Source organism: Bufo gargarizans, chromosome 2, assembly GCF_014858855.1.
Source record: "Bufo gargarizans isolate SCDJY-AF-19 chromosome 2, ASM1485885v1, whole genome shotgun sequence".
In the NCBI taxonomy this organism is placed as follows: domain Eukaryota; kingdom Metazoa; phylum Chordata; class Amphibia; order Anura; family Bufonidae; genus Bufo; species Bufo gargarizans.
The window spans coordinates 53,123,141-53,411,498 of record NC_058081.1 but is presented as its reverse complement, the minus strand read 5'-3'; the positions used below and the strand labels follow the sequence as shown (position 1 = coordinate 53,411,498).

Below are 288,358 nucleotides of genomic sequence, written 5' to 3'. Positions count from 1 at the left end.
GCTGACAGGCTCCTTATCTCTTCTCTCTGACCTTATAAACGCTCATTTTAGCTCATTTCTTATCTTACTGTTATGACCTCTAGTTTAGAGATAAGGGTTATTAGATGACGAAAATCACTGTGATGCACCACAATGATATGCAACTGCCAACACTGGCTAATCCCTCAGGCAGATGTTAAGAACTAAGACTTTAGCCAATGTATTCCTATCAGGAACACATCGGAGCTCTTTTGCACCACCGTCAAGGTATCTCAGTTTGGCATGGGTACCTACCACTAGACTACCTATGGTGTGTGAACATGGTCTAAGAGGTGCTAAGATACAATCTACAGCCAAGCTCCTACATACCTCCACAGTGAGATCACTCATGTAGTGGGAGAGCTGATAAGGCTGTAAGCCCCACCTATAACAGGCCATGTGACACAGGCCACCAGGTGCAACATAATGCTACCAGCAGTACGCAATGGCACATTCTAAACATAACAAGAAAAATAACTGAAATAAAGTGGCCTAAATGGGAGGAAATGCTCAAAAAACCAAAAAACTTTTCTTGATATGTTTAGAATGTGCCATTGCGTACTGCTGGTTCACAGACCATGTTCACACAGCGTAGGCAGTCTAGTGGTAGGACCCATGCCACACTGAGATACCTTGACGGGGTGCGCAGGGCTACGTTTTTTTCCTGACTTGAATACATTGGCTAAAGTCTCAGTTCTTAACATCAGCCTGAGGGATTAGCCAGTGTTGTCAGTTGCATATCATTGTGGTGCACCTTTTGTCGTGAATTATGTATTTTTATATTTGTATCCACACATTATCCCATCTTGTAGTGCATGTGGTCCGCTGCCGACATCCTCCATTGTGTGCATTTTTGCTGGGGATTGCCGTTAGCAACGGATCACATGCGGAGAAATGTCTCCCCCGGTTATAAACACACCACAGTGTTTGGGGTTTTTGAACATTTCCTCCCATTTAGGCCACTTTATTTCAGTTTTTTTTTTATTAGATGACGACAAAAAGTCACACAGTTAGAAAAAAAGTTAACCCTTTGTGACAGAACGACTCAATATTTTTTAATAAAGGTCAGTTGAAAATGTGATTTTTTTTTTTTGCCAAAAATGAGTAAAATGCAATCATAAACAAAAATTACCTCAGAAGGTGTACATAGTTTTTAATCTGTGGGAAAGTAAGTGTTCCATTTCCCTTCAGCGCCACCACAGGGGAAATTAAGTATTACAGTGCCTTGCAAAAGTATTCACCCCCCTTGACTTTTTCCGTATTTTGGTACATTACAGTCTTAAGTTCAATGTTTTGTTAATCTGAATTTTATGTGATGGATCAGAACACAATAGTCTAAGTTGGTGAAGTGAAATGAGAAAAATATATAAATAAAACTATTGTTTAGAAATAGAAAACAGAAAATTGCCATGTGCGTATGTATTCACCCCCTTTGTGAGGAAGCCCATAAAAAGCTCTGGTGCAACCAGTTACCTTCAGAAGTCACATAATTAGTGAAATGATGTCCACCTGTGTGCAATCTAAGGGAGCATTCACACGAACGTGTTTTTCTTCTGCATCCGTTCCGCAATTTTGGCGGACAATGCACGGACCCATTCATTTCTATGGGTCCGCGAAAATTTCGGAATGCCTTTTATTCTCATCCGTGTGCTGTCCGTTCCGTGTGTCCGTTCCTTTTATTTTAGAACATGTCCTATACTTGGCCGCAAATCGCGGTCCGGGGCCCCATAGAAAGTCATTGGGTCCGTGAAAAACTGATAGCACACGGAAATGCATCCGTATGTCATCCGTTTTTTGCGGACCCCTGGACTGAAAACATTCTAGGAAACCCCATTTCATGCCAACTTCCGTGCTCATGGAGCGTCCCCATCACCATGGGAACGCCTCCATACTAGAATGTACTGTCGGATTTGAGAATTACGTTGAAATCGCAATGCGATTAATATAACTTAAAGTTGAAATCGCAATGCGATTACTTCAAGTTATATTAATCGCATTGCGATTTTAACTTAGCACTGCTATATTCCATATTCGTGTTAATTCTAGCAAGCTGACCCATTAGAAACACAGCTCTAAGTTGAAATCGCAATGCGATTAATATAACGTTAAAGTAATCGCATTGCGATTTCAACTTAGACCTGGTTTACTATGGTTGGCTTGGTAGAATTAGCGATGATGAGGAATGGACATTTAATTTTAACCCTTCCGTTTTTTTTTCGGACCGTTAAAAAACGGATGACACACGTAAGCACCACGTCCCTATTATACGGACTTACGGAACTGAAACGGAAACATAACTAAAGACATACGGAACACACGGATCTGTGATTTACGGACCGCAAAACCAACACGGTCGTGTGAATGCTCCCTAAGGGTCACATGATCTGTCATTACATATACACACCTCTTTTGAAAGGCCCCAGAGGCTGCAACACCTAAGCAAGAGGCATCACTAACCAAACACTGCCATGAAGACCAAGGAACTCTCCAAACAAGTAAGGGACAATGTTGTTGAGAAGTACAAGTCAGGGTTAGGGTATACAAAAATATCCAAATCATTGATGATCCCTAGGAGCACCATCAAATCTATCATAACCAAATGGAAAGAACATGGCACAACATCAAACCTGCCAAGAGACGGCCGCCCACAAAAACGTCAAGGAGGGCATTAATCGGAGAGGCAGCACAGAGACCTAAGGTAACCCTGGAGCAGCTGCAGAGTTCCACAGCAGAGACTGGAATATCTGTACATAGGACGACAATAAGCCGGACGCTCCATAGAGTTGGACTTTATGGCAGAGTGGCCAGAAGAAAGCCATTACTTTCAGCTAAAACCAAAAAGGCACGTTGTGAGTTTGCGAAAAGGCGTGTGGGAGACTCCCAAAATGTATGGAGGAAGGTGCTCTGGTCTGATGAGACTAAAATGGAACTTTTCGGCCATCAAAGAAAACGCTATGTCTGGCGCAAACCCAACACATCACAACACCAAAATAACACCATCCCCACAGTGAAACATGGTGGTGGCAGCATCATGCTGTGGGGACTGGGAAACTGGTCAGAGTTGAGGGAAAGATGGACGGTGCTAAATACAGGGATATTCTTGAGCAAAACCTGTACCACTCTGTGCGTGATCTGAGGCTAGGACGGAGGTTCACCTTCCAGCAGGACAATGACCCCAAACACACGGCTAAAGCAACACCTGAGTGGTTGAAGGGGAAACATGTAAATGTGTTGGAATGGCCGAGTCAAAACCCAGATCTCAATCCAATAGAAAATCTGTGGTCAGACTTAAAGATTGCTGTTCACAAGCGCAAACATCCAACTTGAAGGAGCAAGGAGAAATGGGCAAAAGTCCCAGTGGTAAGATGTGGCAAGCTCAAAGAGACTTATCCAAAGCGACTTGGAGCTGTGATTGCCACAAAAGGTGGCTCTACAAAGTATTGACTTTAGGGGGGTGAATACATTTACTTTTTCTCTGGTATTTTGTCCTATTTGTTGTTTGCTTCACAATTAAAAAAAAAAAACATCTTCAAAGTTGTCGGCATGTTCTGTAAATTAAATGATGCAAATCCTTAAACAATCCATGTTAATTCCAGGTTGTGAGGCACCAAAACACAAAAAAAGTCAAGGGGGGTGAATAGTTTTGCAAGGCACTGTACACAATGTCCATTCACATTAATGGGTAGTCAATGTGATACAGGACAAGACGGGTCCTCCAGAGTGAAAGATGATTATTGTAACTTCTCTGACCAAAAGATGAGGATCCAGAACAGAAGGCTCGCTCTATTAATTCCCTATCATAGTATATGAAAATGGGTTTCCTAAACTGGACAACCCCTTTAGGTATCTGCTTGGGTCCTGTAGATATAGCTGGCATGATGGTGGAGTTGGCTTAAACCATCCTAAATAATAACTATAATGGGCACCTTCCGTTCATAGATCATATGGTCTCATGGGCACAATATAAAGATTTTATAATATCAGTAGGGTATGATTATAACTGGGCGGATAGACTATAGTTCTGTCTAGTATTGCGTGACGTTTGGGTGGTAGTTAATGTGTAACCCTATACCTATCCTAAATTTCTTGCAGCCTATAGCATACGAAGGACAAAATAAGAATCCAGAGATGTGCCGGGTTCTACTCACTCATGAGGTCATGTGCAGGTAAGGTTCACCCTACCTTGGACATTTTTCCATGTTGAAGCTTTGTATAGGGCTCCACAAAGATTATCTGGTAAAGATAATGTTGGCATCTATGCCTCGGGTGTGTTCCATCCTGACTGCTCTACTGGTGATGACCCTTGGCTCTGTTCCCAACTTTGCTACCAATTCATCTGCAACCTGAGCATGTTCCTTCAGCAAAGACAGTACCTCCTTGTGGCACCTCCTTAGTCCCCCCACCCCCCACCGTAGTCTTGATAGTGACAAATGGAATAAAGTATCCTTATAAAACCTGTGGGTTGGCCCAGTATACTGCCAACCAGTTCATTTGGAATTGGTAATATCAGTGATGGATTAGGAATGACAATGACACAAAGAAGTCACTGGATTCTAATCAATTGGTGGTTTCCATTTTCATCAATTATTAACGTGGCCTAAATAGTCATCTCCACAGAGTTAGGTGGCACTCCATATATACATTAATAACGTATATGGACACAGCTTAGACCTCCTGTACAGATTTTCTGCTGCCTGTAGGCAGTGAGCGAGCTCTACTCATACTCATTAAAGATTCTGTAATGCAAAAGTGGAAGAAAAAACGGAACAGATGAAAGGGTCTCCTACTTAGGTTGGCCATATGTTCTTCTTCTCCCAGGACGCTACCTGTTTATCTCACTCTAACACTTTAACTTTGAATTCTAATTTTCCTATAATTTAGACTTCTGAGTGAACTAGATTACCACAATCAGGCAGATTGGGAGTCTGTAACCCTTTCATTTCCGCTACAAATTATCCACCAGCCGTGTCCGGGAAAGCTTGTCGGATTTACAGAAGCAAACTCTGGATGGATAAATAGGAATATAGAGAGATAAAAATTAGATAATGGATTGATAGATGGACAGATAGATATAAGAAAGAAAGATAGATAGATAGATAGATAGATAGATAGATAGTGGATCAACAGATAATGAGCTATACAGATGATAGATAATTGATAGGTAAACAGATAAATGGATGGATAAATAGATAATAAGCTAAATCGATAGATAGATAGGAGAAGGAAAACTAGGTAACAGATAAACAGATAGATAATAGATAGATAGATAGATAGATAGATAGATAGATAATAGATAGATAGATAGATAATAGATAGATAGATAGATAGATAATAGATAGATAATAGATAGATAATAGATAGATAGATAGATAATAGATAGAAAGATAGATAGATAGATATGAGATAGATAGATAGATAGATAATAGATAGATAATAGACAGATAGATAGATAGATAGATAGATAGATAGATAGATAGATAGATAATAGATAGATAATAGATAGATAATAGATAGAAAGATAGATAGATAGATATGAGATAGATAGATAGATAGATAATAGATAGATAATAGATAGATAGATAATAGACAGATAGATAGATAGATAGATAGATAGATAGATAGATATGAGATAGATAGATAGATAGATATGAGATAGATAGATAGATAATAGATAGATAGATAGATAATAGATAGATAGATAATAGACAGATAGATAGATAGATAGATAGATAGATAATAGATAGATAATAGATAGATAGATAGATAGATAATAGATAGAAAGATAGATAGATAGATATGAGATAGAATGTGAAAACGAAGGGGAGCAGTGACAGTATTAAAACTTAACTTTTACTAAATGCATTCCCCCAATTGGGGAATAAGAAACCCCTTACAAACACAAATAACAAGAAGACAGACAAGACCCCTATAGAGGGGGTTTATACGACGGTATCGTGCAACATAGGTGGTGCTGCACACCAAAATAGGTCTCGTCCCCTCCCAAAAAGCCTGTGGAGGTTATCACACAGACCTGTGGTGGAGAGACCGAGTAATCCCTATTGTCTGCCTCCAATGATGGAAACAGACACAATAAAATGGAAAATTCTTACCAATTTATTTTGGGTCTCGCTTAGCGACCACATATAAGTGGGTTAAGGCAGGAGGAGGTCACTTGTGGCAGGTAGGTCCTTCATCCGGTATTCAAGGTAAACGGAGAAGGGCGTCAGGGATATCCAATTGGTCCGGTATCAGAGTGGTATCAGGAAAGAGACTCACCCTAGTACCTCCCTGCTTGGCCTGACCTAGCCCTAGTGACCTAACACGGGGTCCGTGCCCCGCAAGGGGTGGCCCCGTCCGGAACCTTACCCTGGTAAACAAGCCCTAGGTGACCCTAACAACGGGTGACTAGGGGAAAGGTTGTTTGACTCAAGGCAGGTAAAAACGTAAGTATAAATGAGTTGTAAATATCATACATATGTAAGGATACTGGAGACTGGGACGCACATATATAACTGCACGTATCCAATGATATGTCAACGTGTCATGGGGACACGTTGACATATCATTGGATACGTGCAGTTATATATGTGCGTCCCAGTCTCCAGTATCCTTACATATGTATGATATTTACAACTCATTTATACTTACGTTTTTACCTGCCTTGAGTCAAACAACCTTTCCCCTAGTCACCCGTCGTTAGGGTCACCTAGGGCTTGTTTACCAGGGTAAGGTTCCGGACGGGGCCACCCCTTGCGGGGCACGGACCCCGTGTTAGGTCACTAGGGCTAGGTCAGGCCAAGCAGGGAGGTACTAGGGTGAGTCTCTTTCCTGATACCACTCTGATACCGGACCAATTGGATATCCCTGACGCCCTTCTCCGTTTACCTTGAATACCGGATGAAGGACCTACCTGCCACAAGTGACCTCCTCCTGCCTTAACCCACTTATATGTGGTCGCTAAGCGAGACCCAAAATAAATTGGTAAGAATTTTCCATTTTATTGTGTCTGTTTCCATCATTGGAGGCAGACAATAGGGATTACTCGGTCTCTCCACCACAGGTCTGTGTGATAACCTCCACAGGCTTTTTGGGAGGGGACGAGACCTATTTTGGTGTGCAGCACCACCTATGTTGCACGATACCGTCGTATAAACCCCCTCTATAGGGGTCTTGTCTGTCTTCTTGTTATTTGTGTTTGTAAGGGGTTTCTTATTCCCCAATTGGGGGAATGCATTTAGTAAAAGTTAAGTTTTAATACTGTCACTGCTCCCCTTCGTTTTCACATTCTATTACCTCTCTGAGCAGTACCCAGGAGATCTGCCCCCGCAGTTAAATATCCTGGTAGGACATTCTATTCTTTAGATATGAGATAGATAGATAGATAGATAGATAGATAATAGACAGATAGATAATAGATAGAAAATAGATAGATAGATAGATAATAGATAGATAATAGATAGATAGATAGATAGATAGATAGATAGATAGATAGATAATAGATATGATCCCTTTGGGGTGTTGATCCATACATGTCTATTGGATATATTCCAGAGATTTGAAATTATCATACATTTATATATATATCTCTTTGAGTGGAAGTTTCTTCTCTCCATCTTCAGGTCACTTTACTCTCCGCTTGTAGATAGATGTCATTTACCGGTTCCCTCTTAGGACAGACACCGCTACATTAATAAGCTCTCTATTTATACACTTTGCCGCCATCTTTTCTAGTCCTGACTCCTTACTGATTCAGTCCAGGAACAAAAGGCTAATTAGTTACTGCACCCAATTAGTGACTTGTGTCTCTTCAGATCGGAGAATTGTCACCATTTTATCAGGAACTCTAAAAATGCAAAAATTACAACAAAGTTCTGACCCTGGAGACCGAAGGCAGAGAATGGCGTCATTAACCCAGTATATGCTGTCCTATAATAGCTAAATGGGGCACAGAGGTGGCCCTTTGTCACATAAGGCGACACTAGTAATCAGGGGTGTCATAAGTCACCAGGGGCCCACAACAAGAAATGTAGTGGGGTGACACACAACCATGGCCGCATTCAGCTGTAATATAGCAGAACACAAAAAGCAAAATATTACTTTGCTCTTCCTTATGCACAGGAATAATACACACAGTGATGTCACAGTACAGAGATAAACACAATGATGTCACAGTACAGGGATAATAAACACAGTGATGTCACAGTACAGGGAAAATAAACACAGTGATGTCACAGTACAGGGATAATACACACAGTGATGTCACAGTACAGGGATAATAAACACAGTGATGTCACAGTACAGGGATAATACACACAGTGATGTCACAGTACAGGGATAATAAACACAGTGATGTCACAGTACAGAGATAATAAACACAGTGATGTCACAGTACAGAGATAAAACACAGTGATGTCACAGTACAGGGATAATAAACACAGTGATGTCACAGTACAGGGATAATAAACACAGTGATGTCACAGTACAGGGATAATAAACACAGTGATGTCACAGTACAGGGATAATAAACACAGTGATGTCACAGTACAGAGATAATAAACACAGTGATGTCACAGTACAGGGATAATAAACACAGTGATGTCACAGTACAGAGATAATAAACACAGTGATGTCACAGTACAGGGATAATAAACACAGTGATGTCACAGTACAGAGATAATAAACACAGTGATGTCACAGTACAGAGATAATAAACACAGTGATGTCACAGTACAGGGATAATAAACACAGTGATGTCACAGTACAGGGATAATAAACACAGTGATGTCACAGTACAGGGATAATAAACACAGTGATGTCACAGTACAGGGATAATAAACACAGTGATGTCACAGTACAGGGATAATAAACACAGTGATGTCACAGTACAGGGATAATAAACACAGTGATGTCACAGTACAGAGATAATAAACACAGTGATGTCACAGTACAGAGATAATAAACACAGTGATGTCACAGTACAGGGATCATAAACACAGTGATGTCACAGTACAGAGATAATACACACAGTGATGTCACAGTACAGGGATAATAAACACAGTGATGTCACAGTACAGAGATAATAAACACAGTGATGTCACAGTACAGAGATAAACACAATGATGTCACAGTACAGGGATAATAAACACAGTGATGTCACAGTACAGAGATAATAAACACAGTGATGTCACAGTACAGGGATAATAAACACAGTGATGTCACAGTACAGAGATAATAAACACAGTGATGTCACAGTACAGAGATAAAACACAGTGATGTCACAGTACAGGGATAATAAACACAGTGATGTCACAGTACAGGGATAATAAACACAGTGATGTCACAGTACAGGGATAATAAACACAGTGATGTCACAGTACAGAGATAATAAACACAGTGATGTCACAGTACAGGGATAATAAACACAGTGATGTCACAGTACAGAGATAATAAGCACAGTGATGTCACAGTACAGAGATAAAACACAGTGATGTCACAGTACAGGGATAATAAACACAGTGATGTCACAGTACAGGGATAATAAACACAGTGATGTCACAGTACAGGGATAATAAACACAGTGATGTCACAGTACAGAGATAATAAACACAGTGATGTCACAGTACAGGGATAATAAACACAGTGATGTCACAGTACAGAGATAATAAGCACAGTGATGTCACAGTACAGGGATAATAAACACAGTGATGTCACAGTACAGGGATAATAAACACAGTGATGTCACAGTACAGAGATAATAAACACAGTGATGTCACAGTACAGAGATAATAAACACAGTGATGTCATATCACAGAGATGACATGAAAAGTGCAGCTTATAGAAGGGATGATGTACACATCAGGGGCAACCATGGGGCTTCATAGTGAAACTTGGGATGTTGCCACATTTGATCTTTCCATCATCCATGCTCATCACTAACTGACCATAAGTCTTAGTGGAAAGGGCCCCCTTAGTTGTTGGACCCCATAGCAGCTGTTCCCCTGGTGTTTATGCCCATGCCAGTAATATAAATGGCACTTGTTAGATGGGGACCTGCTTCAGATTTTGTGAAGTTAACCCTCTCTGTGTCCAGCTTCTTTTGCACAGTAGGTCATACTTGGACCCAGTTTGGAAGCTGATTATTGCACCGGGTCACCCATCAGGCTTGGCGGAGCTTCTCTGCCCCATGTCTTTGGGCTGCACACCACAATGGCGCAGTAACAATGCATTAAGGGCATTGTGATGTGTGGCAGACTGATGGGGGCTATGTCAGACCTACAGCTGCTTCAGAAGAGAGACATTGACAGCCTGCAATCCTCCCAGCTGGGGCTCAGCCCTGGGCCTGGGCGGCTGCTGGTCACCATGTCCTGCTCAGACAGATGGTGGGAATTTACACACTTTTGTTATGCAATCAGCAGGAGCAGAATGTAACACAAAGGATGATGGGGATCCAAGTGCGTGTGCAGAGCAATGTGTGGTGCAGAGACGAGTGTGTCTGCTGGCTAGCACTGCTATGTCCTTACATTCTTCATAGGCAATGCACGGTGCCCATTGTGCGACTATATCAGAAATTTTTTCGGGGTTATAGTTGTTTTCACCACTGAGAAGACATATCTTCCTTCATCTTCTACTAGTTTATGATGGTCCTGGACGGAGGGCATATTACTTCTTATATCGGGTTCATGAACATCATATCTAATACAATCTATCTATCTCTGTGTGTCTACGCGTCCATCCATCTCTCTATAAATCTTTTTATCTAATTATCTATCTATCTGTGTATCTATGAATGTATGTATGGATATATCTATCTATATGTGTTTGACCCAATGACTATGCAGTTAGGGTATGATATGTAATACTCCAGTACTGAATATAACTTCAGCTTGTTCTTGTATCTGCGCCGTCCTCTACTGCAGGGTGGTATTGGAGGCCCTTCATCTACTGCAGGGTAGTACTAATAGCCCGTCATCTACTGCAGGGTGGTATTGGGTGTCCGTCATCTACTGCAGCGTAGTACTAGTAGCCCGTCATCTACTGCAGGGTGGTATTGGGGGCCCGTCATCTACTGCAGGGTAGTGCTAGTAGCCCGTCATCTACTGCAGCGTAGTACTAGTAGCCCGTCATCTACTGCAGGGTGGTATTGGAGGCCCGTCATCTACTACAGGGTAGTACTGGGGACCCGTTATCTACTACAGGGTTGTATTGGTGGCCCGTCATCTACTGCAGGGTGGTAATGGAGGCCCGTCATCTACTGCAGGGTAGTACTAGTAGCCCGTCATCTACTGCAGGGTGGTATTAGGGGCCCGTCATCTACTGCAGGGTAGTACTAGTAGCCCGTCATCTACTGCAGGGTGGTATTGGGGGCCTGTCATCTACTGCAGGGTAGTACTAGGGGCCCATTATCTACTACAGGGTGGTATTGGGGGTCCATCATCTACTGCAGGGTTGTATTGGGGGCCCGTCATCTACTGCAGGGTGGTAATGGGGGCCCGTCATCTACTGCAGGGTGGCATTGTGGGCCCGTCATCTACTGCAGGGTGACATTGGGGGCCCATCATCTACTGCAGGGTAGTACTAGTAGCCCGTCATCTACTGCAGGGTGGTATTGGGGGCCCGCCATCTACTGCAGGGTAGTACTAGTAGCCCGTCATCTAGTGCAGGGTGGTATTGGGGGCCCGCCATCTACTGCAGGGTATTACTGGGGGCCTGTCATCTACTGCAGGGTGGTATTGTGGGCCCGTTATCTACTGCAGGGTGGCATTGTGGGCCCGTCATCTACTGCAGGGTGACATTGGGGGCCCATCATCTACTGCAGGGTAGTACTAGTAGCCCGTCATCTACTGCAGGGTGGTATTGGGGGCCTGCCATCTACTGCAGGGTATTACTGGAGGCCTGTCATCTACTGCAGGGTGGTATTGTGGGCCCGTCATCTACTGCAGGGTGGTATTGTGGGCCCGTCATCTACTGCAGGGTGGTAATGGGGGCCCAACATCTACTGAAGGGTGGCATTGGGGGCCCGTCATCTACTGCAGGGTGGTAATGGGGGCCCAACATCTACTGAAGGGTGGCATTGGGGGACTGTCATCTACTGCAGGGTGGAATTGGGAGCCGTTATTTACTGCAGGGTGGTATTGGGGGCCCGCTCTTGATCTGCTGTAGGTTGTTCTTTATCTGACCCATCTTTCTTTCTGCGTTTCAGTCGCTGTTGTGAGAAGAAAAGCTGCGGTAACCGGAATGAGACCCCATCTGACCCCGTCATCATTGACAGGTAGGACATCTGGGCTGACATGGCGGTCTGATCATGTACCTGGTTATCAGAGCGGAGGATCTGTGGTGACATGTGGACATGCGGTATTATAATGCTGCCTGCTGGGCTTGCCCATGCAATCTGCTGCTCTGGGCCTGCATTGTTGATGGTGTAGCAGGCTGACTGTAAGGCCGCTGTGCTGCATTGTGGTTGTTGTAGGGTGTGTCCTCCAAGTAACAGAGTGTCTCCTCCGCCTTGATAAATATTCTGTGCTCTTCTGTTGTCCTGTGAGACCTTTTGCTGCCCACAGCTTTCTGTACATTCCTAGGACCATCTGCTTCTCTCATCTGCAAAACCCATTGCTTCAGCGGATATGCACACCAGCACGCGATAGGCACATTAAGCGCGCACACACTGGAATGTAACATGCCACAATCCTGGGGTATCTGGTGAATTTGGTAGTGTCCATAAAGGCTAGGTCTGCAACAACAACTTGTTATATTCTTTGAAATCATTAAAAAAAAAATGAAACAACATTGCAATAAGTTTAAATTAAAAATGTCAGCTCCCATGCAGACCTATGTGTCTCCATGGTAACAGACAACAAACAAACCCTGTGTAGTCTGATCCTGAAGTCTTTTTCCCTTCTATCTGTCCTCTATTTCTGGGTAACCTACCAAAATAAATGGAAAAAAACTGAAGAAAGTAAGAAATTGCAAAACTGCAGGATAAGACTACATAGAATTTGTTTGTTGTCTGTTACCACGGAGATGTATTGTTTATATAACAATATGGAAACATTGTTTCATTCTAGATTTATAGGGATAATCCAAAAACTGGAGCCTTGAAGATCAGCACTAAAATGTGATTTTGTCAACCATGGCTCACATTTCATAAACACTTGTTTTCTGTACAGGTGTGCCCGCCGCATCTTTTGTGGCCCCATTGAGATGAAAGGGTCCGCACTTTTGCGGAACAGATGCTGACCCATTCATACGGTTGTCTGAAGGGGCCTTATAGGGAGAGATTAGTAAAGCAAAATTCAGTATTTTTTTAGGAAACAGCGCCACTCTTGTCTGTAGGCTATGCCTGGTATTGCACTTGGGTTAAGCTGCAATACTAAATGCTACACATGAGCAAGATGTGTTCTGATTGGGTGCCCCCTCTTCTATTAGGGGGACGTAATCACCAGGCACAAATCCAGATACACGGCACAGAAGACACACATAGGAGCCGTGTTTATGCAGTACACGGATGGAGCCATGCTGATTACCATACATTAGTATGGCCCAGGCTCCATCATGCCTCTTCACATGGGATGTGTGTGTGCTCGGAGTATAGATAATATGCTCCCTTGTTACTCCATGTTCCTTGCCGGTAATTACAGCCTAAGAATCGGATGTGAATTTTGCTTTACTATAGGCTTCCAGTCTCATGCGTGTTATCGCTCGGAGCTATTACTATGTAGACCAAACCCCCTCCCTTGCTGTACACTGGGCTTCTAGATTCCCTAGACGGCTAGTGAGTCTGTGCTAGCAAGCTGCCTCGTCTCTGCTTGGGATTTGTGCTATTCTGCCAAGGGCGTCCCAATGTGGCTGGTGTGGATGCCAGCATTCACAGCCCTCGCTTATCACCTACACGCTCTTCCGATGGCGAATTAAAAAATGAAATAGAATTATAATACATAGAAATAAATCCAAACTCCAGAAATGATGAATATAGTCACTCCAGAACTATATGTGTCTGCCATGTTCATTGCCACCGGACGTTATTCTGTGTGATGGCTAACAGCCGTAGCCGTAAGAAGTGCAATCGTATTGTAATCACCTTATGTAGGACAGCAAGCAGAGATCTTGAAAACTATGAGGAATCAAGCCTCTAAACTGTATTAAGCAATAGAATTGCTAAAAGTTAGAGAGGAGCGAATTGATTCTAAAATTTGGAAATTCAACCCAAATTTTTCACAAAGTTCTGATTCTACCGAGCCCGAATTTTGTGTCATTCGATTTGGGAGAATAAAGGAGAGAGAAAGAGAAACAGAAAGACAGAAAGAGAGACAGAGAGATAGAAAGAGAGACAGAAAGAGAGACAGAGAGATAGAAATAGAGACAGAAAGAGAGACAGAGAGATAGATAGAAAGAGAGACATAAAGAGAGACAGAGAGATAGAAAGAGAGACAGAAAGAGAGAGAGAGAGAGAGACAAAGAGATAGAAAGAGATAAAGAGAGACAGAGAGGTAGAAAAAGAGACAGAGAGATAGAAAGAGAGACAGAGATAGAAAGAGAGACAGAGAGAGATAGAAAGAGAGACAGATAGGAAGAGAGACAGAGAGATAGAAAGAGAGACAGAAAGAGAGACAGAGAGATAGAAATAGAGACAGAAAGAGAGACAGAGAGATAGAAATAGAGACAGAAAGAGAGACAGAGAGATAGATAGAAAGAGAGACATAAAGAGAGACAGAGAGATAGAAAGAGAGACAGAAAGAGAGAGAGAGACAAAGAGATAGAAAGAGATAAAGAGAGACAGAGAGGTAGAAAAAGAGACAGAGAGATAGAAAGAGAGACAGAGATAGAGAGAGAGAGATAGAAAGAGAGACAGATAGGAAGAGAGACAGAGAGAGAGAAAGAGAGACCGAGAAAAAGAGAGACAGAGATAGAAAGAGAGTCAGTGAGGTAGAGAGACAGAGAGGTAGAAAGAGAGATAGAAAGAGACAAAGATAGAAAGAGAGACAGTGAGATAGAAAGTGAGACAGAGAGATAGAAAATAGATAGAAAGAGAGATAGAAAGAGACAGACATAGAAAGAGAGACAGAGAGATAGAAAGAGACAGACATAGAAAGAGAGACAGAGAAATAGAAAGAGAGACAGAGAGATAGAAAGAGACAGAGAAATAGAAAGAGAGACACAGAGATAGAGAGACTTTTTCAGCACATTTTGAATAAATCTGACTTGAATCAAATGTGACGGATAATTTGGGTGAGTTAGAAATCCACTCATTTCTACTGAGAGTTGAATATCCCTTTAAGGGCTCATGCACACAAACATGTGTGAAAGAAATCGGGCAGGCTGATATGGCAGAGGACCCGCTGCCCGAGTTCTCTGGTTACAACATAGTCAGATAGTGCCAAGTGCCCACCGGACCCAATGACTATAATGAGATGTGGGGGGATTGCTGACATCCCAGTATAGTCACTGGGTCTGGTGGGCACACAGCACTATCTGGCTATGCCGGATCCAGAGGATGCGTGAAACTAGCTTCATTCAGTCATTCCTATGGACTATGTCACAACAGTCCTCAACTAGCCCCAGCCGAATGTCATGTTCTATGAGTCCATTAGATTGTAAGCTCTCATGGCCCTTTAAATTTCTTGTCTGTGTCTATTGATGGATGTGGAAACCAGTTATAGTGGTATGTGGGAGGCCTGGTGGCAAGAAGAATAGAGTGGTGGCCTCTACATGATGAACTGGTCGATGTATTGCGGCATATGACATTTCTGCCAATAACAAGTCTATAGGCTCCCACTTAAAGGGCCTTTTACATGGACCGATGCATACTGCATGGGGGATGAATGATCGCTAATAGAATTGTTTATCCCCCATACAGTTTGCATATTGTCGGCTGCACTTCACTTGTCCGCTCGGTGATTAGTGGGGCGTTTAGACGGCCCAGTGATGGCCAAACCATAACATCTGTACAAATGCTTGTTCCTAATCCCCAGCCCATGTAAACGGGTATGGTATACTGGTCATAGAGTCCATACTATGTCCCAATTAGACCTGGAATGCAGTGTCTCCATATGTACTATGCTTTGTGCACTAGAAAAGGTTGGGGTGTTATGTAATTTTGATTCCTGATGGTCTGTGCTCCAGAGTCCAAGGAATGATATGCCCATACTTCAGTCTTTCCCTCCAGTCTTTAGGTCTCACTCTCGTACCCTCAGTTGGGTTCTGTATATTGCACTGGGCTCATCTGCATGAAGCCTTAGTCCTAGAGGTCCCTGGTGGACTGTTTTCTACATTGGTCATGATCTTCATTGCAGTTCTCTTGTTTTTGAGGACTATTGAGGTTCCTGGTGGTGGGGCTGTGACCGGGAGGGCCAGAAATCACGCATTTCGGCACCACATATTTCATTTTTCTCCAGTTGGGTGCGGTATCTGTCTTACTATGAGAAACACTGGAAAGGTTCCTCAAGAACCTTGCTCTGCAGAAAATGGAATGAAACTTTGGAACATGTCTGGTGTTTGCTGCCACATTGTATCGATATGTAACGCTGACATTTCACTCCATGAATCTGTTGTTACTTTGTTTCCATTCTCTGTGAAGTAAGACAATCAGGAGGAACATGTTCCTGAGCTATTTCCACCACTCCCACCACATCTGTAACTGATTGCAGAGGTGAAAGCCTTTAGTACAAGACACTAATAGCTCAGAGGGAGACACCAAGAAAGGGGCCATTATGTGTGTTTTTTTAACAGTCATCCTAATTTACTATCCTTTACTAATGCACTACACGTGCTGCACTGCCTCCAACACACATCTACCCTGAGCAAACAGTAATGCAATGAGTGGAATGTGATGTCCACCAATAAACTGGCACAATCTCAGGGTTATACCTAATATCCAGAGATCTCCTGACTGTAGATGATCAGGACAGGATCACACAGTGCTGGTTATACCTAATATCCAGAGATCTCCTGACTATAGATAATCAGGACAGGATCACACAGTGCTGGTTATATCAAATATTCAGAGATCTCCTGACTGTAGATGATCAGGACAAGATCACACAGAGCTGGTTATACCTAATATCCAGAGATCTCCTGACTGTAGATGATCAGGACAGGATCACACAGTGCTGGTTATATCTAATACCCAGTGATCTCCTGGCTGTAGATAATCAGGACAGGATCACACAGTGCTGGTTATATCAAATATTCAGAGATCTCCTGACTGTAGATGATCAGGACAAGATCACACAGAGCTGGTTATACCTAATATCCAGAGATCTCCTGACTGTAGATGATCAGGACAGGATCACACAGTGCTGGTTATATCTAATATCCAGTGATCTCCTGACTGTAGATGATCAGGACAGGATCACACAGCGCTGGTTATACCTAATATCCAGAGATCTCCTGACTGTAGATGATCAGGACAGGATCACACAGTGCTGGTTATATCTAATATCCAGTGATCTCCTGACTGTAGATGATCAGGACAGGATCACACAGCGCTGGTTATACCTAATATCCAGTGATCTCCTGCCTGTAGATGATCAGGACTGGATCCCTTGGTACCAGGATGGGTACATCTGTATATATAAGTAGAATAACGTGTGTACTTTGTGCTGGGCTTGTTTTATAGCGTCGGCTGCGCAGTAATAACTGCAGATATCAATCACTGGTGCAGTACTGGTACAGCTGTTAATTACCCACTCCAAGCCTATTACACTGGATTAGTCGTGTGAATTATTTCAGTGTTAACCTTTACACGGCCAATAACAAATTATCTGCCATTATCTGTGTTGAGAATAGGCTGTAAATCTTTCCTTTCCTTCTAAGCTGCTCCTTAGAGGAAGAGGCAAGCAATGTGTTCCCTGAGAAACTGGCAGATGCAACTTATTGCTAGAGGGATACGTGGCAAAGATTGCCTCCCCTCCCAAAAAAAAAACAAGGAGGTATCTACCAAGAAAGAGCACCATCTCACCAGCGCCACCTATTGGAAGTGGGGCCCTAGGAGTCAAGATCCGACTTTCCAACAAGCCTTTGGATTAGACAAGGGAATGTAGCCAGGCCAGATATCCATCTGTAGACAGACGTTTCGGGGAGTGTGGCCCTCATCAGTACGGAGTAGGATTCTGGCTGGCACCGTGCCATTCCTTGGAAGCAGCTCAGACAGGGTGCTGAATGAGTCTCCATGTTATGGAGTACTTCCAGTAAGTCTACATACAGGACTGGTCTCTTTAAATGGGTTATTCCATGAATAATGTAAAAAATTACAATCAGATATCATACAGTACATGAAAATCTCTTTCTAACAAAGCTAGAACCAGCCCTGTACCTCACATGGATCCAGAGATCTCCACATTCATTGCTCTGCTAGATGTATATCAATCTGACAGCTCAAGAGGAGTGTCCTGTCTGCTGCAGCTCAGGGGGTTGGCTCTTCCTGCTGCAGCTCAGGGGGTGGGCTCTTCCTGCTGCAGCTCTCTCCCTATCACAGCTCAGGGGCGTGTCTCAGCTTTCCCTATCACAGCTCAGGAGGCGTGTCTCAGCTCTCCCTATCACAGCTCAGGAGGCGTGTCTCAGCTCTCCCTATCACAGCTCAGGAGGCAGTTGAAGGATGGAACTGAGCATGTGCGGCCATCTCAGTGAGCAGGTCAAAGAAATAAGAGAAAGAACAAACAGCCGGTGGTGCTGTACAGATACATTTTATTGACTAACTCACTGGCTTTGCTAAATTTTCAATTACATGCAATTACAAAAGTATTCAGATCTAGGAGCTGGTTTGAAAATGGTAAAAAAAATAAAAATTATGCAGATTCAGTAACCTGCCAAAGCCGCTCCCATAGAAATGAAGGGTTATAGTGGCGTACAAGACACGGGGCCCCATTACGGTGCTTGGTTTTGTCACCCAGCGCCTAAGGCATAATAGGTGCCAGATTAAAGGTATTCTAGAATATTAAATGATCATTAGAACGTCTTTAGAAACAGTGACACTCTCGGGCTGTGACAGGTATTGCAGCTGATTTCCATTGAATGGGCCTGCAATACAACACTAAGACAGAAGGGGCACTGTTTCTGGGGGCAAACAAAGCAGACCCTTTTTTGTATCTCATATGTTGCTCACAGTCCTCCATGTGTATCCTAGGAAAAATATCAGTATATTGAGGAGCTGCTATACATGCAATTGTCTTTTATTTCGGGATAGCTTCCCATGTTATTAATATCACCACCATATAACATTGACGGTAAATCCCAGGAATTAAACTCTCCAGACAAGGTTAATATCTCTGCTGCTGCTTCTTTTAATACCTCTGTTTGCTTAGTAAGCCTCAGCATATGTTACGAGCTGCGGCACGGACGGCTTGGGAATAATTGAGGGTTCAGCGAGCGAGTCTGTAAGTTTATTGGGCAGGCAGGAGAATGCGGCTCGGTGTAATAATAGATCAGGTTCACATTTGATGAGAGCCCATTTACTAATGAGGCACAGAGGATCTCCGCTATTACACATCGCTGCACGGTCGCCCCTTGCGCTGTAATAAAACAGCGGAGCACACGCCTCATTAACCCACACCAGTAAACACACACAGTCATCCCATTAACCAGTAACACAGTGGTCTGCAATCTGCGGCTCTCCTGCTGTTCTAAAACTACTACTCCCAGCATGTCCTTGACCACCATAACATCCAGGGAACCCAGCGCTTTCACACTAGCTGACACATTTAAAGGAGTTCAGGAGACTACAAAAACATGGCTGATTTCCTGTAGAAACAGCGCCACTTGAATCTACGGCTATGTCTGGTTCAGTTCTGTTCAAGTGCGTTGCACCACCAGACTCGGCCACAAGAGTGGCGCTGTTTGTTGAAGACAGCAGCAAAGTTTTTGTAACCCCTTTAAATGTGTCTTCCAGAAACAGCACCACTCATGGCTATTTCGACTCTGTTAACTTGTATGGAACTAAGCTGTACTACTAAACACGCACAGGAGTGGTGCTGCTTCTGGGGGAAGCCTTGTCAACCTCGGTGACCAGTTTTTTTCATTGCTCTAATACATCTAAAATAAGAAATAAAGCAACTTTACAAATAGTCTTGATGAAAAAATGCTCCTACCATTTTGTGTCTACAGCTCCTGGGCAGATCTACATGTCTCCGTGGTTACAGACTACAAACTCTACGTAGTCTGATACTCCAAAGATCTCTTTCATCTGTCCATGTGTTCATAAGGTCAGCAAGAATTAGAAGACACATGTAATGGAGTATGATTGCAGGATCAGATTACTTCAGGTTGTTTGTATTCTCCTACTATTTTGTGTCTACAGCTCCTCTGCAGATCTACACGTCTCCATGGTTACAGACTACAAACTCTACGTAGTCTGATTCTCCAAAAATATCTTTAATCTGTCCATGTGTTCATTAGGTCAGCAAGAATTAGGAGACAGATGTTATGGAGAGTGATTGCAGGATCAGATTACTCCAGGTTTGTTTGTAGTCTCCTACCATTTTGTGTCTACAGCTCCTGGGCAGATCTACATGTCTCCGTGGTTACAGACTACAAACTCTACGTAGTCTGATACTACAAAGATCTCTTTCATCTGTCCATGTGTTCATAAGATCAGAAAGAATTAGAAGACACATGTAATGGAGTATGGTTGCAGGATCAGATTACTTCAGGTTGTTTGTATTCTCCTACTATTTTGTGTCTACAGCTCCTCTGAAGATCTCTGTGTCTCCATGGTTACAGACTACAAACTCTACGTAGTCTGACTGTCCAAAAATGTCTTTCATCTGTCCATGTGTTTATAAAATCAGAAAGTATTTGGAGACAGATGTTATGGAGTATGATCGCAGGATCAGAGTACTCCAGGTTTGTTTGTAGTCTCCTACCATTTTGTGTCTACAGCTCCTATGCAGATCTCTGTGTCTCCATGGTTACAGACTACAAACTCTACGTAGTCTGATTATCCAAAAATGTCTTTAATCTGTCTATTTGTTCGTTAGGTCAGCAAGAATTAGGTGACAGATGTACAGTAATGAGGCATAAATGCATGATCAGATTACTCCAGGTCTGTAGGCTCCTACCGTTTTTTTGTCTACAACTCCTATGCATATCTACTTGTCTCCATGATTATAGACTACAAACTCTACGTAGTCTGGTTCTCTAAAAATATCTTTCACATGTTCATAAGGTCAGCAAGAATTAGGAGACATATGTAATGGAGTATGATTGCAGGATCAGAGTACTCCAGGTTGGTTTGTAATCTATAGCCATAGAGAAACATAGGTCTGCTGAGGAGCTGTGTACACAAAATGTTACAACATACAGAATCAAGACTTTGTGTAAAGTTGTTGCATTAGACAAATGATTTCAAAAGTGTACATACCCAAGTGTGATTTATAAGTACCACATGTTATGGTCCTTGAGTTGGGTCGTGGTTTGAGTTGGCCTTGAAACCAATTTGCGTGAAGTTTCATGTGTCCTTCCTTGATTGTTTTCTACCATGTAATTGATAGAAAACATTATTTTCCAGTAGGTAGACAGTATATTTTATTACTTTATCCTGTAAGATGGACTTTGGGTCATTTGTGAGCCCCTGGGAAGGGCCTCTAAGACCTTAGTATATTTCTCTTTCGGGAGGTAGGAGGGTTGAAGGTGTCATCTAGCTATTGAGAAGGTGTCAGAGGTTGATGGAAGGGTGTGGAGCTATGAAGAATCTGAATGTGGTGGTCTTGATGCTGACCTTGTTGACCTGGTTCTTTGTTGCTTGGTCCCAGGAGTGGCAAAAGTGGCGGTTCAGAGAGGTGTTTAACTTGATGTTTATGGTCTGTGTTTCCAAGGATTGTGAGAATCAATGAAATTAATGAAATACCTGGAATATTGTTCAGATCGAGCCTCTGTAGATGACTTTTTTGATCTTGGAAAATTAATTAACGAGCAGTGAAAATGAAATCCAATCATAAGATACATACTCGTCTTTTCTCTGTGTTCTCAGCTACTTAGCATCACCCCAACCAGATAACCAAAGCCGCCTGAAAAATGGTCGAATTCATATTACTGAAAGAGTTTACAAAATGATTACACTTTTTTTCTTTTAGACAATTTGTTTTTGATTACTTTTAACTTATTATTTTTGAACTTTATTTTGCTAAACTTTTCATTAGTTGAAAATGTTCTTAAACAGTCTAATGTAAAAAAAAGTTATAAAAACAAATAAAAAGTAAAAAAATCTGTTAAAATTATTTTTCAATTTTTTATTGAAATTATTTTATTTTTTGATTTTTTATATTTTTTTACTTTCATCAAAAAAGAGATGCATAATTCAGTAAATAAATATTTTATTATTTTAATAAATTATTTGAGAAAATTGCAAAGTACTTTTTTTGGGTACTTTAGGATTACTTTATTTTTTTAGTCATATATTTCCAAGTTTTTCTGGTATATTTGCGCTTTTTTCTTTCATCTGTGTATAGAATCATCTCAGGGGCCGATTTTTCTTTGAATTCACTAAGACTGAGTATAACACACTAGATAAAATAAGATTTAAAAAAAAATTAAAGTAACAACCTAAAAAAAATGAGTATCTTCTGAGAAAAGCTAAATAACTGGAAAACCTTCATGACAAATACTGCTCCAGTCTTCCTCTACCTACCCCGACCCTCATTCCTGTAATAAAATAATATTAAGATAACAGATATGAAGATGGTATGATATATTTTTTGATCAGACAGATCACCTTGATCCCTCCCGATTTATAATGGCTCTCCAAAAATTTCTATGAGAATTATCAGATTCATGTTCCAGTTTTTTAACCCCTAAGTCATTACGTAATCACCTACAGCCCCCACATAAAGGAAACTTCCCCCCAAAACGTGTTCTTGCTCTAGTTCTGAGAATCAGGTGATCTGTTATGACTTCCCCCAAACGCTTGTTTTTGAGAAACATCATATCGTAGAAGTCCTTTCATCCAGCATCTGGCGGGATAAAACTTTTTATAAAAATGGTTTAAGGCTATGTTCACACGTTATAGTGTCCGGCCACCTGCCGGAGTTCACCGTATCCAGCATAGCCGGATACTGCCGTGCACTGCCGTAACCCATTGACGATAATGGGATCCGGCTAGTTTCCAGGATTAGTATCGGGATTCCATAAGCAAAAACTGGAGGTTGCACTAGTTTTTGTCCAGCTGAATCCCATCACTCAGGCCAGAAACCAACCGGATCCCCGCCTGGTCCTATTATAGTCAATAGGGTCTGGCGGTTCACGGCCTGTATCCGACTATTCCAGATATGATGGGCTCCGGCAGGCTGATCCTCTGCCGGATTCTACAACACACATGTGAAAGTAGCCTTACTATAACGATTCCCCTCCGCCGCCATTCTGATCTGATTATTAGGTCCCCACCGATCTCCACTTCTCAATCCAGGAAATGGCTCAGCCAATCAAAGGCTGCATTAGTGACCGCTACAGGCTGTGATTGGCTGAGCAGCCATTTCCTATGTGTCGAGGCAGGACCAGGAAGCAGAGACCAGTAGGGACCCGATAAGATGAGTAATACATATTTGTTTAACCCATTCAGCCCTGTATTTAAAAATGTCATCCCATCTGACAACCCCTTTAATGAGGTTTAGTAAGACGCATTTTGCCAAACATCGCAGCTTATTGGACAGCCACATAGAAGTGTACGTATGAAACATAGAAACATAGAATGTGTCGGCAGATAAGAACCGTTTGGCCCATCTAGTCTGTGTGCGCGAATCTCTGTTTAGTCTTGTGAGCATCCACATTAGTTTTTCATTGGGGAGATTCCATGTTATCATTCCCCACACCCCCCTTAAGTCAGGGCTTTCATATTACTTTTATATACCACCGGTCCAGTTTATTTTCTTCCACTGTTATTTTTGTAAGAATATCCAGGACCAGCATTGCGTGTTTTGTCTGTGTTCTCTGCAGTACGGCTATTGCATAGCAAGAAGATGGCGCGTGTGTAATGTAGAGATAGGAGTATATTAGAGCGGTGTGCGGGGCGATAAGTGCAGGGGGAACGTTGTTAGCTGTGGAAAGTAGTCTCCACACGTCCTGCGGGGATCTCTCCGTTTTGACCCGCTGACCTCAGCTCTGCTGAGTGTGGTAAATGGGGAATCCCAGTGGACCTCAAAATAAGCAAAGAACTTCCCAGAAAGCTGTGCGGAGTAACCCTCTCACTGCCAGACTGCCGTTCGTGTCCACGCACGTAGGAGTGCTGTAAATGGTGCAGATTTTGCAAAGGATGTGGCAGGGCTGAATTACATTTTCTTTAACTCTTTAAATCTATCATACCGTAATGGTTTTACCTGATATCGGACAAATGGTAAACTCAGCTCTGCTATTTCGGGACATATCACGTTGCATATAAAATTGAAGTACAGTCTTTTATATCACGCTCAGTCAAGATTTAAAGGGATCGGCTCATCTGTGACATTGGTGGCATAACGATATCTCCACAACGGGACCCCCAAAGTAAAAGAGAGACCACGGTGCGCATCCGGACTGTGTTCTCCGTTCACTATTATGGGAGTTCCTCTTGGCTATTTTCAGATGTTCCATAGTGACAAATGAAAAGCGCACTGCGCAAGCGCAGCCACCTCTCCGTTCACTGCTATGCCACTGGTGTGAATTGAGTGTGGTGTGCTCTCCTTCACTTTGGGGGGGTTCAAGATAGGAGCAGCTCCCAGAGATGGGACCCACACATATCCTAGCGCTATGCCATCAACGTCTGAGAAGGGAATACCCCTTTAAGGTGGCCATACACATTAGATGAATGTAGGCAAACCCCCTGATTTTGGCAAGACCAGCCCACCATCCAGTGTGTATGGGGCTGGGTGGTCGGCCATCATCACCAAAATCGAGGGATTTCAACATGCCCAATCCTTTGTTCTCGTAGGAGATAAGCTTCTCCCCAAGATGTCTGGCAGCAGCTCATTCCTCTCTCCCTACTGGGAACACATGCACACTCAGCCAAACCAAGTGTGCATGTGTATGGGGGAGGGGGTGACAGGAGGAAGTGCTGCTGGCTACCCATAGTTTGGCTGACAGCTGTCTATGACGTATGGCCACCTAACTACATGTCATCATGTGCAAGCTGTAGTTCTAGAGACATGCTCCATTATCATAGACAAACAACAAGTTCGGCTCTGCTATGCAGTTTAGTCTATGTCAACAACCATTACTTTAGGTCCAGTCTGAACACCTTACAATGCCGAGATCCAAAATTATAAAAGTGTCGTCCAGTGATCTCACCATTCAAGAAAACAGTTTTGGACATCAAGGTCCAGAACTTGTCAGATGATATCTACTGTGCCAAAAACCTTAGGAGCCTAGACTAAGTGAAGATGTACCTGGTTGGTTCCATAAGTACATCCTCAGTGTGTCACTTGGCACAACGCATAGTAAGAACACAATTTTACCCTAGGACCACAGCCGAACCTTCCATATTATCTGTGCAGCCCTCAATGACGAATTCAGCTCTGCTACATCTGGTCCTAAACTTTGATATCACAGTATTATTGGCTTCGGAACTAGTCATTAATTAGTAAAATGAAACATATATCTGCTATAAAGCAGGACCACCTCATATTACAACTTTCTTCTCCCCCATCCCCCTCCTCCCACTAATTATTACAGTGGGGGCTGCAGTTAATGGCTGATATCACTCCAGAGGTTTGGCCAGCCGCCTCGGATAGGACACTGGAAGTAAACATTATTAATTACAAACAATTGCCTAAATTAGAAATTTCTGTGCACCTGCTTCTTTCTTAATTAGCCGAGGGCTCGATGGAGTCTGTAAAAAAAAAAAAAAGTCTTTCTTAAACACTCAGGAGCCGCGGTAACATTTAAGCTCCACAATTAAGAATGGCAAATAAGATCTTTGGCTTCTTTCATGTTCAGCACATCCCTGTTTGTATCAATGTGTATTTATATTTCCCTCATGTAGCGGGACGCCGCTCGCCGCTAATTAGGGAAAGCGGGACTATTGATCTGCCACTCGCGGTGTCAAACGGTGCTCCGAATTATTTCCTTTTGAAATAAAGTCTATGACTGTGCTTTGTTAACGGGCGATTTGTATCGCACGCCTGCAATCCATTATGAAAAATGTGCATGAGGCATCAAATAAAAGGGTTTGTTCTCTCTTCGGGATCCCTTTGTTCCTTCTGATCACGGCGATCAGCTGCAATCAGTGAGAGGGAACACGGCAGCAAGTGATCAATTTCTCTACAGTGACACCACAGGGGAAATTAGGTATTACACAATTCCTAGTAGGCTGCCTGGAGGTACTGGGTTCTCCGGGGTGAGAGAGGATTTTTGTAGTCCTCTCCTCTCTAATATGGTCCTGTCAGGTAGTCGTAATTTTCTGATTGTTCCATTGGTCAAGGCTTACCACCATAGAAATTTTGGATTTGATGGTAGCCAAGGTCAGTCATAACATTCCTCCTTGTCCCACTCAGGAAATTTTTGGATGATTATTCCTAAATTTTGGAACAATGATTAGAAACTGGGAATGAATTGGGATACATGTGTTTTGGCTGGTGGCATCATGGGTCTCTGTGGTGCTATCAGTTTATTCATAGGACCTGCAGATATGTGACCATCTTGTGTTCACGGAGAGTTGGCGTTAGAATAGAAAGCCACTTTAAAGAGGTCTCCTAGAGGTTACATAGGTATCACGTTAAAAAAACTATAGGTGCAGCAAAGCTGAGTTTGCTATCAGGTGCAATGTTTTATTTGACATTTTGCATAGAACTGGAGCAAAAACGTTACTTTTTTCAGACGTTTATGCATGAGATCGAAATTCCTGCCATCTTGTCCTCTATGGTGTATAATGGCCACATGCACACTTGGCTTAGCAAGGGGTATAAGCCACTGGCAGGCACCTCTGAAGGCAGCCTATCTCCCCAAGAACAAAAGCATCAGGCATGTTGAAATTCAACTGCCCAGTCCTTCTTTCCACCCACATCTGCCACTGGGGTAGAGTCGAGGCAATCACATTAGGTGGTCTGCCATAATGTGTAGAGCCACCTTAAAGAGGTTCTACCATGAAAAATATTTTACAGTTTTCAAACCAGCACCTGGGTCTGAATACTTTTGTAACGGCACGGAATTTAGTATAGCTGCTGAGTGATTCAATAAAATCTATCCATATAGCGCCACCTGCTGTTTGTTCTAATGTAATCCTTTTTTTCTCTGTCCACCTCGCTGAGGTGGTCGCACGTGCTCAGTTCCATTCTTCAACTGGCACCAACTTCAGCAAAAAGGATACACCCCCAAGAAAGTACGTTCTCCCTGTCCCCTGATCTGGGAGCTTGAAATAAATCTAGCAGAGCAATGTATGGGGAGATCTCTGGATCCATGTGAGGTACAGGGCTGGTTCTAGCTTTGTTAGAAGGAGATTGTAATGTCCTGTATGATGTCTGATTTTCAGTTTCTACATTAATCATGGGATAACCCCCTTAAGTTGCCCTTTGTAGAAATAGTGTTAAGATGGACACAATGTGACCCAAATCAATAGTAATCCATGAATGGGTCATTTTTTTGCACTTTCATCAAAGATTAATATGTTGGGTATCTAAGGTTTCTGGCATATAAGAGAAGATAACAAGGGGTTAATTCCATCCTCCTATAGTTCTCAAGGTTTAGAAACATCCCGCTTAGTTCACACAATCGCATTGTTTTTGGCCTCATGAAGAACAGTAAATTTCCAGCAATCAGGGCTGGGAGAACATCTGTTTTGTGACACAGTGCCTGTGACATTCGGATGTAAGATCATCGCTTAGCAAAGACTTGAGAACAGCTTGGAAAGACTTCACCTCACATGTGCCGGCTGCAGGAGAACGCCTCTGACCTTCCGCTTCTCCAGAACCAGTTTCATTTCATTTCACTTTCCCTGCCAAACATTTAGGGGAGAAGCACATTTCATGGCAGGTCTCTGTGAGAGTCACTTTCTTGAAGAACATACAGTACTGTTCACAAAACACGAGTTGACTCCACACACATGTATCCAGGTTTTGTTGTACATGCATACAGCACCATCCATGGGGGAACTAGACCAGGCGTCTGTAAATTAGGCCACCTTTCAGGCCTTCACATCTTCCAACCATCAGAGAAAACTCACAAAGGACCAGTGTAGGTGCTCCTGTTGACTGGTTGCAAGGGTTTTCAATGGTAATGGTGGCCATTACGTGTATAGTTGTCAGGTGGTTCTGAGGTGGCCAAGATAGCTGCCAGAGGAGAAGGCAAGGTTCACCACATGTATAGTCTCCCTGATTCCCTCCAAAGAAGAGTGATATTGGAGGCATGGGGCTCCACATAGATAGCAAACATCTAAAGGACATTGCTGCATATGTCAAGATGACCTCAGATCTTACTGCTCTCATGTCAACCTCTCTGTCTATAAGAGGTTCTCTACATACTTGGTGCCCCACATTTTCCTACTATTACTCTTGTCTTGCGAGTATTCATTGTGTATTTGTGTATTCAGCTGTGTCTTGATTGTTCGTAAATTTTGGCAAAAAGTTGGGGGATTTTCACCTTGGTGGTGGGAAGTTCATCTAAAAAAGGCTTAATTACCTTTATAATCGATCAAAAACGGATAGATGCCGGCGTCCCATGCGTAGTCATACTAAATTACAACTATGTGGCCTATATATGATAAGTCTGTACAGTATATATGGTTCACCTGCTATTTTATACATTAGGCATCTCCAACCCATGGCTTGGAACATCATGCACCATGACTGGTGGGGGTTGCATCTGAGAGTAGGGATCTTTTTTTGGCCTTTGCAGCCTGGATGGCTCTGAGAAGAACCTCATTTGAATAAGTAAATGATGCTTTCCAAGTATTTTTGGGTTCCACCCTTTCCTGCACAAGGGGCCTTACTCTTTCTGCTGCTCCTGTTTCCACCGTCTCTCTTTCCCATCTACCTCCCTCGTCTACCAGGTCCCTCACTGTCCATGTTGGCCAACTTTCCACCAGGTTCCTAATTGTTCTTGGTGCTGCCCTACCAGATGATTCTCTGTCTATACTGTCCCCTAAAGCCCCCCCAGAAGCCTTACTATCCTTACATTTGAATCCCCCTCCCACCAGGAGCCAATCTGCCCTTGCTATCTCTTTATGTTGAATGTGGCTGATAAACATCTCTTCAGTTCCACAATGTAAACGCATTAAAGGGGTTATGTCATGATTGATGAAAAAGTGAAAATCAGACATCATATGGTAGATGACAATCTCTTTCTAAAAGGCTAGAACATGGATCCAGAGATCTCCCCATTGATTTATTTCAGGCTGGCAGCTCAGGGGTGTGTACTTTCTGCTGTAGCTCTCTCTCTATCACACCTGAGGGTGTGTGTGTGTCCTATGTCGGGGGCATATCCTTTTTGCTGTAGCTCTTTCCCTGTGTTTGTCACAGCTTCTAACTGAAGATATGGCTGGTGATACTTGATATAAACTGAGCGCGTGCGACCACCTTAGTGAAGTGGACGAGAAATAAGTAAGATGGCGATATGCAGATGTATGTTATTGAATAGCTCAGTGGCTATGCTAAATTATTAATTACATGCAATGACAAAAGTATTCAGAATCTAAAAAAAAATTAAGCACATTTTTTGTGGCACAACCCATTTTAAGGAGCATTGTTAACGTGTCAACAGGAGCCCCTAATTAGGAAGCAATTTACAGACATGGTGCAGACTCCAGGATACTGGCTTCTAGTCGAGAAGAGCGGCGAATGTTTGGAGTGTGGAGACTAATGGCAGGAAGGAGATGCTTGGCACTGGCTTAGCCTTCAAGTAGACTGGTGTCAGTGATAAGGATAGATCATATTACTGGGCAGCCAGAAGGGGGAATCAACATACGTGACCAGGGTGCTCCTTGACGGAGGAGAACAATTTGTCTGGTCAGAACTGCTATATCATAAGGATTGTGGGATCTGCTACATCCATAATACCCAGCCTGGTATATCAGCTCTGCTACATCGATTCAGCTCTACTGTGCTCATGCTTTACTGGTCCTATAAGTCTATGGCACAAATCATTACCGCTCTGCTTTAGATATGAACAGGGACCTCCGGGGACTCTACGAGAGGCCATAAGGATTATTTAGCTATGTAAGGATGCGCAAAGGGGCGAATCCGTACTAAAGTCGATTGGTCCTCACCGTTACCATTAAATCCGCCAAAGACTCATTTGGCGTCAGTGCAATAATCCATAACGATCAACTCAGTGTCCAGTGTCCCCGGGAAGATTACAGCTAATTGCTGATATCTGAAGGTTTGTGGGGGTCACACACATCTATTAATGTCAATTACATGCACTTTTTCATTGAATTGGACCTTTAGGGTCGGTCCACCCTGGGGCGGAAGTGCTGCAGATGTGTACAGGTAAAATTCACAGCCGGAGAGGGCGAGAGGGGAGATTCGACAAATCTCACCCGCCTGCTGGAGGCATCTTCTGTACTTCTTCCAAGGTGCTGCGAATTGTAAAATCTGCAGGGGGTCAATTTCTGTTGTTGATTTTCTCCAAGGATTGCAGTGATATTACAGCATGAGATAATGCACACAGTAATATCACAGCTTAGGGAAAAACACGTCATACTGTCATTGCACAGGGATAATGTATACTTCCCAATGTTTTAGTCGATTAATTCAGGGCAACTAGACCTTGTACCCCTATTCCGCCCCATGTCTGCCTGGGAAAACCCACTTATTGGTGATGGTCATGTTAGTCCTGCCTATTTTTGGCTGGGACAGCCTGAATTTGCTCGGGTATATTTGAGAATCAGGGATAGTCCCACGAAATTCTGTTGACAAGTATGATAATGAATTCAGTGATAAGGCGTGATGTCAGCACAGAAATAAGGCACATGGTGATGTCACAGTGCAGGGATAGGGCGAACAGTGATGTCACAGGAATAAGGCACACAGTGATGTCACAGCACAGGAATAAGGCACACAGTGATGTCACAGCACATGGATAAGGCACACAGCGATATCACAGCACAGGAATAAGACACACAGTGATGTCACAGCACATGATAAGGCACACAGTGATGCCACAGCACATGATAAGGCACACAGTGATGTCACAGCACATGATAAGGCACACAGTGATATCACAGCACATGGATAAGGCACACAGTGATATCACAGCACATGGATAAGGCACACAGTGATATCACAGCACATGGATAAGGCACACAGTGATATCACAGCACATGGATAAGGCACACAGTGATGTCACAGCACATGGATAAGGCACAAAATAATGTCACAGCACAGGAATAAATAGCATAATGATATAACAGCACATAGATAAGGCACACAGAGATGTTATAGGACAGGCATAAGATACACAGTGATGTCACAACACAGGAGGAAGGCACACAGTGATGTCACAGCTCAGGGATGTTGCTCAGGACGATGTCACAGCACATGAATAAGGCACACAGCAATGTCATAGAACAGGCATAAGGCACACAGTAATGTCACAGTAATGCAACTACACTGTAATTCATTGTCAGAATGGCCCCCTTAGTTATTGGGCCCCATAGCAGCTGCTAAGCCTGCTATCCTCATTGTTACAGCTATGAAATGACATCATCTTCCAGTAGGATATTATGACTTGTCCAGTGAATGACATCATCTTCCAGTCTGAGATCAATATCCTTGCAGTGATGGAGATATCTTACGGAATTATGATCTATTCAGTAAGTTTCGCAGGAGATTGTATCTCAGAAATGCATTGAGGAACATCATTAACAGCATGGAACGCGGTACCATCAGACCTCTGGACTAATCTATGAGTGATCCAAACGATGAGAAGAGTGTGATCCATGGTCTACTTAACCTGCTGAAAGGGCTCTGAGAATCTGGCAGAAGTGTTCGATATTCCCACAGCGTCTCCACTGGAAAAATGAAGTATTACACAGTTCTGATTGAACTCCTTGGGCTGTTTGTGTAATGGATGGATGTTCTGAGTCCTCCAGACCAAGAGACACTTTTTGTAGAGCAGCTAGAAGAATTTATCGTGTGTAAATGACAATCAGATCAAACTCCTGTTTGGGGTTTATTTTGGAATATTTATTCCTGTTATAGGCTAGAAAAATAATGCGTATGTGGCCGGCTCAGAGGATGATTCATAAAAAACCTAGGAGCTGCAATACCAGACACAACCCATAGACAAGCGTGGAGCTGTTTCGAATCTACTCAACTCTTGATGGTTCCTTTCACATCCTGGATGGGAAATGCACACGTTCCGTCGGGAATGCATTCTTACGAGGGGGTTGCAGCCTGCTAGAATTTACCCAACAGCACTAGCTAAGAATATATTTTACTGCTCCCCGAAGGCCAAGTCTCAAACGCTCCAGACCGAAGGAGAGGACGAGTCTGCCAAACAAATGGCATTCTCCGCGAAGATGACAAGCCATTCTGTTCTCCGCTCACGTACATAAAAACCTTTCTCGCGTGCGGGAGGCAAGGGGTTAAGAGCCAGTAACAATGCCGAATGTGTCAGAAGGCGCACAATTTCTACATCTCGCATTTTATCCTCGCCAAAGGAAAAGAAAAAAAAAATCCACTGGAATAATAAAAAAAAATGCATTTTGTTTTTAATGATTCCTGGTGCAATCCATTATTTAAAGCCCCCCTGTGCATTCTGGTATCAGAAACACACTTTGGTGAGGCATTGTGGGTAATTTCTAAACGAGTCTCTGCTGGATTGGTCTGTAGCTGGCTGCCTCTCACATGGGACGTTTGGGGGCCTCCTCCCTCCTCCCTCCCGCAGCCTGCACATTAATATATTAATTGGCATGTTTTACACTATTTTATTTAATGAGGTGCGCTGGCGTGTTGGAAAGCTGAGCGCCGATGACTGGACGGTGTAAATGAAACAAAATACCGTCCTGTGGAGAGGAAGTACAGGAGGGAGCGGTATATGGGATTGTGTGTGAGGTTTTTACTGTACAGACCTCTCCATGCCCTTACACGTCTACCTAGGGAGCCTCACACCACATGCCGTTAGAGCTCTGACTACCTCCAACACAACTCTCATGAAGATCGCAACGCTATCGCTACCCAGTAATTCCTACAAAGTATACGATTATACACTTACGGGGTCATGTATGCATCATAACTGGCTGTAGACTGGATGTAGCCTCAGGGATTATGCATCCTACATTCACTATTGTGAAGACAAATGTTCTTAACCTTCTAGAGAAGACCACCTTCTCCATTACTCCAAGGGGTGGTATAAGACAAGAGACAAAAACAGAATGGAAAATAAATAAAATCTGCCCCTCAGATAGTTTTGCCTTAGGCAAGTGCTGCTTTTTGATCCTTATGGTAATTTAGCCCATAGGAATGAACTTTTGCTGGTGCTGTCTTCTCAATGCCAGTAAGTAGCTCTACAGCTTGATTAGAGTCTTGGCTGCCTAGAACAAATAAACACAACATTAATGCTAGCAGGTAATTACTGTAATACAAAAGTTCAAACCACACTAAAACATACAATCATATATTTATGGGGTCATATATGTAGACATAACCTCAGGGATTTTACATCCTGTATTCCCTATTGTGAAGAAACATGTTCATAACCTTCTAGGTAAGACCTCCTCCACCATTACTCCAAAGAGTGGAATAAAACAAGACACTAATACAGAATGGAAAGTAATGAATAAAAGGTAGGAAATCTGCCTTAGGCATGTGCTGCTTCTTGGCCCTCATGGTAATTTTAGCTGGGAGGAATGAACTTTTGCTAGTGTTGTCTTCTCAATGCCAGTAAGCAGCTCTACAGCTTGATTAAAGTATTGGCGGCCTACAACACACGAACACAACACTATTGTGACCAAGTAATTTGTACAAACCACACCAAAATATATAATTATACATTCATGGGGTCATATAGACTGGAGCTAGACTCCGGGGTTGTGCATCCTGTATTCACTATTGTGCAAACGAATGTTCATATCCTTCCAAGACCCCGTCCTCCATTATTCTAAGGGGTCGTACAAAACATGGCAGTAAAACAGAAAGTAAATGAAATGAACATATGAATTCTGCCCTTTGAATTGATTTGCCTTAGGCATGTGCAGCTTGGCCTTATGGCTTTGAGGGATGATTTTCTTTTTTTTGCTAATGTTGTCTCCTCAATGCCAGTAAGGAGCTCTGAAGCTTGAGGAGTTTATGAATCTGGCTTTCAGTTTTAATAAGGAAGATCCCATTTGCCCTTACACTTTCTATGACCTTACAGAATTGGTGATTAAATGCATTAGAACTGGATCTAGATTGGATGTAGCCTCAGGGTTTGTGCGTCCTTCATTCACTATTGTGAAGATGACTGTTCATAACCTTCTAGGCTAAACCTCCTCCATTATTCTGAAGGAGTGGTACAAGACAAGACACTAATACAGAATGGAAAGTAAATGAACTTAACATATAAATTCTGGTTCTCGAATGGTTTTGCCTTAGGCATGTTCTACTTGGCCATTATGGTAATTCTAGCTTTGAGGGATGATTTTATTTTGCTAGTGTTGTCTTATCAATGCCAGTAGACAGCTCTACAGCTTGATAAGTTTATCACTCTGGCTTTATGTTTTTCATAATACCCCACTTGCAGTTCCACTTTCAATGCCCTTATACAGCTTGTGATTAAATGCATGAAAACTGGATCTAGATTGGACATAGCCTCAGGGATTGCACATTCTACATTCAGTATTGCGAAGACAAATGCTTATAACCTTCTAGGTCAGACCCTCCATCTCCATGGGACAACACAAGGCACGAAAACAAAATGGAAAGTAAATGAACCAAATTTATAAATTCTGCCCCTTGATTTGTTCTGCTTGGCTTTTATGGTAATTCTATCTTGAAAGAATGAATTTTCACTAGTGTCGTCTTCTCAATGCCAGTAAGCAGGCTCTACAGCTTGATGAGTTTATGAATCTAGCTTTATGGTTTAACAATAGTGGCCTATTTATGACCTTATAGAAAGTGTGACTAAATACATCAAAACTGGATCTACATTGGACATAGCCTCACAACTCATGAAGATCGCAACACTATCACTACCCAATAATTCCTACAAAGTACGGTATACAATTATACACTCACGGGATCATAACTGGCTCTAGACGGGATGTAGCCTCAGGGATTGGCAAGCTTCATTCACTATTGTGAAGTCAAATGTTCATAACCTTCCAGACAAGACCTCCTTCAAGGGGTGGTGAAAAACAAGACACTAAAACAGAATGGAAAGTAAATGAACTGAATGTATAAATTCTGTTCCTCAAACAGATTTGCCTTAGGCATGTTCTGCCTATTCTTTATGGTAATTCTAGCTTGGAGGAACAAATTTTTCCTGGTGTTGTCTTCTCAATGCCAGTAAGAAGCTCTATGGCTTGATGAGTTTATGGATCTGGCTTTATGGTTTTAATAATGAAGACTTGCATTTCATTGCTTACATAGCATTGGGCGGATAATGGTTTCTTTCTCAGTAGTTCATGTGTTCTGCATAAGATATGCAAACCAACTTTCCTTCCAAAAAGAAAAGAAAGTTGAGCCTCTGATGCCACCAGATGTAAGGCAGCCATCCTATACGTCAATGCTTAACTTTTGACATAAGCTTTGAAGCATACTAGCATAATAGCTAAGCCAGTACCTCATCTGCAAAGCGCTGTTTAGGTGTGAGTGCCCCTCAAAACTGAGTGAGAGGCCTTCATCAAGATTTGATGGTTACTATTTCTCTTTATGGAGATCTTCTATAAGGCATAAGGTGTCTTATAGGCCAGACAAGGCTCCTCTGGGTTTCTGGGAAAAAGATATGCAAAGCACCTCTCCGTAAGGAGAAATAGTAACCTCTGAATGCTGATGAAGGCCTCTCACCCAGTGGAGCCAGTTCTCTCTGTTCTGCAATTACCCTGAAACATCGCTTTGCAGATGAGATACTGGCTTAGCTATTGTGAAAATTATGCCTCAAGGCCTGTGTAAAAGATAAAGCATTTACTTATAGGATAGATGGCTTACACCGAGTGACATCAGAGTCTCAGCTTTTTTTTCTTTTTGTAAGGAAAGCTGATTTGTATTTCTTTTTCCCAGAAACCCAGAGAATCATTGCCTGGCGTATATGACTTTTTACACCTACTTGGTGTTCTCCATAAGGAGAAACTGTACCCCCCGAATCCCCTCGAATATACACCTACTTGTGACTAAAAAGGCAGGGCATGCAAAAAGTGGGCGACGTGCAGACAGTGTTTTGTCTTATCATGAACACATGCGTGCGTCTTGACAGGAAGGTCACTTCATATAGGCAATTTGGTTTATATAGCGCCAGCAGCGTAAATGTGCACGGCCCATTACAGACAAGGGAATAAGTGCGGATGACAAGGGTAAGAGTCAACGGTGAAAGCAAACCGAAGCAAATTCACCGCCAGAAAAAGCTAAATGGTGAAATTAGGAGACCTACATAAACTCTGAGGGACATTTAAGACAACGTCTCAAGGGTAAGAATATTACGCTACAATGAGTGTTCCTAGGACGTATCTAATTTAGAGAATCTTGTTCCGAGCTTGGTCACAGGTTGGACACATTTATTTTTGCCATCTCTGTCTTCTCAATGCCAGTAAGCAGCTCTACAGCTTGATGAGGATTTCAATCTGGTTTTATGTTTTTTTTAAGCCAAGTAGATGGAACAGATTTTTATTTATTGTAATTTCTGATGACCATTTTTTTTTATTGCTCTTTCTTGAGAAAACTAGCTTTTTATTAGTATGTAAATTAGGTCTTCGGTGCACCAAGGGGTGGGATCAAGCCCCTGAGAGCACTAGAGCTCCTCCACCCTGCACTTAGACCACTTTCACCTGGCCTTGTAATCTTGTGTCTTTGCTGTAGTATACCGTATCAGCGCATGCGCAGTGCTTCTGCCTCTACTTTCCCAGCAGTGCAGATGACTACTGCCAATGCATCTATGACATCATCCTCAACCTGGAAGAAGAGCTGCTCAGTGTCATTAGGGTGGAGGAAGACATCATCGATGCATGCGCAGTGATAAACTGCGCTGCTGTGGAAGTAGAGGCAGATGCACTGCACATGTGCCAGTACTTGTAGAGTATAGGGCTGGGGGAGATGCCTGCTCTTTGGATGGGAGGAGCGGTCTAAGGCTGGGTTCACATCACATTTACCCATCCATTTAAAGTATACAAAAAACGTATATGTTAAACGGATTCCTCAGGCGGATGCCATACAGTGATACCCGCTCACTATAGAGTTCCACATTGTAACATATATGTGTTTTTACTGGACTCTGCAGGATACAAAAGTGTGGTGTGCTGCGCTTTTGTATCCTTTTTTTTTTTTTTTTTTTTTACAACGAATGGGAAAAATGTGATGTGACCTCACCCTAAGTGCAGAGCAGAGGAGCACTAGTACCCTGAGGGGCTCAGACCTGAAGACCTCATTTATGGAGAAACATAAATAAGGTATCATTTTACTCAGCAGGATCAACCCTAAAATGCATTATGTCTGGTTTAATAAGGTTTATCCAGATGACCGATGCTCTTTAAGGGCCCTTAAGTAACACAATAATATGTTTGACCCTTCAGACCAGTTATGCTCAAGCTGTGGTCCTCCAGCTGTTGTAAAACTACAACTCCCACAATGCCCTGCTGTAGGCTGTTCGGGCATGCTGGGAGTTGTAGTTTTGCAACAGCTGGAGGGCCGCAGGTTGAGCATTCCTGCTTTAGACTATTATCTATATATCCATCCTTGTCTCTATGTATGTACCGTATCTATCTATCTATCTGATATCTATCTATATCTCTATGTATCCATCACACATCTATCTATCTCTTATCTATTATCTATCTCTTATATCTATCTATCTATCTATCTTTCTGTCTATCTCATATCTATCTATCTATCTATCTATCTATCTATCTATCTATCCATCATCTATCTATTATCTACCTATTATCTATTTCTCTGTCTATCTATCTATCTATCTATCTATCTATCTCATATCTATCTATCCATCATGTATCTATCTATCTATCTATCTATCTCATATCTATCTATCCATCATGTATCTATCTATCTATCTATCTATCTTATATCTATCTATCTATTATCTATCTATCTATCTATCTATCTATCTATCTTATATCTATCTATCTATTATCTATCTCATATCTATTATCTATCTATCTATCTATCTATCTATCTATCTCTTATATCTATCTTTCTGTCTATCTCATATCTATTATCTATCTATCTATCTATCTATCTATCTATCTATCTTTCTGTCTATCTCATATCTATCTATCTATCTATTATCTATCTATCTATCTATCTATCCATCATCTATCTATCATCTATGTATTATCTATTTCTCTATCTATCTATCTATCTATCTATCTATCTCATATCTATCTATCCATCATTTATCTATCTATCTATCTTATATCTATCTATCTATTATCTATCTCATATCTATTATCTATCTATCTATCTATCTATCTATCTCTTATATCTATCTTTCTGTCTATCTCATATCTATCTATTATCTATCTATCTATCCATCATTTATCTATCTATCTATCTATCTATCTATCTATCTATCTATCTATCTATTATCTATCTCATATCCATGTGTCTTATATCTAGCAATTTATCTATCTATCCATTATCTATTATCTATCTATCTATCTATCTATCTATATCTATCTATCTATCTATCTATCTATCTATCTATCTATCTATCTATCTATCCATTATCTATTATCTATCTATTATCTATCTATCTATTATCTATCTATCTATCTATCTATCTATCTATCTATCTATCCATTATCTATTATCTATCTATCTATTATCTATCTATCTATCTATCTATCTATCTATTCGTGCCACAATTACAAACTCAGTTTTGCTATTTGTGACAAACACACGAGTATGAGCTCCTGTCACCACTGCTAGACAAGACTTCTCAATATTGAGTTCATGTTCCGCCATCTTGCACCCCGGCCGTATCTCCTTCCATGTTTGACTTTGCGTCTTCCCTATGGAATAGATCCCCGGGATTACAGAAAACGGTTCTGTGCAAAACTGGGGAATTCTCTTAGTGAGAGAAATGAATATTTAAGACAAGCTGTGTGTTTCCATCTGCCTGCGCCCATCCAGAAGAAGCTTTGTCTGTCCATCACTTGTCAGAAAGCTCCCTGAGATGTCCCAAGTGACGCAGCACAGAGACCCTTACACATGTTGGGGGGAGTAGTAGGATCCAGTCTACAGGGACCATTTCCCCTCTGCTATAACTAGACATAGTCTAATGTAATTTCTGTGCTCAACTAGTGGAGGACACCAAGACTGAGCTCCTAGTAATGGTGGTAATGACATGGAAAACAGTCCAAATACTGGAGAAGTAAAGGTGTAGCAGAGCTGAATGTGTCTTTACAATGTCTGAGGTGACCAGGGACAACATTTCTAATACCGATGACCAAGAAGAGGTGGAAGTTTCTTGTAGAACCCTAATCCAAGCATCCCGCAGGTGGCAGCCAACATGGAGAGAAGGTCAAAGAGTGGCTGTCCATAGAAGACTAGTGGGAAGGAGTCCATGTCCCATACTCAAAATTACTGACACCAGTTCTCCGCCCTATGACAGAGGGACAAAGACCTGCACAAAGGGTATGACAGCCCCACGCGCAGATCTATGTTCATCCTTATTGTTCCATTTCTTCCCAACCTCAGCTCCTTTCCCTCCCCCCACAACAGTCAGTGGCGTCTCCTCCTCCCTAGACATCTGCTCAGCTTGTTCCTTCAGGTCCTAGGGGATGCCTGTGTAAACAGGGGGGTCTCCTGGGAGGTACAGGAGGAGGCTGAAGTGACCTCCCCCCGTAGGATGTTTACATTAGGTGACTACAGAAAATATTTCAACTAATATTATCACACTGGGTAGGAGATCATTAATAAAGATAACATCATCGCTTTCACCTCTCTGCTCCCCCTCTCAGCCCTCCATCACTCAATATTTCCATACAGCACCATATACGTGTGCCCATATGTACAATACATACAGCAGGCCGTCATTTTTATTATGGTTTGATTTTTTATTTATATTAGTTATTTGTATGGCTATATATTTATTGTATATTTACATTTCTGTATTTATATCACAATTATTTTATTTATGTATTTTATTTCAATTTTTTTTAAACTTTTTATTTTTAGAATCCAATTTTTTTTAAATCATAGCTATGAATTTTTTTCTTCTATTGTTTTTGTTCTTGTTTTCTTTATGTACTTATTTGGCATTTTTAATATTATTTAATTATTACTTATGCATTTATTTATTATTAATATATTTTTGTTTATCTATTTTACTATTATTTTTTATTTGTGATTTTATTTTTGTATTGCTTGTTTTTTATGTATTTATTTGGCATTTTTAATATTATTTATTTATTACTTATTCATTTGTTTATAATTATCATTATTATTGGACTTTGGTTTATCTATTTTACTATTATTTTTTTATTATGGCTGTGATTTTATTTTTGTATTGCTTGTTTATTTATTTGACATTTTTTATATATTTTTTTAATTTAATTTCTGTATTGTACTATTATTTTTTTATGATGACTCAATATTTTTTAAGTTTTTTTTTACTTTGACTGTTTACGTATTTATGGTTTACATGCCATTTCAATTGTATTTTATGTTGTGTGAAATCAACCATGCCAAGCATTACTCCATCCATTAAATTAAAATAATATAATAAGTAACACATACGGTAAACATGATCCAGGGGGTATGAGAAGGGCCCAGGCTGTGCTGATGGTGCTTTTACCAGTGCATGGAAAGAAGCTTTGCACAAAGACACTACAGAGACAGGAGACCTGGCCCAAGGGTCATGGAAAGGGAGTGGGTGACAAACAAACACCAGGTCCTCTTGTTCTTCCTAGACTATGGGGGGGGGGGGGGGGGGTATTGCTATTCTGGAGGACTATAGAGAGCTTTGCTATGGGGACCCTGTCCTCAGTTCACTGTGATAATAATGATGATGAACATGGATAACAATAAAATGATTAATGATGTAATACATATCATAGGTAGCTCTTTCATGCACTTATATAGCGCTGACATATTCCGCAGAGCTTTACATTAGCATCAGGCCGTCCCCAATGGGGCTCACAATGTAAGTTCTCTATCAGTATGTCTGTGGAGTGTGGGGGGAAACCGGAGAACCCGGAGGAAACCCACGGAAACACGGGGAGAACACGCAAATTCCATGCAGATGTTGTCCTTGGATGAATTCAAACCTAGGACCCCAAGTACCAGTGCTAACCACTGAGCCACCGTGCTGCAATGGATAGATATGAGATACATATTAGATAGAAAGATATTAGATAGATAGATAGATAGATAGATAGATATTAGATAGATAGATAGATATATAATAGATAGATAGATAGATAGATAGATAGATGATAGATAGATAGATAGATAGATAGATATTAGATAGATAGATGATAGACAGATAAAAGATAGATAATAGATAGATAGATAAATAATAGATAAATAGATAATAGATAGATATATAATAGATAGATAGATAATAGATAGATAGATAGATAGATGATAGATAGATAGATAGATAGATAGATAAATAGATAATAGATAGATAGATAAATAATAGATAAATAGATAATAGATAGATATATAATAGATAGATAGATAATAGATAGATAGATAGATAGATAATAGATAGATAATAGATAGATATGAGATAGATAGATAGATAATAGATAGATAGATAGATAGATAGATAGATGATAGATAGATAGATAGATAGATAGATAGATAGATAGATAGATAGATAATAGATAGATAATAGATAGATATGAGATAGATAGATAGATAATAGATAGATAGATAGATAGATAGATGATAGATAGATAATAGATGGATAGATAGATAGATAGATAGATAATAGATAGATAGATAGATAGATAGATAGATAGATAGATAGATGATAGATAGATAGATAATAGATAGATAGATAGATAGATAATAGATAGATATATAATAAATAGATATTAGATAGATATGAGACAGATCTGTTTTCTTCGCACTGGTCTGAATGAGCGCAGACAGGCCTTCTCTCTCGGCCCGTGGCCCCCGTGGTACACCCATGTAATGAGCGCTCTGCCCTCACCCCCCTTGTTATTACCTTTACCCTGAAAGAACAAAAAAAGAATCAGAATTAAAAATCAGTTCATTGATTTTTGCGGCTGCGAATCTGCGTCTGTAAATTGCTGGGAAGTTGTATGTTTGTGTTGCCTGGAGGGGCGGAGGGAGGGCGCTATGAATTAAAGATGGCAGCCTCCCCTTGAGACACACATGTCAGTGAGGCAGGCATGGAGTGAGATTCCCCCTGGCTGCTCGGTGTGGCTGGTAGCACGAGCGGAGAGAACACATTTCGTTTCCCCATCCATCACAGCTTATTAAGTGCTACTAGCCGGCGTCAGACTCTATCGAGCTTCTTTAAATTGGAAGCTACGACTTTGCGCAGTTAGGGCCGCAGACAAATTTGATTTGTTTTTCTCCTTGTTCGTAAAGCGGCGGCGGCGAGTGATTTATTCTTCCCCATCGCCGGTCTTTTGGCCATGGGGAGCGTTGGGTGGGAGAGTCAATACTTCATTGAAATACGAATGCGCTTCCAATTACTGTCCTGAAATCGTATGCTTACCCCGGAAATATCCAGATATAATCCAGACTGTAATATCCAGGGGTGCCACAAGGGGCGCCAACAAGCCGCTGCCTCCACCAGGGTATTTAGATACAGGGACGGGGCAGTAATGGAAACTATTTCTCACTGTCAGGTAGTGCTGGATACATTTTGGTAACGTCAGGTGGGACTTCATAGGTGTGCTTGCCCCTCATTAGTACAGAGCGGGGCACTAGTTAGCTCTGAATGGGGCTTTTAAAGGGGCCTACACGTTGTTTATTGTCCCGATGCATTTACAGCACAAAATAAAGTAACTTTGTAAATAGTCTTCATTACATATCTCCTATTGTTTTGTCTATGCAGGTCCTATGCAGACCTATGTGTCGCCATGGTAACAGACTACAGACAACCCTTGTGTAGTCTGATCCTGCACTCATACTCCTTTTCCACTTGTCTTTTACTTCTTGCGTACATTTGGTGGGTGAATCACTTCATCAAAACAATACAAACAATTGATTGCAAAAGTTTATACACTCCGCCTCGTTCACAATTATATGACTGCGTGTAAGTGATATAAACAGGTTTCTTCTTAACCCTTTCCCGTTGACTATATAGTCTGGGACGTCGGTGCAGAGATCGCAACTGTACACTAATCGTGCAGCTGTGGGTGCGGGGGGCCTGCTGTCATGACAACCCTGCTCCCGATAGAGAAGGCAGGGATGGTGTATTTTACCGTCCCTGTCTCCTCCACTGCTCTATACACAGGGCTGAATGAGATCAGGAAGCGGAAATGCCACTTTCTTCTCCGGTCCCAGTGGCCGGTGAGTCTGCACTAGCTGCTGGGTCTTATCAGACCCAGATCAGCTCTACAGTGAACTGTACAGCCTCGTACAACCTCCTGTAACATGTAATATGTCAGCCCCAGTTACAGGAGAAATCAGCAATAAAGACTTGTATGACACTGGGGCACAAAGTCTAAAAAATAAAATAAAAAAAATAAAAGACTGGTGACCGATACCTTCCATATATCAAATAAATGAAAATGGTCCAAGCTCAGTTTTGTACTGGTTAAAGGGTACTCATGAAGAAGACAAACTTCCTCAAATATTTGTCAGGTGACCCTTAAATCTATACTGCAAAATTACAACTCCCAACATGCATTGATATCTGTAGGCTGTCCGGGAGTGCTGGGAGTTGTAGTTTTGCAACAGCTGGAAGGCCGCAGGTTGGGCATCCCTGGACGAGAAAGTTCACGGGATTCCTGCATTTCTCATCGATGGGCTACAGCCCATCCACCATTTATGTGAAGGAGGCTCAGCTGCAATACCAGACACGGCCTGTGGACAAGAGTGGCGCTATTTCTAAACAGAAACGGCCCAGTTTTTCTAATATTCATCCCTTTTCACCATCCGCTCCAGTCTTCAGACAGCAGAGATGTTGTGACTCTGCGGTGGATTTGTTTTTTTTCTAATGGAACGGTTCCATGTTCCTAATCTTCTCCTCTTTCTTATGATTTTTATGACATGTCCACATGCGCTCTATGACACCCAGATAGCCATACAGCTGTGTACACACACGACCGGCTATACGATACTGAAGGATATAGAACAGCTGGACTGAGCTGATATCATTCCCTGGGTGAGGGAAGTGTGTCGGGGAGGGTGGGGGTCATTGGCAGTGCACCGCAAGGGGTGTCATTGCTGACAAGTGCAATGCCTTAAGTCTTATTCTTTAAGATATAGCTACATCTGGAGTGGGGGGCGGGGGGGAATAACCAGCATTAAGCATAACATATACAGCCTGATATGTAACTCATGGCTTACTGTATACTACTGCCATCCATCTGTTGTACATGTGCAGTGCTTAATCTTACCACTGGGTGGCACTGTTCCAATGTTATCTAATGGAGTTAATTAATCACTACCTGAGGATATTAAAAGCTCGGCGCTCCACACTTGTAGCCGTGTAATAAAATCAGCGGTAATACAAACCAGTCTGAGCCTCTTCTGTTATCTGAGTCAGGTGGAAAGGTGAATAAATGCTCTTCAGCAACACACATCTGGGTGAAATACCGACTTTTGTGGAATATGACATTTAACAGTGTTCAATGGTCACCTAATTCCCTAAATCTGTCGATATTGGCGTGAGACCTTATCAACGTGGACGCAACTGTATCCACAAAACACCCCTTAAGTGCCAGTCAGGGGAAGAGATTGAGGACCTGCTAACTTTAGGGCTCTCCGCATGGGTACATCTAGGAGCTATTCAGTGATTGTGCCTTCTAGTTCAGAGCTACTGAGCTGCAAGGCAGGGTCTGTGGGCACTTGCCAGTAGAAGTTGGGCAGAATACCTTCATGCAAGTTCTTAAATTAGTGTTATTTTCCTACCACACAAAACACACATATTCATTTTGGAATACAGTGCCAACTCACCGCCTTCAACTCATTAATCAAATTAAAGATCAAGATTCTCATTTTTTCCCCAGTGATTGGTGCTCTTTAACCACTGAGCCAAATCTCCTCCTATCTCTGAAATATTACAGGTTTATACATGCACTTGTGGCAAGCCCCACTACCATCAGCAGTGTACTCCATAAGGAAGGTTAGTAACCCCCCTCATTTTTTGTTGTTGTTGAGGGCTCTTAGCCACTGAGCCACAACTCCTTCCATCTCTACATTTCTAGAGATTTTTTACTCTGTATTTATACATGCACACATGCCAGCCTCTCACTAACCCCTCTGTCCTGTAGCAGTGCCAGTCGTCTCCCTGCAGTGTTTCTCATTTAGGAACCGCACAAGGTCAAGAGCCCCATCCTGAAAACTTGAGCACATTTCCATCTCTGAATACAGTGCTGATTCAGCCCCTCACGTCACTAATTTTTTATGTTGGTGCTTTTAACCACTGAGCCACACACCCTTCCCATCTGAACAATCTCTACATAGATTCTGTATTGACACATGCCCACATAACAGCCCACTCCATCCTCGGTACTGTAGCGGTGCTGCTCGTGTTCCTGCAGTATTTCTCGGATAGGAACCACCCAAATTTAAGAGCCCCATCCTGAAACTTTGCACATCGTCCCACCTGTGAATACAGTTCCAATTCAGCTCCTCACATCAGTAATTAAATAAAAAGTCAAAGTCCACATCTTTTTCTTTTACAGTCTCTGCTCTTAACCACTGAGCCACATCCTCTCCTACCTCTACAATACTAGATTCTGCACTTACACATGTCCACATAACAGCTACCCTCTGAGCTGTAGTGGCACCAGTCATGTTCCAGCAGTGCTTCTCCATTAGGAACCACCAAACTTTAAGAGCCCCCATCCCGAAACCTTCCACGGGGTCCCATCTGTGCATACATACAGTGCCGATACAGCTCCTCACATCAGTAATTAAATTCAAAGTTAAAGTCCCTCATCTTTTTTTTGTTTTATAGCTGGTGCTTTTAACCACTGAGCCACATCACCCTCTACCTGTAAAATACTACCTATTTATTTGTATGCCTGTGTTTATCCATGCACAGATGACAGCCCTCACTACCCTCAGTGCTGTAGCGGTGCCAGCCGTACCCCCGCAGTGTTTCTTGGCATTCCGCGCCGGCTATTTGGAAGGCCCTCTCCTCCATCACCGAGCGGATTCAGCACTAATGGAGCTTAATCGTTTCACTGGATCACTCAGCTGCTCCTGGCACCTGGGACGAAAATGACTCCAGTCAGCATCAACCGAGCCCGAGCTTTGATATACCCCCCGACTTTAATAGAATTACACGTCCTAATGCAACATACGGCTCACTAATCCTTTCCACCCACTTCCTACGAGCCCTGTAGGACAAGCTCCATCCGAGGCGTCTGCGCTCCGCGTCCTCTGTACATTTACACCCTGATGCACCCACCAGGCAGACATAAAGTGCCTCCCGTGCCAAGGACCCCCCCCCCCCCCCAGTACTTGTATGCCCCCCCTTCTTCTTCCTCCTCCTCATCGTGTTTATTTACTGCTTTCTCCGACACTTATTTAGCAGTTTATAGAAAGCCGCACCGAGTCTTCCCGAGCCTCAAACACATAAAAAAAAAAAGAAAGAAGTCTGCGCTTATTAATTATGCAGGATTAGTCTAATTATAATTCAGCAAATTAATTAGCGACAGAAGGTGTTCTGAAACATTGGAGTACATTTGCATGTTAAATGGAGAGGGTATGCCGTAATATATGTAAATGTATGCATGGTTTCATAGTTTAATTTAAAAATTTGCAGCTGCATATGGTATGGGAGCAGGTGAAAAGTCAGTTTTAGTTTAATGATCCTAACAAACATTGGATGATGATGAAAAAAAAAAAAAAAGCTTTTTCGAAAATCGTGGGATGATCTGAAGGAAAAAGCTGAGAAATGGATGACTCAAATCGGGGCCGGTTCTCAGATTTTCTAGCGATATGTCACATTGGGTCAGCTGGTTCTGGTTGTAAGAACGTCCAAACTTGTGCACGTTACCATCTGTGAATATACGGCCTCACTCATTCTTTTTATGTTGGTGCCTTTAACCACTGAGCCACATCCCCTCTCATCTCTACAATACAATACACATGCCCACACAACAGCTCCCTCTACCTTCTGTGCTGTAGAGGTGTCCCTGCTGTGTTTCTCAGTTAGGAACTACCTAAGTTTAAGAGCTCCATCATGAAAACTTGCGCACGGTTACATTGGTGCATACCGCGCCGATTTAGCTTCTCACATCAGTAATTAAATCAAAAGTCAAGATCCAAGATCTTTTTTTTATGGCGCTCTTAATAACTGAGCAACATCCCCTCCTGCCTTGGTTTATATATGCACATGGGACAAGCCCCACAACCCTCAACACCAAAACCCACTTCAGCTGTATCCCAGCAATGTTCTCAGTAAGGAAAGTTTTTAAAGTGAGGACACTTAAGCACTGAGCCACATCTCTTCCTATCTCTACAAAACTACATTTTAATTTTCATTCTGTATTTAGACAGCCCCCACTTCTAAATATATATATACATTTTTATTTTTTTTTTACAGTTGGTGCTCTTAACCACTGAGCCAGAAAATGTAACTAGGGCTCTTTGTTATAATTTTTTTTACTGGGTTTTCTTTCTTTTTTGTCAAATATTCTGTGCTGACTTGTTCCTAAATATGTCCTTACAATAGTCACAGCTTCGTTTTTCTGATACAGAGCTCCAAAGTTCCTGCATCAATGTAAAGTGAAAAATTCTGTCTGCCTGCAGCCGCCACTGGGAGGAGCTCTCTGCATACTGTGGAGAAGGATGTATAAACTGCTGAGCTCCCCCTAGTGTCCAGCTGCGTCTATGCAGGGGATTTGGAACTCTGTATCAGAAAAATGGAGCTCTGTCCGCAATAAAGATATATTAGGAAATGAATCAGCACAACATTTTTAATCTGTTTACGTAAGGAAGTGACATTCAATTTAAAGTACAACCGAAAAGTCACAATCTATTCAGTGCAACAAAAGCAAGGGTATGTCACGTAAACGTAAAATGCCCAGAAACTTTCATTAGGGAGTCCTAAAAATGTCCTCATCAGTAATTAGGAGATCCAGTATCCAGGAGGCAAAAAGGATATATTTCTTTTTTCCAAGGAACAGCGCCACTCCTGTCCAGGGGCTGTCTCTTGTATTGCAGTTCATAATTAGGGATAAGCTGCAATACCACACACAGCCCATGGACAGGAGTGGCGCTGTTCCATACCATACGACCCCTTCAATTGCCTATATTAGCCTATTCATCTCTTTTCCCCTTATTTACTTTGAATAATGGGGGCGGTCATGATGTATGGACAATTCAGAGTAAGGTTAACCCTTTAAGAATGCAGCCAATTTCGCCATCACTAGGAAAGAGTCAGTGGGGTAAATGCTGACATTCATTTTTGATATTCTTATGCTATGTAACGTACTTTAATACAGTATTAGTAGGATGATTGTTTTTGCTGTTTTTGGCTAGCTGTTGCTATAGGCACGTGCAAATCCCTATGGGCGTTTGCCACGTGAGACGCGTTAGGCGGCGGCTTCACAGCCACCAAATTTTTTTTATTTTTTTGGTCTTCAACTTATTGTGGAGTGACTATTTTAAATGTGCCATTTGACCGTTAAAAAAACCAAACATATAACAGTATATATCTATCTATCCTGTATATAGATGGTGCTGTAAGTGCTACTCGCTGCTGTGCAGTGTTGTAATATTCGCTGTGTCTTTGTGCCTTGCGATGAATACCAGTATGTGCCTCTGCCTTTAATTCTGGCCTGTACGTGTGCGCTGTGATGGGATTTTGGGACTGCAGTAAATGTGGTTGTCATAGTAACAAGAGGAACCGACCGACTCACCTGGGACCCAAACTTACTGCGGGAACATACAGCTATGACCCACACACAGTCTTCTGCGCTGCTCCCCCTCCTACCTCTCACATACATACGCTGTACCTATACATGCAGCTCATTATCATAAACCTGTGAAATGCATGATTTATGACCCTCACATTATCACACATGCACACTATATATACAGTGCATGTAGCTGTGCTGAGACTGTCAGTGCAGCAGAGCAGAGTTTGCTATATGATACTAATGATACTATAATGTGTTATCTGTTCTTTTGCGTATTAACGGTAATAACACGATACAGCCTGATATTAGCCAGTTACGTTGTGATGTCTTTTGTTTTGTACATGAACCCTCTGGATTATAAAGTGCTGCGCAATATGGTGGCACTGTATAAATAAACATTAATATATATATTTTTTTTTTCATAGTTACTTATGTTGATTAGAAACTCTGCTCTGCTACATCTGTACGAGCTAGTTTATGCTGGGTTGTTGGAATAGACCAAAGCCTACTTTCAGAATTTCTAATGTACGGTATACATGGACTGTACACAAAATATTTTTTTTAGAAAAATCAATAGGCAGTGGAGACCTAAAATCAGTGGGGGGGGATGTATAATTAGATTTTCAGCTGTAAAAAAAAAAAAAGTTGCAAATTTTGACACAAAAATGTGCAATTCTAAGTGACTTTTTTGGGCACTCTCACCCTTTTTTAAAAGTGGGTGGGAAAGCGGTTAGAGAGGCAACCAAGTTCAAGCCAGATTTGAGAAATGTAACTTTGCATAAAATCGGGGAAAAATCGGGAGTAACATCTATAGATATAATTAAAGATGCAAAGAATGTTATCAAGCAAAAATGCAACGTTTGTTGAAATTGGCGCAAATTATAGCAAAGCAGAATCAAGCAAAACAGACGTCAAAAATTCCCTCCTGATACGATAAATCTCCTCCTGTATGAACGTACCAAAGGTCCAGTTAACATGTTGACTAAAGTATCATATGCATCAACTGTATATTCTATGACAAAACATCTCCCCCCAAACAAAAACAAAAATTAACATTTTATAACTCATTTTTTTTAATTTTTACATTATTTTATTATATGTGGGAACCTCACCTCCCCTTCCCTGTGACCCCGCTATCATCAAACAGACAATATGGTACGTTCGACCTCTCTTCAAGATAATTCAAGATAATGAATTTTCTAAAAGGAAAACAGAAAAATGTCATTAAAATCTGAGAATCTCTTTTGTGAAAGAAGCTGTAAAAAAAAATCCGATCTGATCAATGTGTTGGCAAACATTATATCCAAAGCATTTCTAAATCATTAGGAAATCTCATATCAAAGTCATCCCGTCTTCAGATCGTTTGCCACGTCTTTAACATGGAAACTGCTGTGATGGATAAGTAGACTCTAAAGTGCTAAAAATTGCAGTAAAAAGTGTGTTAATTTGAGAAAAAAAGCTACTTGAATATTCAGGAATGTCAGCTGCTGTTTAACCAAATAGGCAACTTGACGGAGAAAAAAAAAGAGTGAAAGTCGCTCAACAAATGTATGTTTATATGACAACTCAGAAGAATCGTTAAGCGCTCCTTTAGCCGTACACTGGGTATGGGACATGTCACTATCAGCGGCTTTATGTGATATCTCATTTTTCTTTCAGCAGTTCCGTTTTTCTGATGTGTGTAGATAGAAGGGGAATGTATTATGTAACCGAAGGCATAGCAAAAAAAAATAAAAAACAGCATATTTGTCAGCCCGGAGGAGGTGATAAAAAAGAGATAATTAGGTGTATTATTTGCATAATGCTTTAAATAATACATGAAAAAAAAGGTTGAAGGAAGAATCATAACATAATATTTATTAAATAATATATTAATAATATTTACTACATTTGTTAAATTTAATTTCATGTATTAATGTATTTTTATATTCGTTTTTGTTTTCTGTGTGTATATTTTGGATTATTTTAATATTCTTTTCTATTTTCTGATCTATCTTTCATGATTCACTTAACATTTTTTTTGATATTTCACAAGGTAAATTAATAAAGACTATGCATGATAGAAATCTACCAAACGGTTGTTGTAGGGTTGGCCTTCTAGCTGGTGTTTACAGTATGGAAAAATTCTAGAAGTGTATCGTACTATAGTTTATTTTGTAATTGAGGGTAACATTTGCCCCCATTGCGGTCCCCTTTTTTTATTTTTACAAATTTATGAGGGTTGCAGTTTGAATCCTATATCAGTTATATCGTCTCATACCTTTTACAGACAGAGTTAAATCTCTCTTAAATAACATAGCACATTCTATGTACAGTTGAAAGACTCAGTATATTGTGTATAGTGTATTTAAATAAAAAAATACAGTATAATTAAAACGTTCAAAAAATAATGTGGACTATGAATCCCCACAAGTATAAAGTCTTCGCATTGCACAATTCACACAAATAGGCATAATGCTATCTCTTCAAGATCTAGGTCATCAGCCAGATCTCTGCGCTGTAGAATTAGCCATACTACACCCGAGAGGTCCTCAGTCAACGGAGTTGTATATTGTGTTGTAGTCTTTACTTATGTTTATGAAGACTTACAGTGATAGCCTTTTAGATTGTAAGACCTTATGACCAGGAACTACTACATTTGAGCCCCATTAGTGTGTATCATGCAAGATACTATAGTTATAGATATACAGTATTTCATCTTCATACAAATGCTCCATGAGAGATGGAGCCAAGTTTGTGTCAGTTAGGTTTATTGCTGAATATAACGTTCATTGTCAAACAGTATGTATATTAATATGACGTTATGCCAAACTCTGGGATGTTACATTCTAGGACTAATATGTTGTCTCGTCCCCATTAGGTTCTTCCTCAAGTTCTTTTTGAAATGCAACCAGAACTGCCTAAAGACAGCAGGAAACCCACGGGACATGAGACGGTTCCAGGTTTGTATTTTTTTTTATACGTTTTATTATTTTATTAACACATTCAGCAGAGTGAAGATATCAAGTAATGGTATGACTGTACAAAGTTGTAAAAAATATACACACTAAAGGGGCTGTCTTGATAAGAAGACTCAAAAAGAAGTTAAAAAATCCTACAGAGTTAATATATGGAGTTCTCCTGTTTAGGACCTCCTTTACTAGCCGGGGCAGAGAGAGGCTATAAAGAGTGCCTCTCACTCTGGATGACCCAACATGTTCATGCATTGCATAGTCAGCCCATCAATGTCAAAGAAAATTGTGTAATACTTTGTTCCCCCTGTGGAGGCACTGCAGGGAAATTAAACACTTGCTTCCTACAGTTTGCAACTGGTAGATAAGAGTTCCGATAGTGGGTCAAGCCATCATCAGATTATCATTGTATGACCTTGCTAAGAAAAAAATAACCACCCAAAGTGGATTATCGCTTGTATACATTAACTCAGTTTTAGATGTAAGGGATTTAATATAATGAATCAATGGATCTCAAGATTTGTCGTCCCATGGAAAACAATGGACCAAGTGACTTAAAGGGGTTATGTCATGAAAATTAAAATCACATATCCTATAGTACATGCCATTTTTTCTCTGACAAAGCTAGAACCAGCCCTGTACCTTACATAGAACCAGACAAACTAAGACAAAGACATGTAACTCAAATGCCCCAACATCAGAGAGAGCATATATCAATTGGGATTTGTATTCTAATCCCATATATACTTCTAAGTGTCTCCATAAACTCCTTCATGCTTGTGCTTATTGTGAATTACAACTTATTTCTGAGATTTGGTCTGAACCTAAAGTCTCAGTTCCTGTCACATCTCATGGACACTTTGACACCTCAAGCCCACTACAACATGGAAACAGTTAAGGTGGTGGAGAGACCTACTGACCTTGATCTGTTTAGATAAGATGTAAAGATTTCCCAAGGTCAGTGGGTCTCTTGTGTAGTGTTACTGAGCTTGACTTTGTCTGACCCCCAGCCCTAGAGGCTCTGAACCCGAGCCGGAGTCTACAGAGGGAAAATCTGAGAGGATGGAAATATTACTGGGATGTGCTCTACAAAACTTTACTTGACTGATGTGTTTTTACTTCTGGATGTAAATGTTCGGACAAATTTATTGTAGAATTATTAACACTTTAAGAAAGACTTTTGTGCAGATTTAATGTAAATAATAGATATTTTGGAAACTGTCAAGGAATGGGACCAAGTGAAGCCATGGCAAACAATAACCCTCCACAAACAGCAAAGTCATTATACATGAATCCAACCATACTAAATTAATTTCTCAGAAGATGCAAACCACTATTAAAAAATTACTTGGCTAACAAGGGTAATGCTAAGTTTCTGGCCTTGTCCATGTGGGCACATGGGAAACAGAATTGACTATGGATTTCTTAAAGATTTTTGTCCCACATTTGGAGGTTCCTCATATAGACTTTGTACAGAGGCCATGGAGCTTCATCTCCGCTCTTTTAAAGAATAAAGGAGATTGGACTACCAATGAAAGATGCTATTAAACTGGCTCACAATGGTGTACAAAAATGAAAAAATAAATAAATAAAGCATGCTTACTCCACCGTTCCCCTGTTGCTCCTATTCCGATGCTTACCAGATCCACTCTGCTCTCGGCTTCCATGTTCCTAGTGACACACAAGAAATGCCCACTCAGCCAATAATGGCTGAAGTGACCCACTTCAGCTAGTAATTGGTTGGGGGGCATTCCCTGTCTGTTGAGATGAGATCAATTCCTGGTAAGAGTCGGAATTGGAGCATCAAACGTGGAGGTGAGTATGCTTTTTTGGTATCCCATTGTGACCTGGTTTAGGTTAAGTCATTTTTATTCAAAGGACAACTCCTTTAACCTTTTTTTTCCTACAGGTTGTCCTCTCCACCACCGTGAACGTAGATGGACATGTCCTGGCCGTGTCAGATAATATGTTCGTCCATAACAACTCAAAGCATGGGAGGCGGGCAAAACGGCTAGACCCTACCGAAGGTACGGACCCTTGTCTGGAGTACGGTACGGACTTCTCATTCTTTCACTATCTGCAACCAGACATCTTCGCAACTTTATCTCACTTTAATGCTGACAGTACTTCTGTTTCATTCTTTTCTAAATGACTTGAACACTTAACACAACTACTTCAATGGGTGCTTTCATTGCTTTACTTCTCCAGGTGAACTACTCTACTGTAACCACCCTTTTTCTCTTTATTATATATATGAGGTACCAAACTATGACCTATTGGGTGCCACCTAACTTATTATCAAAAGTTTTAAAGAAGTCTCATCTTGACCACTTTTCCAACTCTAAAATTTAATCTGGTCCAAAAATGAAGGCAACCCTTTTCATATTCCCCCTTAGGGCATATAGTGGTCACAGAGGGAGGTCCTCCACTTGGGGTCCACCCTTTTGAGCCAAAGCAGGGAAGCTCTTACCATCTCAGGCCAGCCCTGTCCATGTATTAGTCTAAAGACCAATGGGGCCACCTCAAATATTAAAAGCAATATGAACATACACATTGCTTGGGTAAATCAGTCAGACTCCAAAATGTTCCTCTGGGAACTAGATGTAAAAGAAAAAAAAAGATATAAAATACTAGAAAACAAATTAAATAATTTCAGCACATTATATGTAGCCTGTGACCGCCCATCATGAGTGAGACCAGTGCCCGTTCGTGTATGTTTTTCTGAGGGTATTGTGCATCTTTATGACTAAAACGAATAAAAAATCCAATATAAACACATAATAATAATTAAAATAATATGAATGCTGATATTTTTGGTTTGTTCGGCAAGCATTTACTTGAATGGGTTCCAGCCCTGTATCATAGGGCTGTAGTAATACCCAGGTGGCACCTAAATAATAGGACAGTTAACTATCTCCTCATTGTCAGATATCTAGAACCCACCTTAATTGTGATCTAGTCTTCTATAAGATTGGCCTGTGGTCCTAATATCACCTCTGTATTGTTCGACTGGTTATTCCTACTCCGTACATCTTGTATTAACCATGTGAGGAATTAATGAACTGGAAGAGAATGATTGAATCAGTGAGGAATTTAGTGTGGTGTTAATTCCCCCCCCCCCCCCAGCGGGCGGTCAAATGGTGGAAATAAATCCCAGGGTGTAGGGGGGGGGGAAGGGGCTACAGTTTGAGTCCAGCTTTGGTTAAACTGATTGGACTTGATTGACTGGCTGCTCGTTTCTGGAACCTAGCCAGAGATCTGAGGCACCTTTGACCCTGTCAGTGGTGGAAGCCGAGTGATAGATTGAGGCTGGTTATGGCTCCTGATGGAAAATTGTGAGTTGTGAGGCCTACCCATATGGAAGGGGAAGAAGCCGTACAAACACAAAATATGTCATGCACAAAAAAATTTGCTTTTGCCTTGCTACTTGCTGATCCATTTTTTTGTCCTGATTTAGATAGGATCGTTGTAAACTTAGTAGTTGAGGCAAAATTACTTAGGGATCAACTGGAATCTATAATAAAATCTTAAAGATGATGAATATTTGTGCGACATATCAATTAATCCATAAATAAAGTCCTATATAATAAAACCTAAAAAAAAATACTAGAAGGACTCATGGACACAGAGTTCCTAGAGCGCAGTAATACAGGTACGCCAAATTAGTAGGAAGACTTTGGTGCATTGAAGGAGGTCCAGGTGACAGTAGCTGAAATATATGGCATCTAGGAGCTGGCGTAGATTCAGCTTTGACGGCCAATTTCCCTCAATTTGTCCAGATGCATAGGTTGTCGCCCACCCACTTTTTTTTTTTTTAAATGCGTTTTACGTTTTCATTATATTTCTTCAATATTCTCACCAGAGATTTGCTACCCTGTAATTCTGGGTGTGGATTTTGATAAAAATCTTTATATGTAGACATAATGGGGCAAATACGGTATTAATCTTGCACCATGATTTTGGCGCAGATGAATTTTGACAAATCTATTCTTCACTTGCCCCAAGTAGAACAGATGTTTACACCTTGGGGAGACTTTTCAAAAGTGCATGTGCCAACATGTGCCGAATTTATCGCGTAACACGTGCTACCGGGATAAACCTGCCAGTCTAAGTTTATGCCATTTAACTAATAGACAGTGTTAGCAAATCTGCCCAATTATTTTTTTGTCTTGAACGATTTCATTTGCTATATTTTTCGATACACTAAATAATATATATTTTTTTTAAATAATACATTTTATAGATTTTTATATAAACAGATAAAAAAATTTAATAAGGAAATATAATAAATAATTCTGGTAATAATAAAATTCCTAATATTATTATTACTACTACTACTACTACTACTACTAATAATAATAATAATAATAATCATACATTGAGTTGAATGAATATAAACATACTATAAAAAAGTAAATATATGAATAAAAAAATATAAAAACATAAGAATATAATTATACATATAAAATAATATAAATGCAAATATAAATTATTATATGCAATTATATAATATAAATATACATAATAATTATTATTATATTATCATATATTACTATTATTATTATTATTATATTCCAATATTTTTACCACCTCCAGGGAATTCTCCAAATAACCTAGAACTATGTTTTTTCTTGCAGTATCTTTTTTTGTGTGTGTGTGTTTTCTTTCCTTTTTTCACATTTTGGAGAATTTCAAAAATTCCATGAACTATCTCCAGTTCACTAATAATCCTATAGAGTGCACAGTATATACCCCTCTTATCTGTATATACATTTCTCCTGGTGCCCCTTGCTTCACTCCCTACCATCCATACATCGAAATCCTCTGGCCTGGATTTATTTCTGTAGATTTTTCAGCTCGCGCTAAGCACTTTTTGGCTTGAGTATGATGAGTATTTCCATAATTTCACCGTATATATAGCGCTCCTCATGTCTGGTTGTAATCCGCAACCTCGTAATGAAATGAGATTGTAGTCAGAACACACCCATATGAAGAATGTGGAAAGGAAACTCCGATCTCAAGTGTGAAATCTAGGGTTGCAATTCCCCAGAATTAATATGAAGCGGGCCCCAACGCAGGTGTCAGTTCTCCCCTGTCCTGACAGCTCGACTTTATGATACCGAGTACACCCCCTCGGCATATGGCGCTACATCCCCTTAGGTACAGTCATATATCTGCAGGATCTGTCCAGTTTGGGACATAAGGCCTCATGCACACAGATGTATGCTTGCTCCTTCCTACTCCCGTGGCCATAGATCCCTGTCATGTATGCCGGAGATCTGGAGACTTTTTCACTTCTTTTTTATGTATTTAAAAAAATTGTTTTTTTTTATATAAAAAAGTTTTTTTCCCATTATTTTAGGCCTCATGCACACAAACGTATATTGTTTCTGTGTCCTTTCCATTTTTTTTTTGCAGATAGGATGTGCACCCATTAATTTCAATGTGTCCGCAAAAAATGCGGATAGCACAACGTGTGCTGTCCACATCAGTATGTCTGTTCCGTAGCCCTGCAAAAAAGATAGAGCATATCCTATTCTTGTCTGTTTTGCAAATTGTTACAATGGATTTGCCCAAAAAAATGGATGCAACACGAACTTCATTCGTATTTTTTGTGTGTCCGCAATTAGCGGACCGCAAAACACATACCGTCGTGTGAATATAGCCTTAGGCCTCCTGCAGACGAAAGTGTGCGCCCCGTGGCCGTGCTGCGGCCCGCATTTTGCACGAACACCGACCGTGGGGCAGCCGCAGCGGATCACGGCCCGATTCACTTTAATGGGTCCGCGATCCGGCCGTTCCGTTATAAGATAGGACATGTTCTATCTTTTTGCGGAACGGAAATACGGGACGAAACCCTACGGAAGCACTCCGTAGTGCTTCCGTAGGGTTCCGTTCCGTGCTTCTATTCCGCACCATTCCGCATCTCCGGATTTGCGGACCTGTTGAAGTGAATGGGTCCGCATCCGTGATGCGGAATGCACACGGAACGGTGCCAGTGCAAATGCAGTCCACAATACGGCAACGGGACACCTACGGTCGTGTGCAGGAGGCCTTAATCACATTCCCCTTTCTGCACACTAGAAGAAAGTCCATTCCGACCTTCTGAATTTAAATAGAAATTATTATTGATATCATTGAATATATACCGTAAGTAAATTATTCTTGAATTGCAAAAAATAATAATCAATATATTTTAAAAACAATATCTAGTGTGTATGATATAGACATGCATCACAGACATAATACATGTCATATTCTGACAGTATATTATTGTCCAGATGCTTAAAGGGGTTTTCTAGTTTGTATGGGCATCCTTTAAAATAATTGTTTATGGAGGTTTCTGTAATGTATTTCTTTTACCTTTATTGCTGCTATTTCCTGTCCATTGTCCATGCAGCTCTTTCTTATTTCCTGTGATGTTATGTCCATGGGCGGAGCAGTGATGGGGGAGTGTCTATGTAACAAGCTGGGTGGGTGGAGCTATACACTAGCTGGGTGTTAGGGCCAGTAATAGTCGAGTAGCTATGTAACTAGCTGGGTGGGTGGAGCTATACACTAGCTGGGTGGGTGGAGCTATAAACTAGCTGGGTGTTAGGGCCAGTGATAGGGGAGTGTCTATGTATCTAGCTGGGTGGGAGGAGCTATAAACTAGCTGGGTGTTAGGGCCAGTGATAGGGGAGTAGCTATGTAACTAGCTGGGTGGGAGGAGCTATAAACTGTTGTTAGGGGCGGTGCTGGAGCTGTGCATCATGGGTTTGGTTGGACACAGGAACAGGAAGTGGCACATACAGGATGTATAGAAGTAAGAGGTATTGGTTTTCATGGTGAAAATGGGTCAGGAGAGTCCATAATAAAAAAAAAAAATCATGGGGAAGATGTACACGAGGTAAGCAGCTATGTCTTTAAAGGGGTTTTCTGGCTAGGGAAAAAAATTAAAAAGAGGCAGAATAGCTTTAAAAAGGGAGAAACGATCAAACTTAGCTTACCTATAGGCCACTGCTCTCATTCCGCTGCTTCAAGGTTTATCCAAGTCTGATGTTCTAGCAGGATCAATGATGTATTCTTTTTTTTTTTTACTTTTTAAAGCTATTCTACTGATGTTTTTAAAAAAATTTGCCAGCCGAACAACACCTTAAATCTTAAGCCCATGAAACTTTGGTACCTGCACTGAACATTACTGACATAAAACTGAGGGACGTGACCGATGAGTCCAGGTAAAGTGGTTCAAGCTCTGATTAATGGGCTATTTCGTTATGTGTTTACAGCCACACCATGCATCAAAGCCATTAGTCCTAGTGAGGGTTGGACTACCGGAGGTGCTATGGTCATCATCATTGGAGATAACTTCTTTGACGGTCTTCAAGTAGTGTTTGGGACTATGCTGGTTTGGAGTGAGGTAAGATATAATTTATCTTCATGCCAATGCACTATGTGGTTATTAGCTAAAGCCCATAAACTGGTAGTATAAAGATAGTATATGACAATTCTCCTGAGAACTAGGACATGCTTATATGGTTTGTAAGTTAAAAAATGGCACGTCAATTAACCTGGCATCAATCAATTTGCCATAGAGTGCGGAGGTTCCTTTCTGGGACAGTATCATATTAACTTTTGATGCAGTTGACCGGGAGTGACCACTCATTTAGTTTATCAAAATTACACCCTAAGAGTTGCCCCAAAATGTACGACTATACACTTTATCACTTTAGTCTACAATCTCATGGGCCACATCAGCCAGTTTATGTGATGACCTTTTTGACTTTCATTTCCACAGCTCATCACTCCACATGCCATCCGGGTCCAGACACCTCCACGGCACATCCCAGGTGTGGTAGAGGTGACATTATCGTACAAATCCAAACAATTCTGCAAAGGAGCCCCGGGGAGGTTTATTTACACAGGTAAATATATAGCCATGACCACAAGTAATTTCTCTTATACATAGTCACAAAGCCATCACTTCCTCATGAGGATTATTAGGAGATGCCGGTATTGCAATATGGACGCGCATAATGCAATGAGCCAAAAGACCAATTTGTCAAGTTACTCTACATCACAATGTGGAAAATTGTCCTATCACCTTTGATCGGATGTTCTCTACTCTTTTGGTCGGCAAAGTAATTCTAGGTAGGACTAAACTGGAATTGGGGGAGCAGTAAAGTGGGGCCCTGTTTCCCTCCCTCGATGGCTAGTAAGACTTTCCCCCTAAACAAGAAAGGAAAGAAGTAGGTCATGTCATCCCTCAGTCCTAGAGGAAATGGAATAGCGTGGTGGCATCAAACTACACATCATTTGACATGCATGTGCGTAATTACCATAGAGACTACTGCTGGAGAGAAGTTGCCGAGCAAGGTTGGCTAAATCCATAATTTTAAAGGGTGGTGAGAACCCCTATTCACAAGCCAAACAAAGGTCTGGGGAATTTATCTAAAGCTGGCCATAACTTTTGAATGTTTGGATGAATTCTCCAGGACCAGCCAACCATCAATGGTGGTGTCCTAGCTTTCACCCGGAAGACGTCAGGGACAGGGATTTCAACACGCCTGATCTTTCTTTTGTCAGTGGAGATAGACCACTGCCAGAGGTGTCTTTCAGCTCTTGGCTGAGCAGAGAATGTATGTGTATAGAGGGTGAGGATGGGAAGGAACAACAGTCGGCCGAACAAGCATTTGGCCAACAGTTACATAAAATGCATGGACATCTTTAGGATCATAGAAAAGAGATGGGGGCAACCAATCATCAAGTTATACTGTCTCAGATATTTAGCGGTGTGGTGGTGTTAACCAGTACCAGAAGGTAACCATTTTAGTCTTTGCTCACCTCTGTGTTCACTCCAGAGACCTTCTGAAGAACCATACCCAAAAAATAACTATTTGGAGCAAAATTTATAATGTGAGTTCCTGTTCTCTAATTAAACATTAGGTTAAGCACTTCTGTAATACAAATAAAGATGCCGATAAAAATGGAATTATAAAGATAACGCAACGTAATAACTAATAGTAGATGACACTTTGACGGTCTCATCTGGAGCTAATAGGCAATATTTCACACTTTACCTTGGTGAGAAATTATCACCGTTACCATTCACCATTATTGGGATCGTCTCGAAGGAGCTGCTATATTCTGTAAGAAAACATTTATGTTAAAGAAAAACACCTATTTTACATCAATTTGCAAGGTGTAATGTGTGTCAGTGACGGGGGCAAGGACATAATGTGCTGCAGAACTGTTTCCATCATCCGCCATTCCCAGGATATGGAGTGAATTCCATCCAGCTTAATTCAATTGGGGTTTGCAATTCAATGACAGATGAAATGGGTATTATTAAACTGCTTAAACGTGCCCACTGGGATTGGAGAAAATCTAAGTTTAGCCAACGTTACTTTTTTTTTTTTCTTTAGATTTTTCTATTATATTCCCTCTTGTCTGGCTCCTGTTATATTAAAATTCATGTTCCCTTTAATTACTTAATAAAAAGTAAATAGAAATGCTGCTTCTATGGGGAGGTGACCTTCTCTGTTCATTTCATCCGAGGATGTTTCTCACAGATAAACAAGAAACGGAGGTTCGTGTAGGTTCTGATACAGATTTATGGACAAGTTTTTTTTATAAGTAGCATCCCTGTTCTGCAGAGCTTACCATCCATTGTACAATAAGGTCATGGTGCTCAGAGGCCAGGTCCCAGGTCATTCAGCATTTAGGAACTTAGAAACTTAAAGGGGTTGTCCCACAAAAAATATTCTACATTTTTCAAACCAGCCCCTGGATATAAATATTTTTGTAATTGCATGTCACTAAACATTTAGTATAGCCAGTGAGCTATTCAATAAAATGTATCTGTATAGCGCCACCTGCTGTTTGCTCTTTTTCTAATTTCTCTGTCCTGCTCACTAAATTGGAAGCACATTCTCTTTTCCATCCTTCAACAGCCACCAGCTGCAGTAGAAAGGTCACACCCCTGAGTAAGTTCACATCCCCCTAAACTGCCAGCTTGAAATAAATCTAGCAGAGAGTTGGTGCAAAAAATGGGGAGATCTCTGGATGGCTGGTTCAAAATTTGTTAGAAAGAGATTGATATCGGATTTTTATTTTTTACCTTAATCACGGGATAACCTCAACCTCAAGTTGGGTTAGAGTATATATGGGCACACCAGTGTAATACACTATCTGCCCACTATTCCCCTACCGGTGGCTAGGGAATACATACAAGATATGGTGGTGGCTTTCTGCTGTTTTGCTCCACCATATTGGTTCTCCTTTGTGGAGAAAATTTAATATATGGTTTGACGATCCATTCAGTTTATATCATAACCGTTCAAGTTAGTGCCAAGATGTGGACCAAATCTTGACTTTGTTATGGCTCCCGATAATTTGTGTTTATACCCATGGATGCACAGATAGATCAATAATGTCTAGGGAGTAATGGAGATACTGGTCCTACAGTAAGCTTTTAGAAAGATGTTGGAGGAGGGCTTGCACTTCAAAAATACAAATTGGTGGGATGAATATAGTAACACCTCCAAAAAGCTTGTGCACAAAATTTAGATCTTGTGTTCTTGGATGAGAATGTGCTTGACCATGGTCGGCCAAGGCAAGACCTTTTTTTATTTAATAAAGATGTCCAAGAACAGACACAAGCTATTAATATTAAATCCTGTCAAAATATGTCCACGTCTATGGATTAGTTAATACTTAGATGTTTATTTGCTTTCTCAACAGCATTAAACGAGCCTACGATTGATTACGGATTCCAGAGGTTACAAAAGGTGGTCCCCAGACATCCTGGAGACCCAGAGAGGCTGGCCAAGGTAATAACAGTACAAGAATAGCCACAGCAGACATTTACTATGACAATCCTTAAGGACACATTTTGCCAATTCGTAAATTTTGGATAAGGCGTTTAAGCAAAACAATAAAAATGGAAATTGTGAACTACCAGGCAGAAGAACACAAAAACATCTGCTTTTTAGTGCAAAAACAAACATATACGTTCAGAAGGAAACTGATAGTGGTGGGGCCAGGACCAGGGACAGCTCCATTCACTGCCCCGAACAGTGTCTTGTCTTGTCATGTCACCAAGTCCTTGGAATAACTGGTTACCTTTATGCACCTGACACTATTTTCTACTATCTTCCTTAGGAAATGCTACTTAAAAGAGCAGCAGATTTGGTGGAGGCTTTGTATGGAAACCCACATAATAATCAGGTAACCATCATGAATAGCACATTGCCTTTTGCTCGTGTTTGGATCTTTGAGCTTCCATCTTGACAATGTCCTCCTTCCTATTCCTAACAGGATATCATTCTCAAAAGAGCGGCGGACATTGCTGAGGCTTTATATAGTGTCCCACGCAACCACAATCAAATTCCTGCCCTTTCCAGCTCTCCTGTGCACAGTGGCATGATGGGAATTAATTCTTACGGGGGACAGCTAGGAATCTCAATTTCAGAAACACAGGCCAATAATCAGGGTGAGTAACATCATATGACTCTTATTTATGGCGGCCATACACATTGGTCAGGGGTTGGTCGAATCCATCCATTTCTGCATGTCTGGCCAACCATCTTATGTGTATTAGATGTTTGGATAACATTTGTTCTGCAGATGATGGAGTTAAAAGTATCGGCAGGTTAAATTTTGACATGCCGATCCTTAGTCTTGAAGGGACATAAGCCATCTCCATTATTTGGCTCGAACCAAGTGTTCAAATGTATAAAGTGTTCAGGAGAAATAGCTGCTGGACAAACGAGCATTGGGCCGACAGCTATATAAGGTGTATGACCACCTTCACCCAGTCTCCCGTACTCCTCCTCATCACCAGATCTCCATTCCTCAGTAAATGGTCATCCTCTATGTGTCTGCTCCACAGGTTACATACGGAATACAAGCAGTATCTCCCCACGTGGCTACTCAACCAGTTCCACCCCACAACAATCTAACTACAGCACCCCCAACAACAGCATGAATGGATACAGCAATGTCCCAATGTCTAACCTGGGAGTCCCCGGGTCTCCAAGCTTCATCAATGGCTCACCTACTACGTCACCCTATGGCAGTGAGTACCTTTATTATGTCCATTGTATTGATGGAATCTGTACTTTAGATGAACTTAGTACATGACTGAAGAAAGGGTGGATGAAGAAGTTGGGTAATCAACATTTGGGCATTGTGCCCATGACCCCGATTTTAAGTCACATATTGACATTGGGAACCTTTACACACCATTTACCTCCTCATCTAGCCACTCTGTTGATACAGAGATCACTAATCTTTAATGGTGGGCCCAAAGACCTGCTGAGATTTCATTAGTTTCACTCATGTCCTCTTTACTTGTAGTCATGCCGTCCAGCCCACCCGTGGGGTCTTCTGGAAGCTCGTCTATCCTGCCTTTCTCCTCCTCCGTCTTCCCTTCCATGAAACAGAAGAGTGCCTTCGCCCCAGTTATCCGACCGCAGGGTTCTCCATCTCCAGCCTGTTCTAGTGGAAACGGTAATGGTTTCAGAGGTGAGGGCATCCCAACCCGTTTGACTCAAAACATATTTAAATGAAAAAACAAAACCAAGTAATACGTGGAGAATCATGACATGAAAAATTGAACTATATATATATATATATATATATATATATATATATATATATAAATATATATATATATATAGAAGTTGTATCTGCCTTCGAAACCCCTCAAATTTTCAGTATTGGGGAAGATTTACAAGAAAAACTGCTTTTGTTGCCCATAGCAACCAATCATCAGAGTGCAGCTTTCATTTTTGAAAAACAGAATACGAAATAAAAGCTGTGCCCTTATTGGTTGCTATGGGCAACAAAGATAGTTTTTCTGTCAGAGAGTTTCATAAATCTCCGACAGAGGTTGACCACTAGCGCCCTTGACTCACCAAGTCTTTACTAGTTAACCTGGAGTTTAGGGTAAATTTATAAGTGGCAGAAATTTCTGCGACTGAAATTCTGTTCTACACCTCTGAACTGTTTTTTCTTGGTGGGAAACACCTAGGTTTCTGAAAGCCCCATTCACATGAATGAAACAGTCCCAGAAATTTCACACGCAATAAATTTATGGCGTGACGGTATACCCTTAAAGAGGACCGTGCAGCAGGATCAACCCTATCAAACCAGGCCTACTGCCTGTTAGGGTTGATTTTGCTGATTAAAACGATACCTGGTTGTCGAAAATCCGTTGCACCGTTCCAGAGAAAACAGTTTCATTTCTGAACCTGATTAGAGCTGAGGGGCAGAGAGGGGGGCGTGGCAAGCACAGGAAGCTGAGGCGCACTGAGGAGTCTAGGGCCCGCCTCTTAATGCACTTAAGTCGCATATGGAATTTAACTATTCTTTTCTCTGGAACAGCGCAACGGATTTTCACCATTCAGGCATCGTTTTGATCAGCAGGATAAATCCTACCAGGCATTAATATCTGGTTTCATAGGATTGATCCTGCTGGCAGGTCCTTTTAAATAGCAGGACTGTCTACAAAAAAAAAAAAAAAATGACATCTTGAGTTTAAAGAGGAAGTCCACATATTCTATATTGTACGATCAAAAAAATATAAAGATATACCAGTCACATGACCACAGAGGGATCTTTGCTGTCTCTGGGACCTTACGTAAGGGATTCGCAGCCCCCACTAGTTCTACTAAAACTTTGTTGTCCCTCTTCCGCTGGGACTTGCAGGGCTGTCAAAAGCGTTCTCGGAGAGGCTGCTGGGAAATCTCTGCAGGAAGCTCAGCATGGTGCTGCCCTGTTCTGCTTGACTAGGGGAGAAAGAGACAGGGCTACTCATGAAATTTCATCTAGACGTATGCAGTGCACAATAAGCATACCGACACACACTGCAGGATTTGTGTATTATATTATTATTAGGCTGCTATATCATTGTCTGTTGATTTTGGCATGTTACGGTATACCAGTATGTATGTTTATATACATGGAGTCGTATGTGAGCGTTCTGGCAGTGAAGTGGTCATAGGTTGTGACGGTAACCTGAGCAGTAGAGGGGTTGGGGAATATCCACGGATCTGATTTCACTCTCAGGCCCGGTCTTTCAGCACTGGGCTCAGAAAGGTCTCTCTCGCACCCCAGGGAGCTCCCCTCATGCCTCCGCTGCCAGCAAAACTCTGCAGGGCAGAGGGAAGATGTGGAGCCAAGCCGGAAACCAGCCTGTGTTACACATCAGATAGAGCGCAGGCTGTGCGTACGTGTAGAAGCCTGTCAGTCATACAGCTCGCTCTGGACAATGAAACTCAGTCTAAGCGTTCACATAGAGAACACTGGATCATACATACCGATCGCAGCCGCACTGCATGGTCCATAGACTGAGCGGTGACGTATAGTGCTGGATACCATGAAAAGAATAGAAAGACGGAGAGAATAAAGAATATTCATTCATCAATGCAAAAAAATACTTAAAAAAAGGATTAAATGCGTATAATATGTAGTTATTTTTCCATTTTTATAGGTGATATATTTCACAATTAAAAAAATAAATTCTATTTACTTTCTTATCAAAATTTCTTAAAGGAAAAGTTTGACAAAAAATCCCTTTAAAAATGGAAGAACAGATAAACATACAAGACGGTGCCTAGTTCAAAATGGTGTCCAAATATCAGCGCCACACATTGGTCAAATAATACTTCCATATAGTTGCCTCAATGACAGTCCTATACAGTAATCTGCCGTACACAGCTTAAAGGGGTTATCCCATGAATTAATGTAAAAAATCTGAAATAATCTAGTACATGACAACCACCAGCCCTGCACCTCACATGGATCCAGAGATCCACCTCCCCATACATTGCCCCAATGGTTCTTCTAGATTTATTTCAAGCTGTCAGCTGAGAGAATGTGTCTTTTCTTAGAGGCGTGTCCTTACTGCTGCAGCTGGTGGCATTTAAAGGATGAAAGTGAACATGTGCTTCCATCTCCGTGAGCAGGACAGAGAAATTAGAAAAAGAGCAAACAGTAGGTGGCACCATACAGATAGCTTTTATTGAATAACTCAGTAGCTATAATACATTTTTAATTCCATGCAATTGCGAAAGTATTCAGATTCAGGTGCTGGTTTGAAATATTTTTCGTGGGGCAACCCCCTTTAAGTAGACGTGCCACACAATGCCACCATGCAGCGCTCAAATAGTACTAACCTACAGCTCCATATGTAAAGTGCTCTGGTACAAAGTGATCCCGCTATACAATTAATATTACATTTTGTGGTGGTCTCAACTCTTGCATGCCATGTTATCTGTAGTGCCCGGTTCCGCAGGGGCGGTTCCTACATCACGTGCGACCACATAGATCCTATATGAACAGTACAATACAGTACCCTATATGAACAGTATATGTACTGATTAAAAACAATCAAGTCCGCAGGACCGCAAACATATAAAAATGAGGGGCAGATTTATTGAGGCTGGAATTTCAAATGAAAGTAAAAAAAAAAATAGAATGAATTTCATTAAAATTGCCAAATTGATTAAAAGGGTCATGATAAATTGAGTGGAAAGGTGCTGACCACACCCCCCTGGTTAACCCCACCCACTTTTGAGTTTTTTTTTTGTGTGTGCCATTCTCCCTCTCCAGTGCCATGGTGTCATACCTAGTCTTATTTTTCACCGCTTTTTAGAAAAGTGGTGGAGAACCTCGAAGGTGTGTGCCTCAGAAAATCTCCTGGCGCGTGTGCTAAACGTGTCCACCATGCAGTCGGTGCTGGGACTGTATGTGTCGGCATATCACTGTGTAGGAAAGTATAGTCTGCAAAGGGGCACAGTAAAAAACAACAACCTTACAGTGCAGTATACATTGGGAGTCAATGGTCGTCTACTGCTGTAGACCTATACATTGGCATAAGTCGGAGGTAGCCAAAAAATAGAGCCTACAGAACCGTGAAGCCCTTGTCGCTCTTTCCTATACATTTGGTGGTATTGCAAAAAGTATCACACGGCCTTCGTAAATATGAAAATTGGCCTAAAAACCGGTATGAACACATCTATGAATCTGCCGCTTCACCAATATATAGGCCAGGGGCAGATTTCTTCATTATCCATTTATATTCATCCATGTTTTAGAAGATGTTGGACCTATATGAACTTTTTTTATGCACTTTCGGTAATATATTCAACTTTGACCCATCTTTTTGCTTTGTTGTGACAGCTATGACCGGCCTAGTCGTCCCACCTATGTGAGGAAACATTGGACTGTTTGTATATTTCTGAGAAGCAGAGGAACAGCATGAAGACATTGCGTGTTGTGGTCCACATCCAAGGTGGGATAAAAAAACAAAAAACGAGGAGGCCTCTTGGTCCCATCTATGGAGATCCACTATCCATCCTAGCCCGGAGAAGTGACCTGTAAGGATACAACGCATCTTATGTCTACATGGTGGAATAACTAAACTGAGTCCTGAACAGAGCTGGAAATTCAGACAACTACAAGGAATATTTTGGATACTCTTCGATTTTTTTTTCTTCTTTGTAGGAAAAAAAAGGACTATTTCTATTTTCAACTAACTTTTTCTGATACCAATTTTATGTTTGAGTCTCGAGAAGAAAAAAAAATACAAAGCATTTTACAAAAGGAACCGAACAGGGTATCGGCAGGGAGGACTGTGCAGCCATTATCTGCGTGGATAATCTGCTTTCCTATGCTGTATGTTTCTGCTTACATGCTTATGTTTTTTTTATATATGTTTTACATTATTTAATTGAATAAACTTGTAACTTATTGTATTTAGAGGTAGAAAAAAAAAATCCACATGATAATAAATATTGACATGGGTGATGGGAGCTGTGGTCTCACAGCGGACACGGGGCATCGTGGAGTTGCATGCATCTAAACCCAAGGTTGGACTCATATTTCTAGACTTCTTCCTTATCAACACCCTTTCTTAGATCTTACAACTGGGCCCACCTGCCCTAGTGTCCTTCTACTAAGTAGCAGTCACGTGGTCCCATGAAGGTAAATTGATGTGTTTATGGAGGTGGCTTATTTTATTCTTCTGCAAGACCAAAATTTGCAGGAATAATTGACTCAACTGAACTATATCACAAGTCCAGTGGAACCACAAGTCTAGTTGTTGAGTTGACTGGGTAACCTCTGGGACCACAATGCAGTCCCATAGTGTCCATTTTGGATATTTTAAAATGCGCCCCCTGTCATTCCTTCACTGATTTAGGTTACATCTATTCAATAGTTACCATACAATTATATCAAGGGCCACTTTCCATGGTAAAGTTTTTGGATGGAGAAGGTTGACGGTCTTCAGAATGTAAAGAAAACATTTATGGCATTAAAAAACTAGATGCAAATTCCATAGACAGACCTTCCACTAAAGCACTGAGATCCACAGTCTCAACACAACAAAATCTGCGCACGCCCAGAAGATAAAAAAAAAAGCACTTTGCAATTCCAAGTCCATCAAGCAATATGTAATGGCCACAAATGTTATGTACTATTGTGTTACCACATTGAGACGTCAGTAATAATTTAAGACATCCTTACTTACTTTCCTTGTTATGTTTATGTGTGCCAATGAGAATATTTCTTTTTGGACTTTTTGGACCTCCCATGCCTACTGATAGCTACTTATCTCACTGTAGAGAAGAGGAAGATACCTGTGATATAACATGGACCAATCTCTCAGAGTTCTGATTTCTCTAGGTTTTTACAGTGCTGCTTTCATGATATCTGCTTTGTTAGAAAGAAAAGACAAATAATAATAATAATGATACTGTTGTTTTTTTTTTTGTTTTATTCGAGATGTCCATCCAGATTAAATTTCATGTTAAGGAATTTTGTATAAATCTGTTTCTGCTTGTTCTTTTTATGATAAATATGGAAATTTTATTTGTCACAGATCCTATATATTCTACAGTCAGGAGATCACTGGATATTAGATATAACCAGTGCTGTGTGATCCTGTCCTGATCATCTACAGTTCAGAGATCACTTGATATTAGACATAATCAGCACTGTGTGGTCCTGTCCTGATCATCTACAGTCAGGAGGTCACTGGATATTATATATAACCAGTACTATGTGGTCCTGTACTGATCATCTACAGTCAGGAGATCACTAGATATTAGATATAACTAGCGCTGTGTGAACATGTCCTGATCATCTACAGTCAGGAGATCACTGAATATTAGGTATAACCAGCACTGTGTGATCCTGTCCTGATCATCTACAGTCAGGTGATCACTGGATATTAGGTATAACCAGCACTGTGTGATTCCTGTCCTGATCATGTACAGTCAGGAGATCACTGAATATTAGTTATAACCAGCACTGAGTGATCCGGTCCTGATCATCTATAGTAAGGAGATCACTGGAAATTAGATATAACCAGTACTATGTGGTCCTGTACTGATCATCTACAGTCAGGAGATCACTAGATATTAGATATAACTAGCACTGTGTGAACCTGTCCTGATCATCTACAGTCAGGAGATCACTGGATATTAGATATAACCAGCACTGTGTGATCCTGTCCTGATCATGTACAGTCAGGAGATCACTGGATTTTAGATATAACCAGTACTATGTGGTCCTATTCTGATCATCTACAGTCAGGAGATCACTAGATATTAGATATAACAGCACTGTTTGATCCTGTCCTGATCATCTACAGTCAGGAGATCACTGGATATTAGATATAACCAGCGCTGTGTGATCCTGTCCTCATCATCTACAGTCAGGAGATCTCTGGCTATTAGATATAACCAGCACTATGTGGTCCTGTTCTGATCATCTACAGTCAGGAGATCGCTGGATATTAGATATAACCACCACTAAGTGATCCGGTCCTGATCATCTATAGTCAGGAGAACACTGGATATTAGATATAACCAGCGCTGTGTGATCCTGCCCTGATCATATACAGTCAGGAGATCACTGGATATTAGCTATAACCAGTACACTATGTGGTCCTGTTCTGATCATCTACAGTCAGGAGATCACTTGATATTAGGTATAACCACCACTGAGTGATCCGGTCCTGATTTTCTAGAGTCAAAAGATCTCTGGATATTAGATATAACTAGCACTGTGTGATCCTGTCCTGATCATCTACAGGCAGGGGATCACTGGATATTAGGTATAACCAGCTCTGTGTGATCCTGTCCTGATCATCTACAGGTAGGGGATCACTGGATATTTGGTATAACCAGCACTGTGTGATCCTGTCCTCATCATCTACAGTAAAGAGATCTCTGGATATTAGATATCACCAGCACTGTGTGATCCTGTCCTGATCATCTACAGTCAGGAGATCTATGGATATTAGATATAACCAGCACTGTGTGATCCTGTCCTAATCATCTGCAGTCAGGAGATCTCTGGATTGTAGATATAACCAGCACTGTGTGGTCCTGTCCTGATCATGTACAGTCAGGAGATCTCTGGATATTAGATATAACCAGCACTGTGTGATCCTGTCCTGATCATCTACAGTCAGGAGATCTCTGGATTGTAGATATAACCAGCACTGTGTGGTCCTGTCCTGATCATGTATAGTCTGGAGATCTCTGGATATTAGATATAACTAGTGCTGTGTGATCCTGTCCTGATCATCTACAGTCAGGAGATAATTTGGCTTACTATAGAATAAAAATTGGATAAGTACCCTCTTTTATATTAGAGCTCATAGGCTTCACCAGTATGAGAGGATTAATTTTAAGTAGATTCCGTCATCCTAATGGCCCAAAAGGCAAAACAGACCTGTCCATAGAGCGGTGTCTCTGATGCCCTAACACCAAAGTCATGTGACAGTTCACACCTTAAATGAGCCAGTGAATTACAGGGTAGAAAGGTTATATTTCTAATTTCTCAAGGCAGACCATGAGATTAATATGCTTTCCTTACAAGGTTGTCGAAAAATATGAGAAACAAATAAAAACATTGAACACAAGTTTGGAGCGTGCAGAATTGTTTTGCTGGATTTGGAACCTATTGCTACCACCTTTCCAATCAAGGGCATAACTAGAAATGACTGGGCCACATAGCAAATTTTTGAACGCCCCACCCTAGCACCTTTCCTGCAACCCAAGCAGGTACCTGCCACATGTGGTGCGGGATCACCTCATGACCAGACCCGCAGTGGTGGTCATACTTACCTGATCTGCACTGCTGCTCCCAGGTCTCTCTGCATCAACATCCATTTTTATAGATGACTCCCAGCTTTATTTTTAAAGAAGTTACTATGGGCTATCAGAGGGCATTACAGGGAGTGAGATTAAGGAAAGAACTACAACAAATATGTGATGATCGAAGTTTAGAAAAATTCGATTTGGTCAATTTGCTTATCTTCGACAAGAAATGAGATTAGTTACGAATTCATTCATCACAAATCTCAATAAATCACGTATACTCGTATGTCACAGTGGCTGAGGGAATGTATGGCGCGGGCTGCTGCATTGAACCAGCTCCATACGTGGCGGGTCCCGGCGTTATCATACTGCAGACACTCGGCTGCAATAACGGGAAATGGCGATTAGGGTGAATAGGACAAGGGATCAAAAGATTCCCAGTTCCAGCCCCCTTATCCCAGGTTACTGTAAAAGTAACCTGTCAAAGTTTTTTTTATTTTTTGTTTTACAAGTAGTAAATAAATAAAAAATATTAAATTTTGGTATTGCCGTGTTTAATGCAGCAGCCTGCTCCATACATTCCCTTAGCCACCGTGAGTTATGGGTATACATGAGCCACAGAATAAGAACGTTATGACATTCTCAGCGGACAGTGAACACCGTGATGTCAAAACCCCAAAAAACCTTGGCGGAATAGTAGTTTCTTTTTTGTTTTTTTTCAATTTAACCCCATAAGAATACCACTTATCTGCACTGCTCAGCTATATCTTCCTACACTGTTTACATGATGATGAGATTTCTCAGGTTCTTCACCACCTCTCCTCTGCACTGCTGAGCTCTGCCTCTTCCTGCACTGGTCACATGATGATGACATCGCACAGGTCCTTCACCACTACTTACCTCTCTCCAGTGCTCAGCTATGTTGCCAAGAAAATTGTACTCCCCTCCTCCTCTATGCACAGTGCTAGACACAGAACAGATTCTGTCTATAAGTGCCAGGAAAGAACTACAACTAGTATCGGTTAAGGGAGGGAAGCCACTAACCTCTCCTCCATGCACAGGAGCTCCATGCTCCATTGATCCTTGACCACTTCTCCTCTGCACTGCTGAGCTCTCTTCCCACACTGGTCACATGATGATGACATCACACATATCCTTCACCACCTCTTCTCTGTACTGCTGAGCTCTCCCTTAGTGTATTGGTCACATGATGATGACATCACATAGGTCCTTCACCATTTTCCTCTGCACTGCTGAGCTCTTTCTTCCTGCACTGGTCACATGATGATGACATCACTCAAGTCTTTGAACACCACTTACCTCTCTCCAGTCCTGAAATATGCTGCCAATAAAATTGGGCCCCCTCCTTCCCCATGTGCTGCACTGAACACAGGATAGAATCTGTCTACTGTGCCAGTTCCACTGTAGGGTATATGTGCCGGGCCCCTGCTGCCTTGGTTGGTGGAACCTGAAAGTAAATAATCTGTCCTCCTCCCAGTCCTGCCATCCAGGCCCCCTGCTGTTGCAGGCCCCGTAGCAGACACTACATCTGCTTCAATGGCAATTATGCCCCTGTCCCCCACATCTGCAGTGCCATGATTTTTCCTCTTCCATTCAAGTTAATAGGACAGAGCTACAATGCAGGAAACAACCTATGGACATGAATTGCACTGTTTCTAGAAAAAAAAATATATGGGTTTTTGTAATCACATACCACCATTTTAAGTTTCTTAACATTAAAGGGGTTGTCTGATTTCTTGCAACCTTTTCTCCTATATTACAATGTCCCCCGATCGCCCATTTACTAGCTGGAAGATGTAGAAGCAAGCCAGTGGACGTGATATCACATGACGGAGGTAGTGGTTACCTTCTGCTCGACCCCTCTAATACTTACCAACTCCCTTGGACATTCTCCCAACCGGTTCCACCCTCAAGCCCCACATTCCATAAGAGACTAACCCACAATAAAACACGGAGACCAGGTTGGATTAAATCGGCCACAGCAGCCGTTTTATTACCATTAAATATAGCATTTTTATTATCATAACATTAACATAGCCAACAACCCCCCATATGCAACGGCATATGCAAAACTACAAATTCCCCATATGTATAACATATAATTACTTAAAGGGGGAGGTCCTTGAAGCCCCAAATAAATGATTTTACCCGGGTGGACGACCCATCTTGCCTCCAGCCATTGAGCGCCAACTCGGAGGCACCACTAATGGCCCCCCAAATTCTGCCACAACTGATTGCCAACCATGGGAGTCCAGCCCCAATCGTGTAGCCCTCCCATCATCCCCACCTGAGAATATTTACAACTTCAAGGATCTATCACCACCACAGCCGCCGTGACAAATTGCTGCCCTACTATCACCCTCCACTACAAACCCAAACCAGTATCTACACATAACCCCCTTTCCCTCAAATGGTTAACAGGAAAACTTTTATGAAAACAGGGTGGGTGGGTGGGGGCTGCTGTTCCTTTCACCCAAAATGGCCCCCTTCCTATATAACCCCTAACTCCCCGCCCCCAAAATTAAACTGCCCAATCCCTAACTCTTCCGGGGTCTCCCTGAAACAACCCCCTGTCATGTCCGTCCCCCGGTCTGGCTATTTCTGGAAAGAAACACAGAGGGCTAAAGACAGGGCAAGGGACTGGAATCCAGAAACTGGACAACCCCTCTAAGGTTTTAAGTGTAACTGTCAATTTTAGCATATGTTACTGCTGCAGCAGCATTATGCATAAAGCAATCTTTAGTTTATTCACTTACCACTGTTTTCCTTCAGTTTTTCCCTAAGTTATGGCTGTTTTAACCCCTACAATATGAGGATATTCAGATGGCTCCTCTGTCAGTTCTCTGAGGCCAAAACTTCTTTCCCTTAGTTCCCATACACACTTGCTGTAGCATCTTCCTGCCAGCCAATCAGATTGGATTACTGAGAGACACGCCTCCTCACTCTGAAGCCTGATGCAGGCATGCAGTGTGGAGGACCGCCCCGCTGTCTTCTGTTTACACTGAAGGGAAGACAGACAAGCCCTAGCAACGGTCTTTTAAGGGAGCAGTAGAAATGGACAGGGGACATTAATGAAAGCTGTTATTATAAGGTAATTACAGATCTTTGACAGACTAACTCAGGTATATATGCCTATCTCTAATAAACTAACAAATAAAAAAATAAAAAATGGCAGTTACACTTTAAAGTATCGTGATAGATGATAAAATCACATGTATAGTGTAAAATCCATGATTATGGTAGCGTTTAAAGGGGTCTTGTAATGCACTAATTACCTCTAAGTGCCTATTATATAATAAAGTTAAATTGCGCTCCCCGCACCATAGCTTCAGGGGATGTTGGGATGATTGATTGATTCCATAGATCTCATCCATACAATCGTCTAGATGGATGTCATACATACTGTATATAGCGCCCTATGTATTAATGTCCACACCAGCTTTTATAGACATGTGTACAGATGTAGTCTCTGTAACCATTGTTCAAGAACCATATCATAAGCCTCTTAATTGACATTTTTTATAAGCTGCTCCCCCCCCTCCTTAATATCATCTAGGGTCTGGTGCACCTTCTCCATGACAAATATGTTCCGCTTCTCCCCTCAAGGGAATAGGAGTGAGAACACAGGAGGATAGGAACATATGTTATTTGATATACATATTAAAATAGCTTATCTTTCCTAAACTCATAACTTACATCTCCAGAATTAACCCTATAGCGGCTGGAGTAGCCTAGACATCGATTTACATATTTATGTAAATGAGGGCACATTAATATGCAAGGAATGCAAATTCACGTGCAGAGAGAGAGAGAGAGAGAGTGAAGTCTCTGCAGAGTAATACATATCCATATGCATGCATGCATTCCAGCTAACACTTTATATTTATAGACAGGGCTACGTATACGGTATATATGATTATACATGCAAAATCCTGGGAATATGTTAATTTCACAAGGGAGGAGAGGGGTCACCTGCTTAGCACCACCATCTCTTCTAACTTTGGTATTATGTGGTTTTGAGGGTATACGATAGGTATTCCACGCAGTAGCTCAGTATCTATATTAGCCATTCCTCTGGAGGACCCAGCATGGCCATGACAGCCCGATAATTTGAACAAGCAATGTAATACTCCATTTCTCCTGCAGTGGTGCTGTAGGGAAAGTGAACTCTTGCTGTTCCCACCCAGACTGCTGCTGATCCCTGAAGGTCCTAGTCTATCTTTGGATTATTTTCCAGGGGTTCCTCTAATAAAAAGGGTTTGTCCAAAGGGGACAATGACTTTTTGATGATCAGCTTCAAAAAGGTCTAACGCAATTCAATGTCTATATACATGAAAATTCTCAGGCAGGTTGAATGCTTTTTACAGGCGCTGCATTTCTGAATCTCATATCCCTTCCTAAAAGTTCTCACACATTGACTAGATCCATGTCACATCTCTGTGGCTCTAGGCAAAGTTATATATGAGGGCGACTATGCTCCACCCTGTAGTGCAGTCCCATCACACCACTAATCTGTGCCCACCACACACTGTAATGCCCCTTTCTGCACCCCCACTTAGGTGCCCTTATACAGTATAATGCCCCTTTAGGTACTCCCAACACTATATAATGCCCCCTTAGGTACCCCCAACACTATATAATGCCCCCTTAGGTACTCCCAACACTATATAATGTCCCCTTGTGTGCCCTCAACACAATCCAGTGCCTCCCTATGCGCCCCCAACACAATATGGTGCCTCCAAAATGAATACTGACCAAGCCTATGTTCCCACAATGAACGGGCCAGATTTCCCAGTGCAGATCCACTCCGGTCTTTTTGGGGGCTAGGTACAGCAGATGCGATGATGTCACTTCATCACGCCTACCAGCACAACACCACCGGTGATCACCTGTGTATTCAACTGTATCTGAGTCCTGAGGACGTGGATGCAGCTAAAAGTGTTCTCACTAGCGAGGGAACCCAACTACCAAGGGACAGCAGGAGGCCCCTGTGATCTCTGGGGCCACAGGCAATTGTGCTAGCTTGCTAATTCTACCGTTGTAGGTACTGCAACATGCCTTCTCATATATAATACACCATGAACACATTCTGTTCATTTGTTATGACTGTTGTTGCACATACAAGTCTGGGAGTCTGGAGTACAAAAGGGCCTGCGGTCGTTGCAATACGTACACATACTGTGTTTGCAGACGTATCTTATTACCACTGACAGCACATCCATTAACACCCAGCTAGCACAGTAATGAGCCCCCATCACCCCGCAACTATGGGATATAGACTGTTTTGCAATATAACTTGGGTTTTGGTAATAAAAGTTTATTATACACCGTCACCTATGTCAAATTAGACTATGCATTTTTTTTCATGTCGCCCGGTTGTGTGGCCCTTTGTGTAGACAGAAATTCCATTTAGTATTATAGGGCATCCCACTGCACAGACCTAATGAACTTACATGACAGCCTCTAAAAAGAAACATATAACATTTATAGATTAGTAACGCTAGGATGAGTGCAAAATAATCTGACTCTAGACACCTCTACTTGATCAAGAGAACATGGTAGATCTGTATCTGCGTCCTAAGGACATCATTTGATTCTTGAGGCTTTTACTAGATCTATGAGAACATGGCAAATCGTGGTAGACCTGAATCTGCATTATGAGGATGTAAGTTGACTCTTAAAACCTACTAGATCTACGAGAACATGTTATCAGTAGGAATCTTGGAGTCTGGACCCTTCAGAGGATACCCTGATATTTTGGTGGGCCAGTCCAACCTTGACTAAGACTCCAAATGAATAGCAGATGATCCTCCAATGGGCCCAGCTAGGACACAATAAAATACAGCCCAATGTGCAGATGACTTTAGAACCAATCACTTGCCAAAGGGTCTAGTTTGTATTGGTTGACTCAAAAATAACCTCATTGACCTCATTAATGTCATATCCTGTTTGCCCAATGGTAATAAGGTTTACAGAACAATCCAAACTGAAGCGGACATGTTCTGCAGAGTTGGAAGATGGCACCTTCCATATCTGGTGTGGCCATGGAAACCCGACCGGGCACTACTTATGGCAGTGAAAAATAGCCAGAGATGTTTGGCTCTGATTGGAGGCTTCCATGGATAGGTTGGAGTGGTCAATATATTTTTAATGTTTCTTGAAAAAAATATTATTCAAAAGTTATGGGTACTAGATTTCTGAGAAGAGTCTTTGATGGTCCAAAGATTCAGGAAATAATTTTTCCCCTTTTATAAGGCAATTGGCAACACCTCGTATGGGTTTTTGTTTTGCCTTCATCTGGATCAACGCTATTACATTAACATTGATCTTGAAGGACCTCTTTAAACTTTACCAACTATCAGGACATTTTCTTTCATTCCATCAGTAGGAAGAGATATTTACTATTGGATCCAGACACAGGTCTGTCAAGTCCAGCCTATAATCTTACAGTCTTGATCCAGACTAAGGCTTCATAGTCTTACTGTTGTTATAGAAAAGAATACCCATCCATGATGATTGTGGAACCTCATGTGGAAGATGCCCATTGTGGTTACAGATGTTTAGAAAGATCTCTGTTTGTACATTCATATATTTGTACATTGTAATTAGGTTGCCTGTTTGAAAACCAGTCTTGGTACTGCAAACCACCCATTCCCTTAAATCACATTGGTTGCCATCCTCTGCACCAGCTCTAGCTCAGCTATGTCCTTCTTATACAGCAGTGTCCAAAATTGTACGGTACATAATATTCCAAATATTCCATGTATATAAGTTTTCTTTGTGTATCATAACCTGAATTATTGGACTAGCACTGGGGAGATTTAGGGGGCATATGGTCTAATATGTTTTTCTGGGTTCATTGGCTTAGAATAAAGGTACAGCCACACGTTCGGGTTTCTGCCCGCAATTTTGTTTAGCCAAAATCAGGCTTTTGGCAATTCCCTTTTTTTTATTGACTCCCGGTTTTGGCTTCTGAAACTGCATCAGAAAACCTGACCATGTGGTCGCACCCTTAGGCATCTAGTTGGTGGAGGTCATTACCAGTTAGGACTATTTTACTGTATATTGGATCCATGGTGAGAAATGACTTTTGTACATTTTCCTTATTAAATCTTCTGCCAGCAAATAAAACTGTTTCATTAACGAGTAGATGGTGCAAATTCCTCACACCAAAAAGGCTAGCACCGTTCCTCACATGTCCCACTGCCAAGCAGGAGTAACAAGCACTGGGTGTGAATTCTCAAGATTGTATGCATTTAGTCACTTTATGGGAGAGATACCCTCAAACAGCTGTAGGCTCATATACATAAAATAATACCAGTGGATTAAAAGGCCTTATCCAGGTGGCATCTGACACTTTGTTCAGTTATTTTAAGGATCAACAGGGATGGCTGTAATATGGACCCCCCAAAGCCAAGACGCACTAGGCCATCAGGATGGAAATAAAGGTTTACACAAATTCTAGAGAATTTCCATTCCTGACATGGATTGTCCTCTTTGGTCAAACCGGGTTCCTTGTATATGCTGCCTAATAGCAGATCACAAGGGATGCGGCTGCTTGGAACCTCAGCCAAAATTAAAGGGAAGGTCCTTTCTTTACCTTTTAGATAAGATAAGATAAGATAGGATGCCTTAACCAAATTTCTTATTGTTCCAATGCATCTAAAATGAAAAATGACGAGACTTTAGCAATATTCTTAAGGGCTCATGTACATGGCTGTAGATTGGCAGTTCCGTGCATTGGGGACTGCAATTTGTGGTCCCCAAAGCACGGGCAACGTCCGTGCGGATTCTGCAACTTGAATGGTCCATCAGCACTGTAAATGGTCCATCCGCACAGCAAAAGAGTTGTGCATACACATTTTTTTTGCGCTGCGGAGGCACGGAGAGATACCCCATGGAATGGGTCCACGTCCGAGATGCCGGGTGCAAACGGCCAGTGCCCGAATTTTTGCGGCCCCTCTGTTTGCGGGCCGCAATACGGGCACGGATGTGTGCATGAGCCTTTAAGGTTATGAACACCTTTGGGGAAATTTGGGGAATTATTATTGCATTTTACTTAGGGCTCATGCACACAAAAGTATTTTCTTTCCATGTCCGTTCTGTTTTTTTTTGCGAACTGTATGCGGAACCATTCACTTCAAAGGGTCCGCAAAAAAATGGAAGTTACTCTGTGTGCGTTCTTTTTCCATATAACCGCATTTCTGTTCCAAATTACGGACAAGGATAGGACTGTTCTATTAGGGGCCAGCTGTTCCGTGCTGCAAAATACGGAATTCACATGGACGTTATTCGTATTTTTTTGCGGATCCGTGTTTTGAGAACCGCAAAGTACATATGGTCGTGTGCATGAGCCTTTATTTTGGGCTAAAAATCATCTTTTTTTCTAAGGTGTTTTTTTTTAAGATTTCCATGATTTTTCCTCTACATCTTTCAGCTTCACTGCATCTTTTGCTTCTCCTTCTCACTGAATCTGTCAGAGAGCTGCTCTCATGGTTTTGATGTGTAGCCCTTATCGTAGGTCCTGAACCGTTCATAAACACTCATTTTAAGCTGAATTCTTAACATACTGATAACACTTTAGATTTGTTTCATGTATGTGTACAGCTCTTCAGCAGGCTGTTCTGGCATAGCCGGATGTTACCGCGATGCCCTCCGGCCCCATTGGCTATAACAGGATCCGGCAGAGATCCTGCCAATATCCTGAAAATATGCCGGGATTCGGCCAGACAAAAACCAGCAGGAGCAGGAGAGCAGGAAAACAGAGGCAAGTTTGAGACTACCGTGACGTGAGTGTTTATGAGCTTTCAGGAGTGAAGAGATCAGGGCTACAGCTCTCTGACGCATTCATTGAGAAGGAGAAGCAACAGTCTGTAGATGCAGTGAAACTGGAGGCTGTAGGGGAAAAACTGTTGAAAATTCTTACTAAACAATAATTGAAAAATGTATTTTAACCCAAAATAAATACAATGCAAAAACAGCTGGGAGTATTGCTGCAGGATCCGACTACACTGGATCTGTTTGTAGTCTGTTGCCATGGAGACATGAAATCTATAGAGAAACTATAGACACAAAATGCTAGGATTTTTAATGAAGATTAATCACAAAGTTTTTATTGTAGATGCACTGGAACAGTTAAACAATTGTAGTTTAAGGTGGGCTATCCATTGAAGCAGTATATGATGCGTGGACTTCAATGGTTCTCCAGATCCTTGTTCTGATTAATGCACAGGACTCTGATTACAAATCTCCCTATTTTACATTCATTTATGGAAAAGAGTTATCCAAAGTAGATAAAATTGCGCTCTGCGCCCACAGATGTGCAACTCTATATGTTACACAGTAAATAACTGTATTCTGAACCCACCGATTTCAACAGGACTGTCCAGTTATCTAAAGGTGGCCATAGACTTTACAGTAATGTCAGCCAAAGGCTCCTTTAGCCAACAGCTCTAACTCCTTACCTCCCATATACACATGCACACTCGGCTCAGCTGGGGATGCATGTGTTCTACACGGGAGAGGGTTATAAACCGCTGCCAGACACTGCTCTTGTCTCTCATGTTAAAAGCCAACTACCCGATCCATCTTGCCCAAGACATCTGTTGTCAAGGGTGGGCACATTAGATGGTTGGCCAGTTCCCGTTGAATGCGGCAGGATTGGCCGACGTTCATCCAATGTGAAATGACTGACGCCAAATATTGGGGGGAAAGAAGGGTTGGCCATGTTGTAATCCAACGCCCAACACCAGAGGTATCTGGCAGCAGCTTACTAACCTCCCTCCATCTTGCATGGGGGTAGTCGGGAGTGGTAGAAACTGTTCAGCCGACAGCTATCAATGGTGTATGGCAAGCCTTACTCACTCCTCCAACTTTTATATACTGACCTGTCCTTGGACTAGGGCTGTCTTGCCCAACCTCCCATGAACATGCACACTTAACGGAGCATACATGTATATTGCAATCGAAAAGGGGAATAAGGGGGAAGACATCTTTCCCACACGACAAAGGATCAGTCATTGAAATCCTCATGTCTAGTCTTTCTTTCCCCTAATACCCAACCCATTGCAAAGGCCACCTACACATTAGATCGGCAGCCATTACCACGCAAATCAGCAGATTCAGCCAGCTTTATTCTAATGTGGATGGTCGGCCGTAGCTAAAATAAAAATTGTGTCCATTTGGCCTCATGAACAGTCCACAGGGTGTCCTGCTGCTGGGAGCCCCGTTCATCAGCTGTATAATGCGGAAGAACTCAGCAGCAAATGTTCTATTTCCCTGCAGCACCCCCGCAGGAGAAATGAAGCATTACACTACTGAAATAAATAGGGTTGTCCTTGTAGGCACTGTCTGTCTCTTCTCATACCCTATTCCTTAGCAGGAACCACTAGGTCTAGATTGCAAGCTCTTCCAATATTTTATGAGAGGAATATCCTAATTTTACATAGGACTGATTACAGCATGTGGTTTAAAGGAAAGCATTAAAGGGGTCCCCACTTTAGTCCAAGTAATGCTGGAACCAGCGGGGCACCTACCCTTTCTGCTGCCTTAGGCGAAAACTAAAACGGCGCCCCACCCCCATGCCAATTTCTTAACCTAACCCATTTGCCACAATGAAAGCGCTCATTGCCCATGGCCTTTCCTCTGCCCCACTTTTGCCCCTACCTGGTGCTGCCTGAGGCAATCGCCTCACCTGTCCTCATTGGTGGTGCACCCCTGGCTGGAACCCATATTTATGACAAATTTAGCTCTGCTACATCAATAGCAGTGTATCGGACCTAAGTTTGTCATTTGGCACGACCAATCCTGATCACATTGGCGGAGATTTTAGTACAAGAGAAAGCTGGTATCTGTTGGCTATGGGCACCCGCTCCACTTTGCCTTTGAAGTAGTTGTCACGAATCTCCGCAATGTATTATCTAGGCTGCTGGTCATCCTACCATCTCATTATACACAAACATCATGACAAATTCAGCTCTGCTGCATCTATACATTTATTATGATGGTAATCAGTGTAACCGACATGCCTGATCAGCTATATGCCCACGAGGTGATGGCAAAGCCTCTTGGTGTCGAGCTTCCCCTTAATATGCTGAGGAAGCGGGCTGATATGGGAGGCTCGGGGGAAGGTCTGTATTAAATCACCTGAAGGAGGGCCAGGCAGACAGATCAATACAATGTGAGAGGCCACATCGATCTCATCGCCTTTGCTGAAATATTAATGGGAGAGGTTGTGAACGTTAGAAACAGCGGCACATGTGAATCTTACAAATCATTAGCGACAGATTTCCACAAAGGAAGCCTACACGGGTGACATCAGTGCTCTCTTGTAAGCAGATGGAGCAGCCTGTGTTGTCTTATGTATACTAAAACTGCATTCAAAAAGTTGCACCAATTACATTTTTCCTTAGCGTGTAGATCTTCAGTTCCTATATACAGATTCAAAAATTCTAAAGCCATTTTGTGCATACAGCTCCTTTGCCGACGTATCCGTTCTCATGGTTGCAGACTACAAACAAACCTTCTTGTAGTCAGACGCCTCAGTCATGCCTTTAGTTTCTTGCAGGTTTCCAAGGAAAGAGGTCAAGTGAACCTTTTCCGTTTTTGACCCACACGCTTGAGAAACCTCTCTCAGGCATCATTCCTTTTTGTGACTTTTTGTTTCCTTGCTTGTAAAACACACCATGAGTTTTTTGTGGTTTTTTTGCAGCCCTTTCTAAGGGCTGTGTTTTTCTTTATATATACAGACATCTTTTATGTGTTGTCCCAGTTCTATAGGAAAGTCTATGGAAAAAATGTCATACTTAGAATGTGCTGCATTTTGGGGGGAAAACTGACAAAAAAAAGAGGAAAAATTAGACAAAAACATACTATTTGTAGTACTTTTTTTTTACATTTTCCATTTGACTTCCAGCTTACCACTGGCTACAGCATTAGAAAAACAAAATGCCAGGAGAAAGGGCAGGGATCAGCAACACTTAGCACTCCAGCTCCTTTGAAACTACAACTCCCAGCATGCACACCTCTTTGGCTGCTCTTATAACTCCGATAGAAGTGATAGGAGGATTCTGGGAGTTGTAGTTTCAGAACAGCTGGAGTGCCAGAGGTTGCTGATCCCTGGCCTAGAGCCTCCACCATCTCCACCCTCCAGGCCTGCAGGGGGCACCTCCTAAGACAAAGGCTCCATGATCATGCACTCCCATAGATCAAGATAATAGATGACCTCCCCCGCATTTGCTGAACCAGACAACCCCTTTAGTCATTATATATTGTAGCTCTGCCATTTGAGAAGATCCCCCGCAATGGAATATTATTACTTTATATCTTTCTGCTGGGATCCCCAGTAACCAGTTCTCATCTGTAAGGGAACCCTGCAACAAGTTTTCAATTCCCTGCAGCGCCACCACAGGAGACATGAAGCATTACAAGGTGCCCACCATTGGTCCTCAATAAGGTTAGGTATTTTTCTGAACTTCCCATTGACCAGCCTACACCCCAGGCTTAAATGGCTGACAACAGGGAATAATAGATGAAATAATTGACTGTCCTCAAAGCATAGAAAATGTAGAGTAGATTGACTCCATTTGACAAGGGTTGATGTCCCTTTAGGACCAGTCTGGTTCTTATAGCGCGTAGGACAGACAGCTTCAGTAGTAAATTGGTTAATGGAGTACCCTATTACACGAAAAGTTACAGGAACAATGCAGCTTCAGGGGACAGTCAAACAGGGCCCCCGGGAAGCACTTTACCTCCGCTGATTAGTTTTCGGCAAACTGTTTTGAAAGGCACTGGAGATGTGATACAATTAGCGGAGGCTCCTTGGGGAACCTGCTTGTTCACAAACATGCTGGCTTCTCACACAAGAAGCTTTGATGTCCCACTGAGCCGTTGTCACTTAGGAGTCACATTTCCAAAACTCCAAGCCAACAGCGCACTTAGAGACCAAACATGGGGGAGAGACGCGATTGTCATTTTTGGAGGGAGGAGATGGCTTGGGATATCAATGGCATATTGATGGCCATAAATAATTAGTAGGAAAATAGGAGGCTGGTGAGACTATGTGACTATAGGTTATTAAACTACCACTCCTAATATAAGTCCTCATCTTGAATAAAGTCCTAATATCTACAGTCTCCTACATAGATGTCATAGATGTTGGATGACCACTAGTGTTGGGCGAGCATGCTCAGCCGAACACAAATTTTACTCGAGCATCGCGGTGTTCGGCCGAACACCGCGTGTGCTCTAGCGCCAAGCTCGAGTCTCCTCCCCGCACGTTTGTTGGCTGCTACGCAGTTAATAAATGTACGGGTAAGTGCTGCCATTCACTGTAATGCCGTAGCCATATTGGCTAATGGTATTACAGTGATTGGCTGGCCGGAACGCGTCATCGGGCGCTATATAGCACCCGATGACACGTGGTTCGGCTCAGTCTTAGTCAGGGAGAGCTGTGCTGAAGAAGAGAGACAGATAGTGTAGGGAGTGAAATACTAATATTTTTATTGAAAAAACTTGTTAGAGACCCCAAAGTCCTTTTAAGGACTATTGTTGTATCTGGCAGCAATATAATTATTAGCGCAACCTGCTCTAAATTGCGTGGAATTGTTAGAGACCCAAAAGTCCTTTAAGGACTATTGTTGTATTTTTAGTGCAACCTGCGCTAAATAGCGTGCAATTGTTTGGCCGCTGCAGACAGCGACATTATCTGCGCTACATCTCCTGTATAACGTGTGCGCAGCCTAAAAATGTCTGTGACATCAAGTGTACTTTTTCCATAGACGGTGTCCGCTGCGGACAGTGACATTACATGTGCTACATCTCCTGTATAACGTTTCCCCATCCTAAATATCAGTAACTAATTCAGTGTAATTTTTTATTAGACAGTGGTGACAGTGACATTACTTGCGCTATACCTCCTGTATAACGTTTGCGTATCCTAAATATCAGTGACATTCATTCAGTGTACTTTTTTCATAGACGCTGCGGACAGCGTCATTATCTACGCCACTTCTACTGTTTAACGTGTGCGCATCCTAAAAATATCTGTGACATTCTGTGAACTTTATTTGCGCATACACTTACAAAACCTGCACTACTGTACGTGTGACATACTTGCAAGCATATATACCATTTAATATGAGCAAGGCGAGCAGTAAGGGGCGGGGAAGTGTCCGTGCTGCCGTGGCCCTGGGTGCGGTGAAACTGTGCCTGCTGCCAGAGCACAAGAAACACACTCATCCACGATAACTAGCTTCATGTCCCAGTTTGCAGGGCAACGCAGGACACCACTCTCGAAGTCACACCCGTGCACCCAGGTGGTCGGTTGGATTGCAGCAGATAATGCTTCCGGTCGGTTAAGCACCACCTTGTCTTCCACAAAGTCCAGTATCAGTAGCCAGGAGTCTGGTCAACAAAATCCTTACCCTGATACTCCTTCCTCCCAGCATGGAGAGTCTTGGCAAACAAGTGATCCCACATTCGGATATTCCGAGGAGCTCTTTTCAGCACCATTCCTTGATTTGGCCCTCTCGCCAAAGTCGCTTGAAGAGGGACATGAGGAGATCTTGTGCACTGATTCCTAAACTCTTGAGCATCCACAGTCACAAGAAGATGACGGTGGGGAAAGGCAATTAGTGTTTCACAAGGTGGATGATGATGATAAGACACATTTGCCAATAAGTTAACCGCAATTAGTGTCTCAAAAGGTTGATGATGAGGATGAGACACAGTTGCCAATAACTGAGGTTGTTGTTAGGTCAACAAGTCAGGAGGATGAGCATAGCGAGGAAGTGGAAGAGGAGATGGTGGACGATGAAGTCACTGACCCAACAGGCAGGAAGAGGCAGTGGGGTGGCAAAAGGGGGAAGGCGGGCCACACAAATCAGGCCCGCAACTGTTCCTCAGAGCACCCCCTTGCGGCAATCTCCCTTGCCAAAGGGTAGGTGTTCCGCAGTCTGACGATAAAAAAATTGCCATTTGCAACCTGTGCCGTACCAAAATGACCAGGGGCGTGAACATTAGCAAACTCACCACCACAAGCATGATCCGCCACATGGCATCAAAGCACCCTAATCGGTGGGCCGAACGCCTGGGTCCACAATCAGTGTCTGCGGGTCACACCACTGCCTCCTCTTCCCCTGTGTTACGTTTTGGCTAATCCTCTATTTAAGACGCAGGCCCAGATACCTCCCGCCCTGCACCTTGACCTTCGCAAGCACCATCAGCGACCACATCCACTTCTGCGCACCTTTCCAAATTGCTGGCCCTGGAAATGTTGCCATTTAGGCTTGTGGACACTGAGACTTTTCGCAGCCTGATGACGGTGGCCGTCCCATGTTACTCTGTCCCCAGCCACCAATATTTTTCCCTGTGTGCCGTCCCCGCCTTACACCAGCATATGTCCCGTAACATCACCCGTGCCCTGACCAACGCAGTTATTGGGAAGGTCCACTTAACGACTTTTGCTTTTAGCCAGGGATGCTACATCTCCCTGACGGCACACTGGGTGAACGTTGTTGAGGCCGGGCGAGAGTCGTACCCTGGGATGGCACACGTGCTACCGATGCCAAGGATTGCGGGCCCTACTTCCATCAGGGTTTCCACCCCCACCTACGTTAGTGGCTGCAACCCCCCCTTCTCCTCCTCCACTTTCACCTCAGAATTATCCTCTTGCTGCACCAGTCAGCCATCAGTCAGTAGCTGGAAGCAGTGTAGCACTGCAGTGGGGAAGCGGCAACAGGCCGTGCTTAAACTGATCTGCTTAGGTGACAAACAGCACACCACTGCAGAGCTGTGGCAGGGTACAAGGGACCAGACTGAGCTGTGGCTCTCGCCACTCAACCTACAACCAGGCATGGTTGTGTCTGATAATGGCCGTAACTCTGTGGCAGATTTGGAGCTCGGCAAGCTCACACACACGCTATGCCTAGCCCACGTGTTCAACCTAGTGGTTCAGCGGTTTCTCAAAACCTACTTCAATTTGCCTGAGCTACTGGTGAAAGTGCGCCGCGTATGTGCCCATTTCCGCAAGTCATCGACAGCTTCTGCCAGTCTGGCAACGCTGCATCAGCGCTTGCAATTGCCAGCTCACCAACTGTTGTGCAACATGAGAACGTGCTGGAACTCCACGTTCCACATGTTGGACAGACTTTGTGAGCAGCAGAGGGCACTAGTGGAATACTAGCTGCAACATGGTCATTGCCTTTTCAGTCAGCTTCCGCTCTTCACAAGCGACAAGTGGGCATGGATGTCTGACCTCTGTGAGGTTTTACGCAACTTTGAGGAATGGTGAGCGGCGATAACGCTATTATCAGCGTAACCATCCCACTTCTGTGTCTACTCAAACGCTCGCTGCTCACAAATAAGGCCGACGCTTTGCATGTGGAAGAGGTGGAAATGTGGTAAGAAAGTACACAATGTAATAGTCAGACCACCCTCCGTTCGTCTTCTCAGCACGAATTGGATGATGAGTAGGAGGAGGAGCAGGAGACGGTTGCCTCCGCTACAGAGGGTAGTACCCATGGAAGTTCTATTCCATCTGTTCAGCGTGGATGGGTAGAAGAGGAGGAAGAGGATGAGGAGATTGAGAGTCGTCCTCCTGATGCACTTGGTAACGAATGCCGTAGGTTGTGGGTTTGACCTATCAATGGGCAGGACATCAGGAGCAGACTGGCCATAGACCCTTCAGGGAAAATTTTGTCAGTGGGCCAATCTTCACGCCAACTGCTGAGTACATTATGATATGATCCTCTCAGCATTTATTAATGCGCCTGACCGATAGCTGCAGGTTCCCTCCTGAATAGTGATGAGCGGGAGGTGCCATATTCGATTTCGCGATAATTCGCGAATATTCGATTGAATATTCGTGTTATATTCGTCAAAATCGAATATTCGTAATTATTCCAATTATCGCGAATCATATGCGATTTAATTAATCACGTATTTGGAATTTTTCCTTTGATAGTATAAGGCAACGTTCCTATGACTAATTGACTATGGCTAGGCTAATATGTGTATTTTACAAAATTTCGTAATATTGCTCTAACTTCGTCTTTTAGAATATTACGAATATTCTAAAAGACGAAGTTAGAGCAATATTACGAAATTTCGTAAAATACACATATAGATTGTAATTTAGCTAATATAGTGTTATAATCCTTTTTTTTTCTCAATTTTTTTTTTTGCCTCTTCTGAACTTAAGTTTTGTAAAATATGTACACTATTAAAAAAATTACTATAGCAGTATATTAGCTAAATTGCAATCTATATGGGTATTTTACGAAATTTCGTAATATTGCTCTAACTTCGTCTTTTAGAATATTCGTAATATTGCTCTAACTTCGTCTTTTAGAATATTCGTAATATTGCGCTAACTTCGTCTTTTAGAATATTCGTATCGTAATATTCTAAAAGACGAAGTTAGAGCAATAGTAAGAATATACGTAAAAAGTTGAAATTGCGATGCGATTAATATAACTCGAAGTAATCGCATGGCGATTTCAACTTAGCACTGCTATATTCCATAATATGGAATATAGCAGTGCTAAGTTGAAATCGCCATGCGATTACTTCGAGTTATATTAATCGCATCGCAATTTCAACTTTTTACGTATATTCTTACTATTGATCAAACTTCGTCTTTTAGAATATTACGATACGAATATTCTAAAAGACAAAGTTAGCGCAATATTACGAATATTCTAAAAGACGAAGTTAGAGCAATATTACGAATATTCTAAAAGACGAAGTTAGAGCAATATTACGAAATTTCGTAAAATACCCATATAGATTGTAATTTAGCTAATATGGAATATAGCAGTGCTAAGAAGCGGCAACGGGCACTGACTGGAGCAGCCAGGAAGCCAGGAATATATAGGACAGGTAAGAACAACTTTAGGGAAGTGGGAAAGAAAAAAATATAACAATAAAAAAAAACGAATATTCGATTTCGCGAATATATAGAACGATATTCTAAATATTCGCGAAATCTCGAAATTGCGATATTCGAGAAAAGAATTCGCAATTCGAATATTCGCGCTCAACACTACTCCTGAATTCAACTGTATCACCGCCCTCAGGACGGTGATAGAGTTGACTACTGTGGTATCTGGTTCTCCTGGGGCGGTATTTTGTGCTGCACTACAGTACTGCAGGCCCTGCCTACTTATGTTGTCCCTTCCTACTTGAGTTGGCCTGCCTTCTGTCCAATTGGACCCGCCTACAACACTTTTAGTTTTTTTCCAATGTCACTTTAAGTTCTCAGTCCACCCATGCAGGACCTAGTCAAAAGCTTGGAAGTGTCCTCCAGGCTGATGCCCACCTTTTCTGCATGCAATGAACGGTGTAAAAAATATTTTGGGAATCTGTATTAATTGAATGGAAAATCTGTAACAGGGACTCCACCTAGTATGGGCCATTTATAATACCGGTGTCTTATTGGACCCCATCATGTACCAGGGGTCGGGTGCGACTCCTACCCCTGCCTCGCTTCTAGACTTTTTTCTGTAAGGAATGTATCTGTGGATTATCACAAGATTTCCTATGCCACCCAGAGTCTATGGCTCACTGCCCTATAGACACTACAGTGGCTGCCATGCAAGTTCACTTATGCATCTACGTATTTTATTGATTTTACGGTAAATTTGTAGCTTCCTCCTGGGTTTTCACCCCACGCTTCCAGAATCCTGACAGCCAGAACTAGTTATGAAGCTGAATGTATAATTGATCCCACAGAACTACATACCCAGACCAAGGTTTTTGAATTCTAAGAAAGATGAGCATTCACCCCTATGCAAGCCATATTGGTTTTAACATAGGTTTTTCAAAAATGAGCAGAATTTTTGACAACTTGATGGTATTTTCTTTATTTAAGGGGAAAATGCTCTTTAATTGCTTGTTTACATCAAGTTGGTTGGTCCCTAATGACTCCCCGTTTCATTCTTTCACCCCATTTAGCTTCATCAGCATGCCCCCACCCCTTTCCTCGTTACTGGCACCATTCAATCAGATCCTGCTGAGCTGACGAGTGAAAGGACAGGAGGTGGCGAGGGAGTCTGGGCTCTCAGGCCAGGAAGTGTGACTGATTCTGATCAAACAGCATGTGTATGGAGCCCATACACAAGGCCACCGGGTGACAGCTTCTCTCACCACCTCCCTTTGAAGTCCCACGCTTTGGGGTCCCAAACTTAACCCTAAATGCCCTTCATAGACACCACACTTTAAATGGGACTCGACTGGTGTCTGCAGAGGCAGACAGAAGCAATGAGAAGTCGAATAACGACGTACAAACTGCCCGTAAAATCAAGGCAGAATTAAGGAAACTATGATGGGGAGGTCTCATCGACGCCTCATATTGGATCGGAGGGTCCTTAACACATAGTAATAATTAATTAATTTATACAGTGACTATTTGGCACGATTATTTAGATGCTCTATGACACTTTTATATGAGTACTGACAATATCACTGCATATGAGCATTGTATACTACTATATTTTGTACATTTATATTAGGGAGCCATTATCATTTGGGGAAGAGTGGTACTGTTATTTGAGTATGCTATTATATGGAGACTGTATAGTGAGACATTTTGTATACACATCTCAAGTTCAGGCTATTGAAGGACATGTTCTCAGATAGTTTGCATGCCACGTTTAGGACCGGACTACAAGGTGATACCAGTCGCCTATAAGTCATCCTGCTCAATCTACAGCCTTACCAGTGTCAACAGATATAGTTCCTGTTTGGCGGTATAATTCCCAAGTTGTTCTGTTGGTTTTGGCTGTAACAAGGCAGAGATATCGTGGAGGACATTGTGTAAATGAATGGAACTCAACTACTGGTATACTACTGGCTCCTTTACTCCACCTTATCTATCTCACCTGATGAGAAGGGCTGGTTCATGTTGGCTACTACCCTTCACTCCCCCTACAAGGGGCTGTAAAGCCTTGCAGTCTCCCCATCTCCACGAGCCATGTTATGGAAAGTGGGGACCAAGTGTCATGCCCTTGCCACAGGTTCTGCATTTGGTTGGGCAAATTGGGTTGAGTCACTTTATCCCTTTCATAAATGTGATCGGGGTGGTGGTCGACAAAAGAAGACATGGATCCTACACAACATAGATGTATGAGATAATGAAATTGTAATCTTCAATAAAATTTATACTCAATATATCCATATTTCTGGTGAGTCTGACCATTCACAATAGACTGAGGTTGACCAAACCGACCAACTTTGGCAAGACTGGCTGACCAGCTACTGTGCATTTCTTTCTGCAGATGTTGGGGTGGGTGAGTCACCACCAGAGGTATCTGACAGTGGCTTATTCTCCTCTTTGAGTATTCATGTGTATGGAGAAGTTTTGAGAAACAGCGTTGAGGGTTTGTTTGACAGATATTGAAGGTGTATGGCCAGTTTTAGACCTCATTCAACCAGCTTTAATATGGGCACATCTTAACATCTGTATTACCGACGCAATACCAGGACCTCCCATGGTACAACTGAACCTAACTTACATAGAACCTTATAGTGATCTAAGTTCCGCTCAGTATATTTACCCTATAAGGGGCCTACTTCACAGCTTACTAAAACAAAATATGGGTTCGTATAACTGTCCTGTTATGACCAAGTATCAGTCAATCCACGACACAGAGCGTAAGCTTGATAGCACAGGATCACGCTGTCTTATACTGAAGAGTCTACCGAGACTCATGTTTGTAGTTGTCCTATCCATGTTATCCTCATACTCAGTGTCATCACAGGTCAACCACAAGTCCAGAAAGGGGTTAAATAGATAGTGAGCAGAAGGTTAGAAACTATCGATCTGTGCTCTGGCTGAGGTTCAGCTTATTGCATTGGTGCCTAGCCGCAGATCCTTCATTCTTTGTTCGTCTCCAAGGAGAGTTCTCTGCTTATTGTGCTTCCCACACACCGGGCCGGAGGATCCTCCAGTGCACAGGCCTAATTATCCGAGTAGTGTGTGTGTAATTACACGGCCGCTCGCCAGGCCTCCAGGCTACAATGGTTTAAATGATACAATAATGCGAAAGGGTCTGGTTATTGCCCCCTATGCCTTGGCACATGCCGAACGCAGTGCGGGGGGCATTGTCTCTCGTGCAATGTACTGTCTGAAGGACGTATAGATTTTACCTGTGGCCAAGGACCAGCTAACGCCAGAGCCAACCTGCCAAAGAGCTAAGAAGAACATAGCGCCTGACCATAAATGAATGAACACAACGTAAAAAAACTCAACATATTTCCATGGATAAGAGATCAGTGACATGTCCTCTGCCCATAGTCATTGGTGTGGAGGCCTGGATTCTGTTCGGTCTCACGGTAGACCAAGGCTGGAGCTGTTCTAAATACCTTGACCATTTCAGTATGAATAACATCTGACAATCATCACAACGAGCACAGTAAAAGCCATTAAGCATTCTCCATTGACACATTTCCCGATCAGATTTAATATCGTAGTAATTCATCATATTTCATATGCTTGGTGTCTGGGAATTATAATGGATTCCTATTACTCATTTTCCTAGCACATCTAGAAAACAGCTACACCCTGCAATGAGATGTTAGAGCTCATACACAATCTGTCCTGTGCATCTCTGCTGCCAAACTTCTCAGCCCTAACACGTTTCTTCAAGTCTTGAAACTTCTGGACACGTCAGCTCATATATTGCATCCTCATTGAATGGAAAATGTATTGGACTTGCTTACAAAATTATTCTGCCCGCTGTAATTAGTTATTTATTGTATTATTATGTCCTGTCCATGTTTTGGCCACGAGTTCCAGGTAGGATATGGTTGGCAAATGGTCGACAGGAACAGGGCTAACTATCCTGTTTCTCCCCTGATGCTAGGAGTGGGCTGGTCCTGCCACCTGCCAGGGAGGGAAGTTCCTGCGGACAGAGAGAGGAGAGGAAGTACACTGCAGAGCTCCTGCTCAAGGCAGAGATTCTCCAGAGAAATCTATGTAATCCATCCTCAAGAAAACACTTGAGAGACAGCAGAGTGAACAGCTGAAAACCTGCATAATAGACACTGCTGTAAAGTGAGGGACTACAGGTCAGACACCCATCACCTGACAATCTAAAGTCTAGACTGTTTAGTGGACATCTACACTAACAAGTGCTATGTTACAGGTATCCAAACTACCTCCATACCTCCTTTACTGGTGCCAAAAATTGCACTTTGAACCCACTGATGTTGAATGCACCAGAAGTTATACTTTGCACTATAGAGAGACTATTATACGTTCGCTTCTGGTCTTATTCTTCAAACTTTATTTCCCTGCACTGATCCACAGGGAGCAATGGATTGAGGGAGTACACCATGACACAACATCTCATCAGGCCACTACTACTCCCATCCACTGCATCGGCTACTCAGGGGCTTGCTGGACTTGTCATAATGGCAAAATTTGACAGTTGCATTAATTCTGTATTCATGGCAAAGCACAAGTGCAATTGGATAATGTTTGAAGATGGATTAAAACTCTTTATTGACTCAAAGTTATGTGGAACCATATGTAAGAACGAACAAGGGGCCGCCATTGATGGAAGATACGTGTCACCGAGGTTCCTGGCCTCGGTGAGGTAAGAACCGGGTTTTTCCCTGAAGTGTCAGTATGGCGGTAAAGCCGATCCGGGCCGGTTCTTATTGGGAGCAGTCAAAGAGCAGGGTGGGTGGCTGTTCCCTACGGTTCCAGGCCGGGTTTTGGCTGGGATATAAAAAAAACGTTCAGCTGGTGTGGATTATCCTCCATGACAGAGAAGCTGTGGAGTCTGTGTCGTGTTAAATGGCTGAGAGCTGCATGCTGGGGAAACAGGCCTCTAAAACCTGCTGTGGACTGTGGGTGGAAAACTGCTGACCAGGTGAAGGCTTTTTGCACTGTGGACTTTGTGTGGTGTGAACAGGCACCAAAACTGAACACCATTACTTTTGGCTTGTTTTTCCTTTTGTGTGAATAAACACTGAACTTTGCTGTACAACCTTGTTTTTGCCTCTGTACTGCGTCCGCTTACCCTGCCTACCAGAGCGAATCCCCACATTTGGTGTTGGATGCGGGCAGACGCAGTGAGGTAGGCCTAAAGGCCGAAAAAAAAAATGTTTTCCCCGACACAAGTGCATGTCCTATATCAAGCCGGCAAGATTGTGACCCGTGTCCCCTGACAAAATGGAGGCGGTCGTGAAAGCCCTCGTGGAGGCTAACTTGCAGCAGCGGGAGGCTAACAAGCAGCAGCAGGAAACTAACCAGCTGCTATTGCAACATGTGATGGCGTTGCAAGCTGCAGGAGCGTCCCACAACGTCCACGATGCCCGGAAAGCTGTCCGTGCAGCGATACCTAAGATGACCCCCTCGGATCATGTCGAGACCTATCTGGCGGTATTCCAAAAAGGTGGCCGTGAGGGAAAAGTTACCCCCGAGACCAGTGGGCTGAGATCGTCGCTCTGTTCCTGGCGTCTGGACCCCAGCAAGTTTTTTTTTATCTCCCCGATGATCAAGTGGCCGACTACCTGACCGTAAAAGGTGAGATCCTGGCGAGACTGGGGGTCAATGTGTTGGTCCGGGCCCAGCGGGTGCATCAGTGGGAATTTAACCCGGCTGAACCTGCCAGTACTATGAACTGTTACACTGGTTGCAAAAATGGCTGCAGCCTGACGTTTTTACTCCCACTGCTATGCTGGACCGTCTGCTGGCGTATGTGTTCTGGAGGGCTTTGTCGTACCCTCTCCAGCACTGGATTGGCCAGGTGTCTCCGGGTAATGCCTTGGAGATGGTCGACCTGGTTGAGCACTACGAGGCCACCAGAAATCTACAGGGGGGTTCTTTTAGGAGGGGGCAGTCAAACCCCGGAAATCTCCACCCCAGACCCGGCGGCCGGTGCCAGCTAGACCCGCCCGGGACGTACCCCCTGCAGACCCAACTCCGGTGGTCTGCTGGCATTGTCAAGAGCCTGGACACATAAGGGCCGACATGGACACCAACTATGGCTACAGCCACTCATTATATGCCAGAAAGTTGTGTGCCACAGGAACCTCCGAGACTATGGACAATAGCCACCTGTGCCAGGTGGAAGTGGGGGACACTCTGGCGGTGGCACTGCTGGATTCAGGGAGCCTGGTGTCCCTGGTAAGAGCTGCCCTGGTGCGGCCTGCCGAGTATGCTGGCCGAAAGGTCTGCGTAGTCTGTATCAATGGGGACTTAAAGGACTATCCCAACGCATTGGTCTATCAACGGTGGCCGGCAGTTGGACTCATGAGGTGGCAGTCGCCACATGGCTACATTATGAATTAATAATTGGGAGAGACTTCCCCGGTTTCCTGTCACTGTGGCCTGAGGCGAGAGTCACCAATACACATGAGACAGATGTAACCCTAGCAGAGTGGCCCGGCTCAGGGGGGAGACCAGAACCCTGGGAACCTGAGTCCGAAGGGCCAGCGGTAGGAGTGACCGCCACTTCGGTGGAGGAGGGGGAGACAACCCCGTTAAGTGTGATGGTAGGAGACGAGGAGGACTTGCCGCCGGGTCCGGAGTTGGCAGACCTCAACATCTCCGGAGATAATTTTGGTACAGCACAGCACCAGGACCCGACTCTATCTCGAGCCTGGGAAAATTTAGTCTATGTTCCCCCGTTTTTTGGTTCAACAGGAGATGCTGTACCGAGTAAATCAACTACGGCGTGAGCATACTGAACAGCTGGTGGTGCCCATGGTGTATCGCAAGCTCGTGTTGGATTTAGCCTACCAACATGTTCTTGGGGGACACCTGGGCAAGCAGAAAACGCAGAACCCGATTCTACAGCGGTTCTACTGGCCCAGTGTGTTCAGAGAGGTAGGAGAGTATTGCAAGTCTTGCCCAACCAGCCCCAAGCCACATTTCCGTAGTCCCCTGGTCCCTCTCCCGATTATTGAGGTTCCATTCGAGCGGATTGCTATGGATCTCATAGGCCCGGTACCTAAGTCAGCTAGAGGGCACCAGCACATCCTGGTCGTCCTCGATTACGCCACCCGGTACCCGGAGGCGGTGCCACTGCGTCATACGCAGGGCCGTCTTTAATATTGATTGGACCCTGGGCAAAAATTTACTTGGGCCCCCTGGATCCCGCCTTCCCACACCTTAGCAGGCAATCGCGCCCTCCACCACAACACACACACAAAAAATCCACACATCTGGTAGAGTACAATGAATGACTGTAAAGACTCCAGCGGCTCAGGATCAGCGCTCGGGGCAGCTGGGCTCACGCTAGTGTTACAGTGCACCCCAGCACCCCACAGTATGCAGTATAGCACCCTATAGTATACAGCACCCCACAGTATGCAGTATAGCACCCCACACTATACAGTATAGCACCCTATAGTATACAGCACCACACAGTATGCAGTTTAGCACCCCACACTATACAGTACCCCACAGTATATAGTAGAGCAGTATAGCAGCCCACAGTATACAGCACCTCACGGTATACAACACCTCACTGTATACAGCACCCCAAACTATACACGATACAGCCCCCCACACTATACAGTACAGCAGTATAGCACCCCCCCCCCCCCACTATACAGGCCCCCCCACACTATACAGGCCCCCAACAGTATACAGCCCACCACACAGTATACAGCCCACCACACAGTATACAGGCCCCCACACAGTATACAGGCCACCCCCCCACCCCACAGTATACAGCCCACCACACAATATACAGCCCATTACACAATATACAGCCCACCACACAATATACAGCCCACCACACAATATACAGCCCATTACACAATATATAGCCCACCACACAATATACAGCCCACCACACAGTATACAGCACCCCACTATACGGTAGTTTACAGTATATTAACATAACAGCCCCTGTCACCTTTTTCTGATGTAATCTTTCCCCAAAAATCTCCACAGTTAACTTCTGAAACACTCAGTAGGACCTGTGATGACCTCATAGCCATGTGACCAGTAATTGCTAGGTTACTGGTCACATGGTAATGATGTCATTAAGGTCCTAGAGCAAAACTCATTAAGGTCCTAGAATTAAGATCATTAACACAGTACGATCATGATGCCTGTGTAGCCGACAGCCTGACACCCGGGGCTGTAGCTAGCAGGGCTCAAGAGGCAGCTGCCTTGGGCCCCCCAGGAGCAACTGGGCCCAGGGCAGCTGCCCCTTTTGCCCCTTGGTAAAGACGGCCCTGGTCATACGTCAGCCAAACTCATAGATAAGGAGTTAATGGAGATGTTTTCTCGAGTGGGTCTGCCTAAGGAAGTTCTAACTGACCAAGGGACCCCGTTTATGTCCAAGGTCATGAAGGAACCCTGTAAGTTTCTCCACATAAAACAGTTACGGTTATCCGTGTATCATCCGCAAATGGATGGCCTGGTAGAGAGGTTTAACCAGGCATTAAATAATATGTGGAAAAGAGTGGTGTCTAAGGATGGGAGGGACTGGGACCTTCTTCTGCCCTATGTCATCTTCGCAGTGCGAGAAGTGCCCCAGGCCTCTACCAGGTTCTCGCCCTTCGAACTGCTATACGGCAGACACCCTCGCGGTTTGTTGGACGTCGCCAAAGAGGTGTGGGAACAACAACCCACACCGCACAAAAGTATTGTTGAGTACGTCACCCAGATGCAGGGACAAATGGAAACAGTGTTACCTCTGGTTAGGGAGCATATGGAGGCAGTGCAACGTGCCCAGAGTAGGCTCGGGTCCGAAACTTAAACCAGGGTGATCGGGTGTTGGTTCTGGTACCGTCTGTAGACAGTAAGTTCCTAGCTAGGTGGCAGTGGCCCTACGAGGTGCTTGAAAAAATTGGAGAGGCAGATTACAAAGTACACCAGCTAGGGAGGCGAAAGCCGCAGCAGGTGTATCATGTGAATCTGCTCAAGCCATGGAAGGAAAGGGAAACCTGTACGGAAGTCAGCCCACGGTTTCTAGGGGAAGCGGTTTAGGCCCCTCGGTCTGAAGCAAGGGAAGCGGCTTCCACAGTGAAAATTGCTGACAGCCTCTCCTCTAAACAGGCTCAGGAAGTCAGGGAGTTCATTAGTCGGTACCCGAGGCTTGGCGAGGCTTGGCGACAAGCCATCACGGAGGAAGTGCAGCTAATGCTCCAGCTGGGTGTCATCGAGGAGTCAAAAAGTGAGTGGGCCAGTCCGATAGGATTAATACCCAAGCCAGACGGGACATTGCGGTTCTGTAATGACTTCCGCAAACTTAATGAGGTGTCCAAGTTTGACGTGTATCCCATGCCCTGAGTGGATGAGCTTATTGAAAAGTTGGGCCAAGCCCGGTATTTTTCTGTGTTGGACCTCACCAAAGGGTACTGGTAGGTACGCCAGAGGGGCTGCATCAGTACAAGGTATTACCCTTTGTTCTACATGGCGCTCCCGCCACGTTTCAAAGGCTAATGGATATTGTACTCCATCCACATCATCGATACTCTTCGGCGTACCTGGATAATATCGTTGTCCATAGCACCGACTGGGAAAGTCACCTACCTAAAGTTGAGGCTGTAGTGGACTCCCTTAGGGAGGCTGGCTTAACCGCTAACCCAAAAATGTGCACAATAGGGTTAGAAGAGACCAAGTACCTGGAGAATGTAATTGGGTGGGAATGATCAAACCTCAGGTGAACAAAATTGAGGCAATTAGGAATTGGCCCCGACCTGTCACTACTCGGCAAGTAAAGTTCCTGGGTATGGTGGGATACTATATGAGGTTTGTCCCCAATTTTGCTACAGTCACAGCAGCATTGACAGGCCTTTTGAAGGGACGCAAGTCAGTGACGGTCCACTGGAATGAGCAGGCGGAAAAGGCTTTCTCCGCTTTGAAGTCGGCCCTGTGTGGGTCCCTGGTTTTGGTGACGCCCGACTTCAAAAGGGAGTTTATAGTGCAGACCGATGCCTCCGAGGTAGGTCTCGGTGCTGTACTGTCTCAAGATGTTAACGGGGAGGAGCATCCCATTGTCTTCCTCAGCCAGAAGCTCACCCCAGCCGAGACTTGGTACAGTATAGTGGAGAAAGAGTGCCTGGCCATCAAGTGGGCACTCGAGTCTCTCCACTATTATCTTTTGGGGAGAAAGTTCCGTCTGGTGACTGACCACTCCCCTCTCAAGTGGATGAGCCAGGCCAAAGAGAGGAATGCTCGGGTCACCAGATGGTTCTTATCTTTGCAAAACTTTAAGTTTTCCGTGGAACACAGGGCAGGCAGGTTACAGGGAAATGCAGATGCCCTGTCCCGGGTCCACTGTGTGGCAAGTGTTCACGCCCTCAGGGTTGAACAAAGGGGGGAGGTATGTAAGAAGGAACAAGGGGCCGTCATTGACGGAAGGTACGTGTCACCGAAGTTTTTGGCCGTGGTGAGGTAAGAACCGTGTTTTTCCCCTGAAGTGTCAGTTTTGCAGTTGCAGTCTTACACTTCAGCTGTTAGTATGGCTGTAAAACCGATCCGGGCCGGTTCTTATTGGGAGCAGCCAAAGAGCAGGGTGGGTGGCTGTTCCCCACGGTTCCAGGCCGGGTTTTGACTGGGATATAAAAACCCAGCCAGCACGATCAGCTGGTGTGGATTATCCTCCATGACAGAGAAGCTGTGGAGTCTGTGTCTTGGGACCTGTGAATCTATGCCGTGTTAAATGGCTGAGAGCTTCATGCTGGGGAAACAGGCCTCTAAAACCTGCTGTGGACTGCGGGTGTAAAACTGCTGACCAGGTGAAGGCTTTTTGCACTGTGGACTTTGTGTGGTGTGAACAGGCACCAAAACTGAACACCATTACTTTTGGCTTGTTTTTCCTTATGTGTGAATAAACACTGAACTTTGCTGTACAACCTTGTTTTTGCCTCTGTACTGCGTCCGCTTACCCTGCCTACCAGAGCGAATCCCCACACATAGTACAACTCCAGTACTGTTACAGATGGATCTGGATCGATGGGAGGCTTGGGCAGAGAAGTGGCATTAACTCTGACAAATGTAAGGTTATGCACATGGGAAGGAATAATGCAAGTCACCCGTACATACTAAATGGTAAAACACTGGGTAACACTGACATGGAAAAGGACCTAGGAATTTTTGTGAACAGCAAACTAAGCTGTAAAAACCAGTGTCAGGCAGCTGTCGCCAAGGCCAGTGAGATAATGGGTTGCATCAAAAGGGGCATAGATGCACATGATCAAAACATAATCCTACCACTTTACAAATCACTAGTCAGACCACACATGGTGGGACATTTCAAAAATGGTGTTCCCATCCGCCAGTCTCAATCCCCTGTGCACTGGAGTAATATGCGCCTAATTTATTAAAGGGATATTCCAGTTAAAGAAAGTTAACCCCTATTTACAGGGTAGGGGATAACTATTACATCAGCGGGACCCCCACTGATCACGAGAACGGGGGCATCGTAACCCATGGAGCCCTTCCCCCCGAAATGGACGAAAAGGCTGATTGAGAATGCACGCCACTGCGGAGGTAATGGAGTGCTGTACATAACTCCTACAGAAATGAATAGAGCAACGTTGCACATTTCAGGGGGCTCCATAAGGTACGGGGCCCCTGTTTTCGTGATCAGTGGGGGTCCCAGCAGTAGGACTTTCTATAACCGGAATACCCCTTTCAGAAGCAGATTTGGCTAACCTCTGGTACTCCATGCGCCAGACCCAAATTTACGCCAGCCAGGGCACAAATCTGAGGTGCATTATAATTTGTGACTTTTTAACCCCTCACTGAGGCCTAGGGGTGATTTATAAAACTGTCTAAAAGAAAAACTGAAAATGTTGCCCATAACAACTAATCACAGCGCAGCTTTCTTTTCATATTCTGCTTTTGAAAAATGAAAGCTGTGCTGTGATTGGTTGCTATGTCAGTTTTCCATAAATCTGCCTGGGGACATAGTAGAGCTTGAGAGGGTTCAATGGTGGATGACTAATGTAATAACTGGAATGGACAATAGGACTCAGAAAGATGATCAAAATTAGGGTTATTTCCAGGGGTCGAGTGGAGGGGGAACGGCGTTCCTGCACTTTTTTCATGGCAGGAACGCCGTTCCCTTTCAAGCCTCAAGCCAGGAGAACGCGGCTGAAATCAGGGGGTGAAGCGCACTGTGCAGGGCAGGCTAAGCGGCTTCACAGCTGTCTGTGCGGTGCTGCTGCTGTCTGTGACTCCTCTCATGGCGCCCCGCCCCCTACTGACCTCATCTCCTTCACTTCTTCTGTCGGCCTAATACGCTGCGAGTATGTTCAGTCACTTCGCAGCTGACACATAGGAGATCATTTAGAAGTTCATCATTAAGAAAAGTTTGTCCCTGGGATTCGAACTCACGACCTCTACACATCAGAGGCAAGGCATTTACCCTCACAGCCATGCATGCTGTCTAGGTAGGTGCTTAAAAAAAAATAAAAAAAAATATAAGACTTCTACTTATATCTAGTGTACTGATACCTAGTGTACAACCATACACATGACAGCTGCCCCAACACACCCAGCTCTGCTACATCCACACACAGTGGGCAAAGTTACCTACAGTAGAAGTCTTATATATTTTTTTTTAAGCAAATACCTAGACAGCATTCATGGCTGTGAGGGTAAATGCCTTGCCTCTGATGTGTAGGGGTCATGAGTTCGAATCCCATGACAAACTTTTCTAAAAGTGTTTTTTTTTTTTTTTTTAAATACCGGACGGTTACTTTACTGCCACGGGGGAGGCGGGCTATTGGCGCCATGATACTGGCACATGAAGGGGGTAGGAGAGAGGAACTTGATACTGGCACATTAGGGGACAGGGGGAGAGGATGGCACTGTGATATTGTGTTTTGATCACAATGTGTACATTTGGCTCAGTCCGCAGCTACACAAATTACAGCGTGCTAGATTTTCTGTGCTTTTTTTTTTTTTTTGGAGGGGGGGGGGGGTTGCAGTGGATCTTGGGTGAGTTCCCACACTTTTTTTCCCAGGACTTGACCTTTTTTAAAAACACCTCTGGGGGGGAGGGGTGGTCTGATAGCTAAACATAGTGGTTAACATAATTCAGGACATTTAAAGGGGTATTGCAGGAATTGAACATTCATGGTCTATTGTCGTGACAGTCCATCAATATATGATCGGTGGGGGTTCCACACCCCGCACCCTCTCCAATCAGCTGTATCAGAGTAGCTCCGCCCTTTATTTAGTGTATCAAGCTGGTTGAGTTGAATGGGATCAGCCAGGCATGGGATTCAGCCTGTTCCCTCCGGTTCTCCATATCCGATTGTTAAAATTGCAGCCGGATTGGAGAACCGTGTTACTGGCTGAGTCCTGATCCGATGATCTTGCGGCGGCAGCTGGAGATGAGCGCCTCCATTGTGGAAGCGCTCATCTCTCTACATTCATTTGTAACGCCGCCCTCAGGACAGCAATACAGATTAGCGCTGCAGAGGCGCTGGCTTTGTACTGTGCGGGACACAGGCCGGAAGAGGCCTGCATCGCTGCCAGCGTGGAGGTGTTAGTGTTTATTTTCAGTTTTTTGTCGCACATTGCTGGCACTAATAGAATATGCCTGTTCTTGTCCGCAATTGCGGACAAGAATAGGACATGTTCTATTTTGCAAAACACGTTGCGGACGTGTAAATGGAGCCTTAGGCTTTTTAAAAGTTGGGTGGTATGTGTGTGTAGTGTATATATGTGTGTATTTTTGTATGTGTACCATGTATATGGTGTATATGGTATATTTATATGTGTTGCATATACACTCACTAAAGAATTATTAGGAGCACCATACTAATACGGTGTTGGACTCCCTTTTGCCTTCAGAACTGCCTTAATTCTACGTGGCATTGATTCAACAAGGTGCTGATAGCATTCTTTAGAAATGTTGGCCCATATTGATAGGATAGCATCTTGCAGTTGATGGAGATTTGAGGGATGCACATCCAGGGCACGAAGCTCCCGTTCCACCACATCCCAAAGATGCTCTATTGGGTTGAGATCTGGTGACTGTGGGGGCCATTTTAGTACAGTGAACTCATTGTCATGTTCAAGAAACCAATTTGAAATGATCGAGCTTTGTGACATGGTGCATTATCCTGCTGGAAGTAGCCATCAGAGGTGGTCATGAAGGGATGGACATGGTCAGAAACAATGCTCAGGTAGCCCGTGGCATTTAAACGATGGCCAATTGGCACTAAGGGGCCTAAAGTGTGCCCAGAAAACATCCCCCACACCATTACACCACCACCACCAGCCTGCACAGTGGTAACATGGCATGATGGATACATGTTCTCATTCTGTTTACGCCAAATTCGGACTCTACCATTTGAATGTCTCAACAGAAATCGAGACTCATCAGACCAGGCAACATTTTTCCAGTCTTCAACAGTCCAATTTTGATGAGCTCGTGCAAATTGTAGCCTCTTTTTCCTATTTGTAGTGGAGATGAGTGGTACCCGGTGGGGTCTTCTGCTGTTGTAGCCCACCTTTCTTTCCCATTCTGACATTCAGTTTGGAGTTCAGGAGATTGTCTTGACCAGGACCACAACCCTACATGCATTGAAGCAACTGCCATGTGATTGGTTGACTAGATAATCGCATTAATGAGAAATAGAACAGGTGTTCCTAATAATTCTTTAGGTGAGTGTATATGGTGGATGTATATGGAAACATGTGTCATGACACCGCATGTCTGCCGTTGAGTAGGGAACCTGTTGTTAATAATTTGAATCCCACCCCTGGGTGCAGCATTGCGCAGTAGTTCTGGACTTCTGCCACTGGAAAGAAAAAAGAAGGGGGGTGAGCAAAGCAGGGAGGGGCGCCAAAGGATGCCTGGGTATTTTAAATGAACTGAGAGGTCAGGGATATACGTAAGTGGGTGTGCTTCACACCAAACAGCGGTCTGACAAGCAGACCGTAGTGTACAAAATACGTTTGGAAGGAGGAAAAGGTGGTGGCGCGCCAAGAAGAATTATCAAAGGTATAAATGCTATATAGGAACTGAATATATCAGATAGAGAGCTCCCGGTGAATTAGAGGTGAAATTTTGGGGTGTCAAACCCCCTTCATCAGGAGCAGAATATCATTCTGCTCCTGATGAAGGGGGTTTGACACCCCGAAACGCATTGAGCCTATTGAATAAAGAACTACCTTGTTGTATCCTGTGAGTCCACCGGCTCATCTGTTTGGAGGACACCAAGGAGTTAAAATCTACGTGCGAACTCGGCGAGGGAGGGTACGGCGACAAGTGTCTTATGCTTATCTTGCGCCCCCCTCCCTGGTGAAGTGAGTACTTATCGCAGTGTGTACACATGGACACACTTTGATTTTATTTGGCTAATCCATGTGAGATATTTTATTTATGAGATATTTCAATATATTGGTATATGTAACCCTAATTTTGAGAGTACTTTATAAAAGGTGTTTATTAATTGGCGAAAAATTGGTGCTTAATAACCGTCTATTTTCACAACACTGAGGCCTCTAATTCACCATCGGGAGCTCTCTATCTGATATATACAGTTCCTATATAGCATTTATACCTTTGATAATTCTTCTTGGCGCGCCACCACCTTTTTTTTTCCTCCTTCCAAACGTATTCTGGCACTGGAGCTAGTCTGAGACAGCTGACTGGGACTGATGGACAGCTTCTGATCAGATCCTGAGGATCAGCCATCAATATTCAAATCCTGGAATACCTCTTTAAGCCCTATTACTACCAAAACCCCGAAAATAGCCCAAACTGCCTACTTTGGAATAAATTTTTGCTCAAACTCTGTCCACTTTGCAATTTGCCCCATCCCGTTTCTGTTTCCTGGGACTATTAGTAACTATGGCTTTGTACAAATATACCACAGGTACAGATACACATGGAAGGAAAGAAGGTTTGTACACCAACATAGAAGAGGATTCTTTACGGTAAGAGCAGTGAGACTATGGAACTCTCTGCCTGAGAAGGTGGTGATGGTGAGTTCACTAAAAGAGCTCAAGAGGGGCCTGGATGTATTTCTGGAGTGCAATAATATTCCAGGTTATAGTTACTACAGGTTGTTGATCCAGGGAGTTATTCTGATTTCCGGATTGGCGTTTTTTTCCCCTAGGATAAGGAGAATTGGCTTCTTCTCAATTGAGGTTTTTTGCTGAACTGGATGGACTGTGTTAATAGAAGTCTGAGTAGTCCTTTCTACCTCCATATGTACCTCTTATTTTAAAACATGGCTGTCCTATGGAATTATTCTTCTGTTAGAACATCATCAGAACTGTATAGAGGTCTACAGATCATGTGAATGACCATTTTTGATCTTTCTTGTTATCAGTATACACACAGGAACTCTCATTAAAAATATGTAATAGGGTATTTGTGAATCCTCCCATAAGGAATAGACCCCAGTGACAAGCCATTGGCTGTAAAGTGAGCTCCAAATGGGGTTGTCTTCTGCTTGGCCTTATTGTGTCCGTGCATCATACAGACATATATGGCCAGCACCAGAGTTATCAACATGCTTGAAACAGTGTTTTATAATGTTGAAGCATTCAATTTCATTATGTTCATGCACAAAAACCTAATTCCAGTTTCCATTACTAAGTTTTGCAGTTACACCTATACTAGATGTTATCCAGAGAACCAAAGGTTAAACTAGTTTAAGGCACTGAAGTTCAGGAGCCAGCTGAGTACTTTGACCTTAACCACAATCGTGAGAAAAGTGGTCCAATATAGGATTAGTTCATGTCCTGAATATTGCTGGTACCAGATCATTACAGGTTTTGATATATTGTTCTACTGACTATAAATATCAAGCAACTTACCCATCACCTAGTCAGTCCAAAATAGATTCTATGGTCAATCTACACCAAATTCACCACTAACATAATAATGATCTCCTTTGACTTGAGGTTAATTGTCGTAAGTCTTAGTAGAACACATTTCACTTGGACCAATTTGGGGTCATTCATGTGGACATTTATATTTTGGGTACCTGGGTTTTGGCTCCAGTGAATGCACCCCTTGATAATGGGCATTGGTGTTACCATTCATCTGCAGCTGAATGGGGTGGGGGGCTCCAAGAGGCCCTGACGCAATCAGTTCCCAGCAGGAGGATCTTCAATTTGACAAGAGGTTGCCCAATTTTTTGTGCAATGAAAGCAAACTTCAGGTAGTTGCAGAACCAACTATTGGAGTTCACAACCTGAGAAGGCACAAGGGGAGCGTCTCTTCTCATTACTGAAGGGGTGCTGCTGGTTGTGAAGGACTGAGGACAGAAAGGATGCCCCTCCAAGATCATATTTGGTGCCTGAAGCTATAAAGAGACAACTCCTAAGGAGGAAGCTATTTAGGTAGCTGTCTGATAGTGTTTTGTGGGCACTATAAGGTGCTTAGGGCACCAGTGAAAGTCACTAAGCAGGACACCAGACAACCTAAGGCCAGTTCCTGGTAGCAGCATATCTTCGAATACGGTAAAGTTTCTGGCTGATGGATGATAGTGTCTTACATTAGAAGATTATTGATGATGTATTGATGGGAACATGGTGTCCAGAGGGATTACATCAATGCACGCTCATAAAATCCCATATCTCCAATGATTTCTCACATTAAACCTTCTCTACCCCCTTTATTCCTTTTTCCTCTATCATTTCCACACCGTGCTCCCCACCTCTGGCATCTCTTAACCTGCTTTCTCTCCCCAGTGCTCTTGGCTTGCTTATAATTAGCTGAGAGTGCTGAACCCATGGAGGTGGTGAGAGGTGCAGGAGATGCAATGTGAGCTTGGCCCGGCCATAAATCATGCCGAGAGGTGACAGTGTGTGCTAAAATATTGTGTTCAATAAAGAGATGAGCCTAACCCTCCGATGCCACCTGACCCTCACTAATTGACCTCAGCCTGAGACTGCGATTAATCATTGTGACACTGGAGGTGGGAGAGGGGCAGCAGAAATCCTTCTAAAATGTAAGAGGGGGAAGCTTATAAAATAGGAAATAATGTGGCACAAGAGTAACAATGGCGGTCAGCCAGCTAGTGTAAATCACAAGAATCCATCCAATACCAGAACATTTAGAGACAAAAGGATGGAAATTTGAGATACAGTAAGTCTAGGAATGAAGTACTTACTTCTTATTGTGACCTACCATATCAAGATGGTTTCCTGGTGTATAAAGCATTCATGATACCATATTACTAGGGGCATAGTTATAGGGGATGCAGTAGTAGCACCTGGCCCCGGTATCTGCTACATTAGAAGACACCTGTATTATTAGAGGAGCATGGTCGGTAGGGGAGCCTTGTTACCCAAGTACCTAAAATGATTCCACCATGAAGTGCCAATCCATAACATGTAGCCCATAATCTGGCATGAGCCCATGAGGCTCACAGATGGATTCTCCTCCTGGAAACATTTCTTCTAGGAAAGAATGCAGTGCCACATGGAGGCACCATACAGCAGCAAAGACTCTGTATGAGATAGGCATAGAAATAATGGTTGGTATGTTAGTAGGTATTAGCCATCAATAAGTGATGGGTGGTGGTCCAAATGGTGGTATTACCTCTGATCACGAGAAATAAGAGGTGGAGCACTCAGTCCTTTCGGATTCTAGCAGACTTTAATTCGTGCTAATGTAGAAAGCCCCTTTATGGAAACCTTTGGTAGAGGAATGTGTCTCCTGCCCGTTATACTCCTATGACTGTATGGAACCATTCTGTTAAAAAATTCATGCATGTACCCACGCGATTGACAAACACGATGGCATCTCCAAATCTCCAGAGAAGCAAGGATATCATTCGCTGTCCATCACAGAGCTTCTTGCTAAGCAACCAATGTATCTCAGATGCAACCAAGAAGGTATATTACTTGCAAGAATTAGCTCATTGCGGATGCACTGCCAGCCATGTATGCCCGCCATGTGGCAGATCAACATACTGTATTTTTCCTATTGACGGCAGTTTCATTGCTAAATACTGAAACGGGTGATGTACAGATGACATCAATCAAATCAAGACGTCTTAGGAGTTACCTCCACACAGGACATACATTGTGCTGAAAAAACTGCTGCAAATTTTGCAAATATACGGCAAAATCCACCACAAGAACCGCATGAGTGCAATGCAGATTTGTCACAGATTTTGATGCAGATTCGCTCAGGTTTCACCCCATTTCATAAAGGGAGAAACCCATGGTGAAAATCCGCAGCCCAGGTTTTTCAGTTTTAGGTTCTCCCCGCTTTTTTTTACGCAGAGTGTGGATGTTAGTTTTCTACATGTAATTCCGCAGAGAAAAATCTGCAGCGGATCCATCCTCTGTGACTGTATGCTAGAGTCCTAGGGTGACCACTTTCATAACCCCCAAAAGGAGGGCACCATACCTGGGACGTCAGGTGACACAGAATGGAAACCAAAATCTATACACCAGAGTCAAAAGACATTACAGCGAGGAGCTATAAGATGAGAGAACTAAAACTCCCAGCATGTCCAGGCCATTATTATGGGATTCAGAGGCCAATTCAGAGAGGGAGTATAAGAGGAGAGGACTACAACTTCTCAGGCTCACTACTTCTTCACTGCTGAGTTCCACCCCCGCCTGCACTGATCACAGGGACATCATCACAGGTCCTTGCCACTTCTCCTCTCCACTGCTGAGCTCAGGTCCCTCCTGTACTATTCAGATGATGGTGACATCATCACACGTCTTTAACACTGATTATCTCCACTGCTGAGCTCTGTGCCCTCCTTCACTGATCACATGATGGTGACATCATCACAGGTCCGTACCACATCTCGCCTCCACTGATTAGCTCTGGTCCCTCCTGCACCGATGACATGATGACATCATCACAGGTCCTTACCACTTCTCCTCTCCACTGCTGAGCTCCGGCCCCTCCTGCACTGATCACATGATGATGGTGACATCATCACAGGTCGGTAGCACATTTTGTCTCCAATGCTTAGTTTTGGGCCCTCCTGCATCCCGATTACACAATCATGACATCATCACAGGTCCTTACCACTTCTCCTCTCCACTGCTGAGCTCCGGCTTATCCTTCACTGATCACATGACGGTGACATCATCACAGGTCCTTCGGCTTTTGCACTGTAGCGCCCCTGGCCCCTTGAAAATCTTGGACATTTTTCAGGTCCCTATAGCAAGACCATGTTCACACTGAGGATTGTGTACATGGATTTTGTTGCATTTTTCTGTGGTGGAAAAAGCAATGGGAGATCCACGCTGTAGTTCATGTGGAGCGCTTTTTTTCTACATGCTTGTTTATAATCAGCCTTGTATCAATAGCAGCCCTAAAAGCCACATATAAATCCGCACAAAAAATCTACAGCAAAAACAGCTTGAAATTGAAAAAATGTGGCATTTTATTGTAAATTTTCTGCCTAAATTGTGCCAATACAATGGTGGGAACATCCCCTATGTTTGCGGCTGTGATGTGGTCACATTATGGCCACAGGACCCACCTGACCCGTGGTTCACGAGAACTGAACCTGGAGATCACCGGGCATTAGATATAACCCAGCACTGTGTGATCCTGTCCGATTATCTACAGTCAGTACATCCTAGAACATCCAGTAAACAGGTATATTTCTATACTGTATGTGGCGTTTTAGGGCATCTGTCCTCCACCCCATGGGACGCCTTCCTCCGCACATATTCCAGGTGTGCTCTGCCTGCCATCTGTCCACATTTATCACATGGCACTTTCCAGCACAAAAAGAAAAATCACTGCGGCACAGACACTGGGATATGGTGGAGTGAGTGCGGCTCCATAGGACAAGTGTCATCTCACATCATCGTCAGAGGAGATGACAATATGTCCTCTATCTGCCTTGTATTGTGATACAATATTGCATATTTCTTTGCTATTTACTCTATAGAAACCAATGTGTCCATCTTAATAACATGACCAATACAAGTGTAACTAACAAGCCTTATAGAAATTAGACTACAAAGGAGGATAGAAAAATGTGGCACTTTGGCTATGGGTAGAAGGGCATTTTCTATGGAGGAGTAGGAAGTTGGATCCATTCATTCCATGGCTTGTCCTCCTCCTTCAGTTTGCTGCCTAGTCTTGTAGCCAAATACCCTGGACAAAGCAAAATTGCTTATTGGTTCCCCCACTGGCACCCATGTCCTGCCTCACCTCATGGCGTAACCACCACGGTAGCAGGGACAGCAGCTGTTATGGAGCCCAATAACTCCACCCTGTGGACAATGGAAGAAGACATTTATTTTTTAATTATTTCTGTACATTACCAGGCAAAGTTTAGGTACGGTTTATTAACATTTTATTTTGGGATTTTTTCCTGCAGATTGTCCACCCTTATAAGTGACCTTCCCACAAGAATAACATAATCCACCAGTTTTATAATCGGGCACTTAATTTCCAGATTACAGACATTGGAATAGCAGAATATGGACAGAATGATGGCAGAAGGCTTCTTATAATCTCCAGCACATGGCACACGATGAAGCCAAAGATAAATGACATGGGGTCAGCTATTTTTATCTAAAAACAGATTCTTTTAGCGAGGCGGCTCGGTCCCATGTGTATCCGCTGTAGTGCTTGCGTCCCTCAGGACTCCTGGTCACAGGGGACTCAGGAGAAGTAGACGCTCATCTTTCCTATTATCTGCATTGTCACTTACTGTTTGTAATAAGGAATGGTGGGGGGGGGGGGGGAATAAAAACCAAATATACACGGGGTCACATCAGAAAGCTTTGAGATCCTGCAAAAGGAAGTCGCCCACTAACAAACCCTGGGCAAAGTCCTTATCATGGGAGATCTCAAAGCCAGAACAGGCAGGGAAAGAGACTACCTGACCACAGATGGAAACATCTATATACAGTGGAGGAAATAATTATTTGACCCCTCACTGATTTTGTAAGTTTGTCCAATGACAAAGAAATGAAAAGTCTCAGAACAGTATCATTTCAATGGTAGGTTTATTGTAACAGTGGCAGATAGCACATCAAAAGGAAAATTGAAAAAATAACTTTAAATAAAAGATAGCAACTGATTTGCATTTCATTGAGTGAAATAAGTATTTGAACCCTCTAACAAAAAAAGACTTAATACTTGGTGGAAAAACCCTTGTTTGCAAGCACAGAGGTCAAACGTTTCTTGTAATTGATGACCAAGTTTGCGCACATTTTAGGAGGAATGTTGGTCCACTCCTCTTTGCAGATCATCTCTAAATCCCTAAGGTTTCGAGGCTGTCTCTGTGCAACTCTGAGCTTGAGCTCCCTCCATAGGTTTTCGATTGGATTAAGGTCCGGAGACTGACTAGGCCACTCCATGACCTTAATGTGCTTCTTCTTGAGCCACTCCTTTGTTGCCTTTGCTGTATGTTTTGGGTCATTGTCGTGCTGGAACACCCATCCACGACCCATTTTCAGTTTCCTGGCAGAGGGAAGGAGGTTGTCGCTCAGGATTTCACGATACATGGCTCCGTCCATTTTCCCGTTTATGCGAATAAGTTGTCCTGTGCCCTTAGCAGAAAAACACCCCCAAAGCAAAATGTTTCCACCCCATGCTTGACGGTGGGGACGGTGTTTTGGGGGTCATAGGCAGCATTTTTCTTCCTCCAAACACAGCGAGTTGAGTTAATGCCAAAGAGCTCTATTTTGGTCTCATCAGACCACAGCACCTTCTCCCAGTCACTCTCTGAATCATTCAGGTGTTCATTGGCAAACTTCAGACGGGCCTGCACATGTGCCTTCCTGAGCAGGGGGACCTTGCGAGCCCTGCAGGATTTTAATCCATTGCGGTGTAATGTGTTTCCAATGGTTTTCTTGGTGACTGTGGTCCCTGCTAATTTGAGGTCATTAACTAACTCCTCCCGTGTAGTTCTAGGATGCTTTTTCACCTTTCTCAGAACCATTGACACCCCACGAGGTGAGATCTTGCGTGGAGCCCCAGAGCGAGGTCGATTGATGGTCATTTTGTGCTCCTTCCAATTTCGAACAGTTGTCACCTTCTCTCCCAGCTTCTTGCTAATGGTTTTGTAGCCCATTCCAGCCTTGTGCAGGTCTACAATTTTGTCTCTGACATCCTTGGACAGCTCTTTGGTCTTTCCCATGTTGGAGAGTTTGGAGTCTGCTTGATTGATTGATTCTGTGGACAGGTGTCTTTTATACAGGTGACTAGTTAAGACAGGTGTCCTTAATGAGGGTGACTAATTGAGTAGAAGTGTCTAACCACTCTGTGGGAGCCAGAACTCTTAATGGTTGGTAGGGGTTCAAATACTTATTTCACTCAATGAAATTCAAATCAGTTGCTATCTTTTATTTAAAGTTATTTTTTCGATTTTCCTTTTGATGTGCTATCTGCCACTGTTACAATAAACCTACCATTGAAATGATACTGTTCTGAGACTTTTCATTTCTTTGTCATTGGACAAACTTACAAAATCAGTGAGGGGTCAAATAATTATTTCCGCCACTGTATATGGAGCACAGACCGACAGCGACAGCTCAGTACATACAGAGAGGAACAGTTACGACACCACGATAAATAAAAGTGTCAAAAAATGATTGACTCTTTGCCGAAGCCTAGGACTCCACATCCTGAACGGTCCCACCCAGGGTGACTCTCTAGGAAGGACTACATTAAACTCCCATGTGGGTAGCAGCGTAGTGGACTACGCCATCACAGACATAGAACCCGCAAACATTGGGGCCTTCATATTCAGCCCACAATCGCACTTGTCTGATCACAACCAAATATCCCTATATATTAAGTCCACAAACAAACCACCAGGACAAATACCTCAGAAGGCCGGGCTCTTCACACGACCTCAATCTTATAAGTGGTCCAAGACATCAGCTTAGAAATATAAAGAGGTGCACAATAAACCAGAAATCCAAGGGATGCTCTACTACTTCAACGACAAGGTGTTAGATAAACCCAGAAGGAGTCAATCAAGCGGCAAGAGATCTTAATAATATATTTTACATCATGGCTGACCCTGAAAAACTATAGCCACCTGAAGCAAAAAAAAGATAACCCCAACACTTGGTTTGATGAGGAGTGCAGAGCTGTACGGAAGACCTTAAGATCTGCCTCAAATAAAAAGCATAGAGATCCCAACACCAACCTGTGGGGAGTCTAGAACACAACACAGAGGCAAGATAAAACCCTTCTCAGAAGGAAAAAGCAAGAATATACCTCAACCAAAATTACAAAGCTTCAAGATACCCTCCAAGATAACTCCTTCTGGGAACTATGGAACCACCTGGGCACAAATGGGAAGAAAAACAACCATCATATTCAGAACGGCAACATCTGGCTCCAGTATTTCAGAGACCTCTACAGAGAAATCCTAAAAGAAGAACGTAACCCAGACCAAGAACAAATGAGGCTAAAACTGAAGAGCATGGAAGAGATACTTAAAGATTTCCAAAACCCGCTAGACTCACCCATAACACTGCAGGAGATATCAGAGAGAATATCAACCATAAGAGGTAAGAAAGCCAGCGGCACAAATGGCATCCCACCCAAAATGATTAAAGAGGACCTTTCACTACTGTATAAACTAAAAACTAACTAGATCAGTGGGCAGAGCGGCGCCCAGGGGTCCCCCTGCACTTACTAGTATGCCTGGGCGCCGCTCCGTTCACCCGGTATAGGCTCCGGTGTCTGCGCTCCCTTTGACTGATTTCTTGTAGGAGGCGTGTCCCTTGCTGCACTGCTGGCCAATCGCAGCGCACAGCTCATAGCCAGGCTATGAGCTGTGCGCTGCGATTGGCCAGTGCTGCAGCAAGGGACACGCCTCCTACAAAAAATCAGTCTGAGGGAGAGTTTATTACCCAGCATGCAGGATGTAGGTGCGTTCCACAGTGGAACGCACAGCGAAATTGGGGCCCCAGTATTATAATCTGAGGGGGCAGACCCCTGACTGGAATAAGGATCCTTATGGCTAAACACTATGTTATAATAAATATAACCATTAAATCCCTGCATTATAACAAGATTCAATTAGAGCTTCCCATCAACTCACTTCCTGTTCCGGCCCCGGAGGTCATGTGACCAGGAAGTTACTGCCCACAATGAGATGCCACATGGAATCAACCAAATGAATGATGTGCAACATCCCTATTTAAATGTGAGTCTTTTCAGTGTTATGTTATGCTTATATTTGTGCTCTTGATAAAGGGGACTTAGTTGTAATCCCAGAAACGCGTCAAGCTTTTTATTGGAATAAAACAAGCATCCTTGGTTTGAAGCCCTCAAAATTCTTTACCATCACGCGGACGGGGTGTGTATCCATCTTACAGGCGACCTCGGTGATGGAGGTAAGGAGGACAGGTGTCTTGAGTTTATCCTGTTCATCCTCCTCCCTGGTGAAGTAAGTCCCTTGACTAAACTTATTTCTGATTATAATACCATTTCATTATGGTTCTGTCATATCTTTCTTTATAGCTCTATTATAAACATCAATAGACACGCCATTTGAGCAGTGGTAGGCAACCTGTATATGGTGGTATATACATATATTTCTCTATTGCCACCCTCACAACACCGGTCACATGTAATTGGCGCCCCACTATATTGTTATATCACCAACTGAGAAAGGTCTCCAAGACCAGCTAGTCATTCTGGAGAAATTCAGCACCCTTCCCATCAATTTAAAAAAGACCAACACTATGGTGTCCCAGAGAAGGAAAACAAAGTCAGCCAGGCCCCCTACCTTCATGCTACACAACTGCCCTCTTACAGCCACCAACAGGTACACCTACCTGGGCCTGATAATTGACCAAACTGGGAGCTTCAAATCAGCCATTGAGGAGCTGAAAGACAAAGCATGCAAGACCTTCTACATCAGAAAACAACTGTACCACCTCAAAGCACCCATGAGAGTCTGGCTTGAAATCTTTGACTCCATCATTGCATCAATCCTCCTGTATGGCAGTGAAGTCTGGGGCCCTCACACGTACCCTGACTGGTCATGATAGGATTCCAGCCCAACAGAAATATTCCACCTGGAATTCTGTAAGCATCTCCTCCAGGTCCATCGGAGCACCTCTAACCTCTAAGTGCCTGTCGAGGGGAGCTGGGCAGATTCCCTCTACACTTTACAATCCAGAAGAGGGCGCTGTCCTTCTGGGGCCATCTACATGGTAGTAGTGAAGGATCCCATCACCATAAAGCCTTGCTACACCAAGGAATCCCAGGCAAGGCAAAGCCCCAAAATCAACTTACTGAAACCCAGCCCGACCAGAAAATCACCCCACACCTCCTCACAAAAGCCGGTATCAGGAACACAGTAAACAAGAGATAAGAGGAATACGTCAGTGAATGGAGGAAGGAGTTGAGAGCATCCCAGAAGCTGACGGTGTACCAGAGCCTGCAGAGAGACTTCAAACCGGCCACATATTTGTAGAAACTAGGGAACCCCAGAGACCGGAAAATCCTGAGCTGCTACAGACTGAGCGCCCACAGCCTGGCCGTCGAATCCGGACGGCATCGACAGAGCTACATGCCTAGAGAAAGCAGACTGTGCCAGCAGTGCCACCTGGAGGCGGTGGAGGATGAGGCCCACTTCCTGATATACTGTCCCAAATACTCAGCAGTGAGGGACATCCACTTTAAGAGACTCTCTGATCTACTCCCAGACTTCAGCTCCATGGAGGAGGAAGACAAGCTGCCCATCCTGCTGGGAGAGAAAGAGAACACTGTGGACATAACAGCACAATATATCAGTGCCTGCCACAGACTGAGAGGAGCCTGATATGCCACGGACTCCTATACACCGACCCCGGGTGTGTCCCCATTTCTCAACCCCCTATTTCCCACATGCTTTGGCAATACTAATGTATAATTTTAGACTGGCCAATAAAGCTTGATTGATTGATTGATAGGAGATAGATATTAGGAGATAGATAGATAGATATTACATAGATAGATAACGCATTGATGCGTTCCTGTACTAAGAAACAAAAACTACTGAAAAGTACCCGTTAAGTAACAGTATAAATCACTGTGTGAGTATAACCACATACAGTGACCACCCGCAGGATGCATTGGTCCCAGTCATGGACTTAGCTGATGGATGCAGACATCACTGCAGAATACTGAGGGTCATCCAATCATCCTCCATATAGTAACCTTTTGTATGCCGTAGGTGTGTGCCTTGACTCTGAGAGCCAGCCTCACATGAACGCCGAGCGCTCAGCGGTGCATGCACAGGTTAACTCCAAGAACAAGTTTTCTCAGTTTTAAGAGCAGACGCCTGGCCTGTGACCTAAATGTCACCGTGAGTGACATTGTACTGCCATTGTGTCACTGTGCTCAGGGAGCACCCCCTGCACTAAGCTAATCACACACCCTGCTCCAAGGATTCAGGGGACACAGACTCACTAATCAGCCAGCTAATGAACTGGGGGGTCCCAAGAGCTCTCTCACATCTGCAAGGGACAGAGGGCACGAGACCTCAGCACTCTCTCCATAGGAAATTGCTATTGAGGAAATGTCTGCCCTAGGTATGCTGAAGAAATCTCGCATTCCCTGAGTTAGACGTCTTTGCACACACCAGGAGTATGGCCCAGGCCTTCACAATGTTTGAGACATGATTTCATATTTTTTCTTATTTTAATGTTTTATAGCCCTATATAGAAAGTGTATTCATTCTGCAAGAAACACCTATACCCTCCATGTTTAGTATTGCTGGGAAGCCAGATGACCTACTCTGCGGGGGCCGGAGGAGGAGGATCAATACGTCCCCAAGGGATCTTCTGTTCTCCTTCCATTTCATGTAAATTTTCAGTTTTCTGTACTTGTACCCCCATTTTATTCCTTTCACGTCTTCTCCTTTCTTCATTTCCATCTTCTAGCTTCTTTGCCCTTCCTTCCTTCTCAGCTATCCTCTACTCACTTCTTACTGTTTTGAAGGACATCTTTATTGGTGCTGTCAATTCGTAATAGATATATTTATATACTCATCACCAAAACAAAGTGTCCGATTAAAGGGTTCATGGCCCGAAACGCGTCATAAAGAAATCAATAAAGAAATTCTTCTAAATCTACCCTTTGTTACAGTCACATACTGGAATGTGGATTCTCTCAGTGTCAGACTGAGGGTCCTTGGACCTACTAGAGGAATTCATTTTAGGAGCCTAATTCCCCATATCAACAATAAAGTGTGACTTCAAAGGCAACTCCAAATGTTTTTTTTTTCTCTCCTGGACCTTTGGGGCACACTATGGTATCAGAGTCTGGACCCACCGGAGGATCTTCTAGTGGGCCAGTCCAAAACTGGATCCACTCTTCACCTCAGTGGGAGTAGGTCTGTCCACTACATAATGGACAAAGGTGTGTAGTTCTGGTGGAGCTCCTTCAGAACATCTTATTGACGTTGGACCCCCACCAATCAGATATTGAGGACCTCTTTTGCCAAATATGAAAAGACCAGTATTGTAAATGGAACATGGTAGTTGGTTACAGATTTTTGCACTGGGGCCTAATAGCTTCAAGTTACCCTTCAGATTTTGGCCACAACACTTAGACACAGGGACAATGATGACCCCCTTGGAGTCACAACATCTATAACAACAATTCCTATAGATTTCATGTCAATAAATTTAGTATTCTTGCTTTAAAAGAAGGGAATAGACGGACGACTAACCTCCTAGGCCGGGCTCTTGCGTCTCGTCATTTACATACGTGATGCTAATTGTCATCCCGGTTTCCATCTGGACTTTTTTTCTTCACAGTGTCTGTAGGTTAATTAGAGGCGGCCGATAGTTTTACAGAGGTGGATGGAAGTGAGAGGAAGCTGTTTGTGTGAAGAGAAATATTATGCAAATAAGATATTAAGAATTAATTATCGGGGCTCGGTGTGTGTGCTGGATCTCAATTATTCACAATGTGCTATATACGGCATGACAGTAATATATGGGAAATATCCGCGTCTCACCACTGTATACTGGTATAGTTAATGTACGGATGGAGGTGAAGGGAAACTGGACCCTAAAGCTTCAGTTCGCCGTAGATGGCTGGCATGGAAATATTTGCTCAGCCAGGTGCCATGCTAAGTGTGTGCGTTCAATGGGAGCAGGAGAATTACACCTTGCTGCAAGACACGTCTGATGGCGGCCTGCAGGGGCAGAGGACCAGGCATGCTGAAAATCCAAAATGCTCAATCCTTCTATCCCCGTCCCTGTCTTTGCGTGAGAGTAAAGACGCCCCCATACACATAAGACCAGCTTGGAAAAGGAAGGACAACAGTAGCGGCACCGTGGTAAATTTTCTTTACACTAAGCCACACCTATTACTCCACCCAATGCCTGCCTATACACGCCCAATCCCGCCTAGCCCCCCCCATGCCCCCATAAAGTAGTTATTCCACCTTAGTGCCCCACACAGTAGAATACCCTCATATTACCCCCACACAGTAGAATACCCTCATATTGCCCCCACACAGTAGAATACCCTCATATTGCCCCCACACAGTAGAATACCCTCATATTGCCCCCACACAGTAGAATACCCTCATATTGCCCCCACACAGTAGAATACCCTCATATTGCCCCCACACAGTAGAATACCCTCATATTGCCCCCACACAGTAGATTACCCTCATATTGCCCCCACACAGTGCAATACCTTCATATTGCCCCCTGTCATGGTCTTACCTTCTTGCCGTTCTCCTTCGTTTGACATGTGCTGGCGGCCATCTTGGTTTCTGGGTTTCTTGTAGCCTCCCACCCTGCGGCTTCTCCTTCCCACTGGTAGGAGCTGGATGCCTAGCTCATATATATAGGAGGTCTGTGGCTTCAGTTCCTTGCTTGGTCCTCCTGTGTTCACATGCTTCTAAGACTGCTGCTGCTTCTGGTTCCTGATCCTGGCCTCGTCTGACTACCCCGCTGGTTCCTGATCCTGGCTTCGTCTGACTACCCCGCTGGTTCCTGATCCTGGCTTCGTCTGACTACCCTGCTGGTTCCTGATCCAGGCTTCGTCTGACTACCCCTCTGGTTCCTGACCTCTGGCTACGCAAGACCCTGCTTCGGTTTAGCCATCCGTTTGGACTTTTGCTTCCAGCTTGATTTTCAATAAAGCCTTCTTATTTCCACTTATCTCTTGTTGTACGTCTGGTTCATGGTTCCATGACATTAGGACCAAGCCATGAATTCTGACGGTACAGGGCCATCCTCGCTACCTACGCTGGTTGCCAGACTTGATCAGCAGGATCACCTGTTGGGTCGGTTCGCTGTGGCGTTGCAAACCCTGCTTGAACGCACGGCTCATTTCGCTTCCGTTGCCGATGGGTCGGTTGTCGCTCCTGGGCCCGCTCCTACTGCCGCTCCGGTTGTTGCGCCAGAGTCTACCCTGACACCTGTTGCTGCGCCTGCGGTGTCTCGGGGTATGACCGGTTCTGCCCCCCTTCCACAGCGCTTTGGGGGAGAGCCAACTCAGTGCCGAGGTTTCCTTAACCAGGTGGGCATTTATTTCGAGTTGCTGCCACATGCCTTTCCTACTGAGAGATCAAAGGTGGGCTTCTTGATCTCGCTGCTCTCGGACAAGGCCTTGGTCTGGGCCAGCCCTTTATGGGAGAACAACAATCCGGTGGTTGCCGAGTTTTCCGGTTTTGTTGCTTCTCTTCGGAAGGTATTCGATGTGCCGGCTCGTGCTGCCTCTGCTGCGAAGCTCCTTATGTCCATCAGACAGGGTTCACGATCCGTAGCTGAATACGCCATTGAGTTTCGTACCCTGGCAGCAGAGGTGGGCTGGAATAATGAGGCTCTGGTCGCTGCTTTCTCTCATGGTCTCTCGGATGCCTTGAAGGATGAGGTTGCAGCTAAGGACCTACCAGTGGAGCTCGAGTCTCTTATTTCTTTCCTGATTTTGATTGACACCAGACTCAGGGAGAGACCTTCCTTTAAGGAGAGCCTGCGGAGGTCTTCTAACAGATTGGCGCCTACGTTTGCTGTCCCACCCGTGCCTCCCTCTCCTCCCACGCCTCCTGGGGATGACTTGTCTGGGGGTGAACCCATGCAGCTGGGGTTTGCTCGCCTGTCCGAGGGGGAGAGGGTACTCCGGAGACGCGAGGGCCGATGCATGTACTGTGGTCTCGGTGGGCATTTTCGGTTGGCATGTCCGAACCGTCCGGGAAACGCTCGCACCTGAGATCCTGTCGGGGGCAGATCTTGGGTGGAGTCTCCTCGTCCCCGGTTTCCCGTGTTGACAAACCACTGATCACTGTTGTCCTCTCCTGGGTCGGGGGCTCGGTGACGACCCAGGCGTTGGTGGACTCTGGTGCTGGTGGTTTGTTCATTGATAGTGTGTTCGCTGCCGCCAATTCCATTCCTCTGCAGCCTCGAGGTTTCCCACTGGCTCTTGAGGCGATAGACGGCAGACCCCTTCTGCCGCCACACGTGACTCATGAGACCCTTCCAGTGGGGATAGCCATTGGTGCCGTTCACAGAGAGTCGGTCTGTCTCCAGGTTATTTCGTCTCCACACTACTCGGTGGTCTTGGGGTACCCCTGGCTCCAGAAGCATAATCCGACTTTCGATTGGAGATCGGCCGAGATCCTCTCGTGGTCACCGCAGTGTGGGGCTAGTTGCATCCATGGGCCTGTCAAGTTGCTGTGTACTTCCTCGGACTCTCTGTTGCCTCCTGAATACGAAGAGTACCGGGATGTATTCGATAAGGTGCGCGCGGTTGCCCTACCTCCGCACCGCCCATACGATTGTGCCATAGAGTTACAATCTGGTGCCGTTCCTCCTCGTGGCAAAGTCTATCCACTGTCGGTAGCGGAGAATGAGGCCATGGAGGAGTACGTGAGGGAGGCGCTTTCACGCGGACACATTCGCAAATCCTCGTCCCGGCAGGGGCTGGATTTTTCTTTGTGAAAAAGAAGGGCGGTGAGTTGAGGCCTTGCATCGATTACAGGGGTCTCAATCGCATCACGATCAAGAACGCTTACCCGATACCCTTGATTTCCGAGCTGTTCGATCGCCTCAAAGGGGCCACGGTCTTTACCAAACTCGACCTGAGGGCGGCATATAACCTGGTAAGGATCAAGGCGGGCGATGAGTGGAAGACCGCGTTAACACCAGGACCGGTCATTATGAATCCTTGGTTATGCCCTTTGGGTTGTGCAATGCGCCCGCAGTCTTCCAGGAATTCATCAACGATGTTTTCCGTGACCTGTTGCAGCAGTGTGTGGTGGTCTATTTGGATGACATCTTGGTATATTCTGAATCCATGGAGGCCCACATTATGGATGTCAGACGAGTGTTGCAACGGTTACGAGAGAACAGGCTGTTCGGTAAGCTTGAGAAATGCGAATTTCACCGATCCCAGGTAACCTTCTTAGGTTACATCATTTCCGCTGAGGGGTTCTCCATGGATCCTGAGAAGGTTTCGGCTGTCTTACAGTGGCCCCAGCCCAGTGGTCTCCGTGCCCTGCAGCGCTTTTTGGGCTTTGCCAATTATTATCGGAAGTTCATCAGGGACTTTTCTATGCTAGCCAAGCCTCTCACGGATCTGACCAGGAAGGGCAGTAATTTCCAGGTCTGGCCGCTCGAGGCCATCCGAGCTTTTGAGGCTCTAAAGTCCGCCTTTGTGTCGGCTCCGATTCTGTCGCATCCCAACCCTGGGTTGCCCTTTGTCCTCGAGGTGGACGCGTCTGAGACGGGAGTAGGCGCCCTTCTGTCTCAGCGTAGAACACCAGAGGGTCCTCTGCTTCCTTGTGGGTTTTACTCCCGGAAACTGTCTTCCGCGGAGTGCAACTATCAGATTGGTGACAGGGAGTTATTGGCCATCGTGCAGGCCCTTAAAGAATGGAGGCACTTGCTCGAGGGTTCGGTGGTTCCGGTTCTCATCCTGACGGACCACAAGAATCTGACCTACCTTTCTGAGGCCAAGAGATTGACACCACGTCAGGCCAGATGGGCTCTGTTCTTGTCACGTTTTAATTACGTGGTCTCCTACCTACCCGGTTCCAAGAACATCAGAGCGGATGCCTTATCACGGCAGTACTCCGAGCTGTCCGGGGAGGAGTCGATTCCGACTTCGGTCATACCTCCGAATCAGATCCTGGCCGCCATTCGCACCAGCCTGACCTCTCCCCTGGGTGAGCAGATTTTGGCGGCTCAATCTGGTGCTCCCTCTGGGAGACCCAACGGCAGATGTTTTGTGCCTGAGGAGTTGCGCACTCGGTTGTTGCGAACCTACCATAACTCCAAGGCCGCGGGGCATCCTGGAAAGAATCAGCTGTCCTGGGCTGTTTCACGTCTGTTCTGGTGGCCTTCTCTACGTTCCGACATCGCCGCATATGTAGCGGCATGCTCCATTTGTGCCCAGAGTAAGTCCCCTCGGCACCTTCCGTTGGGCCTTTTGCAACCCATAGCCACCGGGGAGCGCCCATGGTCACACCTGGGGATGGATTTCATTGTGGACCTCCCTGCATCCCGAGGCCATACGGTCATTCTCATGATTGTGGATCGGTTTTCCAAAATGTGCCACTGTGTTCCTCTCAAGAAGTTACCCTCTGCACAAGAGTTGGCCACGATTTTCGCCAGGGAGGTCTTCCGGTTGCACGGTTTGCCCAAGGAGATTGTGTCGGATCGGGGGAGTCAGTTTGTGTCCAGGTTCTGGCGCGCCTTTTGTTCCCAGTTGGGGATTCATCTCTCTTTCTCCTCGGCCTACCACCCTCAGTCCAATGGGGCCGCAGAACGATCCAATCAGGCCTTGGAGCAATTCCTTCGTTGCTATGTCTCCGATCACCAAGACAATTGGGTTGACCTCCTGCCTTGGGCTGAGTTTGCCAGGAACACGGCGGTGAACTCTTCCTCTGGGACGTCTCCCTTCATGGCCAATTATGGGTTCCAACCTGCCGTGTTACCGGAGGTATTCTCTCCCCAGGATATTCCGGCTGTGGAGGATCACCTTTCCGTCCTACGTGCTTCTTGGGTACAGATCCAGAGGTCCCTTGAGGTCTCTGCGCAGCGCCAGAGACTCCAGGCTGATCGCAGACGAGCGCCCGCTCCTTCCTACCAGGTCGGAGACCGTGTATGGTTGTCCACCCGCAACCTCAACCTTCGAGTGCCCACTCCCAAGCTGGCGCCTCGCTTTGTTGGTCCCTTCCGAGTGCTTCGCAGGGTAAACCCGGTAGCCTATGCCCTTGCGCTTCCTCCTGGCATGCGGATCTCTAACGTGTTTCATGTCTCCCTGTTGAAGCCATTGGTGTGTAATCGTTTCACTTCCTCGGTTCCTCGGCCTCGTCTGGTCCAAGTGGGCAATCGTGAGGAGTATGAGGTGAGCAATATCCTGGACTCACGCCTGGTCCGCGGTCGGTTGCAGTTTTTGGTCCATTGGCGTGGTTATGGTCCAGAGGAGCGTTCCTGGGTTCCCTCCGCAGATGTCCATGCTCCTGCTTTGCTCCGAGCCTTCCACGCACGCTTCCCTCAGAAACCGTTCCTTACTCCGCGGAGGAGGGGCCCTTGAGGGGGAGGTACTGTCATGGTCTTACCTTCTTGCCGTTCTCCTTCGTTTGACATGTGCTGGCGGCCATCTTGGTTTCTGGGTTTCTTGTAGCCTCCCACCCTGCGGCTTCTCCTTCCCACTGGGAGGAGCTGGATGCCTAGCTCATATATATAGGAGGTCTGTGGCTTCAGTTCCTTGCTTGGTCCTCCTGTGTTCACATGCTTCTAAGACTGCTGCTGCTTCTGGTTCCTGATCCTGGCCTCGTCTGACTACCCCGCTGGTTCCTGATCCTGGCTTCGTCTGACTACCCCGCTGGTTCCTGATCCTGGCTTCGTCTGACTACCCTGCTGGTTCCTGATCCAGGCTTCGTCTGACTACCCCTCTGGTTCCTGACCTCTGGCTACGCAAGACCCTGCTTCGGTTTAGCCATCCGTTTGGACTTTTGCTTACAGCTTGATTTTCAATAAAGCCTTCTTATTTCCACTTATCTCTTGTTGTACGTCTGGTTCATGGTTCCATGACACCCCCACACAGTAGAACACCCTCATAGTGCCCCCACACATTATTATTTATTTGAAAACGCTGTTCATTCCATGGCGCTGTACTTCAAGAGGGGGTTACACATACATAATATAAAAAATACAAGTACTATAAACGGAAAACAGGCTGGTATGAAGGGGGTATTGCACTGTATTATCTTTGTCAGGTTAATGCTAACACATTTCCTATAAGACCCTCTGGCAAGGTCTAACAGGTGTACAAAGATGGCAGACAAGGGTCCTCAGGATGCCATGAGAACCTACCAGCATCCCACAATTGTGTTGTGGGGTGCTGATGGGGTGACAGGGGGAGTATCCTTCCTTAAATGCTGCAATCCCTATTGACCTTGGAACTGAAGCAGTTCAATGGCTAAAATTGAAGTGAACTCCATCCCTGATCCTCGTAGATGGGTGTCAGCTGTATGTTACAGCCTTACTTGCCAACTTTGGATGGTCAGCACCCAAGACTTGTGAAGTTGCAGCACACACAGTGCACAGAATTGGCAGAGCTTGGCAGCTAGACGTTTTCTGGTTGACCCAACCTTGGTCCAGAGTGGCCCATCATCCCAGGACAAGATCTTAATCCCTTGAAGGAGAGAAGATCAACATAACCCCTGAGAAATATGTGATCCTCCATGTTGTTTATGGAGAGGAAAGTATTGGGAATGTCCACAATCCCTATGGAAATGCAAGCCTGGGTCTACCAGAAATCCCTACTAATCATGGAAATGAAGCAGTTCAGTGGCTGAAAATGAAGAGACCTCCAGCCCTGATCCTTGTAGATGGGTGTCAGCTGTATGTTACAGCCTTACTTGCCAACTTTGGGTGGTTAGCACCCAAGACTTGTGAGGTTGCACACAGTGCAAAGAATTGACAGAGCTTGGCAGCCAGGTGTTTTCAGGTTCACCCAACCTTGGTCCAGACTGGCCCATCATCCAAGGACAAGATCTTAATCCCTTGAAGGAGAGAAGATCAACATAACTGCTGAGAAATATGTGATCCTCCATGTTGTCTATGGAGAAGAAAGTCTTGGGCAGGTCCACAATCCCTACGGAAATGCAAGCCTGGGTCTACCTAAACTAATGGTATATAGCTCTATAAAGATTTTGCCCATTGAGGTGGCTTCTTATAATCAATGGACTCTCCAGAATGTCTTAGATCCAACTGTGTTCCTGGGAGAACTGAATGAACTACCAGCTTTCCCTCATGGCTTTCATCTGAGCTCAGATCCCATAACATCTACATGAGTTTGTACAACTCATGTCTGTCCAGGTAATAAAGCTCCATGTAAGAACAGAAGCCATTTGTATGCACTCCTGCCCGATAACTCAATGCCCAGAAGGATTGTGGGTAACAAGGCATTCACCACCGAGGCAGAGACATGCATATAACCGGCTCCTCGTCTGTGCCAGGCAGCATCGTTAGGTGCTGATTTCACACACAATCTGAGACAAATCTCAGAAAGCCTGAAAGAATTAATGGGCCTGTCAAGGAATATTCTCCTGTGAGCCAACACGTGTTCCATATTTCCATGACTTTACATACATTAACCCTTTCACACTGTATATTCACTGCCCTCTTTAACTCGCGAGGAGAAGCTATACCGCAAAATACACCAAACATATTGTTATAAAAATGCAGAAAACACAGATATGCAAATATTTTGGCCACATTCAGAAAGCTGCAGGCATAAACTCCTGCAAAAAAGTCACAAATGGCGCGGAGTGACAAGTTTGTAGTAAAGTTGACTTTTCTCATCTCTTGAAAATTAAGAAAAATGGGTGTAGCCTCCTAGAGGAAATAATGTCGGTCACCTTTACGACAAAATATAGGTAAAAATGGAGGACATTTTGGCACAGATCTACACGTCAGGGAGTCTGTAGTTCCGTAATTTCTGGCAAAATCGCCACGCGTTGTTCGAATGACTCATTGTGGAAATCGTTTTTTTTAAATCACTGTTGATTATTGTTCTGCACCTAACACCATAAATCAAGTTTTTATGTTAAATATATTTTCATAGAATTTTTGGTGATGTTATTTTTAATTTACATCACTATCTATATTTTTTTTTTAAATCCTAAAATTCTGCAGTTTTCGCACTGGCCGCTAAGCCTAATAATAGGTGTCACTTTTTGGTTTTTACAGATCACTTTTCAGCAGTTATCTCATTATCATTACAGGAAGGATTACAATGACAGATAACATCTATACAAAGCATAGTATCCCCAATTCACAATAGGTGATTGTCAAAGCTTATCTACTCTCCTCCCTGCACAATGAACTCTGGCCAGGTCATGCAGCATACCATTATGTCTATGGCCTATGTTCGCTGCTGTAAAGCATATCTCTAAATGCTGTTAACAACAGCTCAGACAAGATGGCCGTCCCCATAATCATGTTCAAGAAATAGAATTTAAAAAAAATCTACAAGTGAAAATAAAAACAAATTTGGAAAAAGAAATATGTGCCAAAATCTGGTTTTGACTTGCAAAAGAAAAATTATAGGTGACCTTTAAATGTCCAGGGAGTAATACAGTAATAACCGTTCTAAGCAGAACTTCCCTTGTCCAGGCAGATCCAGCACAACTAGAAGAATCTTCATGGTCCTTAATTGCAAGGCCATAAAACCAATTTACTACAGTTGACCCTAATGTACTATACATGCTTATTGCAACCCTGGGTGGAATTGATCGTTATAGATTGCAGAGTTCAGCAGGGGGCTTATGTGCCTATGTTAAAATTCTGAAAGCTACTCAATGGATGTGTCATGGACGATGCTTATGTAGAAGGATAAAACCTTCTGCTATTGGGGAATCAGTTTTACTTTAAAACCTTCTGCTACCCAGAGGTATAGACATAGCCGGATTAAGGTTGATGGAAGACCCTATTCTTCTCTGAGACCCAAATCCTTCATAACCAAAAGTAGGAGAGATGGTCACACATGAAGTCTATAAGAGTTACAGAAACACCAAAACCAGCAAGTCCCTTAGATTTTAAGAGATGCATAAGCATGGCCATCTCTTAAATAAGCACATATAAATAGCTTCCTTGCACCTGATGGACACTCCTGAATCAGCTGTGACTTTAGCAACTATATTTGATGAATCTGGTTTAGGCATGGTTTGGTAGATTGGGTTGGGTTAGGTTGATAGATGCAAGTGCTCCTTGGGATCTTCTGAATTTGAAGGACCAGCCTGGACAGGAAGTTTGGTTGGTGGATTTGGTTAGTAGATGCAAGTGCCCCTAGGGATTTCCTGGATTTGAAAACCCAGCCTGGACAGGGAGGTTGGTTGGAGAATTAGATTGGGTTGGTAGATCAAGTGCCCAGGGCCGGCGTCAGCACCCGGCATACCCAGGCAAGTGCCGAGCCCATTGCTCCTGGGGGGGGGGGGGCACTGAGCTGCTATGAGCACTTCCATCAATGACACTGCTGTCATTTCACTTATGCAGTACCCCTCTGATGGGCCCTCTGATAGTCACATGAGGCCGGCTGCTGCAGAGCTTCAAACACACCCCCTCTACACAAGGAGAGAGACCCCAGGGCTGGAGCAGAAGTTTGAACACAGTCTGTGAGTCTGCACTGTGACTGTCTCTTCTCTGTGGGACAGGAGGGTGGGCAGGCTGAACTCTTCGTGCTAGCTTCATGCTATTTAGTTGTTGTACTGCCTCATTAAGCAGTTTGCCCCCATTACACCTGCCCCCCATATCCTGTGCTATCTCATCCTCATGGAGCCCCTGCTGTCTCCTTTCCTCCCTCATGTATCCATAGCTCCTGTTCCACCCTCCTATCTCCTATTGCTGCCCTGCACAGACCTGCTGCCCCTACTTCTTGTATGAATCCCCCTCAAAGCCCCTTCCACCTACTTGCTGTGTGCACCCCCCCTGTCCATCCAGGGCCCGGGCCCCTGTCTCACTCCTCTGCCTCTCATTATGGTGGCGTCTGAACTGCATTCACCATAAGGACCGTATAAAGTCACAGGGTCATGTGACAGTGCCCCCCACCACATACTGTGCCCCTCACCCGCACTGTGCCCCCTTATACCCTGCATTTTGCCCTCTTACCACACCCTTTACAGTGCCCCTAGTCATTCCCTGTACTGTGCTCCCTTTTACCCTTTTATCCGATCTCTGTATGGCGGTGTTATCCAGTCACTGTACAGAGGTGTTATCCGGTCACTGTACAGAGACGTTATCCGGTCACTGTATGGCAGTGTTATCCGGTCACTGTACAGAGATGTTATCCGGTCAAGGTAGGGCAGTGTTATCCGATGACTGTACAGAGGTGTTATCCGGTCACTGTACAGAGGTGTTATCCGGTCAATGTATGGCGGTGTTATCCAATAACTGTATGGCCATAACTGTATCCCTTTCCCTGCCCACTCCATCCTTTTTTAGACCTGGCATGAGCGGGAAAAGATACAGATTGCGGTGCTAAGGACCTTTGCGCCACAATCTGTGTCAGAAATATGCCTAACATAGACGTATTTCTATATAATAAATGACCCCCTAATTGCATTATTATTCGGGGGTAGGGCTAATATCTTTAGATTATATAGATTCTAGTGTATTATACTGTGCCCTGTATTTCCCAGTAGATAAATGATCCTTGGGAAACACAGTCCTCACCCCTGACCACCAGGACCAGGTAGCGCTCTGTCAGTACATGGCGGCCTCCCGCCACGCTGCTCCACTGTGTACTGGTGCTTATTCTGACACTAGGGCTGGGTTCACATCACATTTTTGCCATCCGTTTAATGCATACCAAAAATGTCTGCGTTAACAGATGCCTCAGACTGATGCCGTACAGCGGCGTCCGTTCACCATATAGTTCCATGGTAGAAAAAAAAATTATGTTAACGTACGCATTTTTTTACTGGACTCTTCAGGATACAAAAACGTGGAGAGCTGCACATTTGTATACATCAATCCGATAGGAAAAACATGATGTAAACCCACTGGGGGGGGGGGGGGGAGGTACTAAAATTTGCTGTGGGGCCCGGTCAGTTCTAGCTAAATCACTGTACAGCAAATTCTCTCCTCCAGGCCCGGCCCAGGGGTGACGTCATGACGTCCTTGTGTCTCACTGCTGCAGCGGGCCTGAGGAGCGCAGGGAGCTGCGGTTAGTGAATGACAGGACCGCCAGCTCCCCTGTGCTCCAGCAATGATAGGTATGTGAGGGGGCCACTGGGGGGTCATTACACTGTGAGAGCCCCTTACACAATATAATGACCCCAATGCCCCCCATTTAGTATAATATTCCCCAATGACCCTCCATTCAGTATAATGACCCCCAGAGCCCCCATTCAATATAATGACCCCCAGTGACCACCATATAGTATAATGACCCCCAGTGCCCCCTTCATACAGTATAACCCCCAGTGTGGGGCCATTATTTTGAATGGGGGGTGACTGTGGGGTCATTATACTGTGTGTGGGGCCACTAGGGGTCATTATACTGTGTGGGGGGCCATGGGGGGGGGTCATTATACTGTGTGAAGGGTCACTAGTGGTCATTATACTATATAGGGGCCAGTGGGGGTCATTATACCGAGTGAGAGCCACATGGGGACATGTAAATGTAAAAAAATGCCTCAAGGGGGCCCACTGGGATTTATAGCCCAAGGGCCTACATGAACCTGGAGCCGACCCTGCAAGTGCCCCTAGGGAGCTCCCAGATTTGAGGAAGCAGCATGGGCAAGGAGGTTGGTTGGTGGATTGGGTTTCTACATGCAAGTAGAGGGACACCTTGGTCCTCTCAGGTTTGAAGAACCAGCATTGGCAGAGTGGTTGGTTGGCGGATGCAAGTGCCCCTTTTGACTTCCCTATCGTCTGTGTTTGGCATAGCTACGGGGCTGGCGGGCACAAACCCTGAATGCTGGGCAAGTGGAATGTATTTAGATACCAGGCTACAATATCAAACTGAATATTTGCCCCAGTGCTCAAATAATGTCATGAGGAAGTACCAAAATTGTCATATGGTCTGAAACGCGTTGACGAAACTATCCTGTATGAAGATTTTTAACCGCATCAATAAAAAGTGTTTCCTGCTTAGACGTGGAGCTGGATGTTTTTCTTCCAATAAGTGCTCACATAATACCGCCTTACAGTGCGCCCATAATAGTGCAGCAGCATGCTCACATAATAGCGCCATACATTGCCCTAATGTAAATGGGATTTGTCCGGTCCACAGGTTATATTTTTTACTGGTTGATGGAGCGTTTAGGCAATGGAGTATTGCTATGGGATGGGGGCACGGTGCTTTATCCTGGCACATTCATCCTCAGGGTCTGGCGGCACTGTAAGTAAATCCTGTGAGGTTCATGGCATGTATTTTCTAGGTAGGTACCAGTTGTTTATCGCCCTTTTGATTTGCTGTAACTTACTGAAGCAATTAGGATGTGAGGAAAGTCACTTATTTGTGAGGTAATTGGGTAGAGTTTAGCGGCGAGCATTGGACTGGAACTAACAGTTATTGCTAATTGCGGGGTATCAGGTCACGGTGACAGATTGGCTCTGTCTGCGGGAATTTATTGAGTTAATCATGAAGGCTGGCTGCGTTTATCTCCACGACCTGCTGCCATCTGTCAATCCACGTGGGCCAGAGCCTCCAGCAATGGCAGGGTTAACACTGGAATAACACAGCCCCATAGCACACAATGAGGACAGGCATTTCTGAGATTCCACCGTCCCTGGGCCTCTGGTCATTAATTGTGACTGACGAATGGATGGCTCCTCAGCTGTGAATACATTCACTTCCTCTACTAGTGCAAATGAAATATGGCCCTGAGCTGCCTGTGTGTGAACCCCTGTCTCCTCCGGCCTAGCAGAGACATATGTTATCCCTGATATACGGCCCCGGAAGGGCGCCTACTAGGCCCGAGCCATAGGTACAAAACCAAAGGGCTCCCTATAGGCACTGCCACATTTACATTGTGTGCCTCGCTACTTCCACTGGCAGGATCAGGTTCCCTGTGGAATACGGCCATACAGTGCACAAATAACCCTACCGTACAGTGCCTACATAGTAACAGCATATATGATGGTGGTCAAATAAACACTGCCATATAGTTGACTAAATACCAATGCTATACAGGGCCACCAACCCCAATACTACCACTCTCCGCTCTATCACTGAAGTCAAAATAGATGTTAGTAGGAGGCACCGGGACTCTATGTGAGAAGAGGTGATGCTGCTACGACATCACCCGTTCCAGGCTTTGGAGAAGTTTGACTGAAAGCGCCAGGTGGTGCCTTCTTCACCTAGAGCTTGCAACCCCCCCAACAGGAGAATAGTGGTGATTGTTGCTCCATGCTTCAAGGAGCAGCCTCCACAAAATGCTTCGGAGCAGAAGGCAAGGAAGATACCCTCCAACATGTACCTCACTCAAATGGTGCAGTAGAGCCAATGGAGCCTGAGTGTGGAGGTCTAAAGAAGAAGGCTGCGGACACCAAGGGTGGCCTACAGCCAGGGGAGGGTTGGGACGGGGGGCAGGGAGGCAATTGCCCCCCCAGGCCGCCCTAAAGCATGTTAAAAACGTCCGTCTTTAACAAATAATTTTATTTTATTATTTTATTCCTCAGGACCGCACAGCCGATCACCACAGGCGGCGCAGCCCTGGTTCCAGTTGCCGGCGGGGGTGGGGGGGCAGTAGGAGATGAGCGCTTCCATTGCGCTCATCTCCATAGTCATCTGTACACCGTCCTCAGGGCAGCGATACAGACGGCTGTGCTGCGGCAGGGGAGGGAGAGGCGTGTCCCTTCCCTGTTCTTCTGATAGGCTGCAGGCACTAATGCCTGAAGCCTATCAGAGGCCAGCTCAGGCGGTGCGATGACGTCATTATCATCGCCCCGCCTGAGCCAGGCAGCACACAGCAGGGACACAGGCCGGAAGAGGCCTACATCGCATCGCTGCTGATGGAGGTAAGTATTAGTTGTTTTTTTTTGTTTTTTGTTAGTTTTTTTCTTTGCGGGGGGAGCTGGCACTATGGGGGCATCTGCCATTTCTTACAGCCCCATTTTTTTTTTGGGGGGGGTCACTTTGGGGGCATTTATTTCTTGCCCATTTTAGGGGGCCACTATGGGGGCATTTGTCACTGGCACATTATGGGGGGGGCACCATGGGGGAGAGATGCACTATGGGGGCATCTGGGGGCTCTAAAGGGGCTTTTTTTATTGGTACATTATGGGGGCACTATAGGGGGAGAGCGGCACTATGGGGCATCTGTTGGCACTATAGCGGCATTATTTGGGGACACTATGGGGAAGTGGGGGCTCTAAAGGGGCCTTTTTTTATTGGCACACCATGGGGGGCACTATGGCATCTGGTGGCACTAAGGGGGCATTTTTTATTGGCACATTATGGGAGGCACTATAGGGGAGAGCATGACTATGGGGCATTATTTGGGGGCAATATAGGGGCATCTGCTGGGGCACTAGGAAGGGGGATTTTTTTACTGGCATATTATGGGGGACACTATGGGGAAGGGGGAGAGGAGCACTATGAGGGCATTTACTGGGGCACTATATAGGGGTATTTTATACTGACATACATTATGGGGACATTAGCTCAACTGTGGGCACTAAGCGGGGGTATTTCATGTACTGTCATATTATAGGGAGAAATATTACTACTAGGGGGTATTATGTGGAGCTTTACTACTACTGGGGGCTATGAGGAACATGATTACTAGTATGGGCACTATAGGGGCATTATTACTACTAAGTGTGCTCTGGCAGAGAATTATTTCTATTGGTGGGATTTTGGGGAGCACTGTTACTTTGGGGGGCACCCTGGTACAGTATCAGCTTAGCACAATTATTTTTGGGGGACATTATCTTATACTATTAGTGTCTGGGCGCAGTTATTTTGTAGAGCACTGTGTGCCAATAATTGTTGAAGGGGGCACTATCTGTGTGGCAGTAGTATTTCCAGAGGGACTGTTTCTGCAGTATAGTATTGGGGGCACATCGGGCACAGTATTGGGGCACTTTCTGTGTGGTAGTAGTATTTCCAGGGGGACTGTTTCTGCAGTATAGTATTGGGGGCACAGCGGGCACAGTATTGGGGGCACTATCTGTGTGGTAGTAGTATTTCCAGGGGGACTGTTTCTGCAGTATAGTATTGGGGGTGGCAGGAAAGGCTGTTCAGAAGATGTGAAGAGGATGGAAATGTGGGAAACTAATGTCTGTTTGTCAATCTCTGCAGAGACGGGAGATGGCTGAAAAATCATCATGGCGGTCTGGTCTGAATGGAGAAGATAAAGAAAGAGAACGTCTACAACAAAGGAGATGCTCCGGCCATTCCCCCTGCCATTTGCAGAAGGAGAATTCAGAGCTGGGTGAGGACGGCCAAGGGGGGCAGCAGGCCACGGGCGGGTGGCAGATGGTAGGGGGGAACCACAGGCCTTGAGCAGGATCTGGGGAGGCAGGAGAGCGGAGGAGCTTCCTGGCTGTACCCTGCTGTTTATTGTATAATGTGAAGCAGGCAGTGCAGCCAGGACAGGCCTCCCCTCGCTGTATGATGTGTAGAGACCAGGCCTCAACTATAGAATATCAGCTGTACAGTGTTTGTTGGGAGTGGCCTATTATATGTAGGAGGGGCTTTTAATAATGGGCGGGGCTGAAAATGGCCCATATTTAAACATAGGCAGTATATAGTTGCAGAGACTGTACATATGTCGAGGGACTACAAGTTTTGGAGATTGTAACCAAGAAGAGTATAGTGCCCTCACGCTGAGTGATGTAACCAGCAAGTGTTGGTACCTGGCAATGTTTGATGCAACATTTTATAAAGCTCTGGTCGCTCCCAAGGACTAAACATATGTAGACACTAGGGTTGTTTCGATACCAGAATTTTGATTCGGTTTCGATACCATAAAAAATTATACGATACTCGATACCATTCAATACCACGTGAAAAAAAAAAAAACACCAAAAAAAGCCGCATGAGTTCCGCATTTTATGTAACGTCTGGCCCATAATCGAACAGTCCTATCCTATTTTTTGGAGGGACAAGGCGACTAAAAAAAATGGCAAATCGTTTTCATTTTCATTTTTCTGTTACGGCGTTCACCGCATAGAAGATTTTTTTATATTTTAATAGTTTGGACTTTTCAGACTTGGCGATATGTAATATGTTTATTTTTTTATTGTTTATATATTTTATATGTAAAATTGGGAAAGGGTGTGATTTATACTTAATATTTTGGTGTGTTTTTTTGTTTGTTTTTTTTCCATTTATTTAATAACTATTTCCCCCATTAGGGGCTAGAACCTGGGATCTTTTAATACCTTGTCCTATTCACCCTATTAGAGCTCTATCAGGGTGCATAGGACTTCACACTCTCCCTGCTGCCCTGTGCATAGTACACACAGCAGCAGGGAGATTACCATGGCAGCCAGGGCTTCAGTAGCATCCTGGCTGCCATGGTAACCGATCGGAGCCCCAAGATTACACTGCTGGGGCTCCGATCACAACTGCCACTGCACCACCAATAAAGAGAAGGGGAGGGGACCCTGTGGCCACTGCCACCAATGATTATAATACTGGGGGTTTGGGGGGGGACGCACTGCACCTCCAATGATAATTAACGTCTAATACAGGAGGCGGGTGTGGGCAGCAGAATCACATAGCCGTCACCCAGCCTCTATAACAGGAAGTTCACTGGCAGTTAACCCCAGATTGCCGCTTCCTTTCATAGAGGCTGGGTGACGGCTATGTGGTTCTGCACCCAGCCTCCTGTATTTGTATTAAACGTCAAATTTCATTGGTGGCGCAGTGCGCCCGCCTCTCCTCCGCCCCTCTCTCTTCTAATTGGTGGCGCAGTGCGCCCGCCCCTCCTCCGCCCCTCTCTCTTCTCATTGGTGGCGCAGTGCGCCCGCCCCTCTCTCTCCTCATTGGTGGCAGCGGCGGCACAGGGGGAGGGAGAGAGTGACTCCTTCTCCCCTGTGCTGCTGAGGGAACATGGCGCGCGCTGGTAGCAGCACGCTCCATGGTCTGTGATACTAGACTACACAGTAGCGCATCCTAGTATCGAAAAATTTTAAATCCTGGTATCGAGGTCGACCCCGGATAAAAGTATCGATTGGGTATCGAAAATTTGATACCCGAAACAACCCATGTAGATACTGTATGATATTTACATGCCTTCGTCCCGGACAGTCGACAGGTATTAGCCTACAACAGCTGGAGGGCCGCAGGTTCGGCATACTAAGAACCATACTAAGAACCTGTAGAGGTTATACCACCATACAGTGCTCGAATAATACCCCTATACAGTGACCAAAGAGCAGCTCCACACATAGGGTGATGTCATAAAAGTTCACTTCAATGTGTAAAAAATACTGCTATACCATTCATAGGAATACTTGTGGTGGTCATATAAGCGTTAGAAGCTAGGCCATCTATTTTCAGCTGGGGCCTGTATTCACCTTGCATGGCCACAGCCAGCCCCGGGCCAGAAATTCACCATTTTGGAAATGAAGGGGTTACCTGTGATGCCCGGACAAGCATTTACTATGGGCACATCCTCCTATGTGTTGGCTGTTTAATTAGAGGCTGCCAGATGTCTGCGGTCCAAAGGGACCCATGACCCAGATTCTGTAATTAGTAAACACTTTGTACACAGTTTTCTGATCCTCTAACGAGTTCCTTGTCCTTGGTGTTTGTGAGATGATTACCTGGTGTCACAAAATCTAAGGAAACACACATAATCCCGCACCTATGCGCTCTGTCATCTGGCGGCTGACGCGTAGCGTGGGTCAGGAGATGCCTCTGACCTTAGTTATCTCCCGTTGCTTCCATAGCACCAACATATTCTGCAGCGCTGTACACGGCCTGCGGTCATTTCCATCAGTCCCAGGCTCCATAGCAGCTCATAATCTAATTATACCCTAAGGCATCGTCCACGTTTCCAGTTTTCACTGACGTGTGCTGTAGGCATTTATCACGGACAGCACACGTACCCATTAATCTAAATGTCTCGGTTCACATGTCAGTATTTCTTTACTGTAAATACATCACAGAGACATGCACTGCTTTGATCCGTGATGCGGACCAAGTATGGCCATAGAAGTATATTGGGCCGAGAAAATCACAGACACACCGCGGAGGGCATCTGTGGTGCATCCGTTTTTCACTGAAGATTGATAGGAGATTCTTTGGAAATTAGTTTTCAGCTGAGCAACGTCAGTGAATTATGGATGACACATGGATGATAAAAACGGACACGTGGACCGACCACGCATCCTTTCACGGACATCTTCTCGGATGATACACGTATGCTTTTTTTCACGGACGTGACACTGATACAGAAATGTGGACGAGGCCTAAAGGCTCATTCAGACTACCGTATCTGTTTTTGCGGTCTGCAAATTGCACAAGTGCTGGGGTCCTAAGTTCAAATCTGACCGAGGACAACATCTGCGTGGAGTTTGTATGTCCTCCCCGTGTTTGTGTGGGTTTCCTCCGGGTACCAGGGACATACTGATAGGGAAATTAGATTGTGAGCCCCATTGGGGACAGCCTGATGCTAATGTCTGTAAAGCTCTGCGGAATATGTCAGTGCTATATAAGTGTGTAAAATAAATACAGTGGATATAAAAAGTCTACACGCCCCTGTTAAAATGTCAGGTTTCTGTGCTGTAAAAAAATGGGACAAAGATAAATCATTTCAGAACTTTTTCCACCTTTAATGTGACCTATAAACTGTACAACTCAATTGAAAAACAAACTGAAATCTTTTAGGTGGAGGGAAGTAAAAATATAAAAATAAAATAATGTGGTTGCATAAGTGTGCACACCCTTAAACTAATACTTTGTTGAAGCACCTTTTGATTTTATTACAGCACTCAGTCTTTTTGGGTATGAGTCTCTCAGCATGGCACATTTTGACTTCTTGACTCTTCTTTGCAAAAACACTCCAAATCTGTCAGACTGCGAGGGCATCTCCTGGGCACAGCCCTCTTCAGATCACCCCACAGATTTTCTATCGGATTCAGGTCTGGGCTCTGGCTGGGCCATTCCAAAACTTTAATCTTCTTCTGGTGAAGCCATTCCTTGTTGATTTGGATGTATGCTTTGGGTCGTTGTCATGCTGAAAGATGAAGTTCCTCTTCATGTTCAGCTTTCTAGCAGAAGCCTGAAGGTTTTGTGCCAATATTGACTGGTATTTGGAACTGTTCATAATTCCCTCTAGCTTAACTAAGGACCCAGTTCCAGCTGAAGAAAAACAGCCCCTTGGCATGATGCTGCCACCACCATGCTTCACTGTGGATATGGTGTTCTTTTGGTGATGTGCAGTGATGTTTTTGCGCCAAACATATCTTTTGGAATTATGGCCAAAAAGTTCAACCTTGGTGTCATCAGACCATAACACCTTTTCTCACATGCTTTTGGGAGACTTCAGATGTGTTTTTGCAAAATGTAGCCTGGCTTGGATGTTTTTCTTCATAAGAAAAGGCTTTCGTCTTGCCACTCTACCCCATAGCCCAGACATATGAAGAATACGGGAGATTGTTGTCACATGTACCACACAGCCAGTACTTGCCAGATATTCCTGCAGCTCCTTTAATGTTGCTGTCGGCCTCTTGGTCGCCTCCCAGACCAGTTTTCTTCTCGTCTTTTCATCAATTTTGGAGGGACGTCCAGTTCTTGGTAATGTCCCTGTTGTGCCATATTTTCTCCACTTGATGATAACTGTCTTCACTGTGTTCCATGGCATATCTAATGCCTTGGAAATTCTTTTGTCCCCTTCTCCTAACTGATACCTTCTAACAATGAGATCCCTCTGATGCTTTGGAAGCTCTCTGTGGACCATGGCTTTTGCTGTGGGATGCGACTAAGAAAATTTCAGGAAAGACCAACTAGAGCAGCTGAATGTTATTTGGGGTTAATAAGAGGCACTTTAAATGATGCAGGTGTATGGTGACTCCTATGTAACAGGATTGTGAATGTGATTGCTTAATTCTAAACACAGCTGCATCCCCAGTTATAAGAGGGTGTGCACACTTATGCAACCACATTATTTTATTTTTATATTTTTTCTTCCCTCCACCTAAAAGATTTCAGTTTGTTTTTCAATTGAGTGGTACAGTTTATAGGTCACATTAAAGGTGGAAAAAGTTCTGAAATGATTTATCTTTGTCTCATTTTTTTACAGCACAGAAACCTGACATTTTAACAGGGGCGTGTAGACTTATTATATCCACTGTAAATCCGCAAAACACAATACCCTCAGTGTGCATTCAGCATTTTGCAGAACGGAATAGCCAGCCCTATAATAGGAATGGACAAGAATGTGCTGTCCGAATCTTTTGCTGCCCCATTGAAATGAATGGGTCCGCGTCCGTTCCGCAAAATTGTGGAACGGATGAGGACACAAATATACGGTCGTCTGAATGAGCCCTATGGCAGATGACCAGACTGAAGCTACATTTTAACGCCTGTATTTAGGAGATGGCAAAAATATCTGACAGGTGAATGGCACTGAATAGAGAATGGAGAACAAGCTGCGCATGCACAACAACCCCTCCATTTAGCACTGGTTCTAGCAGTGAACGGAGCGGTGGTGGCGCATGCGCAGCTTCCTCTCCATTCACTTTAAGGGGACTTCCAAAAATAACAGAGCCCATAAAAGTAAGTGTAGAGGACGCTAAGAATCATTTGGAGGGTCTGGGGGCATTAGATCAGACAATGTAAATCATAGCATTGGAGGATGTCCAGTCATATTAGTTCAGGTAATGATTATTTTCACCTGTCCTGTTAAAGGGTCTCCCCCCCACTTTTAAACGACACAGCAGGAGATGGGCACCTTTTAAACCATTTTTCTATTGTTCTCATGCATCCAAAAAAGTTTTTATTATGTAACATCCCAGAGTATGTCACTAAACTCTGTTTCCCTGTTACAACATGTCAGGTGTATATGTATTGTCATTTTGTGTAGTCTAACATTGCATTTTCCTGTATATACATTTTCTAGGCCTGTTTTATATATTATGCTGTAATTTCCATGTGCACCAGCAGGTGGCAGCAATATGTTCAGCAGACCATAGCCAGTTTAGTATACCTAGACTGGAATAGTTCATTCCGGTCTAGTCTCCCCGGTGTGAGCAGAAGTGGGCTGTTCCCATGTCCTGTTTCATGAGGAGGAGAAGGAAGTTAGGTTAGTGTACCAGCTACACCCGCTTGGGGAAGGCTGTGTTAGTAGGAGCTCCCAGTTACAGGGATCCCAACCTAGGATCCAGCCTCGGCTGAGGCCAAGGATCCATCCTCCCAGTCTGAGCCCTTCAGCCTTCGACTGTGGACAACCAAGCAATACCTCCAGAACTACAGATCTCCAGGAAAAATCATTCCCTGCAAGCAGTCCTGTTAGTACTTATCCAGAGTCCAGGAGAAGCCAAATTCCTCCTCAGCTAGTCAGGCCCTTACAAAGCAGAAGACAGACAGAGCAGAAGATAAATACCTGCCACATTCTCCAGGCACATAGTATAGAAGCAGAAGAGATATTGATCCCTGCCATACATTGCCTATACCTGCTGGGACCCAAGACTATTGCTGTAACTCGTGGGGATTTAAAGCTGCTATTAAGTAAAGACAAGTTGGATCATATCTCCAGTCTGGATCTCATTTACTGCTACCAAAGTCCCTCAATTACTCCTATTAACAACACTAATTTTATTGCAAGTGAGCCAGGATCCAGGAGTCCAGCCGTACCAAGGTAGGAGACACCGTTAACACTATACAGAGACATTATCCCCCTCTGGAATTCCTCACCTGGTACGTGAGTAGCAACACCTTAAAGGGCCCTGAGACTATAACCTGCGCACATTGCAATTGGCGTCAAAAACTAAAAACTATTAATTTTGCGCCAGTGTGCATTAGTCATCAATCCGGCTTACTGCAATTGAAAATTCCCATATGTCTCTACGGTAACAAACAACAAACAAACCCTCTGTAGTCTGATCCTACAGTCACGCTCCCTTCCATCCGCTCACTATTTCCTGCAGACCTATATAAAGTTATGGCCGGACTGGGGGCAGAGCTTTAGGGGAGGCCAGCATGACGGTGGGGTTTGGCTCAGGGAGACCCCAGAGGTAGGGATAGGATAGTTGGTCAAGGGGGCGGGTTTAATGGGATCATGGGGGGATAGGGATTGGGTAATTTGAGTTTAGGGTGGGGGTCGAAGGGTTAAAAGATTAAGGGTGCCATTTTAGGTAGAGCAGAAAGGAATAAAGGAGTCCATGCTGTTCAAGCTAAACTTACCAGGATGGAGCAACTGGAGGACACCATCAGGAGACTGAGGGAGGCTGCAGAGGTTCGGGTCCCGGCTGGCTTCAGGACCACCTGCAGCATCTCTTAAGGGGGCGGGAGGCTTCAGTACCGCCTCAGCCCTCGGCGACCCGGCCGTGGCGGACCAGACCTCCGGAATGCTTCAGCCCATAGTCCTCCCCCGGGCTCAGCCCCGAAGACAGAATCCGACATGCAGGCAGAGCCAACAAGGTGGCCGGGCCCGTTCACCTCGTTCTACATCGGGATACGTTGTGGGAGCAGGACCAGGAATGGCGGGCACCTTCCCATGTCCGGGGGAGGAAGGTGCCCCTCAGCGGGAGCAAGATGTCGGGAGGCACGGGGCTGCTGTGGGTCCGGTGGCATCGTGCAGCAGACCCCCATCACCATCACCCAGTCTGCAGCAGGGAAGAAGCTCTGCCCCCTCTGACCTTTCCATGGAGGAGAGCAGCTCTAATGTCCCTGGCAGGTGCGCAGCTAGGGGACAGCTGGTGGAAGCGTTTGGGTCTGAAGCTGGAGGATCAGCGGAGAGGACCGGACATCTGGACTCAGGATCTTCGGCTGATGGGGTCACAGCACCCAGGCAGCCAGGTGAGATTTCGTGGGGACCCTTAGCGCAAGTAGCGGCAATTAATGGGGGGGCCCCCGGTGGATTTAGGTAGGGGCTTAGGGCAACTGTGGGGGGGATTAGCAGGCTTATTAGCAGGTTGCGGTATGGGGGGGATATCCCCGCTGCCAGCATGGGGGGTAGCGGGGGGCCCTGGAGGGTCCAATATGGTGCGGGGAGGTAGTTTAGGGTTAGCGAGTAATGTGGTGTCGGTGGAAACGCAGGCGGGGGGGTGGTGGACAAAGAAACGTTGCGGTTGAATGACAAAGCAAGAGGGGAGGTATATGTCTGCTTTGAGGGTCCGTTGGGGGCTCATTTAAAGCAGGAGGTAAGTGAGCGTATTTGGAAGGGTGAATATGTGGAGATTTTTTCTTTTCTCCCGTTGGATAAGTTTAACCTGGATAGGTTACAGAAGGAAGAGGGCAAAATAGAGGAGGAAGAGAAGCGTACATATCGTCTAATACTGTGAACCTTTCACAACTGGTTGCAGGCGTTTGCGATATTAGAGAATGCTGTTCGGCGTTGTTTTGTTATTTGGACGCAATTGGGGAGGCGTATTGGGTATATGGGGGGATAGCTTGGCTGCGATATGGTGAGCAGTTCAGGCAGCGGAAAGCGGTATGTCCATAGATGAGGTGGGACCACAAAGATATAGCTTTGTGGCTGGAGGTGACTGCGCCCACTAGGTCAGGGCAGTCCTTTCGAGGGGAATCAGGAAGTGGGGGTCAATCCAGTGTCGCCGTTGCGTCCGCAAAGGGCCTGTGCTTCTGATTTAATGATGGGAACTGTAAATTTGGAGCTAAGTGCAAATTCAAGCACGAATGCTCCGTATGTGGGGGATCTCATGGAGCGGCGCGGTGCTTTAGGGGAAACAGACAAAAAGGTGGGGATAGCAATAGCAAAGGGGGAGATGCCGGTCCGTCTAGAAAGGATGGAGCCGTTCCTAGATAGATACCCAGATAAGGGGGTGGCGGCGTTGTTGCGGGGGGGTTCGCTGGGTTTTAAAATTCTGTTTGTTCCCGGGGATGCGGTGCTGTTGAAAAGGAATTTGAGGTTGGCCAGAGAACATCCGGATGTAGTGTCAGATAAACTTAAAAAAGAGGTTGCGTTAGGTAGGATGGCGGGCCTGTTTTTGGATCCGCCATTTGTAAATTCACTGGGTGTGGTTCTGAAGAAAGAGGTGATTTTTTATCGATAGGTGTTTTCCTATGGGCTGTTCCTTGTCATGCCCATACTTCGAAGTGTTTAGTTTGTTTTTGGAATGGGTGGTGGTGGATTCGTCTGGTTGGGAATCTATCATTCACTACCTTGACGATTTCCTTTGTATCGGCCCTGCGGATTCAAAAGTGTGTGCATTATTGCTGCATACATTGAGTACGGTGTTTGCGGCGTTTGGGGTCCCATTGGCGACAGAGAAGACGGTAGGGCCGGTCACGAAATTGAGTTTTCTGGGGATTGTCATTGATACCATTGAGATGTAGTGTAGTTTGTTGAGGGACAAGTTGGAGGACCTAAAAGGGAAGGTTGCGAGAGCGGCTCGGTTAAAAAAGTTTAAATTGCGTGAGCTTCAGTCACTCCTGGGTAAACTCAATTTTGTGTGCTGGATTATGCCCATGGGGAGGGTTTTCTGTAGGAGGTTAGCGGGGGCGACGGCGGGCGTTGTTTCACCACATCACTACATTCATTTGGGAAAAGAATGGAGAGTGGACTTGCAAGTTTGGAGTTCCTTTTTGGAGAATTATAACGGTCGCTCGCTATTCATGGGTGAGGTGGTGAACTAGTTCGATTGTGAGTTGTTTTTGGAGGCGGTGGGGGGTTGTGGTTTTGGCGTTTACTGGGGAGGGGGCAATGGTGTGCTGGCAAAAGGCCGGATAGTTGGGCAGGGAATGGCTAGTTACAAAATTTAGCGTTATTGGAGCTTTTTCCCATTGTGGTGGCAGTTCTGTTGTGGGGGGAGTTTTTTCGGGATAAAAAGGTTCATTTCCACTGTGATAACTTGGGGGTTGTCGGCCTCGTCGCCTTTAGTGGTACGTCTGCTACAGCGGTCGGTTTTGGAGTGTTTGTCGATCAACTCTTGGGTGGTGCATGTGCCGGGGGTAGACTACGGTATCGCTGACGCTCTCTCTCGTTCACAGTGGGATTGATTCCGGCAACTGGCCCCAGAGGCAGAAGAGTTTGGGGGGGGGGAGTGCCCGAGCTCTCTGTGGGATCTTCTGGAGGGACCGTAGCCGGGCTCGTTCAGGTATCATTGGCGCCCAGTACGTGGGCAGCATATTTAAAGGCAGTGGGGGTACTGGGAGGAATGGTGTAGTAGGCTAGGTGTTGGGAATGGGGAGTTGGAAGTTCCGCTGTTGTTGTTCGTAGGGCATTGTAAGGAGGAAGGGTGGTCAGTGGCAAAAATGAATGGCTGCAAGGCTGGGTTGCCCTTTGGGTTCAAGTTAAGAAAGATGACAGACTTTACTAAGTCCTTTTTGGTCACAAGGGCCCTAAAATGTTGACGGCGGTTAGGGGCAGGGGTGGATAGCAGGAGGCCGGTGTTTTTTTAATTGCTTTTGGGTTTACGTGAACAGGTAAGGATGGTTAGCAGTTCGGCTTGGGAAGAGCGGTTATTTAGACTGGCATTTTCTTTTGCGTTTTTTGGGCGTTGCGATTGGGGGAATTGGTTTGTCCGACGGTTAGTCGGGTGCGGTGGCTGCTTAGGGATGATATAGATTTGTTTCACGATAGGGTGGAATTTGTTATCCGCCGGTCAAAGACGGATATGGAAAGAAGGGGGCGGAGGGTGGTTTTGTTCGGTATACCGGGCTGTGAAATGTGTCCGGTGCAATGTATGCGTGAGTATGGGGCAGATATGCGGATGGGGATTAGACCACTGTTAGTACATGCTGATTGGTCCAGTTTGCTTTTTTGTCCAGTTTTCAGTTTACGGCAGTTTTTTCTAAATGTTTAGAGCGTTTAGGGCTGGGTCAGGCGGGGTACTCAAGCCATTCGTTTAGGATCAGAGAGGCAACGGAGGCGGCTCGATGGGGTTTGGACGATGAGATTATTAAACGGATTGGGCGTTGGGAGTCTGTTCGGTTCAGGTCTTATATCCGATTTAATCGCCTGTAGTAGAAGTTTTTTTTGGGGGGCATGGGTATTACAATAGGGGTGGTTGTTAATGGCAGTTGTATTGTTCTGTGTTCTGTTTTTTCTCGTTTCAGGTGCGGTACAAGCCCTGGTGTGGATCCTGGGACATTCTTACGTTTTTGGGGGGACTGTCCGGGCAGCGGTTCGGCCAGGCGGTCAACAATTGGGATTTTCACGGCCGGAGGTGGTAGTAAGGTGGTTGGGGCATGGTTTGGAGTAGGGTCCTGCCTGAAGTGCATCGTTTTGCGAGGCTGGATAGGGCACCTGATGCTTTAGTGCTGCATGTTGGCGGCAACGATTTGGCGGTGCGGCCATTGCGGGAGCTACTGCGTGACATGAAATTTGATTTGTTACGGTTATGGGCTTTGTTTCCGAAGTTAGTGATGGTAAGTATGGTCGGACATTGTTCCGAGGATGGTATGGAGAGGGGCTAGATCGGTGGAAGGGGTGAATAGGGATAGAGAGTGAAGTTGAACCGGGCAATGGGTCGTTTCATGGCCAGGAATGGGGCGGTGGCGGTGAGGCATACTGAGCTTGAGAAGGGAGTTGTAGGGTTTTGGAGGTCGGATGGAGTACATTTAAACGCAGTCGGGTTAGACGTGTGGATTTTTGTTTTGCAGGAAGGTATCGAGACGGCTTTAGGAATGTGGAGCGCCGCACAGACTTAAGGGGTCAAGTCTGTGCGTTGATGGCGGGGGGAGGTCCTTGAAGTTGGTTTTATTCACTGGTGAGGATGATGGAAGGGCTCCGCGGTTGGCGCTGGACTCCCAGTTGTGGCAAAATTGAAGAGGGGGCCTTTCAGTGGTACTTCCAAGCTGGCGGGAAACGGCTGGAGGCAAGATGGCACCCCGGTGGGGTAATTCAGTTATTTGGGGATTCAAGGACCTCCCCTCGGCTGCTGTGGCCGATTCATTCCAGCCTGGTGTCTGAGTTTTTATTAAGGTTAAGGGGGATGAGGCGCTGGGTGGGGATGGATTGGTGGAAAGGGAGATTGTTTCAGGGGCAGGTGAGTATTAGATGGGGTCGGACGTCCAGTAGCCAATACCCCCGCCATGCATATTAGCAAGAAGAAGAGATCAGATGGAAGGAACTATGAGTACAGGATCAGATGACAGAGGGTATGGTCGCAGCCTGTTACCATGGAGACACATAGGTCTGCATCCGAGCTGTAGACACAAAATAAAAGATAATTTATCATCAAGACTTATTGAAACGTTTCTTCATTTGTTTCACCCTGGAACAATAATAAAATGCTTGCAAAGTGGCCATAGCCTCCTGGGGCTCCATAGCAAAACGTAGGGCTCATTCAGACGACCGTCCGCATCTATTCTGCAATCCAGTCATTTCATTTCACCATGTGCTGTCCGCATGCATAGTTCCTTTCCGCGGCCATGCAATAAAGATAGAGCATGTCCTATTCATGTCCACAATCGCGTATTATTTCTATCATAGTGCCGGCCACGTGCGGAGCGCAAAACACTACGGCCGTCTGAGACCCCCAGTGAGAGTTCTGACTAATGTACTCATTGTTTAAATTAGAAAAGTCCCTCTTTAAAGTGGATTTCTTTATAAATATGGCAGCATTATTTCTCCATGCATTTACACCAGACAAGAACACCCGGCTCACAGATGGCGGGGCAGCACCCTCCAGCACGGATCCACCGTGAGTGCTCACCCAGGATAATCCAAGCAAAGAAGGGATGGGAACCCAGCGAGTAAAACCACAAATCAAGTATTAAAAACCGCAGTGACTATGACTGACTATGTACGATTTTTTATATTTCATAAGGAATAAAGAAGATTTGTCATCTTTACTCACTGGATCCAGTCCCTTTTTTTGCTTGAACTAGCAGAAATACACTGATCCCTGCTTCTTTCACATAGTATATTACAAATCTGACTAATTAGAGCCGCCACTAGGGGGAGCTCAGTGCATAGGAATTATACATTATAATTCCATTACCACTAAACCCAAAGGAAACTCTTTGTATTGAAGTGTCTGAGTGGTGGATGGAGGAAAATGGGGGAAATACATGTTTTTGCAAGCAAATAAAGGAACACCCCACCCTGTTTTACAATCTTAGGCCTCTTGCACGCGAACGTTGTGTGCCCGTGACCGTATTGCGTCCGGCATACGGCGGGTCCACAATACACAGGCACCGGCCTGTGTGCACTCCGCATCACGGATGCAGACCTATTCACTTGGATGGGTCCGCAATCACGGAGATGCAGAACGGAAGGACGGATCGAAACCCCATGGAAACACTACGGAGTGCTTCCGTGGTGTTTCTGTCCGTGCCTCCCCACCATTTTTTTGTGGTGTGGACGGATCATGGACCCTTTCAAGTCCATCCGTTCCGGCCACCGCACATTGCGGTCCCCAATGCACGGAACGGCTACGCAACGTTCGTGTGCAAGAGGCCTAAAAAGGAAACTACCAGCAGGATCAGGAAGCCCTAACCATGGGCAGCATGAAACAGACTGCCTGATGGCCATGAACTATGCTTTACTCTGAATGGCTGCAGGCTGAGGGAGAAGTGTCTGGTGGCAGCTCCTCTCCATCACCTCCCCACCTGATGGGAGAGGCAGGTCTTTCCCTACATGCAACCTGCTGACAGTTTCCCTTTAAATATTACATAACTTGCATTGCATGAGACAGTAATTCAGGATACAATACTCTCTTCTCTTCTGAGGTACTGTGCTGTATGCAGGATGCTCTGGGCCCATCAGAAAGCGGGGGAGGTAAGAGGTATGCGGAGCAGATGTGAGCCGGGGGTCATTTCAGCAGCACAGCCCCTCTGACAGCCCTGCTGATTTAGAGGTAGGGGCACAGACATTAGCAGCATGAACACAGTCAGGACATACACAGGGAAATGGGAAGGAGCTCTCACTCATAGACATGTGCTTGGAATCAAGGACCATAAATCACGCCACAAGGTGCAGTCCCCCCCCCCCCATGACCTACATGAAGAGCGAGGGCCATGGGACATGGCTTAACCAGTTCAGCGCCAGACAAGATGGGACAATCGCACATTAGCGAGGAAAGGCTCGCCATCCAGTTTGGTACTTAATGCTGCGGGGATCTCCGCATTTCAAAAATCCGTAACTTTTTGACTTTTCCATTGGTGAGATGAGATGTATTTTTTAATGGCATCATTTTGGAGTACATATAAAGCATAATTTTTTATTATTTTTCGGATGTAAACTCAAATAAATTCCACCATTGGGTTTAGTTTTTACTGTGTGCGCTGTGCAGTGTAAGACATACAATTCTTTTATTCTGCTGGTCTCACGGCGATAGAAAATGGATTTCCGTTTTTAAGTTTTACTACTTTTCCACAATAAAAAAAACTGTCTTTATGTCACCATGTTCTGAGAGCTATCGCTTTGCTGTCAGGGCATTTTGGAGTGAATATGGTTTTTTATCACTTTTTATCCTGTTCTTTTAGAACAAAAAAACAGCAATTCGCAAGTTTTTCATTTTTTACGCCCTTCTCCACATGGGATCAAATACATGCTCATTTTATTATGCAGGTAGTTATGAGAATGCTAGGTATATATATATATTTTTTTTTTATTATGCTGACATAAGGGCTCATGCACACATACATTGCGGATCCCCAAAACACAGATACCAGCCATGTGCATTCTGCATTTTGCGGGACGGTACGTCCTGCGCTCTCTTAGAACTGCCTATTTATATCCGCAAAATGGACAAGAACAGGACATTTTGAATTTTTTATTTTTTCTGGACCGCGGAACGGAATGTGGACAGAGCACGGTGTGCTGTCCGCATCCTCTGTGGCTCCATTGAAATGAATGGATCCGAATCCCATCCGCAAAGAAATGCGGATCGGATGCGGACAAAAACCACAATGTGTGCATGAGCCCTAATACAGATATTTATCAGGGAAAAAACTTACTTGAAATTTTTATTTTGTAATTCTTTATTAAACTTTTTTATTCATTTTTTTTAGTCTAATCATAGTTTACCATGTTTTTTTTATTTATTTAACACTTGCATAGTACACTGCATACTTCTATGTACCATGCCTGTCAGTGTACAACTGGCATGCAGCTTATTAGGCCCTGCCAGAGCCATCCACACATGGTGAGACCTGGGAGCCTTCTCTAGACCCTGCGATACACATGGCAGGGGGGCGCTAAGACCCTCCCTCTGTCTAACCATGTGGCTGCTACGTTCAGCATTACCGCAGCATCTGAAGGGTTAAAGGATGCAGGGTGGAAGTTTTTGCTAGTCCTTGACATGAGAGCGGTGCAGCGTGTCTATGGTAGAACATCGCCAATACCCACAACTTGTATTTCAATTTGTCAATTTTCTAGATGCAAGCAAAGTTTACGAGTGACTAAAAGAGTAGGAGTTTTAGTCAAATTTACTATGAATAAAGCCTGAAAGTGGCACAGCACATTTAGAGGCCTGGGACTTTTAGTACATTAGGTGCCAATATACCCCATACAGCAGTGCACAACACTCTGAGCAAACCAGATATCGCCTCCCTCCCCCCTCTCACAGCGCACACAGAGACTCTCACAGCACACACAGAGAGAAGCTGCAGCTGCATCCTCCTCCTATCCCCCCACTATTCACTGTGCTACTGCAGATGATTTTTGGAGGGCCGAGCAGGTTTGTGAGCTTGTAGAAAGGGAAATGGAAACCACAGCCTGCTGGAAGGCGAGGAAGATGCTGGATAACAAAGTGCGATGCATATTACGTCAGGGGCTTTATCCATTACCAGTAAACAGCATCTAATAGGCTCTTGACGTAGCTTCAAAGCCTTCCCCAGCTGATATTATAAATGGTACATGACTGGTAGGGGCCACGCTGCATTGAGGCCCAGCAGCTTTGAGTCCCGCCACGTTTTGTTAGCAGTGACCCCACCATATCCCTGACCCCCATAAAACCGTATGTGAAGATGGATAATGTCCTAATAAGCACTGAAAGGTTGAACTCGCATCCGATCACTATACCACCTGCATAAAGTACCAGATCCGCACCTAGGAAATATAGAACATATTTTATTCGGGGTCCCCTCACGCCTGGGCCTATGTACTAAGAGCACATATAGGCTTTACTAGAACGAGACCAGAGCTGGCGGAATCCTATTTTTTTCCGGGCTATTTATATTGCTGTCACACTGTAAAGTCTCGGTGGAACGGGCTCCATCTGCCTGGAATACAATGGGCCGCTGGGGACTGAGATACCGGGAATCTAGAGTATGTGAGACGGGAGCCAAGGTGACAGCAAGGGTGGGGAGGGGGACACCGTGGTGCCAAAGCAAGAACAGGGAGAGCCAGGATTGTATTCAATCTAAAGAATCTGTAGACCCAACGTCGTTAGAAATTGACTGTTTTCTTCCGTAGTGCGGTGCTGCTGCTGCTGCATCTTCTGGCAACCAAGGTGTTAAGTACCCAAACTTTAGTTCTCCTTGGACTCCTTTCTATGACAAATGAAACGACTTTGAATACCGAGCAGTCTTACATGTGATCCCACAGTAACATCCACACATTTACATCGGTGATCCATCCATCACTGTCCGCTCTGATATTTGGCATCAGAAAAGAAAACATGGCTTTATAATCCTTGGTGGAACTTATGTAGAGAAAGTCAATACAAGGCACTTACTAATGTATTGTGATTGTCCATATAACCTCCTTTCCATCACATTATACACAGCACGTATCCATGGTTACGACCACTCTGTAGCCGTGCTTACACACTATAGGTAAAGGTGTTGGCCTATGCGCACTTCCAGCCTTTCCCTATAGTGAGTAAGCACGGCCACCGCTGCTGGATTACACGTGGTAATAACCACGGATACGTGCTGTGTACAATGTGATGGGAAGGAGGCAATATGGACAATCACAATACATTAGTAAGTGCCTTGTATTAACTTTCTCTACATGAAGTGAGACAAACTCTTTAACCCCTTTAAGCATAAATGTCTGGCATGAAATTTACCAAATCGTAACCTCCTCAGATTGCACATACTCTACAGTATATTTAAAAGGGTTGTCCTACCATAATGACCTCTCGCCTATCTACAGGATCGGTGATAAATATCAGATTGCTGGGGTCTGACTGCTGGAATACCCACTGGTCATGAAAAAAGGGGTCCTGAGACATTCAATCACATTACCGTCAATCTATGTACACAAGGGTCTTAACCACCTCCCGACCGCTGTACGCGTATATGCGTCCGGGAGGTGGTTGCTTTACTCCTCCTGGACGCATATACGCGTCTTCTCGCGAGACGCGAGATTTCCTGTGAACGCGCGCGCACAGGCGCGCGCGCTCACAGGAACGGAAGGTGAGCGAGTGGATCTCCAGCCTGCCAGCGGCGATCGCTCGCTGGCAGGCTGGAGATCCGAATTTTTTAACCCCTAACAGGTATATTAGACGCTGTTTTCATAACAGCGTCTAATATACCTCCTACCTGGTCCTCTGGTGGTCCCTTTTGTTAGGATCGACCACCAGAGGACTCGGGTAGGTCAGTACAGTCCCACCAAACACCACACTACACTACACTACACCCCCCCCCCCCCGTCACTTATTAACCCCTTATAAACCCCTGATCACCCATGATCACCCCATATAAACTCCCTGATCACCCCCCCTGTCATTGATCACCGCCCTGTCATTGATCACCCCCCTGTCAGGCTCCGTTCAGACGTCCGTATGATTTTTACGGATCCATGGATACATGGATCGGATCCGCAAAAAGCATACGGACGTCTGAATGGAGCCTTACAGGGGGGTGATCAATGACAGGCGGGTGATCACCCATATACACTCCCTGATCACCCCCTGTCATTGATCACCCCCCTGTCATTGATCACCCCCCTGTAAGGCTCCATTTAGACGTCCGCATGATTTTTACGGATCCGATCCATGTATCCATGGATCCGTAAAAATCATGCGGACGTCTGAATGGAGCCTTACAGGGGGGGGTGATCAGTGACAGGGGGGTGATCACCCTGATTACCCTGATCACCCCCTGTCATTGATAACCCCCCTGTAAGGCTCCATTCAGACGTCCGCATGCGTTCTGTGGATCCGATCCATGTATCCACGGATCCGTAAAAATCATGCGGATGTCTGAATGGAGCCTTACAGGGGGGGTGATCAGTGACAGGGGGGTGATCACCCTGATTACCCTGATCACCCCTGTCATTGATAACCCCCCTGTAAGGCTCCATTCAGACGTCCGCATGCGTTCTGTGGATCCGATCCATGTATCCATGGATCCGTAAAAATCATGCGGACGTCTGAATGGAGCCTTACAGGGGGGGTGATCAGTGACAGGGGGGTGATCACCCTGATTACCCTGATCACCCCCTGTCATTGATAACCCCCCTGTAAGGCTCCATTCAGACGTCCGCATGCGTTCTGTGGATCCGATCCATGTATCCATGGATCCGTAAAAATCATGCGGACGTCTGAATGGAGCCTTACAGGGGGGGTGATCAGTGACAGGGGGGTGATCACCCTGATTACCCTGATCACCCCCTGTCATTGATAACCCCCCTGTAAGGCTCCATTCAGACGTCCGCATGCGTTCTGTGGATCCGATCCATGTATCCATGGATCCGTAAAAAATCATGCGGATGTCTGAATGGAGCCTTACAGGGGGGGTGATCAGTGACAGGGGGGTGATCACCCTGATTACCCTGATCACCCCCTGTCATTGATAACCCCCCTGTAAGGCTCCATTCAGACGTCCGCATGCGTTCTGTGGATCCGATCCATGTATCCATGGATCCGTAAAAAATCATGCGGATGTCTGAATGGAGCCTTACAGGGGGGGTGATCAATGACAGGGGGGTGATCAGGGAGTCTATATGGGTGATCACCCCCCTGTCATTGATCACCCCCCTGTCATTGATCACCCCCCCCCCCCCCCCCCTGGTAAGGCTCCATTCAGACATTTTTTTTGGCACAAGTTAGCGGAAATTTTTTGCTTGTTTTTGTTTTTGTTTTTTCTTACTAAGTCTCATATTCCACTAACTTGTGTCAAAAAATAAAATCTCACATGGACGCACCATACCCCTCACGGAATCCAAATGCGTAAACATTTTTAGACATTTATATTCCAGACTTCTTCTCACGCTTTAGGGCCCCTAAAAAGCCAGGGCAGTATAAATACCCCACATGTGACCCCATTTTGGAAAGAAGACACCCCAAGGTATTCCGTGAGGGGCATATTGAGTCCATGAAAGATTGAAATTTTTGTCCTAAGTTAGCGGAAAGTGAGACTTTGTGAGAAAAAAACAAAAAAAAATCAATATCCGCTAACTTATGCAAAAAAAAATAATTTCTAGGAACTCGCCAGGCCCCTCATTGAATACCTTGGGGTGTCTTCTTTCCAAAGTGGGGTCACATGTGGGGTATTTATACTGCCCTGGCTTTTTAGGGGCCCGAAAGTGTGAGAAGAAGTCTGGGATCCAAATGTCTAAAAATGCCCTCCTAAAAGGAATTTGGGCCCCTTTGCGCATCTAGGCTGCAAAAAAGTGTCACACATGTGGTATTGCCGTACTCAGGAGAAGTTGGGGAATGTGTTTTGGGGTGTCATTTTACATATACCCATGCTGGGTGAGATAAATATCTTGGTCAAATGCCAACTTTGTATAAAAAAATGGGAAAAGTTGTCTTTTGCCAAGATATTTCTCTCACCCAGCATGGGTATATGTAAAATGACACCCCAAAACACATTCCCCAACTTCTCCTGAGTACGGCGATACCACATGTGTGACACTTTTTTGCAGCCAAGGTGGGCAAAGGGGCACATATTCCAAAGGGGCACCTTTCGGATTTCGCAGGCCATTTTTTACACATTTTGATTGCAAGGTACTTCTTACACATTTGGGCCCCTAAATTGCCAGGGCAGTATAACTACGCCACAAGTGACCCCATTTTGGAAAGAAGACACCCCAAGGTATTCCGTGGGGGGCACGGCGAGTTCCTAGAATTTTTTATTTTTTGTCGCAAGTTAGTGGAATATGAGACTTTGTAAGGAAAAAAGAGGAAAAAAAGAAATCATCATTTTCCGCTAACTTGTGACAAAAAATAAAAAATTCTAGGAACTCGCCGTGCCCCTCACGGAATACCTTGGGGTGTCTTCTTTCCAAAATGGGGTCACTTGTGGCGTAGTTATACTGCCCTGGCAATTTAGGGGCCCATATGTGTGAGAAGTACCTTGCAATCAAAATGTGTAAAAAATGGCCTGCAAAATCCGAAAGGTGCACTTTGGAATTTGGGCCCCTTTGCCCACCTAGGCTGCAAAAAAGTGTGACACATCTGGTATCGCCGTACTCAGGAGAAGTTGGGCAATGTGTTTTGGGCTGTCATTTTACATATACCCATGCTGGGTGAGAAAAATATCTTGGCAAAAGACAACTTTTCCCATTTTTTTATACAAAGTTGGCATTTGACCAAGATATTTCTCTCACCCAGCATGGGTATATGTAAAATGACACCCCAAAACACATTCCCCAACTTCTCCTGAGTACGGCGATACCAGATGTGTCACACTTTTTTGCAGCCAAGGTGGGCAAAGGGGCACATATTCCAAAGTGCACCTTTTGGATTTCTCCGGTCATTTTTTACACATTTTGATTGCAAAGTTCTTCTCACACATTTGGGCCCCTAAATTGCCAGGGCAGTATAACTACCCCACAAGTGACCCCATTTTGGAAAGAAGACACCCCAAGGTATTCTGTGAGGGGCATGGTGAGTTCCTAGAATTTTTTATTTTTTGTCGCAAGTTAGTGGAATATGAGACTTTGTAAGAAAAAATAAAAAAAATAAAATCATCATCATTTTCCGCTAACTTGTGACAAAAAATAAAAAGTTCTATGAACTCACTATGCCCATCAGCGAATACCTTAGGGTGTCTACTTTCCGAAATGGGGTCATTTGTGGGGGTTTTCTACTGTTTGGGCATTGTAGAACCTCAGGAAACATGACAGGTGCTCAGAAAGTCAGAGCTGTTTCAAAAAGCGGAAATTCACATTTTTGTACCATAGTTTGTAAACGCTATAACTTTTACCCAAACCATTTTTTTTTTTGCCCAAACATTTTTTTTTTTATCAAAGACATGTAGAACAATAAATTTGGCGAAAAATTTATATATGGATGTCGTTTTTTTTGCAAAATTTTACAGCTGAAAGTGAAAAATGTCATTTTTTTGCAAAAAAATCGTTACATTTTGATTAATAACAAAAAAAGTAAAAATGCCAGCAGCAATGAAATACCACCAAATGAAAGCTCCATTAGTGAGAAGAAAAGGAGGTAAAATTCATTTGGGTGGTAAGTTGCATGACCGAGCGATAAACGGTGAAAGTAGTGTAGTGCCGAAGTGTAAAAAGTGCTCTGGTCATGAAGGGGGTTTCACCTAGCGGGGCTGAAGTGGTTAAAGGGGTCCTCTCACTTCAGTAAGTGGCATTTATCATGTACAGAACGTTAATACGAGCAACTTACTAATGTATTGTTATTACCCATATTGCTTCCTTTGCTGGCTGGATTCATTTTTCCATCACATTATACACTGCTCGTTTCCATGGTTATGACCACCCTGCAATCCATCAGTGGTGGTCGTGCTTGCACACTATAGGCAAAAGCATCAGTCTCTCTGGTGGCCGGGACCATGGGGAGCGCACATAGGCTGGTGCTTTATCCTACAGTGTGCAAGCACGACCACCGCTGATGGATTGCAGGGTGGTCATAACCATGGAAACGAGCAGTGTATAATGTGATGAGAAAATGAATCCAGCCAGCAAAGGAAGCAATATGGATAATAACAATATATTTGTGGCCTCTTTTTTTTACGTTTATGTTCAGTTTTTTGCATTCCGTATACGGACTGTATACGGAACCATTTATTTCAATGGATCCGCAAAAAAACCAGAAGGTTCTCCGTATGCCTTCTGTTTCCGTATTTCCATTCCATTCAAAGATAGAACATGTTCTATTATTGTCCTCATAACGGACAAGGATAGTACTGTTCTATCAGGGGACAGCTGTTCCGTTCCGCAAAAAATGAAATGCAAGCGGACGTCATCTGTATTTTTGGCGGATCCGTTTTTTGCAGACCGCAAAATACTGAACAAGCCATACGGTCGTGTGCAAGAGACCTAAGTGGCTTGTATTAACTTTCTCTACATGATAAATCCGACTTAGGGCTCGTTCACACGACTGTGCCGTTTTTTGCGGTCCGCAAATTGCGGATCTGCAAAAAACGGATGCCGCCCGTGTGCCTTCCGCAATTTGTGGAACAGAACAGGAGGCCCATTACAGAAATGCCTATTCTTGTCCGCAAAACAGACAAGAATAGGACAGGACTCATAATTTTTGTGGGGGCCACGGAACGTAGCAACGGATGTGGACAATACACAGAGTGCTGTCTGTTTATTTTGCGGACCCATTGAAATTAATGGTTGCGTATACGGACCATATAAGGAACGCCAAACACGGCCTGTTTATGGAACGCAAAAAAACTTTGTGTGAACGAACCCTTAGTGTAGAGAGACAACCCCTTTAAGACCACGTTCCCTTGATCATGGGGGTCCCAGCAGTCAGACCCCCACCAATCAGACACTTATCACCTGTCGTGTCATAGCTGTTGGACCTTTTCACGTTCCCTATCTTCAAAGGTTTCCTTTGGGTGTAAAAATTTTTTAAATTAAATAAAAATAAAAAATCTGTCTCAAAATATGTGTCAAACTAAAATAGAAATGCTCGCCTGTTAAAGGGCCTGTGTCCACTTTTCTAGTTATCCTCTATCCACAGGATCGGGGATAACTAAGTGATCTGTGGGGGTCTGAACGCTGGAGCCACCACTGATCCCCCTTCTTGACTGAGTGTCAGGTTGAGCATATGCCCTGCCTCTCCATCCATTCTCTATGGGGTCGCCGGAGATGGCGGAGTACAGCGCTGGCTAAATGGAGCAGCAGGGCGTATGTGTGGCCTTCCACACCATCAAAAAGGGGGAACAGGACCGTTCCTGGAATCAGTAAGGGGTCGCAGAATCGGACCCCACTAATCATATAGTTATGCCCTATGGTGTGGAGAGGATAACTTGAAAACCTGGACAACCCCTTTAAATCCCCCACCACCAGTATCTCTTTACATGGCAGCAGTGATGCCGGTAAATACGGAATATCATCACTGCCGCCATGTAAACCACGTGTCAGTACTGGAGAATGTGACGCACTGTGCAGAATTTTTAGTCATAAGTCCAACCCCCTTTGCAGGTCACAACCTTTAACAAAGCCCAAGCAAAGGCCCTAGAGGAGCAATGTGAGCAAAGGGCACAAACGGAGGGTCATAACTGAAGCAGAGACATTAGGGTCACCTGAGGCAGGGTAATAGTGGTGATCCTGGAGCAGGAGTAACTGGAGAGGAGACAATATTAGCGGTGCATTTAGAGTGGGGGCATCTGGAGCTGGGGAAGTAATGGGATGCACCTAAAGCAGAGGCATTGGGGTCACCTGAGGCAGGTTAATAGCGGTGATCCTAGAGCTGAGGTATTAGGGGGGCAACTGGAGAAGAGGCAATATTAGGGGTGCATTTAGAGTGGAGGCATTGAGGGGCATCTGGAGTTGTGGCACTAATGGGGGTGCACCTATAGCAGAATAATTGGGGGGGGATCTAGGGCAGAGTCCCCCCAATGCCACTCTGAACTCTGCAGAGAGCAGCACACATACACAGATTTGAGTCTGCTATAAACAAATCCCCTATTTCCCCCTTACAGTCTCCTACAGCTCAGTACTGTCACACACCTGAGAAATCAGCCCAGCACCGCAGAGGAACCCTTCTTTCCAGCAGCCACAGTTTTCTGACAGCAGCGAGGGCAGGAGGATGGCCAGACATGTTCTCTCCTCCTTCACTGCCAGCAGCCCGGGAAGTATAGAAGATACTGTGGGGCTTCCTGTACAATTTACACCAGTAGGAGGCTGCATCACTGTGCGATACTGCCACCTAGTGGCTACAATAATTATCTCTCCTGAGAAAAGTGAAATAATTACTCCACCATCTTATCTGGGGCGCAGGAGGCTGGGGGCCCAACGAGGAATCCCCCACCTCCCCGGTGGGCCAGTCCCAGCTTGCTGTGTGATCCTGTTCTAATCATCTACAGTCAGGAGATCTCTGGATATTAGATATAACCAGAGCTGTGTGATCCTGTCCTGATCGTCTACAGTCAGGAGATCACTGGATATTAGATATAACCAGCACTGTGTGATCCTGTCCTGATCATCTACAGTCAGGAGATCACTGGATATTAGGTATAACTAGCGCTGTGTGATCCTGTCCTGATCATCTACAGTCAGGAGATCACTGGATATTAGGTATAACTAGCGCTGTGTGATCCTGTCCTGATCATCTACAGTCAGGAGATCTCTGGATATTAGATATAACCAGAGCTGTGTGATCCTGTCCTGATCGTCTACAGTCAGGAGATCACTGGATATTAGATATAACCAACGCTGTGTGATCCTGTCCTGATCGTCTACAGTCAGGAGATCACTTGATATTAGTTATAACCAGCGCTGTGTGATCCTGTCCTGATCATCTAGATTCAGGAGGTCATTGGGTATTAGAGATAACCAGCACTAGGTGATCTAGACCTGGTAATCTACTTAGATGATCCATGTTGCTGATCATTGGACTGAGGTCCACCACTGCCTGGTCCACACAAATCAGGTAAACATCAAATCTGTAGAATATTGTAGATAATTGTGGGAAAGCGGTCTTGAGATGCCAAGACACAGGAAACGAGCGAGGGGTTCTGTCAGCGCCATCAGCTGCTATATGCATTGTTTTTGGCAAAGTTGGACACAGCCAGGAACACCTGGTTTGGCAACCATCCCGGCATTGACTAATGTACCGGGGATAGGAGGTCTCATCTGTCTTGTGTGGGGTTTCCTAAACCTCGCCTCAGAACATGTGTTTTCACTTTTCCCCTTTCTCTGCAGGAAATGGCAGGACAGTGGAGTTGTGGAATAAATGAGTTTCCCTCTTCAGGGTCAGGCCCTCTGAGACTCCTCCAAAAATAACTGTCTTGTGAGAGCTTGTTAATAAGCTTCTCTTCTACACGGTGTCTTCTGAGACCTGGAGATGTGACACTGAGAGGAGGGACATCTACATCCCTAACTCGCTGTGAGACAAGGGGAGAGCAGCGCTTATAGTTCATCTGAGAGGAGGGCGACTGCTTCTATTTACATACCTACACAGGACAGAGGCCAAAACTATACATCTGCAGAAGTGTGAAACACCGCCACCGCTGCTATGTCGTCATAAGGTCAGTGATGTCCTAGGGTAGGTTTGGCATTAGCAGTCAACTGGTGCAAAACGGCAAGATAACAAGAGAAATGTGACGTCCCTATACCTATACATTCTCATGCCACAAATGTGCAATTCTCTACCAATCTTGGCTTCTGGGGCCAGATCACCATAGAGGGAGACCACGCGACAGCTACAGAGCCCGGCGTTGAACAGCTTCTTCTGTTCTCATTTTTTGTTTCCACTTAACCGTTTCCCGACATCCGCCATGCATGTGCGGCAGCTGTCAGGTCTTGAAATCACTGCAGTCTATATGAGAGGTCCCCTAAAGAAAAGAAATTGTTTACAAAAACAAAAATATGAAAATTCTAATCACCTCCTGTTCCCCATTTAAAAAATAAAAACAAACAATAAAAAATAAAGACCACAGGCTTTGCCGCAACCCGAAACGCCCGTACTACTAAACTATAAAAGTATCGCCTATAGTGAACGGTGTAACAGACATTTTTTTTTAATGAAGGGCTCATGCACACTGGCGTGCCATGTTTTGCGGTACCGCAAATCACGGATCCACAAAACACAGATATGGCGGAATGGAATATAATAGAACAGACCTATCCTTGTCCGTAATGCGGATAATAACAGGACATGTTCTAATTTTTTGCGGAAAGGTCATGCAGTCATACGAAAATGGAATGCACACTGGGGTTTTGCGCTTGTGAAGGGTGTGTGCACCTTCTGTTATGGTATTAGCGAGCTGAGACTTCTATCGATCTCTAGAACTAAGGGACCTCCGAGCTTCTGCCTCCTTGACTTCAGTCAGGTTCAGAGAGAGAAGCTGATGAGACATTACTGCGCATTGATTAGAAGGAGAGTCACATCAGCTTTGCTGAGAGATACAGGACTCTCCGGGTGAAGCGGCATGGAGCCAGAGGCTGGCGGATCAACGTCGAGCCCTGATGGACCGCCATCGGCCACAAGGACACTTCTTCTGATGAAGTCTAAATTAATAATCACCCTTCAATGAAAGTGATTAATTTTGGTGCCACAGACCACACCTTCGAATCCCCCATTCTTAGGACATTTTAATCCCTGCCCAGTCCACATGGCAGTGCCCCCAAAATATGCCAGAAACACCCACTTTATGGCACAGAGGTCCAAACACATTAAGGGACATTTACTGAAGTATTTACGCTAAAAAAAAAGTAATTGTAATGGTGCAATAATGTCAAACTTTTCACTTGTCTCATCGGAATGTTTTTTTAGTTTTTTTTGGGTGCCCCCTCCTTCCAGATTTTAGAAGGTTGTAACACTATTAAATGTTGTTTATTTGTTTTTGACATAGTTAAATTTTCTGTTCTAGGTGGAGATGCCTTACCCGTATCACCGGGGATCACATGTGACACGCTTGGGCCCCAGTAATGTATATCAATATAGCCAGTCTCTTCTTCTTCTTTTATAAGGATTTATCTTTTTTGTGCATTGTAATTCTGGCCCCTCTATCCTTCCCATATGGACCCCTTGAGGAACCCGAGTTGGGGGAAACGTGTCGGGGTAAAAGGTAATAACCTGAAATGATTAGGGCCTACCAGGGCAAATTAGGATAGGTACATGGACGAAGAGGCTCCACCACCAGGGGTTGTCTCCGGGCTGAGGGTCTTGGTAGGGAGAATTTTCCTACTGGGAAGCTTTCTTATTCTCCCCACTCCCCTCTTTTTTACACTATCCATAGTTTGTGTCTTTTCTTTTCTCATTTTTTACTTTTCATTATGTACCTACCTACTGATTAGGGCTGTGATAACTAGTAGTGGTGAGACCTAATAGGTACATTTTTTAAATGATTCCAATAAAATGGTGATTTTAAGAATCTTTGCTTAATACTTTTTGGGTTTAGCTATATTCTATGTATACTGTATGGGACCCATTGATATTGTTTCTCATACTTGCTTATGTTAATGAACTATTAAATGGTTTTTTTCGTATAATTCTTCATGAAAAACTAGTTACTTTTGTAATTTGTTTCCTGATACAAAGTTGTGAGCATTATAATGGCGCCCCCTGGAGTTTAACCTGTATGGTAGTGTACACGTCTACCTACTGAACTGGATGACCATGATAGAACATGCACAGTTCCATCTGCAGTAAGCCCCTAAGGAGGTGTAGAGGATGGGAGTGGTAGCAGCCTGATGAGATGTTTTGTCACGGTGTGCTACCTCATGCCGTTGCTCCCTGGGGATCGGTTCAGTGGAAATGTGGTTTGAAGAATCAGGACAGACGTAAATATATAAATGTATAAAAGCCTCCTTCAGTATTAACTACAAAGTGCAGTTTTTTGGCACCAGATAAGGAAATATGATGGCTGGTTCAATGGCAGTTTTATAGCAATTCCAGGCACTTGTGGATATAGGTGTCCACTGTGATACAGGTGATGATGTTAGTCTGGCCTGGAGGTGGTTTGGGTGATGGGTGTCTGAGCTGTAGTCCCTCACCTGCAGCAGTGTCTGCAAAGCTGTATTTTGCTGATCACTTTGCTGTCTTGGCATACTGATGCTTTCTGGAAGCTGTGCTCTTGAATTTTGAGTGATCTCTCCAAAGTGTTGGTCTCAGAGTAGAACTGGATCTGGTTCATTGGATTTGGAGTTCTGACATGCGCTTCCTCTCCCTTCTCTCTTTGGACAGGAACTCTCCCTCTTGGCAGGAAGAAGGACCAGTCCACTCCTACCAAGAGGGGAGCTCTGTTCCTGCCAACCACTGCCAACCATTCCTTCCCTAGCTGGAACATACAGCCAATACATTAAAATACATACCAATAACAACACCTAACTATATACAATAAACATTTGCATTAAGCCCAAGTCTGGGGTACTGCACATCCTTCAGCTACTACCAGTCATATCTACTGGTAGAAGCTGTGGCCTCTGCACCCCCTATGTTCCTGCATTAAAGGGGTAATAAAGGTGAGTGCCGTCTTCCACTGGTGACCTCATGATTACAACTGCTGTGCCCACAAGGCAACCACGAGGTGGCTAGATAGTGTGGTGCACTGGAAGCCATGACATACTGGCACAGTGCACCACGATATTAGTAATGGGAAATGTCACCGTAATTCCACATCTCCCCAACCGTCCTGTTTTACCAGCAATTGTCCAGCAAAATGGACCTACACGGGGCTTATGGAGTGCTTTCTTCTGGGAGGATTTCTTTAGTGGATTGGTATTTGTATCCTTCTGGAGAGCTGGGTGACGACCAGTAAGTTGTTTCCCAACTTTCTCAGTCTCCTGAATGACAGACCTACCTCCAGTACAGACCAAAAGTTTGGACACACCTTCTCATTCAAAGAGTTTTCTTTATTTTCATGACTATGAGAATTGTAGATTCACACTGAAGGCATCAAAACTATGAATTAACACATGTGGAATTATATACATAACAAAAAAGTGTGAAACAACTGAAAATATGTCATATTCTAGGTTATTCAAATTAGCCACCTTTTGCTTTGATTACTGCTTTGCACACTCTTGGCATTCTCTTGATGAGCTTCAACAGGTAGTCACCTGAAATGGTCTTCCAACAGTCTTGAAGGAGTTCCCAGAGATGCTTAGCACTTGTCGGCCCTTTTGCCTTCACTCTGCGGTCCAGCTCACCCCAAACCATCTCGATTGGGTTCAGGTCCGGTGACTGTGGAGGCCAGGTCATCTGGCGCAGCACCCCACCACTCTCCTTCATGGTCAAATAGCCCTTACACAACCTGGAGGTGTGTTTGGGGTCATTGTCCTGTTGAAAAATAAATGATGGTCCAACTAAACGCAAACCGGATGGAATAGCATGCCGCTGCAAGATGCTGTGGTAGCCATGCTGGTTCAGTATGCCTTCAATTTTGAATAAATCCCCAACAGTGTCACCAGCAATGCACCCCCACACCATCACACCTCCTCCTCCATGCTTCACGGTGGGAACCAGGCATGTAGAGTCCATCCGTTCACCTTTTCTGCGTCGCACAAAGACACGGTGGTTGGAACCAAAGATCTCAGATTTGGACTCATCAGACCAAAGCACAGATTTCCACTGGTCTAATGTCCATTCCTTGTGTTCTTTAGCCCAAACAAGTCTCTTCTGCTTGTTGCCTGTCCTTAGCAGTGGTTTCCTAGCAGATATTCTACCATGAAGGCCTGATTCACACAGTCTCCTCTTAACAGTTGTTCTAGAGATGTGTCTGCTGCTAGAACTCTGTGTGGCATTGACCTGGTCTCTAATCTGAGCTGCTGTTAACCTGCGATTTCTGAGGCTGGTGACTCGGATGAACTTATCCTCCGCAGCAGAGGTGACTCTTGGTCTTCCTTTCCTGGGGCGGTCCGCATGTGAGCCAGTTTCTTTGTAGCGCTTAATGGTTTTTGTGACTGCACTTGGGGACACTTTCAAAGTTTTCCCAATTTTTCGGACTGACTGACCTTTTATTTCTTAAAGTAATGATGGCCACTCGTTTTTCTTTACTTAGCTGCTTTTTTCTTGCCATAATACAAATTCTAACAGTCTATTCAGTAGGACTATCAGCTGTGTATCCACCTGACTTCTCCACAACGCAACTGATGGTCCCAACCCCATTTATAAGGCAAGAAATCCCACTTATTAAACCTGACAGGGCACACCTGTGAAGTGAAAACCATTTTAGGTGACTACCTCTTGAAGCTCATCAAGAGAATGCCAAGAGTGTGCAAAGCAGTAATCAAAGCAAAAGGTGGCTACTTTGAAGAACCTAGAATATGACTTATTTTAAGTTGTTTCACACTTTTTTGTTATGTATATAATTCCGCATGTGTTAATTCATAGTTTTGATGCCTTCGGTGTGAATCTACAATTTTCATAGTTATGAAAATAAAGAAAACTCTTTGAATGAGAAGGTGTGTCCAAACTTTTGGTCTGTACTGTATATGTTCCATAAGACCAGCCTCATCCAGTAGTATACTCATCGGTGGACCAGACGTTCAGGATTCTAGAAGAAGAAATTACTAAACACCTTGATAGAAGAGGAGAACTTAAAGGGGTTGTTCCAAGACTTATCCCTGTCTAAGGGAGCGGGGGAAAGGTTGAGCATGCTCGCTGCCGCCCCATTCATAATCTATGGGACCAGGGCCGGCCTTTGGGGTGTGCGGGCTGTGCGGCCGCACAGGGCGCCATAGCAACAGGGGCGCCGGGCGGCCGACAGCCCGCAATGTAATATGGGCAGGCGAGGCGGCACTTATGTTTTCCCACGGGGCGGCCCCCCCCCGGCGCCCGTTGCGGTTTAAAAAAAAAAAAGTTGCTTATATAAGTTGGGGGCGGCTGGCGGCGCCCCTCATTCTGCGCCGCCTGAGTGGCTGAGGCTGAGCGCTTGCCGCTCTAAAGAATCCTGCGCCTGTTAATGTAGCGTGGCCGAGCTCTGTTAGGTCCGCGGTACAGGAGCTTTTGTTTCCTGTACCCGGCCGGACTGACAGGAAGTGCTCACTTAGTGTGCACTTCCTGTCAGTCCGGCCGGGTACAGGAAACAAATGCTCCTGTACCGCGGATCGAACAGAGCTCGGCCACGCTACACTAGAGGTGGAGGTGGGAGTAGAAAGAGAGTGACAAGGGGGGAGGAAAGAAAGAGAGTGACAAGGGGGAAGGGGGGAGGAAAGAAAGAGAGTGAAAAGGGGGGAGGAAATAATGAGAGTGATGGGGGGGGGAAATAATGAGAGTGATGGGGGGGGGGGAAATAATGAGAGTGATGGGGGGGGGGAAATAATGAGAGTGATGGGGGGGGGGAATAATGAGAGTGATGGGGGGGGGGGGAAATAATGAGAGTGATGGGGGGGAAATAATGAGAGTGATGGGGGGGGGAATAATGAGAGTGATGGGGGGGGAAATAATGAGAGTGATGGGGGGGAAATAATGAGAGTGATGGGGGGGGGGAAATAATGAGAGTGATGGGGGGGGGAAATAATGAGAGTGATGGGGGGGGAAATAATGAGAGTGATGGGAGGGGGAAATAATGAGAGTGATGGGGGGGGGAAATAATGAGAGTGATGGGGGGGGGAAATAATGAGAGTGATGGGGGGGGGAAATAATGAGAGTGATGGGGGGGGGGGAAATAATGAGAGTGATGGGGGGGGGGAAATAATGAGAGTGATGGGGGGGGGGGAAATAATGAGAGTGATGGGGGGGGGGAATAATGAGAGTGATGGGGGGGGAATAATGAGAGTGATGGGGGGGGATAATGAGAGTGATGGGGGGGGGATAATGAGAGTGATGGGGGGGGGAATAATGAGAGTGATGGGGGGGGGGATAATGAGAGTGATGGGGGGGGGAATAATGAGAGTGATGGGGGGGGGAAATAATGAGAGTGATGGGGGGGGGAAATAATGAGTGATGGGGGGGGAATAATGAGAGTGATGGGGGGGGGGATAATGAGAGTGATGGGGGGGGGGATAATGAGAGTGATGGGGGGGGAAATAATGAGAGTGATGGGGGGGGGAAATAATGAGAGTGATGGGGGGGGGGAATAATGAGCGTGACAAGGGAGGGCGGGTGGAATAATGAGAGTGACAAGGGAGAGGGGGGGGGGAATAATGAGAGTGACAAGGGAGAGGGGGGATAATGAGAGTGACAAGGGAAGGGGGGGGGAAGAGAGTGACAATGGAGTCCCCAGAGCCAGACTGCAGCCAGAGTCCAGATCATCTTATTGTCCTGGTGGTAAGTAGACAATGCAATATGTTTATTATTTAATTGTTTAGTTATTAATACTACATTGGAAACAAATTTTCTCAGCTGGACACCGGCCGACACTGCGCATGCGCTGGGAGCCTCACCAGCGGTTAGGGTAGGGAAAAAGCACTGGCCCGTACGTAATTTTTCCCTTCCCTAACCGCTGGTGAGGCTCCCGATGCATGCGCAGTGTCGGCCGGTGTTCAGCTGAGAACATCCATCCGATCACTGCGCCTGCGCATTGGCCCATAGTTTTTCCCTACCCTAAACGCCGGCGAGGCTCCTGGCGCATGCGCACTCTGCTGTGAAATTTCCCTAACCTGTCGTTGTGCGCCTGCGCGGCGCTGCACACCTCCTCACGTCATGTCCGGTGCGACCGGAAGTGACGAGGGTAGGGAAATCTCACGAACTAGGGAAGTATAACATTACACCGGCCTTTGGGGTGTGAGGGCTGGTAACTACTTGGTTGGATAGTCAGCCAGCCTATGCCATGATGCCAGCAACAAGCAGTGTTTTTTTTTTTTTTTTGGGGGGGGGGGGGGCGCCACAAGGTTATCTCGCACAGGGCGCCTGAACACCTAAGGCCGGCCCTGTATGGGACTATTACTTGTCATGGTCGGCGGGGTCCGCTACCAATCACATACATGTCCCCTAATTCTCTGCATAGAGGGATAAGTAAGTTATAAGTTTAACATCTGTCGTAGGTAAACTGTTTGAAGGTTTTCTAAGAGATACTATTTGGAGTACCTCAATGAAAATAAGCAAATTACGCCATATCAGCATGGCTTCATGAGGAATCGGTCATGTCAAACTAATTTAATCAGTTTCTATGAGGAGGTAAGTTCTAGACTTGACAGCGGCGAATTAATGGATTATTATTATTTATTATTTAAGGGGTTGTCCGGGTTCAGAGCTGAACCCGGACATACCTCCACTTTCACCCCAGCAGCCCCCTGACTTGAGCATCGGAGCAGTGATGTCACCGAACATACTGCTGGGCGGAAGTTTCCGCCCGGCAGTGTGCTATTGAAAACAAAAGAGACCTTGCCCTGCGCGATTTAGCGCAGGGCAAGGGAGCGAATCGGAGCATGAGATGCTCCGATGCTAGCCTCAGGGGGGCTGCCTGGGTGAAAATAAGAGTATGTCCGGGTTCAGCTCTGAACCCGGACAACCCCTTTAAAGCGCCATTCATTCCATAACACTGGTACAGAAGGAGAGAGGGCCCTGCCCGTGAGGGCTTACAATCTACATGGTATGGAAGAAGGGCACAGTAGGTGAGGGTGGATGTGGTATATCTGGACTTCTCCAAAGCATTTGACACTGTACCGCATAAAAGGTTAGTATATAAAATGAGAATGCTCGGACTGGGAGAAAACGTCTGTATGTGGGTAAGTAACTGGCTCAATGATGGAAAACAGAGGGTGGTTATTAACGGTACATACTCAGATTGGGTCACTGTCACTAGTGGAGTACCCCAGGGGTCAGTATTGGAGTGGTCACTGTCACCGTACTACAGAGATACTGCAGAGGACAGTATACCGTATATATATACTACAGAAGACAGTATGCTGTATATACTGTATATATACTACAGAGGACAGTATACTGTATATATACTACAGAGGACAGTATACCGTATATATTTACTTCAGAGGACAGTATACTGTATATATACTAGAGAGGACAGTATACTATATATATATACTACAGAGGACAGTATACTGTATATAGTATATATACTACAGAGGACAGTATACTATATATATACTAGAGAGGACAGTATACTGTATATATATACTACAGAGGACAGTATACTATATATATATACTACAGAGGACAGTATACTGTATATAGTATATATACTACAGAGGACAGTATACTGTAAATATACTACAGAGGACAGTATACTGTATATATAATACAGAGATACTACAGAGGACAGTATATCGTATATATTTACTACACAAGACAGTATACTGTATATACTACAAATGACAGTATATATATATATATATATATATATATATACACACACTACATAGGGCAGTATAATATATAAACAGGCAGGTCCATAAATATTGGGACATGGACACAATTCTAACATTTTTGGCTCTATACACCACCACAATGGATTTGAAATTAAACAAACAAGATGTGCTTTACCTGCAGACTGTCAGCTCTAATTTGAGGGGATTTACATCCAAATCAGGTGAACGGTGTAGGAATTACAACAGTTTGCATATGTGCCTCCTACTTATTAGGGGACCAAAAGTAATGGGACAATTGGCTTCTCAGCTGTTCCATGGCCAGGTGTGTGTTATTCCCTCATTATCCCAATTACAATGAGCAGATAAAAGGTCCAGAGTTCATTTCCAGTCTGCTATTTGCATTTGGAATCTGTTTCTGTCAACTCTCAAGATGAGACCCAAAGAGCTGTCACTATCAGTGAAGCCATCATTAGGCTGAAAAAACAAACCCATCAGAGAGATGGCAAAAACATTAGGCGCGGCCAAAACAACTGTTTGGAACATTCTTAAAAAGAAGGAACGCACCGGTGAGCTCAGCAACTGTTTGTGTCCGGCCGATTCCTTGCATTTTCTGCCGTATTAGGTGGCCGGAGCGTAGTGCGCAGGTGTGAAAGTAGCCGTACCCTGTATGTTTTGTATTGATATAAGTAATGTTAGAACAGAATAGGGTAGGTTGAGAATTTGGCTTGGGTTGGGGCACAGGGGCCCTCTGCTGTCTGTGTCCACCCTGCTACAGAGGACAGTATACTGTGTATATATACTACAGAGGACAGTATACTACAGAGGGCAGTATACTGTATATGCATACTACAGAGGACAGTATACTGTGTATATATATACTACAGAGGACAGTATACTGTGTATATATATACTACAGAGGACAGTATATATATATATATATATACTACAGAGGACAGTATACTGTATATATACTACAGAGGACGGTATACTGTGTATATATATACTACAGAGGACGGTATACTGTGTATATATATACTACAGAGGACAGTATACTGTGTATATATATACTACAGAGGACAGTATACTGTGTATATATATACTACAGAGGACAGTATATATATATATATATATATACTACAGAGGACAGTATACTGTATATATACTACAGAGGACGGTATACTGTGTATACCGTGACGCCAATTGCAGCGTGCGCAGGGCCCTTCCAAGGTGTTATAACGCACATCCTAGATTAGGAATGCTAGAGTGGTGAAATGGCCTATAATGTCTCTGTAGTTTGGTGGTAGTTGTGTCACGGTGTCTCCTACCTGGGTACGGCCGGACTCCTGGCTCCTGGCACACTTGCAATAAATTTAAGTGTAGTGATAGTAGGAGTAATAGAGGAACTTGGCAGAATAATTGATGTCCAGACCTTTAGATAAAGTTCAAACATTTCTTTACTTGAGGTAACTTTCATCCAAGCAGTATACAGCTTTGGTCTCTTGGTCCCAGCAGGTTTTGGCAATGATTGGCAGGAATGAATACTTCTGCTTTAAATGTAACTTCTGCTGTGTGGGGACAGACTAGCTGAGGAGGAATAGGCTTCTCGTAGGCACTGGACTTATCTCACAGATGGATTCTCGGGATACTTTCTTCCTGGAATTCTAGAGGTTGTCTGTAGTTTTCTGCTTTGTTCATCCAGCTGAGCTGAAGGTGCTCAGACTGGGAATATTGCCAAGTCTCAGCCGAGACTAGGTCCTTGCTGTTTTCCCTATGCAGGGGAACTCCTCACACACACCCTACCCCTAGCAGGGAGTGGGTTACACTCCTTTCTAACTTCCTTCTCCACCCATGTTGCAGGATGTGGGAACAGCCCACTTCTCCACAGAGGGGGAGCTGAGCTGGAATAAACCATTCCAACTCAGATAAACTAAACTGTCTCTGCCAACATGTTGCTGCCACCTACTTGTAACCAGGAAGTATTACAGGAACAATTGCATTTAAAATAGGTTTATATGCACATTTGTGGAGGACATAATATAAATTACATCAGATGACATTATAAAGCTCTTAGAAGATAGTAGCGGGGTGGAGGCGTGTAGTAACACAACTCTGGGGTGTTACATTCCCCCTTACTTTGAGTCAAGCCACCCTCGACTTGTGCTTAGGATGAGAGGATTAAGCTCTGGGTTACCCAATTTAATACAAAGTGCTGCATGGAGTACACATAAAGACATACAAAGACAAACATATAACGGATACCCTAAGGTTCCTGCCCGCATGAGTAGGGTGTCTTATTAACAGTTTCCCTCTCGGTATACCTCGGTGAACCAATGGTCTGCACTAAGCAATCCCTACTGACTGATTTTGAAGTATTCTGAGCTCTGTAAACACCAAAGGAAGCATAGGGGTGTCTTTACTCTGTAATCCCACCATTGTGTAATGAAATGCCCCCAAATGGAAGGGTGGCTTTATCCTGTATTCCCTTCCCTGCACCAAAGTCAAAATTAAGGCTTATAGCACGATCACTATGGTGACTAAGGGTTGCAAAATGGCTCTAAGGCGGAGGTGCCATACTTTAGGCAAAGGCACAGAAGGGGGAGGTATCAGCTTCTCCAAACGCTTCTGGCAGTCACAGGAGGAGGGTATAATAATCCCATGGAACTCCTGGAAGACACACCAGGATGGGGGTGTAGTAGTCCCATTACCAATCCTGGCACATATCACAAACAGGAAGGAGGGCTATATGATTCCCCTAGCCATACCTGAAGCAGCGGGGTTACCGTTGTAGTTTCTGGACCTGCCTGGGACTTACCACTTGTCCTACCTGGGTACCTAGGATACATGACACCAGTAGTAGGCCATTAGTATTAAGCGTCCAAAGAGGCAGTCTGTATAAAGAGAACAGAGCTATAAAGCAAAGTGACACAAAAGAAAGGTGCTACTGATCTGGCTAAGTGCAAAGGAAAATGCAATTTCACAAAAAGTGCATAAATTCACATTGCGGCACCTAGAAAAGAATACACACAATGGAAATAAGTGCTTGAACGTTGCTTAACCTGTAAACTTAAAGGGAACCTGTCACCAGGATTTAGTGTATAGAGCTGAGGACATGGGTTGCTAGATGGTCGCTAGCACATCCGCAATACCCCGTCCCCATAGCTCTGTGTGCTTTTATTGTGCTAAAAAAAACTTTATACATATGCAAATTAACCTGAGATGAGTCCTGTCCCTGACTCATCTCACATACAGGACTCATCTCAGGTTAATTTGCATATGTATCAAATTGGTTTTTTTACACAATAAAAGCACACAGAGCTTTAGGGACTGGGTATTGCGGATGTGCTAGCGGCCATCTAGCAACCCATGTCCTCAGCTCTATACACAAAATCCCGGTGACAAGTTCCCTTTAAGTGCAAAAATATCCCAATAGAGATCACAAAGAGCTCAGGTACACATTTGAGTCCTTTCTTTAGGTGCTGGCTTGTAACGTTGCATAACCTGTAAACATGTTGGGACAAACAGTGCAAATATATTATGCAAATATCAGTGCAATCAATACTATCATAATACGCTCAAATATGACAAGTCCTTTTTCTTGAAGTGCTTCAAGATTGGAATCCTCTGGAAACAAAAAAATATCACTTTTAATCCATGGGAAACAATATAGTTAATTGTAAACCAATAGGAGGTATATTTGTAATCTAAGGATCAATATAAAATGTTATATAAAACGCATAAAATAGCAGCAAAAGTGAGAACCATAGTTCTATGAGGGTCTCAAGTAACCTGAGAAAGGGGATAAAACAATACCTAACCTAGGGTGTAAACAGTTGTTGAAGATGGAGGGAGTCCTGACAAATGGCAACGGAGTGAAACAAAACTGGCCAACAGTCTCTCAGTCTTCAGGACCAGTCCACACTGTGGCTCCCAGTAGTTCTTCTCTTAAGGATAAGGAGGCATTTAGAAAAGGACTTGCAGGTCCTCCTCACTGCTGGAGCTGCTGAAGCTCATTAGAGGGCGCTCCTGCCTTTGGTAACTTAGCTTTGCGGATGTAGTGGTACGCCACTGCCCTCTAGTGATGTCTTTTGGTAGTGGCTGAGCAGTCAGCCTGGTGAATGCTGTTGTAACGTGCTGCAATCCGGAATCCCTTGCCGGTGCAGAAGTAGGGAAAACCTCTGGCTGAAGGGGTTCTGGAAGTTTAACCAGGTGAGACTGTGGAAGCTTCCATGGTAAAACATAGGGTTCCACTCTGGGGTTAAAAGTTAGCACAAAGTTATTGATCTGACCCACCCGTAGTGTTGGGGGTGCAGGCAGGTCAGGGATAAGGGCTCTTGGTTAGGTTGCACTCGTTCCCTGAAACGTAGTTGGCCATCCAGGGTCTCTTTTAAATACTGGACTCTTCCAGCAGAACCTGGTTCTTCTTGCCAGGTCTCTGGGGTAGTAGCAGGGGTTAACGGTTTGGCCAGAAGGGTCACTCCAGCCGCAAATAAATCCTGAACAGACCGCATGGGGGTATATTCTACTTGATTCACGACATAGAGATTGTGGCGGGCCTGAGGCAGGTAAGTTCGCCTAAAGGAGCGGCAGCCCACAAATAATTCTGTTCCAGTATAATTGTCCTTGAGAAATCCAACACCGTTCAGGTGCGCCGGACGAGTTTAGGATCGCCGGGCCGGGGGTCATCCAAGACTTGCTTAACCCACTCTTCGACTGCCGTCTTTTATTCCCAGTGGCTCTGGGCAACACAGGTAATTTCGAGGGGCACTTCGAGGTCAAGGTGACTTGGTTTGGGGCTGTCTGTTCTGGGCAGCGGAGTGGAAACTTCAGCCGGCGGGCGGAGCGGGGCATCTCTGGGCCTAGTGGATGAGTCAGGTACCACCGGGCGCGGTGCAGGGACAGCTAGGGGTTGGATCGGGGCCACAGGGAGCGGGGTGGCTACTACCTGATGTCGCGACCGGGTGGCCGGTTCCGGTGCCTCCTGCTGGTGCACGGGGTCCTCTTGGGTAAGCGACACGATCGCGGTGCTCTTGGAAGCTGAAGGCGACTCTGCAGCGGTCGTGGCTTGCTTCTGGGCCGGGATGTCGTTCGCTGTATGTGGCAATGTCATTGGTAAAGTTGATGTCTCTGGGACTTGCGTAGTCTTGTCGATGGCTTCCGTGGGAGCGGGCTTGAGTGCGATGGCCATCTTGTCTTCAGGAGTAACGGCTGTCTCACTATTAGATGAGGAATCCACAGCCTCTGGGGGTAATCCAAAGATGCTGGGGCCTGCTCTCTTCACGAGTTGGGAGACCCGGATCTCCGGTGGGTGAGTCTCGTGGACAGGTTCTCCTTTTACGGTCATTTGGTCCCACTTTGACTTTGGGAGCGCCATCTTCCTCTGCTCCTCAGTCAGGCTGGATGCAGGAAATTAAGGCGGAGCCTGAGGGGAGGAGTCTTCACTCCCTTGGCTCGCATTGCAAAGTTCTTGGCGGGCAGGGTTTAGTTTTCCAGCTTCTAGAGGGGCGTAGTCATCATTTTTGCGCCCTTGAAGGCCATGAAGACATTGCGCCACTAGGGAAAAAATTGATTAACCCTTGGAGTGCTGACGCGCACAATTCAGCGCTTTCTTGTCCCGCAATAAAAGTAATAAAGTCAATTTTCGGGATTTTAACACAGTTCTTAGGCCTTGTTGTAGTGTTAGACACACAATTCGTTCCTGTTAGGCCCACAATTTGATCCTGTTTGTGACGCACTTTAATGCAGTGGCCAGCATACGGGTGGATAATATTCTGTATTTGTTTGTGATGCCAATTGCAGCGTGCGCAGGGTACTGTCCCAGGGCCCTGCCAAGGTGTTATAATGCACATCCCAGATTAGGAATGCCAGAGTGGTGTAATGGCCTCTAATGTCTCTGTAGTTTGGTGGTAGTTGTGTCACGGTGTCTCCTACCTGGGTACGGCCGGACTCCTGGCTTCTGGCTCACTTGGAATAAATTTGAGTGTAGTGATAGTAGGAGTAATAGAGGAACTTGGCAGAATAATTGATGTCCAGACCTTTAGATGAAGTTCAAACGTTTCTTTACTTGAGGTAACTTTCATCCAAGCAGTATACAGCTTTGGTCTCTTGGTCCCAGCAGGTTTTGGCAATGATTGGCAGGAATGAATACTTCTGCATTAAATGTAACTTCTGCTGTGTGGGGACAAACTAGCTGAGGAGGAATAGGCTTCTCGTAGGCACTGGACTTATCTCACAGATGGATTCTCAGGGGATACTTTCTTCCTGGAATTCTAGAGGTTGTCTGTAGTTTTCTGCTTTGTTCATCCAGCTGAGCTAAAGGTGCTCAGACTGAGAATATTGCCAAGTCTCAGCCGAGACTAGGTTGTTACTGTCTTCCCTATGCAGGGGAACTCCTCACACACACCCTACCCCTAGCAGGGGGTGGGTTACACTCCTTTCTAACTTCCTTCTCCACTCATGCTGCAATGCTGCAGGATGTGGGAACAGCCCACTTCTCCACAGAGGGGGAGCTGAGCTGGAATAAACCATTCCAGCTCAGATATACAAAGCTGTCTCTGCCAATGTGTTGCTGCCACCTACTAGTAACCAGGCAGTATTACAGGAACAATTGAATTTAACATAGGTTTATATGCACATTTGTGGAGGACATAATATAAATTGCATCAGATGACATTATAAAGCTCTTAGAAGATAGTAGCGGGGTGGAGGCGTGTAGTAACACAATCTGGGGTTTTACATATATACTACAGAGGACAGTATACTGTGTATATACTACAGAGGACAGTATACTGTGAATATATACTACAGAGGACAGTTTACTGTGTATATACTACAGAGGACAGTTTACTGTGTATATATACTATAGAGGACAGTTTACTGTGTATATATACTACAGAGGACAGTTTACTGTGTATATATACTACAGAGGACAGTATACTGTGTATATATACTACAGAGGATGGTATACTGTATATATATATATATATATATATATATACAGTACAGACCAAAAGTTTGGACACACCTTCTCATTCAAAGAGTTTTCTTTATTTTCATGACTATGAAAATTGTAGATTCACACTGAAGGCATCAAAACTATGAATTAACACATGTGGAATTATATACATAACAAAAAAGTGTGAAACAACTGAAAATATGTCATATTCTAGGTTCTTCAAAGTAGCCACCTTTTGCTTTGATTACTGCTTTGCACACTCTTGGCATTCTCTTGATGAGCTTCAAGAGGTAGTCACCTGAAATGGTTTTCACTTCACAGGTGTGCCCTGTCAGGTTTAATAAGTGGGATTTCTTGCCTTATAAATGGGGTTGGGACCATCAGTTGCGTTGTGGAGAAGTCAGGTGGATACACAGCTGATAGTCCTACTGAATAGACTGCTAGAACTTGTATTATGGCAAGAAAAAAGCAGCTAAGTAAAGAAAAACGAGTGGCCATCATTACTTTAAGAAATGAAGGTCAGTCAGTCCGAAAAATTGGGAAAACTTTGAAAGTAAGGGCTATTTGACCATGAAGGAGAGTGATGGGGTGCTGCGCCAGATGACCTGGCCTCCACAGTCACCGGACCTGAACCCAATCGAGATGGTTTGGGGTGAGCTGGACCGCAGAGTGAAGGCAAAAGGGCCACCAAGTGCTAAGCATCTCTGGCAACTCCTTCAAGACTGTTGGAAGACCATTTCAGGTGACTACCTCTTGAAGCTCATCAAGAGAATGCCAAGAGTGTGCAAAGCAGTAATCAAAGCAAAAGGTGGCTACTTTGAAGAACCTAGAATATGACATATTTTCAGTTGTTTCACACTTTTTTGTTATGTATATAATTCCACATGTGTTAATTCATAGTTTTGATGCCTTCAGTGTGAATCTACAATTTTCATAGTCATGAAAATAAAGAAAACTCTTTGAATGAGAAGGTGCGTCCAAATTTTTGGTCTGTACTGTATATATACTACAGAGGACAGTATACTGTATATATATAATACATAGGATGGTATACTGTATATATATATACTACAGAGGACAGTATACTGTATATATACTACAGAGGACAGTATACTGTATATTTATAATACAGAGGACGGTATACTATATATATACTAAAGAGGACAGTATACTGTATATATATATATATATACTACAGAGGATGGTATACTGTAGATATATATATATAATACAGAGGACAGTATACTGTATATATATATACTACAGAGGACGGTATACTGTATATATACTACAGAGATACTACAGAGGACAGTATACTTTATATATAAACTACAGAGTATAGTATACTGCATATATTTTCTACAGAGGACAGTATAATGTATATATACTACAGAGGACAGTATACTGTATATATACTACAGAGGACAGTATACTGTATATATACTAGAGATACTACAGAGGACAGTGTACTGCATATAAATAAATAAATATATATAAATATACAGAGGACAGTATATTGTATATATACAACAGCGATATATACTACAGAGGACAGTACACTAACATGGAAAAGGACCTAGGAATTTTAATAAACAGCAAACTAAGCTGTAAAAACTAGTGTCAGGCAGCTGCTGCCAAGGCCAATAAGATAATGGCAGTTGCCTAGTAATTAGATTTTTATTAGATTTTATTATCACATGGGGTTTATATAGTTTACTTTTAGAGTTAGTGACTTTTAAAAATACCTTTATTAGTGATCATGTGGGTATAGGTATGTATATACCAACAGAGTGTGCTACAATTTCAAAATAATTTATATATAAATATTTCTTATGACCGGGGAGTAGTGACCCCTACACAATACATTTACTAGTGATACAATACATCAGTAGGCTTAGGCAGTTCGAGGATCAAGTCAACAAAAATAAAAATAATAAATAATAATGAGACAGGGTCTGAGGAAAGGGCAGGGCAGACACAATGCTTACCCTACAGGGCCCTCAAAAGCTGCTCAGCCCAGGGTGACCTGATGGTGGGGGTTCCCTGTCCCCGAACCTAAGACTAAACAAATCCCTAGGTTGACCCTAGCCAGGGAAAGATATAAGATAAACAATAACCGTAATAACGATGAATCGGGAATGGAGGGTGGTTCAGTATGAATAGGGTCACCACCTGCCCCTTCCGAAAATTAGAAATAGAAATGAAAATAACAATTAAGTTATACAAACAGTATACGAGTGAAAGGGGGTCCAGATAATACGGAGATCACCATTCCACTCATCAGTACAATACGCACGTTTTAAAATATACACATCTTATTACATACACCACGACGCGTTTCACCTGTAAACAATCAGGCTCATCAGGAGGTAGGTAGGAAAACGGACAGAGTCCAACTAAGATGTAGATGTGGTCAATAGTATATAGATGGAAAAATGGATAGAGCGATACTTAGCTACCGATGTTCAGTAGGGAAGGCGTAGATAAGACATTACCAGAGGGCATGATAGTTACAGCCATAAGGGATATACCTAGAAGGATGTAAATATAAGGAGGACGCTTAGATAGGGATTCACCACAGCTCTAGGTAAAACAATTGCAAAAACATTTAGATAACCTAAAAGGACTTACATGGTAATGGTGCTTGGCAAGGTCTCCCCCAGTAGCCTATTTTGGGCCCAGGTACAGTGCCAATGGAATCGCAGCCCATTTATAGGGACCGGTTCTAGCTTCCGGACGCCGGAAGCGCACTTCCGGTCTCTTGGAACGCATGGTGGAACGCATTGAGGCTCTGTGTCTTACGTCACTTCCGGCGCCGTGGAACACATCGTGAGCCGCATATGGCTCGATGCCGGCGCCGGAGGACAGCTGGGGCCGGCAATCAATGCAGATTGAAGCAAAGGCAATTGCATGGATGGAAAGAGGCCAGTAAGATTTTTTATTCGGAGCTGTCAATATTAATATCCAAAGCGAAAAATATGCCAAAGGTTAACAGATAAAACCTGAAGGCATAAAGGACCCTCAATATCAGCCCCCCTAAAGAAAAAAATGTATCACAAAACGAACATGATATAATATTGACAGATATGGATCATGATGCAGAATACATACAGACCTGCCTCTATGGTAGTTTAATTAGAATTAAGAGGTGCCAGGTAGTATTTAAAGATATGGGGAATCAATTAATTTTATAACCCGTTAATCATATGGTGCTTTTCGCACTGATAGGCACAGAAGCCCTGGGTCACATACCAATAATTCAGTAAAAAATTACTCAGGAAAGTCAAAATTGCCACAGACAAGGAAGATATTTAAATAAAGCATGCAAAATTTAATCTTTCATTGAGACCAAGGGGGGACTGGGATTGGAAACGATAAATCCAGGAGGACTCTTTTTGGAGAATCCTTCTGTCCCAGTCACCCCTCCTCTCAGGAAAGGGGACCACCTCCAAAACCGAAAAGCGAGCCAACCTTATATCACCTTGGTGGCAACTATTAAAGTGATTGGCCACTGGAGTATCTTTAGATTTTTTAATATCGTTTAGGTGTTCACAGATTCTTCTCCGTAATTCCCTCTTAGTCTTGCCAATGTAGTCCAGAGGGCAACTACACTGGCAAATATAGACTACGCCTTTGGTTTTACAGTTGGCGAAGTCACGAATCAAGAATGGTCGCTGAGTCACCGAACAAATTATTGATTTGGATGAGTTGATGAAATTGCAAGCCTTGCAGGAACCGCATTTGAAAACACCGAGTGGCCTACGGTCTAACCAAGTGCCCTCCCTCTTTGGGCCATCATAATGACTATGGACTAGCCGGTCTCGTAGGCTTCTTCCTTTACGGTAAGTTACCTGAGGATAATTCCCAATTGCCTGTGTGAGGTCGGGGTCCATAGTTAAAATTGCCCAGTGTCTTCTCAGTATCGAAACCACCTCCCTGTTCCCAGAGTCAAAAGTGGAGATGAGACGTATCAAGTTATCATCCATGTCTCTTGTTCTTGGTATTAGAAGTTCTTCTCTTTTCTTTGACTCTGCGAACTGAAAGGAGTCCCTAAGAATCAAGATAACCTCTTTCTCTCAACCTCTTCCTGAGTTTTCCTGACTCTTGATAGAAGTTACCCCCCGAGGAACAATTCCTACGGACCCGCAGGTATTGTCCCCTTGGGATCCCCTTTTTGACCGCAGTAGGATGGTGGCTCTCCCAGTGGAGGATACTGTTGGTTGCCGTGGGTTTACGGAAAACCGAGGTATTCAAGGTACCCTCCACCTTGGTGATCCATATCTGTCAATATTATATCATGTTCGTTTTGTGATACATTTTTTTCTTTAGGGGGGCTAATATTGAGGGTCCTTTATGCCTTCAGGTTTTATCTGTTAACCTTTGGCATATTTTTCGCTTTGGATATTAATATTGACAGCTCCGAATAAAAAATCTTACTGGCCTCTTTCCATCCATGCAATTGCCTTTGCTTCAATCTGCATTGATTGCCGGCCCCAGCTGTCCTCCGGCGCCGGCATCGAGCCATATGCGGCTCACGATGTGTTCCACGGCGCCGGAAGTGACGTAAGACACAGAGCCTCAATGCGTTCCACCATGCGTTCCAAGAGACCGGAAGTGCGCTTCCGGCGTCCGGAAGCTAGAACCGGTCCCTATAAATGGGCTGCGATTCCATTGGCACGGTACCTGGGCCCAAAATAGGCTACTGGGGGAGACCTTGCCAAGCACCATTACCATGTAAGTCCTTTTAGGTTATCTAAATGTTTTTGCAATTGTTTTACCTAGAGCTGTGGTGAATCCCTATCTAAGCGTCCTCCTTATATTTACATCCTTCTAGGTATATCCCTTATGGCTGTAACTATCATGCCCTCTGGTAATGTCTTATCTACGCCTTCCCTACTGAACATCGGTAGCTAAGTATCGCTCTATCCATTTTTCCATCTATATACTATTGACCACATCTACATCTTAGTTGGACTCTGTCCGTTTTCCTACCTACCTCCTGATGAGCCTGATTGTTTACAGGTGAAACGCGTCGTGGTATATGTAATAAGATGTGTATATTTTAAAACGTGCGTATTGTACTGATGAGTGGAATGGTGATCTCCGTATTATCTGGACCCCCTTTCACTCGTATACTGTTTGTATAACTTAATTGTTATTTTCATTTCTATTTCTAATTTTCGGAAGGGGCAGGTGGTGACCCTATTCATACTGAACCACCCTCCATTCCCGATTCATCGTTATTACGGTTATTGTTTATCTTATATCTTTCCCTGGCTAGGGTCAACCTAGGGATTTGTTTAGTCTTAGGTTCGGGGACAGGGAACCCCCACCATCAGGTCACCCTGGGCTGAGCAGCTTTTGAGGGCCCTGTAGGGTAAGCATTGTGTCTGCCCTGCCCTTTCCTCAGACCCTGTCTCATTATTATTTATTATTTTTATTTTTGTTGACTTGATCCTCGAACTGCCTAAGCCTACTGATGTATTGTATCACTAGTAAATGTATTGTGTAGGGGTCACTACTCCCCGGTCATAAGAAATATTTATATATAAATTCTTTTGAAATTGTAGCACACTCTGTTGGTATATACATACCTATACCCACATGATCACTAATAAAGGTATTTTTAAAAGTCACTAACTCTAACAATAAGATAATGGGTTGCATCAAAAGGGGCATAGATGCCCGTGATGAGAACATAGTCCTACCACTTTACACATCGCTAGTCAGACCACACATGGAGTACTGTGTACAGTTCTGGGCTCCTGTGAACAAGGCAGACATAGCAGAGCTGGAGAGGGTCCAGAGGAGGGCAACTAAAGTAATAACTGGAATGGGGGGACTACAGTACCCTGAAAGATTATCAACATTAGGATTATTCACTTTATAAAAAAAGACGACTGAGGGGAGATCTAATTACTATGTATAAATATATCAGGGGTCAGGACAGAGATCTCTCCCATCATCTATTTATCCCCAGGACGGTGACTGTGACGAGGGGACATCCTCAGCGTCTGGAGGAAAGGAGGTTTGTACACAAACATAGAAGAGGATTCTTTACAGTAAGAGCAGTGAGACTATGGAACTCTCTGCCTGAGGAGGTGGTGATGGCGAGTACAATAACGGAATTCAAGAGGGGCCTGGATGTATTTCTGGAGTGTAATAATATTACAGGCTATAGCGACTAGAGAGGGGTCGCTGATCCAGGGAGTTATTCCGATGCCTGATTGGAGGCAGGAAGGATTTTTTTATTCGCCTAAATTGGGGAAAATTGGCTTCTACCTCACAGGGGTTTTTTGCCTTCCTCTGGATCAACTTGCAGGATGACAGGCCGAACTGGATGGACAGATGTCTTTTTCAGCCTTATAAACTAAACCGTTAGTATTTATTCTCTTTAAAATGATTGTCCTCAATTACAAAAACAGGCCTGCTTTCTTTTCAGAAACAGCGCCCCTCCTGTGCATAGGCTCAGTCCGTCATTGCAGCTCATTTCCATTCAAGTGAATAGGGAAAGCAATCAGAACCTGTTTGCGAATCCTTGAAATCCCTTTAAGGACTGGTGATTTGTTTCCTTTACTTTCAGGGGTTAATGCTCTTGGATATCCCGCCATATTACAGGGCCCTGCCAACTATAGGCCATAGGCTTCTGTAGGGCCTCCATATCCATCAGGCAATGCAGCGCCATACGGAGTACCATATGGTGGCACATGGAGTAAGGCTCTGTTGTATTAAACCATGGCGGCTCCTTGCATGATACAGTTATATGTATATATATTATCTGCCATTGTAATCGGTGCCCTCCACATGGATACAACAGTCTGGAGGGGACTCATTGCCTTCTGTGGAGGAGTGTTGTGGGCATGCCCTGTGACCTCTGCAGAGGTCATTGTGCAGGGAGGGGGAATAGATAAGCTGTGATATCACCTACTGCGAATGGTGGATCATGTGTTATCTATACCTATGTGTTATCTGTCATTGTAATGAGTGCCTGTGATGATAATGAGAAGACTGCTGAGAAGTAATCTGTACAGACCAGGAAGTGGCTCCTATCGTTAGGCTTAGTGGCCAGTGCAAAAATTGCAGGATTTTAGGATTTTTTTAAATATAGATAGTGACATGAAAAATATAATATAACCACCAAAAATTCTTAAAAATCTGTTCAACTTGATTTGAACAAATAGATGTTATTTCTGATATATATGGCGGTGGTCCTGCGAGATGCGCTGTACCCGAGCGGTTTATATCGGTGCTATTAATGCTCCTCCACACTTAGGTCTCTCTGTTATACGGCGCGGCTCCTGCGAGAGTCGCCGTCGGTGTGGGCCTCGCGTTTCAGGGCTGTTCATTTACAAATTAACAAGGAGCTAATTGTCACCAGTGAGTGACTTGTCACCTCGGCCGAGCCTCTGGTAACGTGTCTGCGTGCAGGGTATGGCAGGGAAAAGCATAGCGGTCACTGTGCACACAGCGCCTTCATCCATCCAGAGGGGTAACTGACCCCAATGACAAATACATAACAGGGTGGCCATTTATTGTACTGACCTCATATGGGGCAGAGGAACCATTCGGGCCCCCACTGGCTCCAGGGCCCATATAGGGGTAGCCAAATACATCTTTCATGTAATTACACTATGCATATATACGGTATTATATTTGCTTTTATACCATTAAGTGATATTATTAGTCGGTCCAGTTAAAATTCTGTCCAGCGGTTACTCAGTTATATCTGTTTCAGAGAAAGCTGGGTGACAACCAGTATGGCTGCTATACATAAGCCACATGGGTTGTCACCCAGCTTTCCTTGACACTACCCAGTTACCATACATCTTACTATTTAATAGGTTAGTCAATGATAATACCGCCATACAGTGCTCCATAATACCACCATACACTGATAATACCACCATACACTGCTCAATAACACCACCATACACTGCTCAATAATATCACCATACAATGCTCCATAATACTGCCATACAGTGCTCCATAATACCACTATACAGTGATTAATAACACCACCATACACTGATAATACTACCATACTATGCTCCATAATACCACCATACAGTGCTCAATAATATCACCATATCACCATCCAATGCTCTATAATACCACCATACAGTGCTCCATAATACCACCATAGACTGGTCAATAATACCACCATACTATGCTCCATAATACCACCATAGACTCCTCAATAATACAACCATACAGTGCTCCATAATACCACCATACACTGCTCAATAATATCACCATACAATGCTCCATAATACCACCATACAGTGCTCCATAATACCACCATACACTGATAATACCACCATACACTGCTCAATAATACCACCATACACTGCTCAATAATATCACCATACAATGCTCCATAATACCACCATACAGTGCTCCATAATACCACCATACACTGATAATACCACCATACACTGCTCAATAATACCACCATACAATGCTTTATAATACCACCATACAATGCTCTATAATACCACTATACAATGCTCTATAATACCACTATACAGTGCTCTATAATACCACTATACAGTGATTAATAACACCACCATACACTGATAATACTACCATACTATGCTCCATAATACCAAATAGTGATCCATAATACCACCATACAATGCTCCATAACACCACCAAACAGTGCTCATAATATCACCATACAGTGCTCCATAATATCACCATACAGTGCTCCATAATACCACCATACAGTGCTCAATATTACCACCATACAGTGCTCCATAATACTACCATACAGTGCTCAATATTACCACCATACAGTGCTCCATAATACCACCATATAGTGATCCATAATACCACCATACACTGCTCAATAATACCACCATACAGTGCTCAATAATATCACCATACAATGCTCCATAATACCACCAAACAGTGCTCCATAATACCACCATACAGTGCTCAATATTACCACCATACAGTGCTCCATAATACCACCATACAGTGCTGCATAATATCGCCATACAGTGCTCCATAATACCATTATACAGTGCTTTATAATACCACCATATAAAGCTCCATCATACCATCATGCAGTGCTCCATAATACCACCTTACAGTGATAATACGACCATATAGTGCTCTAAAATACCACCATAAAGTGCTGATTAATGCAAACATATAGTGCTCTATAATACCAGCATTTAGTGCTCCATAATACCACCATACACTGCTCAATAACACCACCATACAATGCTTCATAATACCACCATACAGTGATCTATAATACCACCATACAGTGCTCTATAATACCGCCATACAGTGCTCAATAATACCACCATATGATGCTCCATAACAACACCATACAGTGCTCTGTAATACCACCATATAGTGCTAAATAATACCGCCATACAGTGCTCTATAATACCACCATATAGTGCTCTATAACACCACCATACAGTGCTCCATAATACCGCCATACAGTGCTCTCTAATACCACCATATAATGCTCCATAATACCACCATACAGTGCTTCGTAATACCACCATACAGTGCTCCGTAATACCGCCATACAGTGCTCTATAATACCATCATATAATGCTCCATAATACCACCATACAGTGCTCCATAATATCGCCATACAGTGCTCTATAATACCACCATACAGTGCTCTATAATACCGCCATACAGTGCTCCATGATACCACCATACAGTGCTCCGTAATACCACCATACAGTGCTCCGTAATACCGCCATACAGTGCTCTATAATACCACCATAGAGTGCTCCGTAATACCACTATACAGTGCTCTATAATACCACCATATAATGCTCCATAATACCACCATACAGTGCTCTATAATACCGCCATACAGTGCTCTATAATACCACCATACAGTGCTCTATAATACCGCCATACAGTGCTCTATAATACCACCATACAGTGCTCTATAATACTGCCATACAGTGCTCCATAATACCGCCATACAGTGCTCCATAATACCACCATACAGTGCTCTATAATACCGCCATACAGTGCTCCATAATACCACCATACAGTGCTCTATAATACCACCAGACAGTATTCCATAATACCACCATACAGTGCTCCATATTACCACCATACAGTGCTCCATAATACCACCATACAGTAATCTATAATACCACCATACAGTGCTTTATAATACTACCATACAGTAATCTATAATACCACCATACAGTGCTCCATAATACCACCATACAGTGCTCTATAATAACACCATATAGTGCTTTATAATACCACCATACAGTGCTCCATAATACCACCATACAGTAATCTATAATACCACCATACAGTAATCTATAATACTACCATACAGTAATCTATAATACCACCATACAGTGCTCCATATTACCACCATACAGTGCTCCAGAATACCGCCATACAGTGCTCCATAATACCGCCATACAGTGCTCCATAATACCCCTATACAGTGCTCCATAATACCACCATATAGTGCTCTATAATACCACCATACAGTGCTCCATAATATCACCATACAGTGCTCCATAATACCACCATATAGTGCTCCATAATACCACCATACAGTGCTCTATAATACCACCATACAGTGCTCCATATTACCACCATACAGTGCTCCAGAATACCGCCATACAGTGCTCCATAATACCTCCATACAGTGCGCAATAATACCGCCATACAGTGCTCCATAATAACACCATATAGTGCTCTATAATACCACCATACAGTGCTCAATAATACCACCATAGAATGCTCCATAATACCACCCTACAGTGCTCCATAATACCACCATACAGTGCTCTCTAATACCACCATACAGTGCTCCATAATACCACCATACAGTGCTCCATAATACCACCATACAGTGCTTTATAATACCACCATACAGTGCTCCATATTACCATAATACATTGCTCTATAATACCACCATACAGTGCTCTATAATACCACCATACAGTGCTCCATAATACCACCATACAGTGCTCCATAATACCACCATACAGTACTCCATAATACCACCATACAGTGCTCTATAATACCACCATACAGTGCTCTATAATACCACCATATAGTGCTCCATATTACCACCATACAGTGCTCTATAATACCACCATACAGTGCTCCATATTACCATAATACATTGCTCTATAATACCACCATACAGTGCTCTATAATACCACCATACAGTTATCTATAATACCACCATACAGTAATCTATAATACTACCATACAGTGCTCTATAATAACACCATACAGTGCTTTATAATACTACCATACAGTGCTCCATAATACCACCATACAGTGCTCCATAATACCACCATACAGTAATCTATAATACTACCATACAGTAATCTATAATACTACCATACAGTGCTCTATAATACCACCATATAGTGCTCTATAATAACACCATACAGTAATCTATAATACCACCATACAGTAATATATAATACCACCATACAGTGCTCTATGATACCACCATACAGTAATCTATAATACCACCATACAGTGCTCTATAATACTACCATACAGTGCTCTATAATACCACCATATAGTGCTCTATAATAACACCATACAGTAATCTATAATACCACCATACAGTAATATATAATACCACCATACAGTGCTCTATGATACCACCATACAGTAATCTATAATACCACCATACAGTGCTCTATAATACCCTGATGGACCCGATACCTGACGCCCCAATATCAGGCGCTGGGGTCTGCAGCCCTGACCAGTCTTTGGCCTGTGATAAACACTTCTCAGGGTTCAGCGCCACCCCCTGGTCCTAACTGGGATTACCAGTCCTGATGCCGGTGATGGTTGCACCAGTTTGATCTGTAGATTCTTCAGAAGAGACTGGATTCCCATCAGTAGAAATGACAATATGGGCTCAAAGGAAAGATTGTTATATTTCTGCTTTTTACATCCATAGATTGTAAGCTCCTATGACCAGAGGCTCTCTCTTCTAATGCATCTGGTCTACATTGTGCTCCTTTTTTTGGGTCAAAAACACAGAAAAAGAGCAGATCTTTCCGTTATATCTTATCTCTGTGTAGCCTCCACTCCTGGCTTTGGAAATCACTGACCAAACGCTGACTGTGTGAACTAGGTGTAAGGGCTCCGCGCTGCCGACCGCAAACCCATTCACTTGAATGGGGTCCGCAATCTGTCCGTTCCGCAAAAAGATAGAACAAGTTCTATCTTTTTATGGAACGGAAGCACGGAACACCACGGAAGCAGTGAGGAAGAGGGAGTCGGCAGGATTCTGAATACAGTGTAAATTGGCTTATATGAAGATACATTGATGGCCTATCCTTAGATTTTCTGTAATCTAGTCACTGCATTATCAATGCGCTATCCTGACTTATTTCAGGAATATACATTGATGGCCTATCCTTAGATTTTTCAGGAATATACATTGATAGCCTATCCTTAGATTTTCCAGGAATATACACGATGACCTATCCTTAGATTTTTTTAGGAATATACATTGATGGCCTATCCTTAGATTTTTCAGGAATATACATTGATAGCCTATCCTTAGATTTTCCAGGAATATACACGATGACCTATCCTTAGATTTTTTTAGGAATATACATTGATGGCCTATCCTTAGATTTTTCAGGAATATACATTGATAGCCTATCCTTAGATTTTCCAGGAATATACACGATGACCTATCCTTAGATTTTTTTAGGAATATACATTGATGGCCTATCCTTAGATTTTTCAGGAATATACATTGATAGCCTATTCTTACATTTTTCAGGAATGGACATTGATGGTCTATCCTTAGATTTTTCAGGAATATACACGATGGCCTATCTTTAGACTTCTTTAAGAATATACACATATAATGGCCTATCATTACATTTTTCAGGAATACACATTGATGGCCTATCCTTTGATTTTTCAGGAATATACACGATGACCTATCCTTAGATTTTTCAGGAATATACATGATGACCTATCCTTAGATTTTTCAGGAATATATATTGATGGCCTATCATTAGATGTTTCAGGAATATACATTGATAGCCTATCCTTAGATTTTTCAGGAATATACATTGATGGCCTATCCTTAGATTTTTCAGGAATATACATTGATAGCCTATCCTTAGATTTTCCAGGAATATACACGATGACCTATCCTTAGATTTTTTTAGGAATATACATTGATGGCCTATCCTTAGATTTTTCAGGAATATACATTGATAGCCTATTCTTACATTTTTCAGGAATGGACATTGATGGTCTATCCTTAGATTTTTCAGGAATATACACGATGGCCTATCTTTAGACTTCTTTAAGAATATACACATATAATGGCCTATCATTACATTTTTCAGGAATACACATTGATGGCCTATCCTTTGATTTTTCAGGAATATACACGATGACCTATCCTTAGATTTTTCAGGAATATACACGATGACCTATCCTTAGATTTTTCAGGAATATATATTGATGGCCTATCATTAGATTTTTCAGGAATATACATTGATAGCCTATCCTTAGATTTTTCAGGAATATACATTGATGGCCTATCCTTAGATGTTTCAGGAATATTCAAGATGGATGATACTTAGATTTCTCAGGAATATACATTGATGGCCTATCCTTAGATTTCTCAGGAACATACATGATAACCTATGCTTGTTTTTTATTTTCAGGAATAATGCACCAGGAAATAATTCCAGAGCACAGCAGTTCTTATGAGCCCAAGGAGCATCTGCCAGTCAGGTATATACATCAATACTCTTTTTTTTACTGATTCAAGTTGCAAAAATTGGGAGATTTTTAAGGCATACGTGCTGAATCTGAAACTTGTTGTAGACACAGCCTAATATGAGCGATATGTACTAAGGATGTAAAGTAAGCCTCCTAATAAATAGCTTCTGCAACACTGCCATCTGCAGGTAATAAATAGATACTGAACGGAAAAAACAGCAGTCCAATCCGAAAATACATTAAACGTTATCAAGTGTTCTGTGCCTGTCTATGGTAAAGGTAGATTGATGCAGAATTATTACTTTTATATCTCATATATTAAAACAAGTTAATAAATATAAATGACTCTGTTTATCCTCGCTGCTTCTCCAAATATCTAGGTCCTGTTATAATGTGGTTACTGGTTACCGTCAAGTACATCTCCACTCAGGAGCTGGGGGAAAAAAATCCACCGCTACCCCATGTGGTTGGGAAACTCCCAGCTTCATGCAGCTTTATCAATTTTTACATTTCATTTCAAGACAATCATGTGAATAGCTCTGCACCCAAACACTGAACGATGCAGCTCTGTCTCCCTCTCTCTGAGCAGGAAATCGCAGCACGATCTGAAGTTCCACACAGCAGCTTAGCTCCTGTGAACTTGTGGGGCTCATTTTCTTATTTTTAGTCATTTGTTAGAGGAAATTAGTGAAAGGGAAGCGACACTAATTAGTGCTGTGGCCCCTTTATTCTCACCATTAGTGGGGGTCCTAGAAGTCAGACCCCCATTGATCACAATGTGATGGCATATCCTAACAATAGGCAATCACTTTATTTTAGATAGGAAAACCCATTAATAGGTCTATTCCCAGCCAATACACAATTATGCACTTATAGACAGGCTTGCTGACAGTTTCCAGGTAGCAACAGTAGATTTTATGTTTGCACCATGAGGAGTAACTATGTAGGCCATACTAGCAAAAAGTTAAATAAAGCTTGCACATTCAATTTAAAGATGATTGGCGGACAATCTTTTTGACCAAATGTATCATTTCTGGGCCAATTAAATATGTTCATTCACTGTATGTTCGTACTGCAGCTGCATCCCGCTCCTCCCTTCTTCTTCATAATTTTTAGTTATTATTTTACACTAGATGGATTTTTATTTTTATTTTTTTACAACTGAGGAGGTTTCTGAACTGATTCTGCAGATGGACACAGAGGTAGACGACAGGCTGCTGGAAGGTGAGTAAGATTATACTTCTCCCTAATAAGATAATACTAGGGTCACCATCTAAAACCACAGCCAGCCACTCCAGTTGGTAGGTAGCTAAGGCTACCCCTAGGTTCCTCACCAGACAGCCACAATGCCGGATGGACTTGGCTGCTAGGGACCCAGGTTATGTCTGCGAAGTAAGGTAGCAGAAAACTGGTGCAAGCTTGGTAAAAGCAGACCTTCTAGAATAATCAGAGGTGCAAAGCGTAGTAGATGAGCAGGGCCTAAACCAGGAGAGACAGATAATGCCAAAACAGTGGGCAAGGAGTCAATTTAGAGACCAGCCACGGTCAGAATACCAGAAGAACCAGTAGAAACCAAATATCAGCAGACAAGGGGTTAGTCCAGAAGACAAGCAACAGTCAAATTACTAGGAGTTCAGGTGCAGTAATAGTGAGTAGCACAAAGCACAGGAGCCAAGAAACAACAAAATCACAGGCAATGGTAATCACTCAGTTCTCAGTTCTTAAAGGGGTTGGCCCATCTCACACATTGGTGGCATCCCGCTAGGAGATGCCACCAATGTCAGATAGAACAAGGTGAACAAGGGCTTACCATCCAAGTGCAGTGACCAGGAACGGGTACGCTGACGCCACTTATGCAGTTGGCCAGGATATGGGTGGTTAATAGTCTGTATTTTGTTTGTGACGCCAATTGCAGCGTGCGCAGGGTACTACCCCAGAGCCCTTTCAAGGTGTTATTACACACGTCCCAGGTTAGGAATGCCAGAGTGGTGTAATCGCCTCTATAGGGTGGTGATAATGGTGTCAACGGTGTCTCCTACCTGGGTACGGCTGGACTCCTGGCTCACTTGCAATAAATTTGAGTGTAGTGATAGTAGGAGTAATAGAGGAATTTTGCAGCAGAAATGAAGTCCAGACCTTTAGGTGAAGTTCAGACTTGTCTTTACTGAAGATAACTTGTACCCAAGCAGTATACAGCTTTGGTCTCTGGTCCCAGCAGGTTTTAGCAATCATTGGCAGGAATAAATGCTTCTGCTTTAATGTGGAGCTTGCAGGATAAGTCGTCTGCTTGGTAGCTCTGGAACTGTGGCAGGAATTAATCTTCTGCTTTGAACTGTACCTTCTGCTTTGTGGGGACAGACTAGCTGAGGAGGAATGGCTTCTCCTAGGTCTCTGGACTTTACTCAGGGGATGCTTTCTTCCTGGAACTGGAGGTTTTCTGCAACTTTCTGCTTTCTTTTCATCCAGTTGAGCTGCAGGGCTCAGACTGGGAATGTTATCAAGTCTCAGACCGAGACTTGGTCCTTGCTGTCTTCCCCATACAGGGGGCAAACTAGATCTGGTTCTAACTGTTTTTTTCACTCCCTTGCTGCAGGAAGATGGAAACCTCCACTTCTCCTCAGCAGGAGGCAGAACTCCCATAGAGGTGAATGGGGGGACGCGCTCAGAACTCTCATAGAGGTGAATGGGGGGACGCGCTCAGAACTCCCATAGAGGTGAATGGGGGGACGCGCTCAGAACTCCCATAGAGGTGAATGGGGGGACGCGCTCAGAACTCTCATAGAGGTGAATGGAGAGCACTTTGCACATGCAAGGTGTGATCTCCTTCACTTTGGGGGCCAGAGTTCTAGAGATATAGATCTGACATTGGTGGTATATCCCAGCGAAATGTCACCAATGTGTGACATGGACCAACCCCTCTAAATCCCCCACCTAGCTTTGCGATTGGACACCTGATTGGCTCCGTTTTCTGCCTTCCTTGGCCGGCAGTGTAACTCTCCGAGCGCAGCCATGCACAGTGTCTTGACTAGATACATTTCTGACAGATATATTACAAGATTCATGTATTCAAATATATATACAGACTACAGTCAGGTCCATAAATATTGGGACATGGACACAATTCTAATTTTTGGCTCTACACACCACACAGTTATGTGCTTTACCTGCAGACTTAATTTGAGGGTATTTACATCCAAATCAGGTGAACGCTGCAGGAATTACAACAGTTTGCAGATGTGCCTCCCACTTGTTAAGGGACCAAAAGTAATGGGACAATTGGCTTCTCAGCTGTTCCATGGCCAGGTGTGTGTTATTCCCTCATTATCCCAATTACAATGAGCAGATAAAAGGTCCAGAGGTCATTTCCAGTCTGCTATTTGCATTTGGAATCTGTTGCTGTCAACTCTCAAGATGAGATCCAAAGAGCTGTCACTATCAGTGAAGCAAGCCATCATTAGGCTGAAAAAACAAAACAAACCCATCAGAGTAACATAGTAACATAGTATATAAGGCCGAAAAAAGACATTTGTCCATCCAGTTTGGCCTGTCATCCTGCAAGTTGATTCAGAGGAAGGCAAAAAAAAACTGAGGTAGAAGCCAATTTTCTCCACTTAAGGGGAAAAAAAATTCCTTCCCGACTCCAATCAGAATAACTCCCTGGATCAGCGACCCCTCTCTAGTAGCTATAGCCTGTAATATTATTACGCTCCAGAAATACATCCAGGCCCCTCTTGAATGCCTTTATTGTACTCACCATCACCACCTCCTCAGGCAGAGAGCTCCATAGTCTCACTGCTCTTACCGTAAAGAATCCTCTTCTATGTTTGTGTACAAACCTTCTTTCCTCCAGACGCAGAGGATGTCCCCTCGTCACAGTCCTGGGGATAAATAGATGATGGGAGAGATCACTGTACTGACCCCTGATATAGTTATACATAGTAATTCGATCTCCCCTCAGTCGTCTTTATTCTAAAGTGAATAGCCCTTATTTTGATAATCTTTCAGGGTACTGTAGTTGCCCCATTCCAGTTATTACTTTAGTTTCCCTCCTCTGGACCCTCTCCAGCTCTGCTATGTCTGCCTTGTTCACAGGAGCCCAGAACTGTACACAGTACTCCATGTGTGGTCTGACTACTGATTTGTAAAGTGGCAGGACTATGTTCTCATCACGGGCATCTATGCCCCTTTTGATGCAACCCATTATCTTATTGGCCTTGGCAGCAGCTGCCTGACACTGGTTTTTGCAGCTTAGTTTGCTGTTTATTAAAATTCCTAGATCCTTTTCCATGTCAGTGTTACCGAGTGTTTTACCATTTAGTATGTACGGGTGACTTGCATTATTCCTTCCCATGTGCATAACTACATTTGTCAGTGTTAAACCTCATCTGCCACTTATCTGCCCAAGCCTCCAATCTATCCAGATCCCTCTGTAGCAGTATACTGTCCTCTGTAGTATATATACAGTATACTGTCCTCATCAGTGTAAATTACTTTACACAGTTTAGTGTCATCTGCGAAAATTGATATTTTACTATGCAAGCCTTCTACAAGATCATTATCAAATATATTGAAGAGAATAGCAAAAACATTAGGCGTGGCCAAAACAACTGTTTGGAACATTCTTAAAAAGAAGGAACGCATCGGTGAGCTCAGCAACACCAAAAGACCCGGAAGACCACGGAAAACAACTGTGGTGGATGACCGAAAAATTCTTTCCCTGGTGAAGAAAACACCCTTCACAACAATTGGCCAGATCAAGAACACTCTCCAGGAGGTAGGTGTATGTGTGTCAAAGTCAACAATCAAGAGAAGACTTCACCAGAGTGAATACAGAGGGTTCACCACAAGATGGAAACCATTGGTGAGCCTCAGAAACAGGAAGGCCAGATTAGAGTTTGCCAAATGACATCTAAAACAGCCTTCACAGCTCTGGAACAACATCCTATGGACAGATGAGACCAAGATCAACTTGTACCAGAGTGATGGGAAGAGAAGAGTATGGAGAAGGAAAGGAACTGCTCATGATCCACCTCATACCACCTCATCAGTGATGGTGGAGGTAGTGTCATAGCATGGGCAAGTATGGCTGCCAATGGAACTGCTTCTCTTGTATTTATTGATGATGTGACTGACAAAAGCAGCAGAATGAATTCTGAAGTGTTTCAGGCAATATTATCTGCTCATATTCAGCCAAATGCTTCAGAACTCATTGGCCTGTGCTTCACAGTGCAGATGGACAATGACCCAAAGCATACTGCAAAAGCAACCAAAGAGTTTTGTTAAGGGAAAGAAGTGGAATGTTATGCAATGGCCAAGTCAATCACCTGACCTGAATATGAGTGAGCTGCATTTCACTTGCTGAAGACACAACTGAAGGAAAAAGGCCCAAGAACAAGCAGGAACTGAAGACAGTTGCAGTAGAGGCCTGGCAGAGCATCACCAGGGATGAAACCCAGCGTCTGGTGATGTCTATGTGTTCCAGACTTCAGGCTGTAATTGACTGCAAAGGATTTGCAACCAAGTATTAAAAAGTGAAAGTTTGATTTATGATTATTATTCTGTCCCATTACTTTTGGTCCCTTAACAAGTGGGAGGCACAGATGCAAACTGTTGTAATTCCTACACCGTTCCCCTGATTTGGATGTAAATACCCTCAAATTAAAGCTGACAGTCTGCAGGTAAAGCACATCTTGTTATTTTCATTTCAAATCCATTGTGGTGGTGTATAGAGCCAAAAATTTTAGAATTGTGTTGATGTCCCAATATTTATGGACCTGGCTGTATATTATAATGGTAGGCATGTCGTATATTTAAAAGTGGAAACTCCCTTTAAGTACCTTTGCTAATTGATATACCCATAGCAACCCCTGCTCTCCTAAAACCACCACCTTGGTCACTTATCTTCACCATTGAGGTTACGAATGATTTTCTAATATCCCACCGGGAAGACGTAACTTAGCGTCCGTTCCTCGGCAGTCTAGTTGGGTAGTATGAAGTCTAATGATATCTCAGCTTCAGAATATAACATTTACAATAAAAACCCTCCATAAGCAGACACCGCACATTTCTATTATCAGACAGGGTCCCAAAAGACAATCCAAAGGTCTAACTGCGGAAAGTAGAAAAAGCAGTAAGCATGTGGACACTGTCACCGATTGGACAGAGCGAGTACTGAGGGAACGCGCTTAATTGTTTCCTTCTTCTATATGACATCATGTGCAGGCCTGTAACACAGAGATTAGCGCTGCTTCCTTGCATGGGACTGATTCCCGGCAGGCTACTATTTGTATAGTGTTTGTATGTTCTCCTTCACTCTAATTAGCGGCACATACCGACAATTACTTTGTCTGGCAGGACTATGCTATTCCCATGATCGGAAATGCTGGCCCCTGTTATTGCATGCTCACTTTACCAGCTTTCTATACAGTCATTTAAAGGTTGACACTTATTTCAGGCGGTTTAGGATGGTGAAGGGGTTAATAGATGTGGAGGCGGCAGGAAAGTTTACAGAGCTCTGTTATCGTCATGTAGAATCCTAGTCGCATTTACCTTCACAAAACCATTTAGTTAAAAAATAATATAATGCCTGTCTGCACCTACCACTAGAGGGAGCTCAAGGCATAGGGATGTATACAGCTCTCACTGAACTCAATGATAAATGCTCTGTCTACTGGCAGCAGAAATGATCCACCTAAGGGGCTATTCTATTCTTTTAAAGTGATGGTACATTACTAGGACCCCATCGATCCTAAAAATGAAGGGGCCACTTTGTTAATTTAGTTTGGAAATAATATACCACTTGTCTGCCTCTACCACTAGGGGGAGCTCAAGGCATGGGGATGTATACTGAAGTTTCCTGAGCAGCCGGGTGGCCAGGAGCGGCATTGTAAAGTGAAAAACAGTGAAGGGGGCACCAGCCCTGGGAAATTTGAGCTGCCCTGGGCTGAAAATGAACCGGGCGGGCGTATGTGAGTGCTGCCCAGGAGTGGGTGTTCCCAGGTGCGATGCCTTTAAATGCCCCACAGTTACCAACAAAATTGTTGCGGTAGTGGCCTGGTCGGGTATATTACCTATCCACCCTTGGTGTAAGGGGGCCACCATCCACATGAAAGTGTCATGAAGGAGCCTTGAAGAGCGCCCTCATTATGGCACCGGACGGGCACTGCCATCCATTTCCGCCTTTCAGCGCGGGCTGACTGGAGAAGGACGCTGTAGGACCAGGACCTGATATGGTGACATATTTTGGCAGCAGAAGGACTAGAAACCACAAATAAAATATTACAACTGGAAGAGGAAAGAAAACCTGCTCCTTCCTGTCAGGCGATGAGAAGACGCAGCTGAAAATGATTTTCCCAATAAAAAGATGATTATTACTTAAGAAACAAAATTAAACATCTGCGCTGGACAATAGATCTGCCAAATATCCCCCCCCCCCCCCCCCCCCATATGTAACTGAGCAAGAATGTTCCTCCATGACAAGGACCCCTCCGAATGACTTATACCACTCCTAACTTTTCTATGCTCCATATAGTGTAGCAGGCCTCTAATTTCTGGTTGCCTAGCGACCATTTTGCTCCCTGACTGGGTGACCACCATTTGTGTACGTGTAGATACAGGAAAACCTGTGGTTTTATGAAGTTTTAGCTGCAGATTTTCTACATGTGATATCCTTCCTACTAGTACTGTCCAATCAGTGCTGCCTGCAGTGTCAGACTGTCCAGGGGCACACCCCCAACTGGTAACACCCAGCTGGACCTGCACGGCAAACTGCTAGTAATTCATTCCAACTTCTAGTAGGAATAATAGAGGAATGGCACAACCTAGGGTCATAAGAATAGATGCTCTAGAATTGTTATTACATGGGGACTAAAACAGACCAGTCAGGAGAAGGGAAGGGTCCTTTTTCTCCATCTGTGACATTGATGGCCTATTGCTGGATATGCCGTGAACGTTATATAGGTGCAGGTCCCACCTATGAGATCAGCTCCTATCTAGAGAACCGGTCCCATTAATTGATGGAGAGTATACCGTGCATGCGCTGCATACTCTCCATTGCTATAGGAGTTCCAAAAATAGCCGCAAGTACCGTGCAAGCGCAGCCACCTGTCCATTCACACCTAAGGGTCTGCGCCATAGCGGTGAACAGAGGGTGGCCGCGCATGAACGGTGCGCTATGTGTGCACTTCGGGGGCCCGTTCTGAAGATAGGAGCGGGTCCTAGAGGTGGGGCCCGCACCTATCTGACATTAGCCACATGCCATTAAAATTTGTCCAAGATGGGAACACCCCTTTAAAGGGATGATACACGTATAACGTGCTATAGCGACGTCATACAAAGTACACGTGTATAACGTCACTATCCACGGGAGAATTACAGGATTCAAACATGGGAAAAAATTTAACGAGGTCAACTGAGAAATACTGAAATATATAGCTTTCCAAAAGATGACGTTTGGCTCTTGTCCTCAAAGCACTTAATCTTTATTAAAATATAAAATAAAAATGGACACCCCCTTTAAAGGAAATCTGTCATCAAATCCACTCTTACATGCCCGATGAGCCCTCGCCTGTTGAATCTGACATTTTGGCCCCCATGCCGCTCTGTGGAAAGCAGCTTTTTAATCAGATGTACATTAGCCCCTGGGTGCAACGAGGGTATTGCCGTTGCACCGCTCGCTCTCTACATGCCGCGCCCCCAACTCTCTGACTGACAGGGCCAGGCGTGTAGACATATACAATGATTGGCACATGCGCAGTACAGGGAGAAAGGGGAGCCGGCGAACTTCACCCCTGTACTGTGCAGGCACCAAACATGGCGGGGCCGGGCATGGATAAGTAGGAGCCTGGCTCTGTCAGTGAAAGAGATGGGGGCAGGGCATGTAGAGGGTGAGCGGTGCAACAAGGTGCAATAGCAACGTCTTTGTTGCACCCAGGGATTAATTTGCATTTAATTAAAAAGCGACATGAGGCCAAGATCGTCCATAGGATGATGACATTCCCTTTAAGGCCAAGACAGTCATAGTATATCAGGGACAGGTTTAGGATTGCTAGCAGTCCCGATCCTTGCAGTGGGAAGAAATGAAGCACATCCTTATTCCAGGGCAGAGAGAGCACTTTAAGAAAGAAAAACAGTGGTAGGAAAGATGTGGGTATATCAGGATACAAATGGGCGGCTGGGGACAGGCATTCCACACGCGTGATGTGAGGGGCAGATACCGGAGAGAACACCTGCAAGGCTTCAATTACATGGAGCACCAGCGGCCTAGCTCAGGCATGCCAGGAAGTGGACATGGTGTATATCAAGCTGCCGCGGGAGCAGATATGGAATGTATCAAGCTGGGGACGACCTCCTACACCACTGCCTGACAGAGGCCTGAGAACTGGGGAAGGAAAGTCTCATGTTACTATGACAACGAGCGCCATGATGCACTGTACAATAGGGACGCTGGCTTAGTTACCTATAGCAACCAATCAGATTGAGCCTTTCATTTTCCAAAGGAGCTCTGAGAAATGAAAGGTGTAATCTGATTAGTTGCTATGGACAACTAAGCCAGTTTTCCTTTTCTATATCTCCCCTGATAATACCCTGAAACTACAACCCCCAGCATGAGTACATGAGTGTCCATGAGTACATGTATATATTGATTCTACATTGACTATGCCTAGGCATGTAGTGATGTGAGAGGGCCCTATCAACAGTTTGTTGTGGGGCCTAGTGTCATTTCAGGGTAATAAAGTGTACATTGCACAGTATAAAGATGACGAGTATCTCCACACGGTGTTAACCCCTGGCGAGAGGCCGAAGTATTGGTAGTAGCACCAAGAACAGATGTTGCAAAGGTTTTGAGCCATTAGAGCTTTCTTCTCAAAACAGCGCCCCTCTTGTTCATAAGGCTGCGTCTGGTAATGCAGCTCAATCCCATTAACTTGAATAGGACTGAGGTTCAATACTGGACGCAGCCACTAGACAAAGGGGGCACTGTTTGTGTAAAAACTGCAACAACCCATCAGCCATTGCGACTGATGATCTTCATGGTATTGTTGGATCGGTCATTTTAAAGGGGTTGTGCAAGAATGGTGGGGGTTTCACATTGTCCTGCCATCTGTCCCCTGCTTCCTACTAACTTATTGAAAGTGTGCCATCAAGAAATATGGAAGAGGATATGGCTTCCTTCACATCTCAGTTTGGTAAATCCAATAGTCAGCTCCAGCAGAATTACCGTATCCGGCATATCCAGACACTGCCGGGCAATCATTTACGATAATGGGATCCGGATGGTTTCTGGCATAAATGTCGGCTTTCTGGCGGAAAAATACAGCAGCATGCAGCGGTATTTCTCCAGCAGAAAGCCAGTATTTATGCAAGAAGCCCTCCAGTGTCTGGATATGCCGGATACGGTAATTCTTCTGGAGCTGACTATTGGATTTACCAGATGAAGATTTGAACCTAGCCCATGACTGCAGGATCAGACTACGCAGGGTTTACTTGTAGTCTGTTACCATGGAGATGTATAGGCCTGTATAAAGTCCTGTACCTTTAATATACAGTAGATGCTTCAAGTAACTGCCATATTTTTATTTTATTTTCTAGTTTATTAGAGCTAGGCATGTACACCTGAGTTTGGGTCCATTCACACATCCGTATGTGTTTGCGGATCCACAGACGGACACCGGCGGTGTGCGTTCCACATTTTGCGGACAGCACATCGCCGGCACTCAATAGAAAATGCCTAATCTTGTCCGCAACTGCGGACAAGAATAGGACATGTTCTATTTTTTTCGGGAATGGAAGTGCGGATCCGCATTTCCGGATACCGACAGCACATCGTGTGGCCTCATAGAAATGTATGCGTCCGCAATTCCATTCCGAAAAATGCGGAACAGAATTGCAGACGTGTGAATGGAGCCTTAGTCTGTCAATGATTTCAAAAGATCTGTAATTACCTTATAATAACAGCTTTCATTAATGTCCCCTGTCCCTTTCTACTGGTCCCTTAAAAGACAGTTGCTAGGGCTCATCTGTCTCCGGCTAGGAAGACAGAGGGGTGGTCCTTCACACTGCATGCCTGCATTAGGCTTCAGAGTGAGGAGGCGTGTCTCTCTGTAATCCGATCTGATTGGCTGGCAGGAAGATGCTGGCTACAGCAAGTGTGTATGGGAAGTGAGGGAAAGCAGTTCTGGCCTCAGAGAACTGGCAGAGGAGCCATTTTGAGAAGGTCCTTATATTGTAAATGTTTAAACAGCCGTAACTAAGGGAAAAACTCAAGGAAAACAGTGGAATGTGAAGAAACTAAAGATTGCTTTATGCAGAATGCTGCTGCTGCAGTAACATATGCTAAAATTGTTGTTGTTATTTATGAAAACATGACAGTTACCCTTTAAGGTGGTGGACACAGGAGTCATTTATCAAACTGGTATAAAGTATAACTGGCTTAGTTGCCCATAGCAACCAGATTCCACCTTTCATTTTCCAAAGGAGCTGTCAAAAATGAAAGGTGGAATCTGATTGGTTCAGTTCAGAATACTAACAAATACATACAAGGCCGTCCACAACCTGTCCCCTCCCTACATCTCTGAGATACTTTCCCGATACATTCCCATACGCACTCTTCGATCCTCACAAGACCTCCTTCTCTCCTCTTATCACCTCTTCCCACAATCGCCTCCAAGATTTCTCCCGTGTGTCCCCCACACTCTGGAACTCCCTACCCCAACATATCAGACTCTCACCTACAGTGGAATCCTTCAAAAGAAACCTGAAAACCTACCTCTTCAGACAAGCCTACAACCTACAGCAGGTGTAGGCAACCTCCGACACTCCAGCTGTTGCGGGACTACAACTCCCAGCATGCATACTTGAGTGCCGAAGGTTGCTGACCCTGCTGCTGCTATACACCTATGACCAGCTTTACCCTCACCTACTGTGCCCATCCTCCATACCTTGTAGATTGTGGGCCCTCTCTCCTTCTGTACCAGTCTGTAACTTGTCTTGGTCATGCTTAGTGCAATTGTCTGTGTCATGTATGTGCCCCCCTTATTATATGTACAGCGCTATGGAATGAATGGCGCTTTAATAATAAATAATAATAATTGGTTGCTATAGGTAACTAAACCAGTTCTACTTTACACCAGTTTGATAAATCTCCCCCATAGTATTTAACTCTTTCTAATGCTGGAACGTGTTATGTTTTACTATTTCCTCGTATAGATAAAGACTGGAACTGATGATGCTTAGTAGTGTTAGGGCAGTACTGTGCCTTTAAGAGCCCGGGCTCTTTCCGTAGCGCAGGAGCAGCAGGCTCATGGACGTGTTACGGAATGTCACGCTTAATTTCCCCTCTTGTTGTGGTCCCCGCAGCCAGGGGCGAACCGAGCTTCCCACTATTCCCACAGTCTTCTATTTTTTTCCCTTGCCTTCTCCTTAAAGGTCACAACGTGGAAAATGAATTAGTGCATTTCCCAGGTTTTTGCCAAGAACGTTCATTTTTCAAATGCGTCCTACACCCCCCAGCCCCCCTCTCCCCGAGAACGTAATTCAGTCATGTTAATTCACCCATGTTACTCGGAGTTGGGACGGGGTCTGGGCAATGTCATGTTTAAGCTTTGCCAAGAAATAGTGGGATAGCGTTCCCTGCAATGTAAGGTCCTCCGCGGGTGCATTTTTCCAACACTGTGATGCAGGCTCTACATTGGTTTCAATGGTAGTTCCCTTATACAATCCATTGACAGAAGGATGCCTCTGAAAATGAGGCGATAACATGCTGTCTCACTACTGTGACCCCAGCGATCAGATGTAATCGTAATCTGTGACAGAAGCAAGTATTCAATCCCACTGCAGCGCCTCCACAGGCGAAATGAAGCATTACAGTTTTCCTTGGGTTGGGTCCTCCAGCGTGAGAGGAACTCTCTGTAACCGCTCTCCACGAATCCTGGACCTCGTAAATGGAATTGGAAGATTCACCCTCTATTAACACCTAATGTATATGAACACCTTGTAATTGTATTGTTCCCATTGACTGTGTGTGCAGTGAGTGCCCTCTAGTGGAGGCTGCGGGCATCCAGAATTTGATCATTTAACGCCATTGCTGTGTGAAAGGAAGCACCCTGATAGTGCTGTTAATAGAGGCACTTCAGCCTCTCAAATCAGCCATGGTTCACCCCTGACAGGTCATTTTTACTAAATACTTGAACATGAGCCTTAAACACTGAGCATTTTTTTCTGCGTCGTGAAGGTTCCTCAACTACTCCTTCTGCAAATGAATGAATGGACAACTTGGTGTTAACCTTCCAGTTGTCAAAGGGGTGTGACACCACAAAGTCTGATGCTGTCTGCTCTGACTGGTCAGTGACAGACTCCCACTGGTAACACCGAGTTGTCAATTTATTCCTGAATTTCTAGGAGGAGTAACAGAGGGAAGGCGCATCACAGGACTAAGAAAAGATGCACTTCCTAAATTCCTGAGAGGCACGTTTATCACAGAGTGCCCTCCTGCTAGGACTCCTGTGTGGGAACACGTGTACAGTGTCCCTCCAGCGCCACCGCAGGGGACATTGAGCATTACACAGTGTCCAATGGGCTGTCTGTATAATACAGGTCAGGGAAGGTCCTCCTGAGCAAGAGACACTCTGTGACCACTCTGCTGGCCAAGAGATGAAGATGCCGAGCAGAGGACCTTCCTTTATTAAAGGGGTTTTCTGAGACTTCTGTACTGATGACCCATCCTCCTGCCGATTGAGGACACCGTGGTGCTCCAGTGAGTGCTGCAGCTTATCCTAGACCAGTGACGTCACCGTACATCGGTCACATGGCCTAGGCGCAGCTCAGTGCCATACAAGTGAATGGGGCTGAGCTGCGATACCAAGGACAGCCACTATAGAATGGGCGGCGCTGTGCTTAGCAAGTTGCAAGGAGGCAGAGGCACTCAAGAAAGGATGTACATATACGCTGACAGCAAGCAGAGATCTTGAAAAATTGTGGCTGCCATGATAATCCCACAATCCCATGGGTAGTCACTAACTTCAGAGTTGTCCAGTTAAAGGGTTATGATGGTTGTTAAAACGTACCCCCTATCCACAAGATGGGTATAAATATTAGAGAGGAGGAGGGTGTCCTACCACTGGGACCCCCACTGATCACTAGAACCCCATACCAAATTGGACATCATATAGTACATGACAATCTCTTTCTAACAAAGCTAGAACCGGGCCTGCACCTCACATAGATCCAGTGATCTCCATATTCATTGCGCCAATTGTTCTGCTAGATTTAGTTCAGGCTGGCAGCCGAGGGGTGTGTCCTCTCTCAGGGGATGTGTCCCTTCTGCTGTAGCTCTTTCCCTGTAACTTCTAACAGAAGATATGGCTGGTGGCAGTTCAAAATTTAAACTGAGCATGTGCGACCAACTCAGTGAGATGGAAAAAAATAAAATAAGGAAAAGAACTAACAGCAGGTGGCGCTATACTAATACGTTTTATTGATTAACTCAGTGGCTATACAAAATTTTTAATTACATGCAATTACAAAAGCATTCAGATCCAGGGGCTGGTTTGAAAAATGTAGACCCCTTTAAGTTTCCTTGTACCACTGGGCAGATTTGCCATTCAGGAACCAAGAAAAACTGGGTGACAACCCAATATGGCAGATTAACAGCAGCCATACTGGTTGTCACCCAACTTTATCAGAAGCAGATATAACAAGATTTAAAAAAAAATATATATCAAGGATCCGTTATTTCATATTTTTTATTCTCGGTGGAAAAATTAGCAATTTCATCTAATCGTAAAGTAATCTTTTTTTCTTTTTTTTTCAAAAACATCAAAAACCTCTAAGCCTTTTCCACAGCCGCCCGCGCATTTCACTCCGTATCTATAGAATAAATGAGCCTCTTTCCAGCCTGGAGTATGAAATCGGAGGGAAATGTTTCCGAAATATTGTCCGCCTCCCACCTGCAGGCTCGTAAATATGTGTGATTATCTGCTGAAGGGCTCTTTTTCGGTGTTTTTCTTGGCAGGGGAGAGGTTTTCGAGCATTAAGAATGAACAAGAGTCAGAAATTGTCAGGCCGCATTCCTTCTCTGGGCCGCAGCCAGCGAGAAAGCAGCGCAGACGCGGGCCTGGGGAATAACGCCGTGTTGTTTTTGGCTGGAGTTTCTCTGGAAGCTTTTTCCCATTCGGTCCCCGAGCAGTCAGAAAAGGGTTTGTGAAATATGACACAATAAAATCCATTCATTACATCCGCCCCTTCTCGCCCTCTCAAAACAAAAATGGCGGCTGGGTTCCAGAACCTGCGCAGGAAAGTGGGGGTCATAGGGGGCGTTGGAAACGGTCCAAAATGAACACGGGGATTGCGCTCTTGGATTTCGACTTCCCCGTGCACTCCATCTTTATTCCTCCGCTCTAAGTAGCTAATTGCTCTGTTCTGCACAACTTAGCAGAACGTTACGGATCTCCTCGGCGTCCGCTTGTGGGAGGGTCGTACGCGAAGATGTAGACTATCTCCAGAGGCCTGGCCTACATCTGATCCTGAGTTAAATTAAGCCCCCAATGCCTTTGCCTGGGCTCTTTAATGATATGAAGGCAGCCTGCACATACGGCTTACCCGTGCAACATTACTTAGTAATGATGCCTTTACGGCTCCCTTAGGGGGTTGGGATGAGAGCGATGCCCTTATGAGTTTTACAGATAATCCACGGCATACAGATGCAGGCAGCAATTACTAAAAGTACCGTACATGCAGTTGTAGTCATTTCTTCCTGTATCGGCAAAGGCCTGCAAATTTAAAGGGATTGTCCAGGTATCAAGCGAAAAATAAAAATAAATCTTGATGTGAAGATGCATGACTGAGGAGCACAAGCTGCCCGGTGAACCTAGGCATGGACTGTCTCTGGTCACATTAGTAAAGCACCACCTGGTGTTCAAAGAGGGTAGCAATGGGCACATCCACCTACAGGGCTGCTGGACACGTATGCTCAGTCACGCTCCCCACAACCAGGTCTCTACATTACAGGCCCCTGTTCACTGCAGAGCAGCCAGTAGCAATAGATTTCTGCTTCCCTGCTTGTCAGGAATAAGTACTCTCTGTAGTAACATAGCAGTATAGCTGAGAAAAGTCCTTCTGCAGGGGAAGTAAGAAGGGGGTATATTGTCAGCTGTCAGAGGGGGAAGGAGGCAGAACCTAACTTCAGCAGTACAAGGAAGCAAGAAAAAAAAGGCCTTTTCATGCTAAAATCACTGTAAATTACTTTAAAAAAATGTTTGCATAATGGCCTTTCTTCTTAGTACAATCATAACTGTAAAGGAATAAATCCCCTCTTCAGCTGCACAGCTAGATGCATTTCTCTCACAAGCATAGGGCCTCTCCCTTCTGTGGAATCTGTACTGCTGTGACATCCTTTCCCTTACTTCTCACTATGTTTGTTTTCAGCTCCGGAGCTCACAGAACAGATAAGGAGAGGGAAATCACACTTACAGAAAGATTGAACGCTCCAGCAGTGACTTTAAATTAAGTGACTTCCGATTCAGGGACTTCAGTGGGAGACTGCAGCAAATCAGTTTCTTATCACTGCATTCTATTGTATTTTTCGCTTTCGTTGTGTAATCCCCACTTAGTATGTGTTCCATTACTGACAGCGCAGTCCAGTGCACATCTTGTCTGATGTATGCAGTCCTGGAACATGAGGGTGCATATCTTTGTTCAAAATGTGAGCAATTTCCCCGTTTGGAATCGCAAATTGAGTATCTAAACGGGCGAGTTTCAACACTGAGAAGCGTTGACAATTTGGAAAAGAGTTTGCTGCTCACTGAGCAAGCGCTCTATGGGGTAGATGTGGGGGAGGGTGGTAGCGAGGAGGCTCAGGTAGCTAGCTGGGTAACAGAAAGCAGGGTAGAGGGAAGAGTGCCAGGGAGGCTAGCCCTGATCTGACACACCCCAACAAGTTTGCACGGTTGTCAGATAAGGGGGATGTCAGTTCAGGGAGAGCACTGCTGCAGCCGGACCCTTCCTCTGCCAGTCAGGGGAATGTCAGCTCCAGTAAGCAGGGGCCCAGGAGAGCAGGACAGGCCAGACAGGTGCTGGTAGTGGGAGACTCCATTATTAGGGGTACAGATAGGGCAATCTGTCACAAAGACTGGGATCGTTGAATTGTGTGTTGTCTTCCTGGCGCTCCAGTTCAACACATCGCGGATCGGGTTGACAGATTACTGGGAGGGGCTGGAGAAGATCCAGCGGTCATGGTCCATATCGGAACCAAAGACAAATTTAGAGGTAGGTGGAGCGTCCTTAAAAATGATTTTAGGGATTTAGGTCAAAAGCTTAGGGCAAGGACCTCAAAGGTAGTGTTTTCCAAAATACTACCGGTACCACGAGCCACACAAGAAAGGCAGCGGGAGATTAGGGCGGTTAACAAGTGGCTCAAGAACTGGTGTAGGAAGGAGGGGTTTGGGTTCCTGGAGAACTGGGCCGACTTCTCTATCGGCTACAGGCTCTATCGTAGGGACGGGCTGCACCTCAATGGGGAAGGGGCAGCTGTGTTGGGGGAGAAGATGGCTAGAAGGTTGGAGGAGTGTTTAAACTAAGGACTGGGGGGAGGGAAATTACATTATAGGAGGGGAAGATAGTGCAGATAGAGACCGGGGGCAAGGTAGTGCGACTGGGGGAGGAATGGAAGAAGGGACTAGAACAGTTCAGAAGGAAAGGTGTAGGGTAAAAAATATACATAAACCTCTCAAATGTATGTATACTAATGCCAGAGGCCTGACTAATAAAACTGGGGAGCTAGAATTAGGGTCCATTCACACGTCCGCAATTTCAGACAAGAATATGCATTTTCTATTAAGTGCCGCGGATGTGCGGTTCGCAAAATGCGGAACGCACATCGCCGATGTCCGTGTTTTGCGGATCCACAGATCCGCAAAACACACACGGACATGTGAATGGACCCTTAGTGATGTGTGAGGAAGACTATGACATAGTGGAAATAACATGGCTGGATGATAGCTATGACAGTGGGAATAACTGAGACATGGCTGGATGATAGCTATGACTGGGCGGTTATTGTACAGGGTTACAGTCTGTTTAAGGCTCCTTTCACACTTGCGCTCGTCGGTCCGCTCGTGAGCTCCGTTTGAAGGAGCTCACGAGCGGACACGAACGCCTCCGTCCAGCCCTGATGCAGTCTGAATGGAGCGGATCCGCTCAGACTGCATCAGTCTGGCGGCGTTCAGCCTCCGCTCCGCTCGCCTCCGCGCGGCCAGGCGGACAGCTGAACGCTGCTTGCAGCGTTCAGCTGTCCGCCTGGCCGTGCGGAGGCGAGCGGATCCGTTCAGACTTACAATGTAAGTCAATGGGAACGGATCCGCTTGAAGATGTCACCATATGGCTCAATCTTCAAGCGGATCCGTCCCCCATTGACTTTACATTGAAAGTCTGAACGGATCCGCTCAGGCTACTTTCACACTTAGATTTTTTTCTAAGTTATTAATGCAGACGGATCCGTACTGAACGGAGCCTCCGTCTGCATTAATATGATCGGATCCGTTCAGAACGGATCCGATCAAACGCTAGTGTGAAAGTAGCCTAGAAAAGATCACTAAAACCGGAGAGGGGGAGGGGTCTGCCTTTATGTAAAGTCCTGTCTAAAGCTCACAGTCCGTGAAGATATAAGTGAGGGACATGAACATGTGGAGTCACTGTGGGTAGAGATACATGGAGGCAAAAACAATAATAAATTGCTAATAGGAGTTTACTATAAACCACCTAATATACCAGAGTCCACAGAAAATGTACTACTAAACGAGATAGACGAGGCGGCAAATCATAATGAGGTGGTTACTATGGGGGACTTCAACTACCCAGATATAGACTGGGAAACTGAAACCTGTATATCTCATAAAGGAAACAGGTTCTTGGCAATAACCAAAGACAATTACCTCTCCCAACTGGTTCAGGACCCGACTAGAGGGACGGCCATACTGGACTTAGTATTAACCAATAGGCCTGACAGAACAGACGTGCAGGTTGGGGGACACCTGGGAAATAGTGACCACAAAGTAATAACCTTCCAATTATCATTCAAAAGAGTGTTTCTACAGGGAGGAACAAAAATACCAAACTTCAAAAAAAGCTAAATTTAGCCAACTAAGAGAGGCCATAGGCCTAACTAAATGGGATAAAGTCCTCACAAATAAAAATACAGCCACAAAATGGGATATTTTTAAAAGCATCCTAAAATCTAATTGTGAGAGGTACATACCGTATGGTAATAAAAGGTTAAGGAATAAAAATAAACCAATGTGGATAAACAGAACTGTAAAGAAAGCAATAAATGACAAAAAGAAAGCATATCATTCACTGAAACAGGAGGGGAGCATGGAAACACTGAAAAACTATAAGGAAAAAAATAGAACATGTAAAAAACAAATAAGAACAGCCAAACTAGAAACCGAGAGATTAATTACCAAAGAGAGCAAAACTAACCCTAAAATGTTCTTCAATTATATAAATGGTAAAAAGTATAAATCTGAAGGTGTCGGCCCTCTACAGAGTAATGAGGGGGGAGTTGCAGAGAGCAATGAGGAGAAAGCAAAAGCTATTCAATATTTTTTTCTCCACTGTATTCACTGAGGAAAATAAACTGTCAGATTAAATGCAGAATGTAAAAATAAATTCCCCATTAAAAGTGTCCTGTCTGACCAAGGAAGAAGCACAACGACTTAAAAAGATTAAAATAGACAAATCGCCAGGGCCAGATGGCATACACCCCCATATCCTATGAGAATTAAGTAATGTCATAGCCAGACCCTTATTTCTGATATTTACAGACTCTATAATGACAGGGAAAGTCCCACAGGATTGGCGCATAGCAAATGTGGTGCCAATATTCAAAAAGGGTCCAAAAACAGAGCCTGGAAATTATAGGCCGGTAAGTTTAACATCTGTTGTGGGTAAACTGTTTGAAGGTTTTCTAAGAGATGCTATCTTGGAGGATCTCAATGAAAATAAGCAAAAAACGCCATATCAGCATGTCTTCATGAGGAATCGGTCATGTCAAACTAATTTAATCAGTTTTTATGAGGAGGTAAGTTCTAGACTTGACAGCGGCGAATCAATGGATGTCGTATATCTGGACTTCTCCAAAGCATTTGACACTGTACCACATAAAAGGTTAGTATATAAAATGAGAATGCTCGGACTGGGAGAAAACGTCTGTATGTGGGTAAGTAACTGGCTCAGTGATAGAAAACAGAGGGTGGTTATTAAGGGTACACACTTAGATTGGGTCACTGTCACTAGTGGAGTACCTCAGGGGTCAGTATTGGGCCCTATTCTCTTCAATATATTTATTAATGATCTTGTAGAAGGCTTGCATAGTAAAGTATCAATTTTCGCAGATGACACTAAACTGTGTAAAGTAATTAACACTGAAGAGGACAGTATACTACTACAGAGGGATCTGGACAGATTGGAGGCTTGGGCAGAGAAGTGGCAGATGAGGTTTAATACTGACAAATGTAAGGTTATGCACATGGGAAGGAATAATGCAAGTCACCTGTACATACTAAATGGTAAAACACTCGGTAACACTGACATGTAAAAGGACCTAGGAATTAAAAAAGAGGGGTAATGATAACCTTGAAACCTGGATACACATCCAGGTTATCAAAGAGATGTAAAGATTCGGGCGCCAGTGGGGTGGCTCACATGAAGAGATATATAGGCGCCGTTAGAAGATAGGTGGAGGACAGGGAGTGCAGTAGGGAGTGGAAGGTGAAGGGGGGGGGGGGGGTTCGCTGGGGATGAATTAGAAAGTATCCAGGTAGGCTGCTCAGTGGTTAAGTGTATAGGGAACACGTTTTTAACAGTCGTAAAACAATCGTAGCAAAAAACACTGGAGAGCGCCAATCCTAGACACAGATCCGGGGATAGAGGAAATTAAAATATTTAAAATATTGAACCATAAGCTAAATAGACAGATGGTGGTGTATCAATTTTTGATATACCAGATGGTTAAAAATCAAAGATGTTGTAATGTGAATGAAATGAGAAATTAAATATAATGAAAATTAAAATATAAATATAAAATATAGAAGAACATTAAGTCTCCACTCACTTCACTGGGGGGAGGGGGACCACTAGGATAAACTCAAGACACCTGTGGTGAAGATATTCCTCCCCCCCCGGCCGGCATCGCCTGTAGTATTGTAGAAGTAGAGGTCAGCCTCACGGTCGTGCCAAAGATGTGGAACACAGCACTCAGATGAAACGGCTTCTTCTCACTTCCTTGATTACATATATAAGCGTGTTTTGGAGGTAAACAGAGTGTCCCCCTTTTTCAGGAGTAAAATAATGTCTTATAATGTCTAAGATTATTTTACTCTCTACTTCTACAATACTACAGGCGATCCCGGCCGGGGGGAAATATCTTCACCACAGGGGTCTTGAGTTTATCCTAGTGGTCCCCCCCCCCCAGTGAAGTGAGTGGAGACTTAATGTTCTTCTATATTTTATATTTATATTTTAATTTTCATTATATTTCATTTCATTCACATTACAACATCTTTGATTTTTAACCATCTGGTATATCAAAAATTGATACACATCCATCTGTCTATTTAGCTTATGGTACAATATTTTTAATTCCTCTGTCCCCGGATCTGTGTCTAGGATTGGCGCTCTCCAGTGTTTTTTTGCTACGATTGTTTTACGATTGCATCAAAAGAGGCATAGATGCCCGTGATGAGAACATAGTCCTACCACTTTACACATCACTAGTCAGACCACACATGGAGGACTGTGTACAGTTCTGGGCTCCTGTGAACAAGGCAGACATAGCAGAGCCGGAGAGGGTTCAGAGGAGAAACTAAAGTAATAACTGGAATGGGGGGGGGGGACTCCAGTACTCTGAAAGATTATTAAAATTAGGGTTATTCACTTTAGAAAAAAGACGACTGAGGGGAGATCTAATTACTATGTATAAATATATCAGGGGTCAGTACAGAGATCTATCCCATCATCTATTTGTCCCCAGGACTGTGACTGTGACGAGGGGACATCCTCTGCGTCTGGAGGAAAGAAGGTTTGTACACAAACATAGAAGAGGATTCTTTACGGTAAGAGCAGTGAGACTATGGAACTCTCTGCCTGAGGAGGTGGTGATGGTGAGTACAATAAAGGAATTCAAGAGGGGCCTGGACTGTATTTCTGGAGCATAATAATATTACAGGCTATAGCTACTAGAGAGGGGTCGCTGATCCAGGGAGTTATTCTGATTGCCTGATTGGGGTCGGGAAGTAATTTTTTTCCCCTTAAGTGAGGAAAATTGGCTTCTACCTCACAGTTCGGCCTTATGTACTAGGTTACTAGTTCTTTTATGAGGCTCAGGACCTCAGCTAGCTCTGACATGCCCCCACTTCCTCTCATACATCTTCTCTGTCTCTGTTCCTAGGGGCGGATCTTGCCTGACAACAGGCAGCAGACTGCAAATTAGGTGGAAATGAGGCCCCTAGTGGCCATGACTCCATAAGGACCATGCCCAGTTTCACAGTAAAAAAAAGTCCCAGTTTTTGCCTGGTCACAATATTGTTTTTAAAGTACACCTATCATTTCAGATTACTTGGAAGGATAAGCGGTCATGTATCATATATGTTACATACCTGGCCATCATATGAATTTGGCATTATATGACTGCATTTTTTTTTTTACAGTCCCCCCCCCCCCCTGCAGGCTCCATCTCTAATTCTCAGAGACTAGCTGCTATGATGTCCCCCATATACAGCACAGAGAGGAGATCCTCTTCCCCATTCTCTCTGTAGCACACCCTCAGAAGCAGTATGGAGGACATTATACAGCAGTACTGAGCAGTGTAGCTGTGAATCCAGCACTGGGGTGAGGTAGAAAATGTATTGGATGCTGCAGCAGCATCTGTACCTCTGTCTCCTGCCAGCAGCTCCCTTCTCCTCTTCTCCATAGATTTCTATGGGCAGCATGTAAGGGTGTTTTCCACACCAAGTCTGCACTGTTCATCCAAGGTTTCCCAACAGAAACCTCAGGCTCATGTATTGAACATATGCCACAGAGTCCATGTTAAAAATACAGTCGCGTTCCATTATTATGACCACTTTCGACGTCGGCAGTGAGTAGCTCATAAGGAAGCCTGTGTGGTGAGTCCAGGTCCTTCTAAAAAAATTAGCATATTGTGATAAAGTTCATTATTTTCTGTAATGTACTGATAAACATTAGACTTTCATATATTTTAGATTCATTACACACCAACTGAAGTAGTTCAAGCCTTTTATTGTTTTAATATTGATGATTTTGGCATACAGCTCATGAAAACCCAAAATTCCTATCTCAAAAAATTTGCATATCATGAAAAGGTTTTCTAAACGAGCTATTAACCTAATCATCTGAATCAACTAATTAACTCTAAACACCTGCAAAAGATTCCTGAGGCTTTTAAAAACTCCCAGCCTGGTTCATTACTCAAAACCGCAATCATGGGTAAGACTGCCGACCTGACTGCTGTCGAGAAGGCCATCATTGACACCCTCAAGCAAGAGGGTAAGACACAGAAAGAAATTTCTGAACGAATAGGCTGTTCCCAGAGTGCTGCATCAAGGCACCTCAGTGGGAAGTCTGTGGGAAGGAAAAAGTGTGGCAGAAAACGCTGCACAACAAGAAGAGGTGACCGGACCCTGAGGAAGATTGTGGAGAAGGACCGATTCCAGACCTTGGGGGACCTGCGGAAACAGTGGACTGAGTCTGGAGTAGAAACATCCAGAGCCACCGTGTACAGGAAATGGGCTACAGGTGCCGCATTCCCCAGGTCAAGCCACTTTTGAACCAGAAACAGCGGCAGAAGCGCCTGACCTGGGCTACAGAGAAGCAGCACTGGACTGTTGCTCAGTGGTCCAAAGTACTTTTTTCGGATGAAAGCTAATTTTGCATGTCATTCGGAAATCAAGGTGCCAGAGTCTGGAGGAAGACTGGGGAGAGGAAAATGCCAAAATGCCTGAAGTCCAGTGTCAAGTACCCACAGTCAGTGATGGTCTGGGGTGCCATGTCAGCTGCTGGTGTTGGTCCACTGTGTTTTATCAAGGGCAGGGTCAATGCAGCTAGCTATCAGGAGATTTTGGAGCACTTCATGCTTCCATCTGCTGAAAAGCTTTATGGAGATGAAGATTTCATTTTTCAGCACGACCTGGCACCTGCTCACAGTGCCAAAACCACTGGTAAATGGTTTACTGACCATGGTATTACTGTGCTCAATTGGCCTGCCAACTCTCCTGACCTGAACCCCATAGAGAATCTGTGGGATATTGGGAAGAGAAAGTTGAGAGACGCAAGACCCAACACTCTGGATGAGCTTAAGGCCGCTATCAAAGCATCCTGGGCCTCCATAACACCTCAGCGGTGCCACAGGCCGATTGCCTCCATGCCACGCCGCATTGAAGCAGTCATTTCTGCAAAAGGATTCCCGACCAAGTATTGAGTGCAGAACTGAACATAATTATTTGAAGGTTGACTTTTTTTGTATTAAAAACACTTTTCTTTTATTGGTCGGATGAAATATGCTAATTTTTTTAGATAGGAATTTGGGGTTTTCATGAGCTGTAGCCAAAATCATCAATATTAAAACAATAAAAGGCTTGAACTACTTCAGTTGTGTGTAATGAATCTAAAATATATGAAAGTCTAATGTTTATCAGAACATTACAGAAAATAATGAACTTTATCACAATATGCTAATTTTTTGAGAAGGACCTGTATATAAGGTGTGTGATAGGCTGTCTGCCACATATCCCCCGCTGCTGTGATGGTTAAAAGGAGTGATTGATTAGAGTTACAAAAAGGGATAATTATTGAATTTTCGCTGCAGTATCCGAATTGGACCTCCACTGATTGGCAAAGGGTTGTCTTCTCCAATGAGTCACATTTTCAGCAATATAGAATGGATGAACATCAGAGGACAAACATCTTGCAACCATTGCTGGAAGAACACAGGTTGGGAAGGTTTTCATTAGATTCTCTGGCCCACTCATCCATGATTCCTGTGGAAGTAACTTGGAACCAATTTGGGTATGAATCCATCCTAGCAGATTACATGCAGATTGTCTCCCCTGGAGTGGATGGGATCTTCCCTCAAGACATATCACACAGCTAAAAAAAAAAAAAAAGTCACATCTAGAAGAGCATAACCAAGACTTCCAAGTACTACCCTGGCCTCCTAATTGCATAGACTTGATTCTAACTGGGCATTTTTAGGGGCACCTTAATTGTTGTGTTCGCTCTATGGATCCCCCCCCCACACCGCCTCCAGCAGCTGAGGGATGGACTGCAGTCAGCATGGTTGCAGATACCTGTGACCACCTATAAGGACCTTATTGAGTCACTCCCACCCCCATTATTCATTCCGTCATAATAGACGTCTATGGCCTGCATAACGGATCCGTCCGGTTTCTGTTATGCAGTAGAAGACTCCTGCATAGCGAAAACCAGACGGATCTGTTATGCTGGCCAAAGACTTCTATTATGACGATATGAATAATGGAATGCCTCTAAAAGAATCCATAACACCAGGGGTGCGCCACATGCGGCCCTTGATACCATTCTGTGCGGCCCCCAGCCATCTGGTAACAGACATGTATGCTTATGTCTTGTGGCTGCTCACATGTATTTTTCATGTATTTCTCCCATTAGAGGGGAGTCCTGGAAGTGTAACTAGACATTAATGGTATATAATGTGTGTTCAATATGCCACAAGTACAATATTTCAGTTGTTAATATACCTTTAAATTTTAATTTCGGCCCTCGTCATTGGTTTAGTCTGGCAATGTGGCCCCCAACCAGGAAACGTTGTGCACCCCTAATAACACAATTTAGTAAATACCACAACACGAACCAAATACCTAATATATAAAGCTGAGTGTTTATGTGTGTGTATGGGTATGTCAGCTTAAGGAATCCACACAGACACATTTAGAATCACGAGATTTGGCACACAGGTACATCAGGTGTCCGGGAAGGTTTTAGACCGGTCTCAGCTCCCTAGGACGTGAGATATTCCCAAAAATGCAAATATGGCACATCACATGACAGTTACAACAGTTAGCATATGTGACTCCCACTTGTTAAGAGACCAAAAGTAATGGGACAATTGCCTTCTCAGCTGTTCCATGGCCGGGTGTGTGTTATTCCCTCATTATCCCAATTAAAATGAGCAGATAAAACGGTCCAGAGTTAATTTCCAGTCTGCTATTTACATTTGGAATCTGTTGCGGTCAACTCTCAAGATGAGATCCAAAGAGCAGTCACTATTCGTGAAGCAAGCCATCATTAGGCTGAAAAAACAAAACAAACCCATCAGAGAGATAGCAAAAACATTAGGCCTGGCCAAAACAACTGCTTGGAACATTCTTAAAAAGAAGGAACGCAGCGGTGAGGTCAGCAACACCAAAAGACCCGGAAAACAACTGTGGTGGATAACTGAAGAATTATTTCCCTGGTGAAGAAAACACCCTTCACAACAGTTGGTCAGAGCAAGAACACTCTCCAGGAGTTTGGTGTATGTGTGTCAAAGTCAACAATCAAGAGAAGACTTCACCAGAGTGAATACAGAGGGTTCACCACAAGATGTAAACCATTGGTGAGCCTCAAAAACAGGAAGGCCAGATTAGAGTTTGCCAAACAACATCTAAAAAAAAGCCTTCACAGTTCTGGAACAACATCCTATGGACAGATGAGACCAAGATAAACTTGTACCAGAGTGATGGGAAGAGAACAGTATGGAGAAGGAAAGGAACTGCTCATGATCCTAAGCATACCACCTCATCAGTGAAGCATGGTGGTGGTAGTGTCATGGCGTGGGCATGTATGGCTGCCAATGGAACTGGTTCTCTTGTATTTATTGATGATGTGACTGCTGACAAAAGCAGCAGAATGAATTCTGAAGTGTTTCGGGCAATATTATCTGCTCATATTCAGCCAAATGCTTCAGAACTCATTGGACGGCGCTTCACAGTGCAGATGGACAATGACGCAAAGCATACTGCAAAAGCAACCAAAGAGTTTTTTTTTTAAGGGAAAGAAGTGGAATGTTATGCAATGGCCAAGTCACTCACCTGACCTGAATCCGATTGAGCATGCATTTCACTTGCTGAAGACAAAACTGAAGGAAAATGCCCCAAGAACAAGCAGGAACTGAAGACAGTTGCAGTAGAGGCCTGGCAGAGCATCACCAGGGATGGAACCCAGCGTCTGGTGAGGTCTATGCGTTCCAGACTTCAGGCTGTAATTGACTGCAAAGGATTTGCAACCAAGTATTAAAAAGTGAAAGTTTGATTTATGATTATTATTCTGTCCCATTACTTTTGGTCCCTTAACAAGTAGGAGGCACAGATGCAAACTGTTGTAATTCCTGCACCGTTCACCTGACTTGGATGTAAATACTCTCAAATTAAAGCTGACAGTCTGCAGGTAAAGCACATCTTGTTTGTTTCATTTCAAATCCATTGCAATGGTGTATAGAGCCAAAAATGCTAGAATTGTGTCGATGTCCCAATATTTATAGACCTGACTGTATATAAATATACACAAAGTACAGTTTACATTTGTTTGACTCGATGGAACAGTAAAGTCTGCTACACTATTCTAGGTAGTAAAAATACAAACAAGACCAACTCTGGTGGATACCGCAAAAAAGGAGGGGGTGCCTAAGAGTATATTAAACACCTGCTGCACATGGTAAAATGTACTCTGCAACTGTGTGCCGACAGTCTATTTAGGGCATGTGATCAATTTGGAGGAAGCAGAGAAATGTGTGGAATAAATGGCATTTTTCTCTCATTAGATATATTACAATATTTCTTATAATCACCTGTAGTATCGATTTATACCAAGTTTTTGAAACGAGACAGACTCACTGGGGGCCTTTGTTTTTCACAGGATAAGTTGCAGATGTTCAACACCGTTTTGGGGTATATTTAAATGGCTACTTCCATCAGAAAGGAGTATTTTAAAACTCAATATCCATAGAAATTTTTTTTAATGAGTTAATTTTTTTTCCTTTATTTCAACAGAACTATAATATATTATAATTAAAAAAAAGATGTCCCCCCCTTCTGTGGCTGTCAGCACAGAGATAAAACTCCCATATAGATATGTGACCCAATGTCAGTAAACTGCTGCTGTGAGAGAAGGATGTTATTTGTTAATATAATAGTAGATTAGTAGAATTGGGATAACAGCGATAGCTTAATTGTTTGCCTGATAGGCCTAGATAAAGATGTCCACAGAAGAGCATTACACTTATCAGGGTAAGGTGTGATGCTCTGTCTGTGGTGGCCAACCTCCGGCACGCCAGCTGTGGTAAAACTATGACTCCCAGCATGCACTCTTGCTTGGCTGTTTTTGTAACGCCATAGAAATGAATAGAGAATGCTGGGAGTCGTAGTTTCACCACAGCTGGAGTGCCGGAGGTTAGCCTTCACTGCTCTATGTCAATCATTCTCCTTCTCTCTCTGGCCGACTGAGAAAAGCTACAATTCCATAAAAAGAGGAAGTTAAAGAGTCAGGACAGGAAGTAGAACACATGGAGTGACTTTAACAAAAACAATTATATCCTGAAAACCATCCCCTTTTTTGTGTGTGTGTGGGGGGAAATTGCGTTGAATTTTGACATCTAGGCCGTAAATATATGGTAAAAATTTAAGTATAACATTTTTAAAAAGGCAGGATTAATCTAAAAAACACAAAAACAATTATGCCATCATTTTTTTGTGGCCACAGCACACAGAATGCCTCTATGGCGAGGGGCGTGGGGTTTGGTGTTCCTGGTCTCCAAGAGCAGACATTAGAGGAGGAAGGGGAGGGCTCCTGCCGCTGCCAGTTACCTTACAGCCCGAGGTAGGACTGATATAAGGTATGTGAGCGGTAGAGTAGAAAATGGCAGATGTTCTGAAATAGATTTAGACAAATTCCTATGACTGCAGTAAAAGGCAGGACCCAATGATGGAAAGAGAGGATATAAATGGGACAAACTGCTGTGATTATTTCGTAGGGTCTCCCACATTCCGTTATCCTTTTCTTAACAAATAGAAAGAACACAATGGATATATTACACAGACGGCTTCAGCCCGAGGAGATGCAGCTCCGACAGCAAAATGTGACGATTACACAGCAGGAAATAATTCTAGCACTGGAGACACGGCTTCAGCTGGGCTTTATTGGTAGAAGATCTCCAGCTGGTGGATAAGAGTTTTCTACAGTAAAACAGTATCACAAGCATCACAACTAAAGGGGTCGTGCCAAGTTTTTAAGTTATCCACAGGATAGGCGATAAACAGCTGACCGCTGGGACTGTCACCAATTACAAGAATGGGGTCCCTTCCCCCATTCTGATGGAGCGGTAGGTCACGCATTCTCTATGGGAGCTCCGGAGATAGCTGAGGGCTGAATGGAGCAGCAGTGCACATACATGACCTGTCGCTCCATCAGAATGAGGGAACAGGGCCCGCGTTCTTGTGAGCGCAACTGCTGAGACCCCCAGCCAGTAGCTACTTATTCCCTTAGGCTACATACACACAACCGTATGTGTTTTGCAGTCCGCAAATAAAAACTGATGACATCCGTATGCCATCTTTTTTTTGCAGATCATTGTAACAATGCCTAAAACGGACAAGACTAGGACATGTTCTATTTTTTCTTTTGCGGGGCTACGGAACGGACATACGGATGCAGATAGCACACTGTGTGCTGTCCGCATTTTTTGTGGACTCATTGAAATGAATGGGTCTGCATCCTATCCACAAAAACAAAGACACGGAAAGAAAATAGGTTCGTGTGCATGACGCCTTATTCTGTGGATAGTAGGGGTATAACTTAAAAACTTGGCACTTTTACAGGGGTTAAGGGCCTGTTGACACTACTTTTTGGCGACAATTTTGGAGCTCATACTATGCCAAAATTACGCGGCGTGCGGTTTCTGTCACCCATTTTCAATGGGAGGCAGTGCTGAGGTTTGCAGGCACGTGGGTTAAAGCCAGGACTGCGTCAAGAAGGGACAAGACCCTTCCAGGCACGGTGTGAGGCTTAGCCCCATTCAAAAGAGTTAGGGCTCATTCACACAATTGTATTTTTTTTACCCGTTTCTATTCAGTTTTTTTTTTTTACAGGTCCGTATACAGAACCATTCATTTCAATGGCTCTGCAAAAAAATAAAATAAAATGACTTGTGCATTCTGTGTCCATATGTCCGCTCCGCAAAAAAATAAAAATAGAACTTTCCTGTCCGTTTTGCAGACAAGGCTCCGCAAAAACAAAAAAACGATCCAACACAGATGTCACGCATTTTTCAATTGTGGATCCGTGCATTGCGGACTAAACGCGTGCATGGGCCCGCAGTCTAAAGATAACTACTACGGCAGATTTTTCAGTCGTTGGAACAGACCCTAAGGTCAAAAAGTGCCACTTTCTAAAAACCATGCACCTCTTGCCCATGGTGGTGTCTGATATTGCAGCTCAACCCCAGTCACCTGAGCTGCAATACCAGAAACAGACAACATATAACAGAGGCGCTGCAGGGGGCAGGGTGAGATGCAAACCCTTGGTTATCCTAATTCATTGAAATCCATGTTGAGGTAACAGCTACAGCAATACGAAAGAGACATTTAATAAAGGAAGGAAGGACAGACAACATACAAAAAAGGTCACAAGTTAACATGTGCTCATGGCCAAGAGAAAAGGCACAAGATATATACAAACATGAGCAATGGGAAGGTGTAAAATTCCAGACTGAATCCCTCATCACATTTTAGGGAGGGCTGCCTGACCCACCATATGGCAAGCGGTGGGACCCCACAAGAAAGGAGTCTATAGACATAGTACTTTTGGTATGGAATAGGTAAGGTCCATGAGACACATGGTCTTCCTATGCATCTGGTACTAGGGCACTGCGGTCGGCTTCATCTGTTGTAGGCATGGCGTTAGGAGCCTTGTAGAAACAGTTGGACTTCCTCCGCTTTTTATCACAGGTGGATACACTTTCCTGAATAGAGGTGGTACACAAGGTTCTTAGTCTTGCTTTCCTGGGGAAGTTAGCCATATGGTAGCTGCTCAAGTTTTCCTTGTTTGGACTATGAGCTGTGTTCTCCAAGGACAATGCAGAGCTCTCCTCAAGCCTCGTGACAGAACTTAAAGATTTCCTTCTCCCAGTCGTTTCATTGACATCATTTTCCTGCACCCAAGACAAGCCAATGACCCCAGAATCTCTGCGCAGTCTCATACTGCGCCTCACCTTTTTCTCTGGTTGTGGGAACTGCAAGGCTTCATCAATAGGAAGACAAAAGTCATTCAGAGAGGGGTCAACTGGATAAGGCAGCATGGAAGCGGTATGTTCCCCCGGAATAGTTTGCTCTTTTCGTTCGGGGTTTGCAGACAGGATGTTGGAAACTTGATGGACCCTTGATGATCTTCTAGATTTTTTGCGTTCAGTTGTGACTGAGCTTATAGGTGGCGAGTGGCTAGTGGTTGAGATTTCTTCTGCAAGCTCATTAGGCACGGAGGACACTTCGACTGCTCCTTGCACTGGGTAATCGATACTTTTCTCTGGTGTGAGAGAAGTGGGGTGGGTGTCTTCTTGTTTTACACAATCTACAGTATTTTGTGAATTTACAGAAGTATGGGATACAGATCTGCAAGATGAAGAACGCCTCTTTGTACTCCTAGATTTACTTATCTTCTCTACTGAACTGGAGGCAAGACCACTTGTAGATGATTTGGTTATTTTAGCTATCACATCAATGACAGTAGAAGACTGAGGACATTCACTGCTTACAAGGTCAGCCTGTGGGATCAAATCTAAGACTTCTTCACTCTTTTCTGGTGATCCATTAGAGACTTTGACATCCACCAGTGCTGGAGCGGTTGATGCATCTAGAGTCTGCACATCTTCTACTGCACAGAGTGATGGTCTTTCTGGAGCATTTTCCTCAAAACTCCTCTCCAAAGAATCCTCAAGTGTAAAGGGAAAATTGTTCTCCAGGACTTCTGTGTGGACCTTCTTCATTGGATGCTCGTGGAAGGATTTCCCAACTTTTTGTTAAAAGAAAATAGAAAAAATAAAAGTTAATCTCCTAGCACAGGCATTCAAGATAAATATTGGGCCAACAGCTGGATTACTGTACCATGTAGTAAGCTCTGGGACGTGGAAGCAGGTGGTGTGGGGATGCACTCTGGTAACTCTGGGATAGGACTCAGCAGAGGCTTCCTGGATACCACTTCTCGCTCGCCAAGCACATGTTTCTGGACAGATTTCTTGGACTTCATTCCTTTCTTCTTGCCTTTTCCACGGGAAACATATGTCTGTTTGTGAAAGATTTCATACAGTGATTACTGCTGACATTTTAGACACCTTTATTGTTCATTTGGTTCCTAAATGCAAAATTAAAGGGGTGGTCCATTATTATTATTTTTTTACATGATCACCCATCAGGCTGATCGGCGTGGGTCCGACACCACGCCGTTTCATATTTACTTACAGTAATTTAGAAAATGTCACGAATTTTAGAAACTGTATCCCAATAAATATGGTACAAGGGCCACCTAAAGTTACCTGATTACTTACATGACTGAGAAAAAGCCTGAGGTTTCCATTTTACTACAGGAAACCAGTTATTACTAAATTGGACGTTTATGAAGGAGTCAGAACGTTGGCTTGCCGACTCCACAGCCCTGCTGCGAAACCCAATGGAAATGATCAATAGGTTAAACAGCCAGGATCGGAGGTCCCTCCCATCACCATGAGAAAGCTGAGCATCCAGTCCAAGACAACATAAGACCACAGAAGGGCTAATTGGTATTCTGTCAAAGTAAGGGCTCATGCAAACATCAGTTGCCTAGCCGTGCCCATACTGTGGCCCACCACTTGAATGGCTCTACAATCCGGAAGGTCCTGTGCGGAACCCCACAGAAGCACCACGTAGTGCTTCCATGCAGTTTCTGTCTGTGCATCCGCACGGCAAAAGTAGTGCATGCACTACTTTTTTGCAGTGCAGACAGCCCCCGGACCCATTCAAGTTGAATGGGTCTGGATCAGTCTGCCAAATCCTCATGGATGTTGCCCGTGCATTGGGGACCGCAAATTGCAGTCCCCAATGCACGGAACAGCTGATCTACGGCCGTGTGCATGAGGCCTAACTCACCTACTCAGTGGGACATGTCAAGGAGTGCACACTTGATGATCAGTCTTAGTTCCACTGCTGTCCTCTCCTCTGGGGGCACATCACCATTGCAATCAGCCACTGGCCACAGAGACCCACATGACCCCCTATCCACGCACGGACAGAAGCACAGTGACCACAGCAGTGGACCATGGACTTGGAAGCTTCTCTTTACAGGTCTCATTGGGTGGGGGCTAATTTAAGAAACACTGACTACTGTATAAAAGCTTATGGGTGGTCCTTAATGGGGTTAAAGGAAAATCTCAGTCAACCCCACATAATTCTGCCAGTTACATGTTGCGGTCTACACAGATTCCAATATATAGTACAATCCACCTAACTTTCTGAAGTTATCAATCTTACTGCTTCATCTTATGCTTGTTGGTTCACCCCCCCCCCCCCCTAGTGACCTGTGAAGGTGAGGGGCAGTACAATTCTATGTAAAGATGGGGGCAGTACTACCTCAAGGCTGGACCAAAAAATGCCCAGAAGCCCCTTCTACCCATCTCTGTACATATTCTGCAGTTTGGTGGGGGGAAAAAAAACATAACCCAGCCAGCACAAAGTAGTAACCCTCTAATGAACATACCTGGACTTTCTTGCCAATCACAGACTTCTTGGGTTTTTTAGCATTGGATCTCACTTTAGACTTTAAACCATTTCTTTCTGGAGGAGTCTTACTGCTGGTCAACTTTCAGGATGGAGAAGGAACAGAGCATTAAACCAATTGCCAACCTTCCATTCGGTTATAAATTTGTGTGACCTCTGTCCTCTCCTGAACAATCGTCTGAGCTGATTTATGCCCAAATCAAAGTTGTACTCCACCCTTCGATTTAGAGAAGGTACACAGGACCTCTGCTGTCTCAATCAACGCCATAAGTCACAGCCAGCAACCATGTGGATGTACCATGGGATATTCCACTGGCTAGGAGCCTATTGGGCAATTGAAATACAATGTGCACACTCCCCTTAAGTATGGGAAGGACAGAAGGTTTATTAGGAAATTGCACCCGAGACTTCCTCCCTACAGACCGTTGTAGCTGTGACCTCTTAGGAGTTATTTTAACCTCCCTTTACTAGTAAATGTGGCTTATTCATAAACAATTAAATATATCCATAGGGCTCCATTAAGGCACCAGAGAGGGCAAGAGAGTCCTTCTCACATTAGTCTGTATATTATGTGACTGTATACAATTTTTTTTATTTAAAAAATAAAGGGCAAGTGCCCATCTCTATCCAGTGGAATAAACGGAAGCGGTCAGAGGTACACGGTACACATCAGGATAGTTTCCCGACGTACACCCCTGATGGATGACCCAAAGCAAAATATGCACATTTAAAGGGGTTGGCCAGATTCCGAGCTGAACCTGGACATATCCCCATTTTCACCCGGGCAGGCCCTCTGATATGAGAATTTGAGCATTTCATGCTCTGGTGCTCCCCCTTGCCCTGTATCGTGCAGTACAAAGACCGTTTATATTTGTACACCGCTAGGCAGAGGCTTCCACCTAGCAGTGTTCCTGGTGATGTCATCAGCGGGCTTTAGTTCTGTCCTAGCCGCGCTATAGCCCACCCATTAGTCACCGGGCTCACTGCTGGGCGGAAGCTTCTGCTTACCATTCCCTATGGAGAGCCCGGTACGTCACCAGATCAGCATAAAAAGCCTTTACCCTGCACGATTCAGTGCAGGGCAAAGGAAAGCTCATATCAGAGGGGCAGCATGGGCGAAAATGGGGATATGTCTGGCATCAACTCTGAACTTGGGCAAACCCTGTAATACTACATTACAGGGCAGTTCTCAATAAAGCTGGTACATGTAGACCTGGCGTACCCAGAGGTGCGGGCAGAGAAGAGTACCATCAGCTCATACAATACCAGATAAACTCTTACCTTCTGCCTGGAGCGAGTCTGTCTGGTTGTTGCAGCAGGAGAGACTTCTGGTGGGGCAATAAAAGATTCTACGAAGACAATGAAATCACCTGTACTGACGTGTCACAGATCTCTGTATCCAGCGAGAGACATGAAGGAGGCTATGACTGAACACAGGTGCCACCCACAATGCGCCAATACAGTTGTTACGGTTGGGGGACCATGACGTCATTGCATCCATGTGTTTGCACAGAGACAGCCCAAACTCTGGGGGGGGGGGGGGGGGGGGGGGGGAGACGGGGACTGGGGGCTTACTGCATTTGGGTCCCATAACAGAACAGCACTGCATCAGTACAATCGCTATACGGCCCCTTCAGTCTTGGCTTCATGGGTGACCCATCAGTTATAATATGAAGGCACATCCCAGTATGAATGCATTCACTCTACATTGGGAAAATGCCTCCTTTCAAGCAACTTGCGGCAGAGAAAATACCCTCAACATCTTGCTAGGCACAAAACGCAATGCTTCAATCCCCAATATGGCGCAACCCAGTCTTGACTGAATTTGGTTCTCTGACAGGGTTTGACGAATGGAAGGAGAGAGGAGTGACAAGAAGGGAACACTTCCTAGAGGTCAGAGTGTTTAGATCCTTCACTAGCTTTCAGGAAGTTTATGGCATTCCTAGAAGTTGTTTCTATCAATACCTGCAAATGCGACATACAACACTATGATCACCGCAGTACTGTGGTGTCACAGCGGGAGAGCGTTACATCTTGCAGCACCTGATGGGTTAACTACCACAGATCGCAGCTACCCGTCCGAGGTCGGGAGCCGGCTATGCGATTCTGCAGTCAGCTCCCGCCTCCTGTATATGAATGAGTGAGTGAGTAAACATAATTGGTGGTGCACCCTCCCCTCCTCCTCTCATTGGTGGCAGCGGCACAGGATGGGAGGGAGGCACTGCTTCCTTCTCCCCTATGCTGCTGAGGGAACACGGATCGCACCGACAGCAGCGTGATCCTTGTTCCCGATTAGTTATCGGCAAAATAGATGCAGATAACATTTAAAATCCTGAATATCTGCCAATAATATCCGTAAAACCAATAATCGGTTGATCCCTAGTCTCGTATACTAGAAGCGGTTCCTTTGTCCTCCTTGAGTGAAAGCGGAAAGCTCTCGCAATTATTGCTTAACCATAGAGTGTACAAGACACCGTATTCTTACATCGGACGGGCTTCAGATCAGATGCTAAATGTCCTTGGTGTTCTATGGAATCTGCGGATCTGATACACATGCTATGGCAATGTCTGGCAATAACTGTATTCTGGGATGAGGTACAGAAAGCTTTCACAGTACGTATACCACAGGATCCCAAGGTGTGCATTTTGGGTTGTGTGTCAGAGTTGGGAACAGAAAACATGCTTCAAAGGGAACCCGTCACTGGGACTTTAGGTATAGAACTGAGGACATGGGTTGCTAGATGCCCGCTAGCACATCTGCAATACCCAGTCCCCATAGCTCTGTGTGCTTTTATTGTGTAAAAAAACTGATTTGATAGATATGCAAATTAACAAAAACAGTCATATCTTACTCGTCTGAGGTTAATTTGCATATGTATCAAATCGGTTTTTATACACAATAAAAGCACACAGAGCTATGGGGACTGGGTATTGCGGATGTTCTACCGGCCATCTAGCAACCCCTGTCCTCAGCTCTATACACAAATCCCGGTGACAGGTTCCAGGCTATCGGTCGCTTGTTATATGTGGCGAGGAAGTTGATAGCTCTACATTGGATGCAGGCTGACCCGCAACAGGCTTGTATACGAAAAGGCCGTCTTCCAGAAAAAGAGGATGTCCCCTCAAATATGAGAAGTTATGGGAGCCGTGGCAGGAGTTTGTGCGATCTAATAATAGTACGGGGTAAAGGTGCAGCGAATACCGGAATGGGGAAGGTATTACATGTCAAACACATTTGTAGGTATACATGTACATTGATATGTTGAGACTAACTTCTTGATGTAACTTTAATGTATGATGTTATTCTGTGTAATACGTATTGGAAACTAATAAAAACACAAATGTCCAATAATGCAGGAAGACAAGTCTTACCATTTATAATATCTGCAGCCGCACTGATCTCATGAGGATCACACTCCGCTCTGTGCTCTGGGGGAAAAACCACAAATGGTCAGTCAGTGTCCAGTCTCCATTAAAGGGAAGGTATCTGTAAACCAGATATTCTAATCTGTTTCCTTATTATCATTGCAGATTACTTCCTATGCCATCTTGCCTGAACACCTGTTAATACCATACAACAATAGGTTTAACCCATCAGCCACACGTACCTGGCAAAGAGGGGGATACTGGAGAGTCGCTGTCCGAGGCAGCATCAAAGCACAAAGAGACAGGCTGAAGGGTCTCCTCCTAGATGAGAGCACAATGAACAGCCCGGTTTTCAATAAAGTCATACACTTCCTGGAGGAATAACGCAGGAACACCACAACACACAGTTCCAATAAAGATGCTCCAGAATGGTTATTCATGGGGAATATAAAAGTTTACTATAAAAAGACACACAAAAGGTTCAAACAAAACCGCTCTTACAAGCCAACTCTACAGCAATATAAATACCTACAAAAAGAACGGTCCTCTCTAAACACAGCCTTGTCTGGAGCTTTATGAACACCACGCATGATATAGCAACACCAGACAGAGCGGGCACAGCCGTCTCACCCCGCACACCCACCTCGTCAAAGTCCGGCTGTGGCACTGGAGCACTGGCAGATGGGCTCTGGCAGAAGGATTGTTCCGCATATGGAGTGGCATCTAATTTATGATAATTATATGGTGTACTGCCACGACGTATAGGGGTGTTAGCCGGGAGAGTTTTGTCAAAAATCTCAGGGCTCAGCTCCCTTCCAAAGGTCACCCTCTTCTTCATCTTCACTGAATCTACAGGTTTATCATTTATCTCTGTAATAAAAAATAAAAAATTTATAGTAACTCTGAACCGCATTTCTCCTGATGCAGAGTTACATCTTGTACAGTATTTTACACTAGAACCACATTAACTACTCTGCAGGCTTCAGAGCTGAAATCACACACACACACACACACACACACACACACACACATATATAATACCGCTAAACAACTCCGTTAACAAAGGCAAAAAAAATAATGTTGGAGCTCTTCTTATTCCCAAATTTATAAAACTTAAAGGCCATCTGTCAGCAGTTTTGTACATATGACACTGGCTGACATGTGCACTTGGCAGCTGAACGCATCTGTGTTAGTCCCATCTTCATATGTGCCCGCATTACTGAGAAAAAAGGAGATTTTTGTATAACTTACCAGTTAAATCTCTTTCTCGCTCTTCCTTGGGGGACACAGACCTTGGGCTGTGTCCCCCAAGGAAAATGGGCGAGAAAAGGAGATTTTTGTATAACTTACCAGTTAAATCTCTTTCTCGCTCTTCCTTGGGGGACACAGCCCAAGGTCTGTGTCCCCCAAGGAAAATGGGCGAGAAATATTGTTTTGATATATGCAAATGAGCCTCTATATATCGCGAGTGCCCTATTGATTTTAGGCCTCAAGCACATAACTGTATCCATTTTGCTGTCCACAAAACACAGATACGAGTCATGTGCCTTCTACGATACAGTTTTGAGCTTAAAGGGATGTCTGTATTTATTATGTCGAGAAAGTTAAAGGGGTATCCTCAACACGCCGTTTAATACTTACCTGCTCCCGGCGCGCTGTCCACTTCCTGGTTTCGGCACTCGGCGGGCTCCATCTTGATTGAGGTCTTCTCCCGGCCGGGCCGCGTGCTGTACTGAACGCGCACGCCGAGTCCGCGCATGCGCCCTGGTGACTTCTTCCTAGCACGTATACTATACTGGCCAGGAAGAAATCACCATAGCGCATGCATGGCCTCGGCGTGCGCGTTCAGTACAGCGCGCGTCCGGGAGAAGAAAATAAGTAGTCTGCGCACGCGCGGCCACCGTGATTCCTGAGAAGAGCGGTGGCCGTAACCAGGGGAGACGGAAGACAACAGTAAGGTAAGTATAGGTTTATTTTTTTCTGAGGGGTGGGAATTTGTTAAATACATTTAGAAAAATGATCACTGTTAAATCATTAACGGATTTAACAGTGATCATTAAGACGATAATACCCCTTTAATACAAGGCACTTACTAATGTATTATCCATATTGCCTCCTTTACTGGCTGGATTTATTTTTCGATCCCATTATACACTATTCATTTCCATGGTTACGACCACCCTGCAATTAGTCAGTGGTGGTCGTGCTTGCATACGATAGGAACAAGTGCCAGCCTCTCTGGTGGGAGCTCACATACTGTAGGCGGGTGCTTTTTCCTATAGTGTGAAAGAACGTCCACCGCTGATGGATTGTAGGGTGGTCATAACTATGGAAATGAGCAGAGTATAATGTGATGGAAATAGGAATCCAGCGAAAGGAGGCAGTGATAACAATACATTAGTAAGTGCCTTGTATTCACTTTCTCTACATGATAAACGTAAATTTGCTGAAGTGAGACAACCCCTTTAAAAATACATTTCTATCTTTTTGAGGAATGGACATACAGATGCAGAAAGCACACAAACCATGCACTTCCTGCAATAGACAGAACATGTCCTATTCTTGTCCGACCCATGAAGTCAATGGGGCCACACACAAAAAAAACAAAAAATAAATAAAACACACACACCACAATGTCATCTGTATTTTGAGGATCCTCATTTTGCAGATCAGAAAATACATATAAGTCACGTGCATGAGTCCTTATATCCTGAATACAGTATTAGTCCGTATATTCTATGTTTACGGGCTGCTGTTACATTGCGTTTGCTTAGTCTTAAGTCTGTCTGGACAAAATTTGCCTAATTTACTAAGGCACGGGGGTTTTTTCATAAATTTGGAGCATCTTCCAGCAGCCCATGCACCAGACCTGGAATTGTTCTCCTGCTGAGCTGGTGTAGATTTCAGCTATAGGTTTGTGGCATAAATTATTGTAAACCCAGCAGATTGTGGACAGGCGTTTCGGTAATCGACTTCCGGGTAGAAGAGTCGCATCTGCTTCCGCGTTGGGGTAAGCTTTGCTTTCTGGTTCCCCGCTGCTCGCATCCTCATCACGCCCCAGCTGCCACAGGTAACGCACCGTTGAATCACCAATGGCACAGCCGGTGGCATGTGTTCCACCGTGGGACGGAACGGACTCCCTGCCCGCGCGCCACATCTAGTGCCCGCCGTACTTCTCGCGGTGGCTGGTAGGACTCGTGGCTTCCTTCGGGGGTCATGTCACGCTGGGTTCCAGGTAGCCGCTTTCAGGCGCCTGCTGCGCATATCTGGTCAGCAGGGGGCGGCATTGGGCATGCCATTACATTTATGCACCCTGCGGTCCTGCCTGCTGACATCCCAGGTAGGGTGCGGCAGGTACATGCTAGCAATAGCAGCTGCAATATATTTTTGCTCGTTTTTTTTTATTTTATAAAATTTAAATGACCCACCTCCCTGATACGCTCAGGTCGTCTCCCTCTTGCCGGGATCGCCCAGGCACTCTTTCTACGCCTTTTCGCCACCTGGTCACGCCCAGGCCAGTCATAGTCTGCCTGGTACGCCCAGGTCACTGTTGTCCTTAGCCACTTCCTAGGCCCCTGATTGTTCACCGGGCACGGTCGCTTGTCTCATTGTCGTCCCCTGGTTCTCCCAGGGCACAGTTCGTTCCTGGTACGCCCAGGTCCTCCTTGCCTACTCACCTTCAATTGGTACGTGGGTCTCCTCGCACCTTTCCATCAGCTGGCAGTCCTGCTGTCTGGTCTAGGACAGCCTACAGGGCCACTCTTCCACGCTCTTTGTCCACCTGGCTCACAGGTCCGTTATGTAATGTCTTCCGCCCGCCGCTGCTACGCGCAGCTTCTGTCTGTCTCTCACATGGCACCGCGCCATCTCTCCCTCCTACCACCTGGTACACTCAGGTGGCCTTCTGTCAATAGCCAATCTGATACCTCAGATAGTTTGACTCCAGGGGTGCGCCCCATCCTGGCCAGTTCGCCTGGCTCAACAGGTCTGGGTCATCCCTCGTTCTGCACTCACGTTTTCGCCTGTCCCCCTTTCTTTTTTCAGGTTCTAGCCTTTTCCCAGGTTCCAGTCAGTCCTGTCCAGGTAAGTGCTCACTTACATCCTCGGCGAGCCCAACAGGTCAATGTTTCTCGGTTAATCAGATTCTTCATCTATCCGGGCAGGTCGATTTTCCTGCTAGTCCGTGTTACAGTGTTCTGTATTCGGGTACGTTTATATCTTAGTCCTCACACCTTCTCGGTCCTTTACTCCATCACCCTGTTTTTTGGGGGGGATTTTTTGTGTTTGTCACGCGATTTATCTTTCCACATAGATGACAGCCTTTCTATCCCTGAAACAGTCGTTTCAGGCCAAGCCGGTCCTTAGTCACTAAGGAGTTGGACCATTCGAAAGTTACTCGCGGAGCTTAACAGGAGGGGCATCCCGCACACAGCCTCCGCCAGAAAGGCAGAACTATACAAGCTCCTCATGACCAGCCCCAATCCTTCCGGGGTTCAGACAGGCACATCATCTATCCAGCTCTTGCTGGTGCAGCTACAGGCCACCTTGAACACACTGGTCGACTCGGTGGCTGACGTCCGAGCAAGAGTATCAAAACTGGAGTCCCGGGCCTCCGTGGCACCCGCCCGACTGGCCACCCCCTCAACTTCGGTTTATCTGACGCCAGGTACACCCAGGCCTATTCCCCAAGTGGCCCCCCTCGCATTTTATCCCAGAAAATCTTGAGACATTCTGGCAGGGAAAGACGTTAATCTTGCGTGGGTTCTCATTGCCGCCCAAGATGTACCCGAAAACAGGGTGATCAATTGTGGGGATGTGTCCGTGGTCCTCAGGGCCAAGGACTCTCGGCTTAACCGCAAGTTATCGATTTCAGGGTTTGTCCTGGTGTTCAGCCTCTTTAGGGACATTGTCTGCACAGCACAACTGGAGAGAAGGGAAGAGCAAGACAACTACTTGTACCTGGTCACCGACCTGGGTCACAAGTATGGAGGTTCGGCCTTTTATGATTACCATCGTTCTTTCTCGGCAAAAGCAGCAGAAGCTTTGGCTCAGTTTCAGTATGTCACCAGCTGGGCCAGCATCGATACAGAACTATTCTTCCGTCACTGCGCAGGGCTCAGGGCACCCACCTGCGCGATGTGTCAGTCCATTTTTCATACCTCTGAGTGGTGCCCAAATACCACCCACACCGTACAGGACCGGGCTCTCCTGGGGACCTCCGGGACCCAGCAGCCCACCCTTTCTACCGACAAGCTCGGCCAGCCCATCATCTACCTAGGAAGGAGCCAAATCTGTAATAATTTTAACACAGGTGGTTGCAGAGCCCTCCACATTTGCTCCTTGTGTTTTAAGGCTCACCCTCGTTTCTCCTGTTCCAAGAGGGCGGCTAAACAATCCTGACTAGCCGACAATGTGGACCTCCTGGCGGCTCTCCTCCAGGACCACCACGATGAGAACTTCGTGGCATTCCTGTTGGCAGGCTTCTCGGAAGGGTTCCACACCGGGCTCACACTACCTGCAGGTACCTTGGGAAGGCAGGAATCTTCTATCAGCCACCGGGAATCCAACAGCAACAGGCAAGTTAATACAGTCCGAAGTAGATAAAAGTTTCCTTATAGGTCCCTTTACATCCATACATGGCGCATCAACCCTATCAGTCTGTTGTATGGCAGAGGTGCTTGGTTGGCAAAGGCGGACATCGCAGAGGCATTCAAGCTCCTCCCCATCCAACCTTAGTTGTGGCAGTACTATGGCATTAAGTGGGCCGGCCAATATTACTTCACAAATAGGCTCACTTTCGGCTCTAAAAGCAGCCCTTGGTTGTTCGACCAGTTTGCTACACTGGATCTTGGTCTATCACGAAGGACTGTAGACTGTCATCCATTACCTGGATGACTTTCTGATCATTGAGGGCCCGCAGGACAGATCAGGCAATCCCGCCACTCTCCTTGAGATAGCCGCCAGTCCAGAGGTTCCGGTCACCCAGGCCAAGACTGAAGGTCCCGCCACTAGGGTTACATTCCTGGGCATCATCCTAGATTCCATCAGAATGGAAGCCAGCCTCTCGGAAGGGAAGCTCGCCCAATGCCGAGAGGTTATTGCCCAGGCTGCCTCCTCCGGGAGCCTTAAACAAAAACAAAAAAAGTTACAATCTCTTCTGGGCCGGCTCAATTTCGCCTCTGGGATCATGCCCCAGGGGAGGACGTTCGTATCGAGGCTACTCCAGCTTCTTCCCTCGGCGCCCGACCAGGACAGCGTCATCCGATTGGACAGCCACGCAATGGCAGACCTGGCCATGTGGGAGTTGTTCCTCTCCCGTTGGAAAGGCATCTCCCTCTTCGTCCCTCCATGGTCGCCCTCCTTCCCTACTATCTTTTCGGATGCTGCCGCTTCCTGCGGCTATGCAGCCATTTGGGGTCACCATTGGCTGGTTGACCATTGGCCCACGTCCGTCCTGGCAGATGCCGAATCCATCAGCACCTCCTCCCTGTTGGAATTGTACCCCATTGTCGCAGCCGCTCAGGCCTGGGGTCATCAGTGGGCCAACACGCCGGTGATGTTAGTCACCGACAATCAGGCCCTAGTTGACATCTTAACCAAAAGGTAGGGCTAAGTCCCAAAAAATAATGACACTTTTGCGCCGGCTGGTCTGGTTTGCCCTTTCACACAATTTCCATTTGCACTGCAGCCAGATTCCTGGCCAGCAAAACATTGCGGCAGACGCATTGTCCCGATTTAATTTCCCCCTCTTTTTCCAGGTCATGCCCAAAGCCGATCCTCTCAGATGTCCCTCCCCGGCATTCAGTTCCCTGACCATGGACTAAGTGCTCTCGTCTCCTCAGCAAGGGGCCTGGCACAGCAGTCCCTCGCCCCAAATACGGCCAGGAACTACCAATCTGGCCTGAGAACCTACCAGGATTTTTCCAGACTCCACCCGCAGGGGGAGCTATTGGACATCCCGTATATCATGGCCTTCATCTGCCATTGTCATCACCTCTTACCGTATATACTAGAGTATAAGCCGACCCGAGTATAAGCCGAGGCCCCTAATTTTACCCCCAAAAAAATGGGAAAAATTAGTGACTCGAGTATAAGACTAGGGTGGGAAATGCAGCTATAATGCAGAGTGTATGTGTATATAATGCACACACTCTACATTATATACACACACATCTGCAAGAGGGTGACTCAGATTGATGGGAGTCTGACTCTGACTCCCTGTATTTAATGCAGAGTGTGTGCATTATATACACACACACACACTCTGCATTAAATACAGGGAGCCATCCACAGATCCCCCCTAAACAGTGCCATCCACAGACCCCCCCTAAACAGTGCCATCCACAGATCCCCCCTCCCCTAAACAGTGCCATGATGGCACTGTTTAGGGGAGGGGGGGATCTGTGGATGGCACTGTAGGGGGATCTGTGGATGGCACTGCCATCCACAGATCCCCCTACAGTGCCATCCACAGATCCCCCTCCCCGACACTCACAGCAGTATATTTATAAAGTAGTATTTATCAGTAACCTTTAACATTGGATAGCTTACTTTGTCTTTGCTCCGGTAATAGCAGGCAGTGCGGGGAGCGGCGCTCACTCACTGACGTCACGCGCCTGCTCCCACTAGGCGGCGCAGGCGCGTGACGTCAGTGAGTGAGCGCCGCCCCCCGCACTGCCTGCTATTACCGGAGCAAAGACAAAGTAAGATAGTAGACTCGAGTGTAAGACGAGGGGGCTTTTTTGAGCACAAAAATATGTGCCCAAAAACTCGTCTTATACTCGAGTATATACGGTACATCTCTCACATAACACCATCAAGTTGTACCATGCGGGCGTCCAACACCACGCCATGCTCCGTAACCTGGGAGGGGGCTCCATTTTTTCATCGCATTGCGTGGGGTCCAGAAAGGCAGTGTCAACCCCCCTTCCCACAGACAGTCACGGGCGAGATGTTCCGGAGGATGTCATCAGCCCTTGATGGCAACCCTTTTGGGCCCATCTCCAGCTTGGTCATCAAAGCTGCCATGTAGCTGGGCTTCTACAGGTTCCTTAGGCCAGGTGAATTCACTTTCAGCTCAGCAGGGCGCAGCGGTCTGTTAAAGGAGCAACTAGTGTGGAGCCAGGGCACGGTACAAGTCCTCACGCAGCTCATTAACGCCATCCGTGAAGCTCCCCCTAACAGCCTACTGCTACCTTATCTCAGTGGCCCTCTCACCTCTGCACAGTTCATATGCCACATCCGTATACTTGCATGAGGCCATTCCTTCCGTATCGGAGCCTAATCCGCAGCTTCCAAGCACAGGGTTCCCGTTCATGTCATCCGGAGAACCCCTTAAACACCGAGGCCTCTTGCACGCAAACGTTTTTTCTTTCCGTGTCCATTCCGTTTTTTTTTGCGGACTGTATGCAGAACCATTCACTTCAATGGGTCCACAAAAAAACTGAAGTTACTCCGTGTGCATTCCGTTTCCGCATTTCCATTCCGCAAAAAAATAGAACATGTCCTATTATTGTCAGCATTACAGACAAGGATAGGACTGTTCTTTGAAGGGCCAGCTGTTCTGTTCCGCAAAATATGGAATGCATACGGACGTCATCCGTATTTTTTGCAGATCAATTTTTTGCGGACTGCAAAATACATATGGTCGTGTGCAAGAGGCCTAAGACCTCTTTGACACGAGCGAGTTTTTTCCGTTCATTTCAATGGGTCATGCGTATACAAGTGTTTTTTTCCACACATCAGTTGTGTGAATTACGCAGCATGTTCTATATTCTGCGTTTTTCACGCAGCCCTGGCCCCAATAGGGCATCAGTGAAAAACACATTACATCCGGAAGCAGGTGCGATGCGTTTTTCACTGATCGTTGCTAAGAGATGTTGTTTGTAAACCTTCAGGTTTTTATCACACGCATCAAAACGCATTGCACCCGCGTGGAAAAAGACTGAACGCAATCGCAGACAAAACTGACTGAACTTGCTTGCAAAATGGTGCGAGTTTCCGTGAACGCACCCGGAGCCAATCCGTATCGTTTGTGTGAAAGAGGCCTAATAGGCTCACTCCTTAGGGGGTAAGGTGACTTGTTCACACTGGTAACAGGTGACCGTAGTTTTCTTTAATCTACTGCATATTATAACCTTGGTGTCTAACCAACCCAAGTGAAAAATGATAAAGTGTGAGCTCCTCACCATCATCTGCTTCTTCATCTACTGAAAACAGATCTCCGTCCTCCTCTGGGAACACGAGCTGCGGAGGAAACACATGGAAGTATTCTGCCTTTATCAGATAGGACAGCACTTCTACACAGATGCTAAGGTCTCATGCCATGGATACAAACGCTGGGTCCCTTCATTGGTTTTCCATTATACATGGCTCACTGGCCTCCGGCTGTGCAGGGAGCTTCACCGTGAACCAACGCAAGTCAATCCACGGTATGGTGGATGGGAGCAGCATTATGGAGGAAAAACTAAGGAGACATTCTTAGGGCTCTTTCACACGAGCGGATGCCGTGCGGGTAATCTGCTGAGTGAAAGAGTGCCAAGCCCCGCTCTGGACGGCAGAGACTCTGAGCATTAACATGATTGATAATGCTCCATGCCCCTCTGATCTTTTTACTACAAAATCACGGTGACAACTTTATCTCACTGTGATTTTGTAGTAAAAAGATCAGAGAGGCACGGAGCATTATCAATCATGTTAGTGCTCCGAGTCTCTGCTGTCTGGAACGGTGCTTGGCTCTTTCACGCAGCAGATTACCCGCACGGCATCCGCTCGTGTGAAAGAGCCCTTAGGCCTAGTCCACACTTCAGTGATTTCCATCAGTGATCTTTAAACTAAAACCAGTGATGGAGCCTCTGTTGATAAGGCAGAATGGAAAGATCTGCACTTGTTCTGTGTTTTGGACCCACACCTTGTTTATGGTATTACCTTGTAGGGCGGCCCCAACTGGTGACATGGATGTTTTTTGTGTGTTTTTTTTTTAAAAAGCCGACCCCGTTCGTTCACTGTTGCCCCGCATTGATTTGGCGCCTTGTATTCTAATGAGCAGTATCGTCGCAATGGAGCGGAGACGCAGTCTTCTGCTGTGGGAGTCTCCTCCAACCTGGCTGCGAGTGGTCCGCTCTGATTGGCTCGCGCTCACAGCCAGGGAGAACGAGACACCCACAGAGGACTGCGTCTCCGCCCCATTGCGATGATACTGCTCATTAGAATACAAGGCGCCAAATCAACAGAGGGGAGGGGGGGGGGGGGGCCCAACAGCCTGTGTTAAAACTGATGAAAGGTCCTCTAACACTAAATACCACTCAACAACTACACTTTCAGACACTATTATACACATGAAGTGACTGTCTGAACTGCTAAAAGTGGCGGACGTGAAAATGCATCCTTTTGTCACTCACCTGAAAATGGAGAAAATCTCGTCTAGGAGTCTTTTTCAGCGCAGGTTTAAGGACTGGTCCAGAGGAATCTTCTGTTTTCAGAGACTGCTCAGGTTCTGGAGGACTTGCACCTGCAAACATCACCTTCCTTTTACGGGATCTGGAGGTGTCTGGTAACATTTGGGCTTCATCGGTCAGCACCTCTACTGTGATAAGAACATGAAAAGCAGATGATTATGCTCACCACAGCCCCTTCAATCAGATGATCAGTGGGGGGGTTCTTGAAGTCAGACCCCTGCAGATCTGATACTGATGGCCTGTTCTAAGGGTAGGTCATCAATATCTGATCAAGGGGGTGCCACGAGTCTTGTCTGGAATTTTTATAGCGATATCGTATCCTCAGGATAAGTTAATAGGAGATTGGCGGGGGTGCTTGGACTGTACCTCCGCCAATCAGCTGCTCAAAGAGGCCGTGGTGCTCAGTTAGCGCATAGGCTTCTTCCTAGACCATGTGACATCACATTCATCAGTCAGATGACCTAGGCGCAGTTCAGTCCCATTCAAGTGAAAGCTGCGAGGAGGCTTCCTCAAACAGCTGATTGGTGGTGGGGGGGGGGGGTATCTGGAGTCGGACCCCCAACCATCTGATATTGATGACCAACCCCGAGGATAGGCCATCAATATCAAATTCCCGGATAACCCCTTTAACCTCACATCAGCAGCAGCCGCCGGCACCACTAGTAAAATATTGGACGTAGCCAGAAGGCCATGCTGGAGCAGTGCAGCTCAATCCCCACTGAATGGAAAACCCTGTTAAAGGGGTAATCTCATCTCCACAATTATGGCATATTGTTAGGATATGTCATAAAATGTCAGATACGAGTGGTTCCCTGTAGGACCTCCTCCTGCCTTCAGAACAGTCCCAGAAGTGAAGATGAGCAGCTGCATATGCGCAACCACTATCCAATAGCAGCTATTTTTGGAACTTTTCTAATGAAGGAGAGCATGCCGGGCATGCGCAGTGTGCCCTCCTTCACTTTGAGAGCCTTGTTCTGGAGATAGAAGCAGGTCACAGATGTGGGACTCAAACCTGACATTTATGGCATATCCTAGCACTATTCCATATATTGAGGTGGGTCTACCTCTTTAAATAAGGAACTCCAGAGATCGATCAGCTCACCCGACTTGCTGGGGACTTCAGTCAGCGGTCTAGATGCTAGAGTCAAGTCACTTTCCAGGGTCTTCTCTGGCACAGATTTCTGTAAGATTAAAGGAGGAGGCCTGACTTAGACTCTAAGAAATCACACGATGTTGGGCAGATCTTTTCCAGTTCAACAAAACACGTCCACCTTAAAGGGGTATTCCTACAACCAGAAGCATCTCATTGTCGTATACATGGAAATTGTAAATGCATTCAGTCACCAGAAAAGCTGGTATGTGGAGGTTTCTACCTGGTTACTCCTCCCTCCCTTCGGCTGAGCACCCATGGTGCCATGTGCCGTTTCTATAGCAGCCCTCATCCTGTGCAGTCCCCGAGCATGCACAACGTAGATTACATCTGACGCTTGCCAGGGCTTGGCAGTCGCCTCTTTCACCAAGTTCCACCCACAGCATGGTGCAACTGCCCACGTCGGTAATGTAATTATTAGTTGCATGTTACTGTGGTGTGAACTGTGGCTGATATTACTTGGATTGGGTGTGTGGGAAGGAGGAACGAGGAGCAGAAGCCTGTAATCTTCTAGCTTTACTGGACCTGTCCTGGTGATCTGCATTCTGGGAAGTGTAGTGCACTCCACAGGCGCTCAGCCATCAGGCACGTGTCTTACCAAGCTTGGGCATTATAACAATTAGACAGTCGTAGAAGGACAGATATGTCCCAGACAAATGACAATACAAAGGCTATCAGCACCACTTACACCACAGTCAAAGTTTAAGCAGATTAAAAGGGGGTCATCCAACATTATATCCGACCTCCCATGGTGGTGATCAGACTTAGGCTCCATTCACATATCCGCAATTCCGTTCTGCATTTTGCGGAACGGAATTACAGACCCATTCATTTCCGCATCTGGGTCCGCATTTCCGTTCCCGAAAAAAATAGAACATGCCCTATTCTTGTCCGCAATTGCGGACAAGAATAGGCATATTCTATTAGTGCCGGCGATGTGCAGTCCACAAAACACACACTGATGTGCGAATGGACCCTTACCATGTCCCCGCCGCTGGGTTGGTCTCGATTGCACCCCGGCCCGCTCTTCATCCTCCTGGTGCACTGATATCAATATCCTGTTGATGGGAGAACACGTGACCACTGCAGCCAATCACTGGCCACAGCAGTGACATCACATGACCATTTGTTGTGACATGAGTGGAGCAGCAGGTCTCCGCTGCGGCCAGTGATAGGAGGACACTTGACCACTGCAACCAATCAACAGGATGTTGATATATCTTTCACCAGAAAGATAAAGCGCAAGCTGGGAAGCAATAGAGACTGACCCAGGCCGCAGGGACCAGGTAAATATGATCACCACCGCGGGCCGGCCACTCTGAGGTCTGATACAATGATGGATAACCCCTTTAACATATGGAGACAGCAACATCCATCCATAGTCGACCCCATTCTACAAGGCCGACTTTGTAGTACATTAAAGGGGTGTTCCACAAAATAGGTGCCGGTTGCAGAGGTAGGACTTGCATTAGTTTTGCCATCACCCTGACTTCTGCATCCAGGTACACCATGATTGTAGGGGTGGCTGCACATGTCACTGGCTCTCTTCATTAACATCCCTAGGCGTTACAAAAGCCTGACATGTCTAAGTACATACCTCCAAAGGTTGTGCCGGACACGATGCTGCTGGGGTTTTATGTAACTCACTTGGTACGTCCACATCTGAAGGGTCACATATTTTCTTCCTTTTTTCTGGCGGCTCAGATATCCTCTCTCCTACAACAGGGAAAGGGTAAATTACTCTTACCGGTAATTGGATTTTCCAATAGCCTCCACAACGGCATTCACAGGAGGGTGTCCCCGCCTCCAGGACAGGAAACAACGAGGAAGCACAGGATTTAAGGAGCCTCCTCCCCTTACCTTACCAGTCAATAAGAGAGGACACAGAAGTGATGCATAACAAATTATATATTATAGTAAACAAATTACATCATTCATTTACATTTAAAGCTTGGGAGGGAACCCAATGCCGTTGTGGAGGCTATTGGAAAATCCAATTACCGGTAAGAGTAATTTACCCTTTTCCCCGGCGCCTCCACAACGGCATTCACAGGAGGATTAACAGAGTAATCAATATTAGGGGGGGGCCACACTAGATAGGACCTCACGACCAAAGGACAAGTCCTGTTCCCTTACTACATCTAGCTTATAGTGCCGAAAAAAAGTCATAGGGTTGGCCCATGTGGCGGCCCTGCAGATCTGTTCCAGAGGGACTGCCTTCGTTTCTGCCCAGGATGAGGCTACTGCCCTTGTAGAATGAGCTTTTAGTACCTCCGGCGGCTGACAGTTCTTGGTAACATAGGCAGAGGATATTATGTTCCTAATCCACCTAGCTATGGTTGACTTGCTAGCCGCTTGCCCCTTATTAGGGCCCTGGAATTGTAAAAAGAGATGGTCCGATTTTCTAAGCGGTTTAGTGGCCTGAAGGTAAGAAAGGACTGATCTCCTGACGTCCAGATTATGGAGAGTATCTTCCGAATCATTAGAAGGAGACTGAAAAAAAGAGGGTAGGGAGACTTCCTGCTCACGATGAAATCTGGATACCACCTTTGGGAGAAAGGCTGGACAGTGCCTGAGGATTATACGATCATCCAGAATTGTAAGATAGGGAGGCTTGCAAGAGAAAGCTTGAATTTCCCCCACTCTTCTGGCAGAGGTTATGGCAACTAAAAAAACCGTCTTCATGGTGAGGAGCCTTAGAGGGATCTCATCAATTGGCTCAAACGGAGGAGTAGTGAGAGCAGAAAGAACCAGGCCCAAATCCCAGGGAGGAACCACTGGACGAGGGAGGATCGAAGTTCTTCCTGCCCCCCTCAAAAACCGCTTGATCAGAGGGGAATCTGCTAGTTTTACGTCCAGGAAGGCGCTGAGCGCGGAAATCTGAACCTTCAGAGTTGATGGACGGAGGCCTTTTTCTAGCCCCGCTTGCAGGAACTGGAGGACCTGAGGAACATCAGGAGAATCTACACTTCCCAAGAAGGACAAAAAGGCATTCCAGGTTCTCAGGTAGATCCGGGAAGTTACCGGTTTCCGGCTTTTGAGCATCGTGGAGATGACTGCGTCCGACAGACCCTTCTGTTTTAGCAGGAGGCGTTCAGATTCCAGGCCGTCAAACTGAGTTGATTTACACTGGGGTGATTTATTGGTCCCTGGTGGAGTAGGTCCGGGATTGATGGCAGTGTCCAATAAACACCGGCTGACAGTCTGAGCAGGAGTGGAAACCAAGCCCTTCTTGGCCAGAAGGGGGCCACCATAATTACGTGGACCCCTTCTTCCTGAGTCTTTACCAGGACCCTTGAAATGAGGCTGAATGGAGGGAAGGCATAAAGGAGCTGTCTTGGCCACGGCCTGGAGAGGGCGTCTAGCCATACCGGGCGATCCATTTGCGAGAGGGAACAGAACTTTCTGACCTGCTTGTTGCTTTTGGTGGCGAACAGATCTAACACTGGGGTCCCCCACATTCGGCAGATCTGGCTGAAGACGCGGTGATTTAAAGACCATTCGGCCTCCCTTAAGAGGTGTCGACTGAGATAATCGGCCACCACATTTTTTTCCCCCTTGATATGCACCGCCGAAAGGGACAGAAGGTTTCTTTCTGCCCAACAAAAAATGCCCTTTGACACTTCCGCCAGTGAGCGACTTCTGGTTCCCCCCTGTTTGTTTATGTACGCCACGACTGTAGTGTTGTCTGTTAATATTCTTACGTGTCTTGGAGAGGGAATTTTGTAAAGGGAAAGGAGAACTCTGTGGACAGCTGACAGCTCTCTTAAATTTGAGGAGGCGTCCTGCATGTCTCTTCCCCAGGATCCTTGAACTACCGCTCCTGAAGAGTGACCTCCCCACCCTGAGTTGCTGGCGTCTGTTGTAATGACCATGACATCTCTTGGGCGCCAGTGAACTCCTATGCTCAGGTTCCCTTTTACTCTCCACCAGGTTAGTGACTGTTTTACCTGTCTGGGAACGTGAACCTTTCTGTCTAGAGACGAGTTCTTTCCGTCCCATGAAGATAGGAGAAAGGTCTGAAGGACTCTTGTGTGACTCTGGGCCCACCTTACTGACGAGATTGCGGCTGTTAGCAGTCCCAGTACCGCCATGATGTCTCTTATCGAGGACCGATCTTTGCTGGAAAAAAGAGACACTGTCTGGATTAAGTGAGACTGTTTGTCTTGAGGAAGAAAGGACATTAGACGCCTTGAGTCCAACAGCACCCCTAAAAACACTTTTTCCTGACTGGGGATAAGGTCTGATTTTTTGGGATTTATTATCCACCCTAGAGTTGTAAGACAGTCCTGGATTTGTTTGAGGCGTGAATGTAGAAGTTGGCGCGACTCCGCAAACACCAGAAAGTCGTCCAGGTACGGGACGATCTGTACCCCCTGAAGGTGAAGGAACTTCATGACATCTGACATTATTTTTGAAAAAACTCTGGGGGCAGAGGATAGGCCGAAAGGAAGGGCTGTGAACTGAAAATGGGACAATCTTCCCTGATAATAAATTGCGATCCTCAGAAAACGCTGGTGCCTGTGGTATATTGGGACGTGGTAGTAAGCGTCCTGAAGGTCGACGGTAGCCATAAAGCAGTCCTGCGGAAGGATCTGAGTGGTAGATTTTATGGTCTCCATTTTGAATCTTTTGTAAACGATGGATTTGTTTAAGGACTTCAAATTTATTATCAGACGAAAGGAGCCATTTGGTTTTTTTATCAAAAATATAGGGGAATAGAAGCCTTTGCCGTGTTGTTCTTCCGGAACAGGGATGAGCACTCCTTTGAGGATTAAGGTAGTTATTTCTGACTCTAGGGATGCCTGTTTGTCGGGCTGTTGCCTTTGGTTGATACAAAAAAGACTTGGGGGTGGGGAAACAAACTCTAGCTTTAGGCCCTCCTTTACGGTACGAGTGACCCAAGGGGAGGCGTGAATTTCTTGCCAGGCGGAGGAGAATTGCTTTAGCCTGCCCCCTACCTGGGTTGGCGTGTCACTGGGTAGGGCGGGTAGAGGTTTCTGGCTTAGGAAGGTATCCTCTTCCTCTACCCCTAGAAGGTTGCCATCTTTTTGAGCCATCCCTTTTACTCTGATCAGATCTTGCCCTTTTTTGACTTTGAAAGGAGCGTCTCTGTTGGTAAAAACGGTTATCAGAGGGGAAACCTTTTTTCCTATCGGAGGCCTTCTCCAGAATATCGTCCAGGGCGGAGCCGAACAATCTATCCCCCTCACATGGGATGGAGCACAGGCGGTTTTTAGAACCTGCGTCCCCAGTCCATGAACGGAGCCATACCGCCCTACGGGTCGCATTGGCCAGAGCACTGCTCCTTGCAGAGAGTCTAACCAAGTCGGCCGAGGCGTCTGCTAAAAAATTGGATGCTCTTTTCAGGGAGGGAAGAGAGTTTAAGATCTCCTCTCTGGACGTACCCCCCGACAGATTGCTCTCAAGCTGGTCTAGCCAAACCGAGAGGGTTCTGGCCGTACAAGTGGACGCTATGCTGGGGCGCAACATTGCTGTATTTGTCTCCCAGGATTTCTTTAGTAGGTTTTCACATTTTTTGTCCATTGGGTCTTTCAGGAGACCCATATCCTCAAAGGGCAGCGAGGATTTTTTAGAAATACGGGCCACTGGCGCATCTATTCTGGGAGTTTTGTCCCACAAATCAGAGTCAGATTCCGAAAAGGGGTACTTGCGTTTAAAGGCGGCCGAGACAGTCCACCTTTTATCAGGATCCCTCCATTCCCTGGAAATAAGGGCTTTGAGGTTATTGTGGATGGGGAAGGATCTCTTCTTTTTCTCCCCCAAGCCCTGAAAGATTTGATCGTGAAGGGACTGAGTCTCTTTGACATCTTCTAATCCCAGCGTAGATTTAATATCCTTCAGTAGGGACTGTGTTTCCTCGGGAAAGCACATAGGCCTCCCTGCGGCCTCCTCAGAGGATAAGGAGACCTGATCATCCTGCAACTCCCCTTCATCCAGATCCACCTGCTCTGATATTTCCAGATTTAGGGAACGGGAAGGCCCAGGGGAAGGTGCCAGTTGTCTAGAGTCAGCTGCAGCCTTAATCTCTTCTCTAATGAGGGTTCGCATGGACTCCACGAAGGAAGGGGATTCTTCAGCGATAACCCTTTCAATACATCTAGGGCAGAGGGACTTTTTTGGGTCCGACACCAGGCCCTTACGGCAACCACCACACTTCCGGCGCCCCGAATCCCCTTTGGCTTTAAGCTTCCTGGACTCACTGTCCTAAGGGAATAAAACAAACTTTGTATAGGCCAAAGAGGGACCCGGAGTAATGGTGGTGAGGGGTCAGTATAGTGAACTACGGACACCCAGCGTGTAGAGGGGGGGGGGGGGGGTTCGGGATCCCATAACCTGTATAAACCTACTGCTAGGAAGGACATAAGGAAATAGGGATTACTCCCCCCTGGGAGGAGGCTTACCGGGCTGAGGGCCGAGACAGCAGGATCACCGGAGCGTTTGGACGACTCTCTGTCGCTGGAAGGCATCTCTGCAGATCACCGGCGCAGGAGGATAAGATTGCTCTTTTTAAATCTCCCGCCGCGCGCAGGAGCGTCCCGCGAGAACCTCTTGCCCAAGGAGATCTCGCTCCGCTGACGTCACCACGCCAGATCCCGCGCGAGTTCCGACGGACTCGCAAGCCCGGGGATGCCTGAAGACAGGGCTTACTCCGCAGGATCGAGGAGGGGAGGCAATGCGTCCCCGGAGTCTCTCAATCCCTGCACCGACCCTCCTGAACAACAGGGAAGGGACCAGGCCGGTGCGGTATTCAATTTCCTGGATGACCCCAGGAGCGGCTTCCACGCACGTCCGAGGACAGGAAACAACGACTGGTAAGGTAAGGGGAGGAGGCTCCTTAAATCCTGTGCTTCCTCGTTGTTTCCTGTCCTGGAGGCGGGGACACCCTCCTGTGAATGCCGTTGTGGAGGCGCCGGGGAAAAGAGGTCAACAGCAAACACATTACCATGGAGGCAGCATCCTTAAAGGGAACCCGTTGTGTTAAAAATGCAGAAGGTTACAGAGCAGATTGATAGTTTTGTGGGAGAAGATTCAGCAGAACTTGCAATTCATACATTTTAATATCTGGTTATTCTGGGCTTAGGACACACGAGTCATCCTAGAGAACCCTTTAATCTCCGGTGGACAGCTAAGGGGCAGAGCTTAACTAAAGAGGTGGCAGCCTTAATCTTCAGATTCAGATAAGGCAAAGGGGAGGCTTCTGCTGCAGCCAGCCATCATACAGCCAGACAGGGCAGTGAGGAGGACATGGCCGAGTTCCTGGGACACAAAATGTTCTAACTGGAATAGGAGACAAAACGGGCCCAAAGAGGGAGGAAGGGCAGAGTTTGCGTTTGCACGTTTTATGTTCAGCGTTTTATTTTAAGACAACCACTTATTTTTTATGTGTAGTCGCCCTTTAACCCCATCAACTTGCTGTGGCCTCACCTCTCCCAGAATTCAACTCCTCGACTTCTGAAAATCCTGTAAATGCCAATTTTCCCTCCGTTTCCTCAACCGCCTGGAAAGCATTCCGGAAAGCGGCGATTTTCTGTCTTAGTAAGGAGTTTCGTGGTGACGAGAACGGGTTACCCTGGTAAGACAACAGAAGAATGATAATTACACTCACTGGGAATTTATTTTCTTAAGCCCCCGACAGAGAGAGAGAGGATCCACCTCCAGAACAAAAGGAGCAGCCTCTCTTCCCACTTCAGAGGTTTGCAGAGCATCTTTTTGCAGAACGAAAGTACGGAACGAAACCCCGTAGTGCTTCCGTAGGGTTCTGTTCCGTCCTTCCGTTCCGCATCTCGGGATTTGCAGACCCACTGAAGTGAATGGGTCTGCATCCGCGATTCGGAATGCACATGGAACGGGGCCTGTGTATTGGGATCCGCAAATGCGGTCCGCAAAACAGCCACGGAGCGCACACGTTCATGTGCAGGAGGCCTAAACCCAGATGAGGAGAAACCAAAAGGTCCATAGCCAAGGCCTTCTCCGGCTGTGCAGACACGTCATGTTGTCGAGGAGTGGATTTCACAGGATTCAGATCCAGCTTTTACCTCGGGCTCCGGTTCGCTCTTCCTGTTGCTTCTCTGGAGTGCAATCTGGCGGATTAAGAAATTCATTTCAGGCGACCCCCGGACCCCGATTGTCGACCTGCGCCTGTGTTTATGCAAGGATCTTGGAGATTTGCCTGCAACAAATTAAAAAATCCAAATAAGATCATAACCAAACAAAATACATCCGCAAAAACGTATTAGAAGGAATGCAGTTCTGTGTCTGTGCCTCTGTCTCTCTAGCGACTTCTATGTGTTTTTTTTCTGTCATTCTCCTTTATTTTTTATGCCTTATTATATATATTTTAATCATGTTACAATAAAAATGATATATGTTTTACAACAGTACTGTGTGAGCGCCGTTTTCTGTTTCTTTGCTTTCTATGCGTAACTGCAACCTAATCTCTCAGTCGAGCTCAACTTGTCTCCTCTCTGAAGATGGATTTTAGCAGTGAATTTAGAAGGAATGATGAGTGCAGGAAGGAGGAGGAAAGGTGTCTGATCAGTGGACAAAGAGGTAGTTTTCTCTGCTAAAATATACTACAAAGTTTCTCATCTTCGCGCTCCGGTGCTGTACATGCGACCCTAGCACGGCTAGAACTCTCCTTGGAAGCGATTCATTCTCACGCAGGCGTGGCGGGTTCTTAGCACGCTAGGCTCAACGTACAGCACACGATCCGGGAAGTGGCTGCGACACAGGAGCACAGCGCAAGCCGGATAACCCCTTTAAATGTTCAGAACAGTAGAAGACTGTCAGTAAGCCCACTTCAATCAAGGGATACCAAGGCTGCCCACTTAGACCACCCTCAAAAGGGTACAAGGAAGGGAGGTAGGGGCTAAAATATACAGAAAACTGCTCACGTCATTGACATTACAGTCTCATTCATGGAGCTTACCGTCACCGGCACACTTGGTGGTGAAGCTTTCACTAGTGATGTCCAGATTTTCCACAGTGACCGTAGAGAAGTCCATGGGGGTGCTACATGGCTGCAGGTCCTCAGGTGACCCCTCGGATCTCTTAGGGGTGAAGACATTGACATCGCTCAAGGCTCCTGGTTCGTCTCCAACACTGCTGCCATCTAAAGTCTTCACTTCACTCTTCTCCTGAAAAATATTTTCCAACTGGGATGGGGTGATGTTCTCCTTGGACTCGTCATTGCTGATGTACCTGGAGTGCGGCAGCTGCGCGGAGGGGATCGGCTTGTTGTACGGGAGCGAATGCTCCTCCTCCTCGGTCACTATCTGATAGGACTGCTGTTCAGTCTGCGGCACCGAGATGGGGATCTCTTGTAGGACGTTCCTCCTGGCCATTACCTTCTCTCCTAGAATGAAAAGCAGACGTAATCAAAGAGCGTCACCATTGTAAGACCATTCACAACCTATGCTTACTGTCAGTGAATTGACACACACTAGAGACCTAAAAGGGTTTGACCAAGCCAAACTATTGCCTATCCACAGGACAGGTGGGAAGTTTCTTACTGCTAGGGGTCCAACCACTGGGGTTGGGAATGGGTTGAGCAGGTGCACTGCCGTATGGGATAGCCGGAGATCGCCAAGTACAGCATCGGGCCATCTACACCACCCCACAGTTCCAGTGGCAGTGCCCATGTGCGACCACTGCTCCATTCAAACGGGGCAGCACGGAGCCTACACCATCTGCTGCGACCCCCACCGGTAAGAAACATATCCCCTCTCCTAGACTATGACTGTATGAGGAGACGTAAACACTTATTTCTGGTATTGAGATCCGACAGGATGCATCCATTCTATTAGGATGCGGTTCTGCGAAAACGGAAAAAAAAAAATATATGAAAAAAAATTGCTAAATACATTGAAAGTCAATGGGTGAAGGATCCGTTTTTTTAGGCTGCTAAAAAAAAAAAAAAAAAAAAAAAAAAGATCTGTCACCTTTGACTTAGGGCTCATGCACACAAACGTATTTATTAACTTTTTTTTTTTGGGCGGACTGTATGTGGAACCATTCATTTCAATGGTTCCACAAAAAAGAAAAGAAAAAGGAAGTTACTCTATGTGCATTCCGTTTCCGCAAAAAAAACACGTCTTACTCTTGCCCGCATAACGGACAAGGATAGGACTGTTCTATTATGGCTGAGCTGTTCCAGTCCGCAAAATGCGGAATGCACATGGTCATCCATATTTTTGGCGGATCAGTGTTTAGCGGACCGCAAACTACATATGGTTGTGTGCATGAGCCCTTACATTGTTTTCAGTCCTGGATACGTTTTTATGCCCGAACACAACGTGCGGCGATTTTGTATCCGGTCATTAAAACGAAATGATTCTGGTACGGAAGACGTCCTGATGCATCCTGAACGCATCTCTTTCCATTCAGAATGCATGGAGACAAAATTGAACCACCCCCCCCCCCCCCGATATTGCGATCCTTTGCCGCATGTCAAAACCGGAAACCAACAACGCAAGTGGGAAAGCAGCCTAATACACCAGCAGCACAGATGTCTCTCCTGTTTGTTTCAATTTATCAGTGCAGGTACAAAAAAAAAAAAAAAAAACACGTATCAGAGTTCAGAGCGTTGTGTAGACGGCGTACAATTGTAGCAGACGCTCAGCAGTGAGAAGTATTCGGTTTTCACTTTTCAGCCTCCTGACGTAGACAAGAATGTTTCCATTCACTGACTGCAAATAAGGCCCTATCCACATAACCGTTTCCGCAAAATACGGATGTGGTCCACGTGCGGTCTACACCTTTTAGCTCCATGTGCTTTCTGCAACCGCAAAAAGACAGAATACGCCCTGTACTTGTCTACAGAATGCGGACAGCGTATCCCTTGGAGTCAACGGGTCTGCAAAAAATGCGGAAGCGACACGGACCGCATCTGTATTTTGCGGATCTGCGATCCACGGACCACAAAACGAATAGTATGGGGTGCAGGGACCTAATCCTATCAAGGTGGGTTTACTCAGGAGTCAGGACTAGTGTTGAGCGAACTTGTGCTTTAAGTTCGGCGTCTAAAGTTCAGGTTATCGAAGAATCGCGTTACGGATTCTAAATTCTGTTATGGTCCGTGGCAGCGGAATCCATAACGCGATTCTTCGATAACCCGAACTTAAAACACAAGTTCGCTCAACGCTACTCAGGACAACTCCGCCACCCAGCTGGATCCCCGCTGCCGATCCCTATTGTTCCTCCGCGTTCACTAGGATGCTGCGTGTCCCGCTGCGGTTATTGGCGACATCACTGCCGCCAACTAAACGCAACAGTTGGCAGCAGACCCCGGAGAACAGTGGCAGGGCACAAGATCTATATTGGGGCTTATTAACACACTGTTAGCCGTCCCTTTAAAATTTACATAGAGCTAAACGCCTCGAGCGCCAAGCTGCACCCCCAACACAGCGCCCCCCTAGACAGAAGGCGGAACAGGACAACTTTTTATCAGGGCCCCCGTCCCAATTCCCATCTTAAAGCGACAGCTCAGATTATTCCTATTTTTCTAGTCCATAACACTATAGAGAAGCATTAGTACATAACACAGAGGGAGATATATATATAAGTGCCAGCCTAAGGTGAGAGCAGCATACACATGCCACAGAGGTGTATATATATATCTATCAGTGCCAGCCTAAGGTGAGAGCAGCATACACATGCCACAGAGACCACTGAGGTCCCATACACAATAGGCCTACAGTAAGTGGCCAGCACTCGGGCAGTATACGACACGGAGCATACATACGTACAGCCGCACGGCACCCACACCGCTGCCTTCTGATTCAAAATTCAAATATACCCGCGTCTAGATCCCTCCGCCAAAGCTAAGTAGTCCCTCCCACACACTTGTTTGCCAGCTCACGGGAAAGACCCCCACTCAGCGTCAAATAATACCGTTCTCACTATACATGTTCAGTAGCACGTGAATGTCGCTCAAGAACCGACCATGCGTTAAACTAACTGGAAAAAAAAAAGTCCGCGGACGGATACCACGTTAAGCTAACGGTTAGGTGTAAAACTGTCAGGAAGGAAAAATAGAACCGCGCCTGCGCGAGAGGAACGCATGCGGGTTGCTTTCTGAGTGGCACGTTAAACGCCATCTTTAATTTGGGAAAGGTGTAGACTGACAGACGCTTCCTAGAATAATACAAAGGGGTTTGTGTTTTTTTTTCCTTTAGGCTTTTTTGCCCACCACAAAGATGGCGATTAAGCACTCATAGGGTTTCCGAGCCACGAAGACAAGAAAGGAGAAAAAAGGAGCAGCAGGTGGCGCTCCATGTATCACAATGAAAAGTTACTAGAGACGCCCTCCATTGGCTGGTAGATAACTCCGCCCAGGTGAGACGTGATTGGCTCCCGGGTCCTGTGGGAAGGCTGGTGATTGGTTGGCGGCGCTCGCTGTCACGTTGTTCTGCTTCGGTCTTCCGGGTTAGCAGGGGAGGCTGCCTGGAGTTGGGAGGGAGACCCCGAGTATGAAGAGGGTCACCCTGTTCGTGAAGGGGAATGCCCGGCATGGGAAGGTGAGCGGCCACTGTAGTGATAAGTGGGGGGTGGGGCACATGGCATGCCAGCATAGCCACTTAAAGGGCATGTCCATTCACCAGCAAACTTTAATAGCCAAAGCTGAGCTGAGCTCCTAGCAGAGAGTCCCTGCTGCCTCTCCTGATGGGTCTGCTTTAGTATCTGCTTGATGTCATCACAAATCTGGAGCATGTTTATGTTGTGCTGTCCCTCTGTTATTCCTCCTGGAAATGTCTAAATACATAGACAACTGGGTGTTAACCGTTCCTCTTATCAGAGGGTCACGTCCCTACTGTCAGCACAGATGAGATGGCTGACCGCAGTGTGAATGTCCTTCTCCACGGCAGCCGCAGTTGTCATCCTTTCCTCTCTGCCGCAGGTCGTTGCGCTGCACGGATCTACAATCTCCGATGTTCTCTCCCTCGCCAGCTCCAAGCTGGGGATCCGGGCAGTGGGCGTGTACAATGATAAAGGAGGACTGATCGATGACATCGCCCTGATCAGGTAATGCAGCGGACCACGTAAAAGATTGTATAACCAGTCTCTGGGGGGGGCAGACATGCTGGTTTATACATTAAAGGGGCTTTCCATCTTTGGGGACCCTCCTCCGTGGCCAGACCTGCAGAACGCAGCTTAACTATGTCTGTGGGGCTGGTGACGCGAGGGGGGGTGTAGTGATCGGGCCGTCAGACTGGAGCGCTGCATCGGTAGCAAAGGAGCTGGACAGGTAAGTACCCTTCCCTCTGCAGGTCTGGCCACATACCCAAGGGGCACCGGAAAATGGAAGACCTCTTTAATGTTGTTTTAACCCTTTAATGATAGGTTAACACAATCGGGGATTGGGCCAGCCCTGAGGATCTAGAAGGAGGCGTCTAAAAATGGCCTATGGGGTAGAGGAACACAGTGAGTCCACATACTGGGGGTGGGTGGTAAGTGGCTGCTCACCAGGACCCAGAGGTAGCGGAGTACAGTAGGAAACACAGTGTTATAATGGCGGTTCATGTTGCCTCTGGTCTGTGCGCCCTGCTAGGCCATTGTGCTTGTACCTCGTCTCAGTTTGGTTCTGTGAGGGTTAATCTCCCTGTGTGTCTGCATCTCTTTGGCTCGGGTTCCTGAGTTTGTGTCCTGTCTCTGGTCGTGCAATTTCAGATTCTGCTGGATCTTTGCATGTTCTGTGTCTGGATTCTGTGATGTCCGTTCCTTAGGTTCTGTTTGGCTTTGTTCACTATCTGACTTTAGCCGTTGTCCTAGTTCTGTTTGCCATGTTCTTGAGTCTGTTCCATGTATGGTCTGAATTCCGTCCAAGTTTTCTTTGCCAGTGAATTCCCTAGTTCTTGTCTGATCTGCCTTGCAAACTTTCTGCTGCTGGACCTGCTATGTCTGGACTGTGCTTTATAGTTCTGTGCCTGTTCCATCCTGCTAATTCTATGCACATGTGTCTGTTGTGTCTGAACTGTGTCCTGAAGTCTGTTCTGTGGACTTCTGGTTCTGTCTATGATGTTGCTTTTGCTTCCGGTCCTGTACACGAGTGATTCCAACCTGTTTTGTCAGCTGCCAACTACACAGACTATTTCAAGAGGTAGTGGCTTGGTGGCTTTTCTGCAGCGAAGTCTAGATACCTTTATAGGGTTAAAGGGCGAATACCAGGGGACCTTCACGATCACGCCCTCAGGTCTAACCCAATGCCAAACCAGTTTGTTGGTACAGTGGTTTCTTAACCATTGTCCGTAGCACACAGGACCTCCAATCTCATGATTAGAGGGTTCCCTGTGGGGGTTGTTTCTAAAAAATATATACGCAATTCACAAAGTTAGGGATATTTGGCTTTCGGGTGAAATTTATGGAAAACGTAAAAAGTTCCGGCTACAGTGATATTTTTATCATGAAAGTCGGGCATTTAGGTAGAAGCAGCAATGGTGATTTCCTCATCCCAAAGAATTTATTGAAACAAAAGCCAACCCCAGTGCTGGGTATACCGCCACAAAATGTCAGTGTCTCAGTAACTGGTCATGTGGCCTTCAGCATCAATTACAGCTTAAGAACAGCTTACAATAAGTCGACTTATTGTAGGCTGAGGCATGGCATCCCAGTCTTCTTGAAGAGCGGCCCTCAGGTCATTGAGGTACAGAGTTAGGAGCCTCTACACAACGACTCAGCCGATCCCATAGGTTTTCAATGGGATTCATGTCTGGAGAAAGTGCAGGCCACTCGATATGAGGTCCCCCAGTCTCCAGCAGCCGTTCCCTAATGATGTGACTTCGATGAGCTGGCGCATTGTCATCCATGAAGATGAAATTAGAATTGGACTGGATTAATGATGTTCTTCAAGTAGTATGGGCTTGTCACTGTACCATTCACAAAGTGTAGGGCAGTTCTGTATTGACTAGACACACCTGCCCACACTGTAACACCACAACCATCAAAGGCTCGTCTGGTGACAACCGTGGCTGATGCATAGCGCTCTCCTTGACGTCTACAACATAGTTGGTGGCCATCATTTCTGCTCAGCGTGAATCGACTTTAATCAGTAAACGGCACTGAGGCCCACTGGTCCCTCGTCCAGCGTAGATGCTCCCTGGCCTATGCAGGACGATGACGCCTGTGCCCGGTCGTGTGGTCAGGTACTTTGCAGGTTGTCTAGCATGCAGACCACACTGATGTAAATGGTTTCGAATGGTCTGACGTGACACTCGGGTGCCTTTACCTCCCTTAAATGTGCCTGGAGTTGTGTGGCATTCATCATCCGGTTCCGCAGGGCATTGTTCACAATGAAGCGGTTATCAGTGTGGGATGTGGCCAAAGGATGTCCACTTCTATGCCTTTCTGTGACTCTTCCAGTCTCTCTGTATTTCCCATACAACCTGTTAATGACACTCTGTGACACTAAGCTCAGTGGCCACTTCTGTCTGAGAACATCCTGCTTGAAGCCTCACAATGGTGAGGTACTGTTGACCAATTGTTAGGTGTCGTCTTGGTCTCCTGATGTCAAAATGTGAACAGCATGATGAGGAGGACTGTTTAAATACCAATTCTAATTGAACCAGGAAACTTACTGGGCGATTCATGGATCAAACACTGGTTGTGAAATCTGCCGTTAAGCTCCTTGTTAGAGAACAGCAAGTTGTGCAAAAAGTACTGAAAGGTTGGACATGTGCATTCAAGAGTTTGGAGAAGGTAAGTTCACCTGTAAAGGTTAGAGTGCATTTTAGGTTCATCCTGAAATTTCACCCACAAGCCAAATATCCCTAACTTTTTGTGAGTAGTGTATATAGTATAAAATACAAGCAATGGATAAAAACGGAAGGCCTGCTGATGTATCCACATGAAGAATGACTACATCTGGTTGCGCTAGTGTCACCCTAGTGTTAAAGCAATCCGGCAGAGGAACGAACAGCCTGCTGTAGTTCTCCAGATTCTGCATAGCCGTATAGTGCTGTGTGCCCCCAAACCCCATAGACAATAATAAGATCCAGCGGGAATCCGGACGCTGCCTTCCTGGCATAAATGCCAGGATTCAGCTGGACAAAAATTGCTGCACACAATATTTATGCCAGGGAACAGCTGGATCCCATTATAGCCGGAAGGCTCTTCCTCTGCCGGGACAGCCTGCCAGATTGCTTTGAAGGGGTTACCCGATATCTAAAATATCCACCCCAATGCCCGGGCCCCTTGTTTGGATCCTTGCATGGCCACCGCTGCATCTCCCCGTCGCTCGGATCAAAACCTCTGGCGACAGGGGGGGTCGGCAAATAGCAGGCTGCGATGGGGAGGAGCCACTTGAGGCCAGATGTTTTGCAGGGATCTGGAGTGACGCAGGTAAGTATAATGTATACCAGGGGCCCGGGCATTGGGGTGGATATTTTAGATATTGGATAACCCCTTTAATGCTAGCATGAAAGTAGCCTAGTTCAGTGTGTATTTGTTTTTATCTTTGATTATTCCTCCCCACCATCATTTTTTTTCTTTCACACAGACTTATGAAGGCTTCTATTTTGCGGGACAAGTTGTATTGTTTTTTTATGGCATCATTTTATTTACAATGGCTTTTATTGGAAAAATTGGGCGGGGGGGTATTCTTTGTGGGGTGAAATTAAAAACAATAACACAATTCCGCCAAGGTTTTTGGGTTTTGATAGGACAGTGTTCACTGTGAGCTAAAAATGACGTGATGACCTTCTTCTGCGGGTCAGTGCGATTACAGCGATACCAATTTTATATGGTTTTTATTTAACATAAACAAACCTTTGAAAAAATGTAAATTTCCTTTGCATCACCGTATTCTGACGCCCATAGCTTTCTCAGAGCTGTATGAGGGCTTATTTGGTGGGGCGGGCTGTAGTTTTTATTGGCACTATTTTATGGTACATGAAACTTTTTATTCAATATTATGACTGGCAAATTGGATTTTTTTTTTCCACTTTACAGTAAATGTTTAAAAGTTTTAATAGTTTGAATATTTTCGTCGATACAAATTCCTTTTTTTTATTGTTTTTATTTTTATATGTAAAATTGGTTAAAGGGGTGGCTGGAATTTTTTAAAATATATTTTTAGGGCTACTTTCCGGCACTGAGTTCCGTCACAGGGGCTCTATACCGGAAAAGAACTGATCAGGATTATCCCCATGCATTCTGAATGGAGAGTAATCCGTTCAGGATGCATCAGGATGTCTTCAGTTCAGTCATTTTGACTTTTCAGGACAGAGATAATACCGCAGCATGCTACGGTTTTATCTCCGGCGAAAAAAACTGAAGACTTGCCTGAATGCCGGTTCTGGCATTTTTTTCCCCTAGGAATGTATTAGCTGCCGGATCTAATACCAGAATGCTGGATCCGTCCTTCAGGTCTGCGCATGCACAGACCTTTAAAAATGAGACGGGAAAAAAAATGGATCTGTTTTGCCTGATAACACCGGAAAAACGGATCAGGTATTGCAATTTTTCTGACTGATCAGTCAGAAAAAATGACATCCGTTTGCATACAGTTTGCCTGATCAGGCAGTCAGTTCAGGCAACGGAACTGTCTGCCGGAATCAAACAACGCAAGTGTGAAAGTAGCCTTAAAGGGATTCTGTCACCTCCCCTCAGCCCAAAAACGATTTTAAAGCAGCCATGAAGCACAGCTTACCTGGATTAGGCTGTGCTCTTTTATCTTGTAATCCGTCCAGCAGTTTCTGCAAAAAACGACTTTTATTGATATGCAAATGTGTCCTGAAGGTGCCCAGAGGGGCGTTTTGTTCCTCTTAGAGAGCCCAGTACCGCCCCTCTTACAGTGCCCAGCCCGCCTTCCTTGCACTGTCTAACCGCCCCCAGCCTGCCACAGCCTCTCCTCCCTCTCCTCCCCCTCCCTCACGCCGAACGAACTCTCGCACAGGCGCAGTAACCACTGAGGGCTGCGCCTGTGCGATCAGCAGGAGACTGAGGGCAGGAGCTTCATCCTCGTCACTGGGCATGCGCCGAGCCCAGTGACGTCCAATGCTCGCTCTTCCCTGCTGACTGAGGGAAGAGCGAGCATTGGACGTCACTGGGCTCGGCGCATGCCCAGTGACGAGGATGAAGCTCCTGCCCTCAGTCTCCTGCTGATCGCACAGGCGCAGCCCTCAGTGGGTACTGCGCCTGTGCGAGAGTTCGTTCGGCGTGAGGGAGGGGGAGGGGGAGGAGAGGGATGAGAGGCTGTGGCAGGCTGGGGGTGGTTAGACAGTGCAAGGAAGGCGGGCTGGGCACTGTAAGAGGGGCGGTACTGGGCTCTCTAAGAGGAACAAAACGCCCCTCTGGGCACCTTCAGGACACATTTACATATCAATAAAAGTCGTTTTTTGCAGAAACTGCTGGACGGATTACAAGATAAAAGAGCACAGCCTAATCCAGGTAAGCTGTGCTGCATGGCTGCTTTAAAATCGTTTTTTGGCTGAGGGGAGGTGACAGAATCCCTTTAAAATAACATATTTTTCATTTTTTTTTTTTCACTGTAGTTTTTAGTCCCCTTAGAGCACTAGCGGTTTTCTGACCATAGTTTGCAATACAATACTGTTGTAATCTATGGGATTTTTACTGGCTTCCTAGTAAGCCCTTCCAGCTCACTATGACAGGCCTAGGAGCCTTCACAAGGCCCTGGGCTGTCATAGCAACTGATCAAAACCCCACGGTTTTGCCGTAGGGGCTTCAATCAGAGGAGAGAGGTAGCCCCCTCCCTCTATTTAACCCCTCAGATGTCAGTCGTTGTTGACCGCACCGGGTTAAACGACCTGGATCAGTGTTATCTGTGGTCCAGCCATTACAGCCGGCTGGTATTACACATCTGGCACCCGCTGCTTATGGATTGGGCTCAGCGCTTGAGCCTGCTCCATACACTCCTCCCGCTCCTTGGATGTACAGGGTCGTGAAGCGGTTAAAAAACAAATTTAAATGGATCCCCAAACAGCGCCATCTGGATGGATGTGACGGAGGATCCTTTTACACTGGGCTTTTCCCACATCCCGATGCAGCTTGGGGCGCAAACAGTCGTTACTACGATCATTCTTCCACCATTCGGTGTGCAGTGATTTTTGGCGCCACCTCATAGATGTGATCACCCAATAAACAAGCATTTTTTTTGCTCCGGATCATCGGCCTGTGAAAATGGGCTCTAATTATTGGGGTTAGGGGACCCCCCATTCTAATGACAGGTGGGGTAAAACGGGTCAGAATAGAGAAGTCCAGCACTGGTCAGTATTACTAGAATAATATCCGACCAAGACCTCGGGACACAGTGCAGAAGCCCACGTCCACGTGTCAGACAGCACCCCTGTAATAGGTCGGGGTTCCCCTGCGCTGCGGAGTACAGCGCTGCTCTGCAGGTCATATTTGCTGTAGTCATGTCTTTTATGCTTCTTTGCTCTTTCCTAGAGATGATGACGTCTTGTTTGTGAGTGATGGAGAGTCTTGCATAGGTAAGTGAACCCGTCGGGTGCCCTAGATGAGAGCGGCCCCGATATGGAGGCATTACCCCGTTGTGTGCACGCCCATTATTAGTGTACCCCCTGGACTGCATGGAGAGACGAGCATGCTTCCGCCATTCACTGTGAATATGGCCGCCTGTCCTGGTGGGTTGGAGGTCCGGCAACTCCCTCTCAGGGTGGGCTGACGTTTATGGCGCATCTCGTAAGTGTTAACGGTCGATCCTCCGTTTTCCAGATGACCTGAACGAGCCGATGGTCACAGAGCCGCTGACGGGAGGGCACACGGACTGGCTGACGCTGAACGTTGGGGGCAGATATTTTACCACTACGCGGTAAGGCTCTCGTGTATCCTGCGTCTGTCAGAAGCTCCGAGATGAGGACCGCTCCTTCTTACTCCATTTTCTCTCTTTCTCCAGGTCGACACTTGTGAGTAAGGAGCCGGACAGCATGCTATCTCACATGTTCAGCAACCGAGGTGGGTCAGGGGTAGCGAAAACCATCCTAACGTTATTGGTGCGCCCAAGGCTGGTTTCATACGGCTGCATTTGGCAGTGACTGGTACTGCAGACCTCTGGTCTTTAAAATGGCATCCTCTCGCTAGCGCAGCAGAGGCTAATGTCAGCAATCGGCAGTGATGCCAATCACAGACATTTAACCCCTCAGTTGCTGTGGACAAAATATGACTATAGCATCTGGGAGTACTAAAAATGGGAGCCTTGCACTTGCTGGCCCGGGCCACCTTCACCCGGCTGAGATCAAGGTAGGTTGGCTGTACTAGTAAAGCCGATTACTCGTATATTCCATTGCAGGCCTGTAGGTGGCAGCACTGCATTGAAATATACTGAATCCAGTGTGCTATAATGCATAGATGCAATCTAATGATTGCATGTTATAGTCAACTATAAAAAAAGGAAAAAAAAATTAAAAAAGTTTAAAAAAATATTCAATTCACCCACCTTTGCCTAGAATAAAAAAAATGAAAACTATAAAAAAAAAAAAAAAATTTTTAAAACCATCATGGGCATTGCTGCTTCTGAAAACACATGTACTATTAAAATATATTCAGCGTAACGGGAAAAAAAATGGCTCATTTTTTTTTTTTTGCCACTGCTGATTGCCCTTCCTCCGCTCTGTATCTGTAGGTTATGCAAAAAGGTTATGGCGATGAAATGAAATTATTTGTAAATTTTTTTTTTTTTTTTTTTTTTTTTTTTTTTTTTCAGTATTAAGGGTACTTTCACACTTGTGGCAGAGGATTCCGACAGACAGTTCTGTCGCCGGAACTGCCTGCCGGATCCATCAAAACGTATGCCAACTGATGGCATTTGTCAGACGGATCAGGATCCTGATCCATATGACAAATGCATTGAAATGACGGATCCGTCTCTCCAGTGTCATCTGGAAAAACAGATCCGACATATTTATTTATTTTTTTAATTTTTTGCGGTCTAAGCATGCGCAGCCCGCGATGCCGTATCCGTTTTGCTGCGATATTATCTCCATCCTGAAAAGCAAAGACTGAACTGAAGACATCCTGATGCATCCTGGACGGATTTCTCTCCATTCAGAATTCATGGGGATAAAACTGATCAGTTATTTTCCGGTATTAAGCCCCTAGGACAGAACTCGGCGCCGGAAAAGAATAACACTAGTGTGAAAATACCCTTAAACCACAAAACTATATAAATGCGATATCGCCATAATCGTACTGACCGGAGAATGAGGATAACAGGTCAGTTTTACCACATAGGGAACGCCTTAAAAACAAAACCGATAAAACTGTGGGGGAATTGCGTTTTTTTTTTTTCCTTTTCTATTTGGAATTTTTTCCAGCTTCCCCTTACATAGTATACAATAGTAAATGGTGCCGTTAGAAAGTACAACTTGTCTTTCAAAAATAAGCCCTCATACGGCGATGTGAATGGGAAAATAAAAAAGTTATGGCTCTGGAAAAGCATGGAGTGAAAAACAAAAATATATAAACTGAAATTGCAGGTTATTGAAGTTGTTAAATTGGTTTTCCCAGAATAGGATATTGATGACCTATCTTCGGGATAAGTCATCAGTATGTGATAGGTGGGGGTCCGACTATCAGGACCCCTGCTGATCAGCTGTTTGACGAGAGGTCCTCCTTATAGGCCAATGACGTCATGTTCTTTGGTCCCGTGGCCTAGGTGCAGCTTATTCCCATTCAAGTGAATGGGCTGCAATACCAAGCACAGCCACAATCCAATGTACGGCGCTGTGCTTGCTATTCTGTGAGGAGGCTGCAGCACTCGCCGGAACACCGAGGCCTCTTCAAATAGCTGCGGGGTGTCGGAGCCCTACAGATCAGATATTGATGATCTTATCTTGAGTACAGGCCATCAATATTTTACTCCCGTAAAACCCCTTTAAGTAAATAGAAGCTGCAGTACTGGGCACAGCCACTACAGAACGTGCGGCGCTTCAGTGCAATTTGATATCGATGTCTTATTGTAAGGAAAGAAAAACATGAATAAAGCTTTGAAACCTCGCACAGGGAAGTTCATCCTCGCAGGGATAGCGGGTTTCGGGTGTGAGCTCCATCAGATCAGTAGAGACAGTGAACCCTGGAGAGGTTCCCATCCCAAAATGCGCTATCCTGAGACCGAGCACATGCGGCTTGTCCTCCATCGCAGGCAGTGCAGCAGACATGCCTGGTAATGTCCGTATTGTTCCGCCCATCATATCCGCGCAGTGCGGTAAATCCCCTGATAGAACCGTATTCTCTTCTGCTTTCCAGATGCCTGGGGGAACAAGCGGGACCACAGGGGGGCTTTCCTCATAGACCGCAGCCCTGAATACTTCGAGCCAATCCTCAACTATCTGCGTCACGGACAACTGATTGTCAACGACGGCGTCAATCTTCTGGGTGAGCACCGCGGGGGGAGCCTTTACCTACCCTGTGTGGAAACCCATGGGTGGGGGATGGGAGAAGTAACACCGCTCTTGTGTTGCAGGCGTCTTGGAGGAAGCCAAGTTCTTCGGCATAGATTCCCTGATAGAACATCTGGAGCTGGCGATAAAGGTGAGAACGGTGGATCCGCGTAATTTGAACTTAAAGGGGTTATCCAAGACTACAGACCTCTTCAGAGTGGCCGGACCCGCGGCGGGGTTCACACTTACCTGGCTCCCGCCTGCATCGGTCCACGCCCGGCTCGGCAGGTCTCCAGGAATAAACGTCCTGTTGATGGGTGTTACTTGACCGCTGCAGCCAATCACTGTGATCCAGGTCACCGCTGCGACCAGTGATTGGCTGCTGCAGTCATGTGTCGCCCATCAACAGACCTGGGACCTCTGGAGGTGGCAGTGGAGCGATGCAGCTGGAATTTTATTTTATCAAATTTTTTTGTCAGTCTCCGACCAAGAGCAATAATTTTTCTTTTTCCGTCGATGTAGCTGTATGAGGGCATGTTGTTTTTTTTGTTTTTGTTTTTTCCTCCTCTCCTGACATGTCTGTTTTAGTAACTTCTTGCATTCCTTATGTAATAACAATTCTGGAGCATCTGTTCTTCTGACCCCATGTTGTGCCATTCCTCTATTATTCCTGCTATAAGTTACAAATGAGTTCCTAACAGTTTGCAATGAAGGTCCAGCTGGGTGTTACCAGTTGGGGGGGGGGGGGTCTCTGCACAGTCTGACAATCAGTGTCGCGCATCATTTTTTATGATGATCGTCTATGGTGTCGCACATGACAGTCACAGATGAATCCATTTTTTTTGCTACTGTCGTGTCGCAGTGCCACACCATAGACTATCACTGTAAAAATTGTCGCTCGACATTGGTGCTGAACAATGTCGCGCAACACATGTCGTCGTGTAGCCCAAGCCTAATAGAGGAATGGCACAACATGGAGTCATAAGGATAGATGCTCCAGAATTGGTATTACACGCGCATGTCAGGAGAGGGGACAGGTCCTCATTCTTGGGGGAATGGGAAAAACCAGCAATACCGCCATTTTCTCTTTATGTTTTCAATGTGATGTCTGTGCTGCATGAATAACATTATTCTGCGTGTCAGTGTGATTACCACCATACCAAATACATACAATATTTATTTTTTTTCACTATTTTAGCACAAAAAAAGCCCCCCACTTTTTATTTTAATTTACATTTTTTTAATTTTTTATTATTGTGTATGTGCGCGGAGCTATATGACGGCTCATTTTTGTGGGACAAGTTGTCGTTTTCATTTCAACCATTTTCGGGTAAAAACCATTTTGATTATGTTCCATCTGGGGGGGGGGGGATTCTTTTTAAAAAAAAAAATTCTGTAAAAGAAAACAACTTTTTTTTATCAAGGGGGGAAAAAAGGGTGTTTTTCTAACTTGGTGATTTTTTTTTTTTTTACACTAATTCTTTTTTTTTTTTTTTTTTTTATCTTTATTTTTAGAAAAAGCATAAGATTAATACATAGACCAGTGTCAATCTCATTAATGTGAAAAATATAGCAGTATATAACAAATCCATCACATCTATGTATATAATATAAAAAACCTAGACATGCCTATAACCCCCCACCCCCTCTGCCCCCCTCCCCCCCATTGGCTGCTGTCCCCCTCAATTCAAACAATACAGCATATAACAAATACATTATTGAATTCTTATTTTTAGCTCTTATTAGTCCCACAAGGAAACTGTGACCTGCCATTGTTTTGATCTCTTGCATGGTATTATGCAAAAGTCAGGCCTGGTGGCCTTCATTAGACCTTCCCCCCCCTCCCTGCATGCCGTGCAAAGCATGCACATGCCTCAGCACCCTGCAGTCTCATTCAGTGGGGTGACAATGTATGAGAGCCCCTTCCCACTGAAACCACTGAGATGCCGCAATCGCTAGTGACTGCAGCATTCAAGTGAGTGAGGCTGAGCTGCAGTACCAGACACAATCTGTGCACATGGGTGGCGCTGTTTTTGGATAAAAAGGAATAGCCTAGGAATTCACTACTTGTGCCTAGCTCACACTTCAGTGATTGGGTAAGTGATTTCCATCAAAGATTGTGAGCCAAAATCCGAAGTGGTGGCTACACAGAGATCAGCTATAATGGAAGGATTTCCTCCTGTTCTGTGTTTTTGACCCGCACCTGGTTTTGGCTCACAATCACTGATGGAAATCACTGACCAAACACTGACGTGTGATCCAAGCCCCAGAGAATGTATGTTGGGGAACAGAAAGGCGCACTCCTGCGAGATCAGACTACGCAGGGCGGCTTGTTTGTAGTCTGTAACCATGGAGATACATGGGTCTGCACAGGAGCTGTAGACATAATAGTAGGATTACTGCTGTGTACATTAATTGTAAATGTCAGCATGATTAACCCCATGAAACCAGGTATACTGCCTATTAGGGATGATCATGTTGAGTAAAATGATCGCATTGTAGTTCAGATCTGTGGCCCCATTTTAGAGGGATATGCACTTTATTCAATGCTAAGTAGATGCTCAGAGCACCGAGGGGTAGGCCTGGCCCTTCGGAGCACCAAGTCACCACAGCCTTTCCCCCCTTAACCACTCGCCCTCCTCCTGAGTAACACGGCCAGTCCTCCTCCCCATCATCCTGTCTGGCCCTGTAATCCCAGGCATTTACCGACGCATGTGCGCTCGAGCGGGCGGCGGTGCTCCGAGGGGCTCTAATATTGAATTAAGTGCATATTTCTCTGCAACGGGGCCACAGACTGGAACTACTAAGTGATTTACTCGGTAGGATCATGCCTAATCGGCAGTATGCCTGGTTTCATGGGGTTGACCCTGCTGACAGATGCTCTTTAAGGAAGCCGCCCCATAGTCACTTCTTTCTGATTGACTGTAGAATTCCCAACCGGCGGAGGATCATTCTCCCATCTCCAGGAAAGAATTTATACGGTTTCTCCTCGCTACACCAACCAAATCCGAGCTCCGCTGTCAGGTGAGCCGTAAGAAAATATCCGGTAATCGCAACGTACGGGGCAGTCACAGGTGCTATTGTTTTATGGTATCGGCCTCTCGATTGTACAGAAAAGGGATGTTACAGTATCCTTAGGATAGGCCTTCCACATCATGACACTGCACAACCCCTACTTAAAGGGATAGGACATCAATATCTGATCCGTAGGGGTCCGACATCCCACACTCCTGTTGATCAGTCGGTTACTGCAGCACTGCTGCCATTGAAGAGAATGCTGCAGTAACCAGCTCCGACCACTAGACGATGGGTGGCGCTGTGTACTTCCAGTGCAGACTGCCAGCATTAGAGCTACTGCACCGCTGATCGGCGGGGTACTGGATGACGGACCCCCACTGAACAGATAGTGATGGGCTATCCGGATGATGGGTCATCTGTATTAAAGGGGTTGTCTTATAAAGACAACTGTCTTGTGCATAGAAGGCAAGTGTCTGATCATTGGGGGAACAATTCATTGCAAGATCAGGGGCCGTTCTCCGCCCCTTGGATGGCGCGGTAGTCTTTCTTGTTTATTTGCCGCTCCATTCAAACATGATCCTGTGGATCGGGGAGACGTGGTCTTCCTGGGACGACCCCTGTAAAGTACGATGCAGTTCTACTATTTTCCACTACGATATATTGCATCCCGAGGAATTCGCTTCTAACCGTTGGGTTTGACAACGTCACAGGGTCTGAACTTCAGCGGAACCGACCTCTCCCGCCTGGACCTGCGATACATTAACTTCAAGATGGCGAATCTGAGCGGCTGCAACCTGACTCAAGCCAACCTGTGCGGGGCGTGCCTGGAGCGGGCTGACCTGTCCGGATCGGTGTTGGATGTAAGCCGCGTATGAGAGGAGCCCCCCCCACAACCAGAGCGCTGCAGGAGCGCCGTGGTTATTAATGACCTTTTCTCGCCTTAGGCGGCCAATCTCCAGGGCGTGAAGATGCTCTGCTCCAACGCTGAGGGCGCCTCGCTGAAGGGCTGCAACTTTGAGGACCCATCAGGGCTGAAGGCAAATTTGGAAGGTAAGAGTCAAATCGTGAAGGGAATCCATCATGTCACCTTGCATTCAGCAGGACGGGGGGGGGGGGGGGGTAGAAAAGGGACGCGCCAACGCCTTTAAATTTATTTCAGCAGTGTATATGTGTGTGTGTGTGTGTGTGTGTGTGTGTATATATATATATATATCTCAGACAGTATATTTTGATACTGTCTGATATGCCACATCAAGGGTAGGCAACCTCCGGCACTCCAGCTTTTGTGAAACTACAACTCCCAGCATGCATACTTGCTTTACTTTTTACCAGAACTCCCATAGAAATGAATGGAGCATTCTGGGAGATGTAGTTCCCTGTGCTACATACATGGACACATGAACATAACATGCATGCTCGGCACTTTCCTACATGCGTCTGTTATGCTCATGTCTAGGGACCGGGTGAGGGGCGTTCTGCTGAGACCCTTGCCTTGGGTACTAGGAAGGCTTGTACTCCATGCTGACTATCAGCCATGATCCTTCTGTGCTTCCTGTTGTAGACTTAGTTCCTGGATGGCTTGCATTTTTACACTGCAGTTTGTACAAGCAGGGCTGCAGTGTAAAGCACGATGGAGCAACAGCCTGTGTAGACATGGATAGTCAGTAATCCTAGCTGTGCCGTAATGGGGCTGAATAGCATATGGATATGGACGCTATATGTTTGCCACGGACTGTTGGCTCTCATTTTAAAGGGGTCGTCTGTCCTGAGACAACCCCTTTAACTAGCTGAAGCTTGCTCCCACTAGAAGCAGTGACTAATGGAAGAAGATTGAAGTGTTTGTCCAGGATCGATGACTCTGTCCTAGTAGTGGACAGAGCTGGTTACTGCAGTGCTGCTCTCCTTAAAGGGGTTGTGCCAAGTTTACAAGTTATTCCTATGCCCTTGGCACAGCCCCTTTAACTTCAATGGCCGGAGCTGTGTAGTACTGGCACCAGAGCTACTCCCAATCAGCGGAGGCGTAGCGTGCCGGACTCCCCCTGGATCTAACATTGATGCTCTCTCCTATGAGGTTAAATCCTGGAGGACCCCTTTAAGCAATTGCAGGTCCCTAATATCTCACGTGATTGCCATTTTGCCTTCTCTCAGGTGCCAATCTGAAGGGGGTGGACATGGAGGGCAGCCAGATGACCGGGATAAACCTGCGGGTGGCAACTCTGAAAAACGCCAAATTGAAGAACTGTAACCTGCGGGGTGCCACCTTAGCGGGGACAGACCTGGAGGTAAGGGGCGGCGGAGCTCATCGCCTGCTCACTGGGGGGGTAACGTCTAGTGGCTGATGTTTTATTTGCCCTTCTCCTCCAGAACTGTGACCTGTCGGGCTGCGACCTCCAGGAGGCCAATCTGCGAGGGTCCAATGTGAAAGGTGCAATATTCGAAGAGATGTTGACCCCACTACACATGTCCCAGAGCGTCCGATAGACCGCGAGCGTCTCCGTCCATCGCTGGCGTACTGGATACGCCCGGCTTACTGCACTGGGGCGGATGCATATAACCTCTGTACCGCAATCATTTACTCTCTCTGATTTTCGCGCCTCTTGTGCCCGTGGGCTTACATGTGGCGGTGCATGGCATACATAGGTGACCCAGAAGGAGCAATATGGCGCCATAAGGTGGTGCCAGCCCAGATCTAATCTGTTAGGGGGCGGCTCCCGCCATATCCTGTACCTGTCAGCCGCTGGCTATGGGGGGGGGGGTCACCTATTATGTTATATATCGACTATATCGGAGTTTGCCAAGGACGTGTAGAAGCCGCACGCAGACGTATAGTCTATGCATATACAATCCATATCGTGTAGCACAATAGTTATCGGGATGTATAGGAGCCGTGGTTCTAGGGGGAGACCTAAGGAAGAGGAGCGGACGTGACCTGTAGGAACCATGTAGCACATCTGGATGGAGGGGAGACATCCTATCCCACCCGTGTCGCCCCGTGTACTGTGGCCTAGCCGCCATGGGTTACCAAGTGCCTTACGTGATCTGTCACAGCTGCTTCTGAAGCAATTTCTCAGTTATGCAAAATGGCAGTATAAATGCTGAACTCTTCCCCTCGCCCCTATATAGTCAATAAATATTTTTGGAATGATTTCTTTGTGAGCGGTTTCCTTCTGTATTTGTGTGCGCTGTGCCCCTCTAGACCTGCGAAGCAGCGCCACTCTCCTGTATAGGCTGTGTTTGGTATTGCAGCTCAGCCTCAATTCCTTGACAGAGCTGAGCTGTAATACCAGGCACAGCCTGTGGGCAAGGGTGGCGCACTTTCTAGAGAAAAAAACAAAAAAACATTTTTGTGGTGCGGAGGCACAGACAGAAACACCACGGAAGCACTCCGTAGTGGTTCCGATCCGTGTCTCTGTTCCGCATCTCCGTGATTGTGTACCCATTCAAGTGAACGGATGCAGAGTGCACATGGGCCGGTGCCCGTGTATTGCGGACCAGCTGTATGCCGGGCGCACAACGTTTGTGTGCAAGAGGCCTTACCAGGACCAGTTGTATCTAACTGCAAATAACTGAACAATTTCTGAGCCAGACTACATGTATTTAATATTATTTTACTCGGGACACCTTAGACCAGTGATGGCTATCCTCCGGCACTCCAGCTGTGGTAAAACTACGACTCCCAGCATGCTCCATTCATTTCATTTCTGTGGAGTTCTGAGAACAGCAAAGCAAGTGAGTATCTTGGGAGTTGTAGTTTTACCACAGCTGGAGAGCCGGAGGATAGCCATCATAGCCTTAGGGTCCGTTCACACGTCCGTGTGTGTTTTACGGATCCGTGGATCCGCATAACACGCACATCGCCGGCACTTAAAGGGACTCTGTCACCACTTTCTAACCCCCACTTTTAAAACTATAGTTCTGTCCATGGAGCCCCTGTGATTTCAATGGTGTTGTTATATGCGAAATCCGCAGGCTCGTTTTGATAAAAAAAGCTTTTATCTAACCTGTCAGTCATGAGTTTAAGGTGCCCAGGGCGTTTCTCCCGGTCTGAACATGCCGTTGGTGCCCAGCTCCTCCTCTGCCTTGAATTTGCGCCGCCTGAATGTCAAGAAATACGCCTCCGGCTCTCCCTCAGTCCCCCCTCCTTCTTTTCTAAGATCCCGCGCGTGCGGCAGTGTTCGCGTTATCGGGAGGTTGAGCGAAGTGCGCATGCGCATGCGCACTTCGCTCAATGAGGCTGAATCGTAAAGTCTGCACGGGCGCATCAGGCACAGGCCTGTGCGCACGCGCGAAATTTTGGAAAAGGAGGGGGGACTGAGGGAGAGCCGGAGGCGTATTTCTTGACATTCAGGCGGCGCAAATTCAAGGCAGAGGAGGAGCTGGGCACCAACGGCGGCGGCGGCGGCATGTTCAGACCGGGAGAAACGCCCTGGGCACCTTAAACTCATGACTGACAGGTTAGATAAAAGCTTTTTTTATCAAAACGAGCCTGCGGATTTCGCATATAACAACACCATTGAAATCACAGGGGCTCCATGGACAGAACTATAGTTTTAAAAGTGGGGGTTAGAAAGTGGTGACAGAGTCCCTTTAATAGAAAATGCCTATTCTTGTCGGCAATTGCGGACAAGAATAGGACATGTTCTATATTTTTCGGAATCGGAATTGCGGACCCAGAAGTGCGGGTCCGCAATTCCGTGTCCGGGCAGCACATCATGCTGACCCATAGAAATGAATGGGTCCGCAATTCCGTTCCGCAAAATGCGTAACGAAATTGCGGACGTGCGAATGCACCCTTAGACCTTTCTTTTGTGCCATTAGATGATGGATATAATAATTTTAATAAAATATTTGAGAAAAATGTGAAAATTATTATGCAAATAGATTTTTTTTTTTTTTCCTTTTCTTATCAATTTTTTTTCTAACTATTACAAAAGGTTTAAAGATAAAACATTTCTAAAACCATTCCCGTGCGCTGGTACCCTGACAATGGACGCGATTTATGTAATGTATTCCGTGGCTGGACCCGCCACAACACTTCAAAAGTCTGGGGCGCATTTTGGATTTTGGCGGCCATTTTTCTGTTGCTGGTTCTATAGCACCGTACTGCCAGAAAACTCTTGTACAGCGCCAAAACGCTACTACGTGACTTTTTTTTTTATTAATGTCATTCGTCTAAGGTATTCATCTTGGGGAAATGTTAACATTTTAAGGGTTTTTGGGTTTTTTTCTCTTAAATTTTTTCGTGTGTTTGTATATCTTACACAGAAAAAAAACCCTGCTGTACATAATATAGCTAAAACAAATTCCTAGATTTTTAAAATAAACAAATGTGTGTATGTGTGTATATTTTACACATACAAATTCCACTATTTTGCTAAAACTAATGAATGAATTTTCATTATATTATATATATTTTATTTTTTTATGAACTAAAAAGGGCGGCATGTTTGTATGGGTGTGTACGTAATACTAGTAACTATTGCTATATCACTTTACATTTTTATTTTTTTTAATTATTAGTTATTTATTTTTTACTTTTTGTTAAGGTGAATTAACCCCTTTTTGCCACTGTCAAGGCAGGAAGAGATTAATTCCCAGCCAGCAGGCTGACATTTTATTTTAAACCCAGCAGGTGGCGCTCTTACATAGAAAAAAGCTCTCCCTGTCGGCTTTCAGCTTCTTCAGTGTTGTAATACACGCATGTAGCATAGAGCCAGACCGCTCCAGCTGGCTTCCGGACTTCTCCCTGTGACCGCAGCTGTCTAATGACATTGCGGAAACAGCAATCTGCGGCAGCAAGGGCCGCCGGCAGATCGCGATGTAACCCGGAGCTTTTATACGTAAGAGCCTACCGCCGTGACGTAGAAAGTCGTGCAGTGGTAGGCAAGTGGTTAAGCAGAGCTGCAGCATAATATGTATAGGGGGACACAGTAAGAGCCTGACAGTCCAGAACATCTCATAATCCAGAACCGAACAACCCCTATTGGTATTGGATCAACATGATTGATAGACACACACTATACATCTGTTTACCCCCCCTAAATCGCCTCGATCAGTGTTGCCTTTGAGGGCAATTTTATTTAGCTTTGCATGTTTTTGGGGATAAAAATATATTTTTTTTTAATTTTAATCGGTCTTCATTAAAAATTTTCAACAGTTTTTGTTGTACTGCCTTCACAGTGAATCCGTCAGGGTGCTGCTCTGATGACTCATTCTATATCCCTTATCTCTGAACTCCGGACGGCTCATAAACACTCAACTAAATTCTTATCAGACTCTAAGTATATGACTTAAAGGGGTATTCCGGTTTTGCAATTTTCAGCATCAACTGACAGGAAACAACACGTTATTACTTATTAATAGTGATTGTTTATCTGTAATGCTCATCATGGTCACATGACAATTTCCGTTGTCTTGGGTCCCTATCCCGATGACATCACGTCTACGTTTGAGGCGTGCAAGGGGGTAAAGTTCTGCCCTCCAGACACCACATCAGTGACCTTGCCTCTGAGGGCTGTGCTCTGCCCATTGTCCTGGATCCTGCCCAGTCGATGTGACGTCACCAGTGATGTCATGTCTTAGGGAGGGCTTCATGCACACTTGGATCTGTAATGTTTGAGCTGGGAAGGAGAGGCAGATGCTATAGACTACGATCAGCAACCTCTGGCACTCCAGCCATGGTGAAACTACGTCTCCCAGCATGCACACTAACTTGGCTCTTCTCAGAACTACCACAGAGCTGGATTAGGCATGCTGGGAGTTATGGTTTCCACACATCTAGAGTGCCAGAGGCTGCTGACTACTGCTTTAGACACTCTCCCCGTGAGTCTTGTGCTGGGATATAAAAACGTGGCGCGGTCACAGATCGCAATCGCGCTGCAGGAGTTAAAATGCACTCAGGACTTCATCTCCAGAGATCAGGGCTACAGGTCAGAGCAGCCCCCTGACTGATTCAGTGTAAAATAGAAACGTATGGTCTGCAGATACGCTGTGTCATTGCAGTGTCCACTGCCGCTCTGCTTAGCCGCTTCCCCACCCGCTGGCGTCTTTCTCCTCCCAGCCATTAGAGTAGCGCTGCCAGTATTCCTCTCCTTTGCAGGCTGAGGCCTGCTTATGTTGTACCTGTAGGGGGGTATTCCCATCTCGCTTATTCATCCTTACCTGCAGTCACTCTGCTGTTCACTTCCTGGTTTTCTGCAGCTAAGGCTGGGCGGGGCTTAGGCAGCTAGAGTGAAGGCCGGCCACACCTCCTTATGACATCACACGGAGCACTGAGTCCTTGCCTGCTAGTTCATGTGAAGAGTATGACTCATCAGTCTGGCAGCCTGCAGTGTCTGTGAGGCCCCTCCCCCTGCTGTGGAATCCTCAGAGAGTCATTGGCTGGACAATTAGGATGCACGCAGACTGGCCCTTTAAGAGCTGGCAGTGCACACTCCCTACAGAACAGACCTAGCTGGCAAGTGTAGACCACAGCCTGCAGAAGAGGACCTCAGAACATCCTGGTGGCTGGACCCACCGCAAGTCTGGGCCACTGAAGAAGTATGTTGAGTGGAGTGCCGCTCATGCTCAGCCAGAACAGCAGGACAGTGGCGGCATGGGCCACCAACATAATACCCTTTTCTTATTACTACTTGACGTCTCCCTTCTCTCTTCCTGTCCGCTGCTGTATGTCTATGGGACAGCAGGCAGAAAGAGAGAAGGGAGACGGCACGTGCGCACTGTCTCCCCCTACAACTGATCGGCAGGGGTGCCGGGTGTCGGACCCCCGCCGATCTGATATTGATGACCTATCTTGAGGATAGGTCATAAATATTAAAAAGCCTGGACAACCTCTTTCTGCAATTCCTGGGCTGAGGGGTGCAGATCTAAGATCCGGATGACCAGTCCATCTCAAAGTGTGGTGGGCACCGAAGCAATATAACCTTGCACAGCAGTAAAGTCTTTTGCTGGTCTTTATGGTTCTTGACCGTCTATGGTTGTCTGTTCTCAGTGGTACTCTGGCAGCTTTTCAGTCTCAGGAATGGCGTTTTCCTGGATGAGGCTTCACTCTAGGCAGGAGGTCCACATGTATGTCTTGTGTCTTGCTCTGACAACTAGAATCTCCCCAGCAGCCTATCTCCGAGCAACTCGCTACAAGACTTCCAAACTTAACTCAGACTTATGCTGCCCATAATCAACCATTGTGGATACATAGTGCACAAAGATGTGTTTTTGCATTAAATCAAAACATTTAACTTGGTAACATGAAATTGACCTTTGCAGTGATCCACTGGGGCACTGCACTGCAATGAAAAAATAGTGAGAAGCACATTGGAGGCAGTGGAAGACTGGCTGGGCTGAGTGAGGGAGATGCCTGGTGGTGTCACCACATTCCTGGAAGGAATAAAAAGTAGTGTAGCTGAGCCTTGCAGGAGACGGATGCGCTTGAGATGCTGCAGTTCCTGCAAGTAGCTAGTAAGCGAGTAGAGGTGAGGGACACTTCCCAGTAGGATGCACCTTCTCCGGGTCTAGAGAAGGCAAGCTGTAAGCTCTGACCCACATATATAATGGGAAAAGTGGAGCTGTTATATGGGTGCAGAGACAACAGCTGGGGCCTGAGGGTACCTAAAGGCTCCTCTGCTATGTAGGAAGACTCCAGTATGGCACAGGTAGGTTGGGGCCCTGTTACAGATTTGGCATTGGGGGCCCAGAAGCTTCATGTTATATCTCAGGACTGGGATCTTGCTGTAAGTGACTTGTGTTGTATTTTTAGCCTCCCCTCACCCACTTTTTTTTCTTTCCACCTGCCTTTGAGTAGATAATGGCCGCCCGGCTCATGTGGAGAGATGACACGACAACATCTAAGGCTGTAGAGCGAAGCATTTATCCCGCTGCGGCCACAATAAGCTGGATTAACCAGTAGGGAAGTTCAGATTAATGGGGTCGATGTGTTCTCCTCGCTGTGAGAGCATTGTTTGTGCTGCTTCATAAATAGGGGCAGCGAGGCTCTGCCCGCAGACCGGACCGGACAGAAGTGCTGCCTGTCGCTTATATCACCAGGTAAGTGCCTACCGCTTCGCCAACGACTCATATTTACTCATCGAAATGAAATGGGTTTTCCATTTTTATGTTGTCCGGTGGCTAATTGTTTTTTTCTAAAGGCTCAGAATGGTTAAAAAAATGTTTTTTAATTTAATTAAAAATTTCGGACTCTTAATGGGTCTCTGCTAGATGTCCTTCCTGGTCCCTCAGCTGATGATTGGTTGACCAGTCATTTAATGTGTCTTGAAAGGGGCCAAGAGGGAGAGACAAGAGGGGAGCTGGGAAGAGTCCGAATTTTAGAATTTTTTTTTAGTTTAATTTTGCAATCCCATTCTGAGCCTTTTATATAAAAAAAATATACAGGTCCTTCTCAAAAAATTTGTATATTGTGATAAAGTTCATTATTTTCTGTAATGTACTGATAAACATTAGACTTTCATATATTTTAGATTCTTTACACACAACTGAAGTAGTTCAAGCCTTTTATTGTTTTAATATTGGTGATTTTGGCATACAGCTCATGAAAACCCAAAATTCCTATCTAAAAAAATTAGCATATTTCATCCGACCAATAAAAGAAAAGTGTTTTTAATACAAAAAAAGTCAACCTTCAAATAATTATGTTCAGTTCTGCACTCAATACTTGGTTGGGAATCCTTTTGCAGAAATGACTGCTTCAATGCGGCGTGGCATGGAGGCAATCAGCCTGTGGCACTGCTGAGGTGTTATGGAGGCCCAGGATGCTTCGATAGCGGCCTTAAGCTCATCCAGAGTGTTGGGTCTTGTGTCTCTCAACTTTCTCTTCCCAATATCCCACAGATTCTCTATGGGGTTCAGGTCAGGAGAGTTGGCAGGCCAATTGAGCACAGTAATACCATGGTCAGTAAACCATTTACCAGTGGTTTTGGCACTGTGAGCAGGTGCCAGGTCGTGCTGAAAAATGAAATCTTCATCTCCATAAAGCTTTTCAGCAGATGGAAGCATGAAGTGCTCCAAAATCTCCTGATAGCTAGCTGCATTGACCCTGCCCTTGATAAAACACAGTGGACCAACACCAGCAGCTGACATGGCACCCCAGACCATCACTGACTGTGGGTACTTGACACTGGACTTCAGGCATTTTGGCATTTCCCTCTCCCCAGTCTTCCTCCCGACTCTGGCACCTTGATTTCCGAATGACATGCAACAGTCCAGTGCTGCTTCTCTGTAGCCCAGGTCAGGCGCTTCTGCCGCTGTTTCTGGTTCAAAAGTGGCTTGACCTGGGGAATGCGGCACCTGTAGCCCATTTCCTGCACACGCCTGTACACGGTGGCTCTGGATGTTTCTACTCCAGACTCAGTCCACTCCTTCCGCAGGTCCCCCAAGGTCTGGAATCGGTCCTTCTCCACAATCTTCCTCAGGGTCCGGTCACCTCTTCTCGTTGTGCAGCGTTTTCTGCCACACTTTTTCCTTCCCACAGACTTCCCACTGAGGTGCCTTGATACAGCACTCTGGGAACAGCCTATTCCTTCAGAAATTTCTTTCTGTGTCTTACCCTCTTGCTTGAGGGTGTCAATGATGGCCTTCTGGACAGCAGTCAGGTCGGCAGTCTTACCCATGATTGCGGTTTTGAGTAATGAACCAGGCTGGGAGTTTTTAAAAGCCTCAGGAATCTTTTGCAGGTGTTTAGAGTTAATTAGTTGATTCAGATGATTAGGTTAATAGCTCGTTTAGAGAACCTTTTCATGATATGCTAATTTTTTGAGATAGGAATTTTGGGTTTTCATGAGCTGTATGCCAAAATCATCAATATTAAAACAATAAAAGGCTTGAACTACTTCAGTTGTGTGTAATGAATCTAAAATATATGAAAGTCTAATGTTTATCAGTACATTACAGAAAATAATGAACTTTATCACAATATACTAATTTTTTGAGAAGGACCTGTACATTTTTTACTAGACAGACAATGGCTTTAATTAAACTTAATGAGTGTATTAATGCAAAGTTCTGCATCTTGATAATATATTTTTGTGTATCAATCCCTCACCGTCCTAAAGGTTGCTGTCAGTGAATGAGAACGCTCAGTGTCAGTAAACCTGGATATAGAAGTGGATGCAATTGTTTCCAATCTAGACAATGCTCTGTGAGCTCTCGCAAATCTCTCTGCTGGTTTGCTACAATGTATCAGTCCAGACTCCAGGGAGGCGCAGTAACAGGCTTTCTGGATGGTACAGAGGAGCCGCGCAAAACATTTCCTGCAAACTCGACACTTTATAGGACATGTTTTATTTTTTTCTGCAGGGCTGCGGAACGGACACGCGGATGTGGACAGCACACGGTTCTGTCCCCACATTTTTTGCGGCCCCATTGAAATGAAAAGGTCTGCATCCAATCCACCAAAAATTTGGATCGGATGCAGACGGCAAATATGGTTGCCTGCACCCGGTGAATCTTCACCAAAACCGCAGAAAAAAGTGCACACACAGTATTTATCATGGTTTTGGCCCAAATTTTTTTTTGCCGTTTTTGGTGTGGATCTTGTAGAGATTTTCCGCAGATTCTATTGAAAAGGATGAAATCCGCACACAAAAAATGCATCAATTGACATGCTGTGGGTTTCTAAATCGGCACAGCAGTTCAGTTTCCACACGGAAGAAAAAAGTCTCCTCTGGAATTCTGGGAAGAGGAAGTTAAGCCAGTACTCTCTCTGCTCTGCACTGATGAGGGGCAATCACCCGAAACAGCTGTCTGCAGATGAGGTGCTGGCTTATTTAATATCCAAGTCATGTCTGAAGGCCTGTTTAAAGGGTCGAACATTGACTTAGAGGATAGCTGCTTTACATCTGGTGGCATTAGAGGCAGAGCTTGTTAAGAGCTTGTTTGCATCCCCAGAGGAGCATGTATGGCCTATACGTCTCCTCACACTCATTAAAGGTGCTCTCCATCATAAGGAGATATAGTATCCCCTAAAAACGTAACATGTAATCAGGGTTTCTTCAGCTAGACTCCCTCTCCTCCCACCCACTGTGGACCTCTGCCTCAGTCTGCGGCCTCTCCTGTTAGACTCCCACTTCACCTCACTCTCTGCAGCCATCTTCAGGTCTGGTGTGCTGGTGAATATTGCTCTATGTTCCTAGCTAGAGACCTAGTTCAGGCCTGGCCCCAGTCCCCAATAACTGTTTGGGCGTTACACCCCTCCATGGATGAATGCTGCTTCTGGCACTATTTTATCCAATGCACACGTGAGAGGGAAACACATGGTTCTCCTGCGACTGCAACTCTGAGGGGATTACATTAGCAGGAGGGAGACCCCCTTTTCTTCTATGCCAATGACTGGAGCAGACTCCCTCCTAGTTCACCTGCAGCAGAGGGGCAGCTTGTGCCACACTCACTCCCATGGCACTCAGCTGGCCCTTTTTATGGGACCACTCCTTTCTTGGTTCAGGGCCACCTTGTCAATCCCCAGGGTTATAAGTGAACCAAACAGACCACCTTATAACCCTATGCCCCCAGGGGTACAAGTGAACGAAACAAAGACCACCTCATAACCCTAGAACCTCAGGGGTACAAGTGAACCAAACTTAGACCACCTCATAACCCTAGACCCCCAGGAGTAGAAGTGAACCAAGCTTAGACCACCTTATAACCCTAGTCCCCCAGGAGTACAAGTGAACCAAGCTTAGACCACCTTATAATCCTAGACCCCCAGGAGTAGAAGTGAACCAAGCTTAGACTACCTTAACCCTAGACCCCCCAGGAGTACAAGTGAATCAAGCTTAGACCACCTTATAATCCTAGACCCCCAGGAGTACAAGTGAATCAAGCTTAGACCACCTTATAACCCTAGACCCCCAGGAGTACAAGTGAACCAAGCTTAGACCACCTCATCACCCTAGACCCCCCAGGAGTACAAGTGAAACAAGCTTAGACCACCTTATAACCGTAGACCCACAGGAGTAGAAGTGAACCAAGCTTAGACCACCTTATAATCCTAGACCCTCCAGGAGTACAAGTGAACCAAGCTTAGACCACCTTAAAACCCTAGACCCCCCAGGAGTACAAGTGAAACAAGCTTAGACCACCTTATAACCGTAGACCCCCAGGAGTACAAGTGAACCAAGCTTAGACCACCTTATAATCCTAGACCCTCCAGGAGTAGAAGTGAACCAAGCTTAGACCACCTTATAATCCTAGACCCTCCAGGAGTAGAAGTGAACCAAGCTTAGACCACCTTATAATCCTAGACCCTCCAGGAGTAGAAGTGAACCAAGCTTAGACCACCTTATAATCCTAGACCCCCAGGAGTACAACTGAACTAAACATAGACCGCCTTCTAAACCTGGTTCCCTTTAACCACTGTGGGTCTTCAGTTGGAGCACAGACCCTGAATGCACTGCGGACATCAAACGAGTCATAGTCTGGATAGAAGTGAAGTCTGCATTCACACACACTGGTTTGTTATTTCAGGATGAGCCACCGTGGGACACCATGTTTCCTCCTTGTACTTCTTCTCCTATTGTCTGATCATACGAGTCATTCTCAGCATTGGTCCTATGGGCTACGGCCAGGAGGAAAACGTGACATTGGAACTCTCCAGGAATCCTATCCAGAGGTAATGACAAATGGCTCAGCCTGGTGAGGCACATGAGACACCAGAGTCCACCTCTCCATATACTGTACATACAATGGTGCACATAGACCAGGACTCGCATTATGCTACCTCCATGTCCTCCAACATGCTAATATTGCCATTCCTGTGGAATCCTTCACTCAGTAGCAAGGGATGAGGCCAACCAGAGCCGGGTCCCCTCTAGCAGCCATATGGTCTCCCTCTGTATAACCTGGTGAGGTTGTCCCCTGTAGAATTAGGAATATTTGGGTAGAAATAGATTTTTGACATCATGGTGGGTTCCATGAACACTGGCTGTCAAAAAATAGAGAGATGTCCTATTGTGTCCATTTTTTATCGCTCAACAGAGTCCGTACAATTGAAGGAGACCATTTTAACCCCTTAGTGACCATCAATGCACCTTTGTTTTTACGGTGAGTCACTAAGGGGCCTTAGGCTGGGCTGCCATCTTTTTACGGCAGTTCATTCTAAGTGCTGCACGGGTCTCCCTATTACATTAGAGCTGCACTCTTGCTCTAACAGCTCAGACCGGCAGATGCGCCGATCAGGGTCATTTAACCCCTAAGATGCCGAGGCACCTAAGTGACATACAGAGGGAGCGGACTCCCTTTGTCTCCCAGTGGCGCCCTGCAAATGACATTGCCGGGTGCTGAGGTCTTGGCATGGCAGCCTAGGGCCTAATCAAGGCTGCTGGTGACTGTGTGGCACCCTTAAAACCTAGAACAAGCAAAAACAAGCTCTCATAGCGCTCCTTCGATGGAAAAATAAAAAAATTATAGCTCTTGGACTACGACGATGAAAAAAATAATTTGGTCATTAAGGCCCAAAACAGGCTGGTTATTAAGGAGTTAATGCCCGTTTTTCAGAAAGGCATCAGGGATGGCATTGAAAAACTGATAGTTGTATGAATATAGCCTAAGTAGTATTTGTCAGGCAAATTTTATAAATATTCATCATAAGCTTCACCCAAATCCCCCGCCATATGAATCCCTCTTTAGATGGGGCTAAATTATTTGACGGCACTCTATGTACCATCAATGATATCAGCAGAATGGACCAGATTGTTAAATAGTTCAGTCTCTGACCATCTATAGTGTAGGGGGCCATACTTGTAACTTTCTGCAGGATAATCACAGCTGTAAACTACAAAACAAAGATAAATGGCGTAGGCGTAGACCCCATAGCCAGTCCAGTTCTGGGCTCAGGATTATCTAGCACTGCAAAATATTTGACTTGCAATACGTAGCCTTGACTTTCTCATGCAGTCAAAGATCCCGATGACTCCATTGTATTAATATGTGTACGTTATTATATGGCTTTTATCTATGACCTTGTCCTTCTGCTCATTTCTTAGACCCAGGATGCGGTCTCCTTGTTCACAGAGCCTCAGCGCCTTGAGTGTTCCTTACCACAGAACAGATATGGCCTCTTGAAAGGAGCTTTGGTGAGTGTGGGAAAGTGCCATACCCGCTTGGCAGTGAGGTCCATCCATATACTGCCTCATCCTATAGCAAGCCGCCCTACCCTATTGGTAATGACACCTCCTTCTATTATCTACCCCCCTCCTCTGCTCCAGTCCTAATGCCGTGTCAGTCATGCCAACTGGGAGGCGCATTAACGCTTATTTTACCATAATTTTGGCTTTGGATGGTGATATATTTGCAGTTTATGTAAAATAACATAGGGGCAAAGTCAGGATGTTTAAAGGAGACGGAGATGGTACAATCCTCCTCTTGTCTCTTCTTCCCCTGATTATATTCACATCCTTAATTATTACATGTACTACAACACATATTTTACACAGGTGGTTTAGATAATGATTATACTGTACCCCTGTAATATCCCGGGGGGTCTAGAATGGCTTAGTAGTTATAAATCTGGCGGTCCAGGGTGAAGAAGGGGTTAATAGTGATATCTATTATCCATGGGGGTTTCAGATGGTTATGAGTTAGTATCTAATATCTTTGTAGATCTGGGGTAGTTTAGTGGTTAGCACTTAAAGGGTTTTCTGGGAATACAATATTGATGACCTAGACTCAGGATAGGTCATCAATATCTGATCGGTGGAGGTCCAACTCCCGACACCACCGCTGATCAGCTGTTCGAAGGGGCCATGGTGCTCCGATCTCTTTCTAGGCCGGTGACATCACGTTCATCAGTCACATGGTCTAAATCCAACTCATTCTCAATAAACTGAATGCTCCTGGGCTGCAATACCAATAACAGCCACTATACAATTTACGGCGCTGTGCTTGGTGTGCTTTAAAGGGGTTCTTCACTTTCATTTAACTCATGATCTATCCTCTGGATAGATCATCAGCTTCTGATCGGCGGGGGTCCGACACCCGGGACCCCCGCCGATCAGCTGTTTGAGAAGGCAGCGGTGCTCCAGCAGCGCCGCGGCCTTCTCACTGTTTACCGCCGGGCCGCCCGCCCACTGACGTCACGACTTGTATCAACTAGAGTGGGCGCGGCTAAGCTCCATTCAAGTGAACAGAGCTTAGCCGCGCCCACTCTAGTTGATACAAGTCGTGACGTCAGTGGGCGGGCGGCCCGGCGGTAAACAGTGAGAAGGCCGCAGCGCTGCTGGAGCACCGCTGCCTTCTCAAACAGCTGATCGGCGGGGGTCCCGGGTGTCGGACCCCCGCCGATCAGAAGCTGATGATCTATCCAGAGGATAGATCATCAGTTAAATGAAAGTGCAGAACCCCTTTAAGGAGGTCACAGCACTAGTCCTTAAAGGGGTTCTCCAGGAATTAAAAAAAATGTAAATACTTAAATATTATTTTATAATAAATATATTCACAAATACAGTGGTCCCTCAAGTTACAATATTAATTGGTTCCAGGACGACCCTTGTATGTTGAAAGAGTAATTGGTTCCAAAGCCCAAAATTTCATCCAAGATAAGAGAAAATGAAGATTTAAGAGTTAAGAAAAATAAGCAGATAACTAAGACAGATAAGACATGTCCTTACATATAACAGGAATAGCTGCACACCAGCAACTTATTCAGTTATTTTACCAGAGAAGTGGCCTTGATTGGTTGGACCTGAGTCTGAGACATTGTATGTTGAGTCTGGTTTCAACTTACAATGGATCAGAAAAGACCACTGTATGTTGAAAATATTGTATCCTAAGGCCATTGTATCTTGAGGGATCACTGTACCTTTCATTACTTAAAATGGTTTGTTTTGTCTGGGGAGCAATCATTAGGAGAAATAAAATGGCCGCCGTCCTATCAGTACACACAAAACCTGTCCTAATCACACAGGAGGACGTTACTTTACCACAATGAGCCATAGAGCTGCCTCATCCTCCTCTCTGCTCTGCTTGGCAGGAATCATGATCCTGAATACAGGTGAATCTCTGTGGGAATGGAGATGATGAGGAGACATGAGAGGAGGGTGAGGTGTGGCTAATGAGAAGCAGCTCTTGTATGGAGTCTCCATTACCACAGTCTGTCCTGTCCGTCCTCTCTGTACTTCATGTCTCCTCATGACCTCCATTGCTACAGAGATTCAGCTAAAGTTCTTATCATCAGTATTAAGGATCATAATCCTTGACAAGTAGGAGAGGGGGATGAGGAGGCAGCTCTTTACCTCAGTGTTGTAAAGTGACTTGTCCTCATGTGTGATCAGGACAGGTTTTGTGTGTACTAATAGGACAGCGGCCATTTTGTTTCCCCTGATGATTGCTCCCCAGACAAAACAAGCCATTATAAATAATGAAAAATATTTGAGAATATATTTATAATAAAGTAATATTTAAGTATTTTCATTTTCTCACTTCCCGAAGAACCTCTTTAAGCTGATTGGCGGGGGGAGGGGGTGCATTGGCCATAGACTCTACAGGGAAATTTCCCAGTAGGCCGATGCCCAGGGGGCCGCCTGGGCCCTCCTCACAGACAGGCAGTGGAGGTTTTTGGGGATGTATTCTGTGATGGACTGTGGTATTTGGCTCTGTTGGGGTGGTATAATGTGCCACAATATGGTATAGCTGGCCCTATCTTCCATCAATTTGGACCCAACTACAAAATGTGGCCACTTTTAGTATTTTTTCCAGGGCCACTTTAAGTTCCCAGTCCACACCTGTGCCCATCAGACCCCACTGATCTGATACTGATGACCTATCCCGGATAGGCTATCCTGAGTTTAGGTCATCAATATTGTACTACCAGGAAAACCCCTTTAAGATAATACAATAGAAATGTGACCATGGAGACACATAGGCTGCATTGAAGCTAAACAGCCAAAACTATGGGAAATGTTTAATTAAGACCTAATATAAAATTCCTTCATTTTTTATTTTTTATTTATTAGAATAATAAAAAAAACAGCTACAAAGCTGGATATAACCTTTAATGAAGGGGGGCAGAGGCGGCTCTAGACTTTGTGAGGCCGTAGGCGAAACTTGAACATGAGGCCCCCACGAAGACCAGATATTCTCTATCCACAGGATAGGAGATAAGATGCCGGATCCATTCATCTCTATGGGAGAGACTCTCCCAAAGAGATACATGGAGGGGGCTTGTTGTCAGCACAGTACAGGGCTTCTATTCACAGTGCATATTAACCCTGGGCTGGCTGTACTGTATGTGACATCACTGTGCATATTAACCCTGTACTGTGACTAACAGTACAGGGTTAACATGCACAGTGAGTGACATGACCGTACAGGGTATACTGGAGTGGGCACTGGGCAGGGCGGCAGCAGTGAGACACACACACCTTGGGCTTATATTCACTGGTCGGGCACCACTGTCTGTCTGTGGGTGGCAGCCAGACACGGACTGAGGTGGGGGCCATGGCTCCTTCTTCTTCTCCCCTGCGTGGCTGCGCAGCGCTCTTGGGGGCGGGGCTGGCAACGTTCAGAAGACGTGCCTGTGCGCAGGGGCGGACTGAGAACCCTCAGGGCCCCTCGGCAAAATAGATCAAGGGCCCCCTTCCAGGACCCACCCATGTCCCGCCTCCAGCCACGCCCATATGCCGCGGTTGCACCGCAATCGTTACGCCCCTGATCCCATCACTACAGAAATACAGCCCCACATGTCTCTTACATCCAGTGACGTCTCCTTTGATGTAGATGTTCTCTTTCCTCATCTTCTCCTTTCAGACCTTCAGACCAGACCACCATTTTGTCACCATTTTCCGTCTCTGCAGTTTGACAACAAAAATAAATCTTAGTTTACTACTTTTCCATCATCCTCCCATCTTCTGGACAAATCATCCTACTACCCCCAATACTGTGCCGCTGTGCTCTCCAATACTATACTGCAGAAACAGATAATACTAGTACCACACAGAGCCCCCATATAAAATACCCCTTCTTTGTGGCCTCAGTAGAAGCCCCCATAGTGCCCCATAATAATGTGCCAGTATCAAGTGCCCCCCCATATGACAGTATCAAGTGCCCCCCCCATATGACAGTATCAAGTGCCCCCCATGTGCCAGTATCAAGTGCCTCCCCCCCCCCATGTGCCAGTAGCAGATAATCCGGAAAAAAAACAAAAAAAAACACTTTTACTTACCTCCGCTGCGATGCAGGCCTCTTCCGGCCTGTGTCCCGTGCTGTATGGCTCAGGCAACGCCGCATGAACCGGCCTCTGATAGGCTGCGGGCCTTGAGTCGGCAGCCTATCAGAGGAACAGGGGAGGGAGACGCCTCTCCCTCCCCTGCCCCACAGCACAGCCATCTGTATCGCTGTCCTGAGGACGGCGATACAGATGATTATGAAGATGAGCACTTCCACAATGGAAGCATTCATCTCCCTGTGACCTGCCACCGCCGCGGGCCCCCTTCCCAGCCGACCCTCGGACCAATTGTACTTGTGACGGTGTTGGGTGGGAGCCAGAGCGAGGCCTTAGGAGGCTGCATATGAGTTTACAGAGCTAACAAGTCAGTTTGCAGTGAGCTCCCCCTAGTGGCCGCAGACAATTTTTGACTTTTAACTTTGTGCTAGCCTTAGGCTAGTCCTTACATTGAGACTGATTAAGAAAATGTGCAGTGTTAGGAGATGCATATCCATGATGAAACAGATATAGCTAGCCCGGTCACTTCTTCAGGGGCACGCATTGTATAGATTTTCTCCAGTCCAGCCTTATGATACATTTTTCTTTCCAGATGAATTGGCTGGAGGGAGAGGAAAGCAGAAAGAAGATGTGAAGAGATCAAGCTGTATATTTTACATGATATAATAAAACATGAGCTGAGATCACAGCGGCTTGTGTCGTATTTGTCCACAGAACTGGACTTTTTGGGGGGATTTATGCCTTATCGAACCCTCTCCTGAGGGGCAACTAGGGGGGTACAGTCCACACAAGAGACAGGCGGGCGAGCGGTGTCTGAAGTAGGAGTGAGAACACTGCTGATTCCACTAGTCATAGACAGTATGGGCCCCCCAGACTGAAGATACTCACTGGGACCACCATGTAGCAGGACCTTGCTGATATAACATCCGGTCCAATGCTTTTGCCAATCTCTAACTGATAGCCTATCCTGAGGATAGTCCATCAATATCAAAAGGTCCACTTAAAGGGAAAGTCAATTTTCTACAATCAACCTTCGGCCTATTGCACACGACCGTATGGCTTTTCCAGTGTTTTGCGGTCTGTTTTTCACGGATCCGTTGTTTTGTTTTTTGTTTCCGTTGTGTTTCTGTTCCTGTTCCGTTTTTTCCGTTCCGTATTTCCGTATGGCATATACAGTATACAGTAATTACATGGAAAAAAATTGGGCTGGGCATAAAATTTTCAATAGATGGTACCGTAAAAACGGAACAGATACAGAAGACATACGGATGCATTTCCGTATGTATTCAGTTTTTTTTGCGGACCCATTGACTTGAATGGAGCCACGGAACAAGATTTGCGGGCAATAGTAGGACATGTTCTATCTTTCAACGGAACGGAAAAATAGAAAAAGGAATGCATACGGAGTACAATCCCATTTTTTGCGGACCCATTGAAACGAATAGTTCCGTATACGGACCGTATACTGAACCCAAAAATCCGGTCATTTGCCTGAGGCCTTAGAAAGATCTTACACCTCCCGCTACACTATCTTCGGGTTTTTCTTTTTGAATATTGATGTCTATGTGCGCCTGTATTTCTGTAAGAGGACGAGCATGTGCAGATCATCCCTGCACATATGGGGTCTCTCACTGCGTAGGACGAGCGTACATACATGAGTTGCACGTGCCTTGTATGTGAAAGTTCTTCTGGAGAAGGAAAAAGTGCTCATGGGAAATGTACTTTTCAGTAAATAATCGGGCGTCATATGTTCCACACTGCAGGACCGCCTTGGCCTCGTCACTGAGACCTGAGCTTTGGAGGTGGTAAAGAACTCATATAATTCCCGCCCTCACAATGACTCCTAGAATGTAGATAAATTAGGGCACTGCAGGAACCCCCAAATTATTTTTGCTATCTTTAGCCTGGGGAATCGGAGGACTGAGGGGAGAGGAGTCTTTACATTCAATTCAGCCCTGTACTTTCTTGAGATCACACGATTAGGCCTCTTGCACACGACCGTATGGCTTTTTCAGTATTTAGCGGTCCGCAAAAAACGGATCCTTAAAAAAATACAGATGATGTCCGTGTGCATTCTGTTTTTTTTGCAAACGGAACAGCTGGCCCCTGATAAAACAGTACTATCCTTGTCCGTTATGCGGACAATAATAGGACATGTTCTATCTTTGAACGGAACAGAAAAACGGAAATACGGAAACGGAAGGCATACGGAGTACCTTCCGTTTCTTTTTGCAGATCCATTGAAATGAATGGGTCCGTATATGGAACGCAAAAAACGGAACGGAAACGGAAAAAAAAAACCTTCATGTGCAAGAGGCCTTATAGTATGAAAGTCCAGCTGCCCCATCAGGAGATCTGACCATGTGGCAGGCCTCAATATGTGATCTGGCCGAGAGACCGCAGACCCCCAATTCCCACCTTCATAAGGTGTAGATCACGTTTGTCAGTAGTTCACCTGGAAATTAGGCTCTGGATGGAGATATTGGTTGTAATCACAGTCCTTAGGAATGGGTCGCGTGACTCGTTGAGGGCACCAATTTATTGCTTGTTCTCCGAATCCAGATGGGTTTGTGAGGAGGGAGGACAGCCCTGCATTCAGAAGGCCCAGGAGGGAAGGCCAATAACTAAGGCTGATGATGCAGTCTGAGGTTAGGCCTCAACTTGAAATGGGGTCAGAGATGCACAATGTACAGTCAAGATGAACTCATTAGACTCTGGGAGGATGGAGCAGGAGATGTGGCACTCTAGACATGGATGTCTTGTTCCTTCATTACTGATCAACAACCACCATGATGTCATCTTCTTCTTACTCCTCCATTTTTATGCTGAACCAGCAGAAGAAAAAAATCTGAGAAATTTAAGGAAATAAGTTTAAGGTTTTCATGAGAATGGATGAGTCTTGTGGTGACAGCAGTGACTGGTGAGTAGGGTGCAGTGACCATGTTTGAGTTGGACCCAATACTACGCTAGATCCACTGGACACCATCGAAGTGTCACCACTTGTTGCTGCTCTCCGGAAGGGATGGTAAGATGTGGTGCATCCCAATGGGAAAGAAGTCAGGGTCTGCAATAACCAGTGTTCTTCTTTACTGGAGGTACTCAAGTACAAAACAATCTAGGCAATGCACTGAACTGGCATCTCCAGTCTCTTCCCTAGCAGAAGAAGGTTCTGTGCTGAGGAAAGGTCTGAGCTAGCTATCCGTCTGTCTCAGAAGGCTGGTACCCTACCCAAAGGGTTGGTCTGCAGCTGAGTCATCACACAGGGTATTCGCTTCTCATCTTCTTCTTCTGTCACTTGTACATTCTGGGAGAGCCTCTCCTACTAAACTCTGGTCCCTATCTGCACACCTTAGGGGCTATGACTGATCTACTATTATACTAACTGACCCAGAACCTTCTAGTGGGAAGGTGTCACGGCCATGGTCATGGTCGTGACTCCTGTGTCCGCATGCTGTTGCCTGCGGTTTGGGTGTAGTTGTTCAGCCACAGGTGAGGGCCGCTAGTTTGTTGCCTCACTTGTGGTTGCCGCTGGCAACATGTGATTGTACTTGGCAGTATAGCAGCCGGAGCTGGTGCTAGGTTGCTTACTGTCAAGTGCATGCGGTTACACCTGAGTGATGTGGGTGTATGTATGCACTCTGTATTATGTTTGGTGTGCACTCTGACATTTTCCCTTCACTGTAGCTGCCTGTGGCAACGTTTGGTTTGATGTACATGTGGTGGCAGTGTCTCAGCCTTTTGGCCGGCTCCCAGGACACGTTTGCCACACATGTCGTTGTCATCAGTAACAGCTGCAGTGAGTATTTGTGTGTATTTCCCCTTATGTGGTCTCACTACACTTCCTGGTCTTGGAAGGGTTAATTCCCTTCTGTGTGTGTGTGAACACTGGGTGTGTCTGTGTGGGTGTGACTACTTGGGCCTATAAAGCCTCAGTGTTTATCTCCAGTCTGGGGGGTACTTCAGCCATGGCTAGCTGGAGTAGCCTCCTGTCTTATATCACCTGCCAGTGGGGGCCACCCTTGTGGTCATAAGTTTAAGTTTGTGTGATGTTCAGTTTATGTTTTCCTTTATTATTCAGTGCAGCTATGGATCTGGGTTCCTGTGTGTGGATGTGTGTGTGCCGAGTTCTATTTTGTATTTTTGTGGACTTCAGCTTGCCTGCACACGGATCCAGTCAGCAAGGCTGTGGCAGGTGGCTGGAACTAGTGCAGTTCACCTGCCATATCCATAGGCCTGTTTCTGTTCCCCTTTTTCCTGCAGCTTGGCCAGTGAGACTCCTGTTCCTCCGTGTCCAGAAGGAACAGGTCGTCTTACCCTTTACTCCTAGTTCAGGGACCGACGAAGGGTGAGTAGGGATCCGAGGTTCCTGAGCATGTGCCCTCCTACCTTCAAGGTCGGCCCATGCAGCTAGGAGTTAGGGACGGATTAGGGATGCGTTAGGAGGTGACCTGCTCCCTAATTCTCTCGTCCTGGCCGAGCAGTGGTTTACATCTTCTGGCATCGCACGGCTGAGGATTTTCCCCATCCTCAGCCGTGACAGAAGGGTGAAGTTAGAGAAACACACCCTAACGGAAACATTGTTGCAGTTCGCGGCTTCCATAGACTTGTATTGTGCCTCAATACATGTCAATGGGAAAGACTAAGCAGTTTCCAAATATAAACAACTATCTGGCAGAGCCAAACAAGATGGCAAAAAGTTCAGTGTGTGTTTTTTCCCCTCCAAAACTGAGCTCTTTATATTTGCTTATGATGGTAGTGGAAAAGTATTAGCTTCTCATTGTACAGGCTGGAAAGTCCCAAAGTCTCTCAGAATTAGCTGGCTGTGCATTAACCCTTTTCATGTTGCAATGCAGATATAATGAAATAACAGTGCACGTGAACAGGATATATTACAATTAACATATAAAATGCAGTTCAACAATATAAAATAGTGTAAACAGCGACATAAATCGCAGTGCAAGTTAACCCTTCATAGTACACTACGGTATGGAGTTAATGGCTTTGCATAGCAGCAATAGGGGCAAATGCCCAGACTCCAAACTACCCTTTTTCCAGGTCACTATGAGGGTTCAGACTGTTGTTGGGGGCAGGGGGCTCCAGCGGTTGTCCATTTTGGAAAAACCTCTTTTTCTGAAGCAGTTTCTTAAGCAAGTAGGTTAGCGACATGTTCCAGTAAGGAAGATTGGCAAGGAACAAGGCTAACCACCTTGTTCCTCTCCCCTCCTGCTCCTAAAGAGGATTCTCCAGAGAGATCACAGATATACAGCCTCAAGTGAATCCTTTAGGCTGAGTTCACACGGGCGAGATTTCCGCGCGGATGCAATGCGGGAGGTGAACGCATTGCACCCGCACTGAATCTGGACCTATTCATTTCTATGGGGCTGTTCACATGAGCTGTGATTTTCACGCATCACTCATGCGTTGCGTGAAAATCGCAGCATGCTCTATATTGGGCGTTTATAACGCAACGCAGTCCCCATAGAAGTGAATGGGGTTGAGTGAAAATCGCAAGCATCCGCAACCAAGTGCGGATGCGGTGCGATTTTCACGCATGGTTGCTAGGTGACAGTCTATTCACTGTATTATTTTCCCTTATAACATGGTTATAAGGGAAAATAATAGCATTCTGAATACAGAATGCTTAGTAGGTGATCAATTGAGGGTTAAAAAAAAATTAACTCACCTTCTCCTCTTGATCGCGTAGTTCCCGGTCTCTTCTGATGAGCTGTCGGCTAAAGCAGCGGTCCCCAACCACCGGGCCGCGGCCCGGGACCGGGCCCTGGAAGATTGTTTGCCGGGCCGCGGCCATACAGAGGAGGGGAGACGCCAGGGCGGAGGGGAGACGCCAGGGCTGGATGGAGGGGAGACGCCAGGGCAGGGGGGAGGGCCCGCGGCCCCGCAAGTGCTTTTTTTCAGTGCGGCGGCCGGGCCCTCCCTATATTTTGAGTGCACCTGCGCTGCATAACCTGTTGTAATCCCGCGAGACCCGTGACCTCCTGCGGCGGGTCTCGCGTCGCGGGATCACTGCTGGAATGACGCGCCGCAGGCAGAGCCACGGGATTGCTCATCGAACTGAAGCCCGCCACAGCCTGCAAGTACGGGGGGGGGCAGATGATCAGTGGCACTAATGTTTTAATTTAGAAAGGGGTGAGCCCGCACCGGCCATATGAGGGCAGGGCAGGGACAGCAAATAATGAGGGGCAAAAACTGAAATATATATA

General features: G+C 45.0%; 4 protein-coding genes and 1 long non-coding RNA gene across 7 annotated transcripts in view; 4 read left to right on the top strand and 1 right to left on the bottom strand.

Moving 5' to 3' along the window:
• EBF2 (EBF transcription factor 2) overlaps positions 1-69,816 on the top strand; it is a 129,254-nt gene extending 59,438 nt beyond the window's left edge. The window contains exons 7-16 of one of the 2 annotated variants that reach the window (XM_044282908.1): positions 51,942-52,023; positions 53,942-54,059; positions 59,301-59,431; positions 59,810-59,936; positions 62,755-62,843; positions 63,175-63,240; positions 63,331-63,505; positions 63,905-64,090; positions 64,372-64,539; positions 68,200-69,816. In XM_044282908.1, coding sequence (XP_044138843.1) covers positions 51,942-52,023; positions 53,942-54,059; positions 59,301-59,431; positions 59,810-59,936; positions 62,755-62,843; positions 63,175-63,240; positions 63,331-63,505; positions 63,905-64,090; positions 64,372-64,539; positions 68,200-68,231 — 1,174 coding nt within the window. In that variant the 3' untranslated portion in view covers positions 68,232-69,816. Of the gene's footprint in view, positions 1-51,941; positions 52,024-53,941; positions 54,084-59,300; positions 59,432-59,809; positions 59,937-62,754; positions 62,844-63,174; positions 63,241-63,330; positions 63,506-63,904; positions 64,091-64,371; positions 64,540-68,199 lie in introns of both variants that reach the window. The other variant, XM_044282907.1, reaches the window with a different exon arrangement.
• An 89,435-nt stretch (positions 69,817-159,251) lies between these two features.
• LOC122927250 lies at positions 159,252-226,270 on the top strand. Its single transcript, XR_006387774.1, has 4 exons — positions 159,252-159,412; positions 160,757-160,954; positions 188,730-188,799; positions 226,140-226,270. It is a non-coding gene; the product is annotated as an uncharacterized LOC122927250 (long non-coding RNA).
• CDCA2 (cell division cycle associated 2) lies at positions 219,436-249,376 on the bottom strand. 2 transcript variants are annotated; one of them, XM_044278921.1, is made up of 15 exons: positions 249,353-249,376; positions 246,535-246,960; positions 245,642-245,775; positions 245,031-245,175; positions 239,179-239,297; positions 237,534-237,612; positions 236,375-236,559; positions 235,163-235,220; positions 226,618-226,844; positions 226,217-226,295; positions 225,981-226,037; positions 223,890-223,957; positions 222,589-222,690; positions 220,965-221,142; positions 219,436-220,872 (listed from the first exon to the last, which is right to left on the bottom strand). In XM_044278921.1, the coding sequence occupies exons 2-15, from the start codon at positions 246,947-246,949 to the stop codon at positions 219,710-219,712; spliced, it is 3,009 nt and encodes a 1,002-aa protein (XP_044134856.1). In that variant the 5' UTR covers positions 246,950-246,960; positions 249,353-249,376; the 3' UTR covers positions 219,436-219,709. The 2 variants fall into 2 exon arrangements, with proteins under 2 accessions (XP_044134856.1, XP_044134857.1); XM_044278922.1 differs by having other exon boundaries at positions 236,375-236,556.
• A 608-nt stretch (positions 249,377-249,984) lies between these two features.
• Positions 249,985-266,121, top strand: KCTD9 (potassium channel tetramerization domain containing 9). The gene is made up of 12 exons (XM_044278920.1): positions 249,985-250,123; positions 250,504-250,628; positions 257,007-257,050; positions 257,295-257,391; positions 257,476-257,534; positions 259,824-259,952; positions 260,041-260,108; positions 262,886-262,981; positions 263,686-263,835; positions 263,920-264,025; positions 265,124-265,257; positions 265,340-266,121. The coding sequence occupies exons 1-12, from the start codon at positions 250,076-250,078 to the stop codon at positions 265,454-265,456; spliced, it is 1,173 nt and encodes a 390-aa protein (XP_044134855.1). The 5' UTR covers positions 249,985-250,075; the 3' UTR covers positions 265,457-266,121.
• A 2,448-nt stretch (positions 266,122-268,569) lies between these two features.
• On the top strand, positions 268,570-282,825 carry GNRH1 (gonadotropin releasing hormone 1). Its single transcript, XM_044282906.1, has 4 exons — positions 268,570-268,815; positions 276,446-276,590; positions 277,963-278,052; positions 282,730-282,825. The coding sequence occupies exons 2-4, from the start codon at positions 276,447-276,449 to the stop codon at positions 282,769-282,771; spliced, it is 276 nt and encodes a 91-aa protein (XP_044138841.1). The 5' UTR covers positions 268,570-268,815; position 276,446; the 3' UTR covers positions 282,772-282,825.
• Positions 282,826-288,358: the final 5,533 nt, after the last annotated feature.

Excerpts from the sequence above, each read along its gene's own strand:
- CDCA2 (XM_044278921.1), bottom strand. The coding sequence starts at position 246,949 with ATGGCCAGGAGGAACGTCCTACAAGAGATCCCCATCTCGGTGCCGCAG. Across the intron at positions 226,845-235,162 it reads AGATGAAGAAGCAGATGATG|AGATAAATGATAAACCTGTA; the intron begins GTGAGGAGCTCA and ends TTTTTATTACAG. Across the intron at positions 226,296-226,617 it reads CACAGCCGGACTTTGACGAG|GAGGAGACCCTTCAGCCTGT; the intron begins GTGGGTGTGCGG and ends GCTCTCATCTAG.
- GNRH1 (XM_044282906.1), top strand. The coding sequence starts at position 276,447 with ATGAGCCACCGTGGGACACCATGTTTCCTCCTTGTACTTCTTCTCCTA. Across the intron at positions 276,591-277,962 it reads TCCAGGAATCCTATCCAGAG|ACCCAGGATGCGGTCTCCTT; the intron begins GTAATGACAAAT and ends CTCATTTCTTAG. Across the intron at positions 278,053-282,729 it reads GCCTCTTGAAAGGAGCTTTG|ATGAATTGGCTGGAGGGAGA; the intron begins GTGAGTGTGGGA and ends TTTTCTTTCCAG.
- KCTD9 (XM_044278920.1), top strand. The coding sequence starts at position 250,076 with ATGAAGAGGGTCACCCTGTTCGTGAAGGGGAATGCCCGGCATGGGAAG. Across the intron at positions 257,392-257,475 it reads AGATATTTTACCACTACGCG|GTCGACACTTGTGAGTAAGG; the intron begins GTAAGGCTCTCG and ends CTCTTTCTCCAG. Across the intron at positions 262,982-263,685 it reads AATCCGAGCTCCGCTGTCAG|GGTCTGAACTTCAGCGGAAC; the intron begins GTGAGCCGTAAG and ends ACAACGTCACAG.